Here is a 288,358-nt window from a genome sequence, read left to right on the forward strand (position 1 = left end):
AAATACTAACATTCCTACCACAACATTCCAGACATTCTAAACCTACGTTCCTTAAAGTTACATGCCATTAATACATTCTAAACACTTAATACCTACAAAGAAATAAAACAATACACTTACACATATTACAAGTCCTGGATTTATGTTTGACAACCTAACACAGTCTAGGTGTTATAGCTTTACTTTGATTTCATTGAACTAATTCGACTATCACACCTGAAATCAATGATTTGTAGAACAACTCAAATGGAGACAGCGTCTGCAATAATCTCGAGTGAGGTGGTCACCCTATCCTTGCCCCCTGTCCCCTATTCCTCTCTACTAACCCCACCCCCGAGGTCCAATCCCCTCTTGCTATGGTGCACTGGACCGCACCACTCACCGAACAGTGCTCCTGTTGTTTCCTACCCCCGATTTCTTATTCTCATTATGATGTTGGTTTGTCTTGTGACTTCTTTCACTGGACGGCCCCTTTAACACACTGCCTCGCCGTTAAACACAGAGATAACACTGACCGTTCCATGCTACATCCCAATGACCCGTACAAACTGTACTTCGCCACTAATCATACAGTACTTCGACACTCCATATGCCCCTACAGCCCATGAGCCACCTGCCTTTTCGCTCATTCAATGTTATTGAGACCTATTCTCCAAGTTCCCCGCGGCAAACAATTTAGCCATATTTTGCACCTAAAACTGTTTCTTCCCAGCACCGACTCGGTTCTTGTGCTCCTCAGGAGCTGTTTCGACTAGACCTGCTTCCTTCACCGTCCTTAAGCCCCCACCTCCCCCATCTGCTCCCCATGTTGTTGTTTGAAAGGGGCTGCACAATCAGTGGCGACCGGAGCTACGACCACGCCCTCATTCCGCACGGGGCTCTGATTGGCCTACTTGTTAAATGCCCGCGCGCAGCCTTTAAAGGCTGTGCCCGCCCCACGCTGTGATCAAAGCTGTGTGAGAGGAGAGGACGCAGTACCGAGACCCCGGTCCCACACGAAAGCAAGCCTCCTCGCCACAGAGCACTATCCGCCTCCGGTGGCTCCAAGTGCAGCGCCGAAATCCTGTAAGATAGTCGCGCTCGTCGGGAGTAGCGTCGAGATTTTCCCAAGTCCACCGACTACAGCCAGAGCCCGAAGATGGGCAGCAGCGACTCCAAGAGCGCGGAAAACGCCTGCGTCCTCCAGGGTGTGGCGAACGCCGACCCAAAAAGCGGAGAGGTGAGTCGGGTGTGGAGTAGCCCACATGGGGCTTCGTCTGGGGGTTAAACGAGTGCATATAGGGAGACGAGAGACGCGTAAAGGGGAGTCCGCGATAATATGCCCACGCCCAGACGATTTCCCGCGTGCTGTTCCCCACTGTACCATATTCTCAACACGCCTATGTGTTTTACATCGCTTTCTAGCATTAATTCAGACTGTCGCCGGGCTTGCCTGGTAATAGTTCTGACACCACGCCTTCAAGACGGCATCCACCATGCCGCCGTTTACACCCCGGCCTCACGCCGCACATCGCCCACTCCTCGCGCCTCGCTCGCCGAGGCGTCGTTCTTTGTTCCTCAAGAGAGGGATGGAGTTCTGCGGGGCGCGCGCGCCTCCTGTCGGCGGCCAGCTGCGTCGTCTCGTGGGTGGCCGCGCGTCCATAGCCTGCATCCCTATGGTTGGTGGATCGTCGCCCTCTTGTCTTATACGTATGATTTGCGCCTTAACATGTAAATCGGATTGGCCAGCTCCGTACGCAGCCGGGAGCAGCGCAATGTCCCGTATGTTGCACCCAAGAGGGTGCAGCTGCCAGCGCTTCCCTTGTAACCCCTCTACAGTGATGTGTGTGTGTGTGTGTGATCATAGTTACCCCCAATTTCAGGGTGTCTTAGGGCCTGGCGCGTGTTCACGTTGTGCCTCTAATAGGTTTACGTATATAGGGGTCCATTTTGTGGGTACTCTTACTCTGATTTGATGGCGGCTTTAGTCGTAGCGCCCTCTAGTGTTTGCAGTGGATGTCTTTGGTCCATGGTTTTAGTCTGGTGGGGGTGCCTGTTTTCTCTAATGGGATTTCGTTTAGTGTTCTAGTCGCTTTTCATAAACTGAGGACTTGTTGGGCGCGGCCTTTAGATTTGGCCCCTGGGTGTTTTTTGGGCGGGAGGGTCAGACGGAAGATGCCGCTTTTTTATGCCACGGCCCCAATGAGCGCGTTGGGAGGTGGCGGGAGGGTATAGGAGCAAAGTTAAAGGAATGGCTTTTCTTGGGGGTGAGTGGATTATCTCCTCTCCGCCAGAGGTTTAAGTTTACTTGCTCCTATTTACTTACTGGGGGTGGCTGTTTTAGCTAACACGTAGTCTGTTTGTCGTATGTAGCCGTGCCACGCCCTTCGTTAGTATTGTGGCAACTTCGGTTAGTCTGTTTTCGATATCTTATTGGTCACGGCTCACTGGCAGCCGGTCCTGATCCATTGTGTTACTGATTTTGTATTTTTCTTCCTCCTACAGGAGAATGGGCACGTAAAGACCAACGGGGATCTGTCCCCCAAGGCTGACGGCGGAGACTCTTCTGCTGTTGACAATGGTTCCGCTGAACCAGCAGCTGATGCCAAAGCGGAGGTGGGTTCAGGGGATGCCATTGAACCAGCGCCAGAAGGAGAGGCTGCAGCTGCCCCTGCTAAGGAAGTCACCAAAAAGAAGAAACGCTTCTCCTTCAAGAAACCATTCAAGCTGGGAAGCATCTCATTTCGCAAGGCGAAGAAAGAGGCCCCTGCAACAGAAGTGGTGGCTAGTGATGATAAAGCTGAGGCTGCCCCGGAGGAGGCTAAAGCGGCCGAGTCAGCTGTGGCTTCTGTCCCGGAACAGGGAAAGGAAGAGCCAGCTGCTGCGACCGAGCAGGAACCCTCCACTACCCCGCAACCCGAGAAGGAGCCTGAGGCGGCTACTGATGAAGTGAAGGAAGAAGTAGCCCAGCCGGCAACGGATAACCCAGAGCCTCCGCAGGCAGAGCCGGCAAAGGAGGCGGGACCAGATAAACCCGTAGAATCGGAAGAGCGTCCACCGGTGGAACCTCAAGCGGAGGAGGTTACTCAAGCCGCCCCTTGAGGTGTACTTTGGACACGGGCTTAGGCCTATGGACACTCCTCCCCTCTCATGAAACCCTGGGTCTCTTGCACCTGGACACTTGACACAAAGCACCACTTGCACCATGGTGCCATTTCTCAGCATCCTGGCCACAAACGATACCATCCGGACCCACTTCAGAACATTTTGCCCTGTTAACAGCACAACGGTTTCTGTACCCGCTTCACTCTGCAATTCCCAGACATGACACTTCATTCCTCACTTAAATTAAACGGCACCAACGCAGCTGAGACGCGTCCTAATGGAGCCTAGATTGACACTTGGTATCTACTTTAGGAGTGGCTTGATGGGGCCCACAGCCACTCTGCACCAATCACCCCCCTTAACCACTATACGGTTCTTGGGAGTTTTCTCTCGGGGCTGTCCTTGGACACGGGTGTTGGGAGGGAGACCCTTTTGCAAAGAGGTTAAGAATGTCTTGTTGGACAAGTCTGGTGCCATTCCTGGAGCCACCTGCCCATGCTACTAAAACTCACCAGCTCAAGACTCTTGCAGGTAGCAGCTGGCATCAGGACAAACTATTGCATTTACATTCTGTTTTTATCCTTTTAAAATTGTTGTGGTTTTAAAACGCTGACCTGGTTTAATTGTCTGTCCTTGGCTTCGGGTGATATCCGTCACTGCATTCCGGTTTTACTACGAGGGAGGGGGGTGGATTCAAGCTGTGAATTATGAAGGTGTTTGTAAATACTTTTTTAATGGCCACTTTTTTGTTTTGTTCAATTTTTTCTAACTGTTAAAATTAAATGTTTACCTCTTTCCACTGAAGTAATGAATGTGTGCATTGTTTCTCTTAGGCCTGTAATGCATTGCTTTTCTTGATCCATAACTTTCCTTAGTGATTTTGCGGACCACATGGCATTTGCTGTGGTGCTCTGGGCTCCGACCCATGATCCCAGTGTATAGGAAACTCTACATATCTATAAACCAGTATGCAGGGTTTTTTTGTTGCAAAAAAAAAAAAACAGGACAGTATACGAGTTTGAACTAGAGGTGGAATGTGGTTTTCACGGTTTCTGTTTAGAAGGGTGAGTGTGTAGAAGACGTGGGCAGAATTGTACTTGCGTGATGTGTATCGTGGAGGTGTCGAGGACCAGCCGACTCGCTTAGGCAGTAGTGCTGTTTTGGGAAGGGGTATCCAAACATGATACTGGTTTGGAAAGGGGGCGGTGGATGCTAGCCCTGCTGGAAGGGAGTATACGGTCACCTCCTTCGGGGGAGGGTGGCAAGACCTGGGTAGGTGAAGTTCTTATTGAATTTGAGCTTGTAAAGAAGTTGATGTGAACATTCTTCTTTTTTTTTTTTTGTGGGAAAATAGTAATTGCGCGTGACGATCTGCATTTCTTCTGGATGCTCGTCCTGTACTTTATTTCCCGCATACTAGTGCCTGGTTGACTGTCAGGCCAGCTCAACCCCCAACATTTTAAAAAATATTCAAAGTGGGCATTTCCCACTTGTCACTGAAATTAAAGTCGCTCCCTTTCCATTCGATTCTAATCGTTAGAAGCCCTGTAATCTAACAGCAAGATTCTGTAGTACAGGCAACACCGGAGCATCACAATGGAAATACAAACTTCAGAATCAAGCGCCAATCCTTTGACCTCTAACTTTCGGCCACACTGCACTTATTCCCAGCAGAACAAAAAGTACATCTTCCCACGAGGTGGGGCAGGAGCGCCTACCAGAAGGAGCTGGAGCCGCAGAAGTAGCAGGGCTAATCCTCCACCCTGTCATATCATCCCTCTACTGCAGCAAGGTGATTTCATGGCTGCCCTGGACCTTAAAGATGGCCACTTTCACATCAGAATTAATGTAGCTCACCAGATCTGACTTTACTTGATGGTGTGTGGACCATGCAGTTTATGGTGCTGCCCTTCGGCCTCACCAGAGCGACATGGTGGTAGCCGCTCACCTCTGAAAGAATGGAATTCATATCTTTCATTTACATAGGCACCTGGTCCACACATGATGCAGTGTCTGTGTTTAACAGCCTATGGTTCATACTCCATGGCATTCCACAGCCAACTGTTTCTTGGGCCAATCCCCAACTAAGTGCACAGCTTTCCTCCTAGCGGACAGACGCGTATTTTAGACTTTTTAATGGAGACTCTAGTTTTAGTAAGGACCCGCACATGTCACTTACAGTGGCAGAAGAGCAACCATCTGTTGCAGTGCAGCCCTGTGCAGACTCCGTTCTGCAGGTGACTGTTGCCTCTGGTATATCCATAGCTGGCTGGGGAGCACATTGCAATGCCAGTTCTGGGTTTGTAGCTACTGGCCTCCACATCAACCACTTGGAATTGTTGGACCATAACAGCTAGTTAAATGGCTTTCTTCTGCAGATTCAATTCATGGTAGTCTGTGCACATAGACAACATGACCTTGTTTTATCAGCAGAGGTGGGAGTACAATTCCCCCCCCCCCCCCCCCCTCCCGATGTTGGTCCTAATGCAACAAATGTTAAGCCCTCGATATGTGAGTTCATCTCCTGGCAAAGTATCTTCCTGAAGTGGACAATAACTGCTAGGTAGGGCACAGCAGAAAGTCCATTAGTAGGAACTCCACCCACAAGTCCTACTCCCTTACTTAACCAGACACACCTTTTTGCCATGTTTGGAAATTTAAAACGCCCAAACTTTGCTGCTAAATATCAAAACTCCCAGACCACAGGCAAAGCTCTGTGTAGGAACTGATATGGGATATTTGGCTACTCTTCCCCTCCTCATTGAAACTACGTGGTCAGGAAGGTGAGGCAAACATCCCTCATCCTGGTCACCCTAATGTATAACAGACAACCATGGTTCTCAAACCTTCCTAATGTCCATTACCCCTCACAAGATGCCCCCCCCAGGACAGACCTCACTTAAACCCACAGCAAGGTAAGACCCTAGACATCTCAATCTGGGGGATTGACTCCTGGGTTCTTAAAGGTTAGTTAACCCCTTCGGTGCTCATGACGGAACGGTTCCGTCATGAGCCACGGTTGAGCTGTGCTCATGACGGAACCGTTCCGTCATGACCACGCCCGCGCAAGATTCCGTCAGCACAGCGGCGGAATTTGCGCAGCATGGAAGGGGTTAACTTGTTGCCTAGTTACCTTAAGTGCATAGATATACTCAGAAAACATGCACACCTCCTATGGGGAAGTGTTTTGCCCATTACTGTACTAAAACACAAAAGTGCAAGCCATTTATTACCTCTTACAGTTATTAAAGTTGGGAGGGTTAGGCTACACCAAGCTGCCATTGCTGCATATATGATCTTCCCTTCGATATCCCTGTCATTTGTAGGGCTTTAACGTCTGATTCCACCAAGGGTGCTTTCTTCTGGAATCTCAATGTTGTCCCTGCTAGACTTAAGGGCCCCTGTTGAGTCACTACATGTTCTTGGAAGGTCGCTTTCCCATTAGCAGTCACTTTCTTGAGTGTTGTATGCCCTCACACTGCAGGGTCCCATGTTTCAGGTCCACAGTGACATAGGATTTTCGAAGTTGGTTTTTTACAACCAATCCTAACACTAGATAGCAAGAATATGCAGAGTATAAGAATCTACTGCACTACATACAACGAACAGAGGATTACAGGGTAAGTAGCATAATTATCATATAGTGGTTATGACCCCCCTGAAGTGGTGTTGGTGTGCTTTGTGGCATGTCACACCACTCGACATGATGCACTATCACTTCACACCATATGTTGCCACTACTCCCAACAGATTATGGATAGGTGAGACCTGGCATTGCCAATGCTGGTTTTAAAAGAGATTGAAAGGATATTGATCTAGAGAGTATTGGATATAGGAGGGTGGAAGCACACTGCCTCATCCCAGACCTCAGTTTGTACCAATGCATAATGGTAAATGCAGTGCACGATAACACTCACTTTAGTAGTTGTTGACTCTTGTTGTACAACCTGTGTATCTCTAGATGTGTTTCTGGATTAATTCCTTTATCAGTAGAGGGCAACACTTCATTATGAGGGTGCTGGAAATGCTCAAAGCCTTTTCAAGTCTCTGTACCACTCACTGGGTGCAGGTGCATCAACACAAGCGTGTCAGCTCAGTAACTCACAGGAGCATATTCGAACAGGACGAGAGCGGGGAGTCACAGCAGCTGCTGGGAACTGAGGACCCACTCATGGTTTTAGGGGAATCCGTCAGCTTAGGGAGTCTCCTTGATTGTTCTGAACTCCTAGGAGATGGACTGCTGTGAGCCTCAAGTCTCTGGTTATCAACAATTCCAGCGAATTTGGGCTCCCGAGTTGCACGACTCGACCTTGTTCCTACCTGCAGATTCAGATAATACATAGTAGTTGTGTTTATCAGAATAAAGCGCGATTCCATCCTAGAGGATGGTAGAAAAGAACCTCATTCGGGTGTACATCCCTCAGCTGCTGCAGATTTGTGGAATCACTTCTTTTGAGGGCTGTGCTTCTGAATATTAAGTTGATACAAGTGCGTACTGCAAAATGTGAGGGAGCCATTAGGCACTGTCATCTGATAAAAAGCCTTTCCATTGAGGAGGTTCTTTGGATGACACCACTACTTGAGAGAAAATGCTGCTTGGAGCAAAAGGGTGATCTCCAAACTGTCAGAGAACTGACTCCACTCGTTTTTTTTAGACCATCCTGCTATGAACTCATGGAGGTGGGACCAGAAAGATGCAGGATTCCATGGAGACCAGGAGAGACAAAACCTACTTCCCTCTTGGGTGGTGTAGGAAATCTGCCTTCAATGTACACATAGCCTCCAAGTTAAACCTTAAAGCAGGGGATTGGACTCAGATTATTTATTGGGGTGGGCAAATAATTCGGCTCCATTGGTGGATTTAGTGGAGTTTCGACCATGCTGCGTTCCTCATAGAATGCAGAGTCCTGGCAAATCTCTGCGAATTGGCTTTTGTCGGAGTTTTTCTCACCGGTGCTCCCAAACACGAGCAAGAATTTGCGTCCCCTACAGTTATTTCCAAGTGCTAGACCGCCTTTCGACAAGATTCCTCAACGCGGGGAATCGCGACTGGTTGCGACCGCTTACATTGAGAAAACTGCAGCTCGAGTTTAAAATCTACTAGAGTGGCAGAAGGAAGCAATGTCATCTGGTGCGCCACATGGTGTCATTTGTGCTGACTGCAAAATGTTTTGAATGTTGCGTGAAAACATGGCAGTCCACAAGGTGAAAATGGAGCACAAAAGAAGGTATATTTGAAAAACTAGGACTATTCAATGATTATCAGTGGAGATCCCCTGAAGGAGAACTTATGTTATAACTTCAAGTGCCACTGAGTGCTTGAAAACCTTTGGTGTCCAAGCAGCATCTTCTCAGCTCCTTCCAATTTTCAGAGTGATGCCAAAAAGCTTTCGAAGGCTATCAATGTATGCCTAGTCTCTACTATACTGATCTCTGTGTGCATTGCATAGACAGTTTTAAGATTTAGGGCATAAATCTGGCACGCACAGGCTTTACAAACCTTTCCTGTGTGGCTATGCTACACTGCCCTCTCAGCGTGTGTGGGCTTTGGTATAATTAAAGCGATCCCAGTAGCACCAAGATACCCACATGGGTGACAGTGCCTTTTTCATCATAACATATTTCACCTACAGCCATCGTCCATTCCCATTGAAGGGGTGGGGGGTTGAACGGGGAATCAGCCATGGTGGTTGGGGTGATTTGCCACGGGTGACCTGTTTCCTCCTAGTATGGTTCTTCAAACCAGGCACAGTAAAACTCTTTCTGCACTTTACTCTTGGAGTAGGACAATGGCAAGTAGTTGTAGTCTTCTGAGGCAGATCCTTTGGGGTAAGAGATCAAAAGACTAGCACTGGGCTGTTTACAGTTTAGAAATGCTGTGTGATTAAAGTACCTTCTTCTAAATAAAAATGTCAAAGGTGGTTCTATTATAGGATTGTATAAGCCCCTATAGGATATAATGAAATGTAGATAACCCCTAAGGTATCTGCTTCACCCCTCCCCCCCTTTCTTTCGTGTGACAGATGAGGGTAGAAGCATAAGCTAGGTGCAGAACACTAGTGATCACCCCCCCCCCCCCCCCCCATTAATTGACCTGTGTCAGTTCCAGTGTCTTCTGACCTAACAAGTCAGATGTGGCAACGGTTTGGGGTTTCTGTTGCTAGTAAGACATTTGCTTCGATGCCGCCCATTGCTTACCATTGGTTGCTTCATTGTCACTCATTTGCTTTCTTTTCATTAGTTGTCCTGTGCTGCATTCAATTCCACTTCTTGTGATTGTCCTTCCACAGCTCCTTATATGGCGCTTGTTTGTTATTTTCGTCTAAACACTCAACTAGAGTGCACATCTTTTCTAGCAGTTCTAGTGAAATGTGCGAACACACTGAAATCTGTGGCCTATTCGGCTGTTATATTGCTTCAATCCCTCCCCTTTACGACTGTAGAGATGTATCCCTATCTTTGTATTTTACTTTCCATCATGTTTGCTTGGCCTCAAGCGCATCCTTCCTAATTGTACTTTTCATTTGGTTTGTGTACTATTTTAGGTTTCACCTACACAGCGCATACAGTGCCCATGGCTAACCATTTGTTAGTTTCAGTCTTGCTCTCATTTCCTTTGTCTCATTTGTCACAGCATGCTGGCATCAGGTCCTCTTATTGGGTTTGCCCCCCCCTCCCCCTGGTGCATAGATCAAGTACTTATGTCCATCCACTGCTCCCATTTCTGGAACTTCACTCTACGCCGCTGCACTTTACACCACTCTATTCTATGCCACTGTACTCCTCACTACTCTAGGCCTCTGCGCACTTTATGCCACTCTAATCTACTCTGCACCACTCTATGCTTCTGCATCCTATACCACTGCACTCTGCGCCACATCGCTTTACTCCACTGCAATCAGTAGCATTGTACTCCTCAGTGTTACGTGTTTTTTGCTGTTCATCTGCCTACCTATTCCTCTGGTCCCTTGGATATTATTGCTCTGGTTGGTTGTTAAACAGTTTCAAGCCTGTGAGATGCTCAGGATGCAAGGCGCATGAGTATGTACCAGTTATACCTTAGGCATAGCATTTCCTGGATTTTGATAAACATATAACTCAGGTGATCACTTGAAATCCTCCATTCTGTTGTATCATTTTCTGAAAAGAGTATTAAACATCCATAAAACCAAAGGTGCCAAAAAGCTATAAACCCCCTTTCAACTTTTTATGTTGGCCTTCTCAACAAGCATTGGAAAAGTCCATAGGTGCCATTGACTTTTTTTTTTTAAGACATGTTGCATAGCAGCGCCTTTGCCTTGCAACATGGCTGAAAGTTATTTTAAAAAAAGCTATCACGCAACAGGTTTTAAAACTTTCGCCCATGTTGTGCAGCTGTACAACATGGCAACCAAGCATTAAAAATGCAATATGTCTCGCAATTGTTTTAGTTAGAGCTATTGGCATTGTAAATGACAATGTATTTTACCTATGTGTTAACAGGATCATTTTGAGAAACTGGGTGGAAACTTAAAGGGAAATTTGCCAGAGAAATTTACAAGATGCTTCCTTAGAAGCTGCATGTTGACACACATTCTGCCATGCTCTGGGCACAGAACGTCCAACCATGTTGTTGGGGTGGTGACACACTGGGCTGTGCTCGGGACACCACACGCCCAACTGTGATATGAGGCTGGGGACGCACATTCTGCTGTGCTCCCGACACCCACCCGTGGTGTGGGGGTACACACATTCTGTCGTGCACTGGGTGGTGATGCACTCACTACCCTGCTCTTACACACACTACCCTGGACACTGCAGACAACCACCCCTGGTGTCGGGGTGATGCCACATTCTGGTGTGCTCTGGACACTGCATGCCCAGCCGTGGCGACACACATTCTGCCATGCTCTGGACACCACACGCACACCTGTGGTGACACACATTCTGCCGTGCTCTGGACAGCGCACACCCACCCGTGGTGGTGACAAATATTCTGCAGTGCTCTGCACACCTCACACCAACACATGGTGTCGGTTGTTGACACACATTCTGCCCAGCTCTGTAAACTGCACGCCCTCCTGTGGTGTTGGGTAGTGACATTCTGCCATTCCCTGGACACCTCATGGCCTCCCATGGTGGCGGGGTGGTGACACATTCTGCTGTGCTCTGGACACTGCAACACATGCCCACCTGTGGTGTTTGGTGGTGAAGCACATTCTGCTATGCTGATCACCACATGCAGTGTGGGGGGGGGGGGATTACGCACATTCTGCCGTGCTCTGGACACCGCACGTCCTCCCCATGGTGTTGGTGTGAAGGCACACATTCGGCTTCTGGGTGGTGACACATTCTGCCATGCTATGGGTGGTGACACATTCTGCCCTCTGGACAATGCACGCACACCTGTGGTGTCGGTGGCTACAAACATTCTGTTGTACTGGACACCGCATGCTCCCACCCATGGTGTTTGGGTGGTGAACAAAATTCTGCAGTGCCCTGGACACCGCACGACCACCTGTGGTGTGGGGGATGAGGACACATTTTGCTGTGCTCTGAAAACCGCACATCTACCCATAGTGGTGACACGCCCTCGGTCGTGCTGTAGACACCACACGCCCACCCATGTGTCAGGTTGAAGACACCCATTCTGCCGTGCTCTGGGTGGTGACACGCATTCTACCCTGTTCTGGACACCTCGCGCACAACCATGGTGTCGGGTGGCAACACACTGCCGTGCTGGACACCGCACCTTCTCACCCGTGGTGTTTGGGTGGTGACGCACATTCTGCCATGCTCTGGACACCCCACTCTGGAGAGGCGCGCATGACGTGATACAGCCGCGCGCGCGCATTGCTTTATGTTTCCGGTGCCGCGCGGGAGGTGTTGCTGTTAGTAGTTCGGGGGGGGGGGGGGGTTGGGTTCACTCATAGCACAAGTGTGGTGGGAAAGCATGTGCTCGGTTAGTAGCGGACAAGCAACCGCTTTGTGGTACCAGGGAACGTGTTAGGTAAAGAAGAATGGTCTGTAAACGTCACACCACACCCACTGATAGCTGCAGGACCTGTAAGAGTTTAATTGGAATAAAGTTTGCACTCCGACAGAGGGATTATGTGAGCCAAAACGTCTAAATTACTGTCAAAGATTATTCCAGGGTTTCTTGATGACGTTACAAAGCGATTCAATGGGTGGGAGCCTGGCAGCCGCAACATCTTCATAGAGCTTAGAGGAAGTGTCTCGGGTTCTGCCCCTTTAATGTCTGCAATTAATAACACATACACAACAAAACCTCTCGTTGCAATTCCAGTTTAGATACTTTGCTAAAATAACTTACCTAAAATAACTAAGAATGTGAAGGCACGCCATGCGCATTGTGCGTGCCTGCAGTGGAAAAAAATCATTAAAGAAAGTAGAGCTCATAGACCAACTTCGGAAACATAATCGTCACTACACGCCCCCTATAGATAAGAAATACCCTCACGTCAGCCGTCGAGCAGACGATCCAGTCCGGATTGGCTGTCCAAAAGGGAGACCGGGCGATAACCAAGAAGCATTCTTTCAATGGGAAGCCAGCGTTTAGCATAAACGGTGGAGCAACCCAATAAAAATGATGGGCGGGGCTTCAAGTCCCCTTCTGAAATCTCAATCACAATAGCCCTCGCAGAGCATGCACGCTGCAACGCTAGGCGAGACCTAAAAACACAGTGAATAGCATTTGTAGGCAATACCTATTCGCTTTGACCATGCTTCTCTTCAGGCAGTCTCAATGCAGAACTGTCTCTTCATGAACTATCGGCTCAGTGATGGTTGCGACTCACAGGCAGTACAATCAACATATTCGCACTCAAACTTAGGCACAGTGGCAGCTGCAGCACTAGGCCCTCTGGATTGGTTGCTGGCACAGTGACAGTCTACAATGGTAGCTGCAACAGAAGAGGGGGCCCTGGTGATTATGGGTGAGGAATGGCTTCGCGCTCTCTCTCAGCTACTTCAGGATTCCCCACTCACCAAGAACACCCTGGGCTTCTTTTCATGGACTGTCTCTCCTCCTGCAGGACCAGGTACACGGGTTGCCTTTCAGAGCAAGAACATAAATTTCTTTTGCATTTAGGCAGACCCTCAGCAGCTCTAACAAGTGCTAGACTTCGGGTGATGTCCAGAAGCATTTTGATAACAACACTCATGAAAATTCTAATGGTAGCCCTGTCTCCATCCTGATCACTTTAGTGTCAGGGTCTCCACAGAAATGTGCAGGACATACACTTAATGTCTGTGGAAGCTCCCCTTGCCCCCCCCGTACCATGCTAAACCAGGGGAATTCAAAATGGATTCCACTGACACTAGTACTCCTACTACAATGAACAGTGTGCTGCACACTCTGCAAATACTCAGAATGTCAGTGCAAGCTTTTTGCATTTGACATAATAGCAGAACTTTTCACAAGAGGATTCAGTAGACCACACTCTCAAAGACAAAGGTCTGGGGGCTCACTTTCACAAATCACAATTTTACAAATTCCTTCAACTGCATCATACACTCACTCCTCTGATCCACACGCTTGAGACCCTTCCGGAATTCCTCTCTTTGGAAGGCCGTCTACTAATGGGCGACCTTGGCCTCCACAAGATCAGGCGAATATACCAGACCCTGACGACTCACACCGACGACTTGACAAGACACATCTGGCGTGACAGGCCGACATTCCAGACCTGACAGATGATGATGACGGCTAAAGCTATAGTTAGCCCACGGGGCACGGCAGTCTCTACACAATACCGCCTGGTACAGTTTAAATACCTACACCGGGCTTATTATACACGGACCAGACTGGCAGATAGGTGTTATCCAGTCCCCGACAGGTTTGCGGTGTGACCGTGAAGATGGGACATTCTTTCACACAGTCTGGAGCTGCACGGCGTGGCAAACCTGTTGGCGCAGAATTCGGTCTTGCCTTAATGAGGTGCTTTCGTGAGAGCTCCTGCTTGACCGGCGCCTTTTCCTTCTACATAGCACAGACAACATTGGGGGTAACAAATACAAGCAGCATTTACTGTTTCTGGCCATCAATTTTGCCAAAACGGACATTGCACAATTATGGAAGGCGACATCTCCCCCAACCCTGGGCAAATAGAAGTCCGAATATGGGGGCAGAGATTGCGGTATTTATAGTCCGGGGATGCCCTGCAAAACATCAGAAAATATGGACTCAATGAGCTTCATACCGAGGAATCGAGCTTCCCCCCCTGCTACCCGCAGACCCTTGAGAGGTGCCCCATATTCCCAAGTGCTCCCTGATCAGTCTTATCCACGCTATTACCAGATCCTGCTTCAAATAGGTTAGGTTACTGTGTCTTGAGCTTGACAACTGTCTGCAGTTTGTCTTATTTGTATCACCCGCATGTTTGGCTGGTGTTGAAAATTGGTAAAAATGCTGGTACTTTCGTGATGATTATCCTTTTTCTCCCACAGGCCATTGTAGGGCTGTTGTCCAATTTTTCAACGAAAACCCTAATAAAATGTGTTTTTTAATTAATAAAAAAAAAAGGTCTCGCCCACTATAAATTCAAACACGGTTTGATCATACCGACACTTACTTCATGAACTGAGGTCAAGAACAGTAGTCAATTTCGATCTAGGACGGGGTACACTTTGTGCACCTTTGCAGGACAGGTACTGGATCTCACAGCCCACACTGGATTAGCAGGACAGGGTCAAAATAAAATCTGGATAGCAGTTTCACATGCAGTCGGAGACTCAAGACGGGTAAATACCCATTTGAGATGTAGAAGACATCCCTGTCCCAAAATCCACCATACGGTCCTGGACCGCCTCTGTGTCATCTCTGAAATTACATTTTAGGAGTAAGCAGACTGAATTGACTGTGTTCTCTAGCTCAGTCAGTTTCAGAAATCTGTTTTGCTGTTTGAAATACTGAGCGGCAGCTCAGGCCTAGTACCTAGTACCATCGTCCACAGCACCTAACATTTTTCTCTCCAGGTTTCAGAACCTAAGGGGATAAAATATGGACAGAACTGACAATGTGGGCTATTGTTCCATACAAACTATGTTTAGAATCATTAGATTCTGCCGAATTGTTGCGCTTCCCCAATGGCACGCTAAAGTGGTTTGCAGGTGGGGCTTTGGCAGTCTGCTGACTGTGGCCTCGGTCTGGGGTACCAGGACCTCAAAACTGATGGGTTGCACACTGAGGCTGATGGTACAGGAGAGCCCAACCAGAGTGGTAAGGTTGGGGAGATGGGGCAGAAAAGCCCAGCAAGCGTGCAGTAGCTTTACATCGCTGTAAAGCAGTATCAGCCTTGTCCCCAAACAGGCAAGTCGTAGTCAAAGAGCATGCCCATAAGGGAGGACTGGACACCCCCAGAGAACCGGGTTGATCACAGCCACACACGGTAACACTGGTTCCCTTGGGGGAATGTGTGGTGTCCAAGCCACAAGGATTTATGAGCTTGGCCGCATGACGACCATCTTGGGCGCGCTGGGCAAGTACGGGTTGGAGATCTTCAGGGTTACCGGGGAGGAGTTGAGCCTCCATTTATTGACTGGAGAGTCAGGTTGGCGGAAGAGAAAACTTGATTCCCAAAAAGTCTCCATCCTTTTGGACTACTTACTGGGTGGGATATTCGGAAAAGTGTTGGGATTCGATCTACTCGTCGATACCTGCACCACTAAACACTCAGGGGAAGTGTGACGAGAGAGGAGCGCAGGGTCACCTGGGGCAGGGCAATGGAGTCTTGCTATTTGTCTGTTGCCTCAGAGGCTAAAGCAAAGCTCGGCTGAGGCTCCCAACAAGGTGTCTGTCAGTGCCTCATTGAATGGCATAAGGGTCTCAGAAGATGTTTGCCCCGACTGGAGGAATTCTGTCAGCACATTAGTTTTTACCTCCAAGGTGAAGAACTGGAGGTCAAGACCTTAAGCATCCCTATGCATTACGATAGCTTAGGAAGTGGATTCTTTGGTGGCTCAACCAGGGGGTTCAGTGATGGCTCATTTAAAAGTGAGAGGGTGGACTCAGAGTACGTTCTGTGTCTGGTGGCGTGGAAAGGAGCGGACTGTGCAAGGGTAGCAAATATATAGGCCCACACATCATTTCCAGAAACCGGTTAGTGTGAAGCTGCACAGTACCACTTAGCAGCACGTACAGGTAGTATTGAACATCTTTGGAATCAGTCTGACACCTAGGGAATATTCACAAGCATTGCTAATGCATTGGTTTCACCTATGTGACAAGTAAAGAGCTGTTTTTATTAATCATCGTTCGGGAGAAGGAAAGAGCTCCTTGACAAATAACACACGAGTGGAGAGGACGTGGTGCAGTGGCCAGAGCTACTGACAATAGCTGGGGATCCTCGTTCAAGTCTTGGTTGCGCAACATCCTGCAATTGTATGCAAATCACTTAGTCTCTAAAGGTGATAGATTATTATATAAATATGCTTCAGGAGTAAAAAAGCAAAAAGAGACCCAACTTTATGGAAAAATCATTCCACCAAAGCAGATGTTAACAGTATTTCTGCTACGGGAAACTAATAGGAGAAGCAGACGAGCAACAAGCATTGGTAAATGCAAGAAAATATGCTACGGCCAATAGAAATGGTGGAAAAGTAAGAAGAAAGCACAGGAACCAATGAGAAGCCAGAACAAGCATTTACAATGCAATGGTCTCGGCATTGTTAAAGTTAAAGCTATTGGCATTGCTCATGACATTATTTTTGTTTGTTTTTAAAACATTTAACCCCTTCAGTGCCCATGACGAGATAGTCTCGTCATGGGCACAGCGCAACCGCGCTCCATGACGAGACTCTCTCGTCATGAACCCCGCCCGCTAATGAAACTCCCGGCACAGGGCGTGGAAAGGGCGGGGCACTCAAGGGGTTAAAGAAACGGCATTGTTATTTACAATGTCAATAGCTTAATCACTCTCAAATGCGAGACCTATTGCATTTGCACCCACACACAGCCACACACCCAAAGCTACCCACACACAGAGCCACCCACCCACACACACAGAGCAACCCACACACAAATAGAGCCACCCACAGAGCCACCTACACAGACAGACCCAGCACGCATAGCGCCACCTACAAAAAAAAGCCACCCACACACAGAGCCACCCCCACACACACAGAGCCACAGTCACCGAGATCTACCGTCAATAAATCATTTCGTTCGCCAGGCTACCTCAGTATTCCGCGACATCGACCTCAAAATAATCGCACTTTCACGGTCCCAAAGAGATCCTCACCTCAATCACTTTAGCGCTTCATTTATACTGCTTCGACAAGAAACGCTAGGACGCGCCACATTCTAAATCGCGGGATGTGATAACTTTTTTGGCCAATCATTGCCAAAGCCGGGTACCCTGATGGCCAATCAGTAACTAGGAGTGGGAGTGACACGTTGGCTACATTTCCGCTGCCTCGAAACTAGCCAATACATTTAAGGCACTGTAATACCGGTTGGAAACCAACCATAAATTAGAAGAGAAAGCAGTCATCCCATTCGAAGGCAATAGAAAACTTCTGGTTGGGTACCATTTTTTGGGACGCCCTTAAAATACAGTGGGAGTCATACGGACGTAGCGAGATCACTCTGCCTCCTGTTTTCCAAACTTGCCTGTGCACAAAGTCCTCGGCGGACAAACTTTGAACTCATGGCAGCCAACCAGAGCACGATGCCAGTAAAATGGAAGGGAGGGGGAAAGGCAATACCTGCGCCTAGCCCATCCCCCAAATTCAGTCTAGCTGTCTGGGTACAGGCTAATTTAGAGCCTACCTGGGTAGAGGCAGACACAGTGGAATAGTGGGTAAGAGTACCGTGTCTTAATGGGTTCCAAGGTTTGGTAGTGGAGCATTCTTGCGAGGCTTAGTGATATTTAAAAAAAAAAAAAAACTATATCTCACTGCACGTTAAGGCCCGGATTACAACGAACAAGGAGAAAGCGAACATAAACTAATAGTTGTGCAGTGAGAGCGCATGTCTTTGTAGAGGTCTCACTTTTTATAGTTCTATGATAGAGAAGTTCCTCTACTCCATTACTTTTCTTTTAATTCTAGGACTTGTCCTGGTTTTATAGCTGGTGAGCGAGAACTACAAATTCCAGCGTGCAACGGAAAAAACCTGGACCGGGTGAGTTGCTTGCGCACGGAACTGTTTAACAGGACACCCCTGCCTGTCTGCTCGTTATAAAGGCCATATATGAGGATAGTATAGGATTGCCGCGTATGCCGTTTTAGAGGCAAAGTCAAAGTGGAGACGAGCGCCGCAGAGAGATCGCACTGAGCTCGCTATAAAGTAAGTGCGGCTGCGGGTGGTGTGTGGACTCGGCGCAGTGTCACTCCCCCCCTCCTATATTCAACAGGCGCCACTGGGTCGCGGTCCGTGGGACACAATTAAGCAGCAGTAAAAAAGTGTGGCAGTGTCTGGTGACAATACACAGGCGAATAGGCGGCCTACTCCACACTGCAACTTCACCAAAATCCAGAGCGGAGACAGAGCACAGGGTGAGCGTGGGTTCCAGCTCATGCACTAGAAAGTGCCGTGTGTGCTGCTGCTCACACTACAGGAAGGAATTGGCAAATCAAGAACCGGGCTTACCGCTCATGCTGCGGAGTGCATCCTGCGGGAGAGTGCAATATTGTGAACGCTAGACTGCTATTGGGCCCATGATAGGAGTTACCGACACGCAACGCCCAGAACTATTATATGCTAATACCTGTGCAAGCGGCGACGTGACGCATTGAGAGCCGACAGCAGGGGGAGAGGACGCCATTAACACCACCGCCTTTCTCCGAGGTGAAGCAGAAATGCCTCGAAGAAACGCAGTGGCGTTTTCGGGGGCGTGTTTTTCTTTCTCTCCTCTTGCCATTGGCTGGAATGTTTACATTCCAAAGGAGAGAAAGAATCGAAAAAACACGCCCCCGAATCCGAAAAAGACGGGGCTTGTTTGGAGAGACCATGCTCTTCTCCAATGGCTGACCAGTATTTTAGAGGCCAGCCAATGGAGAAGAGGTAAAAAAAAAAAAAGGGGGGGTGGGTTAAAGCCCCACTCCAAAACATTAAATCTCGGAGCAAGACTGCGCAAGCGCAGCCTTCGAGCCGAGACCTAAAAAAGAGGAGGCTGGATATATTAAAAACAGATTTCTCAAGCACAGCGCAAGTGCTATGCAGGCTAAACCAAAGAAGGGGAGTAATCTGAATCTAGAAGACTATCAGAAGTCAATTTGGGGATGTAAAGAGGTGACATTGAGTGAGCCTTGTTCACAATGGTCTTAAAATTGATGATTTTTGCATCACTAAAACAGATTTTGTTTTGGGGTGAACAGAGGGTTTTGATACTGGTAAAAGGTCACAGTGAGGGGAATTATCTGAACAGCCTAATCTACCAGTTTGGGATCACCGGCTGTTCAGTGAGGACGTTTGGATATGATGTGGTATGGAGTAGGCCCATGGATTATGTGGGTTTCTCGCATTGATGCAGGAGATCATTTTCACTGCCCTTGGTACCCCAACAAAGTATGATGTCACCCACGAAGTAGAATCGGCTATTGGAGTTTATTAACTGTGATGCAAAGAACTCCATGCTTTTGTCGACAAAAGTTGTAATTTCACCTCAAGTGATCTAGAACGCACTGAAATTGGTTGAAACCATCATTTCCGAAATCTCAAAACAGTGCTGAGGAGCACTTATGGAGTATGCATCTGAGAGAAGAGCTGGTGAATTTAGGTACTGGTGTTCAAGAGGTGCGAGGAGCACTTGGATACGATTTGAGCAATTTTGGGTGGCCATGTCGGAAGGGTCAGGGAGTATGCAGTTCGTGATGATGGTGGAAATGGGTAGGCTGCTCGCTGGCGGCTTTGGGATTTTTGTAGCCGATGAGCACGGATAGGCCTTTCTCATCGAGGGAGGAAGTCTAAAGGAACGGTTGAGTCTGGGAATATGGAGTTTCTGTGGGCTGTTGAGAGAATAGTGTTGATGCTGTGGTAAGCAACATTTGTGGCTTACAAGCAAATCACGGAGCAGAAAGAAATTTTGATTTAGGACATGGATTTTCTTCGTCAGATGGAATAAAGAGCACAGGAGTTCCAAGATGGAAGGTGGGAATTTGAGTTGAAGTTACTAGTTAGGTATTGGGATGGACTTGTGATTCAGAAGTACCAGTGGTTGGAAAAATGAGATGGGGCGGGGGGGGGGGGGGGGGGGTAGCAAGAAGAGGTGATCTATACGATGTGCATAGTTGCCGATAGGTGGAAGGTAGTTAAGGTACATAGTGCTGAGCTTGGGAGAGTGGCTGATTAAGATTGGACAATTGGCAGTGGGGTGGTGGATTGTGGGCAAAAAAGGGGGGGGGGGGGGGGGAAGTTGGCTGATTAACATTGGGTTATTGGAGGAATGTTGTGAGAATGTGGAAACTGTACAGAGTGCTAGGATAGGGACGCTGGCCAGTTAATATTGGTTGTTAGTGATCTGGTGGAGTGTGAGCGGGGCAGGGTGAAGTGATTTGGCTAGTGGTCTGCCTGGAGTAGAGACTAAAAAGGATGCGAGCAGTTGTCCACAAAGAGATGGTCATGAGTCTGAGAATGGCTTAAGATTGGGAAAGAGCTGGTCGACTATGGCCAAGGCGGTTTCATTTGCTTGGAACATTATTTTCCCATTTTTAACAATGAAAAACCAAACGGTTGCTGTGTAAGTGGTAGTGCGATACACAGTTAAAGGGAATGTTTGACATGGAGGAGGCATGCAGATTATTTTATAAATCTGACCCACATGTGCAGACGAGGAAGTCTATTTTGAAGGTCCCATTTCCTACTGCAATGCTATTGGTCTGCGAAGAGGTTTCTGTAATTCTCCATGGATGTTGCATTTAAAGTTTTTCAATAAGTATTTCGATAAATTTGGAGGATAGGTGATCTTAAATGCATTGCCTCTGGATTTTGAGAATCTTTTCGCCAGCAAAGTGAGATAGGTGTGGACCCCTGAAGTGAGGCATCCAGGTGCATTCCCTGCAAGTCTGAAGAACAGAGGACGATTTTCCATACAAAACACTATTTAAGCATCACTTTTTTGGGCTGCAGAATTAATTTACAACTTAATGGTGAGGCGGCTCATAAGCCCAACAAGACTATGGCATCCAGTGGTATTAAACTAGTGGCATTTCTTATGGCATTTACCTCACAGGTTATCACGTTCAGGTTCACCAACATTCAAAGTACTTTGTAGCTAACGTTCTGTTCACATCTTTGTAGTGTTAATTCCATATTCTTTATTACAATTTTGAGAACAACCTGGTTCATATGAGAGTTCAAAGATCTTCACCATCCTCCACGTGTCAAATTCCACCCTGAAGATGTTTATTCAAGAATCTGCCACAGGATTACCCCTCAAAGTTTTCTAATCATAAATTCTATAGACAACCAGGGAAAATGCAGGAGCAACATGCACATGATGGGGAAAAAGTATAAAAAAAAAAAAACTAGTTCTTTCTTAGGTGGAGCTGATTTCAAAGGCCCCAACAGTTTCTCCTGTCATCCAACTGTTCCAACACTAATCCATATTATTCAAGCACCGTTATTCTGATGAAAACCTTTTCCACAAAACACTCAATTTTACATTCACAATAATGGACGAGACATCTTTAGCACACAAAAAACAAACGTTACAAAGGTACCAGTTTTATTATAAAGATTTTCAAAAACGAAAATAAAAATAAAAAGTATTTCAAAGGAAGAGCAAATGTCGGTGTCATTTGTGCAGACATACAATGAAGAGATCTTTACAATCCGATGATCCCAAACAGGCTATTCCACTCACAAGACAACCCCCCTCCCCCTAAGAAAAAAAGACATATGGATTAAAAATACAAATATTTAAAGAGACAAAAACAAGTGTGTAAAGTTAGCAGCAATGACTCGACTTAGACCCGACTTAGTGTGATTACTAAGCATCGGTCCATATTCGCCGTCACTCTGAGTGGAGGTAAAGGTCCTAACCGGAACCTCGGAAACAGCTCAAAGAGAGTAGGAGGCAAAAACAATGGCAAGAGCACCCAGGTACTTGAAAGAGGATGGCACAGCGTGTGGTCCTGCAAGGAGACTGGATCCAAGAACCACTCTCCGTTTCATAACATAGGGTGCCCAAGGAAGAAGTCAAAAATACATTTCCAAGGACAACCTACAGGGTAGACTACAAGTGTAGCAAGTACCTCCTGCACAAAGATGTGCCAAGAAAACATTGGAACTTGGCCTGGATTAGACCCGACTGCAAATGGCTATCTTTCCTTCTATTTAGAGCTGCTGGAGATCTTCCATGGGTAGGGCAAGTGCATAGAAGGGAGACCGACCATTCCCCATCAACCCCAGGTCTCGCAAGAACATACTTTCTTTGGGCATTCCACCCTACACTACCAGGCGACTTGAACTGTACTTACACCAACCTCTTCATAACTGGTTACTTCACTGAACATAATGCCTAACTCGCAGAACTCAAATAAGAGTGCAAGGGACGCATATCTTGTGAAAGAGTCAGCTGACATCCCACAGGCAAGTGACATCGACCCTAGATTCTGCAGAGGCGCACAAGTCGAATCAGGGAGTGTATGTAAAGCTTTGTCCATGCACATATGGCAGGCCATAAGCAAGGCACCGATTGGCCCCCATGTCAGTCTTCTCCCTCAACCCCTACCCCAGCAGCTGTAAAACTGAATTTGCAAATACAAAAAAATACATAAAAGGCAGCAAATTCCAAGCAGCTGCCAGTGGTGTGGGGCGAGTAGTAGTGCAGGGATAGGCACATATCCCACTCTGCATTTAGAGCAAGCTCAGGGTCACTCCACTTAGCACCACGGTAAACTATGACTGAATGGATTTATATTTTATATAAATGGTAGAAACACACAAACATACATAAAATATAAATCCTGGGATTGAGACTCCCTTTACAACAGAGCCAGATCATCCTTGCATTTCACTCTCGCATTCTGTAACGGAGGGCGTTCTGCTTCATCCACGGAGGTTGTTCAGCTCACTAGAAAAAAAAAAAAAGAAAGATTTCGGCATGAAAATTCGAGCAATTGATGAAAATACCATCTCTCATACATAAACAAGCAACTAGAACCACGGGACATGCCACTATGAGACTACCTTACAACCATTCAGATGTCTCGCTCCCAAGGAGGAGAGCACATAACAAAAGAACATCCATTTTACAGTACTTCTCAATTCAAGTCCTATTTCTACAGTGATATGCAACTAGTTCTCCTCATTCTTTCACAAACCATATGTAAAGCCCTGTGCTCCCAGGATCAAGGGCATATCTTCGTTTTTGACATTGCTTGTCCTACACAAATTTGTTAAGTTAATTCCCACTGTATCCTGTTGCTAAAATGTGTACAAATGCTAAACCAGTGCAATCTGCCACTGCAATATTAACAGATACTTTATGCAGCCTCTCCAACAGAGTACCATTTGTGCCAGTAGTTTACGCTGGTTGTCACCCACACTCCTTTTTCCCAGCACTTTGTTTTGTTTTTATCATCGGACTTTTATCCAGAGTAAAAGAAAGCCAGAAAGGGAGGAGAAAAACAGGAAACCAGTGACAAAAGTAGAAAGTAGGGATAGAAAACTCTGCAAGAGCGAGATAGACTGAAATGTAAATTGGCGGAGGCAGATACAAAGGTTTCGAAAATAGTAAACGTAACTTTTTTTTAACAGGGTGTTGGGCAAGACATTTAGAACCTGACTGATATTCCAATGGTCTGCCATGGGACAGAGACTATGGCCTCCATCACCCCGGTCGGGTACTGCCTGCCCTATTAAGAGATCCCCATATGCCTGGCAAGGATCTCCATGCTGTGAAAGGAGCTACTATAGTCCCCCTCACAGCAAGATTGCTAAGCAAGCGCCTGGTTTAAAAAACACCACCTGGCAAACTTTTTGGATAGAGAAAAACTCCCAGCAAAGCACAGAAACTGCATTTACAGTTAGATTCAGAATGAAATCGGCCTGGCAGGACTACCCCACCATTTTTTTTTGTAAACCTTTTAATTAGATTGTCCATATACGTATTGGATATACATCTTATAACTTCAGTAACAGTTATTTAACATACAGTGTTCCTGTGCGGCACGGGACCAGGGACCTAGCAGGACTACCCCACCATGTAAAGTCAACTTCCACTAATGAAAGGATGTTCTTCAAACAAAAAAAAAAAACAAAGGTGTTCATATAAATAAAAGGGGCTCTGCCTGCTTGGAGAAGTGCCTCTGTGCATTGTCATTTTTGTTTTTTTTAACAACAAAATTTATTGGCATGCCGTCCATCACCAAAGTCTTTATCATGTTTACATCATTATTTTGGGAATGCATGGATACGTTTTCAATTCTAATATATCTTACAAACATAACTTCCCAACAAGAGTAATCCAATGCAATCATAAGTCAATTTTAAATTAGCAGATAGATATATATTATAAACATGTTCATTCTACTTTCAAAGTATTTTTTTTCCTGTGCTTCATAAGACCTGATTTCAGAGTCTATTATATCTGTTGCAGTCCCCAGCCCCAGAAGGACCAGTCCACGGTAATCCCCCATCTCTGCCAAATTCTTTAATGTTTGTGTGCATCCATGGGACTGGAAGCTCTAAACCCATGCAGAAGTCGATTCCTGTATCATCACATTTTACATGCAAGGCACGTTATCTGTTGGCATCCATACCAGGAAGAGCTGAATGAAGTAAAGGAAAGTCTTGCTGACTAGTTTTTGTGGTTCAATAGCCATTTAAGATGGGGACCCGGAACCTGGGGTGATAATCTGCAACTAAGCAGCACTGCCACTCCAAATTGAAATGAAGGTGTCGCCACTAGCATGGTCTTTTGAAATATGGAGTTATCTTCACTGTCACCTTGCTTTCCCAATGTGAGCTTTCAATGATTGAATAAAGCCAGTACAACAGCAGTTCGATGCATGACAGATAAAATGAACTCAGCAGGACCTTGTTCTGGGAGAAGTTATCAGAGTGCATTTGTTTTCCTACGTTCTCTTCTCATGTATAAAGTTTTGCTGCCTGCGTGTGTCCTGGAAACCCAGGAAAATGGTCTGCAAAGGAGTGAGATTAACATGTTGCATTTACAAACAATCAAACTGTTCCTTAATCTTGAGATCCCTAGATGTAGAATCTTGCAGTTTGTATTGTAGACCTTTCAGCTGCCAATTGTCCAGAGGAATTTGAAACGGAATGGTTACTTACCAGTAGTTTTGTAGCTTGAAGTGTTTTCTGGATACATATGCTGTGCATTATTCTGCCATCTAGTGGTTCGGTCTGGAAAGTCTCCGTCCCTCTTTTTAGGTCTCGGCCTGACGTAAGCCGCGCATGCGCTACACTCTTCTTACGAGGCTTCCTGGAATCGATACAATTCCAGAAGCCTCGTCCCAGCTCCGCTTTAAGTTTTGATTAGTGCACGTCATTTTGCGTCACAAATTATGCAAAAGGCAGTGCAATGATTGCACCGAAGGCATGTCACTCGCTGATTGTTGCCACCTTGTCTCCTTTTATCCACGCCAAGCGGGATTGGATCTCTCACCAGCGGCACGACACAGTAGGTTTATTATAAGCTTGCTGCACTTTTTTTTTTTAAACAATTGCATAGGTTTGTGTGTGTTGTTGAATGCATTGTACGGTTCAGCGCTCCGCTGTTCTCTAGCTAGGTCTGCGCGCCACGAGTTTCCAGACATGCCTTCAAGCGAATGCCCCATCCCTTCTCGTCTCCCGTTTGGAGTGCGCGAGACCTCCGTCTTCAAACCTCCATCTCTAATTGCGCACATACTCTGTGTTACTGATATACATGCCCCTGGTCTCCCTCTCTCATTCCTTTCTATCACTCCCTCTTTCTCGGTCTCCCGCCCTCCCTCCATGCGATAATTCTCACCCCCCCCCTCTCTCTGCTTCCTCACTGCGCAGAGTTTATCACATCTGCAGCCCCTGGCTCACTCACACATGGCACCCCAGTAATCCTCAGAGCTCTGGAGGGAGCAAAAAACACCAGGCGGGAAAACAAACAGTGCAGTGGACTGTGGAGGAGGAATGCAGTGTATCCCAAGGGACTTCGGGATTCAGTGTCCTCACTGCACAGGATGCAGAGCTCCCCAAGGGATGCCTGTTCTTGCATCTCACTGTCCTGGATACACAGCATTTCAAGGCAGGTCTATCCTTGCGTCTCACTGCACCACTGCATGAATACAGAGCATTTCAAGGCAGGGCTCTACTTTTGCGTCTTACTGCGCAGGATACAGAGAGCCTCATGGGAATGTCTATCATTGAGTCTCACTGCACCACAGCATGGTATACAGAGCCTTTCGAGGCATGTCTATCCTTGAGTCTCACTGCACGGAGTAGACCGAATCACTGCATCACTACGCGGGGTACAAAACGTCTGTTGTTGCGTCTCACTGCGCAGGATACAGAGCCTCTCGGGGCATGTCCATCCTGGAGTCTCACTGCACGGACTACACAGCCTCAGAACATCACTGCTCACGGGATACAAAGCACTTAAGGCATGTCTGTTATTGCACCTCACTGCATTCACTATACAGGATTCAAAGCATTTATCAACTCATGTCTATCCTTGCATCTCATTGACCACTGCACAGAATACAGAACCTCTCCAGCTCACTGTATCACTGCATTATATAAAGAGCAGCTCCAGGCATTTGTATTCTCTCAAACTCTTACTGCACGGGATAAAGAGTATATCAGTTCTCTCACTGTATCGCTGAAAAGAATACAAATAATAAAGGGAAACCTCCACCCCACCTCAAGGCATTGCTGCACGAGATATGGGCATCTCTGGCCATTTCTATCCCCATCAGAACGTATCACTGCACAGGTTGCAGAATATCCCTGGGTGGTTTTAGTTCATCTCCTCTCACTATCACTGCACAACATAAAAAGCTCCACAGGCATTTCAATATTTGCGTCTCACTGTATCAATGTAAAGGTACATAACTGACCAGGGCTTTTCCAATCTATTTCACTGTTCAGGATAAAGAGGTTCCACAGACATTTCCATTCTCTCACTAAATCAATGCAAGGCAATTTTTCTCTTCATGTGTTCCCATACCTGGCATGTCACGCAGTTTGGTGCTTACTTTCCCTCCAGGTTAAAAAACAGTAAATGTTTCAGCAACCAGGCTAAGGTGCTGCATAGCTAAATACATATAAGGTCCCAAAGGCGAGACCGATTGCATTGCAAATGCTTGTTTTGTCGTGGGTGTCATCAACCATTTGGGTTGAAACCTCCACGCAGTCACCATCTTCAGATTCTTTCTCTGGATGGCATTTTTTCTCGAGTGGAGTTTGTCAATGCACCTCTACTGGTGTAGATTGGGTGGGTTTCATTGAATACAGAAAATTCTTGAACCTGCAAAACTACTCCTACAAGTAACCAACCATTGACTTTTAGCAGTGTAAACATGTGCGTGGCTTACATAGCGGTTTTCTTTCATGTGCATTGGCTATATTCTTTAGAGTGTGTATTTGCAAACAAATGTTTCCGCACTTAGTCCTATTTCTGCCTCTGTTGATCTGAATGTCCATGCAGTAATGTTTTGTTAAGGGATGTATTAATGACCATGTAGCAACTGCACAAAGGTCCTCTAAAGCGGCACTGCGTAAAGCGGCTAGTGTTGCTCTTTTTCCTCGTTGAATGCGCCTTTTGCTCATCTGCCAGGGTAATTGTTTGTAGTATTCACCTTACAATTGTTCCTTTTGTGACTGAGAATCCTTTTCTAGAGTGTGCGAAGGATACAATGAACCGCTTTACTTTCCTGAAGGCCTTTGATCTTTCAAAATAGTACACAATTGGGCTTCTTACATCTAAAGTGTGTAACGCTCTTTCCGCTTGCATTTTATGTTGTTGGAAAGAAAGAAAGAAAAAAAAGCTGCAAGGTGGATTACTTGGTTAACATGAAATTCCGATACCACCTTTGGAACGAATTCTTGGGTTACTGTTCATGACCAACTTGTCCCTATGTATCCGGAGGTATGGCTCTTGGGTGAGGAGTGGTTGTAACTCACTTACTCTCTTTAGCAAGGTAATGGTGATGAGAAGTTTTGAGGGTTAGTAACCTCAGTTGTGCAGTCTCATTGGTGCAAAGGGTGACGTCATTAGCTGGGTGAGCACCGCATTCAAGTTCCATGTAGGCACTAACACTTCTTGGGGCTGCTACTTTCTTCACTCTTTCTAGGAAGCGTTTCACCACTGGTGTGTGCCTCTTGTGCACTCTACAATGGTTGCCAAGTGGCCCTTAATAGAGACATGGGCTGTCAGTCTACTACATGTGTCGGGTATCTAATGACCATAGCGTCTTGTGCCCAGTCTCTGTGTTCCCAGGCCTGTTACACCATACCAGGAATTACTTACATTTGTTGTAACATTTTTATCTTGATGGTCGACTTGCTTCCTTTAAAATCTCAATCGCCTTTCTTGGCAACTTGAGGTGCCAAAATTCTAAGTCCTCAGAAGCCATGTTGCCAGGTTGAGGATATTTGGTTCCAGGTGCCACACTTGTCCCTCCCGTAACGTTAAGAGGTCTTGGTGTACTGGGAGTGGGACTTTTGCCCGTATGATATTCCCATGAGGTCTGAAAGACCATGTCTACCGAGCCGATTGAGGGGCTATCAGGATCAGGTTGACCTGTTCCTGTCTGCACCTTTGGATAATCTTCGGTATAAATGGAATTGGTGGAAAGGCATAGGAAAATCTCCCTGACCAATTTATCGACTGGGCGTTCCCCAGCAACTCTGGGTGGTAGAACTTGGATCCAAAATGTTGGCATTTTGCATTCTTGTTTGTTGCAAAGAGGTCTACTTATGGAGTCCCCCAGATCTTGAAGATCTGTCTTATCGTTTTAGTTCCCAATCGTGTGTGGTGTTTGCCTTCCTGCTTATCCAGTCCCCTTCTGTATTTTCTTTTCCTGGTTGGTGCACTGCTACTATTGATCCCCTGTTTGCTATTGCCCATCTCTATATTTCCTGGGGCAAGGTTGAAAGCGGGTAGGATCTTCTCCCGACTTGTTTGTTCAAATAGTGCACTGTCATTGTGTTGTGAATTTGAACGTAGACCATCCTCCCAGTCACGTTTCTGGCAGGCCTAAAGTGCCAGAAAAAAAAAATGTTTTCCACTCCAGCACATTTATGTGGAGCACTGCTTCTCTGGGGCTCCAGATACCCCCGACGTTCAGCTTGTCCATGTGAGCTCCCCATCCCACGTGGGATGCATCTGTTGTGCCGTTCAGAGGGAGTTTGTGTTTGAATGGTTTCCCCACTGTTCGGGTTTTACCTTTTACGTTTCCACCATTGTGTTTCTTTCTGACTATTGTTTGTAACAACCACTAGATCGTACCAACTGCCAGTTGATGGTGACCATTGCTGTTGGACCCATTCTTGTATTGGTCTCATATGTAGTCTTATAACTTCCGCGAAGAATAGAAACACACAGAACTCAAACCACCTTCTCAAGAAACCATACGCCGACCCCAGTGAACTCAAGAACTACTGTCCCATCTTGCTGCTCCCCTTTCCAGACAGAGTCCTCGAAAAGGCCAATCACCAACTCAAGGAACAACTGGAGAACAACACTTTTCTGCACACCTCCCAAGCCGGATTCCGCACCAGTCACAGCACTGAAATCACCCTGATCGACAACATCAGAACTCACCTAGACCAGGGACAAACTGCCGCCCTGATCCTAGACCTGTCTGTAGCATTCAACACCGTGTCCCACAACACTCTGATCAAGTGGCGTCATCACACTGGAATCCAAGGAGACGCACTCAAATTGATTGCCTCCTTCCATACAAGAACTCAGAATTCACCTACCACCTTTTCCCTCGCAACCTAAGAACATCTGCTGTGCCTCTCAAGGTAGGTAACTCAGCCCAACACTGTTCACTCAGCCCAACACTGTTCACTCCTACAGGACCCCCTTTTCCAACATAGTCAGAACCCACAGACTAACAATCAAATCCTACGCAGATAACAAGCTCATCCTCTCGCTATCAGAAGACCACCAACACCATGATGGATAACTTCTGCAGGTGCATGACTAGCTTCGCCGACTGGATGAAAGACAATAGTTAAAACTCAACACAGGCAAAACAGAAATTCTGATCTTCAGGAACATCACCTCCCTGTGGAACGACACCTGCTGGCCTTCCGAACTAGGACCCTCACCCACTCAGACAGACCATGCCCGCAACCATGGCATCATCCTGGACAGAAAGCTCACCATGAAAAGCCAGATCAACACAGTCTCCTCCACCTGCTTTCTCACTCTTCGCATGCTCCATAAGATAGTCAGCTGGCTCCCAGTCAACACCAGACAAACTGTCACTCAAGCCCTAGTCAGCAGCTGACTGGACTACGGCAATGCACTTTACGTAGGAATCGTGTCGTCCCTCCTGAATAGACTGCAGATCATATCGAATTCAGTGGCCAGAATCCTCCTCCACCTCCCAAAGAAAACCTGACCCCCACCTCTAGAAGTTCCACTGGTTCCCCATTATTGTCAATTCAGGATGCTGAGACACCTACAAAGTCCTACACAACCAAGGACCAGCATAAAACCACCACCGCCTGAACTTCACCAACCCTCCAGACACCTGCGCATAGCCTCCCTCTCCCAAGCTCACACCCCCTGGCATCTAGCAAACTAACAGTGGTGGGCGCTCCTTCTCCCTACCTCGTTGCAAATTCCTGGAATGACCCCCCCCCTCCCCCCCCCCCCCTTCACCGCTGGACCTCATCCTCTGTTGGAAATCAGGAAAGGACTCAAGACCTGGCTGTTCAACTGAACCCTCCCAAAGCAGCAGGGTTCTCAGCACCTGGTTACCCTCACTGGTGAGAAGCGGTGCTTTATAAGGAATATGCTACTTACCAGTATGCATCTGTTCTTAGCATATAGAGCTGCAGATCTACACACTGTGCATAGATCGCCATCTGGTGTTGGGCCCGGATGTTGCAGTTGTTTTGCTCTTGGAAAGTCTTTGGAAGTCACGAGGTATGTGACTCCTCCTTTGGATCATATTGCGCATGGGCTTCGGCTCCATCCTCAGACTGTTTTTCGCCAGCAGGGAAATGATTGAGCTTTGTAAGAAACAGGAAAGCTGTCCATGTGTGTTGTATCTAAATAAGATAAAACTGGAACAGATAAAGGTAGCCGGGGAGGCGGGTGGGCGTGTGCAGATCTGCAGCTCTACATGCCAAGAACAGATGCATACTGGTAAGTAGCATATTCCGTTCGAGGCATATGAGCTGCAGATTACACACTGTGCATAGATTGTGTAGCATTACCCACTCTTAGTGGTGACCACCAGTATCTGTTGCAGTTGTTTGAAACAGTGTTTTGAGGACAGCCTGGCCCACACTAGCTTGCTGCTTAGTTTGCACATCTACACAATAGTGTTTAGTGAAAGTGTGCGGTGTAGACCATGTAGCTGCTTTGCAGATATCATCTAAGGGGATGTTCCCTAAAAATGCCATGGAAGCCCCTACCTTACGTGTAGAGTGGGCTTTAGGGGGGGGGAACAGATCGCGTTAGTTTTGCTTTGTGGTAGCAGATCTGTTTGCATTTAACAATCCACCTAGCTATCCCAGATTTGGAGATGGGGTTGCCTTTGTGCATTTGTGAGAAAGACACAAATAATTGTTTGGTCCTGCGAAAAGGTTGTGTTCTCTCGATGTAGTAGAGTAAAGCTCTTTTGACGTCTAGGGTGTGCAGAGCTCTTTCTGTAATGGTTTGTGGCTGTGAGAAGAATACGGGCAGTCCCACAGATTGGTTTAGATGAAAGGGAGGAGGAGTAGTTTCTTACCTGTAACTCCAGTTCTGTAGTAAGGGTATCTCTGTTATAGTCAATCTATGAATAATCCCCACCCATGTGCGGGGACCCCGGAGCAATCAAAAATATCTCTTAAGCTGTCCCGCATTTGCAAACCTGCAAAGACACTTAAGAGACAGACAAAATAATACAGCCTAATCACAACAAGGCTGCACTGGCCAGCACTTCCTCTGAAGTGAACACAAAAGCCAAAATAAAGTTGAAATGTCATTTTTATTCACATCTGACATGTTCCTTTATTATCACACACTCCCTTCACCAAAATCCCTTTAAACAATAGAGAGGAAGGGGTGGACAGACAAGCCCTATAGGCTGTCATTATGTGTCTGCTAAAGGGATACCGTGCCTTTAAGAAACTCTCCAGAGACCCCCGGTATCCCAGGATGCACAGCCAATACAAGTTACTTTCAGTTCTTTTTGAAGGTGTATAACAACAGGCCTGATACTGTCAGGTTACTCCACCGGGGAGGAGGGAGGGTCGCTTATGACTATAACAGAGATACCCCTACTACAGAACTGGAGTTACAGGTAAGAAACTACTCCTTCTGTAGTAGGGGATCTCTGTGTATAGTCAATCTATGAATAGAATGGCAAGCCCATCCCAACCAACAAGCAGCGGTGGAGTAAGTCCAACCACCAACAAATCACTGTGCAAACAAATTCCTCAGCGAAGCCTGTCCAACCTGCGCATCTGCCCTAGCATCAGAATCCAGGCAGTAATGCTTTGTAAACGTATGGACTGACTTCCAGGTGGCAGCCTTACAAATGTCCGCAATGGGAACATTCCTAAGCAAAGCGGTAGTAGCAGCCTTGCCTCTAGTCGAATGTGCCGTAGGCTTACCCCCCAATGTTTTATTAGCTTTTTGGTAACAAAGCTGAATACAGGAAACAATCCATCTGGAAATGGACTGCTTTGAGGTAGCTAAACCAGTTCTTACCGAACCATAATTAACAAACAGTTGATCCGACCTGCGGATATCTTTTGTCTTATCCAGGTAGAATTTCAACACCCTACGTACATCAAGTGAATGCAGAGACCTCTCCGCCGGAGAGGAAGGATGCTGAAAAAACGTAGGCAAAGTTATCATCTGATTTACATGGAAATCTGATATTACCTTAGGCAAAAATTTAGGATGGGTACGCATCACTACTTTAGAAGCATGGAAAACAGTATACGGCTCTTGACAACACAGAGCCTGAATCTCACTCACCCTCCTGGCCGATGTAATGGCCACAAGGAAGGCAGCCTTCCAAGACAAATGCTGCAACGAAGCCTTATGGATAGGCTCAAAAGGCTCCCTCATCAATCTAGATAACACCACATTCAATTCCCATGGTGGAGAAGGTCGTCTAACAGGGGGAAACACCTTACGCAAACCCTCCAAAAAATCCTTAATCACAGGGATTTGAAAAAATGAGGTTTGAGAAGGGCCCTTCCTATACGCAGTCAGAGCTGCGAGATGAACCTTAATAGACTGAAAATTAAGCCCAGATTGAGCTAACTGCAGCAGATAAGGCAAAATAACATCTTCTTTACAGGATGTAGGGTCAAAGTCCTTTGCCTTGCACCATAAGCAGAATCTCTTCCACTTATATGCGTAAGAAGTCCTCGTAGACGGTCTCTTCGCCTCTTTCAAGATCTCCATACAGTCCTGAGGTAGGTTCAAGTGTCCATACTGCACTAGCTCAGGAGCCATGCTGCCAAACTCAAGGACGAGAGATTGGGGTGAACCATCTGTCCTCCGAACTTCGTGAGAAGGTCCGGCCGACACGGCAGGCGTCTGTGTGGCAGAACAGACCGGTGAAGAAGGTCGGTGAACCACCATTGCCTCGGCCACTCCGGAGCAATCAGGATCATTCTGGCTCTGGATTGCGACAGCTTGATCAGCACCGCCGGGATCAGGGGAATGGGTGGAAAGGCGTAGAGAAAGCTGTTGGACCAGCTGATCCATAGGGCATTCCCCAGCGTCCCTGGTTGGTAGTACCTGGACACGAAGTCGCGGCATTTGCTGTTTTCTGCCGTAGCGAACAGATCTATATCCGGAGTGCCCCACTCTGCGAAGACGTCTCTTAGCACGTCGTCGTTTAGCACCCACTCGTGGTTCTCTTGAACGAGCCTGCTGAGCGCGTCTGCTTGGGCATTCTGCACCCCCGGCAGATGGGTCGCCGTGATCGTCGGGTTCCTGGCCACCAGCCAGTTCCAGATCGCCTGTGCCTCCCGAGACAGGGTGCGTGAACGTGAGCCCCCCTGCTTGTTGAGGTAATACATGGTCGTAGTATTGTCCGTCTGAACCAGCAGGGAGTTCGTCCTGAAGGAGGGATGGAACGCCTTCAAGGCCAAGTGTACCGCTCTGAGTTCCAAAAAGTTGATATGGTAAGTCGTCTCCATCTGCGACCATATCCCCTGAATCTGAAGAGGGCCCGAATGCGCTCCCCAGCCCTGGAGAGACGCATCGGTCACTATGGTCTGGACCGGAATATCCTTGTGAAAAGGAGTCCCCTTGCAGACATTCTCTGGGGCACACCACCATTTCAGAGACTGCCGAGCGTGTTGAGACAGCTGGATCTTGTCCTCCCAACGCCCCCGCCTCTGGTCCCATTGATCCTCCAGACATTCCTGTAGGGGCCTCATATGCAGACGTGCATTGGGGGTGAGAAAGATGCAAGAAGCCATCGACCCCAGTAAGGAAGACACCGTCCTCACCGCAGGAGAGCGGGCTGAGATGAGATGCCGCGCCTTCCCACGGATCGATAAGCGTCTCTCCTCCGAAGGACACACGCTTGCGGTCAAGGTATTGACTGAGGCCCCCAAGTACTGGAGACACTGCACAGGGATCGGCACTGACTTCGACATGTTGATGTGCAGGCCCAGGCGATGCAGCAAGGCAGCTGTCCTGTTGAAATGGCACTGGGCTTCCTGGTAAGTGGACGCTTTGATCAACCAATCGTCCAGGTAAGGATACACAAACACCTTGGTCTTCCGCAGGTGTGCCGCGACCACCGCCATGCACTTGGAGAACGTCCGTGGTGCAGACTTCAGGCCAAACGGGAGTACTGAATACTGGTAATGGTTGTTGCCTACCAGAAACCTCAGGAACTTGCGATGTTTTGGTGCGATCGGCACATGAAAGTAAGCGTCCTGCAGATCTATGGCGCACAGCCAGTCTCCTCGATGCAACTGAGGGTAAATCTGATGCAGGGACAACATACAGAACTTTTCTCTGCGGATCCACTTGTTGGCTTGACGCAGATCTAGAATAGGCCTGAACTCGTTCTTGTCCTTTTTTCTTACGAGAAAGAACCGTGAGTAGAGTCCTCTTCCTTTTTGCTGCAAAGGAACCGCTTCTATCGCCCTCTTTTTTAACAGAACGTCTGCCTCCCGCTGGAGCTCCCTTACCATGTAGGAGGAGCGCACTGGTGGAATCTGTGGAGGCGGGCTGGTGAAACGAAGACAGTACCCATTGCAAACAATATTCAGCACCCACTTGTCCTGCGTTATTGTCCTCCACTCTGCCAGGTAGTGTTGAATACTTCCCCCCCACCGGAGCGGGTAATGGATGAGGGGGAAGTAACTTTTCAGGGCTTCGACCCGGCCGGGCCTTTGTTCCCCGACGAGGACTGATGCTGTCCTCTGCCCCTCTGGCGCTTCTGAAAGGACTGCCTCGGGAACTGCTGCTGTTGCTGGGGCTGTTGTTGGTGGCCCGACTGACGCCCTTGACCTCTCTGCTTGGCGTAGCGCCTGCCCGAGGATCGGAAGGACCTCCTCTGCTCCTTGGGCCTCTCCAGCCCCACCGCCTTCAGAGTTTCCGCCTCAGCCTTCATGCGGGCCATCTCGTCATCCGCATGTGACCCGAACAGCGTCGTGCCAGAGAATGGTAAATTGGCGATCTTCTGCTGTGCTTCAGGCTTGAGCGGGGTCAGCCGCAGCCAGGAATGCCTCCTCATGTGTATGCCGTGGCAGTACCCATGGGCCGCCAGCAGCGACACATCCCCCGCCGCACTGATGATCTGATTAAAGACCATCATGCCCTCGTTCAGCACCTCCTGAAAGTTCTCCCTCTTGTCTCTAGGCAGGGAGGCAGCGAACTGTTGCAGGGAGTCCCAAAGAGACCTGTCATAGCGCCCCAACAGAGCGGAGGCGCTAGCGGCCTTCATCGTAGTGGCCGACGTGGAGCACATCCTCCTCCCCAAGGAGTCCATTTTGCGACTCTCCTTATCCGGAGGAGCCGTGGATGAAGGCGTCGTAGAGTGTTGTTTACGAGCCGCCGCCACGATAACAGAATCCGGTGGAGGATCCACTCTGAGGAACGCCGGGTCCGAGTCAGGAGCCCTGTACTTTTTTAGCAGTCTCGAGGGCGCCGGTTTCACCACGGCCGGCGTCAAGAACGCCTCCATCGCAGGTTCCTCCAACCCCGGAACCAACGGGAGGAGGGGGCGCGACAGATGAGCCTTATGCAAAGTTTCAAAGATCACAGAAGTAGTGGGAATAGGGGTAGTGACTGATATCCCCAACTTCGCCGCCCCTCTCATCAGCACCTCCTGGAACGTGGCAATGTCATCCACCGGCGAGACGCGGGTAGGAGGAGTCTCCGACAGCGAGGGCGAAAACCGGCCAGTCCCAGAAGAGTTCGTGCCCCTCGAGCCTCTGGAACGAGACCGATACCTCCGTCGTCCATGTCCAGAGCGAGTGGGCGATCTGCGCCTACTCCGTGATCGCCTGAGAGGGCGAGAGCGAGAGCGAGATCTCTGCCTGTGAGGAACCTTCGGGGGCGGAGGCGGCGGCTGCGGTGGAGATGTAGGCAGCTGAGGCACGGGCAGATTCAGCGGAGGAGGGTGCGGAGGGAGAGGAGGAGGAGGAGGAGGAGGAAGGTCAGGCACCGGTGGAGGAGCCGGTGGAAGATTGGGCACAGGAGGCAGAGGCGGCTGCTGGGTACGCAGCGGGGACAGATGTTCCGAAGCCCCATCACTCCTAGCAGGCGAGCCCCCACCAGAACTGTCCGGGCTCGCGGCCACTCTCCTCTTCTTGGCGGGCCTGTCCCGCGTGGAGGCCACCGACGGGGAACGTCCGCGTCTCCCCGATCCCTGACTGGAGATCGTAATCACGGAGGACGTGTTCCCCGATGTCTGTGACGTCGAACTGTACGTCGACCTCGTCCGGCGTCTCTTAGCCCTCGACGTCGAACGCAGTCTCGCAGTCGAGCGTCCTCTCGACGTCGAACCACGCCTCCTCGACGTCGAACCACGCCTCCTCGACGTCGAACCACGCCTCCTCGACGTCGAACCACGCCTCCTCGACGTCGAACCACGCCTCCTCGACGTCGAACCACGCCTCCTCGACGTCGAACCACGCCTCCTCGACGTCGAACCACGCCTCCTCGACGTCGAACCACGCCTCGACCTCTGTCGCCGCGGTGTCGACTTCTGCCTCGACGTCGACTTCTGGTGCTTCGACGTCGAACGCTGTGTCTCGACGACGGCGACCTGTGCCTCGACGGCGACCTGTGCCTCGACGGCGACCTGTGCCTCGACGGCGACCTGTGCCTCGACGGCGACCTGTGCCTCGACGGCGACCGTCTCCGCCTGGACGGCGGGCGCCGGGATCTCGGCGTCGACTCCGTCAGCGTCGAGCCGTGGGTCGACGGCGAAGGTGGCGAGTGAAGTCTTCCATGGGGCTCGTTACGACGTCGATGTGTTGACGTCGACCGTGACACCTGCGACGGCGACCCGGTCCCGGGTCTCGCCGGCCCCTCCCTCGACGTCGAACGCCGAGGCTGCCGCGACCCAGAGCCCTGGATCGACGCCGAACATACCGGTGCCTTCTCTCTCGCCGTCGACGTCGTCGCCTTCGACGTCGAACGCGACCTACCAGCCGGTAGGTGCCGTTTCTGCTCCCTGCTCTGCCCAGAGGTCCCTCCAGGGGCTGAAGCATGGGCGGAGGAGGGAGAATGAGATCCTCCATGCCCCGAAGTCCCACCGGTCCTCTGCTGCTCCTGTCCCTGAAGGCGAATCTTCTCCCTGTCCCTCAGGGTCCTCTTTGAAAAGGTTTTACAGATGGCACATGTAACTGGCACATGTAGCTGGGACATGTGAGGGCGACAAGCAGAGGATACACACATCATGTGGGTCCGTCTTGGCCTTTTTCCTCCCACACTCAGGGCAGTTATCGAACAAAGCCATGCTAAGAGTGGGCCAAAACTGCTCCAGATTGCAGGCAGTAGTAAACAAAGGCTCTAGACGTCCAATGAAAACACTATTTATCCAAAAAATCCAATTTTAATCAAGTAAACCACCCAAAGGGTAGAGCTCAAGCTCCAGGGTCCTGCTAGCAGGAGCCGGAAAAAAGAACTGAAAGTAACTTGTGTTGGCTGTGCATCCTGTGATACCGGGGGTCTCTGGAGAGTTTCTTAAAGGCACGGTATCCCTTTAGCAGACACATAATGACAGCCTATAGGGCTTGTCTGTCCACCCCTTCCTCTCTATTGTTTAAAGGGATTTTGGTGAAGGGAGTGTGTGATAATAAAGGAACATGTCAGATGTGAATAAAAATGACATTTCAACTTTATTTTGGCTTTTGTGTTCACTTCAGAGGAAGTGCTGGCCAGTGCAGCCTTGTTGTGATTAGGCTGTATTATTTTGTCTGTCTCTTAAGTGTCTTTGCAGGTTTGCAAATGCGGGACAGCTTAAGAGATATTTTTGATTGCTCCGGGGTCCCCGCACATGGGCGGGGATTATTCATAGATTATGACTATAACAGAGATCCCCTACTACAGAAATGAATTTAGGAAGGAATTTTGGATTAGTTCGGAGAACAACCTTATTATGATGCATTTGCAGAAAAGGTTCTTGAATGGTGAGTGCTTGTATCTCACTGACCCTTCTGAGGGAAGTAATGGCTACAAGGAAAGCTGTTTTCAATGTTAAAAATTGAAGCTCGCATTTATGTAGAGGTTGGAATGGAGGCCCCATTAGTCAGACCCTCCAGGATTTCGCGATTTGCAAAAAAATCACGAAAATCTGCAGTTTTGTAAAAAGGCCGCGATTTTTACAAAACTGCCCGCAAAATCTGGAAAATGCAATCATTTTTATTTTTAGGCTCGTCAAAACAGGGAAATTACTTCCTTGCATCTGTGGGCTCATGTTCGGTAACAGCTATGTTCCTTAGAAAAGAATGGAATACAGCATTAGAAATGGCAACCACTTGTCTCCAGTGACTTCCTGTTCTACGTTCAGTGAAGCATACGTAATAGCTCTAAAGAAAACGAGACTGATAGCAAACAAGAACATAATACAATAAAGTAAACCTGGAGACACCCAAACAGTTCACTGCTCTATTGGGGAAAGATGCTTCAGCCAAAGCGAAAACAAATTAATCTTTTAGCCACCTTCTTTAATCAAAGTGTTAACACGATATTCTGTTCTGGAATGGCACGAGTTAAGAATTTCTCTTGCAGATTCAGACATCTGCAAACTTAGCTGAGTGATGACATCAATGACAGAAAGCATTCACATCGCTTCTCTGGCACAAAGTTTTGCTATGCATGGGCAGTGTTGCAAATGATGACAGCCATTTTAATGTCTGATAGCAAGGTGTAAGTGAGATGCGGAAGGAATGAGGTTATTGGTTCTTACAGTGTATTCATATATTTCTAAAAGCACAGCTTCGGTAAAAATATGAAGTATCCCTAAATAAATACTGAAAGCCAAGCAACCATTTATGATTTTGCCTGTTTCCAGTTGAATTTATGGGGCTGCTTGAACTCAAAGCCGAACACAAACATAATGCTTTTTTTAGCTTTTTGTTCAGATTATATGGTTGAGCGTTTGTATGTGACTAACTATGTTTCTCTTAAACTGTACACATCTTAAGATGTCCACAATATTAGTAGTTTTTCTTCGTGTGATAATGTTTCATCACAAACCCTGTGTGCTGTTGTAGCATCGCTCTCCAAAAAGTTAAACATGTTGTCCTTTGTGTAGTCACCGGCTCTGAAATGTCTGAAATATAGATTTTAAGCAGGTTTGTTGGATCACGGGTGATTTGCAACTATCATGAAACCTTTAAAACATGTATGTACTTATTCATTACACCTATTATATAAATGTGTGTATTGCTGCCAACTTTATGTTATAAAATATTATGCTACTTTATGCTTGTGACAATTTGCTATGTAATGCATATTTTTTTCACCCAAACAGACTTTGTACGCAAAACGTATGCATAAGAATATAATTTGTTTTCAGTCTACGCGTGTGGGAAAAACAAAACAAATGTCAGAAAGTGAATATGAACAAAGTGAGAGGATAGCTTAGACACCCAGTTGATAAAATATACAAAAAGTCCAGCAGAGAAACGACGACCACCAACAGTCGAGCATATATTATTGCAGATGGCATAGCATTTTCAGCAGTGAATGTCGTTGCACCCAATGCAGAAAAGGCAGGCAGGCAGGCAACAACAACATGCAAGCAGGACAGAAGGACAAAGAGGCAAGACTCGTTAAGCTTTTCAATTGGCATTTTACATGAAAAATTAGTTTCAGCCGCTATAATTTATTTTAATTATTATTTAGATCATTAATGGAGTCACCAGGCCCCATGATAGGGTGCTTTACATAAAGCACAACATTTAAGTCTACATTTTAATTAGAAGGTAAGTAAAGGGAATTCAAAAGGGAAGTTTGAGAGACACAGGGATGATGGTATTGTAACATATCAGTGCAGGACGACATCAGGCGGACAGTTCTCTGCAAAAGATACTAGTTTAGGTATTATCAAAAGAGGTGGGCCTTTAGGAACTTACTGTAGGTGCAAAGCATGGACGTCATTTAGGGGTAGCCAGTAGTTGCAGGTGTGACCCCCGGCTTGCCCCTTGCAACTGCTGACACTGCCTTTGCGACCTCTGGCTTCAGAGGTGGCAAGATCAGCGCCAGGAAAACAGCGGAAATTAGTCCTTATGGGCGTTGGTTGGGGCTCCACTTTCCATGTTTTCTTTTCTTATTACACTAACTGTGAATAATACTTCCTGGACGCTGAGGTAACTAAAAAATGCATGTTGTGTGCAAGCTTGCAGGCGAGTGTGTGTTTATGCGAGAGACAGTGAGTGTATGTGTGAGTGTGTTCATGTGTAAGTGTGTGAGTGAAAGTAAAGGTCAAAGGGTGTGGGATGTCACCCCGGCAGTGCATACATGGGCACTAGAATATCCCAGGAAGAAATACAGCTCCCTCCCACAAGGTTAGGACTGGAGCTGTGTTTCGGTAGAGCTGCAGACACTTTAAACATGCCTATTGCAAAGTGGAATACTCTGCTAAAACAGTTTCCATTGATTTCAGGTTCAAAATGAATGATGAGTAAAATAAAATGCTGCAAAAATGCCGCTAAATTTCCAAATTTGTGCCACTAAATTTACATATTTGTGCCGCTAAATTTGCTAATCTATGCCGCAATATCCTGGGGGGTCTGATTAGTCTTGTGAGAACGATGTTTAGGTTCCACACCAGTGAGGATGGCACTCTATGGGGAATTATTCTTTTGATGCCTGCCATGAAGGCTTTTATGGCATGTACTCTAAAGAGGGATAGATGCTGTCAATTTTGTAGATCCGCTGCTATGGCAGCAAGGTGTAGTCTAATAGACGTGTAGGCTAGGTTGCATCTTTGTAGGTGTAGTAAGTAGCCTATGATGTGTTGGATAGACACATCCAAGGGATTGATATTGTTGTGACAATAAAAAACGAATCGTTTCCACTTGGCTGCGTAGCAAGCTCTAGTGGTAGGACGTCTAGCTTCTTTGATGACGTTCATACAGTCAGGAGGAAGGTTAAGGTAGCCAAATTCTAGGATTTCAGGAGCCAGATCGCAAGGTTGAGCTGAGCTGGGTCCAGGTGTCTGATCTCTCCATGGTTCTGGGTTAAGAGGCGTGGAGTGAGGTGTAACTTTTGGTGCGGAACTACAGAGAGTTCCAGCAATGTGGTGTACCACGGTTGTCTGGCCTAAGTCGGAGCAACTAGGATGCGAGTTAGGGAGTGTTGCTGTAGTTTGCGCACCACTAATGGAATGAGTGGGAGAGGCGGAAAAGCGTACGCAAATTTGCCTGACCAGTTCATCCATATCGCATTGCCTTTGGACAATGGGTGTGGATATCTGGCGGCGAAGCTTTGGCATTTGTGGGTGGCGAAAGAATGGTTGAAGAACTTGTGGATGAAGTTCCCACTCGTGGATTTGTTGAGTCTGACGGCTCAACAGGTCTGCAATGGTGTTGGACTCCTGGGACATGTTGTGCTAGGAGAAAGATGTTTTGAGGTATGGCCCATCTCCATATGGTCTGTGCTAGCTGAGAGAGCTGCAGAGAGTGAGTGCCGCCTTGTTTTTGGATGTAGTACATTGCTGTCATGTCTGTGCGGACTAAGACAGCCTTGCCTGAGACGTGTGTTTGCAAGGCTTTCAGGGCTAGAAATATGGGCAGTAACTCCAGATGGTTGATGTGGAGTAACTTTTGTTGAGGTGTCCACCTGCCCTGCATGGTGTGATGTGGTAGATGGGCTCCCCAGCCGGAGAGCGATGCGTCCGCTGTTAGAATTATTTGAGGAACGGGCTCTAGGAACGGTCACCCTTTGGAAAGGTTTTTGGTGGTCCACTACTGCAGAGAGCGATGGGCACGACCGTCTACCAACACCAGATCTGTTAGCTGACCTTGAGCCTGGTTCCACTGGCGTGCTAGGCACTCTTGGAGAGGACGCATCTGGAGTCTTGCATGAGGTACTATGAATATGCAAGAGGCCATCATCCCTATAAGTTGCGTAAACACTCAGGCTGGAAGTGAGTGTTGAGGTTGAAATTTGGCGCGAAGAGCTTGTATGCTTGCTATCCGGGCAGGGCTGGGGCAGGCTAACATTTTTTAGGTGTCTATGATGGCACCGAGGTATTGTTGTACGTGGGAGGGACGCAGAAGGGACTTGCGTAGTTTAGTGTGAAGCCCAGGTCGGGAAGTAGTTGGATCATGGCGTGAGTGCGTTGTACACACTGGTTGTATGAGCTGGCTTTTATAAGCCAGTCGTCTAGATATGGGAAGACGTGGATGTGTTGTCTTCTCAGGTGTGCTGCCACTACTGCTAGGCACTTGGTAAACACTCTTGGGGCTGTGGTGACTCCGAAGGGGAGTACTTTGAATTGTTAGTGGTGACCGTCCACTACGAATCTGAGAAATTTCCTGTGAGCGGTGTGAACGGGAATGTGGAAATAGGCGTCCTTGAGGTCTATGGTGGTTAGGAAGTCGTTTTGGGAGAGCAGAGGAAGCAGTTGCTGGAGTGTGACCATGTGAAAATGGTCTGAGTGTATGTATTGGTTTAAGGGTCTGAGGTCCAGAATGGGCGTGAGAGAGCCGTCCTTTTCTGGTATGAGAAAATATAGGGAGTAAACTCCCTTGTTTTGTTGGTGGGCAGGAACTAGTTCTATTGCATCTTTTTGTAGGATGGAGATTACCTCCTGCTTTAGAAGTGACAAATGTTCCTGTGACATTGGGCGCTGTTTGGATGGAATGGTTGGGGAGAGGGGAGGTAGATGTTCGCTCTAGACAGTAGCCTGATTGGATTATTTGTTGTACCCATCTGTCTGAGGTGATGGTAGCCCAGACAGGAAGGAGATTGTGGAGTCTGCCCCCGACTGGAGTGGAATAGTCTGGGGGAAGTGGAGGGAAGTCACTGGGTGGGGGTGGAGGCAGAGCGGGAGGTGTTAGTTTTGCCTCTGCCTTTGTTATTGTTACCTCTGTAACTGCCTCTTTGATAACCCCTAGTGAAGGAGGATTGGGTAGGGGTTTTGTAGGAAGTGGAGGCGCTGTCGGAGGAGTAGCCTCTGGTGTTGCTTCTAAAGGAGGAAAAGCGAAAGGAGCGCCTGAGAGCTTGCGACTGCAAGGCTCCCATAGATTTTGCCGTGTCTGTCCTTCATTTTTTCGAGGGCTATATCGACATTAGGACCAAACAGATGTTTCTCATCAAAGGGGTGGTTGAGGATGGCACTTTGAACTTCAGGTTTGAAACCTGAGATGCGTAGCCAAGCATGCCTACGCAGAAGGGTGCTGGTATTAATTGCCCTTGAGGCGGTGTCAGCAGCATCAAGGGCACAATGAATGGAAGTGTTTGTAATGTTTTTGCCCTCTTGAATCAATTTGTTGGCCTTATGTTTATATTTATCAGGGAGGTGTTGCATGATTGTCTCCAGCTCATCATAATGTGCCCGGTCATATCTGGCTAGGAGCGCTTGGGTGTTAGTGATACGCCAGATGTTGGCCACCTGAGACGCTGTTCGTTTGCCAGAGGCGTCTAGGAGTTTAGACTCCTTATCTGGTGGTGGTGCCTCACCTGATGCCTGGGAATTGGCACGTTTTCTCGCATTGGAGACTACCAGGGAGTCTAGTGGTGCGGGGCCTTTAATATAGCGTGGGTCTGTTGGGGCGGCTTTATATTTCTCAATATGTGGGTTAATGACCCTGGCACTAACTGGGTCTTTAAAAGCCTCTGGTGCGTGCTTAATAAATCCCTTAAGCATCAGCAGGATTGAGGTAGACCTGTGTGCAGTGTCGAATGTATCTGAGAGAAGTCCTTCTCTACAGGGTCTGTGTGCCCCCGTGGTAGCAGGCAGCCCTATGGAGTAGTTGGTTAAAGCCCATAGTGTCCTCGGGGAGGGGAGGGGGGGGGGGGGGGGGGAGGGTCTAGAAGGGTACAGCTCGTCCTGCGGGACGTTAGGGACGTCAGATGTTCTAGTCGTCCCATGGGTCTGGGGAGCCTGTAGTAGAGTCCCCTGTTGGTTGGTTGTCAGCCCCATCCCCTGTTTCGTAGATAATGTCATCATCATCATCTGGAAATGGTGTAGGAGAATGATGAGGTGGGGGAGGAGGAGGAGTTGGAGGAGGTGAAGGAATCCTCAAAGGGGAGGTGGCAAAGTCCCTCCTTTTTGGTGGTAGAGCTGGTGCAGGCTTGTCCAGTGGTCTTTTTCTGGTGCTAAGCAACAAATGACCAGTCATTTGATCTTTTACGAGGGTTTTTTGGTAAGGATCGGGTTGAAACAGTTAGTCTGTAAGGTGCAGATCCTTTGGTGCCGATGGTGTCGGAGCCGTAGGTTTTTTCGGCGTCGATTCGGCACGGATTCTTGGTTTCGAACCGTGGGGTTTAGCAGTGTCTTTTGACTTCCTCGGTGGCTTTTGGCTTCGAGGTTTGGGAGTCGAGGCTTTTGGGATTCTTGCTCGGCTCGGAGGGTGGTATCGGTGCCGAGGAGCAGGTGCCAGTCTTTGGCGCCGAGAGCTTCGGTGTCGAGCTCGGCGCGGACGATGAAACAGGCGTTTTCTTTTTCGGTGTTGTGATGTTTTTTCGGCGCCGAGGGTAGGCTGGCTCGAGCCCGAGCTGCCTGAAGGCTTGATGGGCTTCTTAATCAGGCCCGAAAGCAAGGTATGGGAAGCTGTCTTTTGGTGCATACCTAGGCGCGAAGGCGTGACCGAAGCCTTTTTCAATGATGTGGAGGGGGGTTTAGGGTCGGGGTCGATGTCTGTACTCACGCCCCTCTGTGACGGAGTAATGTCCTCGACGTCTGAGTCGTCAACTTCGGAGGCGCTGACGAGGCCCTCTTCGGTGTGCTGTTCCGGGACATTGACACCTTCTTCGAAGAGGTTGTTGGGGATCGAAGTCGACGAGTGTGCCATTGTTATCCTTGCTAGTTGGTCCCGGATCGCGTTCTTCGATCGGAAGGAGGCGCAAGCTGGCCAGTCCCGTGCCTAGTGTTCTGGGGAGAGGCAGAGGTTGCACACCTCATGAAGATCGGTGTGGGGAAACTTCGACCCACATAGAGGACACTTCTTAAATAGAGTCCTTTCCATCAGCCAGGACCGGAGCCCAGGTAGGCCAGAAGGCCTTAGTCGACGACCGGAATCGAAGACTTACAATTGTTGAGTCGTGTCGAGTGTGGGAACGTGAGCGAGACAATACCGTCGAAGGGGGGAGGATTGCGCGCCGAACTGGAAAACTGGAACGGTTCCGAACTGGAGCGCGAATAACACATCCGAACCCGATGGCGGAAAAAAATCCGAGGATGGAGCCGAAGCCCATGCGCAATATGATCCAAAGGAGGAGTCAGATACCTCGTGACTTCCAAAGACTTTCCAAGAGAAAAACAACTGCAACATCCGGGCCCAACACCAGATGGCGATCAATGCGCAGTGTGTAATCTGCAGCTCATATGCCTCTAACATACTGTTTGATTGATTGCTTCTTTAACAACTTTCACTTCCTGTTGAAGTAGTCATTGTGAGGTTGTGTCTTTGGCGGTGACTAACTACGCAATAGCTGTATTTTATGATATTTAGTATCCATTTGTCTCAGGTAATTCTCTGCCATTCTTGTAAGAATCCTCAGATTCTTCTTCCTACTGGTGAAGTGTGTAGGAGGGTTCCCTGTGGTGTCGCTTGGAGGTGTGGTTTCCCTCTTTCGGGGTTCTGCCTCTTCCTCGGCAGCGAAAGGCCTGGTTGTAATTTGAGTGGTATTGCCATTGTGGGGCGGTGGTCGGTAACGCCTTATCTGGTAGAGTCAGGATCTAGCCGCATATTCCTAACCTTTAAATTCTCCCCAGGCGCTAGACTGGATCCGTAAAAATTACTACAGCGCAGACTGAGTCTGTAGAGGGCGTCGGGTGAATACGTAGCAACGTCGTCCACCGGATGTGACATCGACGGAGTCCATATAAGGTCTCATCGACATCAGTTTATTCTGTGACTAGTTTCCTCGCCAAAAACACTGATCCACTTATAGAAACTCCTATGGAAACAGTGTGCCAAAAAATAGACTTCATGTGAGAAACCATTAGTCCTCACAAAAGGCATCTGAATGCCAATAAAGGGATCTTTTAGATAAAAATAGAACCCAGTTCGCGAACAGTGTGGATGGGAGGAAGGGTAAGGAATCTGCAGTTAGATCCTGTCTCTACCAGATAAGGAGTTAAAGGAAGGGAACTTATTCATTTGATAAGAGACATCTAGCTGCAGATTCCTTACCTTTGAATTAGATACCAACGCAAAACCATCTCCGGAGGAGGGTCTACAAACTGATCTTTGTAAAAATTCCTGGAGAAATAAGACCGAAGAGACTGGACACTACGGAACTTAGGTGAGTAAAAGCAAAGTTTCACCTTAAGAACTGAGGTAGGGAACACAGGCAACTAAAGTCATACGACATGGACAAGCATGTAAATAGCAGTACCCATGGCAGAGGAACAGAATGTGTCTGAAGGTAATATACAACATATACATAACAGTTCGCTACGGTGGTGGGAACCGACACGTGGGGAACGAAAGCCAACAGGTGATGCCACTGAGCTTTAGCTCCATTGTCTCAGAATCTCATTGGACTAGCTAAAGCGAGCGAGCGAGCGAGAGAGAGAGAGAAAGCGAGCAAGAGAGAGAAAGCGAGCAAGAGAGAGAAAGCGAGCAAGAGAGAGAAAGCGAGCAAGAGAGAGAAAGCGAGCAAGAGAGAAAGCGAGCAAGAGAGAAAGCGAGCAAGAGAGAAAGCGAGCAAGAGAGAGAAAGAGCAAGAGAGAGAAAGAGAGCGAGCGAGAAAGCGAGCGAGAAAGCGAGCGAGCGAGAAAGCGAGCGAGCGAGCGAGAAAGCGAGCGAGCGAGAAAGCGAGCGAGCGAGAGAGAAAGCGAGCAAGAGAGAAAGCGAGCAAGAGAAAGCGAGCAAGAGAGAAAGCGAGCAAGAGAGAGAAAGCGAGCGAGAGAGAAAGCGAGCGAGAGAGAAAGCGAGCGAGCAAGAGAGAAAGCGAGCGAGAGAGAAAGCGAGCGAGCGAGAGAGAAAGCGAGCGAGCGAGAGAGAAAGCGAGCGAGCGAGAGAGAAAGCGAGCGAGCGAGAGAGAAAGCGAGCGAGCGAGAGAGAAAGCGAGAGAGAAAGCGAGCGAGCGAGAGAGAAAGCGAGCGAGAGAAAGCGAGCGAGAGAGAGAGAAAGCGAGCGAGAGAGAGAAAGCGAGCGAGAGAGAGAAAGCGAGCGAGAGAGAGAAAGCGAGCGAGAGAGAGAAAGCGAGCGAGAGAGAAAGCGAGCGAGAAAGCGAGCGAGCGAGCGAGAAAGCGAGCGAGCGAGAGAGAAAGCGAGCGAGAGAGAAAGCGAGCGAGCGAGAGAAAGCGAGCGAGAAAGCGAGCGAGAGAGAAAGCGAGCGAGCGAGAAAGCGAGCGAGAAAGCGAGCGAGAAAGCGAGCGAGAAAGCGAGCGAGAAAGCGAGCGAGAAAGCGAGCGAGAAAGCGAGAGAGAAAGCGAGAGAGAAAGCGAGAGAGAAAGCGAGAGAGAAAGAGAGAAAGCGAGAGAGAAAGCGAGAAAGCGAGCGAGAAAGCGAGCGAGAGAGAGAGAAAGCGAGCGAGAGAGAGAGAAAGCGAGCGAGAGAGAGAAAGCGAGCAAGAGAGAGAAAGCGAGCAAGAGAGAGAAAGCGAGCAAGAGAGAGAAAGCGAGCAAGAGAGAGAAAGCGAGCAAGAGAGAGAAAGCGAGCAAGAGAGAGAAAGCGAGCAAGAGAGAGAAAGCGAGCAAGAGAGAGAAAGCGAGCGAGCGAGAAAGCGAGCGAGCGAGAAAGCGAGCGAGCGAGAAAGCGAGCGAGCGAGAAAGCGAGCGAGCGAGAAAGCGAGCGAGCGAGAAAGCGAGCGAGCGAGAGAAAGCGAGCGAGCGAGAAAGCGAGCGAGCGAGAAAGCGAGCGAGCGAGCGAGAAAGCGAGCGAGCGAGCGAGAAAGCGAGCGAGCGAGAGAGAAAGCGAGCGAGAGAGAAAGCGAGCGAGAGAGAAAGCGAGCGAGAGAGAAAGCGAGCGAGCGAGAGAGAAAGCGAGCGAGAGAGAAAGCGAGCGAGCGAGAGAGAAAGCGAGCGAGCGAGAGAGAAAGCGAGCGAGAGAGAAAGCGAGCGAGCGAGAGAGAAAGCGAGCGAGCGAGAGAGAAAGCGAGCGAGCGAGAGAGAAAGCGAGCGAGAGAGAGAGAAAGCGAGCGAGAGAGAGAGAAAGCGAGCAAGAGAGAGAAAGCGAGCAAGAGAGAGAAAGCGAGCAAGAGAGAGAAAGCGAGCAAGAGAGAGAAAGCGAGCAAGAGAGAGAAAGCGAGCAAGAGAGAGAAAGCGAGCAAGAGAGAGAAAGCGAGCAAGAGAGAGAAAGCGAGCAAGAGAGAGAAAGCGAGCAAGAGAGAAAGCGAGCAAGAGAGAGAAAGCGAGCAAGAGAGAGAAAGCGAGCAAGAGAGAGAAAGCGAGCGAGCGAGAAAGCGAGCGAGCGAGAAAGCGAGCGAGCGAGAAAGCGAGCGAGAGAAAGCGAGCGAGAGAAAGCGAGCGAGCGAGAGAAAGCGAGCGAGCGAGCGAGAAAGCGAGCGAGCGAGAGAGAAAGCGAGCGAGAGAGAAAGCGAGCGAGCGAGAGAGAAAGCGAGCGAGCGAGAGAGAAAGCGAGCGAGCGAGAGAGAAAGCGAGCGAGCGAGAGAGAAAGCGAGCGAGCGAGAGAGAAAGCGAGCGAGAGAGAGAAAGCGAGCGAGCGAGAGAGAGAAAGCGAGCGAGCGAGAGAGAGAAAGCGAGCGAGCGAGAGAGAGAAAGCGAGCGAGCGAGAGAGAGAGAAAGCGAGCGAGCGAGAGAGAGAGAAAGCGAGCGAGCGAGAGAGAGAGAAAGCGAGCGAGCGAGAGAGAGAAAGCGAGCGAGAGAGAAAGCGAGCGAGCGAGAGAGAGAAAGCGAGCGAGCGAGAGAGAGAAAGCGAGCGAGCGAGAGAGAGAAAGCGAGCGAGCGAGCGAGAGAAAGCGAGCGAGCGAGCGAGAGAAAGCGAGCGAGCGAGAGAGAGAAAGCGAGCGAGAGAGAGAGAGAGAGAAAGCGAGCGAGAGAAAGCGAGCGAGCGAGAGAAAGCGAGCGAGCGAGAGAGAGAGAAAGCGAGCGAGCGAGAGAGAGAGAAAGCGAGCGAGCGAGAGAGAGAGAAAGCGAGCGAGAGAGAGAGAGAAAGCGAGCGAGAGAGAGAGAGAGAAAGCGAGCGAGAGAGAGAGAGAGAAAGCGAGCGAGTGAGAGAGAGAGAAAGCGAGCGAGAGAGAGAGAGAAAGCGAGCGAGAGAGAGAGAGAAAGCGAGCGAGAGAGAGAAAGCGGGCGAGCGAGAAAGCGGGCGAGCGAGAAAGCGGGCGAGCGAGAAAGCGGGCGAGCGAGAAAGCGGGCGAGCGAGAAAGCGGGCGAGCGAGAAAGCGGGCGAGCGAGAAAGCGGGCGAGCGAGAAAGCGGGCGAGCGAGAAAGCGGGCGAGCGAGAAAGCGGGCGAGCGAGAAAGCGGGCGAGCGAGAAAGCGGGCGAGCGAGAAAGCGGGCGAGCGAGAAAGCGGGCGAGCGAGAAAGCGGGCGAGCGAGAAAGCGGGCGAGCGAGAAAGCGGGCGAGCGAGAAAGCGGGCGAGCGAGAAAGCGAGAGAGAGGGAGAAAGCGAGAGAGAAAGCGAGAGAAAGAGAGAAAGCGAGAGAGAAAGCGAGAGAGAGAGAGAGAGAAAGCGAGAGAGAAAGCGAGAGAGAGAGAAAGCGAGAGAGAGAGAAAGCGAGAGAGAGAGAAAGCGAGAGAGAGAGAGAGAGAAAGCGAGAGAGAGAGAGAGAGAAAGAGAGAGAGAAAGCGGGAGAGAGAGAAAGCGAGAGAGAGAGAGAGAGAAAGCAGGAGAGAGAGAAAGCGAGAGAGAAAGCGAGAGAGAGAAAGCGAGAGAGAAAGCGAGAGAGCGAGAGAGCGAGAAAGCGAGAGAGCGAGAAAGCGAGAGAGAGCGAGAGAGAGCGAGAGAGAGCGAGAGAGAGCGAGAAAGCGAGAGCAAGCGAGAGAGAGAGAGAAAGCGAGAGAGAGAGAGAAAGCGAGAGAGAGAGAGAAAGCGAGAGAGAGAGAGAAAGCGAGAGAGAGAGAAAGCGAGAGAGAGAGAAAGCGAGAGAGAGAGAAAGCGAGAGAGAGAGAAAGCGAGAGAGAGAGAAAGCGAGAGAGAGAGAAAGCGAGAGAGAGAGAAAGCGAGAGAGAGAGAAAGCGAGAGAGAGAGAAAGCGAGAGAGAGAGAAAGCGAGAGAGAGAGAAAGCAAGAGAGAAAGAGAAAGCAAGAGAGAAAGAGAAAGCAAGAGAGAAAGAGAAAGCAAGAGAGAAAGAGAAAGCAAGAGAGAAAGAGAAAGCAAGAGAGAAAGAGAAAGCAAGAGAGAAAGAGAAAGCAAGAAAGAGCGAGAGAGAGAGAGAAAGCGAGAGAGAGAGCGAGAGAGAGAGCGAGAGAAAGCGAGAGAGAAAGCGAGAGAGAGAGCGAGAGAGAAAGCGAGAGAGAAAGCGAGAGAGAAAGCGAGAGAGAGAGAAAGCGAGAGAGAGAGAAAGCGAGAGAGAGAGAAAGCGAGAGAGAGAGAAAGCGAGAGAGAGCGAGAGCGAGAGAGAGATCGGCCTTAGACTGACGCCGTCACCACTATGACATCAGAAACATATACAAGTGCGAAGTCTAGTAATCAGCAGACCGTAGTGAATAAGAGGATGGAGAAGGTGAAAAACATCACACTCAGGGAAAATAATGGCAGCCAAACCCTGAAAACAATGCGACTGATAAAGGAGGCTTCAATCAGGCGTTTGAGGAAAAAAAAACGTCACCGAAAACAGCAGGTGTGAAAAACCTGGCTAGAAAGACGACGCAAGGCCCCAACATGGGTCTACAGGACGATAAAGTGGATTAGACAGAAAAGGGCCTGGTTGAAGCATCAGCTAAAGATAGAAGACAGTCGTCTAGGTACAAGCCCTACATGAAAGTGGGAGTACAAAAACAAAACAATGTTATGAGAAGCTGAACCAACAGACGGAGTTGCTGTTCACACAAGAACGAGTGTCGAGTCCAGGAAAGATTGTCTCGACAGGAGACAGAGCACGGAACGACACCAAGAAAGTGTACGTCCAAGCACAGCAAAAGCCTTCAATATACCAACATATATGGAGGAAAAAGGATACCACATCTTCCAAAGGAAGGAAAACACAACACAAGGGAAATAATCCTTCATGAAAAAGGAAGTCAAAAATAAGGCAGAAGTGGTATAACTAACCCCTCAGGGTTAGAAACATTAACACAGGACGTGAGAGAAATCAACCAGGAAGAATGCGTCTGAAGAGAGCAAACCAGCCCTCTTGCGATCCATTCCAAGAGACACGGAACGATAAGGTTCAAAGAACACCCGTATGCTAAGGGGTCGCAAGATGAAAGACCGCCACGAACTCAGAGAAAAGTGTAGATGGCAACATCTTAAAAACAAGCATTGGCATAGCCAATAGGTCTCGCCTTTGGGACCTTATAAGTGTTTAGCCATGCAACAGTTGCATAACTAAATACTTATAAGGTCCCAAAAGCGAGACCTATTGGCTATGCCAAGCGGCCGCGGGGCAGCGAAAGTAATCGCAATCGCGATCAAACATCAAAGCGGCCGCGAAAGTGAAAGTAATCGCGGTAAAAGCGGTGCGCGCGCCCGCGCACATGTACTGTAGCTCTAGGCTGGCCTAGTAGCACTTTTTGGAGGCCTCTCAATAAGCCTCGCCAGACCAGCGCATGCGCTGGGTCAGGCGAGAACTAACAAAGAGTTAGACAACTAAATGCCATGTGTTGAAACTGAACTCTTGTAGAAAGAAGTGTTGCCTCTGACAACAAAGGTACAAAGCATTTTTCAAGCAAGAAGTAACTAAATCAGTCTAATGACAACAAGGGCAGCGGTACAAGAGAGTAGGCTCTTGAGCATGCCCCACCCACAGCAGATGAAAATAAGCAAGATGCAGCAACAAGGAAGCCTGAAAGATCAGTAGCAGGAGACCCACTTGCCACAGCATAGCAACAGAAGCACGATAAATTAGTGCTAAAATGCACTGATAAAGGAACAGCCTATGTAGGATCAGTGCCTAGGCTGGGGGACGGCCAATATACTGCAGGCCATGGACTATACCACCCGTTCCAATATTCTGCGAGGAAAAATAGAAAAACGTTAGAATAGAGTATAAGTAACGCTCCATGGAATGAAGCATGGTTTGAAGAGAGATGCACCCAAAAAAAAGGTGCAGATACAAGGTGGAAAGCCGCATGCATCATCACTTCAGAGGATCATAACTGAAAATCCCCAATAAGGAATACCAAGTACCAAACACGCATAATATGGAACGCTTCACAAATTTGTGTGTCAGCCTTGCGCAGGGGCCATGCCAATCTTTTCTGTATCGTCCCAATTTTAAAATATTGGTTGCCAAAGCGAGTGCCCTAGGAATGACAATAAGGCTTACAAAAATGGCGCATACAGAACAGGGAACCTAGGCAATCGTGCATCGCACAAAAGCTGCAGTTTAGAATCCGCATGTGAGACGAACAGATGGACGCAGTGAAGGGCACGTCTACCAAGGTGGCCTGAACAGCCTCAGGGCAAAAAAAAAAAAAAGTTGCAGAGCCAGACAGGACGGCGAAATGGTATCGAAAAAGCCATGGGTTGACCGAATGAGTCCGTGGAATTCATATCAACTAAGCTGCCTGCTACCCACGTTGGCATATCAGAGTAAGATCGGTTCGGGTCTCATCTGTAAGCCAGGTTAACAAGCGCCACCGAATCCAACAACACAAGCAGTATTAACTGATCATGAAGCTGAACTGATGGAGGAGAAACTACTAGTACCACAAGTGTCCAGTCTTCTGGACTCCCTGTTATGAGGGACGTGAGGAAGAGCGTTTAGGTCAGGGGAGGCTGCTGCGGCCTGTATCACAAAACTGCGTGGAGTATGATGCCGGAGAAGGCAGTCCGGATCCGTGGGGGCAGGGCGTTGTCTATGTGGTATAGGCTGGTCCAAAGGGCCCACCGTAGCAGGCTTAGCCAAAGCCCCCAATAAAAGGTCATATACTGCTTAATTGTAGAGAAGCACAGGCTCCACCCCTGTATGGCCTTGATGCAGTATGGCAATCAATGGATGAGTGGTCAATTCCACACAAGGGAGCTGCCATTCTAGAACCACAGATGCCCTTCTCAACACCTCAGCGAAGGAGGAGGTCACCTCTGTAGCGAGGTCGGGAGGGAAAAAAAGAGGCAGCAGAGGAGTCAAGTCCACTAGTCTCACCCAACTCATCCAGCCATCTATCCTTCGGAGGAGGCTGGACAGTGTCCATGGGGTGCATAAGCCCCAGCTCCTCTCCTTCACTCCCAAAAACCTGGTCTCAGAAGAAAACGAGTAAGAGGTCGTTTAGGAGGAGGAAAGGTGTCCGAGGCAAACTGTACTGCCAGCCCCGCACCCGACACCATTCGGTGCCGATGCGGGAACGTCATACCAGGGTGGGGAAATGGCGTGGTGTCGATTGGCTCCACAGTATTCAGATGATCGGACACTGGCACCACAGGTGCGAGGGCCTAACTGAATTCGAGTGCCACCTAGCCAGCGTGGATTCAGTCAGGCTCCTCTAAACTCCTTGGGGCTGAAAAGCACACCAAAGGGAGACGGAGACCCAAAAATGGGATGGAGGGAGGAATAATACTCCTGCATCTGGTCCAGAGTCACCCCAACTCCAGGGAAGGAACGCGGTAGACTAATGCACAGACTCCCCACCCGGAGGCTGGGAAGGGGTCTCAGGGACGTGGAGCATATGCGGTGAAGTCGGGGAATCCTGAGACTTCGACCACTTGCGTCTAAACTTACCTGAACAGAGAACGACTGGAAGCCTGCAACATCCGTGCAAACATCTTTATGCGGCATTCTGACAACACCTTTGGATGAAGCAGACGACAGGAGTCACACTCCTCAGAGTCATGGTGCTCCCCGAGGCACCAAATGCAAACAGCATGAGGGTCTGTAACCGGCATCTCCCATCTACAGGACCCACAGGGCTTCAACCCCGTGGACATGAGAATAAGGAAGGCACACTGTTCAGTCAACAAAAATATTGAAACAGTCCAGAAAAACAGCCTGAGGATCCGCCTGAAAGCAGGGAGAAGAAGAAACTGACCTGGAGGGGAGAGCATATGGACTCTGTTGTCATCACATTCAATTGATGACATCGCTACGGAGTTGCACGATGCCCTCTACCAACGCCAAGAGGTACTGCTGAAGAAAATTTTCCAGGGCCTGTCTGGCACCTGGGGAGAACTCAAAGATAAGTAATCTGCAACTAGACGTCTATCAGATGTGTGTGATTGTATGGTTCCTTTTGCTTATATTGCTTTTTCTGGGCTAGGCTTTCCCGAAAGCTTCCCTTGTACTGTAGGGCCCCATTACCATGGCGTTCTCATTCCTTTTCATGTGCTGAAGCGCTTCGTCTACCGCCTCTCCAGATAGGCTGTCTCCTATGAAAGGCATATTGATAGCGTACTGGACCTTTTGCTTAAATCCTGAGATTCTCAGTCAAGCGAGTCTGCGCAATTGTGTGGCCGTGTTGGGCTGACTACCGGCATTTTTTGTGGCATTCGGACATGTGTTGGCAGTTGTCTTGCCCTCCTGCAGCACTAAGTTTGTTCTTTTTTTAAAAAAATACTCTGGGAGATATTTAACTAGCGCCTCCATTTAGTCTCACTGTTGGGGAGCATAACTATTTAGAGAGGAATTTCAGTTGGTTATCCACCACTGTGTTGCTGCTGACCTGTTCATCTTTCTTCCCACCAAATATTAATTCATTTGCACTCCTTTACAGGGGGTGGTTCTGTAGACATGGGTGTATTGGCTCTTTACTGTGCCGTAGCCACAATGAGGGATTCTGCTGGCATCTTTGTCCTGATGTAAAGGGGGGGGGGGTCTCTTGATGAGAAACAGTACTTTTTCCTTCACTCTTTGGGTTATTGCCTTAGCCACAGCTGGCTCTGTAAAAGCCTCTCTGCCCTGATCTAGCATGCTTTGGACCATAGGCAGAAAGGATAATGTTACTTACCCAGTAAGCATCTGTTCTTGGCATGTAGAGCTGTAGATTCCCATGCTTTGCATACTCCTGCCATCTAGTGTTGGGTCGGGATGTTTTCAAGTTGTTTTTTTTCAAAGACGTCTTTCCAGTCACAAGGTAGGTGACTCCTCCTTTCGGTGATAGTGTGCATGGGCATCGACGCCATTGTTAGATTGTTTTCCCACAGAGGTGAGAATGGAGTTAGTAAGTGTAGAATAGAGATGTCCATGCGTATGTATATAGGATAAGAAAGAACTGCAGCAGTTAAAGGTACCCGGGGAGGCGGGTGGGCGCATGTGAATCTACAGCTCTACATGCCAAGTACAGCTGCTTACTGGGTAAGTAACATTATCCATTCGAGGCATGTGAGCTGTAGATCACATGCTTTGCATAGACTATACAGCAGTATTCTCCCAAAGCGGTGGCTAACCTGTAGCTGTTGCAGTTGTTTGAAAAAGTGTTCTAAGTACTGCCAGGCCTACATTAGCTTGTTGTCTCGCTAACACATCTACACAATAGTGCTTTGTGAATTTGTGCGGTGTAGACCATGTTGCAGCCTTACAAATGTCAACTATGGGGATGTTACCTAAGAAAGCCATAGTAGCCCCTATTTTGTGAGTGGGTTGCGCTCTAGGGGGTATTGTTAAAGGTCTCTTTGCTTTCGCAGAACATGTTTGAATACATTTAACAATCCATCTAGCTTTACCGGATTTGGATACAAGATTGCCTTTGTGAGGTGGAGCAAAGGCAACAAAAAGTGGTTTTGTCTTACGAAAGGAATCTATGTAATGTAACATGGCTCTTCTAACATCTAAAATGTGTCGAGCTCGTTCTGCCATTGAACCTGGCTGAGGAAAGAACACATGTAAATAAATCAATTGATTGATGTGAAAGGCAGATAATACTTTAGGTAGTAATTTAGGGTTGGTACGAAAGACCACTGTCTTTGCGAAGCTGGAAAAAAGGTTCTTCTATAGTTAATGCCTGTAGCTCACCCACTCTCTTCAGTGACGTGATTGCAATGAGAGAAATTGCAGTTCACATTTATGCATGGGTTCAAAAGGTAGGCCCATTCATCGTTTAAGGACTATATTAAGATTCCACACTGGGTGGGTGGGAGTCTTGGCGGTATAACTCTTCAGTCCTTTGATAACTGGTACTCTAAAGAGAGACAAGTGCTGCCTATTTTGTAGGCACGCAGCTATTGCAACGAGATGTAAGCAGATTGATATGTAAGCCAATTCGGACAGCTGCAAGTGTAATAAATATCAGATCTTTCGTATGGAAGCATCCAGGGGATTGATATTGTTATTATTACAATAGATAAATTGTTTCCATTTAGCTGCATAACAAGCTCTTGTGGTAATGATAATGTTCATACAGTCTGGTGGAAGATTCAGATAACCAAACTGACTTCAGGAGCCAGATCGCTAGGTTGAGTTATTTGGGATCTGGGTGCCTGATTTCTCAATGGCTCTGTGTGAGGAGACTGAATGTGAGGTGTAGCTTTTGATGTGGAACTATTGACAGCTCCAGCAGGGGGGGTGAACCAAGGTTGACAGGCCCATGTGAGAGCTATCAATACCAGTGTGAGGGATGTTTGCCCGAGTATCCAAATCACTAATGGGATGAGTGGGAGAGGCAGAAAAGCATAGACAAATATCCCTGACCAGTTCATCCATAGTGCATTGCCTTTGGAGAGCGGGTGTGGATACCTGGAGGCGAAGCTTGGGCATTTTGCGTTTGTGTGTGGGGAAAGATTTATTTGAGGAAACCCCTAATGCTTAAAGTATGGGTGGAGAACTTGAGGGTGAAGTTCCCACTCGGGGATTTGCTGCCTCTGTCTATCGAGAAGGTAGGCAATCTGATTCTTTACTCCTGGAAGGTGTTCTGCTAGGAGATACATTTTGTGGAGTATGTCCCATTTTCATATGGCTTGAGCTAGGCGTGACAGTTGGAGTGTGTGTCCCCCCTCCCCTGTTTTTGTATACAAGACCATAGCAGTCATGTGGTCAGTACGAACTAGGACAGCACTGTCTACAAGGTGAATTTGAAAAGCTTTGAGCGCTAGAAACACTGCTAGCAGCTCTAGATGATTTATGTGAAGAGCCTTCTGTTTTTGACTCCACAAGCCTTGAATTGTGTGATTGTGGAGATAAGCTCCCTAACCAATGAGCGACACGTCTGTTAGCACTGTCTGTGGAACTGGGTCTATAAAGGGCTGTCCTTTTGATAAGTTTTGTGGGTTCCACCACTGCAGAGAGCAATGAGTACAGACATCTACCAATACTAGATCCGTTAAGAGACCCTGCGACTGGTTATTCCGACTTGCTAAGCATTCCTGAAGGGGACGCATGTGAAGCCTTGCATGGGGAACAATCATGATGCAAGAGGCCATCATTCCCAGCAGCTGCATATATATCTGAGGAAGCGGTTAACGTTCCTGAGATCCAAGATAGGATGCAGACCCTGGTTCTTCTTGGGCACCAGAAAGTAGTGGGAATAACAACCACAATCTACTTCCGAGGCAGGAACTCCTTTGATGGCCCCCTTGGCCGAGAGAGCCGCAACTTCCTGTTGAAGAAGGGCCAAGTGGTTGTCTGACATGCGATGGAATTGAGGTGGCATGGATGGAGGGGTAGTCTTGAAGGGGAGGCAGTAGCCCCTTCGGTCTATCTGCAAAACCAGCCTGTCCAACGTGATGTTGAGCCAGTGGGGGAGGTGATAGCGAATCCTGCCGCCCACTGGCGAATGGTGGCCCTGAAAGGTAGGACTAGGAGGGCTTGGAGGCTGCTGCAGAGGAGGCGCTGGTCGACTGGCCCGCCTGCTGGCCCCCAGACCCACGACAGTAGGACCCACGTCCCTGGCCGCGCAAAGGCTGGACAGTTTGTGCAGGCCTATGGTCCTGGACGGAACGTGGCGGGGCACCTCTTCCATAGCCACGAAAGGGGCGAAAAGCAGACTGCGCGGGGAGAGAGGTGGAAGCAAGGTCCAAGGACCTGGCCGTAGCCCTGGAGTCCTTAAAGCGCTCGAGCGCGTTGTCCGCTTTGTCGCCAAACAAGTGACGGACATCAAAGGGCATGTCCAAAATTGTAGCTTGGACATCACCCGAAAAGTCAGAGCACCTCAGCCAGGCGTAGCGTTGTAGGGCTACTGACGTTTAAATCATCCTGCCCAGCAAGTCGACGGTGTCCAGCCCACATTGTTTGTCGAACCGGGGAGGGGGGTGTTGGGAGAGTTAAATTAGGTCGCCCGGAGCCGGGCGGTGGTGTTGGGCATCATCCTATCCACAGGAGCCCCTCTGTTGGGCTTGGACCAAGTGCACAAAAGGAGGTCTGTGAGGGCCTCAGTGAACAGCAGCAGGGGCTCCGAAGAGGCCGCTGCCGGTTGAAGCACCTCAGTCTGGAGGTTAGTCCTGACCGCCACCGTAGGAAGCTCAAGGTTGAAGGCCTCAGCCGCCTAACGGAACACCACTGCGTATAATGCACCCTCCTCCATAGCCACGGTAGGGGGAGATAGCATGCCAAGGTCTGGAGAAGTGTCCAGATCACTGGCCCCACCCAACTCTTCTCTCCAGTTCTTTCAACTGTTATGCCAGGGGGTCCACAGACCCCTCCCAGTCCTCACCACTCTCCCCCGAAAGCCACTATGGGCGATATGGAACACCAGGGAAGAACACTGGTACAAAAGTACCAGGCGACACTGGGCTGACTCAGTGTCCACATAGAGGGAGAGGCCGGGGTTGACGTTGGTTGGGGACACAACCGGCATCGGAGGCGTCGCCACTGGATTCAGCGCCGCAGGTCGCACAAGGTCGACCGGCACCGTTTCAGATCCCTGGGGTCCTGTGGCGCCGAAGCTGGCAGCATCGAAGGCCTAGATACCCCAGCCGAGTCCACGGGGCCGAAGGCGTGCCGCCAGAGTCGGGCTGCCCAAAAATAGAGTAGAGGCTTCGTAAAAGCTACAAAGTTGGGCAGGGGACGCCCCGGGTCCCGGAAAAGGAGGGAAGCTCAGAACCGACCCAATATGCTCCGCGAGCGAAGTCGGACGACTACCATCCGCATCAGTGTCGGCCGACAGACGGGTAGAACTCGAAGAGCGCCGGTGCTTCTTCGCCTTCTTTTTGTGCTTCGACTTACCTGAAGACAAAGAATTTGACATGGAGAGGTGGTGATGGCTCCACCACTGGTTGCGCGAACTCCCTCTTGACCGGGACCTTGAGCGGCGCGGAGCTGACAGCCGGGCCTCCAGAAGCTGTCAAGACCACTCCCGCAAAGACTTTGGGGCCATGGCCCAGCAGTCGGAGCACGACTTCGGGTCGTGGTCGCGCTCCAGGTACCAGAGGCACACAAGATGGGGGTCTGTCACTGACAACAGCTTATGCAGGAGCCACAAAGCTGAAGCCAGTACGCCGAGAGGATATCCCTGTGCACCAGGAGTCGAGAAAAGTTGCAAAAAGTGTCAAAAAGTAACTGGAGGTACCACTCTCTCCAGATCTGCGCTGGCTGGCGAGGAAAAAGAAAGAACTGACATCACCGCGTAGGGGTGGCGTCTAAGTAGTCACCGCAACGTCATTCTGGCGATCACGACGCCAACGATGAACACGGAGTCAACCGATACCTCCTACCGACGAGCAGCGGTAATGCTGAGGAAAAATTATCCGCATCCAGTCTGACACCGGGGGTAATTCTAAGGTGAGGAATCCATAACTCAGTCTCTTTCAGATATTGCAGTACTGCCATTAAGAGTATTTGGTGCTGGAAGTTTGTCATTACGGACTCCACAGCACCATGATGGCTTTACTGAAAACTGGGAAGTTTGGTATCAAACTTTTCAGTAAATAAACCCACACTGATGCCAGTGTGGGATTTAATGAAAAATATACTCATAGGGCATCTTAGAGATGCCCCCTGAAAAATGACACTAGGTGTCCAGACTGAGGGACTGCTCGCCTGTTGCCACCACCAGATATGTTTCTGGACCCCTGGGTCGAGAGCCTGCTGCTCTAGGGGGGTCTGAAACAATGCACATCCTGGGAGGAGGTGACAAGCCTGCTTCCCCTAGATGGGCAGGGTCCAAGAAGGCAGGGGTGGGGGAATCATATTGCCCGACGCCCGAACCATGTTGTTTATATTGACGGGCAAGAAGATTTATTGTCTATTCATGTCCGACGGACATGTAGACATTAATCACGTTTTAATCATGTTAAAACAGGCTGTGGGCACTCTGGGGCTCACAGCCAATCCGAAGCTTGCAGAGAACCTTTGGCGGCATCTGATTGGCTAGCAGCCCATGACTGGGCTCTAGCCAGTGATTGGCTGGGGGAGTGAAACGTCACTCAGCCTCTGCAAGCAGTAGTCCGTGGCCGCCACGAGGCTTGCAATAAGCATTCAGGTAAAATAAGCAGTTTTGCCCGCTTGAATTGTGTGATATTGTGACAGAGGTGCTGCGATTTTCTTTTATTTATATTTTTAGCAACCGTGCGTGGGTAGATTAATTAGTACAAAAGCCTAGGCCTGGCCCGCCTCAGATGAGGACGTCAAAAAAGCGTATCGCAAGCAGGCGCGCTGCGCTACCACCGCTTCATGGGGGAAACACCCATTACAACGAATTCAGATTCACTCGCTGCCATCGCAACGCGGGTTTAACATCGCGGGTCCGGAGCCTTCATACCGCAGATGGAAACAGATCTGCAGATTAATGCTTTCAAAAGAGACATCCGTTGGTGACTTGCAATTTATAACTTAAAGTCCTAATATAGAATAGTGAACTATTAACTTTCAGCCCAGAACTGCATAAACACACCGACAAATATACATTACAAAATTGATTAATGTTGCAAAGAGGGTACATTTGGCGAAAAAACGATTCTTATTATTAAAGGAAGCTCCCAACTTTGCGGTTTCTTTTTCGACTGCGTTTGTGCTTCTCCACACCAAGCACTCTTAAACTACTGCCTACCAGTATGGGTGACATGTGACTCCTACACTTTCACTCCTTTGGCTTATGGGCAAAAAAACATTGTCGCACACGGCGCAGCCAGCACTAAAAGCTTTCAAAGCACCTGCTGCAGCGTTTCTTTCTGCCGGCAATTACCAGGCCTCACAGAAATGTGTAGGAAACTTGTGTGATGAATTACCATCCTGGAAAGAGATCCGTGTTTTGTATAGTTGAGGTTGTGACCTCGGTGAAGTTAGTGCAGAGGGTTAATATGCCTGCTGCAAAGAACATGTACGAAGTCGATTACAGAGTGCATAGGATGGAAACAGATCTGCAGATTAATGCTTTCAAAAAAGAGACATCCGTTGGTGACTTGCAATTTATAACTTAAAGTCCTAATATAGAATAGTGAGCTATTAACTTTCAGCCCAGAACTGCGTAAACACCGACAAATATACATTACAAAATTGATTAATGTTGCAAAGAGGGTACATTTGGCGAAAAAACGATTCTTATTATTAAAGGAAGCTCCCAACTTTGCGGTTTCTTTTTTGATACAACTTACCGATTCGCAAGGAACGTAGGGCTCACGTCTGGCCAGCTGCAAAAGTGAGGGGGAAATGGCAGGAGGCACGCTGGCTGACACCTTTTATATCCCACCCATACGTTTTTACAAGGGTGACGGTAAATTAGTACATTACGTATGGTTTGAAATGTACGTATTTTGTGGGAATAAATACACAGCCCAAAAAAAATGGAAAAAAAGGGGAATAGAAATAAAAGAATTGCCGTCAGGGTTAAGGGGAGGGGGCGCAGGGACGCGATATCGCTTGACAAGTTTTCCTTTAGCATTATTATTGCACAGCATTCAATGGTTTACTGATTTTAATAAAGCAAAAATATATTAATGTTTCTCTGTCAGCCGGAGCCCTTAGGTTTGATGTGGAACGGGGGTAGGTGGGACAAGTGGATTTTACAGGACATGTAGATCTCAGTGGCATTTTGTCCCTTGGACAACTAGATTATTTGGAAAATTCCACACCCCTGAAGGGGAGGTCTCGAAGGCTTGCCACCTTTGTGAGCCTACCCCAGGCCTTTGCTGCTTCCAGCAACTGGCCCCCATTGTTTCTGACCCCCCCCCTTTGGGTGGGAGAATAGGTGGGAAAACCAAGTTAGGAAGGGAGGTGTGCCCACCTTTGCCAATCGTACCCCGCAGGTGAGCTTGGCACGGTAAAGTGAAGCACAACTCTCAGTCCCCGCCAACTTGCAGGTGGGGGGACCCAGCCGACCAGAGTGAGGCATATGCCCCCCCCCCCACAGGAGGGTGGCATAATAGGGGGTGTACCCACCCCAAGTAAGGGACCCATTGGTCCCAACCTTTACCTACCTGTAAGACCCCTAAATCTAGTATTTAGGGACAACACTGAACCCTGCCTCCTCAGACAATCAACAAGAAGGACTCGAGAAGGCGTGCTGAAACTAAGAGGAGGATGCCCACTGACTTGGCCACAGCCCTACCGGCATGTCCCCACCTCGAACCTGCTTCAGCGAAATCCTGGTGTGTCCTGCAGCCAGCAGCCTCAAGAACATTAAGAACCTGCCCTGCCTTACAAGCCAAAGACTGTCTCCCGTGAGCACCGGATTTGCTCACCCACAGACTCAGGCCCCAGCCAAACCAAGAGTCTGCACCACTTTGCACCAGACACCCACGGGCCGAGATCGGGTGGCCCAACACCACAAGGAGGTCTCCCCAGACAATCCTGACCTGAGATATGGTGATTTCTGACCTGCCTCGACTCTCTAAACACCTGCAGTCTCTTTCTGGAGGATTCCCATGACCAGAGCTGGTAACAAAGCCTGATGCCGAAAGACACCCCTGCACCGGACGTCTCATGGCCTTGGGTGGCCAAACCAACGGTGTCTCAGCATCCCAACTTACCTCTCCAACCGGTGGCCACCTCCAGAAGATCTTTGTCCCAGATCCTGCAGTCTTTGTTGAAACCGGAAAATCCCCATTGAAAACCACAGGGCACCTGACAACAAAACAGTACAGTGCAACCAGACGCGGCTGCGGGTGTACTTTGGGTGGGTGCTAACTCGGATCCTCTTTGCCCTGAGCCTAACACTAGTAGCTTTGCTCACACAACCATGTGGCCTGCTCGTGAGCAGCCACCAACTGGAGGCCTCCTATCCCCCATTGGATAACAATGGGCCTCAGCACTCTGCACCCGGCCGCCCTAGTGCTGCTGAGGGTGTTTCAATAGTGCATCTTTGGCCCTGGGGGAACCCTAGTTCTAACCCCAGAATACCAACTCCTACAAACTTGTACTTGCCTGCAAACCGATAGCTCAATTTCCTTCCATAGGATTGCATGGACTGCTTTCTGGAAAATTATTTTTAAGTGTGGTGTTGGTTTTGTATGAGAACTTGAAAAACTGCAAATCTCTAAAAACTGCTTTACTTACCTTTTCTCTAGGAAATATCCCAGTGTGATATCTAGGCATATCACACTGAGTAGAAAAAGTAATCCATAAAGTAATCAAAAGTAATCTTATAGTAATTTCCACTGTATTCAAAAGTATTAACATACCTGTAACAAAGTCATTATCATTCAGCTTGCTTGTATTGTTCAACTTGCCTTGAAAAGTATTACTTACCTGTACCAGACTTGCTTTGTTCTAGAAAATAAATATAACTAAATATTTTGTATACAAATTGGTCTGAGTTAGGTCTTTCAGTGTGTGACATGTGCTGCCCGAGTGTGTACAACACATGCTTAACACTACCCTTTGATAAAGCCTTACTGCTCGCTCACACTACCACAAATAGAGAGTAAGGTGCTATCTACTTTTACCTCTGCCTACCTTTGGGGTTCCACTGGACTTAGAACACACTATACCTCATTTTGGTATAGTATATACAGAGCCAGCTTCCTACATCAGTCCACTGTTTTCGATCGAATCTTTGGCTATTTCTGGGTGGATCGAAACCTCACCCCGGCTTTACCCATGTCACTGGACGGTGTTTTTTCTGGTGACCCACTTCAGCCTTTGCAATCAGCCTGTGGGACCAGTTGTGTCATTATGGTGCATGAAGGAGTTAATTCAGGTTTGCAGTGAACTTATTTGGTCTGAGCCTATATTGTTGAGTATTCGTTATTATTAGGTCTAGCAATGGCCAAGACAACTTGATTGTATTCAAATAGAGTACTAGTTTGTTGTTATCATTCCAATGTTTCTTACTCCCACACTGCAGCATGTGACAATGGGTCAGCAGACTTCAGCTACTGGCTTACTTCAATGCGAGCGATAGCATTCTCCCCTTTAGAGAGGAACATATGCTCACACAAAGAAGTTACCATACTGCTAGAGGCCACTGTGGAAATGTGTTCATTTTGAGACCAAAATAAAAACAATTTAGATTTTAGACATTTTTGTTAATATGGAGGAGGGAACCCAGCAGCTCTCCTAGTAATGAGGTTTTGGGAAAGAAAAAAGTAAACGAAACAAAGGATTTGGGAAAGCTAAAAGGCTGGCACCAACACCAGACCCATTTGTTTTGCCAATGCTGGTTTCTATACAAAGAGCAGTCTTGTACTCTCCTTTATGTATTGTACTGTACTGCAATAAGCCACTTCAGAAATATGTGAAGAGCGAGGTGCACCGTTGTGTGTCTGACCTTAGCTGTAAATATGACCAGCTGAGACAGAATACGAAATAGCAACTAGGGGTTTGGTTCGGATGTTGAGAGGTACAGTTTGGTTTAGAGACAGCATATATTATTCAAGTGCTATAACGAAAACAAAGACAGTAAGTAGATTTCCAAGTTCTGTACTCAAAACTGAACCTATTAAAGCCAATAACAATTCAGTAAAGAATGTAAATGGCCGAAAACAAAGATGGGAAATGTCTCTCTTCATACAAAAAGTGGTTTATTGAAAAAAGTGCCAGGTAAAGGGGAGGTGGACAGGGACACTATAGTGACTTATGTCCAGCTGTGAGTGTATGTAGATGGGTATTCAAATAAAACCCAAGAGTATAGGCATAAGGGAAATGGGGGAAAGCGGCCATCTCTTCAACAAACTAGTTCTGATAAAAGTCAAGCTGGCACCACAAATCATGGGCAAGAAGTGTCGAGTGGTGCCTGTGTGCTATGGGAGTCTGCAAAGAACCACAAAGACACAGCAAAATGTCTCTTTCAACTCAAGGCTTGCTACACAACAGTCAGTCTCCAGTGCACATTGCCAACATATGATTGTTTTGAGTGTCCTGTAAAAAACTGTTTGGCTACTCCCCAAATAAACACTGCAATATGAATTTGAAAATGCTCATGGACAAGGGAAGCTTGTACGGATGTGTGCACCTTTGGAAACTTTTGAATTGCTGTCGTCTGAGTGGTACCTGTTCTTTGTAATTTACACACAAAAAAGATTATAAAATATAACACCTGGATTTGTCAATGCCTGTTAACAGTGAGGGTCTAGGCTGGGCCTGTGTGTTTTGGAAAGTATGCAGTGAAAGTTTCCCCAAGAGAGCATCACCCACCCTGTAGGGGTGGCCTTTGCAAAGAAGGCACGTGCCGGCGATGGAAAGCAGAGGAGGAAGACCGAATGAGCATCCCACAACAGAATGGAGTGTGGGTAATTTACCACAAAACACCGATTAATGATAACACGGATTATTTCTGAAAGTCACCCGCATTCCCAAGAAATAGGAAGGCACTCTTGTTCTCATGACACCCTGAGAACTCTCAATGCTGCATTACTGGCCCCTGCGATGTCTCCTTTTCCGAAGCACAGGTGGTCTACCAAACCTGGACCCATGGACTTTCCACTCAGATCAAGATCTCCAACACCCAGCTCAACCTTAAGGTGCCTGTACATGGGGAAACCTCGGTCCGCACTGCGGGCCTCCTTCCACCAACTCACCACTGGGAGAGGGCGAGTTAACAGAACCTGGGCTCCTACAGCCCACCTAGCATCACCATCACCATCGCCGCCACCCCCCCCCCCCCCCCGCAGCGCAGGCCACGCACGCGGCGGCTCCCCGCGCCCCGCCCCTCCTGCTGCCTTTGAATGGGACAGTTCCGCCAGTGGGCGCGCGGGGCCCCAGCTCTCACCTCTTGGTATCGGCTTTGTCCTCCTTCGCCCTGTCCTCTTCCTTTAAATCTGGGGGAGAAACGGATGCGGTCACATGGAGAAGTTACAAAGCATGCAGACTACAATCCGCTGCGGCTCCAAGGCCGGCTCAGCGCGGGAACAGACGATACATTGCCAGCATTACCTCACCCGAGCAGATAGGGAGCACAACACCACACTTATTCACCAGTCCCAGTTTCATCTCCATGCGTTTCCACACACAGCCCTGCGTTCATGTCTGGAGTACAAGTTTACCAGCTTCGTCCTTGGAGGATGTGAAAGTTTTCTTCTTACCTCAGAATCCCAATCATTCATGCACTCATTAGCGCCCCCTCCCAAGCACAAGTTCACCACCCTTCTCTCCATACCAGTGTCCAGTTTCCTCCCACCCTCTCCAATCACCCATTCCAACGGACTGCCCCCCCTCCCTCCCCGAGGAGCCCTCCATGAGGCGCGCGCGCCTCTTCAGCTCAAGATTGTTCGCCGTGTCCGTCCTTCAGAGGACTCCAACCATCCCTGCCGTTTCACCCCCTTCCCTGTCTGCGCTTAGCGTGTGGTTCACCATCCTCATCTACAATTGCAGAACCCTCACCCGTTTCTCCTGCAGTGCCCTCCTCCTGGTCCTCCACTACAAACGTGACTAGTCTCGCCACACCACAAGTGTGTCCACCTCCCTCGTTAGCACCTTTTCTCCACACCCTAACAGGTAATTTGTCTTTTTCCTCGCCTCCTTTTCCCTTCTATGTCCACCCACATTTCCGTTGGCCATGCCCCCTAGCATTTATTCCCCTGCCCTAGTTCACCATCCGAAACAAAATCCTATATGCCCACCTCCTAGCGTAAAATAAATTTGCGCAACGGTGATTGTCTTTTTTTAAAAAAATTCACACCAGCAAACTCCTGCCATCTGGTGGCTGGATCAGGAACAGCTTAACAAGTTTCGGAAAGCCATCCTTCCCAGAGTCCCCCAAACGGCGGCCCTGTGACAAGGTCCCTTGCAATCACGGTTGGACCTTAGGTGTGCGAAAAGTTGCGCAAAGTTTGAAAGTTTTCCTATTTAAGTCAGGCTTCCAAGCGTTCCTGCGTAACGCAATAATTTTCACTCAGATCATGCCTGGCCAAGATGGGAAATGTATGCAGAATTTATCGGAAAAATTGCATCGTCTCCTATGGAATATCGCGATAGTTGTGAAAAACAACCCTAAGCACTTTAGTTTTATTTTATTTACGCCCTTGTCAGAACGTTATCACGCGGTTTCTGCTCATTCCTTGATTTTCACCTTAACCTCAACAGGAAGCTACAATACAAAACCACATATACCACTGTGTTTGATCTGCGACAGAGCTGCATGTATTCCACTGAATATAGAAGAGAACAATGCATAGATTGAGATGGGAGGAATAGGCTGGCTACCTGAACAAATTCTATTACACCACTTGCTCACTGACATGCATCTAAACACACTGCAATATTAGAAAAAATAGTAGGGAGCAGCATCTTACAATACTACGCATCTCCACCAACAGTAGTGTAGCACTCGCTAGCGTGCCCTGTAGAATATGGTCCTGCTGCAACAACTCTTAAGCATGCTGAAAGTCTTTCTGGAGCCGTATTACAAATACTGTGCACTTTCTCCGTTTACGGCATGGCTCACCTTCCAAGAGGGACAGTGCGGCGTATTACAAAGAATGCGCTGCCCCCAGGAATATCAACAATAATGGCCTGCAAACGGAAGAGGGGTTACCTCCTCCTAACAGGAAGACACAAGGGGTGCTGGTCCAAAAGATAAGCTCCAAAGGAGAAGCCACCTTTGAAGGGCAAGTAGCAAGCACATACAAGATGGGCTGCCCTATTTTGTAGACAAGCTGGCATTGGAGACAGAACGGGGGAACCAGTCGCCAAACCATTTTTAGGTCTCGCCTGAGCCAGAGAATGCGCAGCTCGGAGAGACATTTAGTAACTGACTTTTAAAAGTGCAACCAAAGGCTTTTCTCGGCCTCCAGCCTGCGGGAACGCGCGTGTGAACATGCACAGGAGCCATCTGTCTTTTGTAATGGCTCATTAAGTCTTACAATGCTTCTCCACCTCCCATCTCTCTGCTCTCACTCCCCCCTCCTGTGAATCCCCTCCCCTACCCCCTCCCACTCCCTCCTCGTCAGCTTCATTTTTTGAGCTCTGATATTTTTCCCGTTGCTAATAATTGCGTCCGTTTATTTGTAATTCCCGTACTTCAAGGTAAGCGCACACGTATAATTTCTTTGCTAATATCAAGTATTTGCTAATAATTGCGTATGTTGAGCCGACAATAAGGCTCGAACACTGGTCTTCAGCTCCCGAGTCGGCAGCTCTCACCGCTGAACCATAACCTCTCCCTCCGAGAGCAGCATTCATTTTAAATGCTTGTTTGCTTCATTGCAGCTGGTGTTCCTGCAAAATGGCGGCTGCTACCTCCAAGCCTCTTGCAGCGCTCGCTTCACGTCATTCATGCTGGTTTGCATTGGATGTTGACAAAACTTCTGTTCTAGTAACTTGCAGTGAAACGGTGTGTTTTGAATTGCACTTTCACAATCCTGTGCAGTCTAACGTGCAATGCGGGATATGATTCACAGCGCTGTATATACATCTCAGTGAATTGCACTCTTTATTTTAGATCACTTAATTTCATGTACTTCATTAGTATTTTTGGGTATCTCCCTCCCGCTTCATGTTTGGAGCTCTCCTCTACCCTCCGAAAACAAATTCAGCGTTTCCCACACCCATCCCCTCCCTTTCTGTGTGCTTGGAGTGAGGCAGCAAGAGGCACGGGCACCCGCTCAGCCCAAGTCGCTTTCACTACGCCTGGCCGCCTGCTGGGATGAGCTTCTTAGCTCTCTCGTCTGCGGCACCATTACCGATACCCTGTCCTTCCTTACTGTGCTTCAGTAAAATTGGGATCTTTATCTTCACCCTTCTGCTCCTCTACTGTACCTAGTGCAGTTCCTCTTATGTTTCCCTGGATGCTCTATTCCGTTTTTGCTTATTTACCGTTAGCGTTTCCTTTTTAGCCCGAGATGAGCTTTCTTGTACTGTAAAAGGCATAATTGTTATTTTTTCTCTTTCACGAAAAAAGAAGATGTTCCCATTCTGAAATGGCCGCGATGTTTGTTTTAAGGTGATTAAAAATACACCCAATGAGCCTACGGTCGCCCATAGCTAAATAGTACGTTTGCTTTTCAGAAGGTTGTTTTTGAAAAGAGCTCCTTACTAAAAAAACAAAAACACGTTACCTGATCTACATCAGAAACAGTAAATTGCATAAATATTTGAGAACTGCGCATCGCCTAGTATTACGAATAAAGTATACAAATAAGCTCTTTTCAATTGAAAAACAATAATGCGCAAACTAGAATTATGAATATTTCGTGTTTCGAAAAGATTTCAGAATGCCTATCAAACGAAGTCAAACTTTTGATTTCCCCCAAATCAATAATGAAAGGGTTTATACATTACAACATGGTCCTCATGTTTAATGAGAAAGGCCATAGCTTTGAAGCTGCTGTGCGGCCATTTTGAAATGCGTACTTTGTGATTCAGCGCTAGAGTAAACTATGATTTAAATAATAATACACGTCTTACTACGCTAGCCCACAAACGTATCTTTTTATTTTCATCAGCATTTTCGATCATATTAAGAGAAGTGTGCTGTTTGATAATTTTGCTTTAGATATGTATTTGGAATGTTTTGGGCCTCGTCTTGTCCTACCTTAGTTTCCACGTTTTACCATGTAGTCCATTTTTAATGTAAAAAGATTTGTGTCTGGGTACCATTAATCGCATTCCTCGCAGCCTTGTCAGGTGACCGAGCGGAAGAGAAAACAAGCAATGGCATAGCCAAGAGGTCTCGCCTTTGGCACCTTATAAGTGTTTAACCATGCAACAGTTAATGTTGTTGCACCAAGGATGTTGTGCTGCATAACTAAATACTTATAAGATCCCAAAAGCGAGACCTATTGGCTATGCCAATGCTTGTTTCTGTGGGAGTGTAGTCAGGTGGTAGCCACAACCCTAGGATGGGCTACAAGCTCTCAAGACCAAGAGGGGGATTTTGCCATGTTGGGAGTGGGCAGATTAGAGCTCTCTGGGAAAGATGGATGCCACACTCCACAGGAAGTTATGAGACGGGATGGAACCTAGTAGCCCATTGGCTAGTTACCGCAACCTCCGCTGAAGGCATGTTCTGGGCATAAAAAGGGCACCCCTTGCTGGGGAAGAGGACTTAAGGACTGCCCTGCTGCATCAACAACCTGGCGAGAGAGGCTGCAGCAACATGGACTGAACCTGATGGCTAGCAAACAAGAAGAGACTGTGCCTGCAGTGTCCTGCTCTTGGAGAAGTTGACTTTTGAGCCCAGCCGAAGAAAGGATTCCAAGGATCAGTTGGCTGACCTGTTCACAGCACAGGGCCGCGACAGCTGAAGAAGCCTGGTGGGGGGGGAGAGTTGGTTGTCCAGATTCTTGAACCACCACCCCTCACTGCTGTGCAACCTGAAAGGACCAAGACCCAATGCTCAAAAGTTGCCCTCGAGTCTGTTGGACCCGAAAGAGCTGTGAGTGCAGCTAGGTCACCCAGAAGGCAAGTTACTGACAAAAGAAGAAAAACACCAACACTGGTGAACCAGGCATCTGGGTGCCCAGTGGCAAGTGGACGCCTGCCAAGCTGAAGAGGACTTTGCAGAATGTCTATCCCTGTGTCCAGAGTCACCTCACCAAGCCCGTGGACTGAGTAGTCTCAAGAAGACTCCATCGACTGCACAGCACCTTCAGTTTCCTGAAGCATATTCAGCATATTGTTTCCCTTGCATCAGGACCACTCCATAGTCTTCAATGACAAGGAGCCACTAACGGTGGAACTGAACTGAAGACCTCTTTTACTTGAAGGTAACTGTTCCTGTTGACCTTGCTGGTTCCCCTAACTAGCTCCCTGCCAGAGTTGGTCACCTAAAGTAATTCTAAGTAAGTGCATTGACCCGTATAACAGGTTTTCTTGAAAAAGCTTCTGTGTCAAATTTGTTGAATTTGCCAATGCTTGTTCACAGTGAAGTAAAAAACAATATTACTATACCTTGTAAATTCTGTATTGCTGGAACCCTCCAGTTGATCTTTTTAATTTTGGTGCCAAACAGTATATAAAATGTTTTAACTATTTTTATAAACGGCTGTTGGATTTCTTTAGTGTCTTGTGTATTTCTTTGTTATGATGCTTTACACTTGTTCCCTTGAGTAAGCCTGACTCCTAAGAGCCGCAGCTACACAGGGTTGAGCTAAAGGTTTAGCAAACAAAACCCAATGGTCCTAAAGGGGCTGGTAAGTGTATTACATGTTTACAAAACATTTTTTTGGGTAGTAGTCTTTCCTAAAAAGGAAAACTGAACCGCACAATCAGCAATATTATTTTCAACAATCTTGTACGTGTGAAATTATATTAGAAAAATGTTTTTTATTCCTCCTGTTAAGTGGGTGCTCGTCTCTTCTTCCTAACATCTACTACCAAAAGATGCCAGATGTCCCCAACACAAGGGTTAGGAGAACAAACAAGTATTTAAAGTAATCGGAAGAAATATGTAGCACTCCCAATTCAAACAATCTTAATCCAGGTGTGACACAATCATAAAAGTTCGTTATTTTACCACACCAAGGGCCTCATGTAGGTAAATAAATTTTACCGGTTCTTAAATACCGAGCCGTACCGAATCGGTAAATTAGAATCGGTAAGTTACATGTAGGTAAAAATTCGGTAACAGTTACCGATTCGGTAACAGTCGGTAAATACGAATCGGAATTCACCGATTCGGTAAATACCGAGGTGATAATTACCGAATCGGAAAATACCGAGGTGGTATCTACCGAATCGGAAAATACCGAATCGGTACGTACGGATTCGGTAAATAACATCACATGACTTGACGAAACAGCTAATCCTGTGCAACGACAGCCCACCCAACCAGGAACTGCCCACACCCAGGCAGGTGTACACAATTAGCCGAAGTGGCCACACCCAGGCAGGTGTACATAATTAGCCGACCCTGGAGAGGCTCGGAGTGCAGAGGAGAGGCAGGGAGCAGTTGCATGTGCGAGCGGGAAACGAACAGCATGTCCAGCCAGAGCACACAGAAAGACGGAGGGGAAAGGAGGAGGAAGCTCAAATTCAGCCCCAAGGAACTCCAGGTGCTGGTGGAGGAGGTGGTGAAGCAGCACCAGAAGCTGTTTGGGAGGCAATCCCTGCAAGTGCCTGAGGCCGAAAAGCGCAACATATGGCTGGCCATCCAGGCGCAGGTCAATGCTGTGGGAGTGACCCACAGGGAAATTGAGGTCCTCAAAAAGCGCTGGTATGACCTGAGGATTGTGACCAAGAGGAAGATGGGCGACATCCAGAAGGAGGCCAGCCAGACCGGAGGTGGAACCAACAGGGCACCTGCCCTCACCGAACTGGAGGAGCTGGTGGCGGCCACACTCGAGCAAGAGAGCGTCGTGGGTCTTGGGGACGCCGACAGCTCTGCCAGAGCCGCAACACACCAAGGTAAGACGAAAGCACAGCAATGTAGCCGCCCCTACCCCTATCCCACATCCCCCATTGTGACACGAGAATCACACTGCAGTCCACACGTGTCAGTGCAGACAGGCAATGCATTCCGGGAGATGTAGTCAGGGCAACACTAACCATGACGTAAATGTCACAGGGCAACAAGGCATGTCACGCACTCGAGGCACAAGGAGACAGAGGACAGATTGGAAAGTGAAATGATTTATTGTGACGCTTGCAATGCAGCCCTTCGGGGACACTGAGCCAATGTTGTTTTTCTGTCCACAGATGTGACATCATGCAGTACAGGGCATGCTGCAGGGGAGACGGCACACCGGCCACAAAAATCACCTCTAGCCAGCACGAGTGCAGACCAGGGAGCAGGCCCACTTGCAGCCGCACCACCTACGCAGCCAGCCTCGCCGCACACAGAGCCAGCATCACCTCACCGAGAGCCAGCATCACCACCACCAGAGCCAGCATCGCCACTCATGTTCGATTCACCGGCCACATCTCCGCTTGCAGGTGTGAGAATGAGGAGGCGTCCAGCAGCCAGGCTACGAGCCTTAGACACCTCGTCAGACGACAGCATGGGCCCAGAAGACCGCACCGGGCCCCAGGAAGGGAGCCATCCCACTGTGCCCCAAACATCACAGGCAGCACAGACGGGAGCAAGAGGGCGCCGCAGGTCGCGTGTCCAGAGTCCACCAGCACCCACTGACGGCCATGGTGTCTTCTTGGGGCTCGAGGGCCAAATGTTGAAACAACAGCGCCTGCAATCAAAGGCAGTAATGTCAGTCCAGAGGCACATGCGGGTGATGAGGACAAGCTTAGTCAACATGGACACAAACATTGGCGGCATGGCTGCGGGCATTCGGGACATGTCCCAGTCAATCCAGCAGTTGTGCAGCAAATTAGATGCGGACATCGAAGCACGGCGCCGGGAACGCCAGAGAAGGGACACTACCAGCAGGGCACTCAACCGTCTGGCAACTGCGACTTCCCTACTTTGCCGGCGCTCTGTGACGATGCAGGAGGGCCTAACACAGTGCTGCAGCGACCTGTCACGGGGGATGGTGCAGGTGACAAGTGCACTAGGGGTGCTATTGACAAGTCAGGCGTCGACAACTGCTGCAGGGGATGCTGCGGAGAGCATCGACACCAGCAGCAGCATCACACCCCCCGTCCCCGAAGCACGCAGGAGCAGCAGGCGGCTTGGGGTTGGCTCTAGTGAGGATGCACAGGCCGTGCAATCCACCACTGCAGCGCGTATGCGCAAACATTGATGTGGCCCTGCTTATCCACTTGCCATTGGGTGACGTAACCCTGGACATACTCATTGTATAGATGGCATATTGCCAGATTGGCCTGTTCATGTGTTCATGGCGTGGTGCCACATTAAACTACGTCATGACTTCTCACGACTCGCTGTGTCCCCTCACTTACTCAGAAATAGTTGCATGTGATCTCTGCCCGTCTCTCTCTCCCATCGATTGCAGTTGGCACTCTAGCTGCGCTGCCCTCTGGCTGGCCTGACTCATCCTCGTTGTCCTCAAAATATGTTCGTTCCACATCTGTACCTTTTTTAGTGGCAAGGTTGTGCAGCATTGCACAAGTGGCAATTATCTTGCAGCAGGTGATGGGTTTGTACTGGCGTGCGCCTCCGCTCTTGTGGAGGCAGCGGAACCTGCTCTTCAGCAGTCCAAACGTGCGCTCCACCACATTGCGTGTAGATTTGTGGGCCACGTTGTATCGTCTCTCACTCTGGGTTGCTGGGTGTAGGTAGGGAGTGAGGATGAATGAACGGCATGCATATGCACTGTCGCCTGGATGAGTAAAAGGGAACCATCAGTTACATGCCTCTATACACTCTGATTTGCAGGTTTCAAGGGGCGTCACTGTTACTTACCCAGCAGGTAACCCTCTCCGAATTCTCCGGCTCTCAGTCGTGTGTAGATCCCACTATTCTGGAAGATGTAAGAGTCGTGGGTGCTCCCAGGAAACTTTGCAACAATATCTGTGATGATGTTCCCTGCATCACAGATCACCTGCACATTGATGGAGTGGGTGGACTTCCTGTTCCTGTAGATGTGCTCTGTGTCAGCTGGAGGACAGATTGGGATGTGTGTACCATCAATACAGCCGATGACATGGGGGAACTGTGCCATGTGATAAAAGTCTGTTTTTGTTTTCTGCAGTGCAGCCTGTGTGTTTGGGAAGCTGATGTAGTGGTGCATTCTCTGCATCATGGCAACTCTGGGATACCCCACCCACCGCAGCTATCACCACCTGATAACTGCCGGATGCCAACAGATGTAGGCTGCAGAGCACCTGCACATGTGGGGGTATGGCGTGCGCCCTTCTTATTGGCTGGTCCAGGAGTGGGTGAAGGTCCCTGATTAAGTCCATGATGGTTTCGGGGTGTAGCCTGTACCTCTCATGTATCTCTGCATCAGTCAGCTGGAATAGTGTGATGCGCTGTCTGTAGATTTGTTCCTCCCGTCGCCACACCCTCAGTCCTGCTGCCTGTAGACGTAGGCGCCTTGCAATGACGTACATGGCGGCCATGTTGTCCACGCTGTTGCATTTTGGGATTGCTTATATGCATTGTTGATGGTTACCACCTGCTTTCCATCCGTGTTAATTACCGACTCTTATTTACCGATTTTCCTGGATTTCTTAATTACCGACTGCTCCTACATGTCATTTTCAATTTTTACCACTTCATATTTACCGATTCGTTAATAATGTATTCGGTAAATATGAATCGGTATTTTAGAATTCGGTAACTATGAATCGGTATTTACCGCCTCATATTTACCGAAAAGTGGTTTTTGGACTCCTACATCTCACTTGTCTGAATACCGGTCGGTAACGGCATATTTACCGAAAATCGGCCGTTACCGACCGGTATTTGGCTACCTACATGAGGCCCCAAATGTTTTGCTTATACTGAAGTGTATTGAAATTCAGAAAGCAGACTCCACGTTAGTTTAGGCTTGTCTTCGCAAGAATGTGTCTCTCTATTTTTCTTATTGATGGTACATCCAAAATAACAGAACTGCCAGCCAACACGTGTTTCCTCTCCCCTTAGACTTTGTCAAGGCTGCAATACAAGATGTATGTAGGATTTTAGATTTACACCAATTAATTCAATTGTATCCAAGGATTACGAATTTTACACACATACTTAACAAATGCCACCTCAGTCTATACTGATACAATTTAAGAAATCCAAGAATAATTCACATTAGCTATTCAGGTCACATTCTTCAGGAAAAAGGGAGGTGCTGAGACATTTGCAGAAAAAGAAACCAAAGAATTCCAAAAACACCAGTGCATGAAAGGAAAAAGGATCGGAAAATTAAACCATTAGAAATAATGTCCCAGGAGTCCACAGATAACCGAAAAGTATCATAAAAAGTGATAAAACGCACATCCAATTAGGTGAAGTAGCACCAGGTGTTATAAACAAGAAAGAGTAAAAATGGCCAAGGTGAACAATTCCAAAGTATGGCTCACCTATCAAACAAAACGAAAAGTCCTCTAACCAAATAGGCTCCTCTACAGTAGTCCCATTCATATAGTTATAAACGAAAAAGAACAATTTCCACAAATCTATTACAAAAGAGGAAGTGTATCAGTTCAAAAGGAAACAGTATTAAATACTGTGTCCATACTAATACGGTCACAAAAGGAAGAGCCAAATACATTCTAAGTGCCACTGCTATACTATAATTCAAAATTGGTTCATAAATGATAATCCTATACTTCAAGCAAGTTGCGAAAAAAATAGAAGAGTGATAGAACAAGGCAACATACGAGGATACGCCTCAAAAATAACGACCCTCTGAAAAGTGTGATTGTGCTCAGCCAAATCTCACTTGTTAATCAAATTAGTTGATAGAGTAGTGTCTCAAGTATTCAATATAAACCAAAACGACAACCTTGATAAGTATCGTTCTAAAAATGAAAAATATCAAAGATTTTATTCGTGCTGGTGCAACACCTTCTACACATTGAAATTCCTACCCGAATATAAGCTATCCGACAAACTAGTCGTCCTAATGACTCCAACTATAGCTTACCTATCGTCTCAACACAGCGTCCGCGTCTTCTAAGTTCTGTGAAGGCGTAGGCGCCGAAAACTTCCGTATTAACGTTGCTCATGCGTAAAAAACGTCTGACGTCACGCACTGAGCATGTAAACAAAGCAGAACAACGTAGTAACTCTTCAGTGGCACAAAACCTTGCCATTTTGAAAGTAATAAAATATCAGATCACTCAAGTATGTGAATAAAAAAGACTCAAACCACGCGTGTTCAGAGTCTATAGTTAATGAAATACTGATGTAAATCCGATCTTTTTAATTCTAAATTTATGTAGTAAAATAAAACTAACGTGATAATCAGAAAAGAGGATCAATTGAGCGTAATTGAACTAATCCCGTCTAATGCTAAGCCCTATAATAAGGCACATTGCTATTACTCATTAAAAATACGCCAGATAATCGTGCGGCAGATATACAGAGGAAAATAGGAAGCAAAGAAGTGTGAAGGTGGTTCAGTTCACTATTTAAATGCAAAATTGAGATTCAATAGAAAGCAAAGAAGTGTAAAGGTGATTCAGTTCACCATTATAATGCATAATTGTGATTCAATAGAGAGTGGGTATACATATATCAAATAAAGGTCTCATTACTGTGAATTACCATATATAATCTTTCTAAAGAACAGAAAATTCATCATATCCCCTAATACATAGAATCCAAATTACAACATGAAGATTAAATACATGTATTAGTTGAATCCTAGTGTTACAGAAGTAGTGGTTCCATCATAAATAAAAACATGTGGTTCTCTGTCAGCATTGCTTCAATCTTGTAGAAAAACATGTAATTCTCTGTCCACATTAATTCCAAGGTCTACAGCCCTCAATTTAATCAGCCACCTGGACTCCAATTTTCGTAAAGCTAATGTACGATTCCATCCTCTTGGGTCTACATCTACTGTGGCTATTCCATGAAACCTAATATTAAGTATTTCTGATGAACGATGTACATTATTGTAATGGGCGGCCAAAGGATAATTGCTATTATTGTTTTGATTGCCCTAATATGTTCCTGTATGCGTTCTTTTAAAGGGCGATTTGTACTACCAATATAAATCAACCCACACTGACAAATAATACAATATACAATTTATTTAGTATTGCAATTCATGAACTGGTTGATTCGGTGTGTCTGTCCTGTGTTGTAACTGAAGTCTTTTATTTTGTCCATGGCAAATTGACAGATATTGCACATTGTACATTTAAAAAAGCCAAACGGCTTGCTGGGTAGCCAATTCTTTTTCTGCCCCACTGTAGTATTCTTGGGTATTGATGGACTGAGGATATTTTTTAAGGTCTTACCCCTATTATAAATTATTCTAGGTTTCACTGGGATATATTTACTCATGCTTGAATCTAACCTTAACATGTGCCAGTGTTTGCTGAAAATTTTGTAAATATCCTTACGGTACATAGACAATGTATTCATGATATGGGGTGGTAGTGAGAGCTCCCTAAATGATTTCATGGAATATGTCAACACTAATGAATATAATTTGACTTTCATCTTTAACAGCGATAAACACATAGATTTCCTGGATTTAACGTTGTATGTCCAAGGGAATAATCTGGAGAGTAAGATATTTCGTAAACCAACAGCCTGTAATGCACTATTACATGCTCAGAGTGCACATCCTGCTACACAAATCAGGGGCATACCATACGGCGAAATGATAAGATTGAAAAGAAATTGTAGTAATGAGTTGGTATTTCAGGAAGAATTAATTAAAATGAGAGATCGTTTTCTTGTTCGTGGATATGATAGTCAGACTTTGAATAAAGCACAGACTAAGATTAGTAAGGTTAAACGTACAGATTTATTAAAGAAAAACAACAAAAGTAAAGCTAAAAATGATGACTGGGTTGCACTAATAACATCTCATCATACACAAAGTAAGGATATTTACAAAATTTTCAGCAAACACTGGCACATGTTAAGGTTAGATTCAAGCAGGACTAAATATATCCCAGTGAAACCTAGAATAATTTATAATAGGGGTAAGACCTTAAAAAATATCCTCAGTCCATCAATACCCAAGAATACTACAGTGGGGCAGAAAAAGAATTGGCTACCCAGCAAGCCGTTTGGCTTTTTAAATGTACAATGTGCAATATCTGTCAATTTGCCATGGACAAAATAAAAGACTTCAGTTACAACACAGGACAGACACACCGAATCAACCAGTTCATGAATTGCAATACTAAATACATTGTATATTGTATTATTTGTCAGTGTGGGTTGATTTATATTGGTAGTACAATTTGCCCTTTAAAAGAACGCATACAGGAACATATTAGGGCAATCAAAAACAATAGCAATTATCCTTTGGCCGCCCATTACAATAAAGTACATCGTTCATCAGAAATACTTATTAGGTTTCATGGAATAGCCACAGTAGATGTAGACCCAAGAGGAGGGAATCGTACATTAGCTTTACGAAAATTGGAGTCCAGGTGGCTGATTAAATTGAGGGCTGTAGACCTTGGAATTAATGTGGACAGAGAATTACATGTTTTTCTACAAGATTGAAGCAATGCTGAGAGAGAACCACATGTTTTTATTTATGATGGAACCACTACTTCTGTAACACTAGGATTCAACTAATACATGTATTTAATCTTCATGTTGTAATTTGGATTCTATGTATTAGGGGATATGATTAATTTTCTGTGCTTTAGAAAGTTTATATGGTAATTCACAGTAATGAGACCTTTATTTTATATATGTATACCCACTCTCTATTGAATCACAATTATGCATTATAATGGTGAACTGAATCACCTTTACACTTCTTTGCTTTCTATTGATTCTCAATTTTGCATTCTAATAGTGAACTGAACCACCTTTACACTTCTTTGCTTCCTATTTTCCTCTGTATATCTGCCGCACGATTATCTGGCGTATTTTTAATGAGTAATAGCAATGTGCCTTATTATAGGGCTTAGCATTAGACGGGATTAGTTCAATTACGCTCAATTGATCCTCTTTTCTGATTATCACGTTAGTTTTATTTTACTACATAAATTTAGAATTAAAAGATCGGATTTACATCAGTATTTCATTAACTATAGACTCTAAACACGCGTGGTTTGAGTCTTTTTTATTCACATACTTGAGTGATCTGATATTTTATTACTTCTTTCAAAATGGCGAGGTTTTGTGCCACTGAAGAGTTACTACGTTCTGCTTTGTTTACATGCTCAGTGCGTGACGTCAGACGTTTTTCGCGCATGAGCAACGTTAATACGGAAGTTTTCGGCGCCTACGCCTTCACACAACTTAGAAGACGCGGATGCTGTGTTGAGATGATGGGTAAGCTATAGTTGGATTCATTAGGACGACTAGTTTGTCGGATAGCTTATATTCGGGTAGGAATTTCAATGTGTAGAAGGTGTTGCACCAGCACGAATAAAATCTTTGATGTTTTTCATTTTTAGAACGATACTTATCAAGGTTTTCGTTTTGGTTTATATTGAATACTTGAGACACTACTCTATCAACTAATTTGATTAACAGGTGAGATATGGCTGAGCACAATCACACTTTTCAGAGGGTCGTTATTTTTGAGGCGTATCCTCGTATGTTGCCTTGTTCTATCACTCTTCTACTTTTTTCGCAACTTGCTTTAAGTATAGGATTTTCATTCATGAACCAATTTTGAATTATAGTATAGCAGTGGCACTTAGAATGTATTTGGCTCTTCCTTTTGTGACAGTATTAGTACGGACACAGTATTTAATACGGTTTCCTTTTGAACTGATACATTTCCTCTTTTGTAATAGATTCGTGGAAATTGTTCTTTTTCGTTTATAACTATATGAATGGGACTACTGGAGAGGAGCCTATTTGGTTAGAGGACTTTTCGTTTTGTTTGATAGGTGAGCCATACTTTGGAATTGTTCACCTTGGCCATTTTTACTCTCTTGTTTATAACACCTGGTGCTACTTCACCTAATTGGATGTGCGTTTTATCACTTTTTATGATACTTTTCGGGTATCTGTGGACTCCTGGGACATTATTTCTAATGGTTTAATTTTCCGATCCTTTTTCCTTTCATGCACTGGTGTTTTTGGAATTCTTTGGTTTCTTTTTCTGCAAATGTCTCAGCACCTCCCTTTTTCCTGAAGAATGTGACCTGAATAGCTAATGTGAATTATTCTTGGATTTCTTAAATTGTATCAGTATAGACTGAGGTGGCATTTGTTAACTACGTGTGTAAAATTCGTAATCATTGGATACAATTGAATTAATTGGTGTAAATCTAAAATCCTACATACATCTTGTATTGCAGCCTTGACAAAGTCTAAGGGGAGACAAAACACGTGTTGGCTGGCAGTTCTGTTATTTTGGATGTATCATCAATAAGAAAAATAAAGAGACATTCTTGCGAAGACAAGCCTAAACTAACGTGTAGTCTGCTTTCTGAATTTCAATACACTTCAGTATAAGCAAAACATTTGGTGTGGTAAAATAACTAATTTTTATGATTGTGTCACACCTGGATTGAGATGGTTTGAATTGGGAGTGCTACATATTTCTTCCGATTACTGTAAATAAGTGTATTACATGTTGAGGTCGAGCAACGACGCCATATAATACACTCCATTTCCTCACACCTACTTTACAAATAAGGGCACCTTCACTGTGAGGCGACTACTGCTGGCCATGAAGAACGAATATAGCAAGCCTGGGCAAAAGAGGGTATGATCTGCTAGAAATCCACAAGCCTTTTCTGCTTATTGTCCTGTATGGCATCACTAGTGAAGAGTTCACATGATATCAGTTTGCCTCAGAACTAAATCACTTGTGAGCCACAGTGTGAGTGTAACTGTGACTAAGCCTTCTGCCTCATCTAAAAATAAGAAGTAATCCTTGCTGAAGAGAATGCTCACAAGGACCGGCGCCCAAAAAGACGGTCATACTAGGGCTGCCCCAGCACATCTAGAAGTGACTCGGACAATTAGTGACAGCTTGCAACATGCAACAGTATCTTGTTCCTTCATGAAGAAGCTCTGCTGGAGTATCCAGGATGATACTGCACATCTTGGAGGGGACGTCTCCTAAGACTTGCAAGGAATTAAGCAAAATGTGGCAGCTCTGGGCCAGAGTAGAATCTTTAGCTAAAACAAGTGATGCCAAGGAAGACCAGCTGGAAGGTTTGTTCCAGGAATTTATTACCATAAAAAAAACAGAACTTGGATCTACAGACACTTGGATTATTTAAAATTCTGTTGAGACCAGAACATTAGACTCAGGAGTACTGCGAAAGGCAGAGGATGATGAGATCGAGGCTTGTGTCAGACTTTCTTCATGTGAAACTTGGAGAGGGTGCGATAGTGGAACAAATACACAGATTCCCCTTCACTCATCTGCACAGGAAGTGACATCACTGGCCTCCCACCCAAGGCACCCTGTGCTCCTCTTGCCTCTCAGGACTTTATGACAGCTACAACGCAGATGCAACACTGCACCACACAACACGGAAGGAGTGTTCACATGCATCTGCTGCAAGTTGTCATGCACTCACCCCATACCAGAGACCCACCACTCCTGCGCCAATGGTACCCCACACTTACACACACACAGGCGAGCCACACCCTCACACAGAACGCCACTCACACAACAAACTACACTCATGCATGCTCCTCAACATCTGCTTGCTCACTAAGCACGCAGCAGAGGTATGAGCCCTACGGTAAAACCCTCTTCAGACCTGCTCTTTCTCACGAAAACATGGCTAAACCAAATCTTTGCACTGGACATTGCTACAGCCATCCCCTCCGGTTACAAATTTAGCAGGAAAGACTGTCAGCACAAGCCCAGATGCGAAGCCACCATCATATTCAAAGATACCACCAGCTGCACCAGCTAAACGGACAACCCACCATCTACATGAAACACCTCACGTTTAAGATACACATCACAACCAACTTCTCCCTGGGCGGACAAGACTTTTACAGACCACCAGGACACCGCACCATTGTCACCATAAACAACAGACTTGATCGCACCCCTCATCAACGCCAGCACCATCGTCCTCCTTCGAGACCTTAACTTTCACCTAGTAGACTGCACCAGCCCAAATTCTAAAGCCCTTCTAGAAAAACTCGTTAACCTTGGCCACACCCAGACAGTTACTGAACCCACCCATACCGTCTGACAGCTATGGGACCCGATTTTCTCCTCAATCAGCAACATCACCGTCGAGAAGACAGCAACCTGGACAGACCATGTCTTCGCCAGATCCAGCATACACATACCACACCACCTCAGACCTACTACAGCCAGAACCACGCACCACAGCTGGAAAAGCAACACAGAGGAAGAGTGGATTGCCAGCCCCTCCACTCATCGGCCCGAGCACACCAGGAACTTGTAGAAAGCGATCATGCACCGCAACAGTTGGATTACCACATATACCAACTTCCTGGCTTTCCATGAAGCGCAACCCAACAGCAAGAGTGCGAACACAGGCCAGGTTGTACACAGAGGAACTCAGGCTGGTAAAAGCCACTGCCCACAAATGTGCAAATTGAGAACAAGTCAGGACACAACAGATGAAGACATCTTTAAATCAGCCCTAAGACGCTATCACCAGCAGATAGGGAACACCAAGCACACAGCTCTTGCAGATCACAAACGCGGACACTACCAGCAGTAAGGAAATCTTTGCCATCAAAGATTTTGCAGCGCCTTCCACTACGTCCAGCAACCTTACCTCCTCTCTAGACCTTTGCAACAAGCTCTCTGAATTTTTCTGTAACAAAATCACCTCCATATACAGCATTTTCAATCATAAACCAGATCCAGTCACCGCTGAAACCCAACTTCCCATCATAGCCGGGGAGTGAACCCAGACCTTGTGTCCCACGGTCACAACCATCGAAATCACTGCTACAGTAAAGACCATCCCCTCTGTGGCCCCATCTGAGCCTAGCCCACACCCATCCTCAAAGCCTCCGTCACATTCCCGAAAACCTGGGAACACATCTCTTTCCTATTCTATTTTCCCCCTTCCTTGTGCCTCCTGGTGACTCTGTGCCTGCATTTTCCCACTCGCTAGCGTTCCTTCCCTTATCACTCTCCTCCTTCCTGTTTAGGCTCACCCGCTTCCCTGTGCTTTTCCCAGCGTGCTTTGCAAGCTGAAAAACGTTCTACCTCTTATCAGAGTCTGCTGGTAGAGAGGTAGTGCAGGCCCCGATTACGTTGAGACTTTATGGGAACGCTTTGTACCTCGGTCTCCCAGACTATCTCCTGAAGAGACTGCATGTGGTGCAGAACTCTGCGGCGTAACTGCTACTCAGACTCCCACCTCGGTCCCACATGACCCCTCACCTGAGGGCCCTTCATTTGCTCCCAGTAAAAAAGAGGGCAGTCTTTAAGGCCATAGTCCTTATGCACAAGGCCCTGGATGGGCACATCCTATCTCAGCAAGTGGATCAGTGCATACATCCCAGCACACACCATTCGCTCTTCCTCGGCATACCTGGCAAGGGTGCCCCGCATAAGTCGCCTCAGAATAGGCGGGAGATCCTTTTCGTATCTGGGATCACTCTTTTGGAAGAGACCCTCATAAGACCTTAGGCTAGTACATGCCTGGATAGTTTCAAGAGGAAACTAAAAACTTGCCTCTTTAACAGCTAATCCAGTTGCCTGTTTGATCTCCCACTGCATAGCGCCGGGACACTGCTGAATAGCTGTACGCTTTACAAAACAATATAACATAACTGCAGCACGGACACGGTTTGTGCCTGAACCTTATCCAGTGCTGGGAATCATGATCCTGCTCCCACCCTCTGCTACCCAGCAGGGCCCCTCCTCGCTTTCAACTCTGGGCATAGCTCTGTTGCCACATCACACAGCACGGAGGGAGCGTTCTCTTGCACTTCTTATAAGTACTCCTTCACCCCTCCTCACACTCACTCGTACAGCACCCCAACCACCACTCTCACAGTGCCCAGTACTTTCTTGCCTACTTCTTAACACTCACTCACCCACCAAACACGCCACAGCAATCTGGACCAGCTACACAGCCCAGATCTGCTCTTCCTCACAGAAACGTGGCTAAACCAAACCTCCGTACTAGAGCCGCAGCCTACCACCCCCCTCTGCAAGCCAGGCTGGCAGGACCACCATCACAAGCCAGAGGGCAGAGTTGGCAACATACAAAAGGACCCCATCACCCACGTTGCATCCATGGACACACCCACTAAGTACATGGAGCACTGAACGTTCCAGCTGCACATCACAGCAAAGTTTAGCCTACTTGGAACTCTCACATACAGACCTCCATGACCAGGCATCAACTTTGCTAGCAAAACTTTGTCATACCCCCAAGTCATCGGTTATCTCACAGGGGAATACCAGGACGGGTTCCCTAAGCAAGCGCTTAGAGACCGCTTGGTGATTTGCGCTATATAAATTCCTGCACATTTACATTCATTCTCCATGGATACTCTATTTTTCACCTAGAAGACCGCACTGGCCTGAACATTATCGACCTCCTAGAAAGCATAGCGATCCTCTGCCTTACACAGAACGTGATCTTGCCTTGTGAGTGGGTATGACATGTCCTGGACCAAATTTTCACCTCCTTCGGTAAAACTGAAGTTGACAATCTGCTACCAATCACTTGGACGGACCACAATCTTGGCAGCTTTAGCACCCCTGTCCTGCAACACCACAAACCTAGCACCACCAGACCTGCTCACTGCAGATGCAAAAGCAAGCCAGCTGGTACACTCAGGCTGACAATTGGCACGTAAGTGGAGAACGAGCCAAAACACCACAGAGAAAGATCTACAAATTCGCTCTGAAACAATACCACCAACCGATCCAAACACCTTGCGCACAGCACGTGCAGACTGCATCAAAGTCGGCTCCAACAATGGCAAGGACATTTTCACCATCTTTAAAGCGTTCACCGCACCTGCAGCTGCTCCAGCCACATTACAAAAAATGTATTTGAGATTTTATTATAAAACAAACATACAAAGAAAATTATGACATTGTGCTGAAAAAAAAAACATGGGATGTTAACATGGTTCGGAAGGATACACAAATGATGTCAATCATTAAATCTATATGGAAAGAGAAAGCAGTAGGTTATCTGCATAAAGAAAAAACAGGAGTGGGCCGTGTGTGAGTTGGAGGCCATGTGGTACATGTTACTGGAGAAGGCAAACCAATGGGTCCATTTCAATGATGAATGAGAGAGGAGGTGAAGGGGGAGGGGGGCAGCTCTGCCTAGTCCCCTTGGTGATGGGAAGGTATCCGCAAGGGAGCCGTTCACCCTACCACAAGCCACTGGATTATAGTAGAGGAGCATAGGTAAGGAAATGAAGCAGCGGGGCAGGCCCAATTTCGTCAATGTTGCTCTTAGAAAGGGCCCCTCCAGCAAGTCAAACGCCTCCTCGGCATCTAACAAGAATACCACCGCGGGCGGTCAGAAACACCCTGTTCAGCACCGCAAAGATTGTCTGGAGATTGAGGGAAGTGGACCTCTGAGGGACAAAGCCCGACTGCACAGGAGAGATAATTTGCTCCATCAGCAGACTCCGTCTCGTGGGGAGGACCTTGGCCAGAATTTTGTTAGAGATTGAGGAGGAAGAGTGGATGGTAGGAAAAGCACACGTGGGGATGTTTGCCAGGTTTCAGGACCAGGGTTAGAACAGCCTCTCAGAGGGTGGACGGTAGACAGCCAGCATTCAGGGACTCCGTGTACATAGCTAACAAATGTGGGGCCAATAGATGTTTATATGACTAATAGAAATGCACTGGTGAGACCATCGATGCAAGGGGTCTATAGCCTGTATGATTTCTTCACTAGATATAGGCTCAGCTAAAAAAAACTGTCTGCAATCACTGACTCCAGGTCCAAGGAGAGAGACATGTATAAGTGCGCCACGAAATTTCGGAACTCAGCCATTATGCACTCGTTATCCAGGACGTTGGTTCCGGCGGCTGTGCGGAACTCAGTGATATAGCAACTAAGATGATTAGGACAGGGAAGGCGAGCAAGTGTACGCCCGGTCTTTCCCCCTCGCCATATTCTAGGAGGACAGGGCAATGATCGAAGAGTGTGCATAGTAGAGGTTGCACATCTGAGGCTATGAGTGAGACATTGGCAGAAAAGAGCCAATAAGCAATCTGGGTCCATGCATTATGGAGGTGCAGAATAGAAGGTGTAACCCGATGAAGATGGGTGATGTAAGCGTCATACATTGATGAGGGAATAGGTGTCTGTAATGTGATGAAGAACCTCCTGGGCATGGGGCTTACCCCTCGGCTGCGTGCTGGGGGAATCCACCGAATGGCACTGAACCATATTTAAATCATAACAATGAAATCCACTTACGCTCTGGCCAGATTTGCAGATATAGTATGAAAAACACTCAGGCGAGTCGGTATTAGGGGCATACACATTAAGCAGGAGTACACGTTTGTCCGTCAGGATGCCAGTTAGCAGGACAGAACGGCCCTCTGAATCTATGTGGCTGGTGAGGAGAGAGAAGGGAACACTTGTGTAGGAGGATCCACACCCCTCTGGAATAGGAGCCATAAATGGAAAAGTATCGATCTGCACCCCAGGACGACGCAAATGTTTGGGAATCTCTAGGCAGGAGGGGAGTTTCCTGAAGAAAAGCTATTGTGGCACAATGTCTACTCAAATAGTGAAATACCTGCTTACCCTTAACCTAATTGTTAATTCCACAAATGTTCCAGGTAGGTAGAGGTATGCCCGCCACCCATCCCCTGCTGTCACGCGCTGGAAATAAGACTAGAAGAGAGAGGGTGCCATGTAAACGAACAGTGCAATAAACATTCAACTTAAATGGAAAAAAATCAACAAAAAGAAAACCTAATAGATCTAAAGCACCAACCCTCTCTCACACACACCAGACAAGACAGAATCCAGCAAATTCCTATAATTAAAAAACAAACTAAACAACACCGTTTAACGCGTCAGTATACACCACTAGGGGGGAGCAACTTCATGGACGGTGTGGACCATATAATGCAAAATACCGGAAAGGGGAAAGGAAGGATCACAAATAAGATGATTACCATAGTATGCATCAATGATACAAGTACAGCGTAGACTGAGAGGGCAAACATTAAGTGTCAACAGCGAAGAAGGCTACTCTCAAGAGGATCCGGGAGAGGAGTTAGCCTAACGGCTAGCGCTGTCGACCTCAAACCTGGGAAACTGGATTTGAGTCTTGGCAATGACGCTGAACATCCTGTGATTCTGGGCAAATCACTATCTCCCGTGCCTAACAAAAAAAAATGAATGTGTCCTCATGTAATGAAAATCCGGTATCAAGGAGGAGAGTCTACAGGGGAGCTGCATTAAAAAAGAGGGGAGGTTGCGCTGTACAGTGTGGTTGGCTAGATTAGTCCAAGGTCGAACGTTGAGTTGGACAATGACGCAGCATATTGTTTGCAGCTGCCTCCGTCAAGGTGTATAAAAAAAAACGTTTACAATTTACCTCAACACAGAGGCTTGCCAAACAGAGCATGGCGTATTTGAGGCCCAGCTTGCGTAGCGAGTTCTTACCGACAGTGTACTTGTGTCGTGCCTCCGGCACAGTGATGGTGAAGTTAGGAAAGAACGATATTATAGTGGATCCCTGATATTATAGGAGGCCCTGCCCACAGGCCAAGCAAAGCACAATGTCACTATCTCTGTAGTTGAGAAGACGTGCAAGCAATGGCTGCGGATAGCAGCCTCTGGTGGTAGCAGGCGGAGGGTGTGGTGTGCACGCTCCACCGCAAATGTGGGCGTGAAACAACTGCAATCAAAGATATCCGTAAGAAGTTCCACATATGCATCTGGACGTCCCATGTTCATCTCAGCAACCCCAGTACACGAATAGTGTTTCTCTGGGATCTCGCCTCCAAGTCCTTGTTTTTTATAGCAACCTTTTTAAGAAGGCGCTCCAGCTTTTCCCGTAGTTTCAGCATAGATGTAGAGCCATCTTCTAGACTGGAATCACATTCCTCAGCACTGTACAACGTGTTGATGTGGTTAGGTGCCGTGCGACAGGTGATCCATGCGTTGTGGGCCATGACCGCCAGAGCTTTACAGGCAAACGGCCATCTCAGCTGCTGATTTAGACCACACCCACCCTGCCTCAAGCAACATGACCCCTTCACAGGACCGAAGGAACAAGCGGTCAGAATTTTTCTCCAGGAAAATCACCACCATTTACCGCAACTTCTAACTTCAACTGCACCCTACAACCCTCGACATGCAACTTCCAACTCAGTCGACAAACTAACCCTGATGGCATGGCCAACGGCCACCATGAAAGAGATCGCCACTACTGAAAAGTTCATCCACTCTGGGATCCCATCTGACCCCTGCCCTAATATGGTCTTCCCCAAAGTACTTCTACCAATGAGAGTTCACACACATATTCAAGGCACAACACAACTTAGGCCCCACTTACCTGAACAGTTGCATCTCCTTCCATCAACTACCAAGATCGCACTGTTCAGCAGTTCTTCTCCTCAAACACACCACGCATACCCAGAACCAGATCAGGACAAGGGTTCTCCAACAGTGCTACTAAAGCCTGGAACAGACCCCACCCAACATCAGAGCCTCCTCATCTTATCTTGAATTTCGCTAGAAGCTGAAGACCTGGCTTTTCAATTAACCATCCTACCATTGGCAGGGCTAGGCACACATACCAGCTCAGCACCACAAAACCCTTGCGGGTGATAGTGCGCTTTACAAATACATATAAAACAAAACTAGACCCAACGCGCAGAGACAATAGCTGCCACACATCAACTTGCGTGCATTATTTCCAACAGAACGAAGCCACTATGCTCAAAGCAAGTGTGCCTGGGCCTATTATTACCACTTACCAAGACCTTTCAATGATTACCCTCCAGATGAGGAGAGCATTCAGACGAGTGACCACACTCTTGAGCAGTAATGGGATTAAATACTGGTGGGGTGCACCTTTAGGATTATTTCAGTGGGAGGGGTCCTGACACCAAGTGCGCTCACTCGTGGAGGCACAGCAGATCTTGGGACTGGAGGGTCCAGAAGGTTACTGGAGACGTTCGCTATCTAGGTGTCAGCTCAAATCGGAGAGGAGTTGGGGCTTTGCAGCTATGTCTGGAAAGAAAACTTCACAGACTGTACAGAGGGAAAAGGGGTTTGGCGGGGGGACCTGGTGGTCCCAAGATGACGGGACTGGTTGCTCCGCAGCGGATCTCTACAGCAGGGGTGGGGGAATCATATCGCCCGACGCCCGAACCATGTTGTTTTAATTCACGGGCAAGAAGATTTATTGTCTATTTATGTCCGACGGACATGTAGACATTTAGATATTTTTAATCACGTTAGAGTGGCTCCCAAACTGTGCCACGGCGCCCTGGTGCGCCGTTATCAGTAGCCAGGGTCGCCGCGGACGATGTGGGAAAGATAGTGTCTGGCCGTGTAAAATACTATGAACCGCGTATTGCAGCTTAGCGCGGCAACTGATATGCAAAGTACGGGGGGGGGGGTTGCAAATGCCACCTGCTTAATGCGGGGACAATGGTTTCGCCCAAGAGCGTACGTACATGCGTACGTACGTGCTTTCGCAGACGTAGCCTCCGCGCCATTACTGGCAGACGCAGCTCACCCGCCCTGCCCTGCTGTGCCTCGTGGGTCCGTCTTCTTCAGAAGTTATAGGTATGTGCGGTCAAGACAGAAAAAAAAAAGTTATGTGTCAGTGTCAATTAAGAGACCACTATCTTTGCACTAACTGGAACGTGGATAGCCACCAATTACCAAAGCTCTTAAAACTCCACCACAACCGCATTGCTGTGGTATGGGTTTCATTGACCATAGAAGATGGCGGGCTAGGTCGGCAACACTGGAAATGCAGGTCGCGCCTGGGTGAGGTTATCTCTGCATCAAGTGCGCCTGGGTGAGGTTAGCCGGCCCCTGCATCAGGTGCATTGACCTAGCGAGCTTAGCTAGCATATCGGGCACTCTTTGTGTTTGGACGTGTGTTGTCGCCGTGAGCTTCGTTCCTGTGCTCTCTTTGCTTTCAAGTGTCGCCGCGGTCCCAGCAGACAGTCGCACACCTCCCGCGAGGCGTGTGTTGGCAGCTGCACTACTGAGATGTTAATCTGCCTCCAGGCTACAGGCTACTGCAGAATAATTAAATGTCACATTTTGTATCGTTGTGGTTTAGGTGGCGTTGTTTCCCGGCTATCTTATCTAGGAGGCGCACATCTCGGGATGAGCCGGCGGGTTAGAGTGAAGCTTGGGGTTCTGGTGCCTCGGTGGATGTGGACTCGAAACACCGTCCTCCTCGACCTCTGCACCAGAGTCTGAACCCGAAACTCGCCCCTCTTCCATCACAGGCCGCGCAGGCCACATGTTTCTGTGCATGGGTGTGAATCAGTTTAATGCCTCGTTCCGCCCCCCGCCCATTTTCTCCCTTTCAAGGCTAGGCGTTACCTTGCTTCGATTGATGTGTAACCACATTTACCAGTTAGATCCTTTGCATTGGGGTATAACCCCCAATTCCTCCCCTTTATATGCCTTAGGTTCGTTTGCATCCGGTGCACGTAGATCAACCCCCCCCCCCCCCAGTCTTTCTCCCTTTAAAGGCCATACGTTTCTCTGCATCGGTGGACCTGCACTCCCCTCGTTTCATCTTCCATAGACTACCTCTGATCCTAACAAATCTGGGCACAGGTTTGTTCCTTCCTGTTTGTACTTTCCCTGTGTACTTGTGCATAAAACATGTGCACGTTGGCGCCGCTCTTCTGCTCCGACTCTTCCTCAATGCCGGCTTGTGTTTTTAAGTCAGTTGTATTTCTTGGCAGGAGAGTATGGCAGGCCACCAGGTTTTAACGTCCGCCATCGTACACTGCTGCTAACATGCTGCGCGTGCGACCTCCACCCTTCACGACCTCCTACGTGTCTTTTCTCTGTCTGAGACCCCTTGCCAAGTGCTTTAGGCCCCCTGTACAGCGATGTCAATAGTGAAAAACAAACACAGATCACACGCACACTCATGCATGAATAAACACACAAACGCCAGCGGAGATCCCTGTTGTATAGTTGAGTTGTATAGTTGAGGTTGTGACCTCGGTGAAGTTAGTGAAAGTGCGTAAGGGGGTAAAGAACATGTACAAAGTCGATTACAGAGAGTGCATAGGATGGAAACAGATCTGCAGATTAATGCTTTCAGTAGAGACATCCGTTGGTGACTTGTAATTTATAACTTAAAGAGTCCTAACTGTCCTAATATAGAATAGTGAACTATTACTTTCAGCCCAGAACTGCATAAACACACCGACAAATATACATTACAAAATTGATTAAAGTTGCAAATGCAAAGAGGGTACATTTGGCGAAAAAACGATTCTTATTATTAGGAAGCTCCCAACTTTGCTGTTTCTTTTCTTTTTCGATAACTTACCGATTCGCAAGGAGTAGGGCTCACCACGTCTGGCTTTCTGCCTTTCCTGTTTATCTTCCCTTTTCCTTTCCTTTCTTTATTACCTTCCTTAATTCTTTATTTTTCTTTCCTTTCTTTTTGCCTTATTTTCTTTTACCTTTCATTATTTTCTTTGTTCATTCTTTCCTTTACTCCATCAATCATCTTTCTCAAGCTAACTTACAGGTGTGCTGGTCTATCGCGTTACGCTTTTCGCTGCTTTTCGTATACGGAAAAGCGCTCTGAAATGTCTATTTAACATTCAGACTCCTGCCACTTGGCGTCACGACTTAAAGGACATATTGGTATCCTTTACTATACCTCTCAAGTGATTTTCATACGTCATTTAGACTTTTTGAAAGATACTTATTTGACTCAATGTTATACACATCATTACTGAGTCTCATTTCAATAACGATCTATTAATCGTGTGGAAACTGATTGACATTTGCGAGAATCCAACGTCGCTAAAGTAGAGCCCTGAAGAAGTTCTTGTCTTATAGAACGAAACGCGTTGGCTGATGTCTGTTTTTAAGAAAATATACAAGAATTAAAGAAACACAATAAGGACTTTCCATATTGCTTTGGACTTCTTACTGGTGCACCTTCCTCTTTCGTTAAAAAAGTCTTTATATCTGTAAATCAGTAAAGTCCTTCTGCGGCGGACTTTTGGAAGAATTGTGCACAGGACTCATATATTTTTGTATACAGTAGACTGAGGTGCAGAACCGGTGGTCAGCCGTGGTGGTGCTCTGTAGTTAAGTATCTTTCTCAAGCAGTCAGTTCTAATGTTTTTCATTTATTCTTTATTGGTAACATGGATGGTAGTTTTGCATTAAAGTTTATGAAAGCTAGCTTGTACTTTTCCAAAGCTCAAATCCTTGTTCTTAGTGTACATTCTTTTCTTGGCTTCTAGGTCTAGAGTGCCAGCCAGTGTAGCACCAGCTGTGCGTTCACAACTTTGCATGAAACAGAATCACTACGAAGCATAGAGGCAGCATAGAGGTTCATTGCAGCAGGCAGCAGCAACCCTTGATTCTCGAAGTTTGGAAAAATGTAGGAGGAAACCTCATTCAAGATTTAGCGTAATTTCCTATCTGAGAAAAGACAAGTCTGTTGCTATAAATAACTCAACATTTGTGGACAGTGAGTTTTAAACTGAATTAAGTAGTCTCATACTTGATCACTTTTTGTCCAGTTGACAGGCAAATATGTCTCAACAAAGTCTATTTAGCTTTGGATTCAAAAAAAGTAAAGACAGTGATAAAGATAGCCCAGGAGAAGGAAACCCAAAAAAAACAACTGAGGCCGTTGGGCCGTGTAGCACTGCACAGAATCCTAACATAACTAAGAACAAAAAGTATGACGCTGAAAAAAGAAAACGAGTTTTTCAGTCACACTGGGTGGAATCCTGGCCATGGCTAGCCCTGAAGGAAAGTCCGGAGGGGGAAGGACCAAAAATGTACTGCACTATTTGCCACAAATATCCTACTATAGCACTCAGCTATTCGGGTTCCGGTAGGAATGCATTCTTAAGTGGATGTGACCAGTTGCGCATTGAACCAATCAGAGCTCATGAAAGTAGTAAGGCACATATGACATGTGTTTCATGGCACCGCCAGGAAATGAAAGAAACCACTTTGCAATGTCAGACCCCTACAGCGAGTACCTCAAATTCCAGTGTCCCTACAGAGCAGCCCCTCATCATGCAAGCACTGCAAAAACTGAAGGAAACAGAAAGAAAGAAACTGACCATCTTGTTTAACAATGCTTACCTAATTGCAAAACAAGGTAAGCCACTCTCAGACATGGACACCCTATGTAGGGCTATGAAGAAAGCAGGTGTGGATATAGGAGAAAATTATGCAAACCGCGAAAAAGCCACAGAGTTCATAAGATGTGAGGCGGATATACTTCGACAGGACATCAAAAAAATAGTTTCAAATTCTCGCTTCATCTGCATTATTGCTGACGGAAGTACAGATAGTGCAATCACTGAACAGGAAACTGTGCTGGTCAGAGTAGTCAATGGTGGGAAACCCTACACTCTATTTGCAGATCTTGTTCCACTTGAACATGCACATGCTCAAGGAGTTCTGGACGGTATAGTTAAAGGAATTAAAAGGTTATCTTTGGATTTAGTAGATATAAGGTCTGCAGAACATCCAGGTCCATCACTAATAGCTGTCAATTTCGATGGTGCTGCAGTTATGATGGGATCTAAGGGAGGGGTTGCAGCACTCCTAAAGAAAGACATTCCTTTTCTTCTTCCGTTCCATTGTGTAGCTCACAAGCTTCAGCTTGGGATTCTAGATGCTGTAAAATCCCATCCCTCTATTTGTCAGTTTGAGCAAACTTTGAAATGGATTTTCAAATTCTATTGGTATAGTCCTAAGAGGCGAAGAGATGCCAAAGAAATTTCAAGAATAATTGATGAAAACTTTGCACATTTCACTGATATTAAACAGGTTAGATGGGTTTCCAGCAAAACCAGGGCTTTGGCAGCCATGCAACAAAACCTGCAGACAGTGGTTCTACACTTGGGACAGGTCGCAGCTGGTAGTGATGATTCTGCTGCGAAGGCAAAAAAGTACCTCTCAGTTGTTACTAGTTTTACATTTATAAAAAACCTTTACAGTCTGAGAGATGTTCTGAAGCCAGTGTCTCAGCTTTCAGAATTCTTTCAGTCTAATGAACTGCTTTTATTGCATGTTCCACCTGCTGTAGAGAGGTGTGCGTTGACCCTAGTAGGCCTAAAGAGTGAGCTGGGTGAATATATGCAGCAGTTTAAAAAACTGTACCACCCTGAAGAAAAGAAGTTTGGACACATTTCTACTGATGGCTGGGAAATAAATTTATCAGGACACTGCCCACCAGCAGCAACAGTCCAAAGTGACAGTGAACTCATTGACAGTATGATTAAGTACATTGATAAGAGGTTTGAAAATTTTAATAGCATGCCAGTTCAAGGTTTTCAGGCATTTGATTATACACTGTGGCCAGAAAGTAGAGAGGAGCTCTATACATATGGGCTCTCTGATATTGAGGCAATTGTACAACATTTTGAGGTACTTTTCACCACAGACGAGAGGTTAGCAATTGTAGAGGAGTTTTGTGGACTTAAAACCCATATGAAAAGCTTTCAGACCAAAGGTATTCCTGTATTGCCTGCATATTCCACCCTGCTAGCAACAAAACCTTACTCGTTGACTAATATATTAAAGCTTGTGGAGATGATGTTCACATTCAGTGTATCTACAGCAGAAGCTGAACGTGTGTTTTCTGCCATGAATATCATTAAGAATCCACTAAGAACACGGTTAAATCAAGATGTTCTCCAAGACCTAATGCTTCTTAAGGTAGAAGGACCCAACTTTGAGGATTATGACCCCAGCAGAGCTATTGATCTCTGGCTTACAACAGGAGGCACAAAGCATGTGTGCGGACATAAAAGGCCACATCTATCATAACTGTTGAAGTACTAGTTTTAGAGCAGATTCCTGTGCCATGCAAGATCGTTTATTGTTGTATTTCTATATGTTTGGATGAAAAGGGATTTATAATATCGCTTGACAAGTTTTCCTTTAGCATTATTATTGCACAGCATTCAATGGTTTACTGATTTTAATAAAGCAAACATATATTAATGTTTCTCTGTCAGCCGGAGCCCTTTGGTTTGTTGTGGAACGGGGGTAGGTGGGACAAGTGGATTTTACAGGACATGTAGATCTCAGTGGCATTTTGTCCCTTGGACAACTAGATTATTTGGAAAATTCCACACCCCTGCTACAGTCTGGGTGGGGGAGGTGCCTGCACAATTCACCAGGTATGGATGGCTGGAGATGGTTTCTCCTGCTGGACAAGGGAACTGATTGGCATGACTTAGCTACCAATCCCGCTAGGGTGCTGGGAAGTTTACTTACTATGGTTTCAGTTTACTGTTAGTTACTATTAAGTTGAGAGAGTCTTCGTATGAGACAAGGGAAAGATAAAAAAAAAAGCATACCCACCAATCATCAAGATTTAAGGATTCTTTTTTATCACATCCGGAGCGGTGCCCTTCTAAGTCCACCCATTGAGATGCACAACCTGTCCGGATATTGTACCCGAGAGCAATTTATGGCAGTGGTTTTAAACATAGCAGCTCTAAATATTAGAGGCCTTCATGACCCAGCCAAAAAACTTGCAGTACTCTCGCTTTTGCGCTATTTAGACAGAAATATGTAACTGCTGCAGGAGATACCTTTGTTTAACAGGACTGGCCACAATCAAGGTCAAAATGGTTTCTTTGCCACTACCTATCCTCTATTAACAAGAAGAAAGGAGGGATTGCCATATTTTTAAATACCTTTAGCGGGGAGGTTAAGGTGATTGTTGCAAAAGTTAAAAGGGAGGACCCTAGCTCCCCGACTCGCCAAACGGGAGCACATATTTACTATACCGTCCATATACTCACATAGCGAGGGGCAGGATACATTCTTGTGCTTGACACTACCGTAGATTATGTGATCCCCAAACAAAGAATTAATAATAGGTGAGGACCAAAATGGTCTTGGATAGCAGGGAAGATTAGTCTGCTCAGAGATTTGGTCATGGGGTGACCTCTCTCAACAGTGTCAAACTTCTCTTCAAGATGTTGGCATGACTGACCTATGCATTCAACTGAGCAACTTAATTTTTCTCGTAGGCACCCCAGACTTCTGCTAGATTGAATGACTTTGGGAGTTCCTCCCATTTGGTTGAAAGGGTGGCCAAAGTGAAGTTAGGGGTTAGAAGAGTGCCTAATCATGCTCCGGTACATGCAGTTCCTAAAACCAGACAGAGAATAAAGAGATAGAGAATAAAGAGATGGAGACTGGATGAAGACCTCCTAAGCAATAAGAATAGTAAGGATTTATTGCTGTGGCTGCAGAGTAATTTCTCAGAGAAAATGATAGCAAAGGAACCATGGTTCATAAATAAATACATACATACTCTGATTTGTAGAGCGTGGCTGATCACCCGTGAGGGTATCCAGGCACGGTCCTTGGACACAGTGAGATTAAGTTACTTGCCCAGAATCACAGGATTTTAGCAGACGCCAACACTCGAACCTGGATTCCAAGCTCCAACGTTGGCAGCTCAGACCGTTATGCCACATCATATATTATGGAATGTCTTAAAGGACTTAATTCAAGGATATTTCACCTCCCTCACGAATCTGGCGTCAACTATTGGGGAAGGAGGGTGGGAAACATTTGTGCAGCTTACAATGCTGGATATGGGGAGGGCTGAGCATGCACCTCTCTGACTTAACTTGACCTATTACAAGGGTGAAAAAAGGCAGGGAAAGTGTTTGCATCTTAAGTTGAGAGTTCATGTCCTTGATCATAAATAAAGCAGGGGTTCGGAAAACCAGGATGGTGAAAAAAAAGCAGCATTTAAAGGTTGCTATAAAAACCTGTATTCTGTGGAGACAGTGAGGCAAATCGAAGCGGGAAAATACCTTGAAGTATAGCGTATGCGTCTAAGTCACGCAACATGGTTAGATAACCCTATTACACTGGAAGAGGTCATAGGTAGGATCTCTAAAATACAGCTATATAAAGCCCCCGGTCACTGAAGGATTTATAGGTGTATTTTATAAAACATTCTGGCAGCTCTTAGCACAGTCCTCACTAGTTTACATAATTCTTTTGGGGGCTCCAACCAATGATTGATTCTGTGAGAGAAGCCTTGAAAGTAATTAAACCAAAGCCTAGTAAAGGACCTAATTAGTTGCTCTTTCTTTCGGCTGATATCCGTACTAAATACAGAGAGGGTAAGGACACAGTCACATTTCCTGACTTTTATTTTTTACACCCAAAAAACATTCGGCCCAGGATGAAATTGGCTTTGCCCTCTATTCAGGAAGTTAGGGATTAAATGCTATTGTGATGCCTTATTGTGCTACAGGACAAATGATATTGATCTAGTTTGCACCGTTGCCTCTTACATTTGGTCTGCTTAGTTTATTGTGAGAAAATAGCTAACAGTAGACTGAATCTAGTGCCTGCTTTGTAAATCGAATTTGTGCACTTGATGTGTGTATTATGAACTAAAATGAATTTTAATGTGGTTTTATTATTCTCAATATGATTTTACCAGTACCACTTATCTGGTAATTATTTCTGATTTTTACTTGCACGCTTTTGAAGCAGAACGTTTTAGGTTTGGTATGTGTGTTATGGCTATAAGCTGAAACATTTATAATAAACCACTAAATACAGATGAAAAACATTTAACGTGGATTTTGGCTTGGACACTTGAACCACATGACCAGTGGAGGATTATCCCAGCCAGAAAGGCAACAGATTATACCAAACATGGCCTCAATGTAATGAATAACGTTTGTAGAGATAAGAAAATAGTTTTGCTTGTGTATGTTGATGCTGAGTAGGCTTCGACAGTGAACACAGGCCATTTATATTGAAAGCCTTGGACGCCTATGATTTGACCCTAGAGTCACAGCATGGCTATCTAGGGGTTGCAAGACCCTGATGGCGGGAATTTATGTTAATGGAGAAATGTCGGATTTCTTTGGGCTAGAGAGGAGTACAAGACAGGACTCCCCTCCCCCCTCACTTATTTGCCTTATATATGCAACTTCTGGCAATTCGAATTAGAGCCCAGGGAGAAATTAAAGTGATCTGTCTTGGTAGTGAGGAACATAGATCAGGCATAACTGGAAAGAAAGATATTTCAAGACTAAACTACCATAAAAAAGATGAGAACAACATTGAAGCTTCAGGTTCCTCTGAGGACAGACGGCGCTATACATTTGTTTACCACATACATGTGAAAGGCCCTGAGAAGTGTGGCCAAGCAAATAAGAATTTTCAGTGCAGTGACACAGCCTATTCCAGACTCATCAGGGAAAGACCTACCTATGTGTTGAAGGATAGGCCAAGAGGTATGCATGCTACCTCCACTTTGTTTTCTCCAGAGTGCTCTCCCTCTGCCATTTCACACCCTTCAGATTCTTCACTTTTTTACACCCAGAATGTTTCTCGCCCACGTAACTTTATTTTCTTTCCTTCAGTGAGCTATTTCACCTTTCCAGGTTCTTCACGCATGTGCCACACTGATATCAACTCGCCCCCCTCCCTCCCTTTGTTATAGCAAAATTCAGTCCTTAATCTGGATTTCTCACCTTTCTTCTCCTCGCCATCTTTCTCTTCTTCAGTCTTCACACGTTTGGATTTCTTGAAGTTTGCCACATTTTTGCGCCCACCTTCACCTTCATCTTCAGAGTCAGAGAATTCTTCATCACATGCTATCCTCTTGTCTGCTGATCGGACTGCGGGTGAAAAAAAAACATGTTGTAAGGTTCTCATTAGGAAAGTTTTGGCCTTGGTAAAGAGACCAACATCATCACAATAATACCTCAGACAGTCTTTACTAGCAAAGAAAGAATGCATAGCATAGTTTTCAGGAGGGTTGTTGCAAGAAGTTCATATAGCAATATTTGGCTAATCATGCCAGAAGATGAACTTCAAAAGTTCGCAACAAGAATGACAAGACCCTGCATTGGAAAAGGCACAGCACTAGATTGTAATCCCAACAGATTCCGTCGTCAAATAAGCTTTGTTTGTACTTTATTTTAAGACCAAGATCTTCACATTCCGTCACTCTTCTATCCCTCCACTATCCTTTTCAATCAAAATAACAGACCAACATGTTCACTTCTCAAATTTCACTATACTAATTTACCACTTACTGTTTAGGGGTTCCAGAGTAGTGTGCTATTTGCCGATAAAGCGCTTCAACACCTCATCAGGGGTAGTAAGCACTATATAAATGCAAACCTTTTTCCCCTCTTCTATCCCTCCGCTATCCTTCTCACTCCAAATAACTGACTACTATCCACCACTCAAATTACTTTCATTTTTCACTACACTAACTCAACTGTAATCCTTTATGGGTTCCGGAGTAGCATGCTACTCGCCGAAAAAGCGCTTGGACGCCTCGTGAGGGGTAGTAAGTGCTATATAAATGCAATTACAATACAATAAGGTAAGGTAAGCACATTTTTAAATACAAATACTTTTCGCTTACTAAAGTCGACACTTCGAACAATTTCTGAACAGTTCAATGTTGTCCTATAGGAAAAACGACATTGCGATTAAATAGGTAAGTATCACACTTACTATTCCAGTCTTCGGGACCAAAGGTCAGCAAAGGTAAGGGTCAGGCGAGTACTAAAACTGCACCACCTGCGAGGCAAGTCGCAGAGGTCAAAATCGGACTTTCAATAGAGACTGGGGGTACTGAGAGCCACACTGCTTGCTATTAAATTTGTTGTAGTGGCCAAGCTTTGAGTGATGGTCAAGCACGGGGGACTGGCACAAAGCAGCACCAAACATACACCGCCAGCAGCACAGGTAACGCCAAGTGCAGGGTACAAATTCAGCATTGGGCGCCCAATGCTATTCAATGAGGATTTCTGTCGACAAACAGGCTGAAAACTATATGTATACAAAACACAATACCTCCGACACCATAGATCTAGATCTTCTACACCAATTGGATTATTTATTTATCCCTGGGTTGTACCTGAATACGAAAATACTTTTTTTGTTTTCCACCAAGACGTGTTAGCCCTATGCAGGACTTGCTAGACAATTAATTTCTTGCCTTGTTTTGTATATAGGGTATATACAGAGAAACATACTCAAAACATGTGAACTATATTTACAGTAGACACATCTATAAAATTTATATTAAACAAATATCTGTACAGTTTACAAACGTGAAACAAAATGATGCTGCCAAGCACCAAAGACTGTGCGGTTCTGCAGGCAAAAAATAGTCCTACTCCTTTCTTAGATAGCCGTAAGGGGACTCCTCTCATTGATGTCCTCGCAATACAGTAGTGTTTTGTGCCATTGGGAGGTCACCCCAATGTATAGAACCTAGTACAGGACCGTACAGAGTGGGTTCTATAGTGTCCAAGTTCGGGACAAAGGTTTGTGGTGGGTTCTGTGGGCTGGCCTCTCAAAGAAATACGACCAACGCGTTTCGACCTTCTAATTGGCACTTCTTATAATAAAGGTCTTTATCAGGGTACGTCTTTATCTGGGAGGACTTGTGGTACCAAATCTAGTTGTTGGGAGACGTGGAACTTCTCTTATACACACTCGGGGGTGCTTAGACTGAGCGACCTGGCGTCTCTTGTTTACAGCCGCTGGGGGTGTGTGGGGGGTCTCGTCGTGTGCATTATGCTGCTCGTCCGCGGACTTGTCTCTCTCGGGCCGCAATACTTCTGTGCTCTGCACTCGCGCCCTCGTGCAGCAATGCAGCGTGGCACCCTGGAATTAATCTCTGGTGTTGCAACGCTGTAACGCGACACCACTTGGATCTGTGAATCGATCTGCGGCGTATGCGATAAACAGGCTGAAGGAGTCGCACATCAGAGGTTGCAGGAGGGAGCCCAACGACAGCAGAGGTAAGTTGAGATGTAGGGGGGGTTGTAGAGGCACTGTCGATTCAGCTTACCAAGACGCAGGGGCTTCGGGTGCAGGGTGTGCCTTTAGCCGGAGTCGTCTTACCGGAGCCGGTTGGGGTAAGGGAAACCTCTGGATTCAAGCTGCAGAAGTCGTGGAGTTGAGGAGAGGTCACCCAACACTGGATTAGAGGTAAAGATCGCTGGGTCATCAGGTGCAGAATGGGCAGGAGTCGCTGTTTCAGCTGGATCCGAGCCCTTGGAGTTGGATTCTTCTGAACAGGGCCGCTTTACTCAGGAGATCTGGTCTTTGTTGAAGAGCAGGCAGGCTTCCTTGGGATTCTGGAAGTTGCTGGCCACAGGACAGGTGCCTTCTTTGCAGAGACTTTCAGAATCTTTAAAGCTGGAGACTGGCCGGTAGGGCTGGGGCCAAGTCGGTAGTCGTCTTCAGGCTTTGCTGCACAGAGTCTTCTTCGTCGTAGATTGCAGAAATCTCGTTTCCAGGTATGAGGGAGCCACTTAAATACTAAATTTAGGGGCGTTTTAAGTGAATAGCAGGGAGGGCCAATGGGCACCTTACCTAGGATGACTGCATCCTCAATTATGCCACCCTCCCGTGGGAAAGGGCATAGACCTATCCCCTATTGGGGGTCTACCCATCTTTAAGATAGCAGGGACTGAAAGATGTGCTTCACCTCCCCTCCCCACCTTCAGGGTGGAATTGGCAGAGGTGGGCACACATCCTATTCTTCTAGGTTTTCCAGACGGCTTTACCGCTCAAAAGGGGGAGCGGGGAGGCGGGGGGGGGGATGAAGGGGTGTAAACCGGGGGCTGCCATCTGCTGCTAGCAGCAGAATCTGGGGGTCACATTACAAAGGAGGCAGGCCTTTGAAGCTTCTCCTTTGAGCACTGGGCCATCCTGGGGGGCGAGGTGCGACACATCTGCCCAGGTTGTGCAGTGTTTCTGGTCCCAAAGCGCAGAGGCTCTCCTCCCAGAGGTCCATAAACATGTCTGTGGGTGGCAGGCTGCCTAAAGGCAGTTAGTGACTACACCAGGGTTTTCAGGGGGCGCCTCTTAGGTGCCCTCTGAATACAAGGTTTAATAAATCGCAAACTGGCATCAGTGTGGATTTATTATAAGGAGTTGTTCGGTGCAAAACACTTCTGGTTTCAGTGAAGCCATCATGGTGCTGGGGAACTCTATTTGTCTTGTTCCCAGCCCATGTACTCTCTCTGACTCCACTGGCACTTACAATATTAAGGAATAGACCCTAATACTGTAAGGGCATATCTCACACTTGTGATATCGTGCATCCTGCCTTAGGGCTGGTAAGGTCTGCTAGAGGGGTGACTTACATATATCTAGGGCAGTGCTAGTTGGCATGGCACAGAGGCAGTGTGCCATGTCGACGTTGTTTTAGCTTCAAAAGGCCATGCATGCTGCAGTGGCAGTCTGCATGGCCTAGGTTACAGGTCCTACAGCCAAAGTTGCATCAAAAGCCAGGCAAAAAGTGATGTGAGGGGGTGTACTGCAACAGAACTCCATTTTTACACAGAAGTTAAAACATGGCAGTGGTGTTGAATGTTTGGGCTGAGGAGATTGTTCTAGACCACAAGGACTAAAGTCTTAAGACAAATGGAATAGTGATCCAGAAGGTTTGCATGCAAATTCTCTTGTGTTGGGGTTCAGGGCTAGCACTTTCCTGTGTCCTCTTTGAAAGTACATATATAAGTCACAATCCCATTTTAGTGGCACAAACGTGCCCTGGGGCACATTCATTCTTCTATGAGAGGAATTGAAGGGGAGAGGAATGAATTTGCTCAAAAGGGGGTACAATGAGTCTTGTGAGGGCTATGTTTAGATTCCATTGAGTTTCTGGTGGCTTTGATAAATGGTATATGGAATAAAGAGGAGCGTTCCTTATTCTGCCTGTAAGCTGCTATGGTGCCTAAATGAAGTCTAATGAAAGTGTACTCTAACACAGAGTGTTTTGGATAAAGGAGGTGCATATAATGTCCTGGACCACAGGGTTTAATGGATCTATGTGCTTTGGGAAACAGTAGTAGACAAACCTTCCATTTGGATGTGGAGCAAATCCAAGCAGTTGGATTGTGTGCTTCCTTGAGGATGTCCATGCACTCTTGTGGGAGGCACAGTTATCTGAACCCAAGGCAGATCACTAGGTTGAGCAGTTTGTGGTATGTATATCTGATTTGTCCCTGACTTCTGGTGACAAGGTCCTGCCTGTTGGGGAGCTTCTCATGGGGATCGATGGAGACTGGCTGCAAGGATGAGTGTCTGGGACGTCAGTCACCTCTTCCGCACCACTAGTGGAAGTAGTCGGAAAAGTGTAAGCAAATATCCCCGACTGGTTCATCTGTAGTGCATTGCCTATGGAATGTAGTTATGAGAACCTGGAGGCGAAGCTTGGCCATTTTGCGTTCTCTGTGGTGGTGAACAGATCTATCAACATTAGAAGTAGCAGATTAGAACTTAGATTGAGTTCCCATTCATGACCATTTTTCGTATGACCTGACCAGATAGGTCTCCTAGGTCATTAGTGGCTACTGGAAGGTACTCCACTATCAAAAGGATGCGAAGACGAAGGGCCCAGATCCAAACTGTCTGAATTCTAAATGAAAGGTTGAGAGAGTGGGTGCCGCCTCGTTTTAGGTACTACATCGCAGTCATGTCTGTACAGACAAGTACTACCTTGCCCCTGTATCTGCGGATGAAAGGCTTTGAAGGCTAGCTGGACTGCTAGGAGTTAGAACTAGTTGATGCAGTAAACCTGCTTTTGTGGGGTCGACAATTCCTGTACTGCTGTGAGATGGAGATATGCCCATCGTGCTTGTGATGCATCCATGGTGATGGTGACCAGTGGTAAAGGACCTTTGAAAGGCTGGCCCTGCAACAGGTTGTTGCTGTTCCACTACTGCAGGGTTGCTGTACACTGGCCTTTACCAACACTAGATCCTCCATGTGACCCTCAGATTGGGACTATTGTGCTGCAACACACTGAAGTGGATGCATGTGTAGTCTGGCATGGGCCACTATGGTGTTACAGGAGGCCATAGGTACAAGTTGCACACCTGTTCTGTCTGCTAGAGGAGTGTTCAAAACACCATGTTTCGACTGAGGTCTGAGGTCAAGAATTGGTCTGAGGGACCAGTCGTTCTGGAGGATAAGCAGATCCTGAAAAATCTACTCGCCCACTTGCTATGACAAGTTAGATTTTAACAGGGCAGGCTATTTTTAAGGCCTACTGGACCTTTCTGGCGAGAGGGTGAGCTGGCAAACAGATGTTCTGTTCATTCAGAAAATAATGAGTAATAAAGATGCCTTTAAATCATGTTTTTAAATCATGTTTTTATCTGGTCACATTTGCTGTGCATTCAAAGACTGATGTCAAATGCCAGCTTCTGTCTTCTTACAAATTGTTGATTATTTTACTCTGGAGATTGGGGTTTACTTTTCTTTCCCTGACTGCAAGGTTAGATTTTGTAAAGTGAACTGTGACAGAAGAGTGTGAAATGAAAGGCTGTATGTCAGTTTTCTTTCTAACACAACATTTAAGTAGCTCGTAAATGAACTGTACAAATATTAGTTTAAAAAATAACAGAACGCGCATTTTTGGTAATTCTGAAGTGAACTGAAACAAAGATTTTATAGAATCAAAGCAAATTAGAATCCTTTACTTGGTGATGTGCAAATGATGAATATTTGCAGAAACCAGGATTTCAAAACATTGTACTCTATATAGTTTTATCAGTAAAACTGCACATCAGTGGGAAGGTTTATGGCCATTACAATGGAAAATGTGCTGTCTGAATGACACTACACTTCCACATCATGCTTTAGTAATGTATTTATCATGGAACATGAACTGAGAAATGTTCCTGCCATCATCCTGATGACAATGCGGTTATGAAGTAAGAGGCAATTATGGGTCCGTGAATCCTATGTGTTTTATACATTGAGCACAAGTCAGGTCTAATAAAACAGACTAAAGTATTTTCTGTACTGCAGACATGAACAAATCAGATATTCGAAGGTGCGCTCATATGTGATCATGAAGAAAAAGGCAACTCTGAAATAAAATGCTGGCCTAGGATCACACATTTGAGACCAGTTTGTGGGTCAAGCGGATTACAGTTAGGCAGAGTAGAATATTAAAATCAGTAGACCCGCAGGTCTGGTAACATTTCTGTGGCATTTTGAGGCCTGAAAGTACAGCGGATAAAGCCCCCTTTTCCTTGGTGTTGTGAGGAGATGGCTTTCTGTAGGAAGGCATATACGATCCTTGAGATGCGAAACTCGAGGTGGTATGTTGGGTGGGGTGGGGGTAGGAGTAATATTCTAGGCAGTAACCATGCTGAATTATATCTAGAACCCATCTGTCTGAAATGATTTGTTGCCAGTGTGGCAGGAGATTGATTCTCCCCAAACGTGTTGTGTGGAAGCAGTAGAGAGTCAGTGTTTTGTGGCGGCGTAGGCTCCCTTGCCAGAACCTCCATGGGCTTTTCCTCTATTGTGATACCTACACCCTCGTGTGTAACACCCCCCCCCCCCGTCCCCCACCCTAGGGGTGCAAGGGCGGCAGGGTTCCTTTTTCTGCTCTGGGAAGTACTTGTGTCCAGGGAGGATCATCTTAGAATCACCATGATATTGCTGCCAACGAAAAGACCCTCTCCTGCCAATAGTCTGGAGAGGCCGAATGGCTTTAGCCATATCTGCATCTTCCTTCATTTTTTTAACATTTGAGCGACCTGTGGGCTGAACAAATGTTCAGAATCAAAGGGTAGATTAAATATGTGTTGTTGCACCACCAGTTTTAACCTTGATACAGAGCCATGCATGTTGCCGAATGAGGATACTTGTATTGACACCCCATGCTGTCCGCTGCATCTAGGGTAAACATTGTTTTGCCCTCTGTGATCAGTTCTTCCCCCCTCTGTTGGAATTCGGGCGGCATGTGAACTAAGGAGACCGATCCTATGTGTCCCCTGATGTATGGTGGGTCAGAAGGTGAAGCCATACACTTAGGTTCCACCCTTGGAGTTACTACCCTAGCTTTTGACCGGGTACATAAAATAAAAGGCCTCGGTGCTTAGTTTTAACATGAGATTTCGCATGGGTAGGAACTGAACGGTACGCTCAGTCTTAGAGTCTTGATTAAGAAGTCGTTCTCATCCTGAAGTATACGAAGGACCACTTTGTGGTACTGGGCTGCATTTTTACCTCATATTGTATTAGCTCGTGGTAGGAGGTTGCATCGTCGGGGGGAGGGGTAATGAAGGTTTGTAACAGTACAGGTGTCGGAGGTTTCGGCCTCCTCAATGTCTCTGGCGCAGTTGGGTTTTACCCCAAAGAGGTCTTGTAGGCATTGTATGCCTACAAAATTCAAGCAGGATGTCTATGCACTCCAGCGAGAGATGCAGGTTACTGAATCCTATGACCTAAGATGCCTGATCACTAGATTGAGCTGCCTGGGGTCTGGGTGCCGGATCGCATCTTGGTATACTGTGAAAAGGTTCTGTCTGTTGGGAAGCTTTTTGTGGGTGCAGATAGACAGCTCAGGAGTATTAAAGCTGCCTAGCCTATCAGACAGCTCAAGATTATCAGAGCTGCCTAGCCTATCTGGATAACCATTAAAGAGGTTTGCTTCATTTTCTCAAAAGCAAAGATTCTTGAATAGTTCCATCCATACTGCATTGCCAATGGCCTGTGGCAGAGGGAACTTGGAGGCGAAGTTCGGGCATTTTGTATTTCTGGGCATGGCAAACAGGTCCATCTGTGGGGTGCCCCAGCATTTGCAGTACCATAGTAGATCTTGCTGGCTCTCACTCATGGACTTGTTGCTGTATCCTGCTTAGTCGGTCTACAAGGTCGTTCTCCATTCCCCGAATATATTCTGCCAAAAGGCAGATAGCCCAGTGCCAGGTCTCCTGCGCTTGCACGGAGAATAGAGTAGTGTGCATGTCTGGCATTGCTTTTAAGGGTAATTTTTGGCGATCATGTTATCTGTCTTGATAAGGACTATCTTGCCAAGAATGACTTCAATGAAGGTGGCTTATGGCAAATGTCTCCAAACAGTCGATCGAGAGCTACCACTAGCTCGCAGACACCTTCAGAGTAGCTCACAGCCTAGAGTTTATTTTTAAATAGGCACAGGGTTGCATTTTCCTCTTAAAGGGAAGGTTGTGTTTATTATACATTATCATCAGGCTGCAGATAGCAGGGCCGGATAACGAGCAGTCAGATTTATGACCTAGGCTGGGGCGGCAGAGGTAAAGAACTGAAGCACTGGGATATTTAACTCAAATAAAAGTCTATGTCAACTTCGTTTTGGAGCGTGAGAACAAATTAGGTTTCTGAATGTTCTAAAAGGCAGAAAATAAAGTTGTAAAGTTTCCTTAATGCCTAAGTTTACACTTCATTTCTCCTCTTCCATTTCAAAGTGTTACATTTACAAACAGCAGGCGTCTTGCTCCCTGTGGCTAGTAGACACTGTGCCATAATTATAGCTGAAAAATAGTCACTTTTTTAAATGGGAGAAATTTAAAGTGAAGAACAATATTTCTATGAAACATCAAGTCTTCATGGTTTTCTCCACTTCCAATTAAGCTGGTTACGTCTTCATGTTTTATGTACCAGGTTTCAAATTCCCCCAATTTAAACAATTGGCGCTATTTTTCCGCTATAAATATAGCACTAGGTCTACAGGCCACTGGGATTAAGATGCCTATCGTTTGTAAATGTGACACTGGAAATGGGAGAAAGATGTAAAAGAGTTTTATGGAATCTTTATAAGGAATATGCTACTTACCAGTATGCATCTGTTCTTGGCATGTAGAGCTGCAGATCTACTCACTGTGCATAGATCGCCATCTGGTGTTGGGTCCGGATGTTTGCAGTTGTTTTTCCTCTTGGAAAGTCTTTGAATGTCACGAGGTATGTGACTCCTCCTTTGGATCATACTGCGCATGGGCTTCGGCTCCATCGTGAGATTGTTTTTCACCAGCAGGGAAATGATGGAACGTAGTAATAAGCCGTGAAGATACCCATGTGTGCTGTATCTAAATAAGATAAACTGGAACAGATAAAGGTAGCCGGGTGGGCGTGTGTAGATCTGCAGCTCTACATGCCAAGAACAGATGCATACTGGTAAGTAGCATATTCCGTTCAAGGCATATGAGCTGCAGATTACACACTGTGCATAGATTACATAGCAGTACTCGCTCCTAGCGGCGACCACCAGTATCTGTTGCAGTTGTTTGAAACAGTGCTTTTAGGACAGCCTGGCCCACACTAGCTTGTTGTTTAGTTTGCACATCTACACAACAGTGTTTAGTAAAAGTGTGCGGTGTAGACCATGTAGCTGCTTTGCAGATATCATCTAAGGGGATGTTCGGTAAGAATGCCATGGAAGCCCCTATTTTACGTGTAGAGTGGGCTTTAGGGGGAACTGATAGCGTGAGTTTTGCTTTGTGGTAGCAAATCTGTATGCATTTAATAATCCACCTAGCTATCCCAGATTTTGGGATGGGGTTGCCTTTGTGTGGTGGTGAGAAAGACACGAACAGTTGTTTGGTCTTACGAAAGGGTTGTGTTCTCTCGATGTAGTAGAGTAAGGCTTGTTTGACATTTAGTGTGTGGAGAGCTCTTTCTGCAATGTTCCGTGGCTGTGAGAAGAATACGGGCAGTTCCACAGATTGGTTTAGGTAAAAGGGAGAAATGACTTTAGGGAGGAATTTTGGATTAGTGCGGAGAACAACCTTGTTATGGTGCATTTGCAGAAAGGGTTCTTGAATGGTGAGTGCTTGTAGCTCACTGACCCTTCTGAGGGAAGTAATGGCTACAAGAAAAGAAGTTTTCCATGTTAGGAATTGAAGTTCACATTTGTGTAGAGGTTCAAAGGGAGGCCCCATTAGTCTTGTGAGAACGATGTTTAGGTTCCAGACAGGTGAGGGTGGCACTCTGGGGGGAATTATCCTCTTGAGGCCTTCCATGAAGGCTTTTATGGCAGGTACTCGAAAGAGTGAGAGATGTTGCCTGTTTTGTAGATAAGCTGCTATGGCAGCAAGGTGCAGTCTAATAGGCTATTTATTACACCTACAAAAATGCAACCTAGCCTACACGTCTATGATGTGTTGAATGGACACATCTAAGGGATTGATATTATTGTTGTGACAATAGATCACAAAACGTCTCCACTTGGTAGGTCGTCTAGCTTCTCTAATGACGTTCATACAGTCAGGGGGAAGATTAAGATAACCGAATTCTAGGATTTCAGGAGCCAGATCGCAAGGTTGAGCTGAGCTGGGTCCAGGTGTTTGATCTCTCCATGATTCTGGGTTAAGAGGCATGGAGAGAGGTGTAACTTTTGGTGCGGTACTACAGATAGTTCCAGCAGTGTGGTGTACCACGGTTGTCTGGCCCAAGTTGGAGCTACTAGAATGAGAGTGAGGGAGTGTTGCTGTAGTTTGCGCACCACTAATGGAATGAGTGAGAGGCGGAAAAGCGTACGCAAATCTGCCTGACCAGTTCATCCATATCGCATTGCTATTGACCAATGGGTGTGGATACCTGGCGGCAAAGCTTGGGCATTTGGCGTTTTTTGTGGGTGGCGAAGAGGTCTATTTGTGGATGGCCCCACATTTGAAAGTACGGGTGAAGAACTTGTGGATGGAGTTCCCACTCGTGGATCTGTTGCGTTTGTCTGCTCAGCAGATCAACCATAGTGTTTTGGACTCCTGGGACATGTTGGGCTAGGAGAAAGATTTTTTGGGGTATGGCCCATCTCCATATGCTCTGTGCTAACAGAGAGCTGCGGAGAGTGTGTGCCGCCTTGTTTTTGTATATAGTACATGGCTGTCATGTTGTCCGTGCGGACTAGGACGGCCTTGCCCGAGACATGGGTCTGAAAGGCCTTTAGGGCTAAGAATATGTCTAGTAACTGTAGATGGTTGATGAGGAGTAACTTCTGTTGAGGTGTCAACCTGCCCTGCATGGTGTGATGTAGAAGGTGAGCTCCGCAGCCGGAGAGCGATGCGTCCGCTGTCAGTACTATCTGAGGAACCGGGTCCAGGAACGTCGCCCTTTGGAAAGGTTTTTGGTGGTCCACCACTGCAGAGAGCGATGGGCACGACCGCCTACCAACACCAGATCTGTAAATTGACCCTGGGCCTGGTTCCATTGGTGCGCTAAGCACTCTTGGAGAGGACGCATCTGTAGTCTTGCGTGAGGTACTATGAATATGCAAGAGGCCATCATTCCTAGAAGTTGCATGAACACTCGAGCTAGAAGAGTGTTCTGGGTGAAATTTGGCGCGTAGAGCCTGAATGTTTGCTATCCTGGCAGGACTGGGATTGGCTAGCGCTTTTGAGGTGTGTATGGTGGCACCGAGGTATTGTTTTACGTGGGACGGTTGCAGATGGGACTTGGTATGGTTTACTGTGAAGCCCAGTTGGTGAAGTAGTTGGATAGTGGCGCGAGTGTGCTGTACACTCTGGTTGTATGAGTTGGCTTTCATGAGCCAGTCGTCAAGGTATGGGAAGACATGGATGTGTTGTCTTCGCAAGTGTGCTGCCACTACCGCTAGGCATTTGGTAAACACCCGTGGTGCTGTGGTGACTCCGAATGGGAGCACTTTGAACTGATAGTGTTGACCGTCCACTACAAATCTGAGAAACTTCCTTTGAGCCTTGTGAACAGGAATGTGGAAATGGGCGTCCTTGAGGTCTAGGGTGGCAAGGAAGTCGTTTAGGGAGAGCAGGGGAATTACCTGCTGGAGTGTGACCATGTGGAAATGGTCTGAGTGTATATAGTGATTTAGGGGTCTGAGGTCCAGGATGGGCCTTAGAGTGTCGTCCTTTTTAGTATGAAAAAATATAGGGAGTAAACTCCCATATTTTGTTGGTGGGCAGGAACTAGTTCTAGCGCACTCTTTTGTAGGAGGGAGATTACCTCCTACTTTATAAGTGACAAATATTCCTGTGACATTGGGAGTTGTTTGGGTGGAATGTTTGGGGGGGGGGGGGGGGGTGTAGATGTTAGTTCGAGGCAGTAGCCTGACCAAATTATTTGTGTTACCCATTTGTCTGAGGTGATAGTAGTCCAGACAGGAAGGAAATTGTGGAGTCTGCCCCCGACCGGAGTGGGATGGTCTGGGGGGAGTGGAGGGAAGTCATTGGGCAGGGGTGGAGGCAGAGCGGGAGGTGTTAGTTTTGCCTCTGCTTTTATTATTGTTACCCCTGTAGCCGCCTCTTTGGTAACCCCAAATGAAGGTGGATTGGGTACGGGCTTTATAGGAAGTGGAAGCGCTGTCGGGAGTAGCCGCCTCTGGAGGTGCTTCGAAAGGAAGAGCGGAGAAAGGAGCGCCTGGGAGGGTGCGACGAAGGCTCCCATAGACTTTGCCGTATCTGTGTCTTTTTTCATTTTTTCCAGGGCAACGTCAACGTTTGGGTCAAACAGATGTTCCTGGTCAAAGGGGTGGTTCAGGATGGAAGCCTGCACCTTGGGTTTGAAACCTGAAATTCGTAGCCAGTCATGCCTACGGAGGACGACGCTGGTGTTAATTGCCCTAGAGGCGGTGTCAGCTACATCTAGGGCGCAGCGAATGGAGGTCCTGGATAAGCTTGTTGGCTCTATTCTTGTATTTGTCAGGGAGGTGTTGCATTATGGCTTCCAGTTCATCATAATGTGCCCTGTCATATCTTGCCAAAAGCGCGTGTGTGTTTGCAATGCGCCATATGTTGGCAGCCTGGGATGCAGTGCGTTTGCCAGGAGGTGTCTAGGAGTTTGGACTCTATCAGGTGGTGGTGCTTCGCCGGATGCCTGGGAGTTTGCACGCTTCCTTGCAGTGGGGACTACTAGGGAGTCTAGTGGTGCTGGCCCTCTGATGTAGGTGGGGTCTGTAGAGGCAGCCTTTATACTTCTTCTCGATGCGAGGGTTGATGACCCTGGCCGGGACTTTAAAGACCTCCGGCGCGTGCTTGATAACCCCTTTAAGCAAGGGCAGGATGGAAGTGGCCCTGTGTGCAGTGTCAAAGGTATCTAGGAGGAAGTCCTCCTCCACGGGGTCTGTATGGAGATCAACTCCGTGGTAGTGTGCAGCCCTATGGAGTAGTTGGTTAAACCCCATTGTGTCTTCTGGGGGGGGGGGGGGGGGGGGGGGGGGACGGTCTTGAAGGGTAAAGGTCGTCCTGCGGGACGTTAGGGACGTCTGGAATGTTGTAGTCGTCCCATGGTTCTGGGGAGCCTGTAGGAGTGGGGTCCCCTGTGGGCTGGTCATGGGGCCCATCCCCTGTGTCATTGTCATCTTCATCCGGAGAGGGTGTGGGGGAATGAGGTGGGGGGGGGGGTGGGGGGGGAGAAGGTATTCTCAAAGGGGAGGTAGCAAAGTCTCTTCTCTTTGGAGGTGGAGCTGGGGCAGGCTTGTCCAGCGGTCTCTTTTTGGTGCTGAGCATCAAATGTCCAGTTTTAGGGTCTTTGACAAGTGCTTTTTGGAGTGGATCAGGCCGAAATAGTTCCTCTGTGAGTGGCCGATCTGTCGGCGCCGAAGGTGTCGGAGCCGTAGGTTTTTTAGTCTTTGAGTCGGCATCGGTTTGTTGTTTCGAACTGTGCGGCTTAGAGATGTCTGGTTGTTTCCTCGGCTCCAAGATGACTTTTGGCTTCGAGGTGTGGGTGTCGAGGGCTTTGGATTTTATGCTCGGCTCCGGGGAAGGTGTCGGTACCGAGGAGCTAGTGATGGTCTTCGGCTCCGAGTGCTTCTGTGGGTGTGGAGTTCGGCGCGGAGGAGGCCATCTTCTTTTCGGCGCCGGTGCGGAGGCGTGTTTCTCGGCACCGACGGTAGGCTGGCTCGATGGGCTTCTTAACCGGGCCCGAAGGCGAGGTGTGGGAAGCAATGTGTTTGGTCGTGCCTAGGCACGAGGGCGAAGGCGTGACCGAAGCCTTTTTCGATGCCGTCGAGGAAGGGGGTCGATGTTAGTACTCACGCCCCTCTGTGCCGGTGCTGACTAGGCCCTCTTCGGTGTGCTGCTCTTCTGGAACATCGACGCCTTCTCCGAAGATGTCGTCGGGGATTGCAGTCAACGAGTGTGCCATGGTTCTCCTCGCCCTTCGGTCCCGAATGGTCTTCTTCGACCGGAAGGATTTGCACACCGGACAGTCTCGAGCCTAGTGTTCTGGGGAGAGGCAGAGGTTGCACACCTCATGGAGATCGGTGTGGGGAACTTGGACCCACATCGAGGACACTTCTTAAATAGAGTCCTTTCCATCAGCCAGGACCGGAGCTCAGGTAGGCCCGAAGGCCTTAGTCGACGACCGGAATCGAAGACTTCGAACGATGAGAGTTGCACCGAGTGTGGAGATCGTGATCAAAACAATACCTCAGAAAGGGAAGGATTGCGCACCGGTCAGAAGAACTGAAAACTGTTCGGAACCGGCGCGCGAAGAACACATCCGAGCCCGATGGCGGAAAAAAACAATCTGACGATGGAGCCAAAGCCCATGCGCAGTATGATCCAAAGGAGGAGTCACATACCTCGTGACTTCCAAAGACTTTCCAAGAGGAAAAACAACTGCAAACATCCGGGCCCAACACCAGATGGCGATCTATGCACAGTGTGTAATCTGCAGCTAATATGCCTCGAACACAAAGTTAATTTTTCCCCATTTAAAAATATAGCCTTTATACACAGCAGGCATCTTGCTCGCTGTGGCTGGGAGATACGGTGCCATAATTAAAATTGAAATATATAGCCATTATTTTAAGTAGGAGAAATTGAAAGTGCAGAATTTTTTTTCCATATTCTAGACATTTTTCGGCACTTTAAATTTTGCTCATTAAAAAAAAAAAAAAAAAATATATATAAAGTTGTACATCTGTGTTATACATATGCCGTTGCCAAATATGGCGGAAAGTATTTTCTGTGCCACAAGTACATACAACACAGGCTCAGACCACGCTCACTGACACACATTGCAGCCCTGTCATTTTGCTCCTAGTCAAAGTATTTTGTTTAGACAACATTATCAGCCTCTATGGACATTAGCTTTAAAGTCAATGAAGCTGAGCACAGGGGTATTTGGTAACAATGTGCGATTTGCTTAGCCTTCAGTAGCTTACAATGATTTTCACTGATCAGAGGCATCTCTCACTACATAAAAGGTTGGAGACCCCTGGCTTATGGCTAGCGACTAGAGATAGTATATGTGATGGTGGGGTCACATGCCTTGTTTTGTCATATGGTCAAGATGAACCCAGCAGTTGGCAAGAGAGTGGCCCATTGCAATGGTGACTTGCAGAAAGTGGTCTGGAAAAAATCTGCCTCATCTCAGGTTGTTGCTGTTTTATCAGTGCATAGAGCAACGGGCACTGGCATTTACCAACACAGGATCTTTCAAGTGACCCGCCGCTTATGGCCATTGGGCACAGAGGCAATCCTGCAATGGGGGCATGTGGAGCTAGGGCAACAAAAGAGGCCATTATACTTAAGCTCATGACAGTTTGAACTAATTTATAGATTGGGCTGAAAATGAGGTAGGAACTGCTGTAATGCCAACACCCTCTGCTGGTTTGGGTAGGTTTTGCCTGCAACTGCATTGTTTACGGACCAGAGTAAAGGCTGGACCTGTAGGGGATGTAGGTGAGACTTGGTGGCATTTATAGTGAATCCTGATCCATGAACCAAGGAGATCGCAGCTTGGAGAGATATACGCATTGTTGCTTGCCCGCGCTCTTGATCAGCCAATTGTTGACATAGGGGGTGGGAGGGGTGACCACATTTTCCCCCTACATATGTAGATGTGCCCTACCACTTCTAGGCACTAAAGACCTGTGGAGCGGTAGGACCCCAAAAGAAAATCACTTTAAATTGGTAATGATGAACACATACCATAAAGCAGAGGTAGTACAGGTCGGCGGGGTGGATGGGGATGTGATAGTAGGTGTCCTTCAGGTCTAGCGCCAACATGTACTCACCTGGTGGGAGCAGAGGGCTAACATCCTGCAGGGTTGTCATGTAGAATTGTTCTAACAGAATGTATTTAGAGGCCAGAGGTTCATGAGCGGACTGCGGAAGTCGTTGTTCTTGGGGATGAGGAAGACGAGAGTAGACTCTTGTTCCGGTAGTGAGGAGGCTCTCTTACTAGGTCTCCCTTGCGCCAGGACCTCGCCTTCTAAAAAGGCAGAGGGTTTCTCTGCGGGGTGAGATCGGAGGGACTGTGAAAAGCTCTATACAGTAGCTGTGGCTAACCACCACAGGGAGCCATTGATCTGAGGGGTTTCCTCCCAATGAGAGAAGTAATCCTGCAATCTCCCCCATAGGTGTTGTGTAATCAGGGGGAAGTGGCACAACTCAGAGCTTGGAGGTGGATGCTCATTTGCTGGAGCCACCCCTTCCTGTGTCCTTAATGTTTTTACCCCTGTATGTACCCCTGGTGTGCCCCCTTCCCTCCTGCTGGTGGAAAGACTACTATTGTCTGATATGAGGAGGTGGGATCAAGAAAAGTGGCCTAGGACCCTCCGAGATTTTCATCTCCAAATGATGGCTTTGGAAGGCGGACATTAATTTGGTGACGTCCGTTTCCTTTTTCATCTTCTAAAACATCTCTTTAACCCGAAGCTCAAATAAGTGTTACCCATTAAATGGCAGCTTGAGGAGATTATGCTGATCCTCCGGCTTAAACCACAAGATACGGAGCCAGGAATTGCACCTAAGAGGAAGTTAGTGTTAGCCTACCAGGAGGCTGTGTCCACTGCATCAAGGGTGCAATGGATGTTAACACTGGCAATGGTCTTCCCCTCGGCACCATCTCATCCCCCCTTTCCTGAACTCCTTTGGGAGATGCTTCACCAGATCCTCAACTTGCACCCACTGAGATCTTTTGATGCAGGAGAGTAGCCCCATGGAGTGGGCTATGAGCCAGTGGGTAACTGCACCCTCTAATCGGCTGGATCCAGCTCTTGTTCTCCTTTTCAGGCTGCTGGGGCGTTGCATGTGACCTGTGGGCAGTATGCACAACCAAAGAAGGGGGGTGGGGAGTCGTGGGGGGGTGGGGAGGAGAAGGACATGGCCCATGATGTAGACTAGGCCACTGGGGAAAGGCTCATACTTTTTCTCCACCGTGGGTGTTGCTACCCAAGCCTTCACATGTTCCTTGAATGTTTCAGGGGCGAACTTCAGTAGGTCTACAAGTTTCTTGGCCGGAGTAGTCAGAAGGGCCTCAGATGCAGGATACTCCTCAAATGCCAGTCCCCTCTTCTGAAGCAGAGTCTCCATGGACGTTGGGGGGTGGTTTTGCCAAATGTTTCCAAAAAGGGGAAAGATAAAGAGGTGCTTCTGCCTTGGATCGAGCTCCTCCTGTAGCATTTGGAGGATTGGCAGTTAAGAGTCCTTGGAGCTGGTTGTTCAGTGTGTTCCCAGCATCAACAATGGCTTCAAAGTAAATGAGGGGTTGGGTGCCGATGGAACTTTTGACTTTAAATATAAATATAGACTAGGCTGGTCAGTCAGCAGGACCGTTGAGAGGCGTAAATGCCAGTAGACAGGTCCTTTTTTGAATCAGAGGCCTTCACTTGGTGTTGACCAGTTCCCAAAGGAAGTGGAGGCCCTAGAGTCTAATGTACTGTGCATGCAGCTACATGCCAGACGCCTTCGGGAGAGGTGCTCTGCCTCAACATGAGGCCTTTTGTGGGGCTTAGAGTGGGTGCCTGAGCCCACTGTACTTTCAACCCTGGTCAAGGTCTGCATTCGGGAGCTGCTGGTCCCCTAGGTGCCTTTTCTTATTCCAGAGGGTCTGAGGTGCTGGAGGAGGTAGCCTCTAGGCTGGGTGTTGGCTGATGTGGCAGAATGCCTCAAGTGCCAGCGTGTTCATCTTCCTTATTGGCTGAAGAGGTCTGGTGTGACTGTAGCAGACTGCTGATGCTCTTTGCTGTGTGCACAACACCTCTCCATTTGGTAATGTAGTTTTCTTGGACCAGAAGGCGGGGCAGTGTACACAGGGCATCATTGTGGCTGGAGAAGATCAGAAAACAACAAAGTTTACCTTGGGAGAAGCCTAGAGCTAGCACACGCCTCTATGATAGAATAAAATGCATTACTCATCTGTATATGATTAAACAGTATTTAATTACCGTATAATAATCTCAAATAGTCAGACTATGCACACAATAGGTGCCCCAATTAAAGTCGCTGTGAAGGTGATCAGTGACAAAGGGTAAATAAAAGTGTGTTGGTTGGAGGAGAGGTAGAGTTTACAAATCTCACAGTGATTCAACCACAGGTACTTCGTGTGGCAACAGGGCAGTACTTTAAGGCAGTCTTATCCATTACCCTGTGAGGATCTCTATTCTCTGGTGTGTAAGGTCGATAGAAAAAGGGACCGTCTTGGGAGGCTGCAAGGGTCCGTCGTTCAGATTGGTAGGAGTCACTCTCTGGAGAGTGTTGTTGAATAAAAAAACAGGCAACTAAAGTTCCTTTGGCTCTGGGTGTCGACAATTCACTGTGGGGGCCAAGAAACAGGGAGAACATGTAGAGTTACAGCGGGGTGAACAAGGTGGATAGGACTTCTCCCCAATATGCCAGGTCGTCCTTGAAAAAGGACGACCCGGCATATTGGGGAGAAGTCATATCCACCTTGTTCACTGAATGCAGACTGCAAGCCAATGTCCCGGATTCATGGCGCGCCTCATTGTTACACCCAATATTTAAGAAAGGAGACAACACAGATCCAAAAAACTATAGCTTGATTAACCTTTTGGGTGTTGAAGGGAAAGCTTACGCCAGCACATTATTGGCTGAGCTGAACAGATGGATTGAAGATAAGGAGATCCTCCCCCCACATCAAACTTGGTTCCATAAAGGATGGTCGACAATTGACAACATTGTAGCATTATCCTATTTGAGCCAGATAGCAAATATTAAAAACCACAAAAAAGAAAAACCTGTCTTTGCTTGCTTTGTAGACTTCTTTGTATTTGTAGCGTTCGATGGGGTCTCTCGTGCTAAGTTTTGGAATAAACTAAGGAACTGGAACATCCCAGTAGGCCTCTTGAATGCAGTCCTCTCTTTACATGATAAAACCTGGGTAAATGTCAAACCAGCAGAAAGGCTAAGGCTTCTTACCCAGTAAGCATCTGTTCTTGGCATGTAAAGATGTAGATTCACATGCTTTGCATATTCCTGCCATCTGGTGTTGGGTCCGGATGTTTGCTAGTTTTTCTTTCGAAGAAGTCTTTCCAGTCATGAGGTTAGGTGACTTCTCCCTTCGGTGATAGTGCGCATGGGCATCGACTCCATTGTTAGATTGTTTTCCCGCAGAGGGTGAGAATGGAGTTAGTAAGTGTAAAATAGAGAAGTCCATGCGTATGTATGTAAACTGAACACTGCAACTATAGGAGACCGGGGAGACAGGTGGGCACATGTGAATCCACAGCTCTACATGCCAAGAACAGATGCTTACTGGGTAAGTAACATTTTCCGTTTGAGACATGCAAGCTGTAGATCACATGCTTTGCATAGACAATACAGCACTATACTCTCAAACCCAAAGCGGTGGCTGGCCTGTACTTGTTGTAGTAGTTTGAAACCGTGTTTTAAGTACTGCCTAGCCTACATTAGATTGTTGCCTCGCTAACACATCTACAAAATAGGGCTTGGTGAATGTGTGCGGTGTAGACCATGTTGCTGCCTTATAGATGTCAGCTAGGAGAATATTCCCCAAGAAGGCCATAGTAGCCCCGATTTTGCAAGTGGAATGTGCTCTATGGGGTATTAGCAAAGTTATTTTTGCCTTCACATAACATGTCTGGATACATTTCATGATCCATCTTGCAATGTCTGATTTAGATATGGGATTGCCTTTGTGTGGTGCAGAAAAAGCAACAAAGCTGGTTTGTTTTGCGAAATTCTTTTGTTCTTTCCACGTAACATAGTAGAGCTCTTCTACCATCAAGTGTGTGTAGAGCTCGTTCTGCTACAATCAGGTTGAGAAAAAAAAAACACAGGTAACTCAACTGATTGATATGAAAGGCAGTAACTACTTTTGGAAAAATTTAGGATTGGTTCGAGGAACCACTGTCTTTGTGAAGCTGAAAGACAGGCTCTTGTATAGTTAATGCCTGGAGTTCGCCAACTCTCCTTAGTGAAGTTATTGCTATGAGGAAAACAACCTTCCATGAGAGGAGTTGTAATGGACACCTGTGCATTGGTTCAAATGGTGGATGCATCAGCCTTGTAAGAACTTTAAGTTCCCCTCTGGTGCAGGTGGGACTCTTGGTGGTATCACACTTTTTAATCCTTTCATAAAGGCTTTAATCACTGGTACTCTGAATAGAGATAAGTGTTGTCTGTTTTATAAGTATGCAGCTACTGCTGCTAGATGCAAGCGAATGGATGTGTAGGCTAGTCCAGATTGCTGTAAATGTAACAGATTACATTTTGCACAGAAGCATCAAGAGGATTGATATTGTTACAATAGATAACCAACCGTTTCCATTTAGCTGCATAACATGCCGTAGTAGTAGGCTTTCCAGCCGCTTTTAGGATATTCATAGAGTCTGGTGGTAATTGTAAACAACCAAACTCTATGACTTCAGCAGCTAGATTGCCAGGTTGAGTTCTTTGGGATTTGGATGCCTAATTTCTCCATGGCTCGGAGTGAGGAGACTGGAGGCGAGATGCAGCTTTTGGTGTGTAAATACGGACAGCTCCAGCAGGGTGGTGAACGAGGGTTGAAGTGCCCACGTGGGATCTATGAGATTCAGAGTGAGGGATGTTTGCCTGAGCTGGGAGATGCGGAAAAGTGTAAGCAAATATCCTGGACCAGTTCATCCATAGGGCAATGTCTTTGGAGAGCGGGGTGAGGGAACCTGGAGGCGAAGCTTGGGCATTTTGCGTTTTGCATTGCAGAGAACAGGTCTGTGTGAGGAAATCCCCATTTCTGGAAGTAGGGGAGGAGAACATGAGGATGAAGTTCCCCACTCGTGGATGTGCTGCTTCGGTCTGCTGAGGTGGTCTGCAATCAGATTGTTTATTCCTGGAAGATGCTCTGCCAGAGAAACATTTTGTGGTGTATAGCCCATTTCCAAATGGCTCGTGCTAGGCATGACAGCTGGAGACTGTGTTCCCCCCTCCCCCCCCGTTTTTGTATAGTACATAGGTGTCATGTTGTTTGTGCGGACAAGGACAGCTTTGCCTATGGAGGTGAATTTGATAGGGTCTGAGCGCTAGAAACACTGCTAGTTGTTCTAGGTAATTTATATGAAGACTTTTGTGCTTTAGACTCCACAATCCTTAGGTTATATGATCGTGTAAGTGAGCACCCCAAACAGTGAGCGATGCGCCTGCTGTTAGCACAGTCCGTGGAAAAGGGTCAATGAACGGCTGCCCTTTTGATAAATTTTGTGGGTTCCACCACTGCAGAGAGCGATGGGTGCGGCCATCTACCAACACTAGATCGGTCAATTGACTCTGCAACTGGTTCCACTGACTTGCTAAGCATTTTTGAAGGGGAAGCATGTGAAGTCTTGCATGGGGAACAATCACGATGCAAGATGCCATCATTCCTAACAGTTGCATGAAGACTCTTGCTGATAATGATTGGTTGGGCTGAAACGGAGTGTGGACAGACTGAATACTGAGAAATCTGGGTGCAATGGGAGAGGCTAGAGCTTTTCGAGTGTCAGTGGTGGCTCCCAGATAAGACTCTGTGTTGGAAGGCTGCAAACTTCAACGCATTCACTGTAAACCCTAGTTGGTGTAGCAAGTGGATTGAGTGTGTTGGAGACACTTCTGGTAAGTGCTGGATTTTATGAGCCAGTCGTCTAGGTATGGGAAGACATAGATGTGCTGTCTTCTCAGATGAGCTGCGACTACTGCCAAACATTTGGTACATACCCTAGGAGCAGTGGTGACGCCAAACAGTAGTACTATAAATTTGTGATGTTGACCTGCTATCACAAATCTGAGATACTTGCAATGAGCGGTGTGAATTGGAATGTGGAAATATGAGTCCTTTAAGTCTAGAGTAGACATGAAGTCACCCTGCTGTAGAAGTGGGAGAACTTGAAGTGTCACCATGTGGAAATGTTCTGACAGTATCGAATAGTTTCTTACCTGTCGGTGTAGTTTTGCAGCTTGAAGATCTTTCTGGATTCACTATGCTGTGCATTATTCCGCGATCTTGTGGTTGGGTCCGGATTCGTAGTCTTTTTTTTTTTTTTTTTGTAGCCCAGGTGGGCGGCGACGACCACCATTTGGTGCACCTCCGGTGACGTAGTCGTGCTTCCTGCGGGAGTCCCACCTTTGGGGCGCCATCTTCGGGTTCTTTTTTCCTTTTTTTTTTTTAACCCTTTTTTTGTACGTTTTCATTTCTTTGATCTTTTCCATTTCACCCCCTCTTCCTCCAGCCTCATCTTCCTGGCGGAGGTGGGTGGGTTCGCTAGTGAATCCAGAAAGATCTTCAAGCTGCAAAACTACACCGACAGGTAAGAAACTATTCGTTTTGCAGCGTGAATCTTTCTGGATTCACTATGCTGTGCATAGACTTTGTAGCGGTTTACCTAATTTTGTGGCGGCTGGGTGGAAGATGAGCGTTGGTCGTTGAAAATGTGTTGAAGCACCTTCTGTCCAACCTGTGCTTCCTTGTTCATCTGAATGTTCACGCAGTAGTGTTTCGTGAACGTGTGCACAGATGCCCAAGTTGCCGCGAGACATATGTCCTGGATGGGCGTGTTCGCCAGGAAGGCAACGGTGGCCCCCTTCTTCCTTGTGGAGTGAGCCTGGGGCCCCTCCGCTAGCTCCTGTCCAGCCTGTTTGTGGCAGAATTGAATAGTGAGGGCAATCCACCTAGCGATGGTGCCCTTAGTCACTGGCCTACCCATGAAGCTAGTAGCAAAGGACACAAACAGCTGCTTCGACTTCCTGAGTTCCTTGGTTCTCTCAATGTAGTGCATCACCGCTCTTCTTGCGTCGAGGGTGTGCAGGGCCTTTTCTGCGTTTGAAGTCGGGTTTTGGAAGAAACTTGGTATCTGAATACTCTGATTCATGTGGAACGCCGACCCCACCTTGGGCATGAAGTGTGGGTTCGTCCTCAGGACTACCCTGTCCTTGTGAATCTGAATGTAGAGTTCCTGTAGCGTTAGTGCTTGAAGCTCGCTCACCCTGCGTAGTGAGGTTATGGCCACTAGAAAGGCCGTTTTCATCGTCAACATTTGCAGTGTGGCCTTGTGAATGGGTTCAAACGGTGCCTTCATGAGCTCCGTCAGAACCACGTTTAGATTCCATGCCGGCGGCGGCAACCTTTTCGGAGGGGCCATTCTTTTGGCTCCTTCCATGAATCTCTTCACCACCTGCGAGGTGAAGAAACTTCCACCCTTTTCACCTCTGGTGTAGGCAACGATCGCCGCTAGGTGTACCCTTAGGGAGCTCGAGCAGAGGTTACTCTTTAGAAGGTGTGTGAGGTACCTCAGCACTGTTGAGTCCCTTGTCATTCTGTTTTGCAGGCCCTTTTTCCTGCACCACACAGTGAATCTCTTCCATTTTGCGCTGTAGCATTTTCGTGTAGTTGGTTTCCTTGCCTCCCGTAGCGCTCGCATAGTGCTCTGTGGCAATCTTAGGTGTGCGAACTCTAGGTCTTCAGGAGCCATGCCGCCAGGTTGAGGGTCTCTGGCTCTGGATGCAGGACCTCTCCGTTTTGCATTGAGAGCAGGTCCTTTCTCCTCTCGAACCTGTATGGATTGCCTTGTGCCATTTCTTGAATTTGTGAGAACCATGTCTGCCTTGCCCACTGCGGAGCCACTAGGATCAGAGTCATGTTGCTGGTTCTGCACTTGTCGAGCACTCTGAGCAACCGGGGTATCGGTGGAAAGGCGTAGGCAAATGTCCTCGACCAGCTTATCCATAGGGCATTTCCCTGGGATTGCTGATCTGGTTGCCTGGACGCGAAGCTTCGGCATTTTGCATTTTGGCGTGTTGCAAATAGGTCTATTGTGGGAGTTCCCCATCTCCGGAAAAGCTTCTCCGTTTCCTGGCCATTGAGCTCCCACTCGTGCGATGCAGAGGTCTGCCTGCTTAGCCAGTCTGCCTCCACATTGTCCTTCCCCGGTAGGTGAATTGCCAGTAGATCTATCCTGAGAGGTATGGCCCATCGCCAAATCTCCTGAGCCAGAGAGGAGAGAGGGAACGACTGTGTCCCCCCCCGTTTGTTGATGTAGAACATTGCCGTGGTGTTGTCTATTTGAACCAACACCCTCTGGTTGTACAGGTGCCTCTGGAATGCCTTCAGGGCTAGCAGGATTGTCTTCAACTCGAGGTAATTGATATGGCGAACCGCATCTGCTGGAGCCCACAGACCCCTCACTCTGAGGTTGTCCATGTGCGCTCCCCATCCCTTTTGCGATGCGTCCGTGGTAATGGTCATTGTTGGGTTTGGTGGTGTCAGGCTTCTCCCTGCTGTCATGTTGTCTCTGTTCCACCAAGTTATCTCCTCCTGCACTGCGTGCGTAACAACCACTAGATCCTCCCAACTTCCGTTCGCTTGTGACCATTGCTGTTGTAGCCATTCCTGGAATGGTCTCATGTGCAGGCGTACATTCGGCACCAGCTGGATACACGACGCCATCATCCCCATCATCTTGCTCACTGACCTCACTGTCAGAGCTCGCCCCTTCTGGTAGAGCCGCGTCTCCTTCAGTAGGGCATCTGTCCTCCTGTCGCTGGGCACCACTGTACTGTTCAGGGAGTTGATTTTTGCCCCCAGGAAAATCTTCACCTGCTCCGGTTCCAGCGATGACTTCCCCCAGTGAATCGAGAACCCCAGATTCGTGAGAGTGTCTGTTACGCGTTTTGCGTGCCTCTCGCACTTCTCGCGTGAGTTTACCCCTACTTAGACGACTGGCTGGTCAAGGCAGACGTGTATCCCCTGCCTTCGTAGGTGGGCCGCGACCGCAGACAGGCATTTTGTAAAAACCCTTGGCGCCGATTTTAATCCGAAGGCCAGGGTTGTGAACTGGTAGTGTTCCTGGTCGATGTTGAACCTTAGAAGGCTCTTGTGTCTTCTGTTTATTGGGATGGGCAGGTAGGCATCCTTGAGGTCCACGGTGACCATGACGTCCCCGTGTCTTATTTGGGGCAGTACCTCCTGCAGCGAAGTCATTTTGAACCTTTGTGTTCTGCTGAACTTGTTTAGGTATCGCAGGTCCAGGATGGGTCTGAGGTTTCCGTCTACTTTCGGGACCACGAAGTAGTTTGATTAGACCCCCTTGTTGCGTTCTCTGAACGGCACTGCCTCTATGGCTCTTTTTTCTAGAAGTTTCCGTGTTTCTTCTCTGAGTAGGGCCAGTTCTAGAGCCGATCTCTGCCTTCCCCTTGGCTTCCTGTTTGGCAGTCTTTTCTCCAAATCTACGCAGTATCCGTACTGCATGATGTTCAGTATCCACTTGTCTGTGGTTATACGCCGCCACTCGTGAAGGTAGAACCTCAGCGTTTAGCCTACTGGTGTTGTATGCTCGTAGGCTTTTGATCCTTCTTTCCCCCCCTGATGTTACTGTTTCGCGCCTCACCCTTGGGGGCATGTCGAGGGTAGGCGTCCTCTTGCGTGCTGAGTCACTTTGATGAGGGCTGGTCCCCCCCTCTCCTCCTCTGGCCACGTCCGTTCCCTCTCCCGCGAAAGAACTGGCCCCGAGGTTGGTACTGCCAGTTTTGCTTCTGTTGACCTTGTCCGTGACTTTCACCCTGCTGACCCTGCTGAAACGTCTGGTGCGACGCCCCCTGCTGGCTTCCTCCCCTACCGTAGGGTCTCCTCGAGGGATTGCCTCGCCTCATTCCCCTCAGCTGTAGGGCCCCCATGGACCTCGCCGTTTCGTTTTCTTTTTTCAGCTGGGTGAGCTTCTCGTCTACTGTTGCTCCGAACAGTGTCTCTCCGTTGAAGGGGGTGCTAAGGATGTTGTTCTGCACCTCCGGTTTGAATCCCGAGATTCTTAGCCATGCATGCCTTCTCTCGGTGACCCCTATGGCCATGAGTCTTGCTGAAGTCTCTGCCCCGTCCAACGCCGTCTTTATACAGGAGTTGGCGATGTTTTTGCCTTCGTCTACCAGGTGTGAGGCTCTCTGGCGGTATTCTTCGGGGAGGTGCTTTACTAGCTCCCCCATCTCGTCCCAGTGCTGGTACTGGTGTCTATTGAGGAGTGCATTGGAATTCGCCATGCGCCAGTGCATTGCGGCGTTCCTCTCGACTTTTCTTCCTGTGAGGTCTATCCTCCTGCTCTCTTTATCAGGTGGTGGGCCCGAAGTTGCTGGTACGTTGGCCCTTCTCCTGGCCGTGGAAGCTATGATGGAGTCGGCGGTCACGCTACCTTTGATGTAAGGGGGGGTCCAGGGAAGAGTGCTTATACTTCTTCTCAGTCCTGGGCGTGATCGACCGGCAGGTCGCTGGTTCCTTGAAGGCTTCTCTCCCCTGATTCATCACACTTTGTAGCATGGGGAGGAACTGGCTCCTCGTCTTGATGGGGAGCAGGGTCTCGAGGAGAAAATCGGCTTTCGGCTTCTCTTCGTCGAGTTTGACGCCGAAGGCTGTCGCTGCGCTCCTGACCACCATATTGTACACCCCGATGTCGTCGGGTGGCGAAGGCCTCGAAGGGTACGTGTCCACGGGCTCCTCCGGGTTTTCGGTGTCGAGATCCTGCCATTCGATGTCGTGGCTGGTAGATGGCGCCGAGCCGTAGAACGACTGCTGGTCTTCTTCCTCGGCTTTGCCGTCATAATAGGTGTAGTCTTCCTCTTCGAGATCCCTCGTCAGGCCCGCGGTGTCGAATTCGTCCTCGACGACGTCCGTCGATGAAACCGTTGGAATCTTGAATTCCTTCATCTTGGCGTCGAACTCCTTCTTCCTTTGAAGGATGTTCTCCATTTCGGCCTCGAGCCGCCTCTTCTTTTTCTCCATCTCGGAGATGCTTTCGGCGTCGACCGCGGGTCTTTGACGAAACTTGCGTCGACGTCGACCGTTCTTTCTGCGTTGATCGCCCCGATTCCTGGGTTGTCTTCGACGACCCTTGCCTTTCGGCGTCTTTCGGCACCAGGGAGTCCTTTTCGAAGGATCCGCTCGGCCTCTTGTCCATGGTTCCCCCTTTGGTCGTCAAAGTTTTCGGCGCCGGGGCTCCCTTCGTGGACTTTGACTCTGATTTTCTCACGTCACCCTCGTGTTTGAGGTATTTTCTGTTTTGCGCTCGACGATTCTCTTACCTAGTCTTCTTTTTTCTCGTCTGTCTCTACGACCGTGAAGTTTTCGGCTGTCTCGGCGACGTTGTCCTCATCGTCCGTGGAGAGGCCCAGATCGTAGAGCGCCGGGGTCTTACCCTTGCCATCCATGCTGGCGTTGGCTCTTCTCTCACCCGGAGCGTCTTCGGCGCGAAGACTGAGCAGGCGTTGCAGTCCTTACTCTGGTGTTCGACCGGTAGGCAGAGGTTGCAGACTGGATGCTGGTCCTTCTGCGCGAACTTGTGGTGGCAGTTTGGGCAGAACTTGAATGGCGTCTTGTCCATTGCGCTAAGGGCCTCTGGGTGCGCACTCTCCAAGGCAGTCGAAGAAAAGGGCGCTGAACCTCCCTTCTTCGCGCTCCTGATGAAATCTCTTCCTTTCCTGTGATATCTTCGTAGTATTTATCGACGAAACTCGCTTTTCTTTCTTCTTCCTTCGATTGAGATTCTGGAGCTTCCCGATGACGATCCAGACCCAACAGCGGAAAAAAGAATCTGAAGATGGCGCCCCAAAGGTGGGACTTCCGCAGGAAGCACGACGACGTCACGGGAGGTGCACCAAATGGTGGTCGTCGCCGCCGACCTGGGCTACAAAAAAAAAAAACAAAAAAAAAACAAAGAAAAGACTACGAATCCGGACCCAACCACAAGATCGCGGAATAATGCACAGCATAGTGAATCCAGAAAGATTCACGCTGCAAAAGTAGTGGTTTAGTTCTCGGAGGTCCAGAAAAGGTCTCAAGGAGCCGTCCTTTTGGGGAATTAGAAAATAAAGGGTGTATACGCCTGACCCTTGATATTGTAACGGTGCAGGCTCTATGGCTCCTTTTAGCAAAAGAGACTGAGCTTCCTGTTTGAGCAGGTGTAAATGTTCGGATTACATTTTGTGAGAACGAGGTGGAATGTTTGGAGGATTGGTGGTAAGCTCCAAACAATAGCCATGTTGTCTGTAGTTATGATTGCTAAATGGGGAGGAATTGTAGAAAACGTCCGACAGGTGTTAAATGATCGGGGGATGGATAGGTAAGTCACTGATTGTTAGGGGAAGAGCATTACGTGGTGTGGAACCCTTGCCCCAACCTTTGCCATTGTTCCCTCTGTATCCTCCTCTAAAGAAGCCTCTTGTGGAGAAAGATTGATTGTTGCCTTTGTACGAGGCAGCATTATTGTCTGACGATGTGATCTTGGACGCTCCATGGTAGAAGGAGCAACTAAAGGAGCCACGATTTGGAGGAGACTGTAGGACTCCTATTGATTTAGCTACCTCAGTGTCTTTTTTCATTTTCTCCAATGCCTGATCTACTTCAGGCCCAAAGAGATGCTTTTTATCAAATGGAGTATTTAAGATTGATTGTTGGACTTCAGGTTTGAAACCGGAAATCCTTACACATGCGTCCCTCCTGAGTAACACACTAATGTTAATCTGTCGAGCTGCGGTGCCAGCAGCATCTAAAGCAAATCTAACAGAGGAATTGGAAAGGAGCTTTCCTTTTTGTACTAAAACCTTAGCTTTAGCTTTGTGCTCATCTTGGAGATTTTGGAGCAATTCCTTCATTTTGTCCCAGTGCGCTCTATCATACCTGGCTAATGGGCCTGGGTGTTAGCAATGCGCCAATGATTCGCTGCCTGGGCGGCTACTCGCTTACCAGAGGCGTCTAATAATCTTGACCCTTTGTCCGGAGGGGGAGCATTCCCTATGGTTTGCGAATTGGCCCGTTTCCGGGCATTAGAGAACACCAGTGAGTCTAGTGGTAACTTCCCCTTAATAAAGACTGTATCGGATGGAGCAGGCTTCTATTTTTTGTCTAATCTGGGAGTGAGAATACCAGCACGAACAAGGTCTTTGAATATATCATCGGCATGTCTCATCATGCCTTTGAGCATAATGAGGGTCTGACTAGATCTATGTATACTACTCAGAGTTTCAAACAAGAAATTCTCTTCTAGGGATTCTTTGTGTAGTTGCACCTCGTGATATTCGGCAACTCTAGCAAGTAATTCTAAATACCCTACATTGTCGTCAGGAGGGGATGGCTTTGCAGGTTAAAGATCAGGGTCATTATCTGTAGGTGAATCAGTATTGTAGTCTTTCCAAAGATCTATAGATAAATTAGTATTTCCATCATCATCAGGCTGTGGTGGTGGAGACTTAGCTGGTGTGATAAGTAAATGTTCTAATGCTGGAGAAGGTGGTGAATGTGTAGGAGAACGTGGCAGAGGAGAAGGGTTAGTACCAACATTCTTCCTCTTGAAAGGAATCGTATAATGTATGTCCTCTGACTGAGGTTTTCGCTTCTGAGGCAGATTGGTAAAAAGATGTCCTGTATCAGGATTAATATAAAGTTCCTTTTGTTTTTGGTCAAATTTGGAAGGTGGGACGTTGAAAATCAGATCCTGTAGCTTTGAAGGAGCATTTTTCAGTTTCGGCACAGAGGAGTTCGGTGCTGGGGTGAAATGACTTTTCGGTGCAGAAGCTTTCGGTTCTGAAGCAGTCTTTGGCTACGAGCCCAAAGGTTTCGGCTGGGTGCCTGTCTTTGGCAAACTTGATCCCAAGCCGAAAGGCTTAACAATGTGTTTCGGTGCTGAGTCGGGAGTCAAACATCATCTCGGTGCAGACCGTGGCCTGAAGGCAGAGGTGGAACCGAAGCCTTTACTTGGCCTGAGTTGGATTTTGGGGCAAGGGGTGTACGATACCTGACGTTGACTTCGCGGTATGTTGTCTATCTCAGAGCCAGATTCCGGAATAGATACAGGCTCTTCCTGATCCTCTTCGGCCCCTTGTGCATTGAATTCTTCTTGCTCCGATCCTTCACCAAAGATATCCGGCGTGTATTAGACGTTCTGGCTTTGCATTTCACGATGTCGAGCCAGACTATCTCGGAGCGTTTTCTTCGATCGAAACAATCTGCACACGTCGCCGTCATGTTCGTTGTGTTCCGGAGATAAGCACAAGTTCCACACTTTGTGCAAATCAGTGTGCAGATACTTTGCGTGGGACAGAGGAGAGAATTTAAATAGAGTCTGATCCACTGACTGCAAGTTGGACCGGCGTGGATAGGCCAGACGACCTTCCAAGAGTCTTCCGATCGAAACAGAAATTTTGTTCGATCTATACGATACGCGGAGAAGTGGGATACGCATACGAAACAATACAGACGGTATAGTGGATTGCGCACCGAGGGGAACCCGAAGAACGGTTTCAAACTGGAGCGCAGCAATACACATCCGAAACCGATGGCGGAACAAAAAAAAAAAACAATCTAACAATGGAGTCGATGCTCATGCGCACCATCACCGAATGAAGGAGTCGCCTCACCTCGTGACTGGAAAAACTTCTTCCCAAAAAAAAATAAAAACTTGCAAACATCCGGACCCAACACTAGATGGCAGGCGTATGCAAAGCATGTGATCTGCAGCTCACATGCCCCGAACATACAATTTCAAAAAGGTGCTATACAGATGGCGGCCTAAAACAGGAGATTTGGGGGAAGACTCTTCAAAATGCCAACCTGATAAGTCCTAAAATAGGGCTCAACAGATTCCAAATACTACAATATGCCGATGACCTTGTAGTCATGGACTACACCAAAATTGGCTTACAAAGGAGACAGAGCTCTTAATAGTTATGAGACTAATGAACTGGTCATAAATCCACACAAGACCAAAGTGATGGTCTTTGGGCGTTTTGCAAAAAAAAAAAAAAGCATTACTCAAATGGAGAGTGGGTAATCAGACAATTTCCACTATATAGAACATACAATTATCTTGGAGCATGGCTTAGAGACTCCGGGAAAGTGACTATAAATCTACAAAAAATGAAGTCAAAAGTCCAGTCGACAATCTACGCCTTATACAAACTCCATGGGAAGATGCATAGTCTGACGATTGTACCAAGAAGGAGGGTCATACAATGTAAAATTAGGTCAACAGTAGGTTATACACAGAAGGTATTGCCAGGCCGAATGGGCAGCCTGCTTGAAAAAAGACATATCACTCTGTCAGGCGTACAAACGCATAATCAAGTTGCCTTAGCATACCTACAACAGCCCGATTTGCCAGGAGTTCGGCCTGGTGCAGCAAAACTCTGAATGCCTGGGAACGAATGCGAAATACTACTACCAAGTTCTGAAAGAACCTATTGGAAGTGTAAAGAAGATGTTTAATTCAATCTATGAAGGGACAACGAACCCATGGAAAACGTATATGCAAAATGTGGTGGGAACACTTGGCCTGGTAACATAAAACTGGGGCCAGGAAGGGCCAAGTTATGCGGCAATCAAAAATGCACTTAAACAAATCCAGCAATTATCACGGGAAGCAGATTTACTAAATTATACAGCCAGGGGAGGCCATTCTGGATTAATCACAACATAGAAGGAGCACAGAATATAGCCGAATCTGAAGCAAGCACTGGGGAGGAAGTGCTTAAAAGATGTTCAATGGGCCAGGCTTGTGCCCCTTCCAATAAAATAACTAAATCCCGGATCAAAATCCTTGGCCCTCATAGTCAGGTGCAAAATCTGCAAGTACAGAAGGGAGTCCCAGCTGCATTTGTTGTCTGCTTTGTTCTCTGGCACTGCACTAACTGAATTCGCCAGATTTGGGAAGTAGGTCAGATGCGAGCGCTCGGCTCTCTAAACAAGGAGGGCCCGACGACACAATTGTGGTTTCCACAAACAATTTGTACGCAGTGAAAAGATCCACCATGTAGTCCCAGTACAAACATTATTATGCGGTACAAGGCACTTGGGCACCTTAAACCTTGAGGGGGTTGGATAACCCAACGGTTAGTACAGATGCCATGACCCACATCCCCTTATTGCCGTATGAGGGCCCCAGGACAAGGAATAGACCCTAATTTTCAATCAATGTTGCTCAAGAGACATCTTTATGAAAGTCACACAGGTAACTTTTGTGGATGAATAAGCAATCTACATCATTTTTATGTGCAATTGCTATAGAATTTTAATCATACTTATATCTATGTAAGAAATATTGCAAATGGTTTAAAGTAATTTGTGCAATAAAATTTTTTTCATTCATTAAAAAAAGAAATGTCATTCCGCAAATTGAAAGATTTCTTGTAGGAGAAATAGCCTGCAAAAATCCACTAGATGGCAGGAGAATATGACCCATTACAATGTGTACTAATACCATGCGTGTCATTACAACGCGGGTATTACTATGCGTAGTCATTCACCACGACCTACCATTACAACACATACTTTTACCACGAATATGCCTTTACCACGCATGCCATTACAATGCAAAGGCATGAGTGGTAAATGTATACTCTTGGAAAAAGTATCCAAGGCAAGTTACTACCCTGCCCTGAACCCCAATTTAGTACCCCTGCACGAGCCCCCCCCCCCCGAGCCCCAATCTTTTCCCTACCCTAAACCACTACCCATGCATGCCCCCCAATCCTTTCCCTACCCTAAAACCACCCCTGCACGAACCTCCCCCAACCCCCAGTTCTCTCCCTACCCTAAAATAGCCTGCACGACCCCCTGACCCAACCCTAAAAGACTACCCTGCATGACACCCCCCCAAGCCTCATTCCTCTCCCTTCCCTAAAACACTACCCTGCACGACCCTCCCCCCGGTCCTCTCACTACCCTAAAACACTACGCTGCATGACCCCCAATCTCCGTACCATAAACTCAAAAACACTCGCCTCTGTCCTCAACCTACCCTTTAACAAAACCCTGCACAACCCCCCTGGCCCTTCCCTAAACCAGTACCCTGCACAACGCACCCAAACCCCCTTTTACCCTAAAAATGTAACCCCCAATCCCCCTTACCTCTCTCTCCTCGTGGTTCCTCTATACCCTTCTGGTTCCTGCGGTGCACGTAGTTGAGAAAACAGAAGAGCCTTCATTTCCTCACAATGACGTGGATCACCTATATATATATATATATATATATATATATATATATATATATATTTTTTTTTTTACAAGATATGTGCTTTTACCACACATACCTTTACAACGAAATTTGTTGTAAAGGCATGAGCAGTAAAAGCACATGCGTTGAAAAAAAGCGTAGTAATGACTACGCGTTGGTACAACGCATGCGTGCCAACGCTTGTGCTGTAATGTTATGCTGGGAAACAGCTGCGTTGTAATGGCTGTTTCCCATGCAGAGCAGGCGTATTTACAGCATCACATGCTACAGTGTTTCTCAAGCTGCGGATCGAGCACCTACATAACCCATACCCCTATGGCGCACGGCAGTCCACTTACACCAAACACTGATTTCCACACTACTAGTAGCTCTACAAGTGTATGCCATCAATTCCAAAGGTGCCACGATCCCTTCCTGTTATGTTATTAATTTACTTTTTCAATAACATACCAAAGGATAGGGCAGCCTGGTCTTTCTCCAGATTACCACCCAAGGCAAATGCTACTTACCAGTATGCATCTGTTCTTGGCATGTAGAGCTGCAGATCTACACACTGCATAGATCGCCATCTGGTGTTGGGCCCAGATGTTTGCAGTTGTTTTTCCTGTTGGAAAGTTTTTGGAAGTCACGAGGTATGTGACTCCTCCTTTGGATCGTATTCTGCATGGGCTTCGGCTCCATCCTCAGATTGTTTTTCGCCAGCAGGGAAAGATGGAGCGTAGTAATAACAGTGAAGATGCCCGTGTGTGTTATCTAAATAAGATAAACTGGAACAGATAAAGGTAGCCGGGTGGGAGTGTGTAGATCTGCAGCTCTACATGCCAAGAACAGATGCATACTGGTAAGTAGCATTTGCCGTTCGAGGCATATGAGCTGCAGATTACACACTGTGCATAGATTATATAGCAGTACCCATCCTTAGCGGCGACCACCCGTATCTGTTGCAGTGGTTTTAAATAATGTTTTGAGTACAGCCTGGCCCACACTAGCCTGTTGCTTAGTTTGCACATCTATACAATAGTGTTTAGTGAAAGTGTGCGGTGTTGACCATGTAGCTGCTCTGCAGATATCATCTAATGGGATGTTCCCTAAAAATGCCATTGAAGCCCCTATTTTACGTGTAGAATGGGCTTTAGGGGGAACGGATAGCGTTTGTTTTGCTTTGTGGTAGCAAATCTGAATGCATTTGACAATCCACCTAGCTATCCCGGACTTGGAGATGGGGTTGCCTTTGTGTGGTGGTGAGAAAGAGACAAACAGTTGTTTGGTCTTACGAAAAGGTTGTGTTCTCTCTATGTAATAGAGTAAGGCTCGTTTGACATCTAATGTGTGAAGAGCTCTTTCTGCAACGGTTTGTGGTTGCGAGAATACTGGTAGTTCTACAGATTGGTTTAGGTGAAAGTGAGAAATAACTTTAGGGACACATTTTGGGTTATTACGGAGAACAACCTTATGGTGCATTTGGAGAAAAGGTTCTTGAATAGTAAGTGCTTGTATTTCACTGACCCTTCTGAGGGAAGTGATGGCTACAAGAAAGGCGGTTTTCTATGTTAGGAATTGAAGTTCACATTTGTGCACTCCTTTGTCCTTTCTACATAGTGCATTACCGCCCTTCTGGCGTCCAATGTGTGCAGAGCCCTTTCTGTACTTGTGGTTGGTCTGATTGATGTGGAACCGTGACACCACCTTCGGCATGAAATGTGGGTCTGTTCTCATTACAATCCTATCATTGCGTATTTGTAGGTAGGGCTTTTGAAGTGTTAGCGCTTGCAATTCACTCACTCTTCGTAGCGATGTGATAGCTACTAAGAATGAGGTTTTTAGCATGAGTCTGTGCAGTGTAGCTTTGTGCATCGGCTCAAATGGTGCCTTCATTAATGGAGTTAGAACTACGTTGAGGTTCCATGCTGGAGCTGGCATTCTGTTTGGAGGTGCGGTTCTTTTCGCCCCTTCCAGAATTATTTTTACTACTTGGGAGGTGAAGAAACTATTTCCTGTTTCTCCACTTGTGTAAGCCACTATCGCCGCCAAGTGTACCCTTAGGGATGTGTAGCTTAGTTTATTTTTATAGTAGATGCGTTAAGTATTTTAATACTGTTGATTCCTTTGTAGTTTCTCTCTAATGCACCATTCAGAGAATCTCCTACACTTTGCTACGTAGCACATTGTGGTAGGTTTCCTTGCCTCCCTGAGCACCGCCAGTGTGCTTGCTGGTAGTTTGAGGTGTGCAAATTCTAGGTCTTCAGGAGCCATACTGCCAGGCTGAGGCTCTGGCTGTAGCACCCTTCCGTCCTGCATCGTAAACAGGTCCCTTCTCCTTGGGAATGTGTGCTGGTGCCTGCGCCATTTCTATTTGTGAGAACCAGGGCTGTCTGGCCCACTGGGGTGCCATTAGTATTAGCGTCATGTTGCTGATCCTGCATTTGTTGAGTACCCTGTGTATCAGTGGAATCGGGGGGAAAAGTGTAGGCAAATGTCTTTGACCAACTTATCCATAGCACATTCCCTTGGGACTGATGGCCTGGTTGCGAAGTGTTGGCATTTTGCATTTAGGTGTGTTTCAAATAGGTCTATTTGCGGTTTACTCCATTTCATTAATAGCTTCTCTATTTCCTGTTGGTTGAGCTCCCATTCGTGGGATACTGACGTCAGCCTGCTGAGTGTCTGCTTCCACGTTGTCCTTTCCTGGAAGATGTATTGCTTGTAGGTCTATTCTCAGTGGAATGGCCCATCTCCACATTTCCTGTGCTAGCCTTGATAGTGCCACTGATTGAGTTCCTCCTTGTTTGTTCATGTAGAACATGGTGGTAGTGTTGTCCGTTTGGATCAACACACTGTTCCCGTACAGCTCCTTCTGAAAGGCTTTTAAGGCTGGGGACACGGTCTTTAGCTCTAGGTAGTTGATGTGTTTGACCGCATCCTGCTGCGACCATAACCGCCTCACCATGAGCCTGTTCATGTGTGCGTCCCACCACATTTGGGAGGCGTCTGTCGTGATGGTCACTGATAGAGTTGGCTGTGTGAATGGTTTTCCCTGTGATAGGTTTTCCTTGTTCCAACACGCTATTTCCTGATGCACTGCGTGTGTGACAACCACTAGATCTTCCCAACTTCCTGTTGCCTGTGACCATTGCTGCTGTATCCATTCTTGGAATGGTCTCATGTGGAGGAGAATATTTGAGACCAGGTGTATGCATGATGCTATCATTCCCATTAGTTTGCTCACAGTCCTCACTGTCAGAGCTCGCCCCTTATGGTAAAGATTGCCAAATTTCTTTGTGCTGGGAAACACCTTGCCCTGTATGGTGATGATCTCTGCTCCTAAGAAGATCTTCACCTGTTTTGGTTCTATTGAAGACTTTCCCCAATGGATTGAGAAACCCAGTTGGATTAGCGTTCGTATGACCTGCTGGATGTGTTGTTCGCATTGCCTGTAAGAGCTTGCTTTTACGAGCCAGTCGTCGAGGTAGGGGTATATGTGTATCCCTTGCCTTCTTAGGTGCGCTGCAACCACTGCTACGCATCTTGTAAACACCCTTGGTTCGTCGCGAAGCAGGGGACTGGGTTCGTACTTGCCCTCACGTCTAGGTATGTTACCTGCCTAATGGGCCGTTCGCGTCCTCCGCTGGTCCGGGGCGGTCGGGGGAGGCCGACGAGGCATGGGGGGTGGGCTGTGTCGTGTCCGGGGCCTCCCCCGTCGCGCATGTTTGCTTAAAAAGGATGAGGAGCTGAGCCCACTCCATAGATATCGGGTGTTTGCGGGCGCCCTTCGCCTCTTCCTCCCTCAGTAGCTCCTCCTCTGCTGCTCCCCACTTGAGCACCGCGCCCGCCCATGCCGGACCAGACGGCCCCTCTGGGGCCCTCCAATGCATCGCGATGTTCCTCTTCGCGAGGAGAATGGCCAAGGAAATAAACTTCCATTGCACCTTCGCGGATTTCCTCCTCGGGGATGTCCCCAGCACACATTCCTCCCAGGTGAAGGCGGTCGGGATTTCGGTTGTAGCTCGAACGGCTTGGTGTACCCCTCCCCAGAAACTTTGTATGGATGGACAGGCCCAAAACATAAATCGCGCGTTCCTAGACACCTTTTTGGGGGACTCCAGGGCTTTACGCCACTCCGCATCGTTGAATACTCTGCCTGCGTCGTCTTCCCACGTTTCCCGGAGTTTGTCCAGGGAGACGTCCGCCAGCTCCCGGATCGCTTTATAAAGCCAGGTGATTAGGTGACTGCCTGCTCCCATACGCAGCACTGTGTGTAACACCGGATGCGTCGGGGGTTCCCCATCGCGTGGGCGCCAGAAGCGGCCACCACTTTCCAGTAGTTGTCTGTGTCTCAAAAATTGTCCCTGGGGGAGGTCGTACCACTCCACCAGTTGTGCGTACGTCCTCAGTTGTCCCTCTTGGAACAACGCCTCCATCTCTGTGCACTGTGTTTGTTCAAATGTACATGGTTATGTAAATGATTGTATATCCAATGAATGAATTTCTTTTTGATTGTGTGGCATAGAGTAGTATGCCCAACAATTTAATTGTGATATTGTCAAAACGTTATATGTCACTTGCCCTACTACCTCACTCTAAACACTTCCCTTCCTCTCCTGGACACCTTTTCGTTTATTGCTTGTTCATTGTTGTTTCATTTCTTACAAAATGATAATTTTGCTAAGTGTGATTAAATAACACTTTGGCATCACTTAATTGCTCATTCATCTTTGATGTTGCTTTTGATATTGCTTTATAAGTATACATGCTCTGGGACCTTCTCTTTATACTACTCAAGGGAGGAAGAGGAACACAAGATGGCCGCCGGGTGAGGAGCTCCAGCTGGGAGCTCCCTGACTAGGGACTGCCTTTGGCATTAATCCCGGAAAATATCCCCCTTCTACCACCCACACCTCCGGGGATCTGTGGACTGCATTCCGGCGTTTCCTCCCACCCAGAGTGAATTTTGTTGTCCGGCCACAACACCCACTGAGTATCCAGAGGATCACCCCTCCGGTTGTCACATACCTTCCGGGCAAGACCACGGTTGCTCGGCATCCCGGTACACCTTTCCAGGACTGCTGCTGGGACGCATGAGATGTGTTCCCATGACAAAGCAGCAACGTGAATGCGGCGATGCCACTGCCCTGTGTCCCAGAGCTTGCTTCCTCTACGAATCCCTTCTATGCTTCATGGACTTGTTTTCTGTGTTATTCTATGCTCTGGTAACCTGATGTAATTATGTAAAACTATTTTTCTTAACGCCACTCTCATGTAAAGCGCTCTGATACCACTGGGTCTAGCCAGCGCTATATAAAACTCTTTAAATACATAAAAATAAAAATTAGGGATATTCTACAGCCCATGCAACATATCATCTCAATCTTGTTTCTACTACTCTTTCCAATGCACTACCTTATTTGTCACCCTATACCTCTAACTCCACTCTTTCATTCATCCCTAACCTCATACCACTATTATGATCCCCAAAATAACCATTTCTAGACTCTTCCCTACTCTACCTCTCGGATCGCTCAAATCAAGCCTTTTTAAAGCCTTACCTCTGACTCTTCCACCACCAGCCTTTTACTCCCCACAAGCCTCCTCCTACTGCTATGAACTCCAAAACATTTCTAAATCCTTCCCTCTTCTATCTCTCCACTATCCTTTTCAATCCAAATAACAGACTAACATGTCCACCACTCAAATAATTTCATATTTCACTATACTAAATCACCACTAATCCTTCATGGGTTCCAGAGTAGCATGCTACTTGCCGAAAAAGGGCTTTGATGCCTCGTCAGGGGTACTAAGCGTTATATAAATGCAATTATAATCCAATACAGGAAAGCCCCTACACAGGCCTTACCCAACTATGCAAGCCCCAAATAATATAGCTGTCAACCACAGGCATATCCCAAAAACGAAAACTGGCCTCGCGCCTACAGAGCGCATCAACTGGTCAAAATACAGCTCAATGCAGGAACCTAGATTACTCCAAAACAAACTTCAAAGACTCTCTCACCACATAGAACTTGCCCACCAAACCTGTGGCTACCTCTCACACGCTCAATTCTCAATAGTACTCCATAATCAAATATATATTCAGGACAGTAACAAACATACTTGAGATGCGTTTGTCTGGGTCATCATCTTCATCATCAGCACTTTCGTCTGCAACTGCATCCTCTGGGATGGCCTGCATCTGAACGCCAGGTGCATGTGGAAGCATGCGCAGGTTCTCAAATAGACGCTGCCTGAAAACGAAGCTAACACTGTTAACACGCGCTAGGCATAGTTCACTCATTCCCACAGCAGGGTAAAACATTTGCAGTAGCCATGTTGAAAGCAAAACACAGGACATACATAAACCATCAGAAGGAGGCCCAGTCTTCACTGCATTAACAACCCTAGAAGACAATGTGCCCATTCACATAACAGCAAGAGAGAAAGGCACGCTGTTCATAAGGGGGAAGGAAGGAGGAATGTGACAGGCCACGACAAGTACTAGATAGGACAAGACAGCAAGCACTGTTTTTGTCCTATCTAGCACTTGTCAGTAACTGTTGTGGCCTGTCACATTCCTCCCCCCCTCATAGGAACAGCGCACCTCTCTCCCTTTCCATTATCCCCTGGGGCCTGTATACTGGACCTGCTAAGCGCCTCCCCCCCCCCCCCCCCCCCCCCATCCCTCCCTGTGAGATTGCATTCAAATAACAGGCCAGAGTAACAAAATCATGGCATGTGTGCAGAGCTCAGGGTGAAGGCAGGTACTCGGAGGCAAGTGACCTATACATCTGTGTAAAGCTGGTAAAGAAGCCACACCCCTCAGGGACGTGAGAGCGGCGCATGTATGTGTACACAGTTCGGAAGGATAAGAGCTCCTGTTAGGGCAACAGATCAAACCATGAGTGTACCAGAAAGGGAGCGAGAGTTTTAACAAGACAAGCCAGAGAATGTGCACAGTACCTCAGCCCTGGAATAACACCATAGCTTACTGGAGACAATATACCTAGGCACATGTGCACAGCCCAAGAAGAAAGACATGGAGATAAGCACACTGCCTCACCCCAGGTCAGGCAAGGAGGAGAACCTGCACATACAGCGAGGAAGTGCGATGCTCTCTTATTGGGAGGGCCATGAGTGGAGTGCGAGTCAAGAGCTGAACACAGGCAGTCTTTGCTACAACCACACTCACTTGATCTTCTCCAAGTACTCGTTGGTGTTCTGGTTCGTCATGTTGGATGGACTGATGTGAAGTTTGAAATCCGGTCCAAAGTATTCAAAGTAGTCATTGTATGGCAACTCTGCAATTAACAGAGTGAAAGTCACACACTGGTGGAAAGAAACATTACAGGGAAACTGCAACATAAAGGAACAAACCCTAACTAAGGTCCTCTGTGACCCCACCAGTCCCATCCATCTGCCTCCAAGCCTCAGGGCAGCCCCCACTAACCCTTCCAAACAATTGGCCATCAGACCAAGCCCATCAACTGAATCAGGCCCAGGTCAGACCTCAACTCGTCACAACCACCTCAGCCCCCTCTCTTCAAACCCCAAACCCACCTATTACTTAACCTGCGCCTGGGCAGACCCCTTACTTCATCAGAAAAAAAAGGCCTGAAACCCAGACTGCTAGAAGGCATTCTAGGTTAGTCATCCCAAGATTAGCTTTTGTCGGCTCTTGCACAGTATTTTACTGCTGGCAACTCACTGTACCAAACCCAGTTCAAGTACTCCCACCAACACTTACTGGCTGCCCGGAGCTTGGTTGCGATGTGCCCCTTTCCCACCAATGCTAGTTAGCTCCCCTGCTCCCTTGCCTAGCAGGTGTCTCCTCTTAAGCAGACGGCTATGCTCAGCTACTGTAGGGTCCCTTGTTTACTGTTCTTTTAACCCTACGTTTGACTTCTGGGAGCCCATTCTATGATGATGGTTATCTTAAAGTTGGTGAACACTCCTCTGGGCCCTTTCCTCGTGACTGCTGCTGGAAAGCTCACTCACCATTCGGTATTTCAGAATCCAGAGCTACAGCCGTCTCAAAGGTCCAGCAGCGGGCCACATTACGGATAGTGTAACCACCGCCACCAAGCATCAGCAGGGGCAGGTTGAACGTCTTTATGAACTCCACACACTTGGCATGTCCTGCAGAACAGAAAGGCAGGCTGGTGTATAGTGCTGGTGGTGTTCAAAGTTAGTTCTACAGTGAGGCGGACAATACATCAGCACGCAGGACAGATAGAGGACGAGAGTTTGCTAAGCACAGTAAAATGAAAATGATCATCATGGAGGCTGAAGGGAAGAGGCCAGAGAAGACCGTTCCACCTCCACCCCCAGCTCCAGCCTTCGCCTCCCATGCTCTCCCACCACGCCTGCCTTCTGTCTGCATGAAATGCTATAGCAATCCCTCTTATAGGGTCTTCCCAATACTTGGCTACAAGTTAGGTATAGTTTCTGGTATGCCAATACATCTTTGAAACTGTTAGCATGCTTGCACTAGATTAGCTGGGTGTAGCTTCAGGGGAGTGTTTGGGGTGTGACATACTGCAGAAAAACGCATTCTTAGCTTGCCAGTAGGGTCTGGGGGCCCTAAGTCGGGTCTGCAATCTGTCAGCTTTGCGCGCTGTGAGCCACGAATGAAAGACAAACCAGTGGCCTTTGATGTTAACGGGATTGAGAGATACCTAGAAGGTAGCTGAATTTCAAAATGTGAAAATCGGATAACCTAGAATCAATACTAGCTTCTCCGTTTGTCCAAATTATGTGATCCAAATCAAATAATGTATTTCACAGAGCCCCCTTTTTCTTTATCATCACATATGAGCACACTTAAATACCGCGTTGAGGATGTGCACAGTACAAGCACATCTTGTGGTTGATTTAATGGACTATAATGTTGTTCCATCTAGAATAAGAATTTAGGGTATGTGTCGGATTTATAGGACTACTGACTTGTTTCTTAGTTCACTAACGGCAATGTGGGTGGGGGCGAGCTATGAACGTTTTTAAAAACTATCACTTTTACTAAATATCTACCTATACAGTATTATCATCTGGTATACTAAGGTGAAATGCGTGCACATGTTTAAAATAAAAAATAAAAAGACTTTAATTTTGAAGGGATTGTCCCATATTTTTACATTAGGTTTGTTGCACAATATACATGCCTAACGTTTTCATCCCTCGGCTAATGCACGGACTTTGAGCCAAGCAAGACCCATGCCTCGGCTCTGGCTCAGATCGCCCACTTAATTTTCCTGAGCGCCCTCCTATATTTGAGACTCTGGCTTAGTATATGGGGCAAATCAGCCACATGATAAAATGATTTGTAAAAGGCGGGGAGTAGAAACATGAAGCCCTGCCCTCATGAGCCGATTTGACAACTCTCTCATCAAGGCTTCTTCTAGCAGAGACAGAGCAGAGTGTGGTGCAGTGAAAACACATTTAAAATAAGTGGTCCCATAGCAGGAACTCCAGGCCATTGTGCTGTATATGACCGTAGTCATGAATTCCCAAAGAGAACTATCAGGCCAAGATGCGACAGGCAGAGAGGCTGCATCAGCATGTTTTTAGGTGCAACACCCCTCAAACGCATTCTTTGTTTAGTAGTTGGTCTAAGGGCCCAGAGTTTGGTATCCTATATCTATGTCGGTATTTCCTGTTCCAATGGGCAGTAGTAGGCTTGCCAAGCAGCGGCAGTCTCAAGTTTCCAGGGTGCAAGGAAATGTCTTTCTTTGTATGGTCACCCCCTAAGTTTTTCGACAGATGCGGATGGTTTCTCAACTCAGAGTGCACTGTGGCCTGCTAAACAGACCTCTGTGCCCTGAGCCTTAAACAAGTTTGTTTGATTAACTTAAGCCGCCAGGGTATAGGCCAACTTACTTCAAAGTACCTAGTATATGCTACAATAGGTACCCAGGGCCTATAATTTAGAAAGGCACCTCAGGCACTGCAGCACTTGTGGTGCCACCCTGAGAGGGACAAGGTAAAACTTGTCATCCAGCCTGCCACTGCAGACTGGCAGAGCAGTTTAAAACTGCCCACTCGACTTTGCCATTTAAAATATGCAATTTAAAACAATGGCAACGCCCAAACTCCTTTTAGGCCGACCTTAGAGCAGCGCGCATGCGCTGCTCTAGGAGATGACCTTTAGAAATCAGTCTGCACTTTTCCTCACACTCGCGTGTGTGGCGGCATCCACCTTGCAAAAGCGTGGCCGTGCGCTTGTTTTCTTCTCCGGTCTTCGGCATCTTTGAGGTTTCCCTTCTGGGTTCCTGTTGTGTGAGTTTGAGTCTTTTTTAACAAGTTATTTTATTTGTTACTAGGCTATATTTTCATCTAAGCAGTGACCATTGCAAAATGAATTGTCACACAAAACAGGACGGAGCTAAGATTTAAAGTTGGCATTGTGGCTCGAGTTTGTGCGGCACTGTGTTTAATGTTGCCGTATTGCGCGTTGCTTTGAGTAGCCGCTCAGATCTCGGCAGCAGGGCCCGCTTTTTTTTCTTTTTAAATGGGGCCACCAACCATTTCAAAAGATATGTAATTACTGAGCAAACCCTTGTGTTAATGACCCTTCTGCAGGTCTTACTTACCCCACTGCTCCCTCTGCAAACATGAAACAAACAGCAGGGAAGGGAGGCTTTTCCAGAACCAGCTAGCCCTAGCTCTCTTCGTCTTGTTTCCAAAAGTGGCTTGTTCAGGCGTATGTCACGATGTCCGAGGAGCGTGCAGCGAGTAAAGAATATGCTGCAGCTTGTTCTGGTTGTGGATACAATGCTAGCAAAAAAATTAACATTCTTTTGGCCAACAGCCTTTTGCTATCACCAGTGTTTTAAGTTGGGTGGATTCTGCTACAACTCAGCATGGACTGTAATAAAAATCCGACATTGAAACAGGCACCTGATTGGCCCTCTATTCTTGGCTTTCCAGATTCTTCTTTTTTATCAAGTTGATGTGATGTGGATATAACATGTCGCTATGAAGCAGTGGGCTGTTGTGGCGGTGACAAGAGTTCCCAGCATCGCTGCAAGCTCACCGATTGCTGCAGGCTGGCAGAACTCTGACATAGGCACGCTTCGAGGTACAGAAGGGCTAGGCAGTGTATTTGTGATCCTACCACCTTGCCTGGTCTCTTGACAGTGTTCTGTGATGCAAAGTGTGTTTGTTTTTAGTTCTAGCCTTGAGACAGCTTTGGCTAGTTGTGTTGCCAGTTTTTCGTTTTACCCAAAAATCAGAACAAGAATGAACATATATATATACATAAGTACGTAAATGTCTACTGTGAGAAAGTGCCATCTTTCTTGCATGGTATGCCCCCACTTTTTGCTGAATTGCTGAATGTACTTTGACTGAGTGTGCCCTGGACTCCTGCCAATCAGGTGCCCAGGGCCTATGTTCCTTTCCTAAAAACCTAAAACCCAAATTGGCAAACCCTGGCCACATGTCAGCACCTGGTAAATGGTACCCTAGGTACCCAGTGCCTTGTGAGCAGGGAAGGCCTCTAAGGGCTGCAGCACTCATTGTGCCACCATTAGAGGCCCTGTACCCTAACACACCCACACTGCCCTTGCAGGCTGAGTGTCTGGGTACAGGACAAAACAAAGAGCCGACATGGCACACATCCCTGTGTGCCATGCCCACCACCTACACTGCGCTCTGGCATACATCCGCCACCCCTCTAGCTGGGTGCCCTATGCCAGTGGTGTGGGCACAGGAGCAGGAGCCCTGTGCCCCTTCAGTACCCAGGTCCATTCCTGGGCACTGTAAGTTCAGTGCTACCATGTAAGAGTACATGGTGCTGAGAGATCGTCAAACACTAACTCCACAGCACCATAATGGCAACACTAAAGACTGAGAAGTTTGATATCAAACTTCTCAGCACATTAAACCCGCACTGATTCCAATGTGGGATTTAATGTACCAAGCACCCCAGAGGGCATCTTAGAGATGCCCCCTGAAACCTAACCTACAATCCATGTCTGGTCTGAGAGGCTGCCTAGGCTGCCACACAGCAGACATGTTGCTGGACCCCTGGGTAGGAGAGCCCCTGCTCTCCTGGGCCTGCAACAATGCACATCCTGGGCGAGGTGCTAGATCTCCTCCCCCAGGATGGGCAGGGGGAAGCTTCAAAGGCATGCCACCTCTGAGCTTCCCCAGGCCACTGCAACCCCCCACTCTGGAGGGAAGCTTGGCCGGAAACCCCAAATAAGGACAGGGGATGTGCCAGCCTGCCAACCCCACCCCTCAGGTGGGGGAGGCGAGGTGAAGCACATCTCCGGGCTCTTGCCATCTTGAAGATGGGGAGCCCTGCCCAATCAGGACTAGGCTACTGCCCCCCTCCCACAGGAGAGAGGCAGGATAGAGGGTGTACCCACCCCAGGAGAGGGACCCATTGGTCCCTGTCCTTCACCTACCTGTAACGCCCCTAAATCTAGTATTTAGGGGCACCCTGAACCTTCCTTCCCCAGATTCCAAAATACAGAGAAGAGCAAGAAGAAAGAAGACCTGCCCTGCAGCTGCTAAGAAGAGGAAGACACCAACTGCTTTGGCCCCTGCCCTACCGGCCTGTCGACCCTCGAACCTGCTCCTGCTACAACCCGGCATCTCTTGTGGCCAGCAACCTCCCAAACCCCGGAGGACCTGGCTACCTTTTGGCTCTAAGCCCCTGGGACTCCCATGAGTAGAGGCTCTACTCAAAATCTACTTCTAATCCCTGGCATCAGCCCGGAACCGCGAACCCTCCACACTCTGCACCCGCCAAGCCTAGCCTGTGCCGGAGCGATCAAAGACCACGAGGACGACCCCACGGCGACTGTGACCCAGAGTCCGGCACCCAAGGACTTCACTCGACGCTCCTGAAGACGCCTGCAGCCTCAGAACCAGGTGCCCCACCAACCGCGATCAACAGACGGTAAGATTTCCCGACACCAAAAGGCACCCCTGCACCCGGCGTCCCGCGGCCCCCTGTGCCCAACTTCGGGGTACCTACCTATCCTCCATCTACCCAACTTACCTCTTGAAGTGGTGGTGGCACCTGAAGAATCTTCGTCCCAGAGCGTGCAGTCTTTTTCTAAACCGGAGCTTTCCCATTGAAATCAATTGAGCGCCCGAAGGCTCAAAAGCACCCTGCACCCAGCCGCCCGAGTGGCCCTGGCAGTGTAACCTCTACACCCATCTACTTCCCCATTTGCCTTGAGCAAGTGACCAGGAGCCCAGCTCCCACAGCCGCGTGGCCTGCTAGTCAGCAGCCACCAACCAAGGCCCCACTGCCTCCCATAGGATAACATTGGGCCTAACTCTCTCTGCACCCGGCTGCCCCTGTGCCGCGGAGGGTGTAACAACTGTACCTACCTGACCCTGGGAGACCCCTGAGTCTATGCCCAGAACCTTAACTCTGCCAGTCGAGTACTTACCTTAAAGCAGATAACTCAATTTTCTCCATAGGGTAACATTGACTGGTTTTTGTCTGAAATTTCTTCCAAGTGTGGACTTTTCAAAACTTAAAATATTCACCAAAAATCAGCCGAATAACGAAAACAAAAATACTCACCTGCTATTATGTGAGCTCCCAGTGCTGGATCTTGGTGCCCATTCACTGTTTTTCTGTGAAATTTCTTCTAGGTGTCGATTTCTGCAAACTTTAAATATTCTTTAAAAATCATATAAATTGTGAAAACGTAATTACTTACCTGTTTAGGATAAAGGTCCCAGTACTGAGTCTAGGCACCCAGTACTGAATTACAAAAGTAACGAGAACATACTATACCTGCAACTTGAATTTTCTTTTATAGGGAATCATTGACTGTTTTCTATGAAATATTTTCTAAGTGTCAAGTTTTAAAATAGCAAAATATTGTCTAAAAATCATAACAGTAACTAAGTCGATTTTTATCACTTGATTCCAAGTACTGACCCAGGACTGAATCTAGGATCCAGTCCTGGAATTCCAAAAGTAATCCTAAAAGTAATCTGTTGCAAATAACTTGAAACTTCCATTGAACTCAATGCATGATGGTGTTTAAAATTGTGTTGCCTATTGCAACCACTTGTAACTTTCTACAAAAGTCAATTGCATATTGCAAAAGTATTTATATAAAGCATCTCATTCTGAGAAAGTATATTTTAATACCTATTGTTGGTTCTAAAATAAAACAAGCATATATTTTTTATATATAAACCATTGGCCTATAGTTCAGTTATTGAGTGTGTGAGACCATTTGCTGACTGAGTGTGTGCAACAAATGCTTTACACTGTCCTCTGATACTGCCTTACTACTCGACCAAGCTACCACTTTAGAGAGTAAGGTTATATCTAACTTTAGCCTCTGCCAAACCTCTGGGGACTGTGGACTCTGTACACCCTGTTCCTATTTGGGAACAGTATATACAGAGCCACTTTCTCACATCTACTGAAACAAGTATTGGCATAGCCAATAGGTCTCGCTTTTGGGACCTTATAAGTATTTAGTTATGCAGCACAATATCCTTGGTGCAACAACATCAACTGTTGCATGACTAAACACTTATAAGGTCCCAAAGATGAGACCTATTGGCTATGCCAATGCTTGTTAATATATGCAAGTCACTTCTACAGCAGGCCTATTGAATCCAAAGGCAGGGTGCAGCGTATGAAAAAGTAGAACATGTTTTTCACATGTTCTGATGGTAAAAACTGACAATTGTCGTTTTTACTGTTCGAGATGCTAGTAGCTCGGTTGGAGAGTAGAGTTACATGCGGACAACTAAGCTGTGCTAACTTCTGAATGGGCCAACCAACGTTTGTACCTCAAGGTATCAAACAACTTGTTACATTAAACCCAACTTGATGCCGAAGTTGGAATTAATGTAACTTGTTGCCACTCTTTTGACCAGTTTTCCTGTGACCATTTACTGAGGCTGGCCATGAGACGACCTTCTGCCTGCCTTGGGAGACTTTTAAACAGTTCCCAGGACAGGTAACAATAGAGACCTGCCACTGGATGGGGGTTACCTCCTGGAAGGAAGCCACACGAGGTGTGAGCCCAAAAGGGAAGCTTCAAATGGGCAGCCACCTTTAAAGGGCAAATGGTGAACACACTCAGGAGGGGCTGCTCTTTTGTTCAGGTAATCAGGTTGACATCAGGAACAGAGAGGGGGCAAACAGTGGGCACATCTGTTTTTACATGGGCGTGTACCCCCCCAGATAGCCACACCTCTAGGACCGGCTACTGAGCTCCACGCACCAAAGAAAGGGTTCAGCCATCTTGAGAGTACAACTCTTGGCAAGAAGTTTCCATCAGGAGGGTGGAGATGAAGTAGTCCAACAGCTACTGCCAATGTTATCCCCCAAAGGCACTTTTTGAGCATAAAATGGGCACCATGGCACCCAGAACTCAGATCCTGCAGGGATCATTGAATTGTCACAGTGCAGCCTCGGAGTCAGAGACTCAATGCTCAAAAGTTGCACCAGAGTCTGCTGGACACTGGAGAGTCGGAGTGCAGGTTGGTTACCCAGAAGAAACGTTATCACCAAAAGAAGGGAACTGCTGGTTTTGTTGTGGCCAGTGACCAGTAGTCTTGTGGTGATTGGACTTGCTGGACCAAATACAACTTTGAGCGACGTCAACCCCTGTGACCAAAGTTGTCCCACCTAGACTTTGGACCGAGGAGTAGTCCCAAAAAGAACCTTATCAACCGCACAGCATCTTCAGTACCCTTGAGAATCCTGTATCCCTAGCATCAGGACCACTCCATAGAAGTCAATGGTAAGGGACCACTGACACCGGAACTGGACTCAAGATTTGCCAAGGTAATCATCTCTTCGGTTCTTGCTGGTCCCCTTTACAGGCAACCCACCAGAGTTGGTTGCCCAAAGCACTTTCAAGTAACTGCATTCATCCTTGAAGTAACTTTTTGTTAAAAAAGCTTTTAAGTGTCAAATTTATTGAATTTGCAAATACTTGTTCGCAGTGGAGTGAAAAGTCTTGAATCCATTTCTTCAGAACTCACTGGTAGATCTTCGTTTTGGTGTCCATAAATATTTAAAAAATTTGAAGCATTTTTATAAATTGCTGTCAAATTTGAGTCGCACTTCTTCAGTTGTTTTGGTGCTGTTTAAATGGTTTACACTTGTTCCTTTGCTGAAGCCAGACTGCTCGAAGCCACAGCTACCTAAGGTTGAGCTAAAGTTTGACAAACAAAGCCTAACTGGTCCTAAGAAGAGTTAGTACTGTATTATACAGTGAGGTTTTACAACACCACCATATAATACAACCTATTTCTTCACACAGACATATTACTGGCAATCAAACTCCTGAAAGGTGATGGGGTGAATGCTTGCAAATAGTCTATCCAGTGGCAATCGATCAGAGTGACAATCAAACACATCGGTTTTTGCCCACACTGCCACTCTAGACAGAGGCCCACCTAATGCAAATCAGTACAGACCACGATCCTTAAGGTAACAGTCCATCCAGAAGAATCTTGGTCATCTCATCCTTCCACCCTGCAGCCCACTGCTTTTTTGGTTGGCAACTTCGAGATTCACACCCCTTTGATTCTCACTGCTTAAGTTATGCCCCTGTGTATTAGACTGCGAACATTTTTAAATCTCAAGTTTTTTTTTTTAAAGGGTCTTCTGAATCTAAAAGACACAAAGATCTGCAACTTAGGGCGTGTAGCCTCAGCAAGTGGGATAAAAACCAGGCAGTTGTCTACAGTCAAGCGAAGTGGCATCATCAGGTAGACCACAGAAAGGGAACACATTTACTGCGAAGGCCACAGAAAATACAGGAATGGGAGAATCCAAAGTCGAAACTAAAGTAAAGGCCACTACAAACTGCAGTATCAGCAACCTAGTTTCAAATGAACATGGTTTTAAGCGTCTTGATAGCCAACTAGTGCATTACGCCACTGAAACTTGCAGCCCTGCAGATTACGACACTAAGGCCCTCTTTGGTGCGAAATGCTGGCAGTAGTGTCCCTCCCACAGATTTATTATTTGAGGGTACTGCTAACTCAATGAATGAAGAATTATGGGTAATTATAAGGTTTTGCGGAAAATATGTGGAAACCTGGTTTACTGTGCCGATTCCCACATGCTGAAGGGCTCCTGGGCTGAAGTCTCTCAGGAGCCCATCTCTGAACATGCCACGAGGACCTATGCGGAGAAACAAAGCAACTGTACTATTTCAAAGCTATTTTTGATAACGCATAAGCTAATTTAAGTAATTCCGATCTCGGAACCAGTTGCAGAAAGTACTGGCGTTTGTGAATCCGTTATGTTCTGAAAATCTTATTGAATCCTTTTTGAAGTTGACGTCTATGCAAAATTGACCTTAGTTAGGGTCGTAATACAGCCGTGGGCCTTCCTTACTAAGATCGTAGCCAAATTGTTAAGACAGGGAGCTGATGTGCAGAAACAAAGATATTTATTTCAAGTAATAAATACCAGAAGGCCCATAGGCAGGTGAGAGCCAGAGGTGCTGCTCCTGACAGAAGTGCATACCAATAATAAATCAACATTCCAGTACATCATGCAAATACAAACACAGACTCCATGATGTTAATACATCATAATGTGGACTTAACCTTATTGGACACTGGAGTCAGGCTAATGAACAAACTTTGACAATGCAAGATTGAATATGTACAATAGTCGGTACCTCAAAATGTATTCTACATGGCGGAAAGAAGCCAGTGTGAGGTTCTTCAGAAGCATCATTTCACAGGACGAACTAAAGGTACCTCCCCTGTCGGGGCTGGGGCGCGGTAGCACAATTGCAATCAGTCGCCTTCAAAAAGTTGGAGGCCGCCCCCCGCAAAGGCCATGGAGGGAGCCCGCACCCTCCGGGCCCAGTCAGGAGCTCTCGGCCTGCCACCTGTGCACAGTGCCAGTGGGGACCCCTGGCGCGCGTTCGCCACGGATTGCAAAACATTTAAAAGGCCGCCTCAACAGCACCGGTCCTTCGGTGTCGGCAGCACGGCCTCGATTTGATGGATGAGGTAACACCGGGCCCTCCACGTGGCCTCCCGCAATTGTTGACCCGGGGGTCGAAGGGCAGAGCCTAGAAGTGGGGGTGGGAATTCAAGGGAAACGAGAGGGTATGAACAGCTGACGAACAGGCAGGCACGAAGGTCCGTGGACCCTCGCTGCTATCAGCGACGGGAAGGGTTCATGAATTCCAATGAAAGGCTGCGGTTTCCGGAACACCGACAAAGACTGCGACTTTTTAACTTCGTAACAACGGAACACAAAGCGGCTCTGCAGCAAACTGAAAGACGTCCGCTTCCACCACCCCGACAAGGACACCGCAGTCTGCATGTTTTACAGGAATGGATTACAAAGCTGGACAATAAATTAAATTCAACATTTAATCGTGGCATTTGGTGACATATGTCCCACCCATGCCTGTAGTGAAATACGAAAAGCCATTCAAGGAAGGGCAAGCTGGTGCAGGGAGCTTACAAAGAACGAGGGCGAGAGTCGGAGAACATCTCGGGGCCAAATACCAGGAGCAGCAGCAGAAAAAACATTCAGCATGCCCGCCTTTGGGGCCACTTTTACGCGGTTCACTGAACAATGCCTCCTCCCCAGGGGTCACTGCAGCATGAGAGGAACCTCATTCCACCTACTTTGCAGAACTATGTAGCGTCGCCCTTGAGTTAATGGTATACAGTCGCTGCCTTCTTTACACCCGCCCTACATGACTTACCACTGGCTCAGGAGTTTCCACTTAACAAAATCCATGCAAAGCCACTGGTGGTAGAGAATAGCTCGCTTTTTTAAACTGCCAACATCAAGCAGACAAAGTTTACCTTTCATTTTCTGTACTAATGACTAGTCTAAGTACACAGTGATGTTTCTAAATCATATACTATTTTAACAACATTCACCCCCAGTCAAGAGATCTGGGTTAAATCCATCATTCTTTTGCTCAATATGCCACCCCAGTTCAGACCTGGCCATATGCAAATCAGTCTTGACCCTTTGCCTCATGGGAACAGTCCAGCCCGAACTGCCAAGCCAGGTCCTTCCAGGACTGGAAACAAGCATCCTAAGACCGGTTTCACCTCTCATCAGCCAAGATAACTTGAATCCAGTGGCACAGTGAGCCCGGGACCCACATCTGGGAATACCCGGCGCACTTGGGCAAGAAAGCAAAAGAGACACGATTGATGGAAGGAATGCAGAACAAATCAAAACATTCCCCCTCGTCAAGAGATCTGGGTTAAATCCATAATTCTTTTTCTCACCAATCGGCTGATGAAGGGTGATGCCCTGAAACCCGGTACCAGGATGCTTGTTTCCAGTCCACGGAGGACCTGGCTTGGCAGTTCGGGTTGAACCATTACCACAGGGAACAGGGTCAAGACTGATTTGCATATGGCTGGGTCCAAACTGGGGTGGTGAGCAAAAGAATGATTGATTTAACACAGATCCTTGTGCCTGGGGGTGAATGTTTGCATTGTTCAGCATTCCGTCCATCAATTGTTTCTTTTGCATATGTCGCCCTAAGTGAGAAGGGTATGCCCAGCCGTGGGTCCCATGCTCACTACACCACTGGATTCAAGCTAGCCTGGCTGATCAAGGGTGATTCCCTGAAACCAGTCCCAGGATGCTCGTTTCCGCTCCAGGGAGGACCTTGCCTGGCAGTTCGGCATAAACTGTTCCCACAGGGAACAGGGTCAAAACTGATTTGCATATGGCTGGGTCCAAACTGGGATGGTGTGGTGAGCAAAGGAATGACGATTTAACCCAGATCCTTGTGACTGGGGGTGAATGTTTGCATTGTCCAGCGAGTTTTCTTTTCCATATTAGCTTTTCAGAAGCAGTTTCCTAAAAATCACTCATCGCTTCACAGCCTGATGGATAGCCTCATTTGGAATTTAACTATATTCCTAGACGAGAGGGTCCTCAGGTGGTGGTACTGTTTGCTCATACACAACAAGCTCTGTAAGAGTCAAACAAGACCTCTTTCTGACGCTGCAAACACTGCCTTACTTCTTATAACCAAGTATTTGAAAAAACCAGCAGATGCAAGGACAGTGTAGATTTACTACACTCCATGAATTCACTAGATGTTTGAAGTAAGGACAATCCTTCATACCTTTGATGGTCAGATTAAAGCAGCCAAGACGATCCCCAGAAAGCGAATCAGCTCCACACTGTAGGACCACAGCACTGGGCTGGTACATCTCCATCACCTTCGTCATCACCTAGGACAAACCAGCAGTTACACGATCTATGAAAATGAGCCCAAGAAGAGATAGAAGAATACATTCAAGTGTAAAAATAGAAGATTATCAGTTAATCCCAGTAGACCAAGTGTTTTGAAAAGGAATTCCTGGAAGGAACGAGTACGTACAGGTGAGAACATTCTCCCGAAACCCACTTATAAGGCTTAAGAGAAACCAGAGACAGCAGATCTCAACATATGTTTTAGTGAGTGGCCCTACTGCCTTCGCAATGAACTATTAATGACCAACTGCTATTGAGCAAGTTTTGCTTTATTTTTGACTTCTACATTTTGGACTGGGCAGACGTTAAAAGAAATGAAAAATAAAAATCACAGTTCGATGGTAAGTGAACAATTAATTGGAAGAGTGTTAATGTTGGGGTAAATGACGAATGCTTGTATTATGTTGCCCCTTAGATGTTCTTGACAACTTCACCACACTTCATAGAATCAGACTGCATTCTACAAAGACTTAATTCCGTGTTCCAGTGCTGAAACTTTTTTTTTTTTTTTTTTTTTTTTAATATCAGTTTTAAGTAGCCACGCATTTGCCTCAGAAAAAATGATCGCATTTGCCTCAGAAAAAATGATTTTTTCCAGCATTAAGTTGTGCTGCTCATCTCGGGGTGGGTGATGGGTAGGGATGAAGGAGAACATGAAGCTGTTTTATATGAACACCAGGTGAACATGGCATAGGTAGGCCTTAGGCAGCTGGAGTGAGGCACTCAAAAATGAAGACAAAGTGTCTTCCTAGATTTCATTCCAAGCACTACTTCAGCATTTTGAAGGAACTTCCAGACAGGGTTAAGACTTTCTCCAGGCTTTGTGAAAGACACCCAACACTGCAAGGATCTGATTACAAAAACACGAAGTCTTAAAGTTCATAGAAATGACCTAAACAGTAATGAGTGTCAATGGGCAAACTGTGGGTCGATTCAAATCAATCATTATTTGTTACTCGTGGCTAATCACCCCGAGGGGTACCCAGGCACTGGGGTATGGTGAGCCTCAGTCAAAGAGCCAGGTCTTGAGCCCCCTCCTGAAGTCGGCAAGGGGAGGTTCGGAGGTGGAAAGGGAAGTCGTTCCGGAACTTGGGGGTGGGGCAGCAGGAAAAAGCAGCCTCCACTGTGGCGGACACGTGCGAGGGAGGCAGATCAGAGTTGCCTGGTCATCTGGTGGAAGGTCAGTCGGTGGCTGATGTAGGAGGGGCAGCATTGTGGAAAGCCTTGTAGGCGAGGGTCAGCAGCTTGAACTGACATCTCTTCGGGACCAGGAGCCAGGTAAGGTTTTTGGGGGGGGGGGGGGAGGGGGGGTGATGCTGGTCTGTTTGGGGAGGTCGACATTGAGTCTGGCTGCTGTGTTCTGGATTGTCTGTAAGCGTTGGAGGAGGCAGGTAGCAGATCCGGTGTAAAATGCATTTCCGAAGTCGAGTTGGCTGGTGACGAGGACTTGGGTTACTGTTTTCCAGGTGTTGATAAGGATCCACCTGAAAATCTTGCCAAGCATGCGGAGTATGGAGAAGCAGGAAAAGGGAATGCGTTGACCTGGCGCTAGGTCACTGTCCAGGCTGATGCCGAGGTATCGGGCATTTTTGGTGGGAGTAGGTAAGTGTCCAAGTGCTGAGGGCCACCACGTGTCGTCCCATGGGAGGGTGTTATTTTCAAAGAGGAGAACTTCGGTCTTGCTAGAGTTCAGTTTCAGGCAGTTGGATCTCATCCAATCGGCGACATTGGTCATGGCAGTCTAGAAGTTGCCCCTGGTGGAGGCGGTATCCTCTGTGGGGAGGGGGGGGGGGCGTGGGGGGGGGGGAAGGAGGATGAGTTGGTTGTCGACGTATGAGATGATGTTGATTCTGTGGGTGAAGACTGTCGGCCAATTGGGTCATGTAAGCGTTGAAGAGGATGGGGCCAAGGGCCAATCCCTGGGGGACTCAGCAGATGATGTTTTTGGGTTCAGAGGAGAAGGGGGGTGGGAGGTGGATTCTTTGCGTTCATCACATGAGAGCGTTTCTTCTGATGCCGATATGGAGGAGTCTGGTGATGAGGGTGTGGAGAAATATGGTGTCAAAGGCCGCTGAGAGATCGAGAAGGATCAAGGCTGCTGACTTGCCATGGTTGACTATGGCGCTGATGTTGAAGGTTGAGACCATCAAGGCAGTCTTGTGTGTGGGGCGCTGGGAAGAGCCACCGGGGAGGGATTTTTCAGGGGTGTGGGTGGGTCGTGGAAGGGGGAGGGGGGGGGGGGGAGAGAACACACACCTTACCTTGAGGCCAGGTCCCACTTCTTCTCTGGAGAAGGGGAAAGTGCACATGACTGGTTTGGGCAGCACTAGAGGGCTGACCAAACAGTCACTGCGCACTCAGGAATGGGCAAACCACTCCTCCCTTGCCCCGTAAGCAGAGCAGCCCCGCCCACCCACCTGCAAAGGAAACATAAAATGGTAATAATTAAAGGTTATTACCATTTTATGTTTTTGCTTCTCGCACTGCAAGAAAGCAGTGGGGCAACACTCCTCGCCATAGCTGAGGCGATGCTTCTCCGCCATATCAGAGGAGCCGCCACTGGTACATCAGACATTCAAAGATGGAAGCATGAAAGTAAAGGGTAGATGTATCGAAGAGGGCTCTGCCTTATGTGGGATCTGCACAAAAACCTCTCACAGAGAGAGGTAACCCCCATGCAAGCGGATATGTTGAAAAACATGGGCTGTTTTAGTTACACAGAGAGTAGTTATCTGTACAGGCCCAGAGCTTTCTAGGGGAGGGTAAGGAGCATCTAACCTACTCAAGCAGTTATCAAAACTAGGCTTTAAATGTGATATTTAATTTTGGGACTTGTATGGCTAGTGCCACACAATTCAATGCTTTCTTCGATCCTTCCATGGAGAGATTTACTGTGTTACTTCCTGTAGTGAGCATCTACGAAGTGCTCCATACAAAGACCACCAAAGGTTTACTCCCACAGCAGAGTCTTTGGGTATATCACCTTTACCCGAACTTGGTGCGGGTGGCCCTGCAGCTCTATAAAAGTAACTTTACTCAGCTCCTTCAGTCTTTCATTTGGGTACAATCAAACTGGATCTCAAACCAAATGCAACATAAATGGATGAACAGAAGAGGTTCTTACTGGTTTAAAGATGGCTTCATAGGACTCATCATCAATACCGTCTCGGAGGGGAAAATTCACAGCATAGTACTTGCCCTTCCCCGCCCCGATGTCCTGTAAAAGGCAAGCAAAAGCCATTACTTGGGTAGAAATCTAACATTCACAGGACAAGAGCAGAATACTCAACTCTTCAAACAGCACCTTCTCACTTTCTAAATCCACTCTGCCATTCACTACAAAGGGCATTCACAGCATTTTGGCACCCCACTCTAGTCTACGCCCACTCATCCCATCCTCTAGCCTTAGCACATTGGTACTCAAAATACTGCCCGACAGCGGCTCGGCAAACCATTCCTTGCGGCCAGCTGATCATCTTCTGGGACACTGGTAAATCGGGAGAGAACGTTTCACCAGTTCATTTTTGGGCCCAATTCTGCTAAGCCCATACACATTGTTATGTTATTCTCGGTTTGGTTTCTACAGTTAGTTCAGCTTGTTTTATGAGCAGGTTTGTTCTGCTCACATAACAAGCAGAAATGACTATAGAAACAAAGCCTAGAATCAGAAAGACAAAAAATGTCACAAAGGCACTCTTTTGGTTATTGGCTTTGCTTCTACAGCCCTTTCACCTTCCACTTTCAACAAGGAAGCCTTGCTCATTGATGAAAGGTTAAATGAGGGGACTGTGAAAGTGCTTAAAAAATGATGGGAAATGTTATTGCGAGTATAAAAGGAGAGGGTCAGTGAGTGTGGAAATGGGTGGTAGACAGGTATATATTCTGTAACTATTTAATGTCCTTATAACCTGCACATAGCTGAATATAAAATGTAAAGCAAAACCCTTAAATAAACAAGCATTGGCATAGCCAATAGGTCTCGCTTTTGGGACCTTACAAGTATTTAGTTCTGCATCACAATATCCTTGGTGCAACAACATGAACTGTTGCATGGTTAAACACTTATAAGGCCCCAAAGGCAAGACCTATTGGCTATGCCAATGCTTTAAAAAAAACAGACAAGCAGCGCTATTAGGCTCCGGCTGCCACTTAGAGGTAGAAAGGGAGAGGTGTGGAGAGAGAGAGAGAGAGAGAGAGAGTGTGGAGAGAGAGAGAGAGAGAGAGAGAGAGAGGTGTGGAGAGAGAGAGAGAGAGAGAGAGAGAGGTGTGGAGAGAGAGAGAGAGAGAGAGAGAGGTGTGGAGAGAGAGAGAGAGAGAGAGAGAGAGAGGTGTGGAGAGAGAGAGAGAGAGAGAGAGAGTGTGGAGAGAGAGAGAGAGAGGTGTGGAGAGAGAGAGAGAGAGAGGTGTGGAGAGAGAGAGAGAGAGAGGTGTGGAGAGAGAGAGAGAGAGAGGTGTGGAGAGAGAGGTGTGGAGAGAGAGAGAGAGAGAGAGAGAGAGAGGTGTGGAGAGAGAGAGAGAGAGAGAGAGGTGTGGAGAGAGAGAGAGAGAGAGAGAGGTGTGGAGAGAGAGAGAGAGAGAGGTGTGGAGAGGGAGAGGGAGAGAGAGAGAGAGAGAGAGAGAGAGAGAGAGGTGTGGAGAGAGAGAGAGAGAGTGTGGAGAGAGAGAGAGAGAGAGGTGTGGAGAGAGAGAGAGAGGTGTGGAGAGAGAGAGAGAGAGAGGTGTGGAGAGAGAGAGGTGTGGAGAGAGAGAGAGAGAGAGAGGTGTGTGGAGAGAGAGAGAGAGAGAGAGAGAGGTGTGGAGAGAGAGAGAGGTGTGGAGAGAGAGAGAGAGAGAGGTGTGGAGAGAGAGAGAGGTGTGGAGAGAGAGAGAGAGAGAGAGAGAGGTGTGTGGAGAGAGAGAGAGAGAGAGGTGTGTGGAGAGAGAGAGAGAGGTGTGTGGAGAGAGAGAGGTGTGGAGAGAGAGAGGTGTGGAGAGAGAGAGAGAGGTGTGGAGAGAGAGAGAGGTGTGGAGAGAGAGAGAGAGGTGTGGAGAGAGAGAGAGAGGTGTGGAGAGAGAGAGAGAGGTGTGGAGAGAGAGAGAGAGGTGTGGAGAGAGAGAGAGGTGTGGAGAGAGAGAGAGGTGTGGAGAGAGAGAGAGAGAGTGTGGAGAGAGAGAGAGAGAGAGGTGTGGAGAGAGAGAGGGAGAGAGAGAGAGAGTGTGGAGAGAGAGGCGTGGAGAGAGAGAGAGAGAGGTGTGGAGAGAGAGAGAGAGAGAGAGTGTGGAGAGAGAGAGAGAGGAGAGGTGTGTGGAGAGAGAGAGTAGTGTGTGGAGAGAGAGAGAGGTGTGGGAGTGAGGAGTGTGGAGAGAGAGAGAGGTGTGGAGAGAGAGGTGTGGGAGAGAGAGAGAGAGAGGTGTGGAGAGAGAGAGAGAGGTGTGGAGAGAGAGAGAGAGAGAGAGAGAGAGAGAGAGAGAGAGAGAGGTGTGGAGAGAGAGAGAGGTGTGGAGAGAGAGAGAGAGAGAGAGAGAGAGAGAGAGAGAGAGGTGTGGAGAGAGAGAGAGAGAGAGAGGAGAGAGAGGTGTGGAGAGAGAGAGAGAGAGAGGTGTGGAGAGAGAGAGAGAGAGAGAGAGAGAGAGAGAGAGGTGTGGAGAGAGGTGTGGAAAAAAGGGAGAGAGAGAGAGAGGTGTGGAGAGAGAGAGAGGAGAGAGAGAGGTGTGGAGAGAGAGAGAGAGAGGTGTGGAGAGAGAGAGAGGGAGAGAGAGAGGTGTGGAGAGAGAGAGAGGGAGAGAGAGGGAGAGGGAGAGAGGTGTGGAGAGGGAGAGGTGTGGAGAGAGGGGGAGAGGTGTGAAGAGAGAGAGAGAGGGAGAGGTGTGGAGAGGGAGAGGTGTGGAGAGCTGTAGAGAGAGAGAGAGAGAGAGATGTAGAGAGAGAGAGAGAGTAGAGAGAGAGAGAGAGACTTGGCCTAGCTCCCATATATTTATGAAGCATTACAGGCTGCAGCTGGGAGAGAAACGATTCGCATGACTTGGGATCACTGGTGTTGGATGCAGGGACAGAATAAGGGGAAGTGAATCAAACTAAATTCTTGGTTTGACTACAAACCCAACGCACGGTTTATTGGGATTAAACTACTGCGACGGGAGAAAAACATGCTCATTGTTTCGCTTAAATATTTTGCTAAAATCTAGACGGCTGCCCCTCAATGTTATTCAATAAAGAATGAGTGCACAGGTGTAAGAAGTAATAAATCATCCAGGTAGCCAATCGGAGTTGAAGGTTTTATTTCCATAAATGAAATCACCCACGACCACGACGTCCGGCTGCCACAGATCCCAGTACAAACTAACTGTTGCTCAGAGAACCGGTGGCAGTCGACGTCGCAGAGCGCGGACATGCATTCAATTACAAACATGTTGACACACGAGACGGTCGCACGCAAGACTCCGTAGAGGACTGCATGCGCTGCGACCATCTCGTGCACTGAACAAAGAAACCAAGTAATAATGAACACTACAACATCTTTCCCCTTAACAATTGAAATAAAAATGAGGACTTACATATCCAATTACACTAACAATCTATACATGTATATAATATTGACCATACACTCACAATGAGCAAAGTATATATATCTTTTTTTTTTTTTTTTTTTTTTTTTTTTTTTTTTTAATCAAGGTGAGAATTTCTAAACCTCAACATTTAATCATTCCAAAATATAATCTTTGTATTTGCTTGGTAGCCTCCTAGTGCGAGTAGCGTTCTCCCCACACCTAGCTGCCCCCTCTTCGCACAAATGTGCAGAAGCAGAGGCCACTTCAGACTGCGCAATAGAAGTAGGTGTAGCAAAAGTTGCCATATTTTGAACTTTCAATGGAACCACATCTTGTACCCAATTGTAGGATTCCGAATGACGTGCATTTAACCCACAACGGTTGGAAATGATATCAGCTTGAAAATTAGAAATCAGGACTAGATTTCTTTTGCTCCACCACCCTTTGTTAATTAAGAAGGCTGAACCTTTAGATACCTTGCCAACTTGAACTGGAGATGAAAACTTAGAAGAACCTTTCGCCACTTTCTTGGGTTTCTTAATCAATACCCAATCACCAGGTTTCAATAAATCTCCACTAAAGTGTTTGTTAGAATCAAAATGGCTCTTCATCTTTTCTTGGGTGTTATGCACTCTCTCTCTAATCATATCTAATGAATCCATTTTCCGCTCTGACTTGTCAGACAACCATGTAGGAAATAAATTTGAGTGTGCCATTCTACCTTTCAGTAATGTAAACGGTGCAACCCCTGTTGTAGAATGAGGAGTGGTGTTATATGACCAAACTTTGTCTCTCAAATAATCATCAACACTCAGGTTTGAGGCATTTGCAGTTTGGATACCTTCTTTGATTAACCTGTTACCTCTTTCAACTAACCCATTTGAGGATGGGGAATAAAGTGCAACCTTTAAATGTTGTATGTCATGAGACTCTAAAAATTTGCACATACGTTGTGATGAAAAGTGAGTACCATTGTCAGTGACTATGGACTTCGGTGAACCCTTTATTTTACAAACATGTTCTAGAAACCTGATGGTGTTTTCAGTAGTGGCCCCATCACAAAACCAGTAAAACATGCACTTAGAAAAATAATCAATCAATAAGATCAAAAACTTGTTTTGCATTGGAAGTAATTCATATAGCCCAGAAAAGTCCATACCTACTTTGTCCCACGGCCCACTTGGAAAAGGTACAGGGTGTAAGGGGGTTTGTAAGGTTTTCCATTTTTATCAGACAAGCGGCATTCTGGGCATGAATCAATTGTGGATTTGACTTTAGCGTCAATAGAAGGCCACCAATAAAATTCTTTAATTCTCTTACAGGTTTTAGAGAAACCAAGATGACCTTGATGAGCTAATTGAATAATGTCCTTGCGTATCTTTTCAGGGGGAACAAAAAGATCATGACGCATGATGATGTCACCAACCATAGAAAGTTCCTCAGCAACATATGCGAATTTCCTCAAATCACAGGGTAGTGTTCTGGTTGCAGGCCAACCTTGAGTAATGAAATCGCCTAACTTTTTGTAAATTGTGATCTTTGTCACTTTCTACATTCCAAGTGTGTTCAGAAATGGAGGGAAATGCCCCAACAGCATCTATGGTTGCAATCACACACTCAGCAAAATTAATGTCGTCTTCCTTGTGAACATTTTCTAACGACATTCTGGAGAGACAATCTGCTCTAAAGTTTTTCCCTCCCGGTAAATGTTTAATTATGAAATGGTATTCTTGCAACGTAGATAGTAAACGTATGAGTCTAGCAGATGCCTTATTGGGACCAGTACTTGAGAGTATGTACACTAAGGGTTTGTGATCAGTGAAAATGTCAAATTCCCGCCCCCAAATGTAGGATCTAAACTTTTGAATAGCCCAGACACACGCAAGTGCCTCCCGCTCGATTGTGCTATAACGTGTTTCTGGAGGTAGTAAGGTTCTAGATGCAAACGCAATTGTATGCTCTTCATTACCCACCCACTGACAGAGAACAGCTCCCAAACCAGACAAACTGGCATCAACATTAAGAAAACATCTACAATTATCTTTAAATGGGCGGAGAGCGGGGGCACGTTCAATGATGACTTACTTTATTGAAAGTGTCTTGCAGGTCATCATTCCACAAACATTTTGCACCTTTCCTAAGTAATGCTCGAAGAGGTTCAACTATCTGAGCATAACCATGTACAAAACGAGCATAATACTCGGCTAAACCAAGAAAAGAGCGTAGAGCATCTTTGTCTTTTGGGGTGATGCATCACGTACTGCTTGTATTAATGAAAGTTTAGGTTTAATCTAAAGGCTCAGACCCAGATACAAGGCGAGGCCAATCAGGAGAAACTGGGAATACAAGGAAATTACCAAAGAGAAGAGAATAAAGAGGATTCAGAGGGCCAGGACAGATGGAATAATAAAGAGGTCCTCAACTCACAAGGATCTCAGAAGATAAAAGGAACACAAAGACGACCCGAAACAAGGGGTTACAAAGCAATGGAAAAAAACGACGAATACAACGATGACGGCAAAATAAAGGATACTAAGTCTGATGGAAAAGAGAGAAGCACCGAGACTGGTCCGACTGAACAGAAACGGTATAAGGAAGTTGAGAAACAAAAAAAGAAAGCTAAGGAAAATCAGAGAACAAAAGAGATCGAAAAGGAAAAGGAAAAAGAATTGACAAGTAGGGAGAATCTTGATCTATTGGAGAAAAAGGCTAAAAGACTACAGACGATCAAAAAGTTAAAAGCTGTGGCTAATATAACTGGGCACTCAACAGGGTCCCAACCTAGAATCTCAAATATATTTAGCCCCGCAAACAAAGAAAGACAGACTGGCCCCTATAATGGCCTTCATAATGAAATTGTGTCAATCACAATGGACCAACAAGGACTACAAAGTAGGACCAAGACTGCTGCAGAAGAGGTCTTAGCGCCGGCAGACCGTCTAGAATATCTAGAACAGAGAAATATGCGGAAAATGAAAGTGGAAGGCAGCACCACAGCAGAACTGGTGAATATAAACCAACCCACAAAGGAATATACCTCGGCAGCAGTTTCCGATGGTTCTGAATCGGAGATTTATGAGACAGGAATTTCAATATCCAGCGAATACAGTGAATCCAGCAAATCCAGCGAAGAGTCGGATCATGGCGAGAATCCTAGACAGGAGGAGCTGGATAAAAAAACGCTCTTACCAACAGAAATCGGATTTAAAAATACTCTACTCTGTGATTACATACTAACAAAAAAATCTGGGAGAAAAAGAAGCAAACTCAAAAGACATCAAAATATAGCTCAGGATGAAACAACTGACCCTGGGAGTAATCCAGAACAAAATACAGCGAGAACCAAACTGTCACGCAAAAGTCCCCATCGCAAAACAAATCTAGAATCTGAAAGAAATAAGAATATCCCTTTTGACAATCCGGATGAAGATGAGCAGCTGAAGCATAGAGAACCTACTTTGAGTGAAGTTCTTGAATCAATTAAAAATTTTCATCAGGATGTAAAGAAAGATAGTCAAAGAAACCATGTCGCTATTCAAAAATTGGAAGGCGCTATCAATAAAATTGGTAATACTTGTCAGGAAATCTCCAATAGAATGTGTTCGGTAGAAGATCGAGCAGAAAACTTGGAATCAGACGTCGGCAGACTGCAACTGCAAGCCAAAGAGCATGAGGGCATAATTAAAGACCTAATGATAAAGCTTGAAGATCAAGAAAATAGAACAAGAAGGAACAATCTGCGATTTCTTGGGATTCCCGAGGGCTCGGAAGGTAGCGATCCAAGAAACTTTATGATTAATTTATTGAAATCCTCTTTCCCGGAACTTAACTCCTGGGAAAGGGATAAAGAAGTATGCCGAGCACATCGCTTTCCACTGTCAACACCAAAACGGTCAGAGAAATCACCTAAATACCCGAGAGCTCTCCTGGTAAACTTTGGAAACTTTGTGGTGCGTGACACTGTATATGATCTGGCTAGGCCAACTGCTCAAAGAGAATATAGGGGCTTTAAGTTTTTTGCAAGACCAGATTTTGCACACGCAACAGTTGAAAGACGATGGCGAATGAGACAGCTGTTTGCCCCTTTTGAAAAACTTGGAGCAAGAGTCTATCTGCAAAATCCGGCACGACTAAAAATAATATATAAAGGCACAACAAGGAGCTTCACAAGTGAGATACAGGCGGAGGTCTATCTCAAGGAGGTTGAAGAAAGTATGAAGCAAAAAAATGGCAACTGAACAGAAGGAGCTTTCTAGTGCTGACAAACTATCAATTACGACTGTTTGAAGTAAGGCTGATAATAAGTATGACTACATAGTAGCAGGCCAGGTAGTAGGCTCAGGCGTGTGGATCACACGGCCATCAACAGCTGGGTGAGTCTAAACCCAGGATGCCTCGAAGGGTGGTAGGAGGGGGGGTGGTAAGAGGTGGGGGAAGGGAGGGGGGGGAAAGGGGGCTGGACGGAGGATCTGGGGGGAGAAAATAATAAAATGAAGAGAGTTCGTACTGTTAAAGGGACTTTGCATGAAGGAGGAAATTTGAAACAAATATTGGGTTTTTATTATGAATTTAGGTATCCGGTCAGGCCGTTGTTATGGAAGCGTATAAAAATTGATAATGTCTAGAATTAGTATTGGATCTCTTAACATAGGAGGATTAAATAATTGGAAAAAGAGGGGGAAGCTTGAGCAGTATCTAAATATGATAAACTTAGATTTAATATGTTTACAAGAGACCCACCTACCGTGGAGCAAAAAACACTGGTTGAATTTTAAAGGCTATGAATTGCTGTCATGTTCATCCCAGACTTCTATGATAAGAGGCGTGGCCATAATTGGCAAAGTGGGGTTGGGAGGGGCCAAAAGGTGTAAGGCGGATTCACTAGGAAGATGGGCAATATGCGAAATGAACTTAGGCTTCACTATTTGCACAGTATATGGATCCAACACAGATGAGCCACAAGTTTTTAGCAACATTGAAAATGAATTAATTGATTGGCACACCAATATAGTACTATGCGGAGACTTCAACATTTCTGCGAATTTCATGGATGGTAGTACATACATTGGCAGTAAGCCAAGGGTGTTTAGAGCAATTATATCTATGATGCAGTCACATGGCTTATATGATGTGTGGGGAAACTTATCAACCGGAGATCCAGGGTACACATATTATTCACATCCTTATAATAAATACTCGAAATTAGATTACTTTATGATATCAAACACCTTACTTAAGAGTGCTCAAATAAATAAGCTTCCCAAAATCATGTCAGATCATAACCCCCTAGTTCTAAATATAATTATTAATAGATCAGTCAAGGTCCCCAGACCCTGGACATTCGATAAAAAACTGTTAACGGATGTCGACTACATTACTCGCTTGAAAAAATGGACTCATTCCTTTTTCGACGCTAATAGGTATAGTGCCTCACGGGGAGTGGTTTGGGATAGCTTTAAGGCAGGATTAAGAGGAGAGACCATAAGTTACACCACCAACTTATGGAAAAAGGCTAATAGGGAAAGGGAAGCATGGATGGGAAAATTAAGCGAGGCAGAGACACAACATAGACAAGATATAAGTACAGGTGATCAATCTGCCGAGAGCTTACATAAAGTAAATTCCATAAAAGCTGAGATCCAGAAACAACTAGCAAGAAAGGCGGCAGCATACTATCAGGCACAGAGATCGCGTCTTTATGAAACCGGCGAGCAAGCAGGTAGAGCTCTTGCTCTGCGAATCAGGCAGGTCGCAAGTAAAAACATCGTGTCACAAATTGAATATCAGGGCCAAACATACAACAAACCTATCGAAATTCTGGAGGGGTTTAGGAAATTCTATCAAGAACTATATCAGGAGGAAGTGGTAGGAGGGCACACGAATATAAGCTGGTTAGACATGGGCAGTAAGCTAAATTTAGGCCAGATCACTTCTTTGGAACAAGACATTTCAGTGACGGAAATATCCGAAGCTCTGCAAGATCTCGCAAGTGGAAAAGCTGCGGGCCCGGACGCCATACCGTTGGAGGTATATAAAAGCTTAAGGGAGGAAATAACACCATTGCTTTTAGATCTATTCAATGGTGTTATGAATACCGGAATAATACCAAAGTCTTGGCAAGAAACCAATATAGCTATCTTTCACAAAAAAGGGAAATCAAAGACCAACCCGGGCTCTTATAGGCCAATTTCCCTGATAAATAGCGATAACAAGTTATATGCCAAAATTATGGCCGCTCGCATCGGGAGGGTTATTGCGTCCTTGGTCTCCCCCTGGCAGCATGGATTCATCCCAGGAAGAGGAACTACAAACCACATTAGGAGAGCAATTACATTGTTCGATATTGGTGCTGCTAGGGGGGAGAGGGTCGCAATGATCCTCCTCGATGCAGAGAAGGCATTTGATCGCGTTAGATGGAGTTTTCTATGGAAGGTTATGGAAGCAAGGGGATTTGGCCCCAGAATCTGTCAAGCTATTCGTGCTATGTATTCATCACCAACGGCTAGAATTCAATTAATGGGGGAAAGATCAGATAGGATCAATATTACAAGGGGTACTAGACAGGGCTGCCCTTGTTCTCCAATTTTGTTCGCGCTTTATATAGATCCTTTAATAACCCAATTAATGAACAGCGTGATTATCAAACCAGTAACATCAAATGGGTTTCAAACTAAAATTCTTGCTTATGCGGATGATTTAGCAGTCATAACAAAAGATCCAGAGCTAGCAATGAGGGAGGTAGTTAACATCACCACTCAGTTTGGGGATGTGTCTGGCTATCGACTAAATGTTGACAAAACTCAGGTATTATGTTAAAAAAAAAAATAGACAAGGTGGATGGAAGATATGTAGCATCGGTAGTTTACCTGGGAATAACAATAAACGCAGAACCAGGTGAAATAATCAACGACAATTACACCCCTCTTTTGAAATCTATGGAAACAGACTTAAAACGAATGGACTCATTACAGCTGTCATTGATAGGGAGGGCTAACGTTATAAAAATGACAATGTTTCCTAAAGTGCTCTACAAATTAAGATCAATCCCATTTAAAATTGATGATAAAATTATTAGGAGAATTGAGGCCATCTTCTTGAAATTTTTATGGCAATATGGTAAAATTAGGCGGTCAAATAGATATATGTCACTACCACAAGACAGAGGTGGGTTGGGTCTGCCAGATATTAAGAGCTACCATCTTGCATGTCTTCTTACAGACATGGCTATTCTATTTCATCCGGGTGGCCCAACCCTCAGACAAACGGAAATACCATCAATTTTTCATCTATTGGTAGGCGGTGAAGCCGTAGGGCTTCTATTAAGGCAAAGTCAGAGGAGTTATTTCAAGGAAACTGGATATAAGACGTTAGAGGATGTATGGTATATTTGGAAAACTGTTAAAAAAGCTCTAGATATACCTACCCTCCATTATCGCACGCCACTTTGGAATTCAACACACTTTCCAAATTTTAGTAGGGATGGGACGTGGCGTCACTGGGAGAGTCATGGCATAGTAGAGCTGGGCCAAATAATGATTGGCGACAAGTGTAGAACACTTGAAGAACTTACACAACATTATTCACTACGAGGTTTTCAAGAGTTTAAATACATGCAGATTGTAAATAAAATTAAATCAATTAGGCCATGTATCACTTTGCTAGGGAAATTTGAATTAATTGAGTATTTGAAATCCGGGGGTCACAGAATTAGAGATATATATAAAATATTTAATGATGCAATAACAGATGATATCAACAAAATCGAAGCTGCATGGGCTAAAAAATTAGGAGATCCAGAAATAGATATTGATAAGGCGCTAGCTATGGACAAGAGATTCTTACGCTCTACGAATCTCAGAGCCCAACATTATAAAACCCTATTTAATTTATATTACACGCCCGAAAAACTATTTTCGTGGGGGAAAGCGATAGACAGTAACTGCCCCAGATGTGGAAAAGGCTCGGCAGATCTTATACATATGTTCTATGGCTGTGAAAAATTGAAATTAATCAAAATTGAAATAACACGTTTCTTAGAGAGGCTACTCGATGTTAAAATTACTCTATCCCCGACCCTGTTAATAGTCGGCTGTGATGTGAAACTAAACATAAGTATCGAGGCTGAAGCTTTAGTCTTTATCTCTGTATCAGTTCTTAGGATTCTAATCAGCGCAGCCTGGAAGGATACAGAAGCCCCAACTTTTCAAATGTGGCTGTGCAGAATGCTGGGTATACATAATATTGAGGATGCACTATATGATTTAAAGGGAGCAAAATTAAGGGATTTGGGCAAGCGACTTTGGGCCCCAGTGGCTACATGGAGGGCAGCAAAATTGACTACAAACGAATGATATATTGGCGGTGTCAATATTTAATATACGAATCTAATTTGTATTGTATGTCACTGTTTATTACTTTGTCTGTTTTTGTACTGCCTGAGGGTATAATAATCATATGTTTTATTATTTGTATTTATGTACCCATTTAATAATATGTATTTGACGGTACGCACTCTCAAATAAAATATTTAAAAAAAAAAAAAAAAGAAAGTTTAGGTTTAATGCCTTCCGGTGACAATGTATGACCTAGATAATCAAGAGTTTGAACACCAAATTTACATTTCTCATGTCGGATAGCCATGCCAGAGGATGACAAAGTTTGCAAAACCTTGGTTAAAGTAGAATTATGTGCCTCACGACTACTAGCATGAACCAAAATGTCATCTTGATATGCCTGGACCCTTGATATGTTTTTAAAAAGCGAGTCCATAAGCTTTTGGAATACGCTAGCAGCGGATGCCAGTCCAAAAGGTAACCTGAGAAATTTGAATGCGCCAAAGGGTGTGATGAAGGTGGCGAGTTCTTGGGAGTCTATACTGAGGGGAATTTGGTGATAGGCAGATCGTAGGTCAATGAGGGAAAAATACTTTGAATCTCCTATGCCAGCTAAAAGATCATGAATTTTTGGAAGGGGGTGACAATCTATAATGATGTTCTTATTTAGTGAGCGCAAGTCAGCACAGAGCCTCACCTCGCCTGATTTTTTTTTTTACAAACGACGATGGGAGAAACCCATTGGGATGAATTGCAAGGGACAATTATACTTTCAGAACAAAGATGGTCTAAAACTTTTTTAAGGTCGTCTCTAGCACTAAGGGGTAGGGATCTAACTTTGTGTACAACTGGTTGAGCATTTGGTTTAAGTCTTATCTGATGTTCAAAACCCAATACAGTACCAATGTTGTTAGCAAATACCAAAGGAAACTGCTTGATGACGTCACTAATGTCATTAGGGAGATCTGAGAAAGGAGAAGAGTTGATGGCTAAAGTGTTAAAGCCATCAATATCTTCAGCAATATATCCTTCTGGTAAATCACCGAGAACAATAGGGTTGTCAGAGCCTGGTTGGAGGTATATGCCCATTTTTGCAAGGTCCTGCCACCCCACAATGTCTCTACCTTTAATTGCAACATACATTTTTGTAAAAACGTGCCGACCTAAACATTTTAAATTGGACTTGAAATATCCAAGCATATCAATTTCATTTTCTCCAAACGCCTTGGGGTTAATGTCTGTTGGTGTAAGTGGAATAGATTCTTCCCAAGTGTGTCTGAATGAAATTTCTGAAAGAATTGTGATAGGAGATCCCGAGTCAGCCATGGCTCTGAATGAACAACCTGCAATTAAAATATCACACCATGGACCTTTAGCAGTACCAACATCAACAGCATTGCAATCAATTGTTACAACAACTTTGAGTTTGAGTTTAAGGGTTTTGTAGAGCGCTCATACACCTAGCGGTTTCTTGGCGCTAAATGGCTACTACTACTCAGGGGGCAGGAAGGTATGGGGAAGTGACCGTTCAAGAGGGGAAGGCTTGGGTAAAGAGAAAGGTCTTGAGGCCTTTACGGAACAGAGGGTACTGGGAGCAGGTTCTCAGGTAGATTGGAAGGGAGTTCCAAAAAGCTGGGGCCGTGGTCGAAAATTTGGAGCCCCCCCACTTCTTCCGTTTGAAGCGAGGGACCACGAGGAGGTGGTGGGAAGAAGAGCGGAGTTCTCTCGATGGAATGTAGTCTTGAATGGCTGTGTTAATGAAAGAAGGGGCAGAGCCTGTCCGGGCTTTAAAAATGGTACAGGCAAGCTTGAATAAGGCGCGCTGCCGGACAGGGAGCCAGTGCAGGGAGACAAGGAGGGGTGTAACGTGGTGTGATTTTGGTAGATTGAAGACCAGCCGAGCGGCTTGGTTTGGACCAATTGGAGACGCCTCATGAGGTATTCAGGCATGCCGTGATAAAGGGCATTGCCGTAATCTAGGCGAGATGTTACCATGGCCAAAAGTATTAGCTTGAGCGCATCAGAGGAAAAGAATCTTGAGACTTTACGAATTGTCCTGAGGGAGAGGAAGGCTGAGGATACGACAGCAGAGACTTGAGAGTGTAGGGAGAGTTGATTGTTAATTTTAAACCCAAGAGTTTTGACGGAGGAGACAGGAATGGGTGGGGAGCCTAAGGAAGAGGGCCAAAAGGAAGAGGACCAGGGACTGGAGCAACCACCTGTCAACACCAATTCCGTTTTATCGGGATTGAGTTTCAGGTGGTTGAAGTTCATCCAGTCCTAAGTTTTTCTGAAATGGTTTGTACATCCTCCGTAATGTCTAGGTTGTTGATCTTAACTGGTCTCCTTGCTCTGCAAACTCCTTAAAAGTGTCCAATTTTTTTACAAACAGTGCACCTCTTGCCTATTGCTGGACATGTGGGAGAATTTCCAATATGCGACCTGGAACCACATCTGTAACATATTAGGTTCTTCCTTTGTGAACTCCTAACGGGATTGTGCGTTGAAATAGCAGAGACACTTGTTTCAGGTTGATTTGTGATAGCATTTATGGACTGTCCATCCAGAATGGCCTTAGATGAAACCATGGAACGTTCAATTGATTTAGCAATATCAATGGTCTCAGATAAAGTTGGGTTTCCACAACTTAAAAGCCTTTCTTGAATTTTATGCGAGAAACAACGGAATACAAACTGGTCTCTTATGGCATAATCTGTATTTACGCCAAATTCACATGTGGAGGCCAATATTCTCAATTCTGCAATGTATTCTTCCACTGTTTCTTCAATATTTTGTTTTCTTTTAAAGAAATTATGTCGTTCCAACATAATGCTAGGTTCCTCATCGTATTGCTTAGATAAGCGAGCAAGTGCCTCTTTATAAGCGTCCCAGTCCTCACCAGAACCTATACGAGCAATGTGAGGTAAATTATCAAAAACTTTTTGTGCTGCAAGGCCAATACAACTGTATAAGATGGCTGCTTTACGAACAGCTGGATATTTCGTAGCATCAATTGCCACTAAATAATTGTCAAATATGTTGAACCATTGGCGCCATTTAACACTAGGTTTGCCCGGAGATTGTAAGAAAGGAGGAGGAGTAGTAATTTGTTGAGATGACGCCATAATACAAACAGTTCCGGGTTAACTTTTAAAGTCTATAGTACTTTGAGAAGTCACAGCATATAATTAAGAAAAAATAAATCCACAAAAGTAACAAAGTCTGGATGTCTGGATGTAGAAACAAATTTAAGATATTCACGAGCTCATATGAATAATAAGGATTAGTTACTTACCTGTAATCCTAGTTCTCATCCAGGGGTATACTCATCAAAGTCAATCTATGAATAATCCCCGCCCATGTGCGGGATCTCGGAGAATATAGAAAATACATATATATACACATATATATATACATATGTGAAAACATATAAATGCAGCCTAATAATGTTAAAAACATGGCAATGCTGTAAATTACATATTTTTGCATAGTAGTGCCCCCGTAACCCGTAAGGAAAAAAGGAAGCATCAGGCAAATTATAACAGCACTGCTTTATTGCCTTAAAGCAACATGTAATTGTAGGCATTCGCCAGTAGGCTGCAGTAGAGTATCAAGAAACCAAGAAAACTGACAACCTGCCTTTAAGGCATTAGAGTAGGGGGACCGTGCCTTTAAGGCCTGCCCGTGACCCCCTGCTCCCATGATGCACTACAGGTGGCAGTTGGGCTAGTTCTTTTTGGCGGTGCCTCCGCACCTGAGTAGATCTGCCTTCCATACATCACTTATTTAAAGAGAAAACATTGCTCGTCCGGGGAGGTGGGTGGGTCGCTTATGACTTTGATGAGTATACCCCTGGATGAGAACTAGGATTACAGGTAAGTAACTAATCCTTCTCATCCAGGGGATACTCATCAATAGTCATAATCTATGAATAGAGTAGCAAGCCCATACCCAAAGTCTCGCGGACGAGCAAAAAACAGTTAAAAAACAAACAGCAAAACACATTTTGCATTTACAGTTATGCAAACAGGTTCCTCAGAGAAGCCTGCCCCACCTGGGCGTCGGCCTGCGCGTCTGAATCTAGGCAGTAATGGCGCGTAAAAGTATGGACTGAGCGCCATGTAGCCGCTTTACAGATCTCAGACATGGGAACGTTGCGAAGGAGTGCTACCGTAGAAGCCTTCCCTCGAGTAGAGTGTGCTCTAGGTTTACCCTGCAGAACTTTGTGGGATAGTTGGTAAGCCAAAGCTATACAAGAGACAATCCATCTTGAAATAGATGTCTTGGATGCAGCCAGCCCGGTATTCATGGGCCCATAGTTCACAAAGAGCCTGTCTGACTTTCTAAGAGTAAGGGTCTTAGCCAGATAGAATTTCAAAACCCTCCGGAGGTCAAGAGAGTGTAGGGCTCTCTCCGGGGGAGTAGTCGGTTGAGGAAAGAAGGTGGACAACGCGATCACCTGGTTAATGTGGAAGTCCGAGACCACCTTGGGTAGGAAGCTCGGATGGGTACGGAGCACCACCCTATTAGCATGAAACACAGTGTAAGGTTCCTTGCAGCAGAGGGCCTGAATTTCACTAACCCTACGGGCCGAAGTGATGGCTACTAAGAAGGCAGCCTTCCAGGTCAGATGTTGCAAAGAGGCCTTATGAATCGGTTCAAAAGGGGCTCCCATCAGTTTAGAGAGAACGATGTTCAGTTCCCAGGAAGGGGAAGGAGACCTCACAGGTGGGTAAACTTTCTTAAGTCCTTCTAAGAAATCCTTTACCACTGGCATCTGAAAGAATGAGGTCTGGGTAGGAGACTTCCTATAGGCTGTAATAGCAGCTAAGTGTACTCTGATGGAAGAGTACTTTAACCCAGACTTCGCCAAGTACAGTAAGTAGGGGAGAATAACCTGTTCTTGACCCCGGATCGGATCAAGGGTGTTATCTCTACACCAGAAGCAGAATCTTTTCCATTTAAAGCCATACGACTTCCTCGTGGAGGGCCTCTTTGCCTCCCGAAGAATGCTCATACAGTCCGGTGGAAGATCTAGATGTCCGTACTGGATGAATTCAGGAGCCATGCCATCAAGCGGAGGGAGGGGAGATTGGGGTGGAACACTCTCCCCTTGTCCTTGGTCAGCAAGTTCGGCAGGCATGGCAACCTCCTCTGTGGTACCTCCGACAGCTGGAGTAGATCTGGGTACCACCACTGCCGGGGCCACTCCGGTGCTATTAGGATCATCCGAGTTCTGGCCCTGTAGAACTTCTGAATCACAGCCGGGATGAGAGGGAGAGGAGGAAAAGCGTAAAGCAAGGTCCTCGACCAGCTGATCAAAAGCGCGTTCCCCTGCGACCCCCGTTGAGGGAACCTGGAGGCGAAGACGGGGCATTTTTTGTTGTCCGCGTCTGCAAACAGATCGATGTCCGGTATGCCCCACAAGCGGAAGAGGTCTTGAGCGACGTCTTCGTTGAGCACCAAGTCGTGCGCTTCGACGAAGTCTCTGCTGAGGCCGTCCGCCTGCACGTTCAGGGTCCCTGGCAGGTGAACAGCGACGATAGTCAGGTTTCTCGCCAGAAGCCATTTCCAGATTAACTGGGCCTCCAGAGACAGGACCCGTGATCTGGTCCCTCCTTGCTTGTTCAGATAGAACATAGTTGTGGTGTTGTCCGTCTGAACCTGTCGGTCTGCAGGGATGGGTACAGGGACTTGAGAGCGAGATGGACTGCTCGTAGCTCCAAGAAGTTGATGTGATAGCTCTGTTCGGTAGCGGACCAGAGACCTTGTACTTGAAGCCGGCCCATATGAGCCCCCCAGCCCTGCATGGAGGCGTCTGTGACCACTGTCTGTGTCGGAGGCGCCTGATGGAAAGGGATGCCGTGAAGCAGATGGGAGCGCTTCATCCACCACCGGATAGAATCTTTGGCGGCTTGATGAAGGGTAATGTGATCATCCCAGCGGCCGGACCTCTGCGACCACTGATCCTCTAGGTCTTGTTGCAGAGGACGCATGTGCAGACGTGCGTTGGGCACGATGTAGATGCACGAGGCCATGGATCCCAGGAGAGATGACACTTGTCTGGCTGTGGGATATTCCGTGCTGAGAAGCGTGCGGCTTTTTTGCAGCATGGAGGATAACCTCTCCTCCGAAGGACACACGCTTGCGCTTGAGGAGTCTAGAGAGGCGCCCAGGTAGTGGATCCGCTGAGTTGGATTGAGGATCGACTTCCTGTAGTTGACCTGAAGGCCAAACGAGTGTAGAAGGTTTAGGCAGAACGAGAGATGACTCTGGAGTCGAGCTGGAGTGGAACTTTTTAAGAGCCAGTCGTCTAGATAGGGGTAGACGAATATCTTCCGTTTGCGGAGAAATGCAGCCACCACCGCCATGCACTTTGAGAACGTTCGTGGCGCGGACTTGAGGCCGAATGGCAGGACCTTGTATTGATAATGTTGGCGAAAGATGTGAAATCTGAGAAACTTCCGATGTTTCGCTGAGACAGGAATGTGGAAGTATGCATCCTGTAAGTCGATGGCACACATCCAGTCCCCCTGGTGTAGATGTGGGAAGATCTGGTGCAGTGCTAGCATCCTGAATTTTTCTCTTCTGAGAAATCTGTTGAGGAAGCGGAGATAGAGGATGGGTCTGTAGTCCCCGATCGCTCCTCTTTTCTGAACAAGAAAGTACCGGGAATACACTCCCTGATTTCTCTGCCTGTTTGGAACTTCCTCTATGGCGTTTTTGGAGAGGAGAGTGGCAACTTCGTCCTTTAAAAGCTTGTTTTGGCTGGGAGGGAGTGGCTGTTTCCGTGGGGGTACCTGCGGAGGGGGAGATTTGAACCTCAGCAAGTAGCCACGCTCTACAATACTCAGCACCCATCTGTCGTTTGTAATTGCATTCCACTCTGCCAGGTGAACGGTGATACTTCCTCCTACCGGAGTGGCGAACGAGCGCGGAGGAAGTAAGTTTTCACTGTTTGGGAGGTTGCTTGTTAGAGGACTGCTGCTGTTTAGCATTTCCTCTTCCTCTGCCCCGGCCCCTTTGCTGAAACTGGGACCTCTGTTGGTTTTGAGAGGACCATTGGGGCGTTTGAACGCGCTGGTGAATGGCACGTTTGTCGCCCTGGCGAAAGCGCTTGCGGAACTCTTTGCGCTTTTCCAGTCCCACAGCCTTTACGGTGTCCAATTCCGTTTTCATCTTGCTCATTTGGTCGTCCGCATGAGCTCCAAATAGCGATGACCCATTAAACGGCAGGTTAAGAATTCTTTTCTGCGCATCTGGTTTGAGGCCCGTTAATCTGAGCCAGGCCGAACGGCGGGAGCAGATGCCATGGGAGTAGCCATGCGTGGCTAGGTCTGATGCATCCGCCGCTGCGCTTATTACTTGGTTGGCCACCAGTCCGCCTTCTTGGAGGATCTCCGTGAAGTCCTGCCTGTCCTCCCTAGGCAATTTCTCCACGAACCTGGCCAGGGAATCCCATAGGGAGCGATCATACCTCCCCAGAAGGGCTGAAGCGCTAGCGACCTTCATGTGCAAGGCAGAGGTGTTGCACATTCTCCTGCCGTAGGAGTCCATCAGTTTGCTGTCCTTCTCAGGGGGGGACAGAAGCAGATACTGAGGCTGAGTGAGACTTCATGGCCGCCGCCACGATCACCGAATGCGCTGGCTGGTCCGCCCTCAAGAATAAAGGGTCCTCGGTCGGAGCCTTGTACTTCTTTGCTATTCTCGAAGGAACCGAGCCCGCTGTAGCCGGTGTAAGGAACGTGGCCATAGCTGGTTCTAACAATCCTGGCACCAACGGGAGCAGAGGTCTGGGAGCTGACCGATGGTGTAAAGTGTCAAAGATCACAGAAGTGGGTGCCTGAAGGACGTGCAGTGCGATGTTCAACTTCTGCGCCCCTCTACCCAGGACGTCCGAGAAAGTTATAATGTCATCCACCGGAGACACTTGCGATGGAGGCGTGGATGACAAAGTAGGAGAGTAGTCCCGGACTGAGGATCTTGTGGATGAAGTCCCAGTGGACGACCTGGTGCGTCGCCTCTTGTGGGAGCGTTCACTATGGTGAGCCTTTGACCCTGATCTGCGCTTGGACGGAGATCTTGGACGTTGATCTTGGACGTTTTGGCACAGTGCGACGGTCCCTGGAACGAGACCGGCGTGGTGAAATTGGCCTTGGATCCCTCGGAGGTGATTTACTCCTGCGCGGTGGGGAATACCTGCGGGAGTAGTCCGATCCCGGACTCCGACATGTGCCTGTGCCCACATCTCGTAACCAGCGCGGTGACAGTCCGAACCGCTCTGGAGCCTCGGGTGATCCTTCCGGAGATATTTGCACGATGTGCAGTCCCGGAGATGATGTCTGTTCTCCTGGGGACCTCTCCGCGGGCGCTCTAGTTTTCGCCCTCGACGTCGAATCCCTTGACGTCGACGATGTCTGCGTCACCATCGGCAAGTGTGAGGTATGCCGTTCTGGTCTCGACGGCGGTCTCGACGGCGATCGCGGAGACCTCGACGTCGATCTCCTCTTCTCTGGCACCTGACGTCGGCTAGATGACCACGACGTCGGCCGTGTCTTCGACGTCGACCTCTCTCAACGTCGACTAGGCGACTTTGACGTCGACCTCTCCTGCCGTCGACCGAGCGACTTCGGCGTCGACCTCTCTTGACGTCGACTGGGCGACTTCGACCTCTCTCGACGTCGACTGGGCGACTTCGCCGTCGACCTCTCTCGCCGTCGACTGGGCGACGTCGACCTCTCTCGACGTCGACGTGGTGATCTTCGAAAAAAGCTTGAACAAGCTGTAATTCAAAATTTCAGTCAAAAAACTGAAGAGCTCAAGCTCCAGGATCCTCACAGAAGGAGCCGGAAAAAAGAACTGGCCCAACTGCCACCTGTAGTGCATCATGGGAGCAGGGGGTCACGGGCAGGCCTTAAAGGCACGGTCCCCCTACTCTAATGCCTTAAAGGCAGGGTGTCAGTTTTCTTGGTTTCTTGATACTCTACTGCAGCCTACTGGCGAATGCCTACAATTACATGTTGCTTTATGGCAATAAAGCAGTGCTGTGTTATAATTTGCCTGATGCTTCCTTTTTTCCTTACGGGTTACGGGGGCACTACTATGCAAAAATATGTAATTTACAGCATTGCCATGTTATGAACATTATTAGGCTGCATTTATATGTTTTCACATATGTATATATATATATATATATATATATATATATATATATATATATATATATATATATATATGTATTTTCTATATGTTCCGGGATCCCGCACATGGGCGGGGATTATTCATAGATTATGACTATTGATGAGTATCCCCTGGATGAGAACTGGAAGTTCTAAGACTTAAATTGAATTTGTCACTTGTAAAGTTCACTATAAAAGTACAGAGGTTATTTTGTAGAGGATGTAAATACCTGATAATCCTTTAATTCTTGATGCTGTGCTTCAAACAAGTTGAAATGTGAAGATGCCGGTAAATTGAAGGTTGTTTTCCTTTAAAACAAAAATGTTGTGCTGTGCCTTTAAATTTTAAGCTGTGGGAGGGGTGACAGCGTTAGAGATCAGCGTGTGCGATCTCATCTGAGCACAGGACAGTGCTATCTTGAAGCTTGGACGTGTAAAAAAGACGTGCGCAATCCCGTTTTGAGGAAGGCGGAACTTCCGTTGAAAGCGTAACAGTAGAGAAGCTCTTAATGCCAGCAGGGGCAGACGCACATCGCCAGTAGCAAAAACGGGTTCAGACGCGAGTTAAGAATTCAGTTAACACTCCGAAATTAGAAACAAAAGGATGGTAGGTGGGTGATATTCCTTTTCCAATCTTCGCCAAGATGTAAGAAGTAATAAATCATCCAGGTAGCCAATCGGAGTTGAAGGTTTTATTTCCATAGATGAAATCACCCACGACCACGACGTCCGGCTGCCACAGATCCCAGTACAAACTAACTGTTGCTCAGAGAACCGGTGGCAGTCGACGTCACAGAGCGCGGACATGCATTCAATTACAAACATGTTGACACACGAGACGGTCGCACGCAAGACTCCGTAGAGGACTGCGTGCGCTGCGACCATCTTGTGCACTGAACAAAGAAATCAAGTAATAATGAACACTACAACGGGCAACAGCGTTAGTTGTTCGAGCATCTAACGCGTCAGTTTTTTAATCTAGAGGGTGAACGATCCTGCCATTCTTTCTCAAAACTCAGTGTGAGAGACAGTACTAGGAGCACACCAATAGATAATCCCCCGGTACAACCCCACCACCCGCAACCAGAAGACAAATGGAACTAGGAGAATGCCAGATGGTAGACAGCTTCAACGAGTAGGACAAAACATGCTATGTTACCTCTCCGTCGGCCAGTTTTTGCCCCACATGTTAATGGCGCCTCACGTAAGACAAGAATCAAGACTGCTGTAGTTGTGTGAGCGAGTCAAAACAAGCCGACAAAAGTAAAAGTGAGAGGGAGGTGTGGGGGGGGGGGAGTGGGGGGGGGGGGTGGGGGTGAGGTATAAGCCCGGGTGTTCTGTGCACGCAAAGTAAAAACAAGCATTGGCATAGCCAATAGGTCTCGCCTTTGGGACCTTATAAGTGTTTAGCCATGCAACACTTGTTGTTGCACCAAGGATATTGTGCTGGGTAACTAAACACTTATAAGGTCCCAAAGGCGAGACCTATTGGCTATGCCAATGCTTATTATTTGATTCCTTTTTTAGATGATATATTTCCATTACTTTTTAGGAGGCTTTATCTCTGACTTACATTGGGGTCCTTCAATCATTTGTTGAAGCTTGTGCTAGACCTGGTTGCTCTTCCTCTGTGTGGATGCGAGGAGTCTTCATATGAGACTTTTGCATTTTTTTTCTTACTTCGTGTATTTTAGTTGTCCATACAGAAAACATTTTTTACTTCTAATCATTAGAAATAAGTAGGTTAAATGCTGGTCATGTGCTCTGTGGAGAGCATGGGACTTTGAATACAGAAAAATAGCTTGTACTTTGTTCTGTTAATAATGTTTTGAAGCTTTTAAGATTTTATGTTTTTTTAAATCTGTTTTTTACATTCATGTAATGATTCTCCTCTATGTTGTGAAGCAATGAGAAACTGGTTATCAAAGGGACTACAGAGATTGTTAAAGCGGGGGAGGGGGGTGGGGGGGGGGTGAGATGTTGCAGTAGCATCTTTGATTTTACCTAATACTATCCGTGGAATCAAAGGCCTTTGTAAACCAGTTTTCTGAGCAGAATGGAACTCGGTATATATTATTTATTTATTTTTTTTAAGAGGAGGATATGCCCCAATATTTGAAAAAAGGCATAGATCTCTTGTAGCTGGGCCCATGCTCCATGCGCCCGTAGCAATCCTTTGATCGCAGAGGGAAATGTACTGTATAGATCATATACGGTGCTGTGTCTTGTAGTGCAACACAATTTTATTAAACTTAATGGCCGCTTTCCTAGAGATTGGCCAGCAAAGACTGCTTTTGGACATGGCAAGCTTCTAGTGCCGATTGACTACTCTAGTATCTGTAAAACAGTTTTTAAAAAATTGAAGATTTCAACATACTCGTTATGGGTCTTATTGATCACCTCGCCATGATACTGGCCTTTAGGGCACAATACCAAAACAATCTGCTGATTCAAACGTGGTTTACAATCACACACCCAGGGTTACAATGTCAGATGAGAATTTACAAGTCCTGTTTACAATTAGTATTTATAAAATTTTAATTAGCGGGGATTATATTTGCAATTTAGAGTGGTACAACAAATGTATTTTTTTTAAAAAGTTTTGTCCTATTTGAAATCACAAAGCAACTTATGCCCTTGGGAAAACGCTATAAGGAAAAGATTTCCCTTGGGATGGTTCAATTCAGAATGCCGCCTGCAAATAACTGCCCTTAATATGATGCGTCTCAGTTTAATCAATAATAACAGCGAAGCAGCAAAACAAAAAAATAAAGAAAATATACACTTTTGATAGGAAAGAAACGTGAGGTTTTTTTTAATCTTTCATTGGAATCAAGTGCTTACTTTCCCTCAGTGTTAAAGAACAGTAGATGTTTCAGCACCCAGGCTAATGTGCTGCATGCTAAATACATATGATCCCAAAGGCAAGACTGATTGCATTGCGAATGCTTGTTTAAGTGGGTGTCGTCTAGTGGTAGAAAGGCAGTCGGTTGGAACCCTCTTACTACAGGCCGATTTCTTGACACTACCTGAAAGATCTAAGCAAATTTTTTAACCCACCTTGAAAATTGGGCATTTACATCAGGAATTATCCCTAGAGAATAGATGGATTTAGAGAAAACTACTGCACCATGGATCACTATCTGACCCTTTAAATGGCATCAAGGAAGTCAATCCTGTCAGCTGGCAAATTATGCTGCTGCTTTGTAGGCTTCCGAGCCACGTTTGATCTGGTCGACCATGAGATACAGTGGAATAAATTAAAGACCTTCAAAATCCCACACAACCTATTAAGATTCAGCAGTTTCATATGAGAAATTGGGTTCATGTATATTTGACTAGACAGGGAACGCTCAGCAATAATTCCTGCGCAAAAAATGTTTTCGGCAGGGGTGTGTTTTAGCGACCCTCCTACTTAGTCTATTTTTATTTAGCCCAAAAATACCACTGTTGGGTTACAGCGTAAATTTAATGTACTTATCACAAACTATGAAACCAAAAGACATGTATATATTTAATGTAGAAAAGGCTATGGCTTACATTTTTTTCTAGAGTTTTAAGAAGTTTATATGGTCTCCTAATAAAGTTCCATTAAAGCGAGTTAGTGTTTACAAGCACTTGGGTCTCACTTTTGCAAACGACTTGAAACAGGATAAACATTTAGTAGTTTAAAAAACCTCGTCAATGGCCACGTAAATGCTTTTAAACGGGTTGATGTATGCTATGGTCGTTTATCAGTTGATCTACTAATGAAGGCAATTCTGAGTAAATTTATCCCACAGTTGCTTTAAGAGCAGAGCTACTGTCTCTTGATCAAACAGTAAGCTGGGTCTATTTGGCCTGCAGAGGGACCTGGCCCAGGTAAAGCCCTGGCTAGCAGCAAGCTTATCTGTCTTAGTGCCTTCACAGCAGCAGAAAGCAGTCCTGAGCAGGGATAGACTAAGGACAACTGCATTGACATTTATTTGCTGTAGCTCCATGTGCCAGGCCCAGTCTTTACTTATACACAGGAAACTCTATAAGTAGGCGTGCAATCAGACAACTTTCAAGTGCTCAGGGCTTTGCATAAGAAGCCAGCCTAAGGTATGGAAAAGATTAGTAATATAGCCCCCTGAGGCCTCTGGACAAAGCCTTCGGTATCAATACTGAAATTATGAGTATGTGCAGGAAACCTCCAACGTATGTGTCACCCATGGGTACCCAGGAACACAGGGTACAGTCCAAAGGAGAATAATGGGAGAGACTACTGATTATTATATACATTATATACTAGTAAATGCAATTCACAATAACGTCACTGATAGGGGACATCACAAAAAGTAGTGCCATGCCCTCATAATAATCCTCACTTAAAAGGTAAATGGCCTACTATACAACAACAAATGAACATAAAGGAATGTGAAAAGAACATGTTTCAGGTTTTACTTTTTATATAGCGCTTATCTTTTTTCCACATATACATTAGTAACCAAGCTGGGAAAAGAATGAAAGTGACATTCTTAAACACACATGTGGAACTTTGAAATTGCATTTTTGAACTGCATGTAGTAAGTAAACAAAATGTGCTGGGTCTATTTTTAAAACACTTATCATTGCTGTTAATGTGCTGGCATTAGTTATCTAGCGACAAATCACTTAAAACTTGCAGTTGGTTATGGAATAGAAGGGTTAGCTGTGTGAACGTCTCTGTTCCTTCTGAGAAAGATCCAAGACAGAAAGTGAGTTTGGCAAGAAAACTTGGGGCTAGGAGACAGAAAATGGTGGCAAAGTGATTGAAAATTGATACAGATAACAGGCACTGTCGTTTTGGAGTAGGCATGGTGGGCACAGTCACTCGAATGATAAAGGGAGAGCTGCGTGAGAGAGGAAGGGAAGAAAGGCCAGCAATAGCCGCGCGGCCGTGAAAGTGACACGGCCACGCGAAAGGAAAATGAAGCCGATAGCCGCGCGGCCGTGAAAGTGACATGGACGCGCAAAAGTGAAAGGAATTTTTTTTTTTAAAAGATGGCGGCTGCGCGTGCACGCTCTCGTGAACGCAAGCGCTAGGCCACCAGGCAGCACTTTAAAAACCCCAATCCTAAATGTCTCGGAGCAGCGCATGCGCTAGCTCAGCGAGACCTAAACAAGAGCGAGTATAAAGGGAGTGGGGCGTGCGCGCCCGCGAAAGTGATCGCCACCAAGCGCGCGGCGAGCGATGCGCTTAATGAGCATGAGGAATGCCCTATGGCGCCTCTGCTCATAAGCACGCACCCCCGCACATGCACTGCAAGCTGTAGCCGGCGGTAGCATTTTTTGAAAGCCCTTACTTAAAGTCTCGCCAGACCAGCGCAAGCGCTGGGTCAGGCGAGACCTAAAAAATGAATTTAAGTGAAACTGATCTATGGAAATTAATGGTTTTGGCAGGAAAGCGCAGTTAGTTAATGCGATCTCTACAGAATTCATGTCTATGTGTGTAACTAATGGGCGGGTCACCAAGTTGTGTCCTAGTTGGTCGACTGGGGGAAGTGATATGCATATATAATGATGTGAGGTCCCTACCTGTGACACTACAGTGAATATGCATGCAATTTGTTACACCCCACAGTGTACATTTTGGCCACGGAGAAAAAATTTGTGAGCACCCACGTCCTAGAAAGTAACGCTTACAAGTTTAGCATGCCCACCTCACTCCTCGTTGTCCTCCCTGAAACCACCTCAAATATAAAATTGTTTCTCATGCACAAAGCTGTGTTTTAGCTTGATTTGTGCTTTATAAATCCAATACATACGAGAACGAAAGATGGTAGAACTAAGTAGCAGCAGAGTGAGACTGCCTAGTCCAGCACTTTTAACCCCCTCCCAAAGCAGCCTTCTGTCAACCAATTCACTCTTATACCATTTCTGTGAGCATTACGACTAACTTCGCCCTGCTCCTATACTCGCATACAGTCACAGCATGCTCGCTAGCATCACCAAACTTAACCCTACTACCCATTAGAGTCCTCTCAAACACCCAAAGGGTTTTCCCAGCCAACCTTTACATTTTCCTCACCCAGTAATTACTTCCTTACTGACCTCTACAAGCGCCTTTGGCCGCCCTCAGCAGCTTCTGCACCATTCCCAATTGTTCCATTATCTAAACTCCGCTCACTTCTACGCTTTCCTCTCGAGTCCATCATATAAAAACCCTCAGCCCACTAGTTCTAACATTATTAGAAACTCACACACCAACCACCCAACGTGAATTCTCAAAGCTGATATGTATCTCCATTACAGTCAACGGACAACCATCTACATTTTCTGCCAATGTATAACAGCTTTCACGACTTTCATGCTCAAAAAGACAAAACATTTAATATGCCGTACACCCTCTTGCACCATCAAATGTCTCTTTACCACCATCAGCACTTCAATACATTTTCTCGCTTTTCCAAACCCAGACATCCAAGGCTGCCATGTCAAATAAGTTCTACCTAGCTGCCAGATTTGCTTTGCCATAACTGCATTGCTTAGACACCGTAGGGTGGAAAGGCTTACTGCATCGCAAATGTGTACATTAAACAAGAAAAATCCTAAACGGAGCAGAAAAACATGCTCCAATCTATCTGCTTCTCACCCGCAGGTCCCCCGTCCCAGGAAAGTATTCTCCGTACTTGTGGAACGAGGCAGTCATGACCCGGTCAGTGGTATAAAAGGCCTCCTCCACACCATCACCATGGTGAATATCGATATCTATATACAGCACCCTCTGGTGGTACCTAAAGTAAAGAGAAGGAGGGCATTTGCAAGGGCAGAGTTAGTGGGCATCGGAAAAAATGGACCACAAACAAATCCAACGTAGTGTAGTTGGGAGCTTAGAATGCACATTAAGAAAAGCAGGACAGAAACATAGCATTCATGAGGTGAAAGCGTGAAGCACACTCTCTAAAGCCCCTAGGAAACATATGTTATAGAGCTTAACACCAAGTTCCATCAATTGCTTCTCTCCGTAGGTGTTACAGTCCAAGGAATCACTTAAGGTAGCACCAAGAACTGCTTCCCTATACAGAAAAACTGGGATTCTGTTACTTTTCCATTTTCCTTGTTTTGTAGGGCACGTCTAATAAGATATACAACTGTTATACTGAGCTGTCTGTATATGTCCATCAAATCCTTCCAACAACAAATTGTTTCAGAAAATTGCACCCAACCACCAAACCAATAAAGAAACTCATGGGAACAAGCGCACACCAAACTTTTTCAGCCTCCTGTGGTTGAACCCTAAGTCAGACAGGAGAATGAATGGATATCATTGCATGCTGGTGTCAGACTTTTAAAGCCCCATCCCTCTGCCGTGACAATGCCCCAATACAGATATCTGTGACATAGCAGCAAAGTAGAAGTAAGGAAAGAGACACGCTCACTTCAGTAACTCCAAGATGGCCAAGACAATGTCGTTGACGTAGCAGAAGCCGGAAGCCTCCGATTTTTTGGCATGGTGGAGTCCACCGGCCCAGTTCACCGCAATGTCCGTTTGCTGCTTGTTCAGTTTGACAGCGCTGGCTGAAAGAATACACCATGGGGGTTATGCTGAATGCAGTGCGAGGCTCTGTGACTGATGCACAGACTCACTACATGTAACCAAACACTACCCTGCGTGCTAGCATGCGACAGGAAATAGCAGCTCCCTCTGGACCATCTCTCTCTACTCTACAGCCTCCCACCTTTCCAGACATTCACAAATGTATACGAATCTCAGCAATCCCACTCCCCAACTCCTCGGGCCCCAATCTTGCACATACATTCTCATCTCTACCCCTCACATGTAGAATAGCCCTCCATTTCCTGCACATGCGGCCCTCCCACACCCTTGCACATGCAATACCTTTCTAGTTCACCCAGCCGTGTACCTCTGCTCTTCTACCCCTCACCCTCCACCCCTACCTGCAGCGTTATTCTCCTTCAACACCACATTTGAGGCAAGAAAGCTGGGCTTAATTTTCTCACCTACAGAGCCTCCGGCAGAAAGCTGGCAAAACTCAAAGAGCCCATCGAACACAGGACAGTCCTCTCCGACATTGACTGGAAGAAACAAGCACAGGCAGTCTGGGTACAGAGGCAGACAATGGCTGAACAGGGAGGTGTGATACGGTACATTATAGGCCTTTTCCAGTCTGCCTAGGGAAAGTGAAGACTGGCAGACGCTGGATTGTACGTGCTCATGGAAAGAAGGGAGTGCTCACATCAGAACAGAGACTTCAGCTCACACCTTCCAAGTGTAATGAAGGCATGCTGTCATGGCACCCAGAACCGACCCAATCAGGTTCTATGCAACGGCAGAGGCTAGGGGTGGCACACACAGTATTCATGTGAAACCACTGCACCGCTTTGTGAAATCGCGTATAATACATCTAAACGTATTAACTCAATCAACGCCTGTTAATCTGAACCCTCCAATTTGCTTTCTACTCCACTACTTACGGACCCACTCCCTTTCATTAGTAATAATTCCCACACCACTTAGTTACATGAAAAACCTCTCAACTAATCACTTCAGATACATTTTGAAAACCAATAACTTGTACCATAAAGGACTAAACATAAGATACCCGAGTGACCATTATTTTGAACTTTTCTGGCTGAAAGTACATAAGATGTGGCTACTTATAGCCGATGCTCTGCTATGTGTGGTCTACACATTTAAAAGCTACGACACTGCTTGTGCACCTACAAGTCTGGTCAGACTACGACCAGAGTGAAAAGCTAGGCAGGAAGTCTTCACACGTGCACACACACATCTCTGCACAAGCCTGCTCTACTCCACTATCTGGACAAATGCAATATCCTAGCTCAGAGGAGGCTCCATATTCATACTGTGCCTCTACATCAGCAAGTTGCGCACATACATTCATCTGGACACAGCTGTGTTAGGGGCATTGGTGGTGCTGCTCAGGCATCTCCACACACTTGCACTTACATCGCTGCATCTGTTTGCTGTACTCTGACATGTTATCAGGCCGGATCGATCGCAGAAACTTTATGTAGTCGTCGCTGTGGTACTTCGTCATCTCCTCTGCATTGGACTTGTTAGGCCGCTGAACAAGAACAATATTAAAAGTAATAGTTCTGGGAAGAAATGGCGGCATTATATGGGCCCACTGTTTATTCGCTGCCTGTATAGCTTTCAAGATCTTCCACCCATCAACGAACTCAAACACCACAAGCAGGCAGACTGTTAAGAAGCACTCCCACGAGACCTCCAAAACATGAGGTGTGGCTGTCACAAATGCCACCAAATCACCCTAGTGCTGACAGAACTGAACTTACTTTCAGTTCAAGTTCTCATCAAACTTATCACAAGCAACTACATTCACCTAAATCATAGTGCCATATAGAAAGACAAGCATTGGCATAGCCAATAGTTCTCGCATTTGGGACCTTATAGGAATTTAGCAAAAGCTATTGGCATGGTCAATGTATTTAAGCTATGTTGTAGAGCAGGGTGGCTGTTGTGCAGCATGTTGAAAAGTTATAATAAATTATTATAAGTATTTGTGTTACCTTATATATAGCCAGTAAGACATTATGTACAACTGAATTACCTTATTAAAAAAAGAACGTAAAAAGATTCTAGTTTTCTTCGTTCTTGCAATACTTATTGAGAAGAATTCAAATTAAGCATTTTTTTCTAATACTACACAAGTACTAATCTTTACCTTCCGTTTTTCACTTCCAGTGTCACGCTTTAGACATCAGTAAGACCGTAACCTTTCTCACATGATGGACAAACGTTTCCTTAGTCTTCCATAGTACTCACTGGGAAAGGGGGGGGCGGGGTTCGGCTCATTGTTAAATCTCCTTGCATGTATGTGTAAGTGAAACTCTTAAACGCAAATAGGCATGTTCACAATTGCAAAACCCTTTTGGAATTAGGAGAAAATGTTTTTGTGTTTTGTGCTTTTAAATCGCCTCTTTTTTTTGCAGTTTTATATAGCACGAACTCTGACCCAAAGGTATTGGAGTGCGTTACATGAGCACCAGTTACACTGTACAAGTGCACATCTATCTTTGTTAGGCAAGGGGAGATTAAGTAATTTGCCCAGAATCACAGGGTGTTGAGCCGACCCTGAGACTCAGACCTAGTTGCCCAGTTCCAAAGCTGGCAGCTCTGGTCGTTATTCCACATCTTCCCAGGGAGTGGGTGTTCTGAGACAGATCTTTACAAAAAAAATTGTGGCCCATGTCTACAAATTTGCAAAAATTAAATGTTTCCAAACAAACTGAAAGAATATTGTAAATTCCTGAAAATATTATATATTTCCTCATGCGAGGCTGTTGTAAACCTCTGGGTAGCAAATTTAATCAGTTGTAAAGTCTTTAAATGGTTGCTGCCCAGAATTATTAGAATATTTTTAGCTATGATCGATTAATCGGTGCACTTCTACAAAAAAAAAAAAAAAAAGGACTGAGTGAGAAACTGCTTCTCGACTGGCTGATAGGGTGTGTGGGAACAGCAGTGCGCGCATTATGTGGAACAGAGTAAAGGGCAGGCAAACCCCTCTCGCCTACAGTGCCAGTTCGGTCCCCTGCCCTGTGTTAGAAAGCGCTAAACACCTTTAACGGGGGTGACACACAGAGAAAGCTCACTGAGCCAGGTGGCAAGTTCATTACCTGACTGCGCTTTTATTCACTGCTTAAGATGAGATCAGCAAGCCATGAGAAAACAAATGATTGCCCGAGGAAATCCTACATTATGTGTACAGCAGATGATTCTGCAGAATGCAAGATGTTTGCTTTAATCCCTAATTTAGAGCTTGAGTTACAATTTTAAAAGAAGATTGAACCTCATCACTTGAGCACGTTTTGCAGTTAAACTAGTGTAAACATGAGCTGCATACCTTCATCACCCTTTATTAGACAGTGGACAAAGGACCGCATCCCAAAGAGAAACAAGCGTGGCAAACGCGCTAATTGAAAACAGATGGCGGCTGGGGTGAGAGCGGAAGGAACAAGCGCCGCGAATGCGCTAATTAAAAACAGATGGCGCCCCTGCTCGTCACCGCAAGCTGTGGGCGGATACATTTCCTGGGGAAGGTGGGACATGCACCCGCCTTTTGCCCAATTGTGTGCTGTCTTTTTTAGAAAGACGCACGCAAAGTCCAATAGAAAAAAAAAAGTTTACAAAAAAAAAAAAATAACACGCACAAGCGTGTGAAAAGTGCTGAGTGATTTCAAGAGGTTGTTTTCCTAGAGTAGCGCATGCGCGTTGCACTAGGCTCGACCTAAAAAGGCACCCCCCCATCAAAAATAGAACCCCCACCAATCTAAATATTAACTTCTCTCTCAAGCCACTCACCCGAATCCAGTGGAAGTGACCTTTCTCTACAGCAGCACCTCCAAAAGTAACTCCATGAGCATCACACGCGAGATTCAGAAATGAAAACTTCCGTTACTAAACAAGAGAGCCCTAACGCAAACTCTGGGTGTTCACATGGGAATTCAGTGCTACACCAATAACACACCACGCAGCTGGCACTCTGTAGTGCCGGCAATCGGAGATAAACACCGTTCAAACCAATGACAACACAGGTTTTCTGGACTCTACTGAAAGAAACATAGGAAAAAACACACGGAGGCTTCTCTTCGTGACCATACTGCTAATGGCACGAACCTAACTGGGAAGTGATGGAGCGCTGAACAGAAGGACAAAGCCTCTTTATGGTAGAAGAGCGCTGACAGGAAGACATTGGGGTAACTAACAATTGAGGGGGTGCCTAACAGTTAAGAGGGTTGTCTTTATTTTTGTACTGTAAACAGCAGTAACACCAACAGGTCGAACAACTGAAAGAAAAGCTCCCCAGAGGAGTTCAATAGTAACAGCATCGAATACAACAGATCTGGAATTCGATATCACGAGACAATACAGCAATGCTCTGCAAAGACCGGCTCCTGCTAACTAATGCTTTTGCGGGAATTAGTAGCAAACCTGGGTACCAGCAGATATTAAGACGCTGCCAAATTGCATTTCTTTGCTGTCTTTTCAAAACCTCTGCTGTCTGAAAGCTACTGCCGTTAAAACGTATCCAGTGAATGTAGTTTAGAATACCTGCACAATGGTAATGAAGCGGATCCAACAGGACACCTGTTGGGTTTTTTTTGTGGCAGGCAGTAGAAATAACCGGATGTGAAAGAGCCTTTAAAAAATTGTCCAGTAAAAAGCTTCAAGAAAAGCAAACATCATGCTTCGAAAATAGACCCATGAAAATAAAGATGCCAGGGAATCAGCAACCATGAAGCACTCACAGGCGCTTGAAGACTGCCCCCTGATATTTCTGCCCAAACTTTACAGTACAGTTTGCGAGGCTGGAGTTGGACAACTCCGCACAAACAAGGCACTACCCAGTTTAACACCACTGGCGAGAGAAATAGACAATTCTAGCCATGGTAGTATGGTCTGACGTTTGCAGCACAAATACATTCAATGTAGGCTCCAGATGAATGAAACCATAACGTCTATGATGTGTACACCACAACCCTCATCTGGTCACAAAGAGGAGACCCTCAGCTCCATCAGTCACCTGATCACCATCCATTCCAGCCCTCTCATGCATTACACCAGATACTCAAAAAGAACCCCTCCTCCACGCCAAACCTCACACACGACACCAGACCATTAGGAGAAAACATTGTCCTAGCTGAAAAACACACACTGGCCGGCCTGAAGCAAGATTTCCACGTGTGAAAAGCGTCCCTTTTCAGTGCACGACAACCATGCTGTGTTTCTGTGCAAGACTAGCACCACCCTCACTTGCTCCCTTTTGTATACAATGGTTTGATAGAAACTTACATAGATCTCCATTTTCCTGTAAAGACCATAGTTGAGCAAGAGGTTGTGAGTCATACGGATCCGGTGCGGCTTCATGGGATGCCCTTGTCCATAGTAATAGTTCCCAACATCTCCTAAAAAAAAAGAACATAGGTCAAACTAATAGCGAAAAGATCATACTTCACACTGTGAACCAAAGGTATAAGAGGGGCATGGGGGGGTAGGGGGTGGGGAGGTGTTCTGTTGTAGGAATGGAGATATTCTATAACCATCTCCTAGGAGTTTTTTTTAATCCCTCGAGAACCACTTTTTTGATTTTTAAATATTTGGGTGTATTAACTGTTATCTAGGATTTTCTTTAAAAACACACACACACACACACCTGCCCTCACCTACACTAGGTGGCATATTTCACTATAGGATCTGGAGATCCTTTAGAATTTTGGTGAAATCACACAGTTTGGTTGTTACCACAGTGCCAGCATACAGTCTTTCGGCCAGTCTGGAGTTCAAAGAAATACAATGGTGTGTATTAGTGATGACAAATGATTCTGCACCTTTATCCCATGGGTGAACATTAGTATACACAATAAATAGGGAGTATATAAATATAAGCATACATGCTAAAAAATAAACAATGCAGTACACCATGTGATATTCACTAGTGGATTCAAGAGATCATATTCTGACCATTTATCTCCACTTGTGAAAGAACGTGCGGATCTAGTGTAGTGCTGTGTGACTGTGGTTGTTGCCCACTCCTACAGCCAACGCAGTGCTCGCCTTATGTCTTCATCTAGGACCATTCTAATCTGTAACGCTCTTGAGGTCCGAATACTGGTTGGCAGTCATGGAGTAAACTGTGCTATTCTATACAGCCCTGATATTGCTTCCTTCCTTCCATTTGCTGGTTTTGATACAGTCAGGGAAGCTCAGATTGGTCTTTAGGATCTGCAGTTTGTTACTTTAGGAATTGCACAACTTTGCCAGTACTCCCCAAGCTATGTTACCAGGCTCTGATTTTTTTTATACAAGTGCCTTACCTTTCATTTGATGGACTCAAGAGTGAGAAAGGATGGCAAAGGTTATCAGTGTTATGGGTGGGGAAGTCACATGGGGTTTTCCTCATGTTTCTTAATTATTTTACGCACCACTTTATATTTAAAAAAAAAAAAAAAAGCTACATTACCATTTTTGTTAGGCTGTGAATTCAGAGGCTGTTGGGAAAATTACAGGAGCCTTCGAAGACTAAAATAAACAGAGCCGGTCTCCCCACTTACATTCACACCTTGGCCTAAATGGTATTGTGAGCAGAAAAGCTTTGAGAACTTGCTAAAAAAACAAAGTGCACTTAGATCAGAAAGAGAGCTTCAAAGTACTGGGCAAATTGATGTGGCTATGGAAGTGCCAGCAGACCATGGTGAATAAAGGACTCATTCATGCACTGGCCGTCTCAAGTAATTGGTGATCAGGCTCTCGTGATATGCACACTGCATTTTAGCCTTGGTGAACTCCAGCTCAAAGTTAATTTCATGTGCAACGTCAGTCAAAGTGACATCTTCAGATAAGATGAGTTGTGTAGGTCGTATGCCTCACTGTCAAATCTGAAGAGAAGATTGGATCATCAATTATCCTCAGATCTGGAAAAACAAATGGAGGATTAGCATGGACAAAGGCAACTTGCCTAACTTTGATAAAGTGAGTGCTAACATACTGGCTTTACCAATATTTGTTTGTAAAGCAGTTTTTAAAACAAGCATTGGCAAAGCCAATAGGTTTTGTCTATGCGAGATCTATTGGCTCCGACATGAGCCGCGGTGCAACATGACATAGTCAAGAAAAAAACAAGCATTTGCAATGCAATAGGTCTCGCATTTGCGAGAGTTTGAGTTATTGGCTTTGTAGATGACAATGCCTTTTATGTATGTTTTAAAAATGAAAACAAAAATAAAAGGCATTGTCATTTACAATGTCAATAGCTCAAACCTGTGTAAATGCGAGATCTATTGCACTGCAAATGCTTTTATATAGATGTTCTGTGCACTTCCTCATATTGGGACTTTCAGCTGTATGCTAAGAAGTGTAGAACTACAAAACCATCATACATATAATCTGATTTCATTACATAACCTAATTTTGTTTATGATATTTGCCTTTCCCACGAGTGAAGATGTTAAATGCACTGAATTCATATGTTACATTTATATGTGCACGTTAGTGTATGAAACATTTTGTGCACATTGTTTGTCCTTTTCCCTAAGATAACCCCCTTCTTTGTATTATTTATTTCGATTTATATTTGGTCAATAGATAAGATAACACAATCTTGAATATTTCCCTACAATTGAAGCAATAGGTGTCGACTTGTTGGCACCCTATTGTAGAAGCACCTGGATATCTGTTGTAGAAGTTTATGTTGCAAAAACCTTAAAATGCCTCATTTAGTCAGTTGAATTCCATACAGCACACTGACATTTACATTTTGAGGTTATCATTTTCAGTTATAATGTTCAACAGAAGTTACACTCAGAAAAACAGCTGGCTTCAGAGAGGTCAAGGTTACAACCATATGACATAATATGTGTGCTACTAATAAAACACGTATCTTTCACAGAAAAAAAATCAAAGTTCCAAAGAAGGTAAAATTATGATGGGAAAGCAATAAAAAGGGGAGTTCTGTTTTACGTCGCTGACTCACTACCGAGTCATCCTCGTTAATGAATTGAAACCACAGGTGCACACTCACATAACGTACGTAATGAATATTAAACAAAGCTATTTTACGTTTACATGAGTTATTTCGATTGCGTAACATACAGGACAGTCCCTAACAGCAATGGCCACAGCACCGAAGAAACAGAACAGGAAAAAAGACGTCCTAGGCACGGTAAAACGGTTACCGTGCTACTTCTTTCTGTGTTGGATGAAGGAGTTGTCAGCAAGGAAAACAAGATAATGAACAGGTACTAAGGTAACGTGCAGGTCTGAAATGGCTTGTGAACAAAAGCGTATGTCATTCTAGGGAAGGTGGTGGAGTCATTTGTAGATCAGTAGAGTTTGTTGTATACTATCTATTGCAACGTGGGAAAAATACAACAAATATCTCAAGTGTATACCTTTTACAGTAAAAAAGCACCTACTTCGATGCCTCGCTGGGGGTAGTGGGCGCTATATAAATGCAACTACAATACAATACTTCTTCATTGTCTGTTGCGGACATACATTTCAAGTATGTAACGGTAAGCTATCTGTGCGCGCGATGACGGACAGCAACATTGCAGCTTGTAATGGTACAAATGAACTAGCAGTAAACGCAGCCTAAATATGGACAGTGAAAACCATTGTAGCTACCCATCGGAAAAGGGTCAGTGGCCCTTGGGCTTGGCACCCGCTTCGGATCTTGAAGGTTTTGCGCTGTCCGCATCTGGTGCAGGAAACCAGGGTTTGAGCCTCAAGGTCGCGTCCACATCCTGTGATTCTGGGCAAATCATTTCATCTCCCCGAGCCCGAATGTGTAATGTAAATACGGTGCTATGTAAAGTGCTCCAATACCTTCGGGTGGAGTTCGCGCTATAGAAATATGCCAAAATAAAAAAATAAAAAAAAATAAAAAAAGGTTACTTAACAATTACTCATTGAAGCGCCTGGTTGAGAGACGCGGTATACTACCTTATTCCTGCAGCGACCGGTAGAAGGCGATGAAAGGCTGCGCGGCGTCTTCTTATCAGTGCGCGAGCCCGTTCTTACGGCAGAGCGCTCAGCCACCCACCTGTGTGCGCTCGGAACCTGGCAGGAATCCTGGGAGAGATCTTGTGCAAGTCTGATGTGATCCCGCAGCAATCATCGAAATCAGTGCCAGTCGAAGCAGTGCTTTAAATGCTCCAGTGCGCTCGCTGTGGCCCCGCCCCCTTGTGCATCTCGCAGGCCCGGCTCCGGCCTGGTGTCAGAGGGCCTGCGGAACTGAGCCGCTGCTGCCGGGTGGGTCATAAGTCATAGCCCTCCCCCCCCCCCCTTTAAGCCGTGTTGCAAAGCAGCCCATGCTGCTGTGCGATGCGTGTACAAACAGAGCGGGCGACCAAGAACATAAGGGAAGGGGAGGGGTGGAGGGGTAAGGAGTAGTAACAGACAGCGGGAAGAAGGCGGGGTAAAGAAACAACGGGCAGTGGGAGAAACGAGGAGCGCAGGGGGAAGAAACAATGGACATTGCAAAGAGCGAAGGGGTAGAAACATAAGGGAGGTGCAGGGGGAGGGAAAGGGACTGCAGACAAACACTTAAAGGATTACATGTAAAAAAAAAAAAAAAAAAAAAAAAAAAAAAGTACTTGAAGGAGCATGCAGCCAGTGGAAGGACATTGGCGGGTAACAGAAAGCTGTACTTGATCCATGCTTTATTGCAGGGACAAGCTCTAAAGCCCCAGGAGGATGTCGGAGGAGAAGAGGTGGCGCTGACCAATATGAAGCAAGGAAACGAGTGATGTCGAAGACAAAAGATGGATAAGTAATGGGCAGGCTCAGAGCCACATAGATCTTTATCTATGTGTTTTGCAAACCTGCAAGCAGTGAGTAAACACGCACATTGTACTTAGTTGCTGCTTTCGAGAAGCAAGGCTGGTAGTAAGAGAGAGACAGTTACTGCCAGCCTGGCTTCTTGCAAGCAACATCTATAAATACAAAGTGTGTGTTTACACACCACTTACATGTTTTCAAAACACAAATAAAAGGTATTGTCATTTACAATGCCAATAGCCCAAACTTACAAATGAGAGATTTATTGCATTGCAAATGCTTGTTCTTGAGCAGCTTCTCCTTTCTCTCATCAAATTTTATTGACATTTGTTTATACATCGGGAATCAACTATTACAGCGAAGGAATAGTCATCAGTGTACATCAACTATAATCCAAATTCAGCTTGTGCTTCAACATAGAAGCCTCCAACACCCCTCATTGGTCAGATTGTGTAAGATATAATGCGGTATATATATCTTGCCTTGTCATTCTACCTTGACCGACTAATCGCTATCGTCTGACTCCTGCACTATTGGGGGGAGGCTCACAGATGTCGGCCCGGAATGGATTCCATTTTCCCGATATCCGCGTCCATTTTTTTGGACAACCTCGGTGGATATATACTGATTTCTCTGTCACCATCGTGTGATCCATATCACGGCACCACTGTTGATGTGTTGGGGACTGCTCCGAACCCCAGTGCCATGTTATGTTCCGCTTGGCTAATGTCATTCCTAGTGTTACCCAGTCTTGGTCTGTGTGGTTCAAATCCATGGGCTCCCAGATGTTAAGTAAGCAACGTTTGGTTCAGGCAGGACCTCTAATCTGGAAACTTGTGACATTGTGCGCAGAACAGCCTCCCAGAAGCGAGTAATTATTGGGCAGTCTCAGATTGTGTGCAAGAAAGTGCCTTCAGTACCGCATTTACGGAGGCAGAAAGGAGTTTCTGACCTGCCTAGCTTATGTAATAGTGTTCTTGTGTAGTATATACAATGTAAGATTTTCAGTTGTAGTAACTTCTGGGATGATGGTATTGCCACTTCCCTCGGGGATACCAAGGCTGCTTGCCAGTCGTTCTAGTCTCCTAGATCTACCTCCCACTTCTCCTTCAGGGCCGCCGTGGGATAGTGCTGATTATTTTGGATTTTACAATACGTTAGGGAGATGGCTTTTTTCTGGAGGTGGTCTGTGAGTAGTCTGTCCTCCAATGGGGAGGCCCCTGGTAATTGTGTGTGTCAGAATCACTGCTAGAAGTGCATGTCTGATCTGCGCATACCTGAACATTTCCGTCTGCGCCAGTTTGTAGGAGACTTGCAGTTGATTGAATGGCACAACCCCTCCTTTTTAGGTCTCGCCTGACCCAGCGCATGCGCTGGTCTGGCGAGACTTTGAGAGGGCTCCAAAAAGTGCTACCAGGCCAGCCTAGAGCTACAGTGCATGTGCGCGGGCGCGCGCATCGCGCTTGACCGCGATTACGTTCAATTTAAGGCGCCCACACGCCCGCTTTGATGTTTGATCGCGATCACTTTCACTTGTGCGGCCGCTTGTTTTTCTTCAAAACAGTTCAGGTTCCTTTAAGGAACATGAGATGCTTTAAAAACAAAACACATGGTTGACTGGCTGATGTTCTTTGCAGGCCACAATCCCTTTGTAGCCAATCACAGATGACCAAAGACCGCGACCTGCTAAATTAATATTCATTAGACAGATCGTTCTATGCCCTCATTTGACCCAATAATCTCGCGATGCCGCTATTAGTGTATATGTCGTATTGTAAAATTATAGACTGATCAGAAAACGTGGAGTGCAATTTGCGACTTTTGCTACTTCTGGCATTTTGCTTGGTACAAAAGACATCAGCCTGGTGTTATAGAGCAAACTCTCTTCCCGCATACATTTCACTGCAGACAGAGCCTGAATGCATGAAAGCCTCCAACTGACAGGCAAATGTAAATAACATATGTGCTTCAGTGTATTAAAGGTCTCCAAAAAAACACGAGCAGGTGGAATTGTGGGTAACGGGATAAAAGCACGATACAGTGTTCACTTGGAGGTCAGTGCGCAAACATTCAGGCGCATAAATGGCAACAAACGTCTCTCTAGTGTTCTCAAGCCCGGTCCATTGCACTTGGTATCACAACAACCTTCACAGGATACCCTCCTCACCACACATGACACCGTGTCACAAGTGGGAGGCAAGACATGTGATTAGCAGGCTCTCAAGCCCAGGGATTTGCACATGTACAGCTCGTCCTGAGCACAGCGCCACCCAGATTTACTCCCCGGCTTCCTGGTTTCAGATTTGTAGACATTAAGCCGCCAGACTGAGCCCGACCTTCATGCTACTGCTCGGGGTCGCAGGCTGCCTTTACATAAACACCAAAGAACCTCAAGTACCACGTGTCTGTCTAACTGGGGCCTGGCTAGCCGCGCCCGGTGACAGGGGAGGGTCAGTCCGTGGATGGTACAGCACACAAGAGACGGAAGAAAGGGACTCCTATCAGACTGAAGAAAGCCGCAAAAAGCCTTAGGGTGAAGGATTTGTTAGTACAGTTTTCCCCAGGCAGTGTTTCATTTGTTTAACAAGCATTGGCATAGCCAATAGGTCTCGCCTTTGGGACCTTATAAGTGTTTAGCCATGCAACAGTTGATGTTGTTGCACCAAGGATATTGTGCTGCATAACTAAATACTTCTAAGGTCCCAAAAGCGAGACCTATTGGCTATGCCAATGCTGGTTTCCATAGGTCCCCCACCCTCGAGATACCTATTAGGTCCCATTTTTGAAATCCCTTTGTCTTCCTTAGTTTCCCTAATTTTTGGGTGTCCCACAATGGCGTCGCCTGCGCAAGTGTCCCCTCCCAGCCCAGTGACCGCTGCACCGTATGCTATATTTCCAATGTATGGGCCATGGGGCCTGTGCAGTGTTTCCTAAATCTATTATAAAGCGCCCCCATTATCCCCTCTGTGTCGAGGAGGTGGCGGTCCATATACGGAATGCTGGATCATCCTGCGGTGCATGAAGCCACTGGTTTATTACCGTAAGTTGTGATGCCCAATAATACGTTTGTATTTGTGGGAGGGCAATTCCTCCATCATACCATCCCTTAACCAGTTTTTTCATAGCGATACGGGCTGACCCACCATCCCACAGGAGTGGAGTTACTTCAGTATTTATTAGTTTGAAAAAGGAGGAGGGGACCTGAAAGGGGGTATTTTGTAGGACATATAAAAATCTGGGTAATGCCATCATTTTGAAGAGGGCCGCTCTCCCCAACAGAGTAAGCGGCAGGGAACGCCAGTGTTTCACGTCGCGGCGGAAGCGGGCCAGGGGCTTCATAAGGTTTTCTTCTGTGAAGTGCATGACTTGGGGGGGGGGGATATATATGCCGAGGTCCTTGAAACCCCGTTCTGCAATCTGTATTGCACAGCAATTTGAGCAGGGGTCCATAAAGAATGTAAAGCAGTGATTTAGACCAATTAATAGTGTAGCCTGAAGCTTTGCCGTAAGCCGCATAAATGTCTAAGAGACAATTAATTGATCGTGATGGGGATGCCATATACAGCAGCACATCGTCCGCGTACAAGGATATACGGCCTTCCTTTTCCATAGTCCATTTAAGCCCCCTGATGATTGGATCCAGGCGGATCCAAGCCGCCAGTGGTTCCAGCACGATCGCGAACAAGAGTGGGAAACCTTGTCTTGTTCCCTTACCAAGAGGGAAGTCCTTCGAAGTTCGACCGTTATCTACAACATGTGCCAAGGGCTTATTATATATTAGGAGTATCCAATCACAGAATTTGGGCCCGAATCCCAAATGCCGGAGCACTGCAAAGAGGTGGTGGAGTCATTTGTAGATCAGTAGAGTTTGTTGTATACTATCTATTGCAACGTGGGAAAAATACAACAAATATCTCAAGTGTATACCTTTTACAGTAAAAAAGCACCTACTTCGATGCCTCGCTGGGGGTAGTGGGCGCTATATAAATGCAACTACAATACAATACTTCTTCATTGTCTGTTGCGGACATACATTTCAAGTATGTAACGGTAAGCTATCTGTGCGCGCGATGACGGACAGCAACATTGCAGCTTGTAATGGTACAAATGAACTAGCAGTAAACGCAGCCTAAATATGGACAGTGAAAACCATTGTAGCTACCCATCGGAAAAGGGTCAGTGGCCCTTGGGCTTGGCACCCGCTTCGGATCTTGAAGGTTTTGCGCTGTCCGCATCTGGTGCAGGAAACCAGGGTTTGAGCCTCAAGGTCGCGTCCACATCCTGTGATTCTGGGCAAATCATTTCATCTCCCCGAGCCCGAATGTGTAATGTAAATACGGTGCTATGTAAAGTGCTCCAATACCTTCGGGTGGAGTTCGCGCTATAGAAATATGCCAAAATAAAAAAATAAAAAAAAATAAAAAAAGGTTACTTAACAATTACTCATTGAAGCGCCTGGTTGAGAGACGCGGTATACTACCTTATTCCTGCAGCGACCGGTAGAAGGCGATGAAAGGCTGCGCGGCGTCTTCTTATCAGTGCGCGAGCCCGTTCTTACGGCAGAGCGCTCAGCCACCCACCTGTGTGCGCTCGGAACCTGGCAGGAATCCTGGGAGAGATCTTGTGCAAGTCTGATGTGATCCCGCAGCAATCATCGAAATCAGTGCCAGTCGAAGCAGTGCTTTAAATGCTCCAGTGCGCTCGCTGTGGCCCCGCCCCCTTGTGCATCTCGCAGGCCCGGCTCCGGCCTGGTGTCAGAGGGCCTGCGGAACTGAGCCGCTGCTGCCGGGTGGGTCATAAGTCATAGCCCTTCCCCCCCCCCTTTAAGCCGTGTTGCAAAGCAGCCCATGCTGCTGTGCGATGCGTGTACAAACAGAGCGGGCGACCAAGAACATAAGGGAAGGGGAGGGGTGGAGGGGTAAGGAGTAGTAACAGACAGCGGGAAGAAGGCGGGGTAAAGAAACAACGGGCAGTGGGAGAAACGAGGAGCGCAGGGGGAAGAAACAATGGACATTGCAAAGAGCGAAGGGGTAGAAACATAAGGGAGGTGCAGGGGGAGGGAAAGGGACTGCAGACAAACACTTAAAGGATTACATGTAAAAAAAAAAAAAAAAAAAAAAAAAAAAAAAGTACTTGAAGGAGCATGCAGCCAGTGGAAGGACATTGGCGGGTAACAGAAAGCTGTACTTGATCCATGCTTTATTGCAGGGACAAGCTCTAAAGCCCCAGGAGGATGTCGGAGGAGAAGAGGTGGCGCTGACCAATATGAAGCAAGGAAACGAGTGATGTCGAAGACAAAAGATGGATAAGTAATGGGCAGGCTCAGAGCCACATAGATCTTTATCTATGTGTTTTGCAAACCTGCAAGCAGTGAGTAAACACGCACATTGTACTTAGTTGCTGCTTTCGAGAAGCAAGGCTGGTAGTAAGAGAGAGACAGTTACTGCCAGCCTGGCTTCTTGCAAGCAACATCTATAAATACAAAGTGTGTGTTTACACACCACTTACATGTTTTCAAAACACAAATAAAAGGTATTGTCATTTACAATGCCAATAGCCCAAACTCTTACAAATGAGAGATTTATTGCATTGCAAATGCTTGTTCTTGAGCAGCTTCTCCTTTCTCTCATCAAATTTTATTGACATTTGTTTATACATCGGGAATCAACTATTACAGCGAAGGAATAGTCATCAGTGTACATCAACTATAATCCAAATTCAGCTTGTGCTTCAACATAGAAGCCTCCAACACCCCTCATTGGTCAGATTGTGTAAGATATAATGCGGTATATATATCTTTCCTTGTCATTCTACCTTGACCGACTAATCGCTATCGTCTGACTCCTGCACTATTGGGGGGAGGCTCACAGATGTCGGCCCGGAATGGATTCCATTTTCCCGATATCCGCGTCCATTTTTTTGGACAACCTCGGTGGATATATACTGATTTCTCTGTCACCATCGTGTGATCCATATCACGGCACCACTGTTGATGTGTTGGGGACTGCTCCGAACCCCAGTGCCATGTTATGTTCCGCTTGGCTAATGTCATTCCTAGTGTTACCCAGTCTTGGTCTGTGTGGTTCAAATCCATGGGCTCCCAGATGTTAAGTAAGCAACGTTTGGTTCAGGCAGGACCTCTAATCTGGAAACTTGTGACATTGTGCGCAGAACAGCCTCCCAGAAGCGAGTAATTATTGGGCAGTCTCAGATTGTGTGCAAGAAAGTGCCTTCAGTACCGCATTTACGGAGGCAGAAAGGAGTTTCTGACCTGCCTAGCTTATGTAATAGTGTTCTTGTGTAGTATATACAATGTAAGATTTTCAGTTGTAGTAACTTCTGGGATGATGGTATTGCCACTTCCCTCGGGGATACCAAGGCTGCTTGCCAGTCGTTCTAGTCTCCTAGATCTACCTCCCACTTCTCCTTCAGGGCCGCCGTGGGATAGTGCTGATTATTTTGGATTTTACAATACGTTAGGGAGATGGCTTTTTTCTGGAGGTGGTCTGTGAGTAGTCTGTCCTCCAATGGGGAGGCCCCTGGTAATTGTGTGTGTCAGAATCACTGCTAGAAGTGCATGTCTGATCTGCGCATACCTGAACATTTCCGTCTGCGCCAGTTTGTAGGAGACTTGCAGTTGATTGAATGGCACAACCCCTCCTTTTTAGGTCTCGCCTGACCCAGCGCATGCGCTGGTCTGGCGAGACTTTGAGAGGGCTCCAAAAAGTGCTACCAGGCCAGCCTAGAGCTACAGTGCATGTGCGCGGGCGCGCGCACCGCGCTTGACCGCGATTACGTTCAATTTAAGGCGCCCACACGCCCGCTTTGATGTTTGATCGCGATCACTTTCACTTGTGCGGCCGCTTGTTTTTCTTCAAAACAGTTCAGGTTCCTTTAAGGAACATGAGATGCTTTAAAAACAAAACAACACATGGTTGACTGGCTGATGTTCTTTGCAGGCCACAATCCCTTTGTAGCCAATCACAGATGACCAAAGACCGCGACCTGCTAAATTAATATTCATTAGACAGATCGTTCTATGCCCTCATTTGACCCAATAATCTCGCGATGCCGCTATTAGTGTATATGTCGTATTGTAAAATTATAGACTGATCAGAAAACGTGGAGTGCAATTTGCGACTTTTGCTACTTCTGGCATTTTGCTTGGTACAAAAGACATCAGCCTGGTGTTATAGAGCAAACTCTCTTCCCGCATACATTTCACTGCAGACAGAGCCTGAATGCATGAAAGCCTCCAACTGACAGGCAAATGTAAATAACATATGTGCTTCAGTGTATTAAAGGTCTCCAAAAAAACACGAGCAGGTGGAATTGTGGGTAACGGGATAAAAGCACGATACAGTGTTCACTTGGAGGTCAGTGCGCAAACATTCAGGCGCATAAATGGCAACAAACGTCTCTCTAGTGTTCTCAAGCCCGGTCCATTGCACTTGGTATCACAACAACCTTCACAGGATACCCTCCTCACCACACATGACACCGTGTCACAAGTGGGAGGCAAGACATGTGATTAGCAGGCTCTCAAGCCCAGGGATTTGCACATGTACAGCTCGTCCTGAGCACAGCGCCACCCAGATTTACTCCCCGGCTTCCTGGTTTCAGATTTGTAGACATTAAGCCGCCAGACTGAGCCCGACCTTCATGCTACTGCTCGGGGTCGCAGGCTGCCTTTACATAAACACCAAAGAACCTCAAGTACCACGTGTCTGTCTAACTGGGGCCTGGCTAGCCGCGCCCGGTGACAGGGGAGGGTCAGTCCGTGGATGGTACAGCACACAAGAGACGGAAGAAAGGGACTCCTATCAGACTGAAGAAAGCCGCAAAAAGCCTTAGGGTGAAGGATTTGTTAGTACAGTTTTCCCCAGGCAGTGTTTCATTTGTTTAACAAGCATTGGCATAGCCAATAGGTCTCGCCTTTGGGACCTTATAAGTGTTTAGCCATGCAACAGTTGATGTTGTTGCACCAAGGATATTGTGCTGCATAACTAAATACTTCTAAGGTCCCAAAAGCGAGACCTATTGGCTATGCCAATGCTGGTTTCCATAGGTCCCCCACCCTCGAGATACCTATTAGGTCCCATTTTTGAAATCCCTTTGTCTTCCTTAGTTTCCCTAATTTTTGGGTGTCCCACAATGGCGTCGCCTGCGCAAGTGTCCCCTCCCAGCCCAGTGACCGCTGCACCGTATGCTATATTTCCAATGTATGGGCCATGGGGCCTGTGCAGTGTTTCCTAAATCTATTATAAAGCGCCCCCATTATCCCCTCTGTGTCGAGGAGGTGGCGGTCCATATACGGAATGCTGGATCATCCTGCGGTGCATGAAGCCACTGGTTTATTACCGTAAGTTGTGATGCCCAATAATACGTTTGTATTTGTGGGAGGGCAATTCCTCCATCATACCATCCCTTAACCAGTTTTTTCATAGCGATACGGGCTGACCCACCATCCCACAGGAGTGGAGTTACTTCAGTATTTATTAGTTTGAAAAAGGAGGAGGGGACCTGAAAGGGGGTATTTTGTAGGACATATAAAAATCTGGGTAATGCCATCATTTTGAAGAGGGCCGCTCTCCCCAACAGAGTAAGCGGCAGGGAACGCCAGTGTTTCACGTCGCGGCGGAAGCGGGCCAGGGGCTTCATAAGGTTTTCTTCTGTGAAGTGCATGACTTGGGGGGGGGGGAATATATATGCCGAGGTCCTTGAAACCCCGTTCTGCAATCTGTATTGCACAGCAATTTGAGCAGGGGTCCATAAAGAATGTAAAGCAGTGATTTAGACCAATTAATAGTGTAGCCTGAAGCTTTGCCGTAAGCAGCATAAATGTCTAAGAGACAATTAATTGATCGTGATGGGGATGCCATATACAGCAGCACATCGTCCGCGTACAAGGATATACGGCCTTCCTTTTCCATAGTCCATTTAAGCCCCCTGATGATTGGATCCAGGCGGATCCAAGCCGCCAGTGGTTCCAGCACGATCGCGAACAAGAGTGGGAAACCTTGTCTTGTTCCCTTACCAAGAGGGAAGTCCTTCGAAGTTCGACCGTTATCTACAACATGTGCCAAGGGCTTATTATATATTAGGAGTATCCAATCACAGAATTTGGGCCCGAATCCCAAATGCCGGAGCACTGCAAAGAGAAAGGGCCATTCGACCAGATCAAACGCCATGCGTGCGTCTAGCGAGTGTATAACTGCATCTTCCGCAATTGTGGACTTTCGAGCTTTTACACTTTGGAGCCTCCTGAGATTCAGGGCTGTGTTACGATGAGGCATGAAGCCCGATTGATCCGGGTGGATCAGCACCGTCAGATATGGCTTGAGTCACATTGCCAGTGCCTTGGCTAATATTTTCGCTTCGGCATTGACGAGGGAGATTGGTCTGTAGGACGCGCAATCTTGCAGTGGCTTGCCCGCCTTGTGAATCGCGACTATGGTCGCTAGACACTGGTCCCTAGGGAATTCTCCCACTTCCAGACTGGCCTTATACATATTTAGGAGGTGCGGCGTAAGTTGGGTCGCCATTTTTTTGTAGAGCTCTACCGGGATGCCATTGGACCCCAGTGTTTTCCTGGTTTGGAGTGCCCCAATGTCTAAGGTGAGTTCGTCTGCAGTTAGCTCGGCGTCCAGCGCCAGAGCTGCGTCGTGCAGTAGCGTGGGCATACGAATATCTTTGAGGAAGGCAAGGTTATCGTCAATTGTATTTGTGGCTGTAGGCGTGTATACCCCATATAATATGAGGAAAGCTCGTCCACTATTCGTTGTGTATCTGTTGTTACCTCCCCGTTGTCCAAATGGAGTTTGGCTATCCACCTGCTAGCTCGGTCCTTTTTGTCGAGCCAGGCGAGGAGCCTGCCCGCCTTATCCCCCACCTCATAAGTATGGAAACGGTTTTGATCAAATTAACACTTGAGAACGTCATTCACCTGCCCATTTCGAACTCTGCATACATCCAAGTAACAGCCTGAAAACCATTGACTGCGGACGAGCAGGGACATCGGCCAGATTCTTCACCACATACATCTCCATGAGGACAAAGGCGTCCAGAAAATAGGTGTCGCTATTAAAGTGGGAGACCTCACCTGACGCCCTGAACAGCTCGTACCATACAAATAACTGCATGTACCGGGTACTTTCAGACCCAGTGTATTCCTTTAGCCACAGGGGGGAAAAAGCAATCTGAGAGGTTGCGGAGCACATTCCTCCCGAAAGCTAGGCCAAAATATCCTTTGTGAGGCTTCAGGTTTAGACCATGGGGAGAGGAGTTGGCTGGGGCAGTGGACCTCGAATCTAGGGAACCAGGTTAGAGAGTCTCGGCAATGCCGCTGAACATCCTGTGATTCTGGTCAAATTACTTAATCTCCCCGTGCCTAACAAAAAATGAATGTGTCCTCATGTAACGCAACTGGTGCTACGTAAAGCACTCTGATACCAGGGTCAAGTTCGCGCTACATAAAACTCCACAAAAAAAAATAATAGGGCAAATACAGGTCTACATTTTACTGATCCCATAAACATAAAAGACATTTAAAACTAAGCTGAAATTATTTTCTCTGACTGTTCCTCCGAGGAATAAAACAAGGGAGCATTTTCCAAACACAAATGAGCGAGTGAGACGAGGGCTGCCCTGCATTTACACAACAGTTCCATTGGCACTTTAGGGATCCTGGCAGTTAGCACCTGAGAGCATCTCCCATGTCCCCCCTGAGCGTGCTCAACTCAAAACAGCCAAGCCCCTCCCCGAGCCATTGAGGGTGCGTAGCCCGTGTGCTACCCCCCTCAATTAGTGGGATTGTACTTCACTTACCGGCCTCGCAGAAGCACCAGACGGTAGTGCAGACTCAGGGCAGCGGTTGCAAGGGAGGGACCGTCCAAAGCCTGGTCGGCCTGTAGCACACAGTAGGACTGAGCGGCACAGGGCAGGGCTCCGAACGAGAAGAGAGTCTAGCACTACATGGAACGCAAGGGTGGGTGACGTGTCATAATGAACACGCAGATTGGAAGGCTTTTGGCTGCAGAGTGCACCAAAGATAATGCTGCTGCATAAATAGTGCACTTACAAGCACGAATCCCACACCTGCAGTACTCTGCAGAGACTAGAGCCAGTCCATGGCTGCGAGGAGCAGGCACAGACAGCAGTGGCCTCTGCTTGGAGGCAAGCTGCAGCACAACCCTCCCTCTCATATGCCGGGCTCCGCTGTGAAGCAGGCCAGGCTGGAACCCTGTGATTGATAGGGGGAGGGAGAGCAGAGAGAGTGGGATGGATTAGCTGTGAAAATACACAATGAAAACCGAAACCAGCACAGCACTTGTGAAACGGGCGCAGCACTGATAAAGTATGTCCACAATTATATATATAAAAAAAAATAACAAACAGGGTGGGGTGGTGGGAGGGAGGTGCACGGAAAAGGCACCCTTCAAACGCCTCTGATGAGCAGGAAACAAATGCTGTATGTTAGCTGGGAAGCGAAAAGCGTGCCTGCAAAAGCCAGAACAAGAATCTCATTTAAGAAAATAGTGCTGACAGACTGTAAATGAAACAGACTGAGTACCAACACATGTAAAAGGGTTAGTCCTTGTGGGAGGTAACAATAGAAGAGAGGGAGGTACTAAGGAGGGACTAATAAGCCTATTAACAAATGAAGACAAAATTTACAATGGACAGTGACAACAGCCAAATAAAAAGAAGGCCGGAGTGGGCAGGTTCAAGTCCATACCTGAACACAGCATGTCTTGAAGAGACATCGCAAGCCCTGCCAAGGCAAGTCCTATAAAACATTACAAAATACTAGAGCAAAAGTAAACATTCCTTTTTAATCCTTGTCTTTTTATAGAGTTTCATAAGAAATAGGTGAGCCACAGTACAAAAAAAAAAAAAGTTCCCTTGTATACATCCCCCAAGGAATTTCCCCTCCTTCCTCTTCACCTACTTCTCCAAATCTGAGCTGTCAAATTTTCCGTCATTCAAGTGAGAGCTAAAGCTGTGCAAGATCTTGTATTTTTCTATGTCTGTAACTTACCTTGGGATATGATCGTTCACATTTTGAATTCTCTAGCAAGTTTGATTTTAGCGTTATGAGATTCCTTGGTCTTCAAGAGGTTGCAGGCTCTCAGCCTCACTGGTGCCATGTTGGCGTATTCTGTGTATATCCAAAATAAGCCTCAAGATTTCTACTCTCCCACTTGCTATGGCTAGTTAGTTTAATCAGGGCGAGTTATTTTTACGGCCCGACAAAGCACAAAAGTTGTATTGTATGTTAATTGCATTTATATACCCCTGACGAGGCGTCAAATCACTTTTTTGTCAAGTAGCACGTTACTCCGTAAAACCCATAAAGGATTAGTGGTGAATTAGTATAGTGAAATATGAAAGTAATTTAATTTGAGTGGTGGATATGTTAGTCAGTTATTTGGATTCAGAGGGATAGAAGAGGGAAAAAAGTTTGCATTTATATAGCACTTGCTACCTCTAATGGGGTGTTGGAAGCGTTTTTTTGGCGAGTAGCACGTTACTACGTAAAACCCATAAAGGATTAGTGGTGAATTAGTAGAGCGAAATATGAAATGAATTTGAGAGGTGGACATGCCAGTTTGTTATTTGGATTGAAAAGGACAGCGGGGGTATAGAAGAGGGAAGGATTTAGACAATTTTTGTTGTCGTTTGTTTTGGGGGTCATAGCAGTAGGAGGCGGCTAGCGATGAGTAAAAGGGATGTGGAGGGGGAAAAGTCAGAAAAGGTTGAAAAAGGCTTGTTTTTGGGGAATCAATAGTAAAAGAGGCATGAGATGATGCAAGGAGGGGTAGAGTAGGGAAGAGCCTAGAAAGGGTTACTTCAGGGAGCATAGTATTGGTATGGGGTTTGGGATGATTGAGAGCGCTGAGGTCGAGGCTATATTGATAGAGGTATAGGGTGAGAAATAGGGTAGTGCATTGGAAAGAGTATTAGAAAGAGGTTTGAGATGAGTCAGAGTTGAGGTAGAGGATACATTGAGAGAGGTATAGGGTGAGAAGACAGCTGGAAGGCACATAAAATACACTGTAAACATGAACATGCCACATGTAAACTGTCTGAAAACTTGGCAGCTATGTAAAAGGGAAACCTCTATTATTAGAAGACACAAAGGTTAACAAAAACAGCACAACTATGCTAATGAGAACGAGGAGAAAATTGCATAGGATACCCGCCTAACGTTATACATAACACCACTGAAATCAAGAACTAGAATGCACGCGTCAAAGAGGCTGCAAAATGAGACTAAGGGCCGGCCATGTTAGGCGTGGATAAACCCAGGAAATTGTGTGATGCGCAAGGCAAGAAAGGTGAATAACAGAATTTTGTGTGCTGCTTAATATGATTAAAAAATGACAGATGGTGGCATATTCGAGTGTGGATAAGCCTATCAATTTCCCCGTAGGGCCATGTGTAGGAAGGTCGAATCTGACTGCATGGTTGCCCCCACTTTTTTCCTGGTGTTTTGCTAGTTTTTGACTTAGTTTTGCTGGGATCCTGCTATTCAGGACCCCAGCCTATCTGCTTTCCCCTTTAAATTGATTACCAGTAGTTTAGGTATACTCCAGATTGGATTCTAGGGTATCAGTAACTGGTGTGGGAGTATGATCCCACCCTTCTAGAGGGAGAGACATGACTGCACCGGTATACCCGGTACCAGCTAACAGAGCCCTGGCCTCACAAATGGATGCTGCCAGCCACAGACACGAGTCTGCCCTCCTGCTGCTGGACGAAACTCCGGCAGGGGAGGCCTGAACTATAGATTTTCTGTAACAGGGAGGTGTCACCACCTCCCAGACAGGCTTTACTGTTTTGGGGCTGGGTGAGTGTACTCCAAGAGTGCTTTGAAGTATGCACTGGGGGCACATTTGGTGTCCCTGTGCATAGTCCAGCTCAAACCGGTTGCAGGGGCTACCAGCCCCTGCTCTGGTGCGAAACTTGACAAAGAAAATGGTTGTAGCTGACCCTCCCATAGGTGGGTCCCTAGAGTTTGTCCCACCCCTTCCTTGGGTACAAGATAGGAACCCCTGGCTACAGGACTTTAGATTTACCTGGACAAAACTCTGAAACAGAATCCTGGAACTTCGACAATCTACATTTAACTAGATGACTGAAGAATCTCCCTTGGAGTAAAGGAGTTACTCCCCTGCAAGGCAGGCACCAAAGACGCATCTGACCGGTTTGCATCTCCGAAGCTCCCGCCGGACTCCGAAGAATTTTGCAACACAGGAGGTGGGTTTCCGTGGTCTTAGAGGTCGACGGCACGTTTGAGGCCTGTATACCTCGTGGCGACCGTGCAACCCGAACCCCTAGACACTGCGTCACTTTGCAGAAGGATCAGCTTTCCAGCGACTCCTGCAGCTGAGCTTTGGGTTACTTGTAGCCCTGACCCCGAGCAGCATTGGCACCAAAGACTGCCCGCCTACACTTCACGAGTGTTCCGTGAGCTGGCCCTTTGTGTTTTCTATCGAGGTCCCTTCGTGATCCCTAGTCTGTCGACTGGTGGGTCCCTGTGAATGGAACTCTAATTGGGCTTACCTGGTTGCTCCAGACGTGCCCTGACTCTCCATCGCTTGGGGAGTTCCCAGGACCTTGCTGTGGGTTGCTATTGCCAAGGCTTGTTGTGTTCAATCGGAGCACCAGCACCGCAGCACTCGACATCCTTCGTGGGACAGCTCGAATCCAGCTCCTGGTCGTCGTCGACGCTTCCTGGTCCTCATGGCTGCAGAGTCATACTTCACCTCTTCGCACCTGACACACCCGACATCGGTGGGCATTCTTCTATTGTGCCCCTGGTCACTGGCAAGTGACCCAGAGTCTGTCCCTTCTGATCTTCGATCCAGGCTTGGATCACACTAGACACTTTTCTTCTTCCCGGCAGCAGCACTTTGCAGCAGATCGCTATTGAAATCAACGACGATTCCAGACACCATTTGACACCCGGCTTCCCTGGGTGAGGTAACTAGAGTACTCCGGTGCTCCCATGGGTGCTGACCCTAGAGCCCCCTAAGTCTAAAGGGGTTTGCTGAAAGTCCTCTTCTAAGAGTCCTTAACTTCTAAAATTCCAAGCGCGACTTTCCCATAGAATAGTACGGGGCTCGCGCCTGTGTTCTCACACTGCACGCGTCCCCCCTGGGTCTCCTGTGTCACTACCGTGGGTGGTTCCTTGGGGTTCCAGCGATTCTACGTGCTCTAGGCACTGCGTCTAGTCAAGTCATGGTTCTTCTACCACTTTCTTAATATATGGTTTGGTCCGCCCCAGGGAGGATTGTATATTGTGCTATTTACTGTTCTTTTAGAACTGTATTATTGTGTATCTTGGACTCTAATCTCATAAAGAGATTAGTAGATAGTGTTTAGAAATAAATACATATCTTTTATATATACATTGTGTGGTTCTCCTTTCATTTAGTGATTCAAGAGGTTATAATCTGGTAAACCAAGCTTCTTTACACTTCAAGACTTAGCCTGAAGGCTGCTCTCCATAGCTACCACTAGGATAGCTTTTAATAAAGGTGGTCTTTAAACCTATCATCAATAAGGTTTGTTTGGACTGGTACAAGGTGCCCACTATAACTAGTGAACAGCATATACCAGGTCAACTTCTCACACCATGTATAATCTACAGGCATTTGGTAAGGCTGTTACTTCCACCTAGTTTTGACTACAGCTTGGAAGTCTACAACGCTCATGTTGATACTGTACCTGTTTTGTCCCTCTCTGGCTTTCTTTCATCAAGAACTTCTAAAGGCTGCCTTTAATCAGAGAAGCCATCGACTCCCGCTTCTAGTAGAAACCAAGGTAAAAATATCTGCAGTAAAGTGACCATGAAAGGTGTGGGGTCCGATTAGGCCAAATGGAAGCCCCAGCACAAGCTGTTTGTGTAGCGCTTGCAGCCTAGACTGCCAGCTGTCGGGCTGTGGGTTTTCTGAACCTCTGCAATAGATGAGTTTGTAGGGCTTTTCTGCAAAGAGCGATTCCACATCACTCGCCTGCTGTGGGCCCGACCGGCAACTTGAAGCAAAAGAAATGGTGTACAGTAAAGTGTAGTATTCGGTTATGGTTTTTCTCCGCAGTTATCCAGTCCCTAGCTGCTCAGCCTGTGTGTTCTGAGTGGAATGTTGATGTATGGGCTATGAGTGGAATGCTGGAGTGTCTGGATGAGTGATGACAGTTGGTGGTTGGGGCTGAGCAGCTAGCAGGCTGCTCTTGGTGGGGCTATTAAGGATGACCTACAGGCTGCCCTACAGAACTTGTATACCTGTTAAGGACTTAATGAAAATGTATACTACTTGTGTACTTAACTGAATAAACCTACTTGGATTACATCATACCAGCGTGTCTTCATTACTACATTAATTTTGGCGACGAGTTGGAGACCTCCCCACGCACTACAGTTGGTACAAGTAATCTGAAGAGACTTCGAGATGCCTTCTACAGCATGTTGGGAAGAAGCTACAACAGGGAGAAGACATCAGGCGCAGACGACAGAAACAAGCGCAAAATAAAAGAACCACAAGATGAAACAAAGAAACTTAAGGAGTTACAAAGGGAACGTAAGGAGCACGCAAGGCAGCCCTACCAGTGTCCATTACATCGGACAGCCCCACACAAGCGTGCTGTACCCCATCTCACAGAGAAACAACAACAAGAACTACGCTTTCATGTAAAGTATGCCACCACTCTTGTTTCATGGACACTATGCTGAGTGTCATCCTCCATGCCAACCTGTGTATCCATAAGATGTGTGCTTTGGAGGGGACAGGCATGTGCGGTGGGTCCTTGCTACATTTTGGTATGTGGTGGTGTTGGTTTGACACATCTGGCTACAAGCAATGTACCTTCAAGAGAAGTAATCCTCATCATGTGTGACATTTTATTTGCCATCTCAAATATGAACACTGCGCACTTTAAGATTTACATGGACATTGTGTTTGTCATACGGAAGTTTGCGCAACGAAGTATATGCCTGCACTATTTATTTTCATGCTCCTGGCAACCAGTTTCTGGAGAGATTTGTAAAGAAGCTTTTTGTTTTGCTGTGTCTACTGTTTACTGCACCTGAGCACAAAAACGTAACAAAATGAGTTTTCACAGCTTGGCTCATTGTCCTCTAGGGAGTGTTTTTTTTGTTTTTTACAATGCTGCTCAGGTGTTGACACGCGAAACAAGACATTGAAGTGAGACTTTTATTGTCTTTGATTATTAGGGTCCTTTGAGTCTTCAATACTTTGTCAGTTGAACCGCTATTTGCCGCTTTAAAAACGGAGGCGCGAGTCACAATCAGCGCCCGTACACTTACCGGCGTCCTTCTGCCCTGTGATGCCTGCCACGGATCCTCTGTGACGTGTTTTCAGCTGCTGTGCAACGCTTGGCAGCACGCTGTGACCGTAAGCCACCCAGCGCGGCGTCAGTAAGCGTGCCACCATTTTGGGATTGGTGCATCTCATCAAGCTCGTGATCTACGTGTTGCTCATTTTGCCAATCATGTTGTTCTCTCTATAAAGTTAATTCAAAATACCGGCAACGTCCCCGAGTGAAGATCAGCACCACTCCAGCTCTTGTGGTTTATTTGTAGAGTACAAGAAAATGCAGGTACTGTTCTAGCTTTCCCCATGTCTACGTCTTTACGCTTCTGCACAGTTTAGGGGTGGCTACATATTTCTCCTGGAGGCATCGGTGACTCGCACGGCCATGTGAGGCCACCCTTTGTCAAAGTACCTGAAGTACAGTTTCTTTTCATTATCCCCTTACCTGCTCATGACGGAACCACTCCGTCATGAGCCACGGGCGCCGTGTGCTCATGACGGAGTGGTTCCGTCATGCTGCGGCCGTTGCAGCCGCTCCGCCCACGCGGCGCTGATTCCCCGCCTGTGCGGGCGAATAATGCAAGTGGGCGGAGTCGTGACGGAACCACTCTGTCATGAGCACAGCGTGCCCGTGGCTCATGACGGAGTGGTTCTGTCACGAGCATGGCGGCGTCGCGCTCACCCTGAACCCCCCCAGCGCCGCGGCAAAATTCGTGCCACGGCGAAGGGGTTAAAATACGTAGATGTACAGGGGCCTTTTGTTCACAGTGCTCCTATGTTTTGGTAATGAAAAGGTAAACATGACTTTGTAAGCAGCCCTCAATCACCTTTGGGTAAAGTTCATGCTATAAAAAATTGCATTAAATAAATAAACTCCCGGTGCCTGTGGGGTGGAGGTGTGAGCGCTAGTCACTGCACAGCACAGGTCCCTGCACCGCGCAGTGTTTAATTGTGCTTTGGTTTCAGCCTGTCCCGTCCTGCGGCTGAGCTTCTCGGGGGTTAAAACCCCAGGGCCCATGGGAAGGAGGTATCAGCGCTGGTCCCTGCACTGCGCAACGTTTAACTGTGCTTCAGCTCCAGCCTCTCTCGGCCTGTGGCTGGGCTTCTAGGTGGTTAAACCCACGGGGCCTGTGGAGTGATGGTCCCTGCGCCGCACGTTTACTTACGCTCCAATTGGAACACACGTAGGGCCGCTCCTTTCGCAGGTTCCATCGCCAGATTGATGCACTCAAAACATGTTTGAGCAATAAAGAGGAGTTTAAATCTTGTTTTTATCTTGTTAAATGTGCTCTTTGAGCAATAAAGAGTTTAAATCTTGTTTTTATCTTGTTAAATGTGCTCTTTGAGCAATAGAGTTTAAATCTTGTTTTTATCTTGTTAAATTTGCTCTGTGTTCAAAGAGGTCAAATGTCAGCTTATGTCTTCTCACAATTGCTGATTTTATCCTGCGGATTGGCGTTTACTTTTTTTTGCCTGACTGCAAAGTTAGAATATTTTGTAAAGTGAACTGTGCTGTAAAACGAGTGTGAAATGAAAGGCTGCATGTCATCAGTTTTTCTCCAACCCTTGAATAGATTGTAAATGAACTGCACAAATAATTTCAAAATGACAGTAGTTAGCAATGCTCATTTTGTGTAATTCTGTGTGATAGAAACAGAAATTAATAGGATAAAAACAAACAAAAACACTTTACTTGGTGATGTGTTAATTAACTATTTTTCCTGAAACCCAAATTCCACACATGGTTTATACACTTTATAGTTTTATCAGTAAAAGAAAGTCAGCGGGAAAGCGTGTGCCATTTAAATAGAAAATGTGCAGTCTCTAAATGACAGTGCACTACCACATCACGCTTTAGTAATATATTTAATAAACTTTTTTTTTTTTTAAACGTGAAATGAGAAACATTCCTAATGGCAATGCTATTTATAAACTAAGAGGCAAGTCAGGGGTCATGCGTAACACCCTATATGTAGGCTACATTCTAGCTGTAAATGGAGCAAAAGTTTAGTCTATAAAATCAAAAACCTTTTTGCACAGCAAAATGCTTTACTCGCCTATTTGAAGGTGCTCTTATGAAGGATATTGAAGACAAAGGTGACTCTGTAAAACATATTTTTTGCCTAGGATCACTCAATTCAAGACCAGTTTATGTCTCATGAACATTACAGGTAGATTGAGTAGTTTATTCAAGTCACTAAATCTGCGGGTCTGGTAAACAGATTACAATTTTTCAGGGGCTCAAATAGTCTACCAACAGCGACTACTTTTCGCCAAATGTATTTACCCTTTTGCCTAATGTTTTGTATTATTTTCTCCATTGTCTAGAAACTGTTAGTCTGTAGAACCACTGGGTGATATTAGGTGCATCATTTTCCCAGTTAACTACGTGCAACTAGCACCTTGGCTCTGCCAGTCATTTGCAACACTGCTACTGTGTTCAAATGTGGTATTTCGTTTATGTAATCATTTCAAAGACCCAGGAGTACAATGCTGCGATCCTCAGGGATTGGCTACCCTAAGACCACCTTTATTTGAAACTGCTCAGTATTTCCTTTCAGTCTGTCATAATTCAGGGATTCTCCTGCCACAGGTGAACCATTGCCCCAAATCGCTGCTCAGAGCACGTATTTGATAATTAAGGATATATGTAGTGCAACCTCTCGGCATCAAGTGCAACTGATATAGTACATTATATGCAGTTTCTCTGTTGGACAACTGCACTGTGATGTTTCTAAATTCTCTCCGAGACTTTGTTGGAGATTACTCTTTTCAGGCCACTTTCCCAGCATGATTATTTCCATCTTCCTCTTAGGTAGAGTGCACTTAAGATTTTTTTTATCACTGCAACTAGACCCTTCATACATAGGTAGGTGGGTTTGTATATATCATCTCACAGCGTCAGTTCTCAGTTGGCTGCTACTTGTTGAGTGATAAAAGGGCACAGTGCCTTATCGAAATGTACAGAAGTCTGTTTCTTTTACTTTGATTATGAATTTGCACTGTTTTTTATTTGGGCTTTGCAAAACACGTCCAATAGAGCTCTGCGTCTGCCTTGGGCCTCCACACAACCATGCTAGGTTCCATAGTAATTGTTTTTCTATTGCATGGACCATGAAGGGCCTTTTCTAACTGGCATTCCTTGTCGTGCATTCAACTAGGAGACTGAGGAGGGCTGAGTAGTAGCACACCAGTCACCCCTTTCCATGCAGTCCATTAGCTTTCTAGTTTGTCCTTGGCGATGGGGAGGATAGCCAAGGCCTGGAAAAGATAATAGTTTGGGCAGCACATTCATCTTCAAGATATTGATTGTCCTTATCCAGGATATATATTGCTTTTGTCAGTTAACACATTTAAGGCATTTCAAAACTGTACACTGAATTCAATATTTTCAGCCTTAAATTCTCGTTCTAGTAATGTTGCCAAACTTTTTACTCGCATTGGCAATATGACATCCCCTCGAAAGAGGCCCTCCTAAGCAACCCCACTACCATCCTCTGAACGCCACCCACCCATACACAGATAGTGCTCTGTTTCCCACACCTACGCTACCTTGAGACAATATCCACGCACCGTACCCTCACCCAGTGCTTCAAATGGACCAGTACTGACAGGTACAGAGTACCGGCACTTCTTTATTTTAAGAGAGAGAGAGTGTACCGGCACTTCTCATGCGAGACGTAATACTTTTAATTGGAGAGTAGTACCGGCACTTCTCAGAAAGCAGGTACTCTGTTACAGAGTACCTGCACTTCTATTTTTCCATTTCAAGCACTGCCCTAACCTTTCTCACCATTTTTTACTCTTTTCTCTCTCATCCAAATTCTATTAATTCTTGTATCCATTTTTTTGCACACGTCCCCATTTCTCTCCATCTTCTGACTTCATAATCTTGCTTCCTCGTCACACTTCCCACCATCTCTGCATAGACATGCCTCAAACTCAGACTGTTCCCAAAACTTACTTAAAAATCATTTTCCACATCCTCTTTTACTGCATTTTCACACCCTTCTATGATCCTCCTGTCTCCCACACGTTCTCTACCAACCAGCTTTCTGTCTCACACACACTGACAAAACCACTCACTAAACCTTCACCTCTCACACTACTACCTCTTATTTAATTCAGTTCACACAGACCCTCTTTTTCCCTTTTTCCCCCTCAGACTGTTATATCTCTTTCATGCCACCTCTTTTTCTCATGACCTGTTTCTCAAAATGCAAATTCACTCTCACTCAATCAGACACACACTTTCCAAGAATAGCTCTGTTTCTTATGCTGTCTAACATTAGTAACGATATTAATAGTTAAAAAAAAATAACTTTAGGAAATTTCGAAACAGCTGAACTGCAGTGGATGCTTTAGTTTTGGAACAGCGCACCAAAATCCTACTAATGATGCTCATGTTAGATAAACTCTTCTATTAAGTTTGACACGCATCCTGCCCTTACTGTTGCACCTTCTCGAATTGTTAAGAGCTACCACTGAGATTGCACGCCTCGTTTTGATAAACCTTATAACACTATGAAAAAGGTGGGCATCGCAAGTCAGGTAGGGAAAAAAGCAAATTTCCTGTAAAATAATTTTAAAAAAGTAATTTCACTAGATTGAGAAATAACTTACAGTAATATCATGCGTAGGGCTCCTGGTTTTATGTTTTTACATTTCCGTCTGCATTTATCCATATTTGTTTTAGCCATTTTATTGCCCTTTATCCATATTTACTTTACGTTTTGAGAATTAATGGAATTGTAAAATGGTATATTTTATCGTTTATTTGACTGATAAACATGCACTCCTACTTAGATGCCTGTCGCGTTTTAGTAAATTAAGCAACCAAATATAACAAAATACTACATCAGCAGGTCAATATTAGTATTGTATACAAATATATGTTAACATATGCCTATATTCAAGGCAATCACATCCTGTTTTTAAATCCCCATGGTATCCATCTGCTTACCAGCTGGTCTTGAACTCATGAAGGACAACAAGGAGTGTCACTCACAAGAAGCACAATTTTCTGTATTTTTTCGCTTTTAAAAATACAGACAGCAAATACATGTTTTCTGGCTGTATTCATCTGTGAAAACTGGAAGTCTTAATCATAAAACCACTTCGCACTGCCTATGCTAATTATGAACCCTGCTATCTTTTAAGGACCTTTGTCCTGACCTAGCTAAACTATGCATGGTAGCAGCACAGATAATTGATGGCTAGGTAGGTGGCTGGGGGAGTGAAGGGGAGGAAGGTAGCCGCAGCCTGTGCGGGTAAGAGCAGTGGGGCCCTTTTTTCGACAGACTAGGGGAAAATAATTAAATAATTACATTTTCCACTCGACGTAGTATGTCGAAATCCCCCTCTCCCCCTTCTTACCTGCACTGACCGCGGCTGGAGCAAGGGTTTTGCACAGGACTGTGTTGATAAAGACCGATTCACAGAACTGGCAATTACATTTTTCCATTTCCAGAGCTCAACATTCACCTAACATCTTCGTAATAATTTCAATAAGCACAGATATTCCAATCTCCATTTTTCATTGACACCTACATCCAGGTGAGGCTACAATACTGGTTTCTGTGTGGGTTTCTCTTTGAATAAATATTTTATCTTTGTCAGCTGGTCAGATGCTTTTATAAAATTGGGTTGGGGCTATAACTCCTTAACCCTCAAGAGACATGGCAACTGCAAAAGAAAAATCCACAAGAATACAGTTCCAAAATATCAATGTATGGTCTCCCCAGGTTTGTCATTTGCCGAACCCTATATTTTTGTCAGCTTTAGAACTCTGTGTACTTTACCCCTGCTAGACAGTAGTAAAGTGCCTGTGCTCCACTTTTAACAGGGTTGAATTGACATAGTCCTAAATGTTATGCTTAACCTGCCTATTAGTCCCTAATATATGGTACAAAATGAACCTAGGGTCTGGAAGTTAAATGCCACTAGTAGATTGCAGCACCTATTGTGACATCCACTATAGTGGCAGTGCAAGTATGGCTTCAGCCCTGCCATTGAAGCTTCACAGTAACAGTATAAATACTGCACTTCAACCTGTTAAAATGAACTCGACGGGTCAAAACCTCTCTTTTATACATTAATAAGTCACCACTATGTAGGCAGGGTGTGTGGTATTTAGAAGTAGAACATGTTGAAATGTAAAGTTAACATATCCTTACAGTGACTACCACCCAAAAGCTATTTTCTCTGTAGGTAGGCTAACTCATCAAGAAAACCAGAGCGCAGCGCAGATGAATATACTAATACTGTATCTCTGGAACGGAACTAGCTAGAAAAACAATTAAACAATGTTATAATTATTAAACAATCCAATTTAATGGTGAAGTCAGATTTTTTTAAATAAATACTAAGGAAAAGTAACTTTTAGGAAGGTACCTTTTACCGGCCTGACGTTCTTGGAGGCTAATTTGCATTTGCTCTCCATCTTCTCCAAGCCGGTGATTAGCATTTTGAACAGGTGTGAAATGTTTCCCAGGGTCAAACAATGGGCTGACCTGAATAGGCAGAGAGTAATCCCCTGAACTTCACAGAATATAAAGGTGTGGGGGCTAGAGGCATACTTTTGACAGCACAGTGTTAAATCCTATATGACAGGTCTGCTCAGCCACATGAAGCAATTGAAAGGGAGAGAAGAGCACGCCAAGACCATTCTTGTGTATCCACTGTCTGGGTGCTGAAGGACCTTGCTTGGTCCTACCAGACATTTGTCTCTGGGTTTATTATGGGTACAGTGGCTGCTTCAAATTGTATGTTAGTGTTAGATGTAGGAAAACACTAAGATTACTAAAGTATACTCCCTACACAAACCCTCATTCCTCAAAGCCCAAGTTTAGTGTGACCAAAGACAGTTTCCATCTTGAAAATGCCCAGAGTGGGTAGGGTTGGCCTCTGCCTGCGCCCCAGCAAGTAGCCAGACACCATTTAGTTTCTTTTCTCTTAGTCGAAATAATACACACAGAGTCCAGTACCCTGCTGGGGTACAGATACACATATCTAAGCCTGGGATTGTCTGTCACCAAGAGAAACCTACCAACCCCAGATTTTTCTAAACACTAGACATGTGGAAGAGCATTAGGTGGTGTGGCTTGCAAGATCCCACAAGTTTTTCTTACCAATAATTTTCTCCACACAGCAAACATTGCTTTCTGTGATGGAAAGTTCTAGAATATGTGCAAACAGCAAAACTCCTACCACCCAGTGTTCCGAAACTTTGACCAATAAAACCAGCACTGAAAATACAATACGTCTCGCCTTTGATTAAGTTAAAGCCATTTGCTTTGCTAATGGTATTGTATAGCAAAGCAAATGGCTTTAACTTAATCAAAGGCGAGACTTATTGCATTTTCAATGCTTGTTACCTTAAGCGAGGCCGGCTGCCTGCCTCCAGATTTCTCCCAGTGTCGTCTGTTCTTGGTTGGTGTGTTATGCACCGTACAGACCAGTAGACACCCTATCCATTGTCCACCGCTTGTGCGGAGCGTGGCACAATGTAATCCTGCTCTCCAAGCGTCCCTCTGCTATCCTGCTATTTCCCCTACACTATGCCCGTCCCGCTGCCTGTCAAATCATTTGCATATGGGTATTTACACACCAGGAGCCCTGCTGATCATTAATCATGCACAGGGCTCTGAATACAGCCACTTCCTGGATGTACGTGTGCATTTGACACTGCTTCCGTTTTCATTTCACAACTCTGGCTACATTGAGTGTTTGCGAGGGGTGGAGCTGGCACAGGGTACCAGATGCAAACCTAAAGGTCAGAGCGGTGACTGCTGCGAGGGGCTCCCAGGTGTGAGTACGATTCAGTAAGATTCGGCCCCTCCCCATCAGGAAGGTCCTCAAGCGACTTCTAGATGGGAGTCGGTGAATAATGCAGAGGTATGCCTGCTTTTGAAACCAGTGAAAATTGTCGTAAGATTTGAACCATTAATTTGTCACGTTACGTTACACAAGGACACTGTCATTTTTTTTTAGGCGCGAGGACATGAAGTGATTTGCCCAGAGTCACAGGAAGTTGACCCAGTGCCGAGACTCTCCCGGTTCCACAGTTCAAAAGTGGGCACCAATGGCTGTAGCAACACATCCTCTCCCTTGGCAGTGATTGCACCGCAAAATCTCTTGCACGTAACGGAGCAGGGCTGGTTGGCACCGAGAAAGAAGCTTTCTTGCAGCAGTGAGAAAGTGAACCCCTCGGCCGTCATTGGCTACAAGTGCAGGGTAGGGTGAGCTGGCCCATGGCTGTCCTACTCTTTGGAGCTGGGAGGGGCGGGAGGAAGCTTTCATGTTTTGCCCTGGGGGTTTTGCTTAAAGAAGTCTCTCGCGTCGGAGCTCTGACACAAGACTCCGCAACCGCTAATTACAGACATCAGAGTAATGCCCCCCAGGAATCCATAATACATGAGACAATCCTGTGGGCCCGTTCCAGACAGAGCATGAATTAATAAAGCGCCGTTACTCTGAAACACGCACGTGTGGAGGTAGTTTATAGGCTTATAGGGCCAGAGACATGGGGGCGAGACAGACAAGGCCATAAGGGGGCGCGGGCAGGGATGAGCGACTCTCGTGACTGGCTGAAAGGTTGGGGTCGGTGGGGCAGAGGGAATCAGGAGGGACTGTAGAGGTCACATTTATAACTATGTTCTTGGGCAGAGAGAACGGTACTTGGCAGTGGCGGTTGTCAACATAGGTCAGGTTTGGGCGAAGGCTGGTCAGCGGTGAACCGATGAGAGTCTGGGTGCTAATTTGGATGGATGAGTGATGTGGGGGGGTCACACAGCACAGGAGGCGGGCAGGAGGTATGAGGACAGGGGTGCCGCTTAGGGAGGGAGATTGTTTCCCTGGCTTTGTGGGCAAATCGGTTGGCTTTGTAGAGCGGGTAGGGGGTTCCGGTTTCGGAGGGTTCTCCATCAGTTGGTCTTGGGGCGCAATGTTTTGGGTCCTCGAAATAGGACTGAAAGGGGCATTTGTCTGGGGGTGAATTAATGGGAATCCGGTAACGAACGCATACACACGGAGTAGGGCTGGAGGGACACAAAAGTGCGCCAGGGGTGAGGGGCAGGGGGTACTAACTTAGGCGGCTAAGGAAGAGACAGCGTCAGGTTCAGTTACAGGGTGAGAGGAGGGATGGGGCCCGTCAGAGAAAAGGAATTTTTTAGATAAGGAGAACAGGGTGGGGCTGGCTATACCCTATTGGGCGGTCTGAAAAAGTCAGGGGGGGCCTGCTCCACCAGGCACGGCGGGGAGCGCCACCCAAACGAAGGTGTTGGCGCCATGCAGACAATAGCTGGAGTACTGTAGTAACAGCAAGAGACATAGCTGCCAAGGTTTCAGAGTGGGTAGGCATGACATGTAATAATTTCATGTTATATATCAGTGGCATTCAATAGCTAGGTTAACAAATTACACAAAGTTAAGGAACAAACAATCTTACTGCTGGGGGGCTCACTGTGGGGATTGCGGATGCCAGGGGGAGGCCGGGAGCACAGTGTGGTTCGGGGGCGGGTGGTGTGGGGGTCCAGGGGTTAGGAGACGGGCCTTGCGGGTGAAGCTGTCCACTTTGGGTAACTAGGAGTGGTGTTTGGTATCGGCGTCCGGTGATCCTGGGCGAGGTTTGAGCACTATGATAAAAATATTATTGTTAATGTACAATTTATTTCAAACTGCAGCAATCTATGTCATAGTGGTGAAAGGTCTAAAATGTTATTGTTGTGTGGTATATGATTTGGCCTTGGTAAAAGTACTCGCACATCTCAAGGAAAAAACAGGCGTTGTAGAGGTGAGAGATGGGGGGGGCTGAAGGTTGTTGGCGTGGGTGGAGGCACATTGAATGGTCGCCGTCAAGGATGGCGGGGCCTGGCAGGAGGACAGTTGGGTAGGGGTGACATGCAGCTCCAGGGTGGGGGTGCAGCTGCTACCAGGGTTCGGACCAGGTGCCTGCAGACCAGTCACCAGCGCACATGAAAGATTGCGCGCCGCCCCCCTCCCCCGTTGTCGGGCGGCAGAGGGTGGGCGTGAGGATGGGTGCGGGGTGCCCAAGAGGTGATGGCTGTTCTGGCTGCAACCCGCTGCTGGTGTCCGTGAATGGCGGGTCAGGGTAATTGTGTTGATTGGGATTGCACAACACCTTCAAACAAGCATTAGTGGGAGGGGGCAGGAACAAAGGGAACGGGAACACGGCCAACGGGAATGTGCAGACTGTAACAGTAAAAAACAGAGCATCACACAGAAACAGCATTCTTCGCAATGTCAGCTGTCACAACATACATGGCACAGGACATCACACAGAATAAAAGAGTAAAACACAGGATGTTACACATAACAGCATCATTCCCTCGGTCAGCTGTTGGGAGAATACGAGCCACAACACACAGGTCATCACACAGAACAACAGTAACACACACACTACATCGCACAAAACACAACAGCACCGTCCGCCTGGTCGGTTGAATATGACAGGGTAAAAGGATCGTAAAAGCGATTGTAGAAAATAAAAAACAAGCGGCCGTGAAAGTGAAAGCTATTGCGCAAGCGAGAAGCCCACGCTAATTAAAAGCACACACGAAGCGGCATTTTCGTTGTTATGGCACCAAAATGGCGTCGGACTGTCCACAGTCCCTACGGACACGCGCATGCTGTTTGCTATGGACAAATGGCGAAAGTAGTCATGTTTGTCCATGCAGACGCGTGCATGAAAGCCAAAACCAAAGGAATGCGTGCATGAAAGCCCTCAGCAGAATGGATTCCAAAAGGTACACGCAATAGCGAGAGCAGCGTATGCAGTGCTTTCGCCAGGCGAGACCTAAAACGAGTATCTCAAGGGTGTAGATGGTCCTACTATATTTGACAAGAACAGCCCAAATGTGTGACCTCGAGAGGTCAAATAAGCGTCAATGTGGCCTTCACACAGGTAACAATTTTGGCCTATCCCAGTCCTGTGAACAGGCCCACTGGGGGGGGGCTGGGGATACTGTTTTTTGGGGGAGAAATGTTGGAACACAGGATGGTAAGACTTTCATAGTTTGCCTGAAACTCTAGAGTTGTGCCACAGAAAAGAAAGCAACAGGGGATTTTTTTCTAACCATACATTGATTTTTTTGGGAAGGGTATGGGTAATAACCTATGCTGAGATTCATGCAAGCCACTTCACCATGGATTTATCTGGGTCCATAATTTTCAGAATTGTCTGGGGTTGGTAGGTTTCCACTGACCATGGGTTCAGATACGGCAGATCTGCTCCAGGGAATCTCACCACATCAAACATTCCCTGGTGTCTATGTGGATCCCTGCTCAAACCACATGGAAAACCCACACATTCAATAACCCCACACTTATAAAAATTAGAAGAACCCAGATTATGGTCACAACTTGGGAGGGACATGTTCTCATTTGAGGAAGACGAAGAAAATCACGATTTCCCACCATAGCAGAAAAAAAAACATTGGTGGCACATCTTTCTCTGTTCAAGCAGCCAAACTATGGAACTAACAAGCCCCAAACATAAGATCAAAGGATAACTATCCAATCTTCTGAAGACTATTCAAGAATTGGTTCTTCCCTACATAATCACCATACTCAAACACAAATGTACAGCATATCCCTGTGTACATTAGTATTCAATTAGGTTATATGTAAATATCTAGATATGCTTATCACTTTGTATAAATATGTATAATTATGTTTATGAATAGGACATTAAAAAAAATGTTCATGGGTCTTGGTTGTTGATTTAGTTTTTTACTTTATGATGTGCGTTTCACCTTACATAGGCTTCATCAGGGCAAGAAATCTGAACCCCTGGGGGACACACACAAATTCTTCTTTACGTTAGGTGGAGGGATTTGTAATCATAAATTTTTAAGTTCTGAAGACAAAAGGCCTTCCGATAAACTGATGCCCCCTTTCCCACGAATTGTCCACCCATCCCACCACCCTGCTCCGCGGACAATTCAGGGAGTTTCCAGAAGGCTGGACGCCCGATTCGTCCCTCTTCTTTCGGCAGAAGGCAGAGAACCGGGCCGGTGACGCTGCAGCTGCTTCAGAAGTGACTTGTATATGTTAACCCCGGGACCGTGGTAGGGTTTATTATTTTGGATGTACCTTGCACATGTCGTATTCAGATGATTTACACTTGGTACCTGAACAAAATACTTTTGTTTTCAGGACTTAACATTGTAGGATTACAAATACCTTCTACCTTATGTAAAGAAGAATGTTGTGTGTCCCAGTGGTTCAGATTTCTTGCCCTGATGAAGCCTATGTAAGGCGAAATGCGTTGGCTGCGCTCTTTTGAGAATGCACAAAGTAAAAAAGAACAACCACCAAGACCCAAGAACATCTATTTAATGTCCCGTGTAGTACGTGTCCTTCGACAAGTGCTTCTCTTTGCCTCTCTATATTTTTCATTAAAACTTGTCTCATGTTTGGTCAATTTGCAGCTGACCATTGAGGTAGGCAATGTCCGGTTTCTATTTATTGTTGCGACTACATTAGGACGTGCGGCTTTGAATTCCCTGGCTGCTTTCCTTCCTTGTTTAATGTTTTTAAATATATAGCTTATCTTTAGGTTTACTCAACAAATGAACATATTACTTATGGTTATATTATTCTATTCTTAACATGTACATAAGCTACGGCATAGACGTTATTTGATTAGATACTTATGGTTCTCCGTTATTTATCCATCACAATATGTACATTTTATCATAATTGTTTATCTACAATTGCTTCACTATTGAATTATTTTAATTTTTTTAAATACACAAGTAAATTAGCTTTAAATACAGAAACAATTGAAAGTCTGAGTATATTTAATACATCCTAAATATTTATCCTTCCTTATACATGTATAGCTTCCATGTTCTTATATATGTATATATTTATTATATTACTCCAACTGAAGATCCATACCTCTCTCAATGTATCCTCTACCTCCACTAGGACTCATTCCAAACATCATTCTACTACAAGGATCTCCAAAATAACCCTTTCTACACTCTTCCCTCCTCGAATCACCCCAAACCCCATTTTACTACTGAGATCTCTGAAACAACCCTAAGTTCTTCTCTCATGTGTTGCTCCTCAGACTCATCCAACACCTCATTTTACTACTATGATCTCCCTAATACGTTCCTAGAGACTCTTTTCTACCCATCTCTCCTTTACTCATCCCAAACCTGCTCCTACCACTATGATCTCTCACTAAACACTTTCAAGACATTTACCTCTTCTTTCCCTCCATTCTCTATTACAATCCAACTAACAGAATCACATACCCACCACTCAAATTAATTTATATTTCCCTGTACTAATTCACCACTAATCCCTTTTGGGTTCCGAATGAGCGTGCTACTCGCTGAAAATTGATTTGACGTGTCATCAGGGGTAGTAAGTGCACATAACTACAATTTTCATCCAAAACATAGTAAATATCTGAAACGTCTTGTTCCTCGAGTTTGAATGATAGTAAACCAATTCCTGTGAACATCCAGTACAGAAGTATGAAGGCACCAGTCTCTCTCTCAGGTCCACTGCACCCATTTTTGGCAACCAGGAACACAACCTTTGCATCTCAGATCTGCCTGATCCATTTAGAGAGGTGACTGGGAAAGGCTCTTCAGTTCTGACTGAACTGAGAGAGATACCTCTAACATGAATAGACTTATGGTGCAAAATGTGTTGTGTCAGGCAGGCTTAGATACATTAGTAAAAAGAACAATTGATGGACAGAATAAAGAACAATGTCATACATTCACCCAAGTACAGAGATCTGGGCCTAAATCCATTGTTATTTTGCTCACCATGCCATTCCAGTTTGGACCCAGCCATTGCAAATAAGTCTTCACCCTGCGCCCAATGGGAACAGTCCAGCCGAACTGCCAGGCCAGATCAGGTCCTCCCTGGATTGGAAACAAACATCCTAGGACTGGTTTCGGGCTTTCAGCCCTCATCAGCCAGGATAGCTCGACTCCAGTGGCATGAAGAGCACGAGAAGCAAAACACACAAGATGGACGGAATGTTGCACATTGGCAAAACATTCACCCCCAGTCACAGATCTGGGTTTAATCCATTGTTATTTTGCTCACCACGCCACCCCAGTTCAGACATGGCCATATGCTAATCAGTCTTGACCCTGTGCCTCATAGGAACAGTCCAGCCCGAACTGCCAAGCCATGTCTTCCCTGGACCGGAATCAAGCATCCTAGGACCGGTTTCGGGGTTTCACCCCTCTTCAGCCAGGATAGCTTGTCTCCAGTGGCGTAGTGAACACGGGACCCACGTCGGGGCATACCCTTCCCACATAGGGCGAACAGCAAAACACACAAGATGATGGACGGAATGTTGCACATTGGCAAAACATTCACCCCCAGTCACAGATCTGGGTATAATCCATCGTTATTCTGCTCACCACGCCACCCCAGTTCAGACATGGCCATATACAAATCAGTCTTGACCCTGTGCCTCATGGGAACAGTCCAGCCCGAACTGCCAAGCCATGTCTTCCCTGGACCGGAAACAAGCTTCCTAGGACCGGTTTCTGGCATTTCAGCCGTCTTCAGCCAGGCTTGCTTGAATCCGACTGCCCCTCAGCCCGGTGCACCCCCCGACTGCCCCTCAGCCCGGTGCGCCCCCCCCCCCCCCGACTGCCCCTCAGCCTGGTGCACCCCCGACTGGGCACAGGGTCAGACTGATTTGCATATGGCCATGTCTGAACTGGGGTGGCAGAGTGGGCTAAAGAACGGTGATGGGTCTAACCCAGATCTTTCAGTCACAGCCAGGTGCTACCACTATTGAAAAATGTCATGTACAGTATTGGGGGGCCTCAGTAGATAACATTTTGTTGTGGAGTAAATTGGTATGGTAAGGGCCCTCTGACCACCCCTGTGCCTCTTACATCCCGAGGAACCCATTGATGCCCCCCGCTGTGCCCTTTGAGTGCACACAGGGAAGAAGGTGAAGGTCAGGGGGCCATCAGGGATGCAGGGGGCCCCTCCAGCACACAAGCAGTTGGTGGCAGGAGCCATAGGGGGCAGGGGCATCGGGGCCTCAGGCACTAGCATCAGGTGTCGTCAGGGACGTCGCAGAGGGTCAAGGAGCTGGGGGCAGTAAGATATGCACAGAGTGGGGGGCGATCAGGGATGCACAGGGCAGTCAGGCGCTCATGGAATAGTCAAGGGCGCATTGGATAAGGGGCAGTCAGGGAGGGCAGCGGGCCGTATGGAGCGCACGGAGCCATCGGGCCGCACGGGGCAGTCGGGGGGCGCACGGGGTGCACAGGGCTGTCAGGGGTGCACACAGCTGCAGGGCTGTCAGGGGCGCATAGGGCAGTCGGGGGCGCACAGGGCTGTGGGGCAGTCGGGGGCGCACCGGGCTGAGGGGCAGTCAGGGGGCGCACCGGGCTGAGGGGCAGTCAGGGGGCGCACCGGGCAGTCGGGGGCGCACCGGGCAGTCGGGGGGCAGTAAGGGGGGCCCACCGGGGAGTCGGGGGGCACGGGGCAGTCGGGGCACATGGGGCAGTCGGGGGCGCATGGGGCAGTCGGGGGCGCACACGGGGGCCCACGGGGCAGTAAGGGGGGCCCACGGGGCAGTAAGGGGCCACACCGGGCAGTGCAGCAGGGGGCGCACCGGGCAGTGCAGCAGGGGGCGCACTGGGCAGTCGGGGCATACTGGGCAGTTGGGGGCGCACCGGGCTGAGGGGCAGTCGGGGGGCGCACCGGGCTGAGGGGCAGTCGGGGGGCGCACCAGTGGGGTAGAAGGGTCAAAGAGATGGTGGGGCAAACAGGGGGTGAGGGTCAATTAGATGGGAAAAGGAGGAGGGACAGGAATGGGCAAGGGGGGACAGGAATGGGTAAGGGGGCAAGGGGGGAAGAAGGGGTAAGAGCGGGGCAAAGATGGGGTAAGAGTGTTAGGGGAGTTTAAGGCGGTGCCGTGAAGTTAAGGGGCCCACAGAACATCAAGATAGTGCCCCTACGGTGTTGGAGTGCTGAGGGTTAAGCAGTGGGGATGCACGGAAGTTAGGGGTAGGAGGACAAGTCATTTAGGGATACAGGTGAGGTTAAGAGGTGCACCGGGATTTACGCCTATGTAGTTACAGAGGCCCTAAAGTGTGCAGCGAAGATTAAGGAGGAGTTTGGCAGGGCCGGTGGGGTCATGGGTGCTGAAGGGGTCATATGGGTTGGTCACATATCACAAGTGAGCCCCTCTTACAGACTCTCAAAGTCCTAAACCTTCCCCCTTCTTACGACCCACTCCATATTCATTTCCCATCGTTTACCGTCATAGTAGTAACAGACTTTCTTCTTTGTCCCCAGACTCAGCGCCATCTTCTGCTTTCTCAGGGACCCGCACCGCGCGTCGCGCACCCAGACTACCACAGCCTAGGGAGGGTCATGGCTAATCTACCAATCTCAGTGCAAGGCGGTAACGAAAAAGCACATACTGACAACCCATGTGACCAATCAGTGGACAAAACTCACGCAGAGCCATTGACTAACATCGGGTTTATCCAATCATCACACACCAGGAACAGAGCCGGCTCCCGAAGGCGGAGCCAGCCTAGTCCTCCATGCTCACTGTCTGTTCCTACTCGGACTGTACCTATGGAAGGGCGGGGGCAGGGGTGAAGGAGCTGTCCAACTCCGCCTACCCCAGGAAGGAGGGAGAGGGCGCTTTGCGGGCTACAGGTAGTGCAGGCTCCGGTGCATTGTGGGAGCGTGGGAAGCCTCATGCTCACTAAAGTGTGAGTGAAATTATGAGCAGTATTGATGACAACTGTGCGAAACCCTCCGGACTGTACCAAATTAATGTATGCCTAAATTGTAGGGATCGAAGTGTGAAATCTTACACTCCTGTAATTCCCGGAGGTATCAATTTAGGGCCAGGTTCAAAGTAACCTTTGGCCTTCGCTGCAGCTCCAATGTTATATTTTCTTTCCCTCACCCGATGCCCTGTCGCATCCTCTGCTTCAAGTGTCGTTTCCTCTGCCTAAAGTTCAAAGTGGGTAATGTAAATACGGTGCTCATGTAAAGCGCTCCAATGCCTTCGGGTCGAGTTCGCGCTATATAAATATGCAACAACAAAAAAAGTGCATAAGGTTAATTCACTGGTCCGCCCCTCCCCACCCCACCCGTTTTATTACGTCATCAAATCCATTTTGCTTTGTTTACAATTATCATATCACAAATTCCATGAGTAGAAGTATTTAAACACCATAGAAGAGCCAGCATTGAGCCTAGAAATATCACGCAGCAATAAAATAAAGATGAGAGATATGACATGCCTAGACACGTCACAGAACTAGGCTCAGAAACGACAGCCATGCCTAGCAACGAAACACAAACATCACTGAATCATGCCTCAAATGTACAGTATGGAACTACACTTAAAGAAATTATACACTATGGTCTAGCATCATAAGGGACCTGGATTGAGGAACACAACAGCAATGCCTAAAACCATCACAGAGAGTAGGGTAGATATGATAGAGGAGCAGGCACACTGTAACCTCTTCAGAATAACACGGTAGCCACGTAGTGTAAGAAAGAATAATCCTTTATTACAAGCATTGGCATAGCCAATAGGTCTCGCCTTTGGGACCTTATAAGTGTTTAGCCATGCAACAGTTGCATAACTAAATACTTATAAGGTCCCAAAAGTGAGACCTATTGGCTATGCCAAGCGGCCGTGCGATTGCGATCAAACATCAAAGCGGCCATGCGACCGCGAAAGTGAAAGTAATCACGGTCAAGCACGCCCGTGCGCTTGCACTGTAGCTCTAGGCTGGCCTGGTAGCACTTTTTGGAGCCCTCTCAAAAAGTCTCGCCAGATCAGCGCATGCGCTGGGTCAGGCGAGACCTAAAAATGGACCCACGACTGCATCAGCTACCGATAAATCTCAGGTAGAGCAGACAACTGACAAAGAGCCAACGCTTTAGAACCTGGCCGGCACCCTGATGCAATCAGGGTTCCAGAATGGAATGCATAGAACATGAAAACAGACTTTTACACCAATTGGCATAAGAACATGACATGTTACATCACGTCCCTCCCTCAATGAAGAAGAAATAAGCATCCTCCCAAGAAGGAGAAGCAAATCGGTTACACCTAAACATGTCTAAACAAAATTACATTGAATAAGAAAAATAGGATTTACAACATAATGAAATCTTCTGAATTTACTGGTTGCTTCCCTGTGCATGCACTGCGAGGGCAGCACTGTTCTTATGCTGTTTTCCTCACTGTGATGTCATCTCTGGTAGCCACACGCACATCAGAAGTTTTAGAAGCAACTTTTTCAACGTTACCCCCAACCATAAGGGTAGTGGGTTCTAACACTCTATCCACTTGATTACAACTGACAGTACAGTCACATGAAGCGATATTCTTATGCTGTTGAACCTTGCTATCCCTGATCACATCAGTGGATTGCTTAATGCTCGACTCGTGCATTGACCTTGTCTGAATACACTCGGCTGAAAATATTAGTCTGATCTACAGAAATAGGAACCACACTGTCCCTGTTCCACCAAAGCTTTACATCCAACAATAACAAAGCTTTGGTAGATCTTAGCACTTTCCTAGGCAATTAAAATTTAGATTCTACTTTAGTAACGCTATGTGGTTTTTTTGATCAACACCCAATCATGGATATTCACTTGTACATTCTTGACATGTTTCCTATTGTGATAACATTGTTTTTGTAACAACTGTTTCTCCATCACTCTATATTGCATGGTTGCAAAATCAACATTACACTTGTGTGATTTGGACTGTACTGCCAACGTTTTGGATAACCAAGCAGGTAGAAGTTTGGTTCTGCCATCTTTACCTCTAAGATGAGTGAAAGGGGACATGCCTGTGGTGGAATGAGGTGTAGTGAGATAAGCCCAAACCCTCTCTTGGAGGAAAAGGGAAACATTAATTTTGGCTGCTACCGAAGTCTCTATACCCTCCTTCAAAATGCGGTTGGCCCTTTCCACCAGACCATTGGATGTTGGATGATGCAAGGCCACTTGAGAGTGTTTAATGTTGTGTTTTTGCATAAAATCAGTAATTTTCTTAGAAACAAAGTGTACCATATTGTCAGTAATGATGTTGGCATGGGAACCCTCTATTAAAAATATTTTGCTTAAGAAAGATATTACTGAATCTGAGTCAGCAGCTTTCACAAATGAATAATATCATCCATTTGGAAAAGTAATCTATAGCAACCAACAAATACCTCTTGTCTGCAGCTAATAAATTAAATGTCCCCGAAGAGTCTAAGGCTAGTTTTCCACCAAGCCTTGTCAGGTAGTGGGACAGTAAACAAAGGCTCTGCAGCTGTTTTTTAGTGTTTATCAGATACTACGGAATGCGAACAATTGTCCACAAAGGCAGAAACTTGTTTTTTCAAGCTCGGCCACCAGTATGCATGCCTTATTTTTTTTAAGGTGGCATAAACGCCCACGTGGCCTTCATGTGCAATTTTAATGATGTTGTTTCTCAATTTGGTGGGTGGAATGAACACACCCACTCTCATACAAATATCACTTTCTCCCGATAACTACATAGTCACTTTCCAAAAACTTCTGAGTTCCCCTGTAAGACTTTACTCAGAGGGTCAATCAGATTTGATGAAGCACAGCACGTGCAACAACACTTCATCCCTGTCACGGCCAATTTCCACTAATTTTCTGTAACTACAGTGTCACACCCTGAGATGGCATCTACCAGAGAAACCACACAATCAGTTAAATGGTCCACACTCCCAACCTCCGAATACGGCAACAGCATGTATGACAAGCAATCAGCCCTCATGTTCTTCCCTCTGTGTACATACTTTACCACTAGATCATACTCTTCAAGTTTGGGCAGTTATCACACTAACTGAGCAGATGCTTTGCCTAATCTTTTGCCGCTCAACAAGTACACCAAGGGTTTGTGATCAGTGTATATTTAACACATGGTACCTCATATGTAAGTTTTGAACTTCTGTATCGCCTACACAAACGCCAGATCCTCCGTCTCAATAGTACTGTAATTACTTTCTGTTTCTGAGCGTACCCTGGACACACAAGCAACAGAGTTCTCCTGTCCCTTCACCCACTGGCCAAAAACAGACCCAAGTCCTCTGGGGCAGGCATCCACTATAATAAAGGACTGCCCAGAAGGAACGAAAGATTGCAGAGCTGGAGCTGTAAGTACTGTTTAATCTCCTCAAATGCCCTGCTTACCTAATTGTTCTAGTCAATTTTCTTGAGCAGTGCTCTAAGAGGTTGCACAGACAAGGAACACTCAGGGACAAATCTGGCAGAGTATTCGCAGAGCCCCAGGACTGAACGCAATGTATCTTTGTCTGAGGGTGGTGGAGCATTCTTGATACCTTCCAGGTTACAAAGGTCCGGCTTAATACCTTCTGCTGGGATGGTATGACCTAAATACTCAACATTTTCTACCGTTAGTTGACATTTCTCAACTTGAACAGTCATACCTATGGACTGTAGGACATTGAACACTCTTTCCAAAACTTGCATGTGCTCTTTAGCAGTCTCCGTAAAGACTAATATGTCATCCTGGAAGGCCTGAACATGTCACGATGTCCCAAAGAGTGTATCCATAATTCTTTGAAAAACACTTGCCACAATTGCGAGTCCAAATGGCAACCATAGATAATTATAAGCCCCAAATGGAGTCACAAATGTGGTATGTCTTTGGAAGCGTTCACTCAGGGGAATCTGATGATACGCTGAGTGCAAGTAAATTGTGGAAAAAAAACATAGATTTTCCCACATTAGTGAGCATATCTTGTATAAGAGGAAGGGGATGACAATCCACCAATATACTCCTATGAGGGACCTGACGTCGACACACAACATGAGATCACCTGATTTCTTCTTGGTAAGAACAATCGGAGATACTCATTCTGATGAATCTGTGGGTGCTATGATTCCCTCAAAAACCAATTTGGCATACAAATCCTTCAAATTCTGCCTTGCACTCAAAGGCACTGGCCTAACTTTGTGTATGCAAACATATAAGTCCACGGGTCCAAAAAGGAGAAAAAACAAAGTGAAAAGACTATGGAAAACTGTGTGGAAAAACACTAAGACTACTGTCTAAGTAAAAAGTCCTCATATAGAGGACCTAATCCCATCACCCACCGAAGTGGCATGCTTCGTCATATGGGATCTCCTCTCAACCGCAACCTAGTGCGATTGAGGACCTACAACTCCCAGCCTTCGTCAAATGGAGGAGCTCACAGATGTTTTAACTATACTATGAGGACTAGATCTCCTAAAGATCGATGAAGCCAACCAGTAGTGTGGTGAAAAAGTAAGTGTTGCAGTGTAAGATGAAAGTGATATTAAAATTGACTATGAGGAGAAAATTATGTTTAATGAGAAACTCCAAGTGCCAATGTTAAAACAACAGTAAAGGCGCGGTCCTTGACAAATTAACGAACGCGCGTCTATTAAATTATGAAACGGTCTACATGTTTCAGCCAACAACGATCTAAAACTGCGATCATAGCTTTCTTCAGGACCAGTACAGATAACTACTGCAGCTATTTGATTTGACTAAATCACAAAGATATAGAAATAACCAACATCCAGGAAATAAAAGTAACAGTGGAACGATGCAACCAACTGTCTACCTTAATGTCGTCTTGTTGACATATGAAACACTACTCAGACCCATCATTTACCTGTTTTTCATTCTAACTTTGTGTATAACAGGTAATGTTCCTTTCTTCAATTTAATTCTATGTTCAAAGCCTTGAACTGAACACACTACATTCTTGAAGACCTCAGGAAACTTAGAGACAGCTGTGCATTGCTTCAGAACCCTCACTTAAAGACATGACAGACAGACTCTGGTAACGTTCAGGCAACTCTTCTAACACTACAAGCACCAGGTGACCAGGTCACTTTATAATGCCTAACCTGGCCAAATCCTTCCACCCCCCCAATATATCTGCCATTAATGGCAACATACACCTTGGTGACCGTAGATCTCCCCAGGCACTCCAGTGATGACCAAAAGGAACCAAGAAGAATATCCTGGTCACCAAATGCTTTTGGATTGATGTCTGGGCCCTCCAAAACCATGTATTTGGGCCACAAGCTAAAGAAAGTGCGATTGGCCAAGATTGTAACTGACACCCTTGAGTCTGCCATGACCTTGAGTCTGAATATCACAAAAAGAAGAGGGTTAAAAATGAAATTGCGTGAAGAACCATGAGTGTGGGGGGGGGGAAGGAGGGAAAATCCACCAATTTAGTAAAACTGCCCTCACACACAGCAAGCTGTGTCATGCTTCATCATAGGGCTGCTACTACACCTCCGCGCCAGCCAAACGCTGGAGGTGGATCAATAAGGGAGGGGAAGACAATACAACACACAATATAAGTGGAACCAAAGGTGAGTAAAGGTGCAGAACCAGTGATAGTCAGTGATATAAAACCGATCCCGGGAAATCCTTATATCAAATTTAATATTAGGTGCCCAAAATGGATTAAACACCAAAAAATGTGGGTGGTAGGTTGGAGAGCTTATAATGAGGTTCCAACTCCCCCACTCTGCATAAATGTCGACATGTTTCAGCCAGCCCTAAAGTTCCTAGGTATAGAACCTTCTTCCTCCCAATTTGGAAACGAAGAAAAACACCTCAAGTGAGGTCTCTCGCCTTTGGAGAGGAACCTAAAGTGATTAAAAGAACAATAAAATAAACATAAAACTGGTGGATACTCTCCAACACACACACACGGAACAAACACACAATCTTCACAGAAGCATACTCATACCTCTCCTCATATGAGAATAAAGGTGGCTGCTTTCAGTCACGATATCAGTATAGCTACTTGCTATAGCCTCCCGATAGTTAATATACAGATCAGGAGGTGTTGTTATAAACACAAAACTACAGAAGATGATTGCTCAGAAGACACCACCGGGCCACCCGGTACCATAACCTATGCCCAACTTACCGAGTTTATTGAATTAGTAAACTCGAAATGGCGGGGGAGTCAGGACAGCCGTCCACACGCACTCTCTGTAAAAAGGTAATGTTGAGGAAAGGATTTAGTTTTGTAAAGAATTAAAAACAATAATAATCATAAATTGCACACTGAAAGAGCTTCTGTTTAACAAGCGCATAACAACGATGTCTAGTAAATTACTAGAGTACGATGTATGCATGTACGTCTCGATCAAAAGCTAACTATCTCTCGCACTAGGAAAATTTATTTAGTTACCCTAGTTTGTAGTACCAAGCAAGTATATGTATACACATGCTGCAACTATAGTATAGATATAGTCCCAGCGTCACCACATACACTTTGGTAGATTTTGGTTCCAAAGAGATTTCAAAGAAGTGCCTTCGTTGCGTAAAGAAAAATGCCCCGTATAGATTTAAACAATAACCAAATAGATATTCAAAGCCCCCAATCCTCATTCCTCGTCTGGCGTAGCATGTTATGCTTATCTTTTGAATGTCCCCAAAGTCCCGCTTACTAGGGCAGCTGTCCGCCACAGATTCTGTTTCTCCTTCACCGCCGCGTAGGATACTGAACCGGCGTTTCCTCGATCCTATTGAGGACGAATAGACCACGCCCATAGCGGGACGTCGTCTCACGTGGCCCGCCCAAGGCGTCGTTATCACGTAAAAACTAGAACGTGTATGGCACGTGGATTTACTCGTTCCTTCGCGTTTCATTTGAAATTCCCGGTTCGAGACCCCAGACCTACCGGTCACAATCAGAAACATGTAAAATACACTTAAACCAAAAGATTTATTTATGTAAATATCAAAATAAAAATGCATTTTATCGAATGACTAGGGGGTGTGGTATAACAACCTCCAGTAGAGGTGGACAGCGATCTTATTAAAATCCAACCAAGCTGTAAGGTTTTTTCCATGAATGCCCATTCCATAAATAGATTCATCAAATCCTGGCGGTGGGGACTCTATGGACTACAACAATGACTAGGTGATAAGTCTGTAATTCTAAACATTCAGACGACTGCTAAAGCTAAATAAGGGCATAGGCAGACCCGCTGTAGGACAAGGCACAGAGAGGACCCTAATGTGATCGAAGGTAATAATCATATTAACTTCCTACTAGCTCATTAGAAGGCCACATATCTATTACTTGTTGGTACTAGAGCAAAGATAAAAGTAGGGAGAACAGAACCAACTTAGGCAAACCAAATCAGGCAATACAATATTCATTATAAGCGCTGTCAAACACTGTTGTTATCTCTTATTTATGTTATTATTCAGAGTTGAAAATTTGTTAAGTAGTACTGTAATCCAGATTGGTCTAAGGATTCAGAATGCTGTTCCAGGGGACATCGTCATTTAATCCCCTGGTGGAACTTCCAACTCTATAAATCCATTTCTGTTCGCATAGGAAAAGGGCTCTTTCTGGGTTACCACTACTCAGATTGATTTTAGGTTTGTCAAGCACTGTCCAAAAGAAGTCCTCAGCCGAGTGCTTCTTTTCTTTGAAATGGTTGGTCAATCTGCTAATTGTTCGTTGACATCTGAAGGTTGACCTATGCTCCATGATCCTTGTCTTGACCCGTCTTGTCGTCATACCAAGGTATAACAGATCACAGGGACACTTCAGCAGATAAATTACATAGGCGGAATTACAGTTCGTATGATTCCGCTGTTCCCAAGGGTGAGGTAACCCTACCTCAATGCTCTTAGTATTTCCTGTGAGGTGACAAACATCACACATACCACATCTTGTGTGACCTGAAATTGAGGGAAGAAAACCTATCCGATTCTCGACAGCTGTCTCATTTTGCCCATTTCTATTCATTCTAGGTCTAGTATTGACCAACATATCTTTGATATTCTGACTCCTCTTGAATGAGAACAGGGGTTTCTCAAAGGCGAGTCTCTTGGAGTTTAAAATTCGCCAGTTGCGTAAGATGATTCTCTGAATGTCATTAGAGGTTGTGTTGAAAGTAGTCACACAGACCGTTCTTTCAGTTGGTATTTGCTCATTTTATTTTTTTTAAAACCGTTTTTATTGCAGAACAAAAAGATAAGCAGCTTACATACATAATGACCCTGCACCGCAAATGCCAGTGCCTTTTCCTTTCTTGGCCATGAGGCTTCCGTACACAGCTTGTGAGCCCACATCCCAGAGGCCGGGCAGCGATAACATGTAGGTCATTATACTTAACCATATTTCACCCTATACATTTGTTTATATCATTATAGGATGTCTGCGTTCCGCTTTTAAGTTTTCTCCCCCCTTCCCTCCCACCCAGGCACTCCCCCTCCCCAGTCAGTTGGTATTTGCTCATTAGGTTCAAGAAGCGCCTCACGATGGCAATTGGACGCTCTTTTCTTTGCCCTTGGTACTACTCTTGCGGGGTAATCTCTTTGCAGGAGTTTCTTCTCCAAGGTCTCTGCTTCCAATTTAAAATCTATGCGATTAGAACAATTTCGTCGAAGTCGCAAAAATTGACCTACGGGAAGATTTTCCCTAAGAGATTTAGGGTGGGAACTATTAAAAGACAATAAACTGTTTCTGTCTGTGGGCTTATGAAACATTCTGGTATGTAGGCAGCCGCCTTCACAAAAAATAGTCAAATCCAGAAAAGGTAAACAATCCTTTGATATAGTGGATGTGAAAAGAAGCAAGGGATTCCTACTATTCAGCCACGTTAAGAAGTCCTCAAGAGACTCCCTATTGCCCTTCCATATCAAAAGGACATCATCGATAAAACGCCTCCAGACCTTAATATGATTAGACCAAGGACTTTGGTTGGCCCCCACTTTATCCACCCCAATTTCAAGGCATGCAGGGAGGTCCCATGACACAATTCCCCCAAATGACGAACACTCGAGGGAGAGGCAGGGGCAAGCAGAAGGCTACTCCAGGGGTGCAATGGGAGGACTTGGAACAGAGAGTGACCAGGAGCATGGCGAAGGAACCAACGCCAGGGACGAGTCGGGAAGGTTATCCCTAGTGTTAAATCTGTCGGATAAAGCATTGTCGGATGTACAAGTTACTGTACTGGAGAAGGGCTTGGGATATGTGCCCACTAACACACTTGACATTTTTAAGATTAGACAAGAACTAGCTGGTTTCTTTAGGAACATTCGCCGTAGGGTGTTTTTTGGTGACCATAATACAGAGGAATTAGATAAGGGGGATACCAACTTTTGCCCTAAATCTAGGTTTACACCAGCATTAGGACAACTTCCAATTGAGGTGGAGGCTTTTGAACAAGCTGTAATTCATGAAGTAGAATTGCTATCTAGACAAAAGTCTGCTACTTTTATGAATTTATCCACCAAAGAAAGAAGGGCCCTTGATGAGCTCAAGAACAACAAAGAAATTGTAATAAAACAGGCAGAGAAGGGTGGTGCCACTGTAGTGTTGAGTAGAATTGCCTATGAAGCAGAATGTCTGAGACTCCTGGCGGACAGTAGAAACTATAAGATACTAAGACAGGATCCCACTGAGGATATTAAAAAGGAAATTGCATTAATGGTAGAAGAAGCAACTCAGAATGATTGGATTACAGAGAAAGAAGGTAGATTTCTCTGTCAATTAAAACCAGTGACCCCATATTTTTATATTCTCCCGAAAGTGCACACACCAATCAGGCCCCCACCAGGGAGACCTATTGTCTCGGCTATGGGGTCCCTTTTGGAGCCGTTGTCACAATTTTGTGACTTCTTCTTTAAACCTATTGTACAATCCAGACCGGCGTACCTTAAAGATACTACAGAAGTCTTAAAATTATTAAACACTGTGGAATACGATCCCACAGAGGACTTCTTGGTAGGACTGGACGTAGAGTCCTTATATACCAACATACCTCAGATGGAAACACTAAAGGTGGTTGAAGACATTCTGTACACTTTGGACTGGGAGTATACTACGCCTAGACCTTTTATACTACATTTGGATGAGATAGCCCTGACAATTTTTTGTTTGAATTTCAAGGGACCTACTACCTCCAGACCCACGGGACCTCCATGGGAAGTGTTTTTGCTCCCAGCTTGGCAGGGTTGTATATGTCGGCCTTTGAGGACCAGTACATCTACTCCCATGGAGGTCCTTGGTCTAATCATATTAAGGTCTGGAGGCGTTTTATCGATGATGTCCTTTTGAAATGGAAGGGCAATAGGGAGTCTCTTGAGGACTTCTTAACGTGGCTGAATAGTAGGAATCCCTTGCTTCTTTTCACGTCCACTATATCAAAGGATTGTTTACCTTTTCTGGATTTGACTATTTTTTGTGAAGGCGGCTGCCTACATACCAGAATGTTTCATAAGCCCACAGACAGAAACAGTTTATTGTCTTTTAATAGTTTCCACCCTAAATCTCTTAGGGAAAATCTTCCCGTAGTTCAATTTTTGCGACTTCGACAAAATTGTTCTAATCGCATAGATTTTAAATTGGAAGCAGAGACCTTGGAGAAGAAACTCCTGCAAAGAGATTACCCCGCGAGAGTAGTACGAAGGGCAAAGAAAAGAGCCTCCAATTGCCATCGTGAGGCGCTTCTTGAACCTAAGGAGCAAATACCAACTGAAAGAACGGTCTGTGTGACTACTTTCAACACAGCCTCTAATGACATTCCGAGAATCATCTTACGCAATTGGCGAATTTTAAACTCCAAGGGACTCGCCTTTGAGAAACCCCTGTTCTCATTCAAGAGGAGTCAGAATATCAAAGATATGTTGGTCCATACTAGACCTAGAATGAATAGAAATAGGCAAAATGAGACATCTGTCGAGAATCGGATATGTTTTCTTCCCCCAATTTCAGGTCACACAAGATGTGGTATGTGTGATGTTTGTCACCTCACAGCAAATACTAAGAGCATTGATGTAGGGTTACCTCACCCTTGGGAACAGCGGAATCATACGAACTGTAATTCCGCCTATGTAATTTATCTGCTGAAGTGTCCCTGTGATCTGTTATACCTTGGTATGACGACAAGACGGGTCAAGACAAGGATCATGGAGCATAGATCAACCTTCAGATGTCAACGAACAATTAGCAGATTGACCAACCATTTCAAAGTAAAGAAGCACACGGCTGAGGACTTCTTTTGGACAGTGCTTGACAAACCTAAAATCAATCTGAGTAGTGGTAACCCAGAAAGAGCCCTCTTCCTATGCGAACAGAAATGGATTTATAAAGTTGGAAATTCCAACAGGGGATTAAATGACGATATCCCCTGGAACAGCCTTCTGAATCCTTAGACCAATCTGGATTACAGTACTACTTAACAAATTTTCAACTCTGAATAATAACAAAAATAAGAGCTAACAACAGTGTTTGACAGCGCTTATAAAGAATATTGTATTGCCTGATTTGGTTTGCCTAAGTTGGTTCTGTTCCCCCTACTTTTATCTTTGCTCTAGTACCAACAAGTAATAGATACGTGGCCTTCTAATGAGCTAGTAGGAAGGTAATATGATTATTACCTTCGATCACATTAGGGTCCTCTCTGTGCCTTGTCCTACAGCGGGTCTGCCTATGCCCTTATTTAGCTTTAGCAGTCGTATGAATGTTTAGAATTACAGACTTATCACCTAGTCATTGTTGTAGTCCATAGAGTCCTCACCACCAGGATTTGATGAATCTATTTATGGAATGGGCATTCATGGAAAAAACCTTACAGCTTGGTTGGATTTTAATAAGATCGCTGTCCACCTCTACTGGAGGTTGTTATACCACACCCCCTAGTCATTCGATAAAATACATTTTTATTTTGATATTTACATTTGCGATGAACAACAAATAAATCTTTTGGTGTAAGTGTATTTTACATGTTTCTGATTGTGACCGGTAGGTCTGGGGTCTCGAACCGGGAATTTCAAAGGAAACGCGAAGGAACGAGTAAATCCACTCGCAATACGTGTTCTAGTTTTTACGTGATAACGACGCCTCGGGCGGGCCACGTGAGACGACGTCCCGCTATGGGAATGGTCTATTCGTCCTCAATAGGATCGAGGAAACGCCGGTTCAGTATCCTACGCTGCGGTGAAGGAGAAACAGAATCTGTGGCGGACAGCTGCCCTAGTAAGCGGGACTTTGGGGACATTCAAAAGATAAGCATAACATGCTACGCCAGACGAGGAATGAGGATTGGGGGCTTTGAATATCTATTTGGCTATTGTTTAAATCTATACGGGGCATTTTTCTTTACGCAACGAAGGCACATCTTTGAAATCTCTTTGGAACCAAAATCTACCAAAGTATATGTGGTGACGCTGGGACTATATCTATACTATAGTTGCAGCATGTGTATACATATACTTGCTTGGTACTACAAACTAGGGTAACTAAATCAATTTTCCTAGTGCGAAAGATAGTTAGCTTTTGATCGAGATGTACATGCATACATCGTACTCTAGTAATTTACTAGACATCGTTGTTATGCGCTTGTTAAACAGAAGCTCTTTCAGTGTGCAATTTATGATTATTATTGTTTATAATTCTTTACAAATCTAAATCCTTTCCTCAACATTACCTTTTTACAGAGAGTGCGTGTAGACGGCTGTCCTCACTCCCCCGCCATTTCGAGTTTACTAATTCAATAAACTCGGTAAGTTGGGCATAGGTTATGGTACCGGGTGGCCCGGTGGTGTCTTCTGAGCAATCATCTTCTTCTGTAGTTTTGTGTTTATAACTACACCTCCTGATCTGTATATTAACTATCGGGAGGCTATAGCAAGTAGCTATACTGATATCGTGACTGAAAGCAACCACCTTTATTCTCATATGAGGAGAGGTATGAGTATGCTTCTGTGAAGATTGTGTGTTTGTTCCGTGTGTGTGTGTTGGAGAGTATCCACCAGTTTTATGTTTATTTTATTGTTCTTTTAATCACTTTAGGTTCCTCTCCAAAGGCGAGAGACCTCACTTGAGGTATTTTTCTTCGTTTCCAAATTGGGAGGAAGAAGGTTCTATACCTAGGAACTTATGTGGTGAGAAGTCCTGAGGAAAGCCGGGTCATTATTTAGAGCTGGCTGAAACATGTTGACATTTATGCAGAGTGGGGGAGATGGAACCTCATTATAAGCTCTCCAACCTACCACCCACATTTTTTGGTGTTTAATCCATTCTGGGCACCTAATATTAAATTTGAAATAAGGATTTCCCAGGATCGGTTTTATATCACTGCCTATCACTGGTTCTGCACCTTTACTCAGCTTTGGTTCTACTTATATTGTGTGTTGGATTGTCTTCCCCTCCCTTATTGCTCCACCTCCAGCGTTTGGCTGGCGCGGAGGTGTAGTAGCAGCCCTATGATGAAGCATGACACAGCTTAGTGTGTGTGAGGGCGGTTTTACTAAATTGGTGGATATTCCCTCCTTTCCCCCCCACACTCATGGTTCTTCACGCAATTTCGTTTTTAACCCTCTTCTTTTTGTGATATTCAGTTAACAAGCGGGAGGTCTAAGAGGGTTTTTCCTCTCACCCCTCTGTTCTTTGTGTGATTTGATGACCTTGAGTCTGCCATGACAGTCAATTTTCCCCATCAATAATTGCTTCACACAACAACCCTTTAATAGGTTACGTCAGGCATATCCACTGTCAACAATACATTTGAAAATCTATTAGCACATTCTTGAGTCTAATTATCCACATCCTCTCTGTAAACATTGCTGATTTTCATTTTACTAGCACTGCCTGTAGTTCTAGAACTTAAAACACTCCTGTAGACCCCTTGAATATGTCCCACTTTGCGACATTTCGTGCACCTTTTCAGAAACGCAGGAGAAGAAGGACTGTTCCCAATATGATTACGAGAACCACATCAATAACAAACTCTGGGTACCTGACCGTGCAGTCCCTTCCTAAGCTTACTGGACTTATTGTCAACTGTACAAATCAAATCCTCTTTCAACACACAACTAACCGTAGGCTGCCCCATGTGACTAGATAAAACCTTGGATGTAACAATGAACCTTTCAATAGTCTTAGCGACATTAATTGTTTCTGGCACAGACGGATTCCGACAGTTTAACAAGTGCTCCTACACTTGTTGAAGAAACAATAAATCACAAAGTGGTCTCGTACATATATGTCAACATTGTTGCCAAAATCACACTTGGCAGTCAACACCCGCAAAGTTGCAATGCATTTCTCTACCGATTCCCCTGCTGACTGTCTGCACATCCCAAAGATGAGCCTTTCCAGCAGCACACTTTGGTCATCTGAGTATTGCTTCTTGATCCTCTCCTTTCCCTCTAAATACACATTCGATGGCACATCCTCGCGGGGTGGAGCCAGAATCACTGGTAGATTGTCAAATACACGTTGCCCTGCAACCTCAAATGATTAAATAATGAAGCTATTTTCCTGACAGGAGCATATCCATTGGCATCAATTGCTGTTAGGTAATTTTCAAAAATACGCAGCCATTCGTCCCATTTGATCTTTGGCTTTCCGGAGAAAAGGAGGTGGTTGGACAACACCCTGACATGTGGCCATGGCAACAGCAAATAGACAGCCAAATGAAGATAGAAAATTGCGAAGATGAAGTAAACCGCTAAAACAGCAAGAAGCCAAGGTATGTCAAAGGTGGGCTGAAAGGCAGAGTAATTACATGTGACAGGCGCTTCTTGGAATTGCAGCGTGGACAACAAAAGTTACCTTCTGAAACAGCTCTACTTAGATAACTGCCCAGGACCACGTGGTTACTGGGAAAGTGCCTGAGTAATAGACCAACACCATCAAAATAAGAAATTGACCCCCAATTGTTGCGATACACATGTGCACAGCTCTGAAGTTCTACCCTTAACAATAATGGCCTCCCTGGCGCTGCATGGTGACGACACGCGTCAGCATCAAAACTGGACCAGTGCAGAGCAAAGACGTTACTCCAAAAGCAGCCTCAATCTGCAGCCAGTCCTCAATGACATCGCAGTGTGCAGGCTGCATGAAGGCAGAGACGTAGATAGAGGAACATCCCACGACGACACATGTAGCAGACCACCTCTGTCTGAGAGTGGCTTGAGCTTCCAAGGCAGGCGCATGCTGAGTGAGACGGCGTAACGCAGGTAACCACAAACTGACCCGAGGTTGTGTATTGCAGGCGATTCACCAGGGGAATGATCCCGATTCAAAATTAGCGATGCCCAAAGGTTAAGATTCTATGGCAGGACTGGAGTAAACATTACAATAAACTACGTACCCCATGAGGCTTTGAACCACGCCTCCTTCATCAACCAATAGTAACAGAGGTTAGCATACAAAATAACGAGGCACCATCTTGACTACCTCTTTCTTTGCTGCTCCGCAGTCAAGATAAGTGCTCGTTATTTGGTGACTAGAATTGACTTGTTATGGAATTAAGGTTTTCATATGTTTATAATTACTTATGCCGTTTTGATTGTGGATACGACTGTACTCGTCATGTCAAGCTCGCGCTGTGTGCGGCGCATGATAAAGCTTTAATTACCCGTTTCTCATTCAGCGCATGTTGCGCTTCCCTCCTTTTATAGTTTATTCACCTTCCCCTTTTATGCTGCCGGTTCACTTGCTGCGGCGAGCGGTGTGCTCTAAAGACACCGGCCCGTTTGTTGCTCTACCAGCTAGATCTGGTCCCCACCTGGGAGTGAGGTCGCGCATAGGAGTCCGGCCGGGCTGCTTGCGTCGTACCTCTTGGGAGCCTGCACGTGTCTGAGCACGTGCTCGCAGGACTCCCACACGCACGCTGGCCGACGCCTTCCTCCGGGCTAGAATAACAGGAGGAGGCAGCAAGACAGTGACTGAGCCAGTACTGGGCCTGAAATTAATTTCTTTTTAGCACGGTTGAGCAACGCTTAGGACATTTAACCCTTTCCTGCAACTGAGCTTGCAATATATAATTTCTGGGAAACCTTGGATTGAAAAAGACAGGGGGGTTCCGACCCTCCACTAATCCTACTCTTCGAGGGAATGGTACCCCCCCTTTTTCCTTGGCCTCACTGTCCCAGCACTTACTCCCACTTGACACCCTTTCCGAGGGCTGGGTTTGGGTTCTATAATTTGGCTTCCCACTGGGGATTTAGCTTGAATATTTCATATTCAACAAAGATGTCAGACTGCGAAGTCTATGAGAAGGAGTTGGCTGCGTATGGTCCTGCAGATGACGAAGATTTTTACTATGATAACTCTATGGAGGCTCTCATAGATAAGAGACTAGGCTCTAAGTTGGATAAGGTCCCCTCCTCCGCCTTACTGCCTATTTCCCAACACCTTAAACAACTAGTTGGTAGTACTCCTGCCCCCACTGGCACTCCTACTCCCTCCCCCCTTCCGCTACCCGAGCCACTTGGTCTCCCCTGGCCACACGTTGAGGTCTATTCCAAGTTACGAAGTTCAAAGGAACATGATTACGGCGTAAAACCAGCCCTTTCTTCCCCAGACCCTTCCCCCTCTGCCCCTGTCCCCCTTATGGACACTGACACAGATACAGATTCCTCTCAAGAATCACGTCCTCACAAACGAACCAAGAAGCGCAAGCATTCCTCCTCGCCCGTCCAACCTTCTCCTTTCTCTTTTGACCCTTCGGATATAGTCCACCCCGCTCTTCAGACTTGGCCTCCGCCCCGGCAGTGGCAGAATATATGCAGACCCACCTGTGTAAGAGCTTCGATAAAGAAGTCAGAGCCCGCCTCAGATCTGAATGTCCCCGTCCTGACCTGGCTCATAAAATTGCCCTCACACCAGATATTGACTCCTCTATGACCACCTTTCTAAAGAAGTATAAGAAAGATCTCAAAAAGGGCATAGATCGCGCCCTTAGAGCTTGCGAAGACAAGCTGCTAGACATTTCAGGCCCCCTGGCAAAGATTCTGGAACTAGCTCTTCAAGCACAGGAGACTGGGGCTGCTATACACCCAGAGGTCCTGGCAGGTTGGACCCAGAGAGCGATTTGCCTTCTCGCCAACGCCAATTGCGCACTTTTGTCAGAGAGGCGCAAGTCAGTTCTTTTACAAATCTACCCGCAATTGGTTGAATTGGCTTCTGCCGAACCAGGTCCTCTGGCTGAGGGACAGCTCTTAGGAGACCGTTTTGTCAAAGACATAGTGAAATTCGTCAACACTTTTGTATCTTTGGACAAATCGCAATCCTTGCTCAAAAGGGTTTTCCACCCACTCCCTGGCAGGGCCTGTCTTGGCAGGGGATGCTCGGCGGCTGATACAACAACCGAAGTCCCAAGCGTGGCTTCGCCCCACGACGAAGAGGTTATACCCAGGAACCGGATCAAGCAGGCGTCTACCCCTACAGATCCCGAGGCTTCCGTGGCTGGTATAACAGGGGCGTCAACAGGGGCTTTAAGAACTTCGATGCCCAGTCATCAGGTATGTCCACCAATTTTTCCAATGATCTCCCTAGGGGGAAGAGTGTTGCATTTTGTGATGAATTGGGCGAAGTTAACCACAGATGTGTGGATCAGCCACACGGTTCAGGGTTATCGAATAGAATTAGCAGATTCCCCATGTCATCAGCTCCTCCTTTTCCTCTCTTTTTTTCCCTGCAAGAGCAAGCTTTTATCGACTCAGAGCTTCAGGAACTTTTGGAAAAGCAGGCTTTTGCCGTGGGTTTCCTTCATTCCCGACGGGTTTTGCAGCAACATGTTCTTGGTGCAAAAGAAGGGAGGAGGTCAGAGATTAGTTTTAAATCTCAGGGAGTTCAACCCTTTTGTGGTGTACAGACACTTCAAGATGGAGGGCATCCATCTTCTGAGAGATCTTCTATTAGAGAAAGACTGGATGGTCCATTTGGATCTAAAGGACGCCTAACTCACGGTTTCCATTTGCCCCTCCAATCAGAATTTTCTTCAATTCTCATGGAAAGGGCAATGGTACTGGTATCTTTCCCTTCCTTTCGGCCTTTCCTCAGCCTCTTGGGTGTTTACCAAATTGCTGAAGCCGGTGGTCACTCATCTGCGAGAGATGGGAGTTTGCATGATCGTTTATCTAGACGACATGTTACTTCTAGCTCAAGACCAAAATCTTCTGCTCACACATTTATAGTGGACAACCTCTCTGTTGCAAGAGTTAGGGTTTGTGATAAATCTCAAGAAATCAATGACCACTCTGACGCTACAAATTGACTTTCTGGGGTTTCAAATAGATTCAGTCAACGCCTAGTTACTCTTCCCTATGTCCAAGATCAAATCGATAAAGAGAGAGATTCGTTCCACCTTGTCGAAACAAGATCTCGTTGAGATCCTTAGCGAGGAATGTGGGCTTACTGGCTTCATCGATTCAGGCCATCTTCCCAGGGCACCTTCACTACAGGGCGTTGCAGCGACTCAAGATCTTTTATCTTCAGAAGCAATATTCGTACGATCACATGATTTCAGCCGGTGGGGTTGGGGAGCAAGATGTGGAGACTTTGCCACAGGCGGACGATGGTCCGCCGAAGAGTTAAAGTTGCACATCAACTGTCTGGAGTTGTTAGCCGGCTCCTTTGTCATAAAGTCGATCTCCCCTCTGATGAGCAATTGTTGCATCCTGCTCAGGATTGATAATGTTTCAGCGGTGCGATACATAAATCGCCTGGGAGGGACGAAATCTCAGATGTTGGCCAACATTGCGAGAGAATTTCAGCATTTTTGCCTAGATCAGAAAATAAGTGTGATAGCGGAATATCTGCTCAGCAAATACAATCAGATGGCAGACTGGAATTCCAGGTTTCTGTGAGACTTCAGCGACTGGAGACTCCATCCTTCGCTTTTTATAGAGATCATGAATATGCAAGGTCCTTGCATGATAGACTTCTTTGCTTCTCGCCTCAATGCTCAACTCCCACGCTTTTTCAGCTGGAGACCGGACCCGATGCTGATGGGAACGGATGCGTTCCTTCAACATTGGAAGTCTCAGAAGAACTATGCTTTTCCTCCCTTTGCACTAATTCCGAGAGTGGCGGCCCAAGTCCGTCGACAGGAGACGTCATTAGTGTTGCATGGAAGACTAAATCGTGGTTTCCGACACTGTTGGAATTGTCAGTGGACTTATCGTTTCAACTACCTGTGTTTCCAATGCTACTCCAGGACCCAGTGGGATCCCCACATCCTCTGGTCCTACAGAATCAGTTATCCCTCATGGTTTCGACGCTCTCAGGAGACACGAACGAATTGAGGGCCTTTCATCGGCAGCTGCAGAGTTTATACAACAGGTTTGGGCTCCATCCACCCGCAAATGATATTCTGCATCATGGAAGCGATGGATGGGTTGGTGCCTTCAACGACAGCTGGATCCCGTGAGATCTGATGTGAAGGAAGTATTACATTTTTTATCTGAAAGTCAGGTCTTTCTTATAGGTCTGTTAATAACTTCAGTTCAGCTCTCTCTGCTGGACACAATCACATTGAAGGAAAACCAGTGGGAATGCATCCACTGGTGTGTAAGTTGTTGAAGGGCATCAGAGTTGCTTGTCCGCCCCGTCCCAGATACACTATGCTATGGGATGTGTCTAAAGTTCTTTCTTTATTAGAATCGTGGCCAGATAACAAAGATTTATTGTTAAAACAATTATCTGCTAAACTTACTATGTTATTGTGTTTGATTTCCTGTAGAAGAGTTTCTGATGTTCATGCTTTAGACTTGGCAGGAAGGATTTTCTCTCCCCAGGGTGTGTCTTTCATCATCTCCAGGAGAACTAAGACGATGTCACGTTCGGTTGAGTATCCTGCTTTTCCTCATAATGACAAATTATGTGTTTTGAAATGTTTGAAGGTATATGAGGATCGTACAATAGTTCATAGATCAGACTCTTTGGGTCAATTGCTATTGCCAATCCAGAAACCTCTTCATCCAGTTTCAGCTGCCACCTTGGCACGTTGGGTCAGGTGGGTGATGGCTGAAGCAGGGATTGACATTTCTAGGTATGGTGCGCATTCCACCAGAGGCGCTATGGCCTCTAAGGCTTATATTTTGGGTTATCGTTTAGAAGATATTTTAAAAGCTGCAGATTGGTCTTCGGACTCTATGTTTAAAATATTTTACTATAAACCTATTACTCATGTTTCTTCTGTTGTGGTTGGTCAGCTTAGAACCACCATAATCTGAGCCTTCGGTCCTGCCATAGACGACAAAATTTTCCAGCTATCGCGCCATGAATTTTATTATCGCGCCATGAATTCTATTAAGGACACGGAGGCGAGGATTATCCCACCCGTTGGGACAGGTAAGAATTACAACTGTCATGTTGTAGGATGATTCATAATGTGATGTTATTTTCCCACCCTGAGATTTCAAACCTTTCTTGGTTCCGTATTTTTCAAACTTGTTTCTGTTTTCAGGAACGGATTCCAAACAGAATTGACTCTACGATACTTTATGGTATGGATCTCATTGCTGTTGGAGGATGGCTGTCTCTTCTGGGACCTGTTGAGAATTGCTCTCCGTTGGGAGCCTGATCTGCTGTTGTTGCTCTCCGTTGAGAGCCAGGACTATTGTTTTGTTTTTGGACACTTAAAGAACTGTTTTTGCAAAGAAAGAGGTAGTCAAAATGGAGCCTCGTTATTTTGTATGCTAACCTCTGTTACTATTGGTTGATGAAGGAGGCTTGGTTCAAAGCCTCATGGGATACGTAGTTCATTGTAATGTTTACTTTTTTCTCATTGGCTGCTGTTTGAGTGGTAAAGAAAGTGAGAAGCATAATCCTCGCCTCTGTGTCCTTAATAGAATCTAAAATTCTTGTCGCGATAGCTGGAAAATTTTGTAAAGTTCATGTAAAAGACACACCCATGTCCACAAATAATAAATGTTCAATAAATGTTGAAGAGAGAGCTGGACGTCAGTCCCCACTCCTAGTATCATAAGATGTAGGGATGATATGGTAAAGGAGGAGACACACTGTAACCTCTTCTGAATGGCACAGGAGCCATGTAGTGAAAGAAAGAATAATCCTTTATTCAAAAGGATCCATGACTGCATCAGCTACCGATAGGCTTCATGTAGAGCAGGCAACTGACAAAGAGCCAGAGCTGCTGACTTTGGAGCTGGGGAACCAGGTTTGAGTCTCAGTGTCTGCTCAACATTGTGTGATACTGGGCAAATTACTTAATCTCCCTGTGCCGAACAAAAATGAATGTGTCCTTGTGTAACGTAACTGGTGCTAATGTAAAGCACTCCACTACCTTCAAGTTGAGTTTGCGCTATAAAAAAACTGAAAAAAGAAGGTTTCAGAATGAAATGCATGGAACATGAAAACAGACTCTTACAGCAACTGGCACATGAACATGACATGTTACACCGAGGCATACATCTAATTCACAGATCAGGCTACAAATAACAGAATCAAGACGAGAAACATTACAGGATCATGCCCAGCAGCAAAACAGTTTTAAACATTCCACCAAATCAAGCTTAGAAGCGCCACAAGGCCTGGTCTAAAAACATCACAGTCCCAGGCCTAGTTTTAATCATAAAATTAAGCCAAACTGGCACTGACAAAGCCAATAGGTCACGCTTTTTGGCTGTTGATGGAGACTCCCATTAATTAAATATAGCGGTGTTCAGGGGCGTAACAGAGGTCTCTGCAGCCCACGATGAACCGGGTTGTCCCCAAACACCCCAAGGTGCCTCCTACCCTTCAAAGGGCCCCCCCTAAGGCCAGTGAATATCTCTAAGCTATAGGAGACTTGGGCCCCTTATCACATTCTGCATGGGGATTCATTATTTTGTGTTACGCCACTGGCTGTGTAGTGAGTGAACCGGGGGTGTAAAGATGCAGTAAGTCGTCACTGTGCATCAAGTGAATAAAAGTCAGCTGAGACAAACTTACCAAGGATCAACTCTGCTATCTTTTGGTTCCATCGACCTTGCAGGGTAGACAATTATGAGGTCAACAATCGAAATGGTTTATACGTTTAGTTTTCTGTAAATACTAAGTGTAAAATGATCATCTTATTAACAACCGCACTGGGGTTTATTGCTTCTAAGTCTTCTCAAATTGTACAAATGAGGGACATGAGACAAATGGAAAAATAGTGACTTGCCCAAGGTCAAACATTTGGTTAGAGAAGGGAAGTTTAAAGCTGTGCTCTCTTGGTTCCAAGCCAGCAGTGTGAATGATAAACACAATCTGGGAGTGACAATGACGTAGGAGGAGCTATTCTGCATGCAGTCTGATTTGTGATTTAAGTTGACATTTTACAAAGCTACCTATGTAGGCACAGAAAATATGGTATTAAATGATGGAGCCAATATTTTAACTTAACAGGATCATGTGGTGAAAAAGAGACGGAATCTTATTTACCCATGTTTTAAACAGAGAAGGTTTGCATTTTTGGTTTGCCTAAAAAGATTAAACGCTACTGCAGTTTGGGCCCTGAAGACCTAAGGGGCCCGATTCACAGAACTAACTTAATACAAAATCCTAAACTTACTACCATTTTGGTATTCCCAGAAGGCACTTACTCATTTTGGTATTCACAGAAGGCACTTACTCATTTCGGTATTCAGAGAAGTTAGGAGTCCTAACTTTAGGACTCCTAAATGCCTTCTGTGAATACCGAAAGGATTTTTCTCAGTTTAGGAGTATTAAAGTTACGACTCCTAACTTTGGGACTCCTAAGCTGAGAAAAATCCTCACTTTAAGACTTTCGGTATTCACAGAAGGCATTTAGGGGTCCTAAAGTTAGGAGTTCTAACTTTACTACTCCTAAACTGAGAAAAATCCTAACTTTAAGACTTTCGGGAGTCACAGAAGGCATTTAGGAGTCCTAAAGTTAGGAGTCCTAGCTTTACTACTCCTAAACTGAGAAAAATCCTAACTTTAAGACTTTCGGTATTCACAGAAGGCATTTAGGAGTCCTAAAGTTAGGACCCCTAACTTCTGTGAATACCAAAATGAGTAAGTGCCTTCTGTGAATACCAAAATGAGTAAGTGCCTTCTGTGAATACCAAAATGGTCGTAAGTTTAGGATTTTGTCTTAAGTTAGTTCTGTGAATCGGGCCCAAGGTGAATAACCTTCGGTAACTCGTGCCTATTCACGAAATCCGTGGGTAATTTAACTGGTCTCAGACCAAGTTGGCACAACACAGGCCCAGGTTCGATGGTGGCATATGCAGGGGTGCCGTGACCCCCACTCCCCTTTATTAGGCCTCTTTTATCTGCAACGTGACAGATGAAAGCTTATAATTAAAAGTAAAAGGAAGAAAGATGGGTTGATAAAAAAGGCAAAGAAGGAAGGCATCAAGGGGGGACGGGAGTGGAGGAGTCCTCAGCTGACTTTGTGGTCAATCTGCCCTAGCACGTAAGAAATGCTGCCTTTCTGGACATCCCAATGCCTGTTTTTCATTCCCAGACAGGAGTCCGAGGTCAGGCAAAGTAAAGTGGGACATCCAGATGTACCGCCATTACTGCGGCTGAGAGGAAGTGAGATGATACAGCATAGGGACACTGTCCCCTTAAAAATGCTTCAACACCAGATCATGGCAGGAACGCAGAAACAAGTGAGGAAGACGCCGAGAAGAGAAGAGAAAACTGGGAGTCCGAGGTCTGGCAAAGTAAAGTAGGACATCCAGATGTACCGCCATTACTGCGGCTGAGAGGAAGTGAGATGATACAGCATAGGAACACTGTCCCTTTAAAAATGCTTGAACATCTGATCATGGCGGGAACGCAGAACCAAGTGAGGAAGACGCCGAGAGGAGAAGAGAAAACTGGGAGGACGTCCTATTGTCTCAAGAGGAACAAGGTGGTGGGGAGAATTCGAAGCTGGTCGACCCACACAGGACGCCGTGTGAAAGCAGGACGTGTGACAACGGCAATACAAGGGACGCAGGATCGCGAGAACTAGACCAATCGGACAAAGAGTCGACAGAGCCAGGAGGCAACTGGTTCCGCACTGCACCCCACTGCGGTCCTGGAGGAGCGTGGCTTTACTAGTTACGGAGCCGTATCATGAGGCGATGCATGAGGTGGGAGGGGGTTGAAACCGACCATGGGACCGCCATACTACCCTCATGAGATAACCCTGGATATTCCCACATCCCTAGATATTAAGCGTCGACCCAAAGAGGGTTAATCAAACACTAGGTTCTTACCAAGCCTCTTTACTTAGTTTCCCTCATTCTTATTGCATGTGCTTTACTGCACGTTAAAAAGCCTCAGGGTAGTTCAGCATTCTGTCCATCAATTGTTCTTTTTGCATTTGTCACCCCGAGGGGGATGGGTATGCCTAGATGTGGGTACCGTGCTCTCCATGCCACTGGAGTCAAGCTAGGCTGGCTGTTGAAGGGTGATACCCCAAAACTGGTTCTAGGATGCATGTTTCCAGTCCAGGGAGATCCTGGCCTGGCAGTTTGGGCTGAACTGTTTCCATGAGGAGCAGGGTCAAGACTGATTTGCAATTGGCTTGGTTTAAACTGGAATGGCATGGGGAGCTACAAAACTATTGTTTAGGCCCAGATCACTCTACTGGGGATAATGTTTGAAATTGTTCACCATTCTGTCCATCAATTGTTCTTTTTGCGTGTGGATGACTGATGGCAGAGGAAATGTAAATCCGAGAGGATGGGTAGATGGATGGATGGGTGGGTGAAAGGATGGCAGAGTAAATGTAAATCTATGGATGAATGGGTTGGTGAAAGGGCGGCAGAGTGAATGTAAATCTATGGATGAATGGGTGGGTGAAAGGAGGGCAGATCTTCTGTGAATACCAAAATGAGTAAGTGCCTTCTGTGAATACCAAAATGAGTAAGTGCCTTCTGTGAATACCAAAATGGTAGTAAGTTTAGGATTTTGTCTTAAGTTAGTTCTATGAATCGGGCCCAAGGTGAATAACCTTCGGTAACTCGTGCCTATTCACGAAATCCGTGGGTAATTTAACTGGTCTCAGACCAAGTTGGCACAACACAGGCCCAGGTTTGATGGTGGCATATGCAGGGGTGCCGTGACCCCCACTCCCCTTTATTAGGCCTCATTTATCTGCAACGTGACAGATAAAAGCTTTTAATTAAAAGTAAAAGGAAACAACTAGCCAAGAGCAACCTATAGCCAGTACAAATACGCAATGTGCAGACAACATCAACACAGACATTAAAAGTAAAACATGGAATTAATACACTGTAGAACATGGCCAGGTGAAAAACACAATGACCATAGACAAGGAAACCTTCGTCGGTGAGCAACATCTCACCCGAGAAATGTTAATCTGGCTACACCCTGGTCACCGTCCCCCGATAAAGAGACACATTTTCAAGTTTTGTGACCCCAAAGGACAGTATCTTGAATGCTGCAAATACAAATGTTTCAAAGGAGGCAGAAAAGTCAAGCTGAAATAGCTGCCAACACAATTAATAGTCAGTCAGTACCTTCGTGAGAAGTTATGTAGCACGAAGCTGTGTTGTGTACCCAACCATCGAAGAAATCATGCCACTGCAGAGTCTTCATGACAAGAAAACAAACGATGATCACTAGGCTGCTGGAAAACGCGGCAAAATATAAATGAAGATTGCAAAGCATCTTATCTTTGAAAAAAACACAAAAGCGGCACGCATGCGTGAAAGGCGTCAGATGGCACAAGGTGCTGCCAAGCTTGTTGAGTGTTGCCACCAACCCAAGCTGGCGGCACACAGTGGTGACACTTGCCGGGTGTCTCAAGGCGCGTCCATGCAGGAAAGCGTCCGACAATTCCTTTGGAGCTGCAGCTGCGCGGCGTCACAGAAGGCCCCCAGCTGACCCCCAGCTGACCCCCAGCTGGTCTCCGTGGATCCGTGGATGAGGTAAGCTGCATGCGCGATGGACATACATCCCAAGCTCAGCGTGACAAAGATATGCACGCAGTATTTCAAACCCAACTACCATCGTGCCAAACTGCCAATATTTAAAGGAACGTTAAAACATGGCTCTGAATACTTGTAAAACAAGCATTAGCATAGCCAATAGGTCTCGCCATTGGGACCTTATAAGCAGTGCTTTAAATGGAAAAAAATAAGTGCAGGTACTCACCAAATTAAGATATGAACTAGGGGGTGGGATTTGGGGGCGGGGCTACAAGGGCGGGGCTACGGGCAGTGCTATGGGACCCGGCCAGGGGCACACATTTAATTTAACTGATATTTAATTGGTGTGCATATTTGTATAATGATACTAAAGCATTTCCGGTATCTCTTGAATATTCCTTTCCCCTTATAAGTACAAAAAGGTACATTAAATATTAAAGTGGGCTTCTCATGGTGCAACACCTAAATCACATATGACTTGCACAATATATTTCCCTTAAAAAATTTTGGAAACATTTATCTATGGTTAACCCTCTTGTCTCATTGTCACCTAGCAGACATCATCCAGCACCCCCTAGGTGGCATAGCTTTGCCTCAAAGCTCCTTACTTGTTCTAAAGTGTGATTCTCTCTTTCTGGAGGTGGGCAAGCTGCTGAAAAATCATGCTAGGATGCCTGGCTCTGGCTCAGTTCCAGGTCCTCTTGCACCCTCAAGCCGAAAATGAACTTAACGTTGATGTTGCAACTGCCTGTCAACCAAACTCTAATCTCATGTGCAAACAATAAAGACAAAATAGTGAACTTTATTGTAAAACAGCAGAGAAAAAAAAGATACAGCCTCCTAGTGGCTGAATTGCACAAAGTGAAAGCAGACATTGCGGTAACAACCCTGGCCTATTTTATTTTCGTGAATAAAGCAGCATTATAGTATATTAAATCTAACACAAGATTTTATTGTACAGCACACATCTGGAACTTGTGCATTTGAATATACTATCAATCATATGTGTTAACGAACAAATGGAGGCTTAGTGCGATAATATATTTGTCTGGGATCACACAGTTTGCTGTGTGATCCCAGACAAATATCCCAGTCACTATCTCCACCTTCGTCCTCAGCCTGGCTCCAAACAAGTGCTGCCCTACTCTGCTATGCCAGCAGGAAGCCTTCTTTGACGCCGTGTCGTGAGATATGGCTGTTAGAAAGCCCTGCTCACACACCTACTGTGCTATTGATTCCAAGGAGCCTGGGTGGACCCTGTGTCAATAATTGCAGCGTGACTCCGGCCCCTCCCAAACTCCCTGCCATCCCTGAATAAATGCAAACGGGCGGCTGCTCAATTAGCACCTTGAAAGGGTAGATTAGCACTCGATTATCAGAGTGCTTAAACAAAACAGCCTACTCGCCTTCTCTGTCGCGCTTCTGTTTTTTAAATGACAAATCTCAGAGTTTGAATTGCTGCCCCATGAGTACTGGTACTCTCTTTGGGCAAGGAGAAGTTCCGGTACTCAAACGTAGAAAATGTAGAAGTGCCGGTACTAAGTACCGGTGAGTACCGGCCCATTTAAAGCACTGCTTACAAGTGTTTAGCCATGCAACAGTTGGTGTTGTTGCACCAAGGATATTGTCCTGCTTAACTAAATACTTATAAGGTCCCAAAAGCGAGACCTATTGGCTATGCCAATGCTTGGATGCAAGGCGGAGGGGAGAAGGGTGCAAGGCGGAGGGGAGAAGGGTGCAAGGCAGAGGGGAGAAGGGTGCAAGGCAGAGAAGGGTGCAAAGCGGAGGTGCAGAAGGGTACAAGGCGGAGGGGGAGAAGGATGCAAGGGATAGGGCGAGAAGTGTGCAAGGCAGAGGGGAGAAGGATAAAAGGTGGAGGAGAGAAGGGTGCAAGGTAGAGAAGTGTGCAAGTCGGAGGGGGAGAAGGGTGCGAGGGGGAGAAGGGTGCAAGGGGGAGGGGGAGAAGGGTGCAAGGCAGAGGGGGAGAAGGGTGCAAGGCAGAGAAGGGTGCAAGGCAGAGGGGGAGGTGGGTTCAAGGTGGAGAAGGGTGCAAGGCGGAAGGGGAGAAGGGTGCAAGGCGGAAGGGGAGAAGGGTGTAAGGTGGAATGGGAGAAGGGTGCAAGGCGGAGGAGGAGAAGGGTACAAGGTGGAGAAGTGTGCAGGTTGGAGGCGGAGAAGGGTGCAAGGGGGAGGGGGAGAAGGGTGCAAGGCAGAGGGGAGAAGCATAAACGACGGAGGGGAGAAGGGTGCAAGGTAGAGAAGTGTGCAAGTCGGAGGTGGAGAAAGTAGCAAGGGGAGGGGGAGAAGGGTGCAAGGGAGAGGGGGAGAAGGGTGCAAGGCAAAGGGGAGAAGGGTGCAAGGCAGAGAAGGGTGCAAGGCAGAGGGGGAGATGGGTTCAAGGTGGAGAAGGGTGCAAGGCGGAAGGGGAGAAGGGTGCAAGGCGGAAGGGGAGAAGGGTGCAAGGTGGAAGGGGAAAAGGGTGCAAGGTGGAGAAGTGTGCAGGTTGGAGGCGGAGAAGGGTGCAAGGCGGAGGGGAGAAGGGTGAAAGGCGGAGGGGGAAAAGGGTGCAAGGTGGAGGGGGAGAAGGGTGCAAGGCGGAGGGGGAGAAGGGTGCAAGGCGGAGAAGGGTGCAAGGTGGAAGGAGAGAAGGGTGCAAGGTGGAAGGGGAGAAGGGTGCAAGGTGGAAGGGGAGAAGGGTGCAAAGCAGATGTGGAGAAGGGTGCAAGGCAGATGTGGAGAAGAGTGCAAGGCGGAGGGGGAGAAGGGTGCAAGGTGGAGAAGGGTGCAAGGTGGAAGGGGAGGAGGGTGCAAGGCAGAGGGGAGAAGGGTGCAAGGCGGAGGGGGAGAAGGGTGTAAGGCAGACGTGGAGAAGGGTGCAGGGCAGAGGGGTAGAAGGGTAGAAGGGTGGAAGGCAGAGCATGAGGAGCGTCTAGCAGCACCAGGCCTGTCAGCAGTTTTTACGGACCCCTATACAAACATCTTTGCAGGGCCCCAAGTCACAAGCACCTGTTTCGAAGTTTAAAAATAAAGTGTTATGGGAAAGAGAAAACACAGTAGCTCCAGTCTCCGCCACCAACTAATGATTTCAAATGCGTCAGCTGACATGAAAAAACACAAAATGCTAGCTTCAAAACCTATGCATAGATTTTATAGCACAAGCACCGGTGCTGTCAAAGCGCAGGGTCTGAGGAAAAGTCCCTTTGGCAGTCCTTGAGTGTCTGTATCAAGGTGTGACTGCATCAGTGCTCCCTTTACAAGCGGTATCGCAATCAGCGGCTGTCTCCTCCCACGAGTGGTGGTGTCTGGGGCCTCAGAATATATTATGATGGTGCCGAGGCCTCTGAACAGCAGCAGGCTTGGTATTAGCGAGAACATGCTCTGCATACAGCGTGGACCCGTTCTCATCAGAGCCGCGTGGGCCAGACACGGCTGGGGCTGGAAGCTTCTCATCACAGCCAGCGTGTTTACCAAGGAGACGTGTCCTTGGCAACCACTGGCCCCAAATTCATTCTCTGCAGGTCTCACTAGGGAAGTAGCTGATCCTGAGCTGGCGGGGGCCCGAGGGGCGGCCGCACAGGGCTAAAGTCAGAGGGGCCCTTATGAGGGCAGCAACTTCTGCTGGTAGCGAGAGGAGGGGGGTGGGGGGTGCACAGCGAGGGATACAGGTGAGAGGGGGAGAATGTGGAGGGATAGAAGGGACAGAAGGTGAGAAGGGGGTGAGAGTGGGCGCGAAAGGAGGGAGGGCGCAGAGAGATTCAAAAGGGGGCTCTGGTGAAAATTGGCAAGCAGGAGGGTTTCAAGGTGGGGAGGGGTGAATGTAGCAGCGAGAGGAAGAGAAACAGGAGACAGGTGTGACAGGGGGGAGGCGGCACAGGGAGGGATACAGGTGAGAAGGGTGTAAAGGAGTGGGGAGGGGAGGTAGCAAAACAAAGTAAAGAGAAAAGCCAGGTGAGTAAGAGAGATGTAAATATATTAGAAAAAGAAGGCATTAGGGAGCGATAGAGAGCGATAGAGAGAGAGAGGCAGGGATGGGGCTTGTAAAAAGGGGAGACGTGAGAGAAAGTGACTGAGGATGAAACCAATGTTGACAGGGAGTGAGACAGTGAGCAGGTGGGTAAATGAGGTGTGGGGAAGAAGGAAGTGAGTGAGCGAAAGGCCTTGGAGAGATATCGAGGAACGAGGAAAAGGAGAGGTCAGAGGGAGCATATGTGACTGGAAGGAAGAGGTCGGGTGTGCAGAGAGGCTGCGAAAAGGGGGTGCAGGGCGAGATGAGAGCGGGTCAGCAGCGGGGAAACAGATGGGGGTAAGGGGAACAGAAATATATAGAGGCGCACAAGGGGAGGCCGACGAGCAGGAGAGAAGGGGAGATCGGAGGGGCGAGGAGGCGAAAGAGAGGGGGGCTAAGTGAGTGGGTGAAATGGGGAGAAGGTGGAAGGGGAAGCGGCAAAAAGGAGAACGGGTGGAAAAAAAGGAGCTCAAGGAAATCTGATGCTGGAGGGGAAAGAACAACAGATGCGCGGGGTTAGACGGGGTAGAAGGGAATAAAGGGATCAATAGGAAAGAGGTGTGTAGCAAGAGGAAGGGGAGGAGAGGTGGACGAAAATGAGGGAGGAAGAAGGGATCACAACGGAGCCATGAAAGAAAAGTGAGATAAGAAGTGCAAAAAGGAGGTAAAGGGGAGGGGCGTGGTGAAGAGGGGAAGGTTCACAAAGCAGCGGAGAGACACTATAATGTTATGAAAGACGGTGTGCAGGAAGAAAGTGCAGGGGTGGTATAAAGGTGCGAGAGAGGGAAGATCGCAAGTTAGGAGAGATACAGAGAACCAAAGAGGAAGGAGAATAGAAAGACAAGAAGAAACGGGGTGCCGCTCGCGCCAGGGATAACAGGAGGAGAGGCACAGATAACACGAGGAGAAGGCGCACGGCCGTAAAAGTAACACGGCCGTGAAAATACTGGCTCACTGAGAACAGCAAAGCGGCCGCGAAAGTGAAAGTGATCGCGATCAAGTGCGGCGAGCGATGCGCTTAATGAGCATGACAAGGAAAGCCATATGGCGCCTCTGTTCATAAGCGCACGCCCGCGCACATGCACGCAAGCTGTAGGCCGGCCATGGTAGCATTTTTTTAAGCCCTTACTAAAAGTCTCGCCAGACCAACGCATGCGTTGGGTCAGGCGAGACCTAAAAACCACAGTACTCACAAGTGACACTAAATTTCTCGACACGCTGAGACGGCACAAAGTTGGGAGAGGCATACCGCAGTAGACCGCAAGCTGGCAATCAACACATAACTTCGTTTGCCGCTTCCCCCAGTTGTGAAGGCACTGCTTTCATCATACTCAGTGTCTTCCCAAAACACAGGATTATCATTGCACTGTGTTGTACTGACAGACATAATCCCAAAGCACACTGACATGCCGTATGTTAGGCAATCTGTATGTTGTTGAGCTTGCTGTAGGAACCAATCCATAATAAAATAAGCATACATCAGACTTATGTAGTTTGCCACGAGCGTTGGTAGACCAAAAGATGTTGGTGAGCACAGCACTCCTAGGCTGGGGCTGTCCGGTGTGAAGTACACTGGTGGGGCTGTGGGGTGTGATGCTCCAGTTTCTCTTCTTACTTGTGGATATTTATTCTTTCCTGTGAACACTTCCTCCTGGAAATGCACCGTGACAACTGCACTGGGAGTGCTGGCTGTTATCTTCACAGAAGGTGTGAAGGAATAACAACTGATCAATCTGCCACTCAGCCAAAACCCACTTCACCGTAAAGAAAAGAAAAGCACAAAAAAGCTATTTGAGGGTTGGGGGTTGTTGGCTTTCTGATAAGTCTGTTTCAGTTAAGCCAAAAGAAAGGTAGAGCACAGATCCGCCATGCCCTCTTCAAGCGAACATGTGCATCAGCCACTACCACACTTACCTTTCTTTAAGAGAAGATAAATATGTAGTTTCTACATTTAAAAGCATTAGATTTTTCCTGGGTTACTCTGCCAGCTTGTTTTTAGGTCAAGCCAAGGCCGCACGTGTGCTGTCTCTCGACATGATGTTTTCAGTCTATGGGCTTACAGCCCGCCTCCACCTTCTGATTGGCTTTTGTCTGTGTCCTTTACAAAACATTGCTTCTAATTGGATAATGTTTTTTTCTTGTCCCACCTTTTTCTCAATTGTTGACTCCCACTGATCGCCTCCAGGACTTGTCTTCTTCCATTTCTGGTAATGTATGTCCTGTTTTTTAAACTTTTTTTTTCACATTCTCACTGAGCACTTTCAGCGCAGCACGCCGCAAAGCGATGCTGCGCTTTATCTTTTAAGTATGACAGCTGCGCCTTTATATTGTTCTGCACGGCATAGCTCACCCACCTCCATTTCTTTAATTAATTGTGTCCAGACTTCAACTGTTAGCACTGTGCCCGCTTCCTGAGCGCCGTGCTTTATCTACTTGTTTTTTTTCCTATTAACTAGAGCTCGTTTTCCAGCAAAATGGAAGCCACTACCTCCAAGGCTCTTGCGGCGCCCGCTTCACGCCACCCAAGCTAGTTTGATTTAGTGTCATTTCACTCAAGCCGCTTTTGCAGTGGGCTGCCTCCCGTAGCCTCGGCGCGGGCCTGCTGGTCCTGCTGCTTATCCCCTCCTCTCGGCTCCCTCAGTAGTCCTGTGTCCAGCTGCTGCTCTGGTCACCTCCCCTTGTCCTCTCCAGCCACTGGTGGCGCTCTCTGCCTGTGCTACTGCTTTCCTTTCCAACCACTCCGTAACTTTACCCAGTTGTGGGTTCTTCTCTTGTTAAATTTGTGCTGGATTTACTTTTTAGATGCTGTTAGCATGGTGCAGGGTCGCCCGTGTTTCTCCGTGGGCCAATAAATCATCGCCTACCTCAGAGATGGGGGCACTGCTATCTGTGCCTGCTCCTCGCGATGTAAGGTGGAGACAAGGAAGAAGGGTTCGCTGCTCACCTCGGAGCTAAGCACGGCGTCATCGCTACTTACCACATGCCTGCTGGCTTACTGCAGTTCAGCCTCCAGCTTAGGGCGAAATGCATCACTATGCCTTTCTGCAGGCTTCCTGCCACTGAAAAGCATGCTATTGTGACTGTTCCAAAAAAATAAAATAACAGCACAGGCAGATAAATCGATTCTCTTACTATAAACTTCACTGTAACTCGGTTTCACCTCACCGAAACATGCTACCACAGTACACCACGGCCTCCCACACAGCCACATCAAACATGTTACTGGGCGTACAGATGTAAGCACAAGAGTAATGCTGTGATAACGCTGCCAGTGACATTTTCAATTACACATTATTAAACCCCTCAGCTAAGTGGATGATTTATTCCTCCTTTCTCAATTAAAGGTAAAAAAAGAATTGTGGGGAGTTTTAGGGAGAAGGGACAGGCAAGGGGAGCACAGCACATATTTTCTCTTGTCAACACCAGCACACAAGTGTTGGAGGCGCTACTTTCTTGCCATGGGCTGTAATGGGTGAATTAAAATGCGCTCTCAATCAAAAATGTTTATTAGGAGTGTGCATATTAAATAGCTACACAGCATTTTTTGCCACATTATTTGTCAGTCCACTGTCAAATAGGAAGGTGGTATTTCAAACCAGACTGTGCTTTTTATTCTGATGATAAGAGGGGGTCTAGTGCCGTCTCAGCTGCTGTTGTATTTCTACACTTATGTGAAGGTTATGTGTAAAGCGCTGCATGCATGCTGGGGGTAAGCCTGCATTTCAGGTTGCCAGATCTCTCTGTATCTATGTATGCCGAATAACACATATCAATTCCTGGATGTTTATTAAGAATAAAAAGTGAGTCTTATTTGCGTAAATTAAAACAAATGGACTAGCACACGTTATAATGATGGGTGTAAAAAAAACGCCAGACCGTATCGATTGTGCTACTGAAGTGCTCTTTTCTCAATAATGTGCTTTTGTGCACTTTTTAATACACTGCTTCAAAATAGGCATCCGCCTTCTTGGAACAGTAAACCAAAAGTAAAAGGATAGAAAAGTGACTGCTTCAGCATCATGTGCATCATCATAAGTGAGCACATACATGTCATCATACTGGAACTGGCCAAATGGGAAAAAAAAGCAGAGTCATAATGCATGAGTGTATATGCTTGGTGCTGGGGATGGTCCCTTTTTAGGTGTTTTTTTAGGTCTCGCCTAGCGTTGCAGCACGCATGCGCTGCTTGCTCTGCGAGACATATTGTGTTAGAGGAGATTTTAGAAGGGGGCTTGAAGCCCCGCCCATTACTTTCATTGGCTGGCGTCATCGTTTATGGAAAATGGTGGCCTCCGATTTGAAATAAGGCTTGTTTGTTACCGTCCTGTCTCCTTTTAGGACGGCCCATCCGGACTGGATGGTTTGCTTAACGGCTGTCGTGAAGGAATTTCTTATTTATAGGGGGCGTGTAGTGGCGGATCATGTTTCTGACAGCTTGTTTTTCCAATTGCCCCACGTGAGAGATGGCTTTATCTTTAGACTCCCTACAGAAGTTCCCAACTTCCCATCATACAGTGACTGTCACACGCACAAGAGGTGAGTATAATTTTGCCCCCATTAAAGTGAAAGCACGATAGATGCACTCATGCACAAGGTCGCTCTGGGGCTCTGGACTGAGCTCCGAAGCTGTGCCGCGTTGCCTGCCCCGCTTGACCCTCCTTGAGTCGGCTCCTCTCCACTTGCGGGAGCTGGGTGATTTTTTCTTAGCTTTAATTCAAAGTGCGATAGCTGCATTTGTGCACTAGGTCGCTCTGGGGCTCTGGACTGAGCTACGAAGCTGCGCTGCATTGCCTGCCCCGCTTGCCCCCCCTTGAGTCGGCTCCTCTCCACTCGCGGGAGCTGGGTGATTTTTTAAAAACTTTCATTCAAAGCGTGGTACACGCTTCAGGGACACCGCGCTCTGTTTATCATTATGAAGAGCTGAAGCCTCTCACCCATTGGGCTATAGAAGGGTCTGTGCATTTGCATCGCTAGTGTTTTTTGGGTATCTTTTTCCCGCAGTTATGGCTAAGGTACTGATTGCATCCCAGTTGAACAGAAGTGCATCGCTCCTTCTGCCTGTGGCCCCTGCTACCCCTGTTCTGTGCCAGCTAAAGTGGTACAGCAGCCGGGCAGATCCGGAATACCTGTGCAGAAGTATTGTCCCCACTATGCACTACCACAAAAGCCGGCCAAGGTAGGAACATTCAGCTTTGGTGTCTTCCTAAAAATAGGAAAATGCGATTGTAGTAGTGCTTTTATTTATTAACATGCCTTTCGTGAGCAGTTCAACTGTGCTTTAGTAACTCTTTAATTATATCTAATTCGTCCACGTTTTATCAATTTTTTACTTAATAAAGTGATGCCATGAATCTTATATTAATCTGTTTTGTATGTTCGCTAAGCGTGCAGATCAACTTCATGTAGAGGGCAGTGCAGAGACATGCAGGTGAAAGGTGAAAATGGGAAAGAGCTAGTGCAAACCAGTATAACTTGTCCACGGGTAAAGCTTATGTTGTGTAGATCTTATTGGTACTATATAAGTCTCCAGTTTAGTATTTTAGTGACCCAAGTTAATTTTACCCTTGTTGCTAGGTGGAAAAGGGATCCAAGGTTTGCTGTTCTTCTCTAAAATATCTACCTCGCGATCACATCTTTCAAATGTACTGCTTCTCCATCCGCACATAATCCTGACAAGCACGCAGTTGTTATTCTCCAAGTTTTCTAAAGTGCAAAGATAAGACATGATTGGACAGTTATTAGTATTGTGGAACCGTTGTCTTACCAGTTCCCCGAGCAATTGGCTAGAATAAACAGGAAAGGGCTCCAGGACTAGGTATCCCCTATTTAATTACAACTATCTCCTGTTCCTTTTGCTGAAAGTTTTGTTTATGCTGCAGTGCCAACGAACATTCGTTCAAAAGCTTTATACAATACTAGGTATGAGTTTATGTATATTTTATCTAATGTATTGTAGCGCTTACTACCCGTATCTAAGGAACTGAAGCGCTTACCTACTTGGACAAGCTACACCTTGTAGGGTGTGTGGTTGGAAAGGAGTATAAACGTTGTATTTTTCTAACGTATTCACAGTTCATTTCTTCTGAATTTTACAATGCAATTGGTTTCGTATTTGCAACAGTTTAACCTATTGGCATTGTAAATGACAATGCATTTTATGTTTTAAAAACCAACAGTTAAATAAAAGGCATTGCTATTTACAATACCAATAGCTCAAAATTGTGTGAATGCGAGACCTATTGCATTGCAAATGCTTGTTTTACCTTGATTTGCCTCTTCCTGGTTGCCTGTTGCTTCATGCAAGCTGTTTTTTTTATATATTTTCTCAACTTACATTTTTAGATGGACATTATTTTTTCACTTACCATACAACTGCCATAAGTTTTCTCAATGAAAATAGTGCAATAACAGGTGAAATCCCCTAATTTGAAACGAAATATCAATACTCTAGCCTTTATTTTTCTGTTTGTTCCTTTGATAATTTGCCTTCTGTTCTTATGAGCGTCTTTTAACTCTGGATGGGGACTCGTACCGCAATCAGCATTCTTGAGCAGTTTCGCATAGATATTAAATTGGATGCTGGCAACGCAACAATACAGCCATGATTCAACTAGCCCGCCGTATATAACCATGCAACATATTTACAGTCCACAGAATACTAGTCAACACCACATAATTCAACCCCACCTAATTACACTCTACTCAATATCACATAAATATACCCCACATCAATCCACTTTATGCCACATAACAATCTTCATAAATGCACTCTACGCCATGCCACATAATTCTACTCAACATAATTTCTCTCAATGCCACACGGTTCCATGCCACACAATTCAACTCAACAAAATGTCATTGCACACCACATAATTCCACACCAAACCACATACTTCAACTACACAGCACAATTTCACCACACACCACATATACCCAATTCACAACGCAGAATTCCACATTGTGCTACTAAATTCAACACCACATAATTCCACTGCACTATATGCCACTCCATGACACACAATACCACTTTACATAATTACACTCCATAACACACAATCACACTTCACATAATTCCAGTACACTTGATGCCACATAATAACTATCCACATAATTCCACTGCATGCTATGCCACATAATTCCACTACACATACCTCCACTCAACACCACACAACTCAATGGGACACAATTACACCACAAACAATTCCAATCCAACCAACATAATTCCAATCTATACCACATACATCCACTCCACTCCATAACACATGGCAAAAAACATTGGGCCCAATTCACAAAAGTAATCTGAGACAAAATCCTAACTCTACAACTTTCACTATTTACAAAAGGCATTTAGTAGTAGTAAAGTTAGGACTAAATACCTTTTGCGAATACCGAAAGTCGTAATGTTAGGATTTTGTCTCAGTTTAGTAGTAGTAGTTAAGTTAGGAATCCTAAGTTTACTACTACTAAATGACTTTTGTGAATATAGGATTTTGTCTCAGATTACTTTTGTGAATCGGGCCCATTCACATTGGCAATGTCAATAGCTCTTGATAACGCAAAGCTATCTATACAGTTCCACGCAACACAATTTAACTCCACACATTTCGAATCCACACCACATAATTCGACACCAAATCACTTTCTACAACTCAACAACACAATTAAACAAACACACCACTTACATCCAATCCACATAACACAATTACACATCGTGCCACTAGATTCAACAGGACACCACATAATTAAACCCCACTACATAACACTCCACAACACAAAATACCATTCTCTTTAATTACAATCCATAACACACAGTCCCACTCCACATAATTTCAATACACTCCATATCACATAATTACTATCCACATAACTCCACTACACAAATCCACTTCACACCATACAATTCCACGTCCCATAAATACACAACTAACTTATCCAATCTGACACACATAATTCCACTGTACACCACATACATACACTCCATAACACATTGGTAAAAGACATTGCCATTTACAATGCCAATAGCTCTAACTCGAACAAATGCGAGATCGATTGCATTTCCAATGCTTGTTATGTATCAGTTCCTGTGATAGTCTAGCAGATTCTCAACATTGTAATTAACAACATGTGTTGCTATTGTAATCGGCGTAAGGCATTATTATCACCTTTCAGAGCATAAAAATAAAATAAATAAATAAAAGTCTCACTCAGTCCGACTGGATTCAAACCTGTTGGTTGCACAAAGGTTGCTTAATTGGCCTACTTCCAGTTGAAAATGCATACACCATTTCACCTTATTGCCCTTTTATTTTCACATACAAATGTAAAAGAACTGGGCTATTTACATTTAGAGACAGGGGTAATTTGGTGGGAACACCATTCAGTGCATTAAGCCGCTGAGCGTTCTTAGTGAACATGTTGAAAGGTGCCTGCCACCAGTCTTGACATTTGAGGGATCCTTAAGATCTCAAGTGTATTGTAACAACAAACTTCTTGATAGTAAACTCCCGCAAACATTAAAGAACCCCAACAGGTTTTCCTGTAGTTTCATCTCTTGGTTTACTGTTGTTGCGTGCCCGGGGAGGGCTCCCTGATTGTGCAATACGGCCTGGTGAGGGTAACGATAGGCAGGGGTAATGGAAAGAGACACCAGCACTCTCTTAGTATGAAACTCGGTCTGACCCGGATGTCCGGTCATGACCCATGCTTTATTACCTTGCCCCAGCTTCCGCTCTGGGCTGTGCCAAACTATTCAACAAAGAGGTGGGCGTAAAGGACACCCCTTCAACAGTCCGTCGACATGGGTGATCCCCCCAACATAACTACTGTCAAGGCTTGTGAGCGGACAGGAGGGGGCGCTCGATCCGTAGCCGCACAGGGAGGCCTGGGTCTGAGCACTAGTCTGTCTGCTGCAGTCCCCGCCCAAGGATTGCTTTGTACCAGAATCAATTCTGCCACAAAATGGTATCAGAGTCCGACTCTGCCAGGGAGTCGGGAGAGGCCTCTACAGCGCCGCCATTACCAAGGCCAGGGTCTCTGAAACACACCACAGGGTAACGGTGTCGTGTCTTGGACGCAATGAGGACAGACAAGAAGGATGTTTATTCAAAGCTTTATTCTTTACGTCTTGATGGTTCCCGGTCCCTACTCTAACTGCCTCTTCCCTTGATCACTCCTCCTCTTCCCCTCACCCCAGGACTCCGCCCACCCAACTACTAGACTGCTCATAACATTACATCTCCCCCTTTGTTAACAAAACTTGTTTGCTTTGTTCATAGCTCTTCAATCAACTGTCTGGGCCGTTGAAGGTCTCTTCTTGGTCGCAGGGACATGCCTTCCGACACAGTCTCATCGTTCACGGGGGTGTCCCGTTTCTGATCTCTGGGAACCTGACCGGGTCTCTCACTTCGTTCAGTCTCAGAAGCTGCAAGCCCCAGTGTGAGTGTCTCTCTCATGGCGGGAGTACATTTTTGAAAGTGAGACACATTTCGGGTGACGCGTCTGTTATCAGATTCGGCAGTAAGCATGGTGCCTTTCTGGCGAGTGATTGTGAGTGGTTCCGCTCTGAATCGACAATCAGTTTTCTTGTTTTGTTCTTGTTTAACCACAACACAGTCCCCTTCATGAAAGGAAAGAGATCTGGCTCTTCTTTTACCATCCGCATAAGATTTCAGTCTCGCTTTTCCGGCGCGATCAGCAGCCACTACTTCTCGATGAACTCGAACTGGTGACACTGGTCTTAGGGCACCTTCCCAAGTAGGTATCCGTGTTCGAATGGGACGCCCCAGCATGAGCGTAGCCGGGCATTTGCCTGTGGTAGCGTGTGGCGTTGTTCTATAGGCTCTTAGCACTTCATTAAGAGCTGTTTGAAAGTCTCTCTTGTCAATGGTGGCTTGCTGGAAAGTCTTTTTGAGCGTGGCCATGAATCTCTCGACAGTGCCATTAGCTTGGGGCCACAGGTGCGTGATTTTGCGATGCTGGAAGTTCATGTGCTTCACGAAGTCACTAAATTCATGTCCGTTGAATGGGGGACCATTATCCGTTTTCAGTTCCTTGGGAACACCCCAGGCCGCAAATACTTCATCCAAAACTGCAATGGTGGCGGAGGCGCTGGTGGACGGCACGAACTGGGCGATGGGAAATCTGGAGTATTCGTCCACTATCACGAGGACATATTTGCCGGATTGCAGTGGTCCGTAAAAGTCCATGGCTAGTTCATGCCACACTCCCTGCGGTAGCGGGGTCATCTGCAGCGGGGCTGGAGGATCACCGTGGCTTACTAGTTGACACTGGGGACAGTCCCGCAAAGTGAGTTCCACCATTTGGTCGAGGAGTGGGAACCACACACGCTCTCTGAGAGCTCTTTTCGTCGCGACCACTCCCGGGTGGCCCTCATGAGCAAGGTTGATGATGCCTTGCCGTAATTGACTGGGGACGACAATCCTCTGATCTCTTAACAGCAGACCATCTGCGGTGACGGACAACTCTTCGCTCACATTCCTAAACGCCTGCATTTCCTGGCGTACCTGCCAATCACTCTCTTCCTCTGGACCCTCCTGTCTCCACCTGTTGATCTGCACTTGGCGTATCACCCTCTGCAACATCACATCTTGCTGGGTTGCCTGTTGAATAGCCTCCAAAGGAACTGCTGGTGGTCGAGCCTGGTCCACCACAAAGTGGATGTACTCCTCCGCGACAGACGAGCCAGATGTTTGAGATGCTCTTGGGTGTCGTGACATGTAGTCAGCTGGGTTGGCTGACTTCCCCGGCTTGTGGACGATGGTGTAGGTGCACTCTTGCAGGCGCAGGCCCCAGCGTTCGATTCAAAGTGGCATTTTGGCTCGGGGATTTCCAAAAATGGTGACAAGCGCCTGATGGTCGGTCACCATGGTGAAGTGCTTGCCGTATATGAAAACATGAAAGTGTTCACAGGCCCACACAACTGCAAGACTTTCTTTCTCTGGCTGGGAATAGGCCTTTTCGGTGTCAGACAGGCTTCGACTGGCATATGCTACGATATGTCTCTGATCCGTGTCATTGTTGTATTGAGCTAGAATAGCCCCTAAGCCCACCGGGCTAGCATCCACTGTTATCTCTGTCTTGCGGTCAGGGCTGAAATATGCTAGACTGTCAGCAGCCTCCACTGCTTGTTTGATCTCCTGAAAAGCTTGCTCACACTCGGGAGTCCAGACAAAAGGCTGTCCTTGCTTGGTCAGGATTCTGAGCGGATGACTAATGGTGGCATAGTCCTTGATATATCCAGAGCAGTAGCTAGCCATTCCCAAAAATGACCGAATATCACTGACGTCTCGGGGGCTCTTGGTGTCATTTAGGGCGGTCAATTTTTCAGGGTCAGGCTTCATTCTGGATCCCGAAAATATCCGAAGAATTTGAGGGTAGATTGGTGGAATTCATATTTGTCCTTGTTAAGAGTTAGGTTAGCCTCCAGAAGAGCATGGCACACTCGGTCTAGGGCAGTATCGTGTTCCTGAACATTGGCCCCATACACGAGGATATCATCGCTATAGTTCAGCGTGTTGGGGGTGTGGTGGATAGTCTGGTGTATGGCCTCCTGAAAGATCTCGGCTGCCAAGGAGATGCCAAAACTCAGTCTTTTGTATCGGTAGAGCCCCAGGTGCATTGCAAAGGTTGTGATGTACCGGGAGCTCTCATGCAGCTCCAGCTGGTGATACCCTTTGTTGAGGTCCAGCTTTGAGAACACTCGGGCACCGTTTAAAGCAGAGATCATATCGCTCAGATGGGGTCCTGGGTGTCGTTCTCTTTCAATGGCGGTGTTGGGTAGCCGCATATCGACACACAGCCGAACCTTTCCAGGAGTCCCCTTCTTCGGAACAATGACTACTAACGATACCCATGGCGTGGGACCTTCCGTTCTCTCGATGATGTCAGTTGCCAACAGATCCTGAAGTTCGTCCTCCACGGCTTGCTGGAGATGGAACGGCACTCGCCGTGGATGCTGCGCCACAGGCCGAATTTGATCGTTGATGTGCAAGCGAATTTGACACCAATTCATTTTACCAAATGCCCTGAACAGTTTCGGGAACTTGTGGATGATGTCTGGAACGTCACTGACACGATATAGGATTTCCACTAATCGCAGTCGCTCGGCAGTCAGCAGACTGAGTAGGCAGTCGGCCTCTGGGCCTTCGATGACGTGGATGAAGGCGGGTACCGACGTCGTTCTGTGCCTCTGTGTTGTTGAGAATTTCCCTAGACAGGGAAGTGGCTTCCTGGACATCCAGGTGTATACCCGAACATAGGCGGGACTTAGTGGTGGCGGAGGTTTCATTTTTTTGTACTCGGTCACAGGAATGTAGTTCAGTGACACCCCACTGTCCAACACAAATTTGGTTGCATGCTCTCCTACACTGATGTCCAATCGGGGATACTTCTTGAGTTGGTCCGGGTCAGCAACCACACTCGCGTAGTCAACTGTGTATTCTGGTTCATGAGATGTTGATCTAGATTCTCTGGAGGGGGACCTCCTCGACCATCGAGATCTCTGTGACTCTCTGCTAGAGTGTGAAGATCCTGACGAGGACTTTGGGCGAACTTGCACCGCTCTCGCGTGATGCCGTCGCGTGTCCACTCGAGACGACCTGGGTGGATCTTTCCCTTTCTCTCGACGATATTCCCCACACATTACTTCAAAATGGTTGCTCCGACCACACTTGCGGCACTGCTGGCTCATGGCTGGACACGCATCTGTATGTGGAAAATCATATCCACACCTGTAACACTTCCTCGGACGTTCCTGTTTCTTGTATCGCCTTCCTGACTCGTGCCGCCGACGTCCGGAATACTGATGACGCGGAGGCGGTCGGGAATTTCGCGGTCGCTCTCTCGACCATCGGCGAGAGATGCTGGCTTGTACCCGGTAGGCTTGCTCTCTTTCCTTTCACTGCGTCCTGCTTCCATTTTCTTGGCCTGTTCCTCTGCCTGATCATGCACCCGCGTCATCTCCTCGATTTCATCGAGATTGTGACTCTTCTTCAGCAGCTTCCTCCGGAGTGTCTCTGACTGGCAGCCATCAATGATGCGTAAGCGGATGGCGTCCTCTGTTGAAAATGTGTCGAAATTGCAGTGGCGTGAAAGACGGCGTAACCTTGTTATGTATGTGCTCATCATTTCATCCTTCTCCTGACGAGCCAGTTGGAACATATACCTTTCATAATCCACGTTTTTCTTGTGCAGAAATTTCTTAACGCCTCTCGTACTTTGGCGTAAGTCCCAGTGTCCGCCGCAGGGAGCTCTTTGATTATTTTACTGATGTCTTTTCCTACGAGATTGCACAGTGCAATTAGTTGGTCTTCATTTTCTATTACTTTGGACCCCTTAATGTAGTCCTCGAAGTCCTCAATCCATTCCTCCCACCTGGGACCCATACTCCCGCCGGCCAACAGCGTCAAGGGTTCTGGGGGGCGCAGATGTGATACTCCCATCAAGATGGGTTTGGCCTCATTTCGTACTGGTGAGCCGTGATTTGACATCTTGTTCCTTTCTTGCTCCTATGTGTACTTATTTGTTGTCTTGTTTTCTTCTTGCACTTACTTGTGCTTGTTTGCTGAGGCACTCTTTCATTTGCCAATGCTTGTTACTCGCTTCTTATCTTGACCTGTGCTTCCCTAGTTATGCACGTGCTCTTCTTTCCGTAGAATTGTCTCCTGGAGCTAACTGGTGCTTGACTCTAAAATGGCCGCCCATTTACTTCATAGGAATGTCCTTCTGGGGTGCCTGACTCTAAGATGGCCACCCGACTGGATCCCACGAGGCTTGACTGTCCTCGACTCTTTCCCACACTCAAGGCTTCGGCGAGGACTCACCCTCAGTCTTTTCTTTGGATTCTCGCCACTCCACCATTCAGGTAGGCTCGGGATCCACTCCCGACTTCTTCTTCGGGCGCAAGTGCTGTTTCTCACGCATCGGGGTGAGATTCAATTACGGCGGGACAGCGCTCCTCTTCACAGCGCTTTCACAGTCTCCGCTTTTCCTCCAGCTTTTCCTGGCATCCGATCAGCACGGCAGGATTGGGGTTGGGCTCCCGATTCTTCTCTCAGCCTCACACAGCCCTCAGTTGGGGAACAACCTTTACAACGCAACTTTTACAACGCACTACACTTACAACGCATTTTTTACAACGCAAAATCCATTACAACGCACTACACTTACAACGCATGACACTACAACGCATTTTTAAAAACTACCTTTACAACGCATTCCATTACAACGCCTACCATTACAACGCATAATATTACACTACACTATCCAACACTTACCCTACTGTTGCACCCCCTGGAGTTAGAATAGTAATTTTTACCCCTATACTATCCAACACTTATCCTACTGTTGCACCCCCTGGAGTTAGAATAGTAATTTTTACCCCTATACTATCCAACACTTACCCTACTGTTGCACCCCCTGGAGTTAGAATAGTAATTTTTACCCCTATACTATCCAACACTTACCCTACTGTTGCACTCCCTGGAGTTAGAATAGTAATTTTTACCCCTATACTATCCAACACTTACCCTACTGTTGCACCCCCTGGAGTTAGAATAGTAATTTTTACCCCTATACTATCCAACACTTTCCCTACTGTTGCACCCCCTGGAGTTAGAATAGCAATTTTTACCCCTATACTATCCAACACTTACTCTACTGTTGCACCCCCTGGAGTTAGAATAGCAATTTTTACCCCTATACTATCCAACACTTACCCTACTGTTGCACCCCCTGGAGTTAGAATAGCAATTTTTACCCCTATACTATCCAACACTTTCCCTACTGTTGCACCCCCTGGAGTTAGAATAGCAATTTTTACCCCTATACTATCCAACACTTACTCTACTGTTGCACCCCCTTGAGTTAGAATAGCAATTTTTATCCCTATACTATCCAACACTTACCCTACTGTTGCACCCCCTGGAGTTAGAATAGCAATTTTTACCCCTATACTATCCAACACTTACCCTACTGTTGCACCCCCTGGAGTTAGAATAGTAATTTTTACCCCTATACTATCCAACACTTACCCTACTGTTGCACCCCCTGGAGTTAGAATAGTAATTTTTACCCCTATACTATCCAACACTTACCCTACTGTTGCACCCCCTGGAGTTAGAAAAGTAATTTTTACCCCTATACTATCTAATACTTACCTTAAATGCAATTTACTATTATGCGTTGTAATGGTATGCGTTGTAAAGGTAGTTTTTAAAAATGCGTTGTAGTGTCATGCGTTGTAAGTGTAGTGCGTTGTAATGGATTTTGCGTTGTAAAAAATGTGTTGTAAGTGCATGCGTTGTAAAAGTGTGCGTTGTAACGACGTACATCCCCCTCAGTTCAATCGGGGCACGCGTTAGCATTTTGGCGCGAACAGCGCTCACTTTAAAATTCTCTTCTTCCGCGCTCGACCACGCTATCACCACAGGGCTCCACACGATCTGTACATCGCGGAGCGCAGACAATTACCTCTGGTCTTGTGCTGCAGACGGCAGTCTCGTCGGGGCTCACGTGTCGCAACTGCGACTTCCTCTTCGTGATGCCCGGGGACCGAACACTGTTCCTTCTGGGTTCAGGGATAGCGGACTGCTAATCCCACCCTCGTCACTAGCTGTCGTGTCTTGGACGCAATGAGGACAGACACGAAGGATGTTTATTCAGAGCTTTATTCTTTACGTCTTGATGGTTCCCGGTCCCTACTCTAACTGCCTCTTCCCTTGATCACTCCTCCTCTTCCCCTCACCCCAGGACTCCACCCACCCAACTACTAGACTGCTCATAACATTACAAACGGCACTACCATTAACAAGCATTGGGAAAGGCAACCGGTCGCAGCTTAAAGACCTATTGGCTTTGCTAAAGGAAACAAACTCAAAAGTGCGATGGGGAGGGTTGAAGCAATGCAGAAGGTGAAGAGAAGCACGCGGGCGAGACGAAGAAGCACTGAGAGCGGCGGGGGCAGAGAACCACACAGGCAAGAGAAAGATCGATATGAGTGCGGGAGGGGGGACAGAAGCACACAGGCGAGACAGGAGCATGAAGCTCGAGGTACCCAGAAACCCATGGTTAAACACCGTAGAACCCAGTCTAAGAAGAGAAACAAGCCAAGAAGAATATTTCAACACTAAGTAAACCTATGCCTGAATTATATTTATTCGTCAGTAGTGTGAGACAGGGATTTAAGTCGGCCGGGTCTCACTGGTGCTGAGCACCGGCAGCTTTTTAAAGGGGGCTGTAGTGTCTGGCTGGACACGTTCTAGTGTTTCACCCTGTTAAACACACACTAACACCCACCTACCACAGGCGTCACCAGTCTGGTGACCCTGTTAATAAAAGGGGTCGGCGCACGTGCCCTGGCCCAGTTCCAGTACCCAACAACAGCGTGTCTATGTGGTCCTTTACATTGCATGTGGGCCTTGGGCCTGGACACCACAATGTCGACGATCGGGTCGACACCCGTGCTGGCAGCTCCTTCGCTTGTTTTCAAGGGGGACAGTATTGCCCATGTCTAAGGCAAGCCCCCTGCCAGCGCCTCATCCACTGTGTACGGTGGAAAAGGGGAAAAAAGTCGCAGCACACACCGTGTTTCGAGGAGCCCCCACGCTGCCATCCTACATCATGAGACACGGACACCCGTTTCAGGAGCTGCAACGCCCATGCGGGTCGAAAGGACTGCTGAACCTTCCGGCGGATGGGCCAAATAATGGCTATTCCCCGACCTTCGTAGGCGTCTGCAAGCTGCCCCGCCTGCTGTTGTCTGTCACAGGAGGAGTAGAGCGCCTTCCCAATGGAACGTGGTAAGACACTGCCAGCAGCGCAGCGACGCAGGCACAAGCGCATTGGTCGAGACACGGAAGGTGTACGCACTCCACACAAAACAAGCACAGATTGTATTAACCCCAGCGGGGCCGGTACTTGCTTGATTGTCCTGCCGGCGAGTGGGTGCGGGAATGCAATAGCGGAAGGAGGAGACGGGCGGCAATTGCGCCACATCTGCACTGCCCTTTTCCCGGGGAAACAGGAAAGAAGCGTGGGTTAGTCTGGGGGGCAACCGGAATGAGCGATACCCCCGCCAGGCATATAGATGCAGCTCAAGAATGTATGGCTGCCCGGGGGGGGGTTGCGCAGCGGCCCGCCCCTTGGAGGGCGGCCGCCTTAGTGCCACAGGAAGGCACAGGGGTGGGAGGTCGAGTCCCTGGGCTAGTCCGGGGGAGACCTCAACAGATAGCTGTTTCCGGCGAGGGCGGGCAGGAGACAGGGGTACTTATACAATATTTCTCCACTTACATTACAGTGTTGTGTGTTTTATTTATGTACTTATGTGCTTTGTGATAACTGTTGCCGATATTGGCACTAAGCGCCTTGGCCTGTATTTGAAGTGCCAGAATCTCAGACACAAGTAAGCGACTCGACCCAGCCAAGACCAACATTGTGAGGAGACATCTGCCTTGCCGCACCCGCTGAGCGATCGTCACTGCCCGGTCTGCTGCCATCTGTCGCGAAGAGGGAGGCTGCACCTGGAAAAAGTTACCACCCCCGGATATGCAACGACCTGCAGCATCCGGGGAGCTGCCGCAGCCAGCACCGTGGGCCTCAATGCTCGACTCAACTTTGCACGGTAGCAGGGCCCCGCTTACCACCCGGCAGGCAGTGATGCTAGTTTCTTGTCAGCCGGTAAAGATTTGTAGTGCCCCACCAGCAGCTAGGGTGACCAACCGTCCGTAAATTTCACGGACAGTCCGTAATTTCGGCCGTCTGTCCGTTGTCCGTGAAGGATTCTTTAACGGACGCTATTTGTCCGTAATTTTAACCGGGCACCGGTCGCACCACCATAAGCCAGCACAGCTTCCACCCACCTCCCTTCTTGACTCCGATGCAGTACCAAAGCTCAGATCCCCAGCAGCATTGGAGAGGCACAGCGGGATGGCAGCCCTCACACCTTCCGCCCTTGATGAGCTGCTAAGAGATGCTTGAAGGGGACTGAGAGGGAGGGGCTGCAGCTTCGGGAGCAGGGGCATCTATTCAGATGCAAACAGCCCTGAATGCGTCTTGTCTTTTCAATTTAGAGGGGCCTCACACATTCCCTTTCTGCCCAGGGCCCCAAACAACTGGCCCCGATTACACCAGGCAGCACGTGGTTCTCTTCACAGAGCTTAATTACTGTCACTAAATTGTAAGCAAACCTCGGTTCTTCAAACATGCAGTCCATAATGTAATAAAATTAAGAAATGGCACAATCGCACCCACACTGATTAACAAAGTATGGAGGACAATCAGTTAAATCAGTTATATGGGAGTATCTCCTTTAAGTACTGTACATCACAGTGAGGGATGGCAAAACTAACATTTTGGAAAGAGAGTCTGTCTTCTCATTGTCTTGTCCAGGAGGGGGTGAGGAGCCCTACCCCTCCCTGGAAGAGACCAAGATGATACTAGAATACTGCATGCCCACCCCTGTGCCCACCCTGGTGGATCCTGTCCCCCCTCCTGTGATGGCTCCTGCCCCCCCCCCCAGTGATGGCTCCTGCCCCCCCCCCCCCATGTGGTGGCTCCTGCCCCCACCTGTGATAGCTCCTGCCCTCCCCCCCCCCCCCTGTGGTGGATCCTGTCTCCACCCTGGGTGACTTCTGTCCCAGCCCTGGAATAGCACCTGCAGCGAGGGTGAAGTTCTTGATGGGCCTCTTCTCAAAAAAGGCTCAGCTCAAAATTAATATGAAAAGGTGGGCGAGTGAGTAAGTGAAGGGATGGGTGGATGGCTGGATGAATTAGTGAAAGGGTGAATGGATGAATGAACAATTGAATAGATGGATAATGAGAGAGGATGGATGGATTTATGAGTGAGTGGAAGGGTGGATGAGAGAAAAGGTAAATAGCTGGATGTATGGGTGGAAAGGTAGCTGGATCGGTAAAAGGGTGGATGGATGAGTGAAAAGGTGGATGATGAGTGAGTGAGTGGCTGGATTGATGAGTGAAATGATGGATGAATTGATGAATTGATAAGTGCAAGGGTGAATGGATGGACAGATGAGTAAAAGGGTGGATGTAAGGATGGATGAGTGAGTGAAAGGGGGGGTAGATGGACAAAAGGATGAATAGATGAGTGAAGGAGTGAAAGGATAGATGGATGTGTGATAGGGTCAATGGATGGATTCATGAGTGGATGAGTAGATGGATGGGTGGGTGGACGGAAGGAAGGATGGCTAAGTGAAAGGGTCGATGGAGAGAAAGGAAGGATGGATGGATGACTGAAAGGGTGGATGGGTGGAAGGAGGAGTGACTGGGTGGATGGTTGAGTAAGTGAGTGGCTGGATGGGTGAAAGGGTAAATGGCTGGATGGATGAGTGAATGGATGGATGGGTGGAAGAGTGGATGGATGAGTGTACAGATGGATAGGGTGGAAGGGTGGATGGATGGATAATGGATGGATGAGTGAAAGGATGGATGAAGGGATGGATCGGTGAAATGAAAGATGGAAGGATGCATGATGGCTAGGTTTGCAAATGGTTGAATATGTTTGGATATGGCTGCAGTGCTTAATTTGTGCCGCTGCTTTCCGGTGCTCAGCACCGGCACTTCATTGTCAGGGCCGGGGCTATAAATTATTTTCAGGAGGCAGTGGTGGTGAACGTAATTTAAAAAAAAAAAAACATGAACAAAGGGGATTCCCTGCTGCGCTTTTGTGGAGGTTTTTGTAAGGATGGATGTGATTCTGCTGTGCTCTTGTGGCGGTTGAGACGTCCGGTCAGTGGTACCTGATAGCGTTATGTTGTAGGGGGGTGTGTGGTTGAGTAAGGAGCCATGAGATGCTCTCTGTGTTATGTACACTTCACATGTGACGTGGGGTCATGCCTATTTACGGTACATCATGTGGAGTTTAACAAGGCCTTGCGGTTGCCTCCTGATAGGACTCCGCCTTACTATGCTAGCACATTCTAAGGGGGTTTATATTGCGTGTTATTGAAGGGTGCCGAGTTGCACCTTGAGGCATGGGTGATTACACAGTTTAGTGGTGTTCTGTGGGCCGACTATACTACAGCTCGAAAATAATTCCTTTATCGGAAATAGTATTTCACAGCTTTTTGGGGCTTCCGTTTTCTGTGAGCGAACTGGGAATTTAGTTTCACCGGGTGTTTTTCCTTCGAGTGTTGTGAAATGGCTATTTTGGTCATTGGCTGCATAATATGTTTTCTTTTTCCTGAGTTATAGAACTGGTCTATTTGTCTTGTGTATAAATTGTGTTTTCGTATGGCATCCTCCTGTTAAGAGGAATGGGGTTGTGGGCTTTTGTTTAAGTCACAAATTTGAATCCCGGCAGGGCCGCTCAGCCTTTCATCCTCCATGGTGAGTAATTGAGACCCTTTGACCTGGTAAATAATAACACCTGTAGTGTACAGATCTTAGAAAGGGGCAGAAGGGTGGTATGGAGCTGTAAACATAACTTTATTAATAATAAAACAGCATGACTTGCAATATATGCGTTGACCCACGAAGAGTACTGTGCCCTCTAACTTCTTATCATAGGAAGTAAATATGCTCCTTAAAGAACGTCTCATGCTTCTAAGCGCTGTAACTAACAAGTATTATTCCAGTTATCAATGGTACTTGGTGGCATCTTTGCTGAGAGCAGATAAGGACATCAGGAGTCACTTGAGGCTTTGCCCTTCTTTATTGATGGCCCCTCTCCACATTTCACAGTGGAAATAAATAGCATAATACACTCGGCGCATCTGCATCAATGCTACATATATACTGCTGCAGTTTGGCCACGTTGTTAATGTAGGTTCGGACTAGAGACTGTCGTGCATGTGACTGTCACTCAGTGCCTCAGGGAAGGGACTGCCATGAGTGATCATCACTCACTGCCTCAGGGACTACCATGAATGACCATCTCTTGACGTCTCAGATGAGGAACTGCCATGAGTGACCATCACTTGATGCCTCAGGTGAGGGACTGCCATGAATGACCATCACTTGATGTCTCCGGAGAGGGACTGCCATGAGTGACCATCACTTGATGCCTCAGACGAGGGACTGCCATGAATGACCATCACTTGATGTCTCAAGTGAGGGACTGCCATGAATGACCATCACTTGATGTTTCAAGTGAGGGACTGCCATGAGTGCCCATCACTTGATGCCTCAGGCGAGGGACTTCCATTAATGACCATCACTTGATGTCTCAGGTGAGGGACCGCCATGAATGACCATCACTTGATGTCTCATGGAATACCATAGGTGACCATTACTTGGTGCCTCGGGGGAGAGATTGCCATGAGTGACCATCACATGAATGACCATCACTTGATGCTTGAAGTGAGGGACTGCCATGAGTGACCAGCACATGAGTAACCATCACTTGATGGATCAGGTGAGAGACTGCCACATGTGACCAACACTGGAAGGCTCGGATGAGGGACTGCCATGAGTGACCATCTCTTGATGCCTTAGGCAAGGGACTGCCATGTATGACCATCACTGAATATATAGGTGAGGGACTGTAGGTGCGTGACCAGCACTGGATGGTTTGGGCTAGGGACTGTATGTGCGTGACCATCAGTGGACAGTTCAGGCGAGGGACTGTGTGCGTGACCATCAGTAGATAGTTCATGCAAGGGACTGTATGTGCGTGTTCATCGGTAGCTGGTTCGGGCAAGGGACTTTATGTGTGTGACCATCAGTGGATGGTTCGGGCGAGGGACTGTATGTGCGTGACCAGTGGATGGTTCGGGCTAGGGACTTATGTGCGTGACCAACACTAGAGGGCTGAATTGAGGGCACTTTCATAAACGTAAACACTTGGTGGCCCATTGGTTTCATGTACTGGTTTCATGCCACCCTCGTCCAGGTCATTGGATCACAGCTCGGCGAGGTGAGCCAGTTGGTTTCTGTGGCTAACTTACTGCCCGGCTGGCAGGTGGCCATCCAGCAGCGAGGACCCCTGCAGAGTTGATAATGCTCCTAGAGTAAGTGGGTGGAGTCAGTGAAGGAAGTGAGTGGAGCCAGGGCAAGTAGATGTGGCCTCCTACAAACATTTGAGCACCTGGACTTCATATTTTACAAATTAAGCACTGTATGGCTGGGCTTACTTATATACTATTGCGCAACCTCCTCTGATGTGTCTGTAAAATTTACCTATTGTCCTGAAGTTTTGTCCTGAATTTTGACTTCCTGTCCTGAATTTGTGTCCTGAATTTTGACCCTTTGTCCTGAATTTTTACACTCACCGTCCTGAATTTGCACCAATGCCAGTTGGTCACCCTACCAGCAGCTCAGGCAACCAAGACCGCACCAACCATAAACAGAGCCCTAGTCGGCATCAGCACAAAAGGTGTAATGGTGCTTACGCGCACCTGAACAGCCGCGAGGGTCTCAGCATAAGAGAAGCCTGCCACGGCCTCCCGAAGATCTGCAGTGCCACGTAGTGCCTGATCCGGACACTGCATCCTGGCTGCAGAAACTGGTATGAAACAGCCCCTGCAACATTCACACTGTGCAGCCAGAGAGCAAGCAGCTGCACCCACCACTGATCATCGCATTGACTCGCGGCAAAGACCCCGACCAGGGTCAACAGGGAAAAATGATCACACCAGCATTTGCGTGCCCCCACTGGCACGGGCATCCCCAGTGTCCAGGCAGCACTCGAGAGAGCCCAGCCTGCCTGCAGCATTGGGAAAGCTGCCAGAGCCTAAGACTCACACTGCAGTGCCACCTGGTGGCCATTTGCGTGTACTGCACCAGCACAAACATACACACGGACACTGAAAGTCCCCCAGCACAGAATTTAGTGTGTGAAAACTGAAACACACTCCCTGTGATCAGACTGTCATTTGGAGGAGAGCGAGCCGGTAAATGGGACCTCACTGAGGGAAATGCATTTGCCACCAACAGCAGAATCAGAGCAAAGACCCCTGCGAACCATTCAGAGTCTCTGTCCCTAGTTAGCAGGTACCAGGACATCACCCCAATGATGCCCATACAAGGGAAGAGAAACTAGCCGAGGAACACCACAAGACGCAAGACCATTACCCCCGCAAGAACCAAAAGACGCTCACAGCTGCCCCAACACATCCAGTGCTCTGCACAGAGCACCCAAGGACGCTGCCAAGAAGCCCAGAGCTTCCCTGGCCAAGAGAAGCATCAAGGGGCCCAGCAAGGTCCAGTGAAGTTGATAGGACCGAAAAGCAGCCAAGCCCCATGAAGGGGCACAAGGACAAGGAGAACGTGCGCTGCGCACACACAACCCCCAGTGGCTACTGACGCCACAACATGCGAAGAAGTTTGTGCCACCCGCCCCTAGTGCTGAACAGCCACCACCGCAACAACGAGGAACAAGCACGCCAAGCGCCAGAAGAGGGCCCCCAAGGAGAGGATGGAGAACACAAGGTGTGCAGAAAAGCCATACCGGCGTACCGGCCAGCACGGTCAGGCACTCGGGAGATAAAGACATCTCCACTGCACCAGCGAAGCCCTGCAGTGGGCCGAAGACAGCAGAGTGTCCTCCCTCACACTGCCTCAAGATGGAGTCGCCAGTGACCCAAGACAGGCAAGAGGAGAGTAGCACACTCCACGTGGCAAGCCGCTACCACATGTGCTCCAACAGGCGACACGTGGCCGGATGCCACATCGCACAGCAAGCAAGGAGCACATCACTCGAAGTGACCAAACATGCCCGGAAAAAGGCAAGATCAAGTGCCACGACAGCGCATCCCTGAGGCACAAGCACAACGCCCTCGAGTGAGGAGAAGAGGCGCACCGCGAAATCCCGGAGTAGGGGATGATGCCCGTGAAAGGTCCTCAAGAGGAAGAAGCAAGTCTGACCGATAGGACTGACTTGGGACAGGTCTGCAGAACAGTGAAGACCGGCCCAAGAACTGGACGCGGCCAGCGAGATGTCCGTGTGGCATAAACATGAGACATGTGGCAGGACGCCACATCCAAGTGAGGACCTGGTCTGAAGGAGGAAAAGAGAGTGGCAGGACGGCACTCCGCAAAGGAAGAAAGAACAGTGGCAAAACGCCACAGGGTAGACAACCATCACAGGCGCGCAAGATTGAACGGAGAAGAGTGACAGGACAGAGGACTCGTGCCAGCACTGGAGAAGGTGTTCATCAGCACAAGCCAGCCACTGGGGTGCAGAGCTGTCACTGGAGACAGCTTCGCGGGAGGACCAACCGTAAGCCGCTAGCAAGTGCGATCTGCGTCCAGGCCCAACGCTCCGCAGTTCGACCGTCCTCTCACCTGGCACCGGCTGCTTGGTATTGATAGCACCATGCCTAGCAAGTGCACCTGCTGGAAGACAACTGCAAGTGGCCACAAAGTCCCTGTTGTCCTCTTCACTCCAAAAGGTCACCCAAGGCAAGAGATCGCAGCCTGTTGCCCAACTGAAGGAAAATCACTGTATTTGTCATCATCATCCAGGTGCATCATCACCAAGGACATCAAAGGAGCATCGCACCACCAGAGTGGATCTCAACACTCCGGACAACCGGAATTCAATGAGGCTAGCCACCCAGGAACCTTCTGTGTGCCCCCGTCAACCTGAAGCCTGCAGAAGTAGAGCATACCCGACCATTGGAACATCCACCCTTGGGGTTACACGAGGCTTGGCCGTAGCCCTGTTGGGAGTTCTGCAGCGACCCCTCAGTGCGGGCTACGAAAGGCCCGCACAGCCCACGCGGTCATGTGGCAATCCAAGGGTGTTAGACCTGGCATCTCTGGGCATGATTACCCCAGACATTTTGCCTCTACCTCCTTTATTTTTGGTTCTGTGATAGATTTTGTTTTGCCAACTTAGATGCATTGGACACTTTGCCACTGCTAAACTGTGTCAAAGTGCAAGTGTTCCCTGTATAAAGTGTAATGGAAATTGGTTGTTCATGATTGGTATGTTTGCCTTGCTGGTAAAGTCCCTAGTAAAGTGCACTATGTGTGCCATGGCTGGTAATGCAAATGCTTCTAGTGGGCCTGCAGCACTAATTGTGCCACCCACACAAGTAGCCTTAAAAAGGGAATTCAGGCCTGCCATTGCAGTGCCTGCACGCAGTTTGTTAAACTGCCATATTGTTCTGACAAATGCATTCACTTGCCAGACCTTACCCTTCCCTTTCTATGCACATCAGACACCCCTATGGTAGGTCTAGGGCACCCCCTGGGCAGGGTGCAGTGCATGTGAATGGTAGGACATGTACTAAGGTGTGTGCCATGTCCTGAGAGTGAAATAATCTCCATTTCGTTTCACACTGTTGAAAGGCCATCTTGCCCATAGAATGGAATGGGAAGGCTTGTAATATGTTTTCCAGCCTATCGTCCCAAAGGCTTAAGATGGAGAGGTGAAGTTTAGTATGCCTGAACTCACAATGTAATAACACATCTTTTTATGAAGGTGGTTTTTGCTTTGCGTGTTTATAAGCCACTCTTTTAGAAGTGGCTGGGTTTTTGTGCTCTAACATTCAGGCGCGGTGCGTCCGTTGGGGCTTTGCCCCCCCCGCCCGCGCCCGCAGCTCCCTCGGCGTCTCTGAACTTAGTTTACTTAAGTTCAGAGATGCCGAGGGAGAACTGACAATGCATGTCAGTCAGCATGACGTCGGACCGTGGGCGGTCCGTTGTCATGTTGACTGACATGCATTGTCAGACCAGCCAGGGACAGGCAGCACTGAAGCACAAGTGCACATGAGTGGGGAAGGTGAGCGAATTTTTCTCCTGTGCCCAGTCATGCGCACTTGTGTTTTCAATGACTTGCGCATGCTCATTAGGAGACCCTCGGTCTCCTAATGGGCAGGAGGCGGGCGAAGAGTAAGCTGTGCCCTTAGCCAATCCTGGCGCTGCAGCAGCGCCAGGATTGGCTGAGGGGTTGCCACTCCAGTGCTGATCCTGTTTCAACTCAAGAGGCGCCATTGCCAACGCGGAGCAGAGGCGGTCAGGTAAGTTTTCGTCTTAATTTTAATTTTATTCTCCCTCGGCCCCCCCCGCGTGACCCCCCTCTCGTGACCCCCTCACAACCCCCCCCCCACAACAGACCCCTCGCGACTGCCTCCTTGCTCTTTGAAGAATGTTTTTGCGTGCATTGGAAAACAAAATGCATACTGCGCGTGCGGCTCTGTATTCACAAACGTGGTCTTTTTAAACCATTCTGCTTTCGAATTATATAAGCAATGGGCATTAGGTCAGCTACGTTACTCTCACTAGGCGCTATAGATAGATAGTTCATGATGTTCAACCGATTCTTGTGGGAGATGTGCTCTGTCGTAAGTCACTGCTTGAGTCTATTTCCCTACTTTCTTAAACATGCCTCCCCGTTGGCGGAATTCGCCAAGGGGCAAGGCCGATGGTTAAGGCTCGGTCTTTGGGGACAGGCGAAACGGAAAGAGAAGGAAAAGAACTCTGTCTTTTCCTTCGTGCCCAAAGAAGACAAGGACAGTGTCCAGTTCTCCCGCTGCTGGCAGCTGCCCCCCTCCTTTGTTCCCCCTCTTCCCTCTCTGTCTCGCTCCTCCTCATGTAGTAAAAACCGGTCCGAGACTTAAAAAAACAGGTATTACCTTCTCTTTCCTCCTTTCGTTTATTTGCGTCCTTGTGAAATGGATCCAAAAAAGAAAAACACTTGCTGGAAACGTAGTCTTTTGCTGACATTTTTCAATTTCTAAGTGCAGCCTCAGGGTAGAGGGAAATAAAACATTCAAAATATGAAAAATAACTAACTAACTAAAGCAAGGTGGCCATATTGATTTATTCACACCTAAACACATTAGCGCCACATTACAGTGTTTGCCAGTGAAGTCCTACTTTTGTTGCCTCCTCGCTCTTTGAACAACCATGTTTTCCCTGGGTGGGAAAGCACACTATTCCTGGAGGTACTGAAATACCTGCTTGTTGGGTGCGTGCATTGGAAAACAAAATGCATACTGCGGCTTTGTATTCACAAACGTGGTCTTTTGAAACCATTCTGCTTTCGTTTTGTAATGATATAAGCAATGGGCATTAGGTCAGCTCCATTACTCACACACGTTGCTTTCTGCACCCTCGTTCCCTTATGTCACTGTTTCCTTCTCTTTCTATTTCCCGGTTAAATTACTTTTCTCTCTTGCTCTGGGGGTGAAGGCCGATGATGAGAAATACGCCCCAGACCAGACGCCGGACCTTAAAAGAGTGGCAGCGCTAAGCGCCCATCACCTGCAATCACCGATACATATTAGGCACTATAGTAGAGTCTAGAGATAGTTCATCCGATTCTTGTGTGAGATGTGCTCTGTCGTAACTACTTGTCATTTGCTATGACGGGGGAATGGAGGTGCGGAGACAGAGAAAGAGACGAGGGAGGAAGGGATACTGAGATGTAGGGAGGGATAGCAAGCAAGATGGATGTGACAGCAACAAGATAAGGAGAGAGGAGAGCATGGGGGGTTGCGAGACAATGGAAGGGGCAGCAAGAGACAGTCACCGGGCAGTGTCAGCAGCACCCAGCCAGTGACAGAGGAGGGGAGATGCTGAGATAGCGAAAGAGATAAGGTAGGAAGGGATACTTAGATGATGGGAAAGTGAGAGTGTCACTGGAAGAGAGTGACACCGATAGAGCAGCTCGCAGCAACTTACAGGTGAAGGTGGTGAATTCTGGGAGAGAGATAGGTAAAGAGAAAAGTGACAGTTCACAGAGGCACGTTCACAATTGCTTTATGATGCTGTGTGCGTGTGCTTTGTGCAGCGGGAGACCTTCATGAGGATTGCCTTGTTATCGTGCACCCGGAATCCAAGTGAGTCTCCACAACGCTGTGTGCGTGTGCTTTGTGCAGCGGGAGACCTTCGTGAGGATTGCCTTGTTATCGTGCACCCGGAGTTAAAGTGAGTCTCAGTAACGCTGCATGCGTGTTCATCGTGCAGCCTGGGACCTTCGTGTGGAGTGCCTGGTGATCGTGCACCCGAAGCTCAAGGAAGTCTCAGCGATGTTGTGTGCGTGTGCCCTGTGGCAGCCTGAGATCTTCGTAGCAGTAGCGGCCCAGACCGGCAGCCCCGGAGGAGCTGAGCCGCCGGCCCAAGCCCACCGTTACCAAGTCCCAAAGATTGCATCGGAGGCCCAAGTCGCTGGACAAGGAGAGAAGAGTGAGTTTGCGCCCCCCAGGTAATGTGTGTCGACTCCTGGGGCGGGGCACGGGCTCGGAGGGAGACGCTCTTGGACTCTTTCTCATTTCAGCAGCGCAGCCTCTGCTTCGGCTCATATCGCGGCCCGTATTGCCAAGGGAGTGGCAGTACCGGGGCCGGAGTGTGGGGTTGCACTTTTTGTGTTATACCATATCCGTGTGGGGGCAACTGTTGTCAGAGGCTACCTGCGAGTCAGCACGAGTGGTGCTGGATTCTATTACGGATTACTCTATTTCTGCATAACGGAGTACCTGATTGTCGTATTACACATTGCAACATTTCTGCATAACAAAGTACCTGATTAGAGTATTTCGCATTATATTATTCCTGCATAACGAACTACCTGATTAGTGTATGACGCATTACATTATTTTTGCATAAAGAACTACCTGATTGTCTTATGACGTATTGCATTGTTTCTGCATAATGAACTACCTGATTAGTGTATTACGCATTGCCTTATTTCTGCATAACAACGTGCCTGGTGGTTGTATTATGCTTTGCATTACTTTTACATTGTTAGGTACCTGATTGTTGTGTTACACATTGCATTATTTTTACATTGCAAAGTGCCTGATTGTTGCGTACGCATTACATTATTACATTGCAAAAGTGCCTGATTCTAGCTTTACGATCTGTATAATATGGTGTTAGGATTACAGTAGACTCTTTTGAAGTGCTCATTAATATCGCCAGAACTTACAAGAGCTGGCTGGCCTAACAACCGGCCAGCCAAAGTTCGCATAAGTTGGATTTATATCATGTGGTCTTATCGTATATCTTTTTATATAAAGTTTATACTTGTTTTTATCAAACTTGTGTGGAGTCTATTTGTGGTGTCATCATTGGGTTGCTGTGAGCATGGTTGCAAATACTTTACACATTTGCCTTGAAGATAAGCCTGGCTGCTCGTGCCAAGCTACCAAGGGAGTGAGG

At 46.7% G+C, this 288,358-nt stretch overlaps 2 protein-coding genes and 1 non-coding gene across 3 annotated transcripts; 1 reads left to right on the forward strand and 2 right to left on the reverse strand.

Moving 5' to 3' along the window:
- The first annotated feature begins 942 nt into the window (after positions 1-942).
- MARCKSL1 (MARCKS like 1) lies at positions 943-3,888 on the forward strand. The gene is made up of 2 exons (XM_085648398.1): positions 943-1,219; positions 2,485-3,888. Exons 1-2 carry the CDS (start codon positions 1,139-1,141, stop codon positions 3,079-3,081), a joined length of 678 nt encoding a protein of 225 aa, XP_085504524.1. The 5' UTR covers positions 943-1,138; the 3' UTR covers positions 3,082-3,888.
- A 17,843-nt stretch (positions 3,889-21,731) lies between these two features.
- HDAC1 (histone deacetylase 1) lies at positions 21,732-228,993 on the reverse strand. Its single transcript, XM_085648399.1, has 14 exons — positions 228,839-228,993; positions 190,726-190,838; positions 186,856-186,973; positions 185,886-185,960; positions 185,303-185,441; positions 184,516-184,657; positions 157,005-157,097; positions 153,750-153,858; positions 141,664-141,804; positions 140,858-140,966; positions 139,786-139,916; positions 100,214-100,360; positions 66,892-66,940; positions 21,732-23,102 (listed from the first exon to the last, which is right to left on the reverse strand). Exons 1-14 carry the CDS (start codon positions 228,885-228,887, stop codon positions 23,078-23,080), a joined length of 1,440 nt encoding a protein of 479 aa, XP_085504525.1. The 5' UTR covers positions 228,888-228,993; the 3' UTR covers positions 21,732-23,077.
- LOC146857783 (U6 spliceosomal RNA) lies at positions 53,080-53,182 on the reverse strand. Its single transcript, XR_014980282.1, has one exon. It is a non-coding gene; the product is annotated as a U6 spliceosomal RNA (small nuclear RNA).
- Positions 228,994-288,358: the final 59,365 nt, after the last annotated feature.

Source organism: Triturus cristatus, chromosome 3_2 (assembly GCF_964204655.1).
Source record: "Triturus cristatus chromosome 3_2, aTriCri1.1, whole genome shotgun sequence".
NCBI classification, from domain to species: Eukaryota; Metazoa; Chordata; class Amphibia; order Caudata; family Salamandridae; genus Triturus; species Triturus cristatus.

Bases quoted from the DNA above. Each gene is read 5' to 3' on its own strand.
- MARCKSL1 (XM_085648398.1), top strand. From the start codon at position 1,139: ATGGGCAGCAGCGACTCCAAGAGCGCGGAAAACGCCTGCGTCCTCCAG. The intron at 1,220-2,484 runs GTGAGTCGGGTG...TTCCTCCTACAG, and splicing joins CCGACCCAAAAAGCGGAGAG to GAGAATGGGCACGTAAAGAC.
- HDAC1 (XM_085648399.1), bottom strand. From the start codon at position 228,887: ATGGCGCTGAGTCTGGGGACAAAGAAGAAAGTCTGTTACTACTATGAC. The intron at 157,098-184,515 runs GTGAGAAGCAGA...TGCCTTTTACAG, and splicing joins CTGGGACGGGGGACCTGCGG to GACATCGGGGCGGGGAAGGG. The intron at 66,941-100,213 runs GTGAGAAATCCA...TTTCTCCCCCAG, and splicing joins AGATGGCGAGGAGAAGAAAG to ATTTAAAGGAAGAGGACAGG.